This window comes from Eschrichtius robustus, chromosome 12, assembly GCF_028021215.1.
Source record: "Eschrichtius robustus isolate mEscRob2 chromosome 12, mEscRob2.pri, whole genome shotgun sequence".
Taxonomy (NCBI): Eukaryota; Metazoa; Chordata; class Mammalia; order Artiodactyla; family Eschrichtiidae; genus Eschrichtius; species Eschrichtius robustus.
Window position 1 is genome coordinate 100,066,801 of NC_090835.1, and position 288,358 is coordinate 100,355,158.

Consider the following 288,358-nt stretch of genomic DNA (forward strand, 5'->3'; position numbering starts at 1 on the left):
AGGGTAGCAGTATGGTTCTCTCCGTTGTGGGCAATCAGGGCGGTGTGGACTCAGGGGTCCTGCGAGGCACACGCAGCATGCCGGTCACGTTGCTGGAAAACTACAGATCAGAATGATCCCCAAGTGCACGGCTTTATTGAGCACGTCATCTGCAGCTGTGTTTTTTTTTTTTTTTTTTAAATATTTCAGCTTTTTTTTTAAACTTTGGGTTTATTTACTTATTTATTTATTTATTTATGGCTGTGTTGGGTCTTCGTTTCTGTGCGAGGGCTTTCTCTAGTTGCGGCAAGTGGGGGCCGCTCTTCATCGCGGTGCGCGGGCCTCTCACTATCGCGGCCTCTCTTGTTGCGGAGCACAGGCTCCAGACGCGCAGGCTCAGTAGTCGTGGCTCACGGGCCCAGCCGCTCCGCGGCATGTGGGATCTTCCCAGACCAGGGCTCGAACCCGTGTCCCCTGCATTGGCAGGCAGATTCTCAACCACTGCGCCACCAGGGAAGCCCTGCAGCTGTGTTTTATTCCAACAGCACCATCACTTTACAAGTACTGCCCTGTGGAAGCCTCACAACAACCTGAAGTGGCTTTTGAAATCATGTCATACGTGAGAGGAGACTAAGGTTCCGAGAGATCATGTAACTTTCTCAAGCTCATAAGTGGCAATAATAGGTGGGAACAGATGGAGGATTCTGACTCAAAAGCCCTCGTTCTTTCCCACTAACATCTAGGAAGCTGACACGATGATGTAAAAGCAGCCACACTACCCCACACGCGCCTTCCGTGAATTTCAGACGGAGGTGCACTTTTCCTTCTCAAAAAGTTTCAGTGGTTTTCCTCTGCCTGTAGGATAAAATTCAAATTTATGTGCCTGGTATCTGGTGTGTGTTTACGTTTCAGTCTTACCTTCCACTGTCTCCCACTTCAGCCTCACCTGTCTGTAACTCCCTTCACATATCCTGATCCCCCCACCTGGGTTTCCGTTGTTCTCCCACCTGATCTATCCATGTCCACCCTTTTCCTCTTCATTATGGGCCACCACTTCTGCCTTTAAAAACATCCTTCAAGGCCTGTCCCGTTGCCAAATCATCTGTGGAGCTGCCCCCGAACTTCCCAGTCGCCAGGGGTCTCTTCCTTTGCTGAAATGCTGTGACATTTAGCCAGCACCTCTCATTGGACACTTGCCAGATGCAACCTTGGATTTTATATGAGGGTCCCATTTAATATGACTGACTTGAGCCTGGGCCATGCATAGCAAATGCCATCCAGGGAGCTTGGGCCCGGGAAGTCCCCAAAGGACGTGTAAATTAGGAAGCGCCTGGCACAGACCTGCCGAACATGACACCACAGGGCTGGGAAGGAACCGCTATGCAGAGTCCAAGCAAAGGATGAGGAACCAGAGGTCAGCAGACATTGGAGGCCAGAGAGGAGCAGCACTGGGAATCAAAAACTCAGGTTAGGGCTTCCCTGGTGGCGCAGTGGTTGAGAATCTGCCTGCTAATGCAGGGGACACGGGTTCGCGCCCTGGTCTGGGAAGATCCCACATGCCACGGAGCAACTGGGCCCGTGAGCCACAACTACTGAGCCTGCGCGTCTGGAGCCTGTGCTCCGCAACAAGAGAGGCCGCGATAGTGAGAGGCCCGCGCACCGCGATGAAGAGTGGCCCCCGCTTGCCGCAACTAGAGAAAGCCCTCACACAGAAACGAAGACCCAACATAGCAATCAATCAATCAATCAATCAATAAATCTTTAAAAAAAAAAAAAAAAAAAACTCAGGTTAAAACTTAGATATTAAAACCCTGCATCAGATTTAGTGTGACTGAGCCGGAGATCTACCTGGGAATGCCAGGTAGAACTTTTAAAACATGCTTGGACATGCTTTCTAGGAGTCCACAGAATCAGCAAGCGAGAGATTTCTCTTATTGCGATAGACATTCTTCAGAGAATTCATGGCAATGAAACAAAGCCAAATAGGGTTCCTCCCTCAAAGCTTTTCAAAGTCTTTAACATGCTTGTGTGAATTGTGAATCTCTAAGACAGGGATGTTGAAGACAAGTTTTATCGAACTCACTTGTCTAGCTAATTCTTTTTCTCAGGAGCCTCTCCCAGTGAAGGCTCTGCAGCACACACTTAACACGTGCTATTTACATTTAGTCTGACCCATGTTTCACTGTGGTTTAAAAAACAGATAAGCCTGGGAAGTTTTAAAGAGATTGGGCCTTATTTTACCAAACTTATCATTGTATAAAAAGCCACATTTATTGGTAGCTTTGGACAAAAGGATGACCCCAGACTGGATTAGTAACAGCTAAGATAACCGTCGAATTTTTTGAGGTATACGTCATAAAACTGGAACCTCACCAGATGATTTGATACATTTCTCAGGTTGATATTTGATATTTTCCAATATTAAAGGTATTAGCTTGATTGTCCTCATTTTAGCTTATGGAAAAAGCCCTGCTTTAGTGACAGAACCTATTTGAAGGGCTTATCTTGTTAACTTTGGGGACCGTTCTTTTGAAAAAAATCTTGTCTACCTGGACCCTCTTAATTCTCCATCTACTGTGCGTGTAAAGAAACCCTCTGACTCTTGACCACCTCTGCCCCCTTCTGGACATGGTGAGTGAATACAAGGTTTATATCCATTTGAGAAAGAAACGCTTTAAAATATAAAGAGATATTTGCAAAGTGGTACAAATTTCAATGTCAGGCAAAAATTCTTTTAGGGTTACTTGTCAGCTTATTATCTCTGCCTCTTGTCCTTCCATTGTAGATGGGCTGTCGTAAAGTTGAGCTGGTCTTTGTTTATGGGCACTGTTGTAATCTAAATTTCTGTTCAAGCTTTTAATAGTTTCCCAATACAGTTTCAGATACCACAAACAGATTCCTGATGTCATGGGTGGATGTGTTTTTTCTTGATCCTGATTCTGAGGTTAATCAGCATGCTGTTCATTTTTTCCATCATAGCCAACAAACCTGCTGCTGACATACTGCAGGCCTCAGTCTACAGATGTAAAGCACTGCCTCCCATTTCTGTGATACCAAAATTACACTTTTTTCTTTTGGTCTGTTTTGGATTCAAAATGTCCAGGAAGACTTAAATGTTTTGCTTTGACTTGGCAACTTTTCCCGTCCAGATAATTGGTGGTATGGATAAACCAGTTAAGGTGACACAAGGGTCTCTGAAAATCATGCTGTTTTATTTATGAAAGAAAATATCTGCTCAGTTAAGCGAAATCTTGGAAAACAATTAAATTTGGTGGCACCTCTACTGATAATGAGCATTCTGTCAACACTGTCTTGTAACTCTTACGTCTGAAGATGTCCATCACAAGTAAGATATTTCTGATAGAAGAAAACAGGTTAATGCCCCAATAAGATCTTGTGTGAACACATTTGGGCCTTTCTGCATCCTTAAGAGTTAAAAACTCTTAAGCCAAAGCATTGTGGCAGGAGAATGAGCCAATCATGGGTTACCCAGGAAGTGATCAGTTTCCACGGGGATCTCTTCAGGCCTCTAGGCTGCTGCGGCCACTTCAGGTCTGCTCTTATTACTGGCATTTGTCCAAACAGCTGCCCAGTTCTCATGAAAGACCTGTGTTTAACCAGGTAAATTACTTCGATTTAAAAAAAAAAAAACAACATTTTTTTCTTTTCCTCCAAGTAAGAAGAAATTGTGAGGGTAAAATGAGATTATAGATGTGAAAATGGTTTGAGAGTGAAAGTTGAATGCCAACATTATTACAAGGACTACCTTATCAATAATATAGGCCTTACATAGCTTATCCAGATACTTGTTAAAAAATACAACAGAAGTTATACTTTAGATTTGAAATGTTAATCCCTTCTAATTCACCTTGCAAAAAGTCTCCAAGTTAGACAATCTTCAAATACATCTAAAGATGGATTAAAGCTTAAAACTATAGTAGATATGGCAAATGTCAAGTTCAAGGTGTCAAACCTGTCCAGGTCTAAAAAAGTTCCAAGAACAACAGACCTATACTGATGTTGTCCCATTGAAAGTTTCAACCTGCATTTAAGAGAAGACAAAAGAAGCTAATCTATTTCCATGTTTATTGCAGAAGAAATTGTCATAGAGAGATTAAGTCTAACATGAGCTCTACCTGTGCACAAGGGGTCAGAACCAGGGAGAAGACCCAGGTCTGATACCCTCCCACTCAGTCAACATGCACAGGGCCTTCAAAAGTCTGAAGTCTCTCAAAATTGTTGTTCCCTCAGCCCTACAATGCCTCCCACCCATCTCTGTACCTTCTCTTATTTTCCACATCAAAAACAACACAAGTGTCTTCTTGTAGCACATCCTGGAGTCACCCACCAGTACCAATTCCCACAAAAAAATAAGCAAAAGGGACAGGAGAGGTGTCATTTTATGAAAATCTGTTGGGTCCCTTCTCTGGTCTCTTAAGTGCCGTTCTGACTGCTTTAAGACCTGGAGTGCATGTTTGTCTCCGAGGCTGTTACAGACCACGCCGTGTACTGAGACTTGAGCTTTTAAGGTCAGACACTCTGGAGCTGAAGAGACCAACACTTCCCTGTGTTGGAACCATTGGCTGTCTCTGCAGAACAATAAACAAAGCCAAGAAGCCCACTTGCAACAGGATCTGAGGTGGAGGATGACCGTGTGCACAGCTGACAGGCGAGTCACTTTCGGGGGATTTACGTTGGCTGCTTTGGCTTCCTCATCTTGTACATATTTGGTTTAGAGAATGCAAGGAATGTGCTAGCTGAGCAAGTTTATCCACTCTGTTCTCTAACCAGGCTCTTTTTCACTGAGGTCTGTTTCTGAAAAATTCCCTCAGCCAACTTTGCTGCCAAAGCAGCCCCACGGTTCAGTGGAACAGTTTAAACCTGAAACAAATCGTCTCTAAAAATCCCAGTGTGCACTGTATGGAAAGAGACTTTGACATAGAGGTACCTGAACGTATTATCAAAACGCATATGGCAAAGTCCAGAACAACATCATCTTTCTATGGGCACATGACACACGAGAGGAGGAAGCCCACGGGACAGAGTGTTTGCTGAGCCCCCAGGAGGTATTATCCTCATTTACTGATGAGAAAACTGAAGATCACATAAGTAAAATAACTCGGCCCAAGTTAATATGCTAAGTGGCAGACCAAGACTTCAAAACCAAGTCTCATGGTATAAGACTGATTGTGATACGTTGGTATATTCCTTTTATCCCAACAAGTTGACCAACTATGCAATTAAAAATCATTAAAGTATAGACTATTAAAGACCATTATGCATTGAGCTGGAACACAAATTTATGAAGAATACATAAATCAAGGTCCAGATTAATGATTTGCCAAAATCACAAAAATAATGTGGTTTTCTAATTTGTAAATAACCCCTAACACTGTATCTTAACCTTCTTTGGAAAAATAGTGATAACATGGAAACTCTTGGTTTTTCTTGTAATTTCCTCACGTGTATTTTTACCCGAAAAAAATAAAGTGAATGTATCTTACGGAAATGAGTCCAGAAGTACAGACTGATTTAATTCGGGTTGGTTCATAGATAAGAATGGCCAAGACAAAAGCAAGGGAAAAATAAAATAGAACTACTGCACCACCTAGTGATGAAACTCTTTCTTTGCCAGAAAACCACCTAATGCAATTCCATTTTGCAATTCAATCCCCAGAACTCTGAGCCTGAATACTCATAAAATTGGCCAAAAGAAAAATGATAACAATGAATAATGGAAAATTAAAAGCAGATAAACAGGAATAGTGAAATGGGACAGACTCTTCTGTTAAGATTCTATTGGAAGCTGGAGGTGAACCCCAATTCTGCTCCTCAAAGATCTGCCATAGATCCTAGATCCTGTTTACCTTTATTTTTTTTTTCATGTTATAAAATGCATTTTTTTTAAAACATCTTTATTGAAGTATAATTGCTTTACAATGGTGTGTTAGCTTCTGCTTTATAACAAAGTGAATCAGTTATACACACACATATGTTCCCATATCTCTTCCCTCTTGCATCTTACCTTTTTCTTTGTACCCTAAAATTTTAGGTACCATTTTATGAATTAACAAGGGTTCAACTTCAAAACATAGATGACGTTAAGTATCCATTTGATAAGTCTGAGATATTCTTCCTCCACAAGAACTCATTCTCCATCTGAAAGCAAGCTCAATGTAAGAACTGAGCATCTTTCTTCTAGGTTACCTTTCCCTCTGGTCTTGTTCTAAACAGGTGGCAATAAATCTGAAATTCAATGCTTGCTTTCAATGCTCAGTGAATATCAAAATACCCAAAGATAGCTTTCCTATTACAAATATTATAAAAATATTACTTCAAGAGCCAAAAAGAATAAAATCAAAAGAAAAAATTTCTTTTTAATCTCAAGATTTATATTTTGTTCAAGAACTTTTTAAGACTCATGGTCAGGAAGGAAATATATTTAATAACTTTATAATTCTTACAGGTGAATGAAGAAGTTGCCTAGAAAAAAGAAAATACATTTCAATGTAGTAATTACAGGAAATATGTCAGTATGTGTGAAAAAAATGTTTACTTCCACTTTCCTTGCACAATTTTTAAAGTTTAGCAAGTTTTTATTCCAGCAGGGTTTGTAACAATTTCAGTGACTGGCTCTGTTGGCCCCAATCTCTTCTCAGGCAGGAGAATTAGTGGAAGCTAGTTGGGTACCTAGTACCTTCCCTTAGGAATCCCTAACAAAAATTCAAAATATGCATAGCTTTGGCGATACAAATCCTGAGTTGATCATTTTGCAAGTCCCCATAATGCTGTCTGGTCTTTGTCAAAAATGAGATCTTATCTCATTACAAGAGCTCCCAGAATACTCTATAGAAACCAACATAGCACGGTGGGGAAAAAACATAGGTAATAGAGTAAGAAAACCCCAGTTGAGCATTATTAGCTGTGTGACCTTGAGAAGTTCATCATCTTCTCTGAACCTCAAATGTTTCATTAGTAAAGTGAAGGATCACCTTCATAATTCTTAGTAATCCCTTTAACCTAAAGGTTACCATAAGTGTTAAAGAATGCTTATGAGGTGTCTAACAGATACTAAGCACTCAATAAAGGGTAGTCATTTATTAATAAACGTGACAGTAGGCTCTTTAAAACAGTTAATTCTTAGAAGTAGATGCTTATGTGGCCTAGCACTGGTCCTTGGTAAAACTATGAACTAGGCCAAGTTTGTCTTTTAAACTCCTTGCTCACCTTTTCAATGCTACCTTCCAAATCCAGTGTAAAACTGGCCCAGAAAACCTGACAAAAGGGTAAGAGGAAACACTTGAGTCTACAGTGAATGAGTTAAAAAGATATGTCGTAAAGACTCAAACACCCCATAAAGCTTTTGAAGACAGGTTTATTTATATATAAGCGCATGAAACTGAATACAGAAACTTTATTAAAATACTGTATATTACAAATCTTTAATCCAATAAATTCTGTGTAATGACATTTAAGTGCTGGATTCACTTTTAACAGTTGTTTTGTGTGTATCAGTAAAGAGTTCACCCTGTATATTACAAAGAGGAGAGACACATGTGGACCTCAGAAATGGTCCTGAGATTAGACAGTGGATGATGTTAATTGTGCATCTTTTCTTTAAAGCAATGAATTGGAATCTAGATCTTGTCTTTGCAGACCAACTTTCTATAATTAAAAATAACTTGCATATATTTATTGCTGCCCTTTGAAGAAAAGAGTGGTGAAAAATAATTTAAAATAAAGATCAACATTTCTATGCTTACCACAGTTAAACCTGATGCTTACCACAATTAAAATAATTAAAATTCACTGCAAAATTTGTGTTCTCCAGGAAATTATGCTATATACACAATGAGATTTGTACATGAATTGGAAATAAAAAATTGCTTATATAAAATTAAAAATCAATAGTATACAATATTTACAGCTTGTTAGGTATTATAAATAAACATACTTTTTAAATAACCCTTCAAAATTAAACTGTATTATGTAAACATGCAGTACACATACTCATACAGTGTGGCTTATAGTCTTAACAGAAGGGGGAAAACTGTGTTCACATAATGTAGGATACTTCATCACATACGCCTTTGTTTTTATGCGTTACCCCTCCAAGGTTTCTTCTTCCTGTCTTTAAGCTTCACAGTACGTTAAGTATTTCTATAGTAAAAAAAAAAAAAAAAAAATCCCTGATGGTAAACATATTCCTAAAAGTTACATGAAGTGTCTGCCCTTGTACTACAATATAAAGCTCACAGTTCACGCTGGACTCTCTGATTTACAACAAAACCAAATTTTAAAATTCCACATTTAATTGTCTTGACATTTTCTCATTTCAAACTTACTTGGAAAAAGAAAAAAACAGACAAATACCACATCATGAAAATGTAATGAAAGCAGTTGTCATCTGTCATAGTCAATGGTGAAATAACCGATTTTTACTAAACCACAAGGACCTAATTCAATTATACCGTTCCTCAGCTCTGAATCCCCAGCCATAGGTGTACCAATCCTGAATCTTGTTAAATTCATTTTGCGAAAGTATCTTAACTTCCAAGGCACTAAGGCATCATTTAGCTTTTAAAAACTGCACTGTGGTTTACTAAATGATTCATCAGTGGTCTGAGAGTTAACACAATTTGAAAGTGAGTTTTTAATACCTATCAGGTAAACTATATTTTTGCTATGTGAATAAAAACATTTTCGTTGATTAACTTTAAGATAAAGTTGATCCCCTCGTTCTAGAATGACTAGAGTTGGGAGTTAATACTTTACAGTAGGATCCTATGAATTTTACCTCGTTATATGACTGAAATGAAAAATACGGTGGAATTTTATATTGTTCATCTAAATGGTAGAGCTCGTGTGTGCGCGTGTGTGTTTGAGAGACGTACAGAGCTTTGAAAATTCCTCCGTCGTAAATGCATCCGATATCACAAATACCAAGAAAGTGTCAACAATTAGACTATCAACTCATCCAGTATTAAAGTAAATCATTTCTGATTACTTTTCAAACAAGTGCCTCTATTTTGCCTTCTATGGAGAAAACTTTAAAATGTTCCCTCCCAAAGATACTCAGTGATGATGTATAAATACTTTAATTTAAAAACAAAGGAAACTTTTCACCACCAATAGTACTCTCAAGTTATCGTTCATTTATACAGGGCTATAAAAAAATGATGCTTTTTAGAAATTATCAATATGTTATATGTTTAGGAGAAAAAGTGTTATAGTTATGGTGATTATGCATTATAGCTCCTCTTCCTATCTATTTATGTAACGCTGCTTTCCAGTTTCAGTTACATACGTAAATACAGTTCCCAAATGGGGACAGTCATGTCACCACTGAGGGGAGGTATATACGGGCACAGGATATAATTTAAAGAAACATGTAGGAGGTCCATGCTCTCTTGACTTGCTTATAGTACTTAACTTTCAGCAAGATTATAGCTGCGTAACCGTAAGGTGTTAAGAACATTCTCTTCTAAACCAGCACTTTTGAGTCTATCAACAAACTGTACATATGTTTAAACTTTACCATATGACATCTGTATGGAAGGGGGAGGAATATTTTTAAGAAACTGCTAAATTAGTTCTCAAAATCAAGAAAGGGTTATTACATAAGTTCCACATATGTGCGACGAATGTAAAGAATGTGAAAATGAGTCCCCTCAGCTCAGGGGAGATGGTCACAGTTGATAGCTTAGCACTCTTGGAAATTTGGGTGTTTCCACTAATCTAATAATGTATTAACTGGTGTATCTCCACATTTACTGAAAATACTTTACATATTAAGCATTACTTCCTCTAAACAAATTCATAGATACATTTTTAGATAACAATTTCAGCAACCTCCTCAAAAACACTGCATTGCCTACACTGAACAGAGATCCTTAAGTTAGTAGGCAAACCTACCACCACAAGCACAAAAATGTAGTATGATTTCAAAATGCTTTGTGGTAAGTTTAGTCTCACATATAAAGAAACACTGCATTATGCAAACATGCACTAAATGTACTCATGCAGTGTAGTTTATAGTCTTAACAGAGGGGGAAACTGTGTTCACATGACGCAGGGTGCCTCATCAAGTGTGTCTGTGTGCGTTACCCCTCCAACATTTCTTCCTGTCTTTAAACTTCCCTCTGCTATAAATGCTACCACATGTTAGAAAAAGTTTATCATTTTTTAATCAAATAATGTCCTTTTTATGCCGTAGAGGCTTCCGCCACGATGTTATAAAAAGGACAGGAAGATAAGGGAAATTACTAGTCAATTTTAACCACTGAGATTCTCACCCCTTATTATTAAAAGAAACAACCATTTACCCAGTTACCCAAGTGTTGCCAAACTTCTCTGCAGTCTAGGTCACTAGAATTTCTTCAGTAACTTTCCACATTCTTCCATCTTAAAAACAAATGGCAACTCTTTGAAGAGTTCTGATTAAGGCTTTCTGAGAGAAACGTTTGTAATAGTGAGAGGGAAGTAGTTTGAGAACATTTCAGAAAGTCCTCTTAACATCTTGTTACTTCTTGAATTAGAAAATGGACATAAATTAAAAATAAAAATATTTCCTTTTAAGTTAGAAACAAACAAACAAGTAGGGCTTAAGCACCTCTGGTCCACGGAAAGAGGGACGTGGCAGACACTGCAGCCCAGTTCTGTTCTCGCCCCGCACAGTGAAGCCACAGGCTGGGGTGGCGGGAGGTACACAGAGGGAGGGGACACCTCTCCACCCCGAAAGCAAGGAGAGTGAGTTGCATGTAGTGGAGATTCAATGAATATTGGCTGAGTAAATCCAAAAGAAGCAAGCAGGATAAGGTAAGGGCTAAATCCCGGCTACTTCTCCCTTTTCCTGTTTTAACTAGTAATAAACACAGCCTGATATTGAATCCTGCTTGCCCTGGCCATTTCCATCGCCACCAATTCCCAAAAGTGCTCTTAGAAAACTATCTGCTGATTTAAAAAATAAAGAGGTGGAGAGGAGAAGCAACATTATAAGAGAACATTTTTAGTTTCCGTCTTAAAATATACGTAGGGAAAATGTGGAAATGGAAGAAAAACAATATATTCAATTGGTATTGCAAAGTGTATTTAAAAAAAATTACAATGACTATTGATCATTTACTGTTAAATACTGAGTCGTCTCTTAGTATCCATAGCGGATTGATTCCAGGACCCGCATGGATACCGAAATTCGAGGATGCTTATAGAAAATGGCCATTATAGAAAATGGCGTAGTATTTGCATATAACCTATGCATATTCTCCCATATACTTTAAATCATCTATTGATTACTTATAATACCTTATACAATGTAAATGCTATGTAAATGGTGTAAAAAGAGTGTAAATGCTATGTGAATAGTTGCCTGTGTGGGGGGCAAATGTACGTTTTGCTTTTTGGAACTTTCTGGAAATTTTTTCTGAATATTTCAATCCAAGGTTGGTTGAATCCCTGAATGCGGAACCGCAGATATGGAGAGTTGACTGTACTGCTTCGCCATCATAAACAAAAAGTCAACAAGTGGGAGGGCCTGGATTCAAATCTATGTCACGGTATTCCATTTGGTCAATAAACTGAGAAAAATCAGAATTGGGGGAAAAAACAGGACTTAAGCTCTCAGCTAGAAGCAGGATGTTCTCCCAACTGTTTTAGGATTTAAATCATCTCGGTAGCTCTTGGGGACTCAAGGGCAGGAACCCTATCTTGGTCATCCTTGTACTTACTACAGAAAATACCAGGTTCAGCACTTTGTACATAGTAGATCCACCAAAAATGTTTACAAAATTGAATTCGTTGGCATGTAAGTGCCAGCTTGGGCACACTGACGTGGCAGCCCCACTCTCCTCATCTTAGTTAGAGGTTCTCTAAAGACGTTTTCCAAGAACATTTTAAAAACTATTCCTGTTCCTTACATCACAAATATATGATACACAGGGCAGCTCATTTCTTTATTTCTCACTTAAAGTACAAACAAAACCCTCACATTTTTGGGGGGCAGTAGAAATGTATGCTGCAAATACTAAGAAAGTACATTGGGTTACAAACTGTAACACTGTTTAGTAAACACTAAGATCTAAAGTAAGAATAATTAACCTGCAAGCACTGAATATGGCCACCACTTAGGACTCTCCTTATGTTAACTCCCTGTGTTAACTAATTACTGATTAGTTTAGGCATATAGGAGTCTCTTCTCTGAGGAACTGATTTCACTGTCAGCAGTATTTTATTAAGCATTTTTGAAAACAACGAAGTGTAAACTGCAGAGGATTTTCCCCTTCCCGCCTGCATTTTTCACAAAGAAAATTTACTGCTAAATCACACCTAAGTTTTAAGAAGATTTAACCCGAATACATCAATAAGGGCTTTTGTCACATCACAAACAAGGATCTCTAGCACTATTAAACCAAGAAAACTTTCCCCAAATTCAGAAATCTCAAAGTTCCTTAAACCTATTTAAAAGATCATTCAACTGAGCAAATGTATGAAATTCTGCACAATAATGTCGGTGTTCACCGAACAAAAGCTTTCCAATTAGACTGTATTCATATATAGCAGCTTTATATATATATGTGTACATAATGATATATATGTGTATGTAGATATATATCATTAAATGTTTCTTGTCTCTATAGGAAAACCAATAACATTTAAAAAATCTCATCACAGAAATCGCTATTAAGACATTTCATCAATTCACACTATCAACTGCATTTCAAAACATCGAAATAGTAACAGTTGCACAAAATCCCAATGGAAGCAACTAAAAACAACAAAGAAACCAAAAATTCCCCCCAAAGTTAACCGCACACACACACACACACACACACACACACACACACACACACACACACTCCTCATAACGTCAAGCAACTTGATGATGAGATAACTGCAGGACACTCGACAAACTGATGCACCTTCTCATACTGCCATTCTAGAGCAGAAACAGGAGTTTCATTCTCTTTGGTCCACGCAGCCATACACTTAATGTGTCCAAGTTATTTTCTGGCTAATTTCAGATTCTGAACCATGTGTTCCATGTTACCTTACCATGGTAACTTTCTGAAACATGAAATAACCGTGTGTTAAAATAAATATTCATTTCTATAGCTCTCAAACCATTTCAGCATGTCACTGGTAATTCCTCCCAAAGAATACGAACACTTAAAATTATTGACCAAGTAATTTAAAGAATTTAAAGAATAACCAAAGTAAAGGAAGAACACAATTCAAGTCTAACAGAAAAGGAAAAATCAAATTGACTTGGAAGATTTAGGCCTAAATTTCATTTAGGATAATGTCAGGAGTATAAAGAACACATGAAAACAATTTCAGGCTTGAAGATAATAAAAAGAATCAATTTTAAGATTTACTTTAAAGATCTCTAAGAATGCATAGTTGCTTCTTGGGTTTTTTAAAAACAAATTTCCAAGCCACAGTGTTACTAAACTCCCCCGCCGCCCCAAACTGGCTTCCATACTGGTAAAATACCCCCAACTCCTCACCGGTGAGTTGTTGGCACTATTCTGCTTTTTGGTGGAGAAGAGGTGCCGTGGGTAAACAAAGGTCTTATATTTGAATGGGACCTAATAGAAACTTATGGTTTTCCAAATTAGATTATAAAACAGTGAGGCTAGAGTACGCAGATTATTTTTTGGATTGTCCTTAACTTCATATTTTCTGCAGCTGGCTCTTCCTTTGAGTTAGCGTATATATAATTGTAGCTGGTATTAAAAAAATCTCAGTAGGAGACAAATTCCACCAGGTTCTGTGTTGCCCTTAACTTCTCGTACTCTTAAGTACAGTTACATATTGCCAAAACCTCTTAAGGATTTTTTCATTCTGATAAATGTCATCACAGATTCTAGTAAACTTAAATAACAGCGTAAAACAAGAGCTGAACAACTGAAATGGAATAACTCAAATATGCATTCAGTACTGTATTGATATGCGGAGATTTGTTGCCAAGTTTTATAATTATTTACTATGTTCCCCGATTCTTACTTAGAGAAATTATGTTGCTACCACATTCCCAAAGTCAGATAGTTTCTTACGCTTCCTGTATGTTTCTTATCTACAAATGAGGCTTCCTGCTTTCATAGCCTAATTTCGGCCGCTCTTTAAATATAGTTAATACTCCAGAATGAAAGACTGCTTATGCTTTGTCGAAAATCAAGATATATGCAACAAGTAATATAATCCCACTGAGATACTAGCTGTCAAGATGTTTTCTCCATGAGATACATGGCAAAAACTTTCTTCAGGAGGGTCAAGAATGCGACGTGCATTTCAGATTTCTTACAAAATTTGTAAGAAAATTTTCAAATTGTACTTTTGTGACACACAAGCTACAATCAATGTGTATGACCCATAAAGTTTTTAATTTCATATCAACAGAATGTTTATGTATGAGGGGAACTATTAAAAGAGTGTTACTCAAGTGAGTGAAAAGGATGCACCCTGTAGATCTACTTTGAGTCGTCAAAAGAGTTCAGCAGTTTTCCATTAGGTATTATTTTTCACGTAAAGGAAATTACAATAATGCCTAATTTATATGAAAGCCCTAAATCCCAGAAACGTTCAACATAAAAAATCAAATAATTTGTCTCATATTAAATGATTCGGTATTCAGCACTCATACGGGATTTTAGCATTACAAAACAAAAATCTCACTACACCACCTGAATTCATGTCAAATATGTTCACAGCACTCATCTACATCTACACTTGCAAATTTCACATGATCAATGTTAAAAAAAAGAAAAGAGTTTGGCACATATGTCAATTCTTCAAAATGTCCCTGTAACTTAACACAACACTGTTAAGAACGATGATTCAATGCCAGTGTTAACCTGATTGGCAGCTAAACAAGGTGCTTTTTCTTGTAGCTTCACGTAGTGTCATGCGCCTTGCCTGGGACGGAGGCACGTAAGGTGCAGTGCGGTAGTGCAATCACTTGAACACCAGAGGGCAATCTTCCCACACAGCTCAAGGCCTTATGTTTTGACCTGCTCCTTCCACATGCTTGTACAATTTCATTCCCACTTGTTAACAATGCCATTTTCAGAGAATCTGTACATCTGCTTCCTTATGTGAAGTAAGACATGCCCACAGAAACCTCAGAGTGTGGCGAGGATCCTTGAAAAGGAGATGATTAATGTCAGTACGGTCTGTCCAACGCCCCACACCAGTGCTTCCAAGGGGGCCATGTTCTTCCCTGCCACTCTGTAAATGCCGGCGACTGCTGCACCTAGATGAGAAAGAGGGAGAGACAAATAACACCTTCATTCATTCTGAGACACGCTACCTGGCTGTAACTTAAGATCTCTTTTCATTTGAGCCAAACAGTAAGTCATCAATCATTCTCATTTTATAATTTTCTATGAAAGAGTTTCCATGTGATTGGTAAAAGTTACACTCTACCATATCACATTTACCCACAAAACTGAATAACAGGCTTTTCTATTCAACTGCAAAATACGTATTTATGGTATATGCTGCTTACTTGACACAAAATATGTTCATAAAAAATGAGTAATTCATTATCGTAATCTCTCAGCTGGGTGTTAAATCGGCCAGACCTCATCAGCACTCTTATAAACATATGACACAATATATTGGTAATTATAAATAATAATACAGAAAACCATACAATTTAATATAATTTCTAAATTATTCAAGAAAAAAGTTAATATTAAAGGAATTTAAATTTCTTTCAGTAAAATGAATTAATTCTTAAATGTCACATAAAATATCGGAATTTTGACTAATGTACTTACTTCACAATCTACCATATAAAATGGTTTAAGTGTTTTAATAAAGCATACAACTGTAAAGTTATTTGGAGACGAGTATCTTGACATCTAATAAAAGTGGAATATGAACCTGACATCCATCTGTTCCAGGAAAATTTTTTAGATAACGTGCATTTCTGAGAATGAGAGAATCTCAGGAGCTTCAAAGCCCCGAGGCTCTGGTTCAACACTTCATCTTATTGCTATAGTATGTATAGTGATGTGGTATCTAAGAGGCTGATTTTAAAAGTACATTCAGAAATCATAAAATGAGGAAACATTTAAACTATGGTTATGCCATCTCACAGGTTGAGATGGCCTTAAAACTCTTCTCTAGAAAAAACTGTCTATGTATCCTAGAATGATCAAACAAAAAGAAGAGAAATAAATTATTTGAAGACACTGAATTATAATTATTTGAGATAGAAATTCTACTCATAAAAATTAGCTAAGAATTAACTCCATAGTTCACTTAAATTCAAAATATTATATTCCTCTATAGAAGATATAAATAGGAAAAGCAAATTATTAATTTAAGCCAAGGGCTTTCATATACATATTTTAAAGAAGGAAATTAAAATTTATAGTATATTTACAGCATACTATGTATCTTGACAGGAACTTTATCATCTTAAATATCATATCACTCCTGAGTATTATTACTTAATTTAAAGATGAAAAAAACAGAGGTTCAGAGAGTTTCAATTACTAGCCCAAGGAAATACGGTAAGTACAGAGCTGGAATTTCAATCCAGGTTAGTCTGGCTATAAATTTCCAAATCATTCTATCATTTCACATTTACACCAAGTGAAAAAGAGAATAAGGAATTCAGAAAATAATAAAGTAACTGATAATTATCTCAATACTAAATAAAACTCCTAGTAGCACCAACATTTACTTAATCAAGTAATAAACTTCACTAGTATAATTAGTCATATCCTCAAATTTTAGAATTGGATAACATTCTGAAAATATTTTAAAGATCTTAGCCTTGTTTGTTATCAGAAATTATGTTAAAATAAGCCTGAGAAATACTGTCTTTACTTTGGGTTCACCCTAGATTTCCATGACTATCTTCAATTTTAAAAACCACAATTTGGCCTCCATTTCTCCAGCACTAAATTTTCAAAAATGATCCAAAAGGTGAAAAACATAGCAATTACTAGCTCAGGCTGCCTGGGAAGTGCCAGTTTGTTCATTCAAACATCTCATGCTTATATAAAGTTAAGAGCATGGATTTTGGAGCTAGACTTGTGGGTTAAAATCCAAGCTCCACTAATGAGTAGCTGTGTTACACTGAGCAATCACTTAACCTCCCTGTGACTTATTTCTTCAACTGTAAAATGGGTGGGTTTGAAGATAATACTTGGAAAGGGCTTAAAATAGTGTCTGGTCCTAGTATGTACTCCAAATTTTGGTTAGTAGTTGTTGCAGTAGTAAATGATAAAGGAATTTCCAATCAGAGATTCATCATTCAATAAATGGTGTGGAACAACTGATAGCCACTTGGAAGAAATAAATTTAGGTCCCTACTTCACACCACTCCCCAGAGTAAATTCAGATGGGTTAAAAAACTAGATCTTAAAAGCAAATAAATAAAATGAATTTCACTTTGGAAGGCTTGCTGTTTGAGGAATAACTTACAAAACCACAAATAACCCACTTTTCTTTATACTCTTTCAAGAAACAGAGGATAAGATCTTCAACCCTATAATGTAAGGGGAGAAAAACCACTGTAAAACTCCAGAGTTTCCAAAATCAAGAGAGATATTTATAGCGTTATACAGAAAATAAAACGAACTACCGTTTTCCTCCCAGTAGATAATCAGGAACCAATTTGTAAGTTACAACTTCCCTTCAAAAGAAGCAGATTTACACTAGCTCCCATTGCACTATATCATTTCACAACCCAGAAGCACTAGTCAGAAAAGACTGTTCCAGTGGAACTCTTAATGGAAAAGATCTGAAAGAAAACAATTCTGTGTGCCTATTAAATGATTTTGGAAACACTGCTATTAAATATTGAGCAGATACGAAGGAGTATTTATAAAATACATGTAGGCTGTTAAAAAAAAAACACACACAACAAATTCCCAAGTACCACCATCCAACTGAAGAAAAGAACACTACTATTTCATTTGAGGTTCCAGTGGACTCTCCTCAATCACATCCCATTCCCTCCCAAATTTGGTTTTTATCATTCCTTTGCTTTTCTTCAGCTTTACCGCCTGCCTATATCCTAAGATGTCTATTATTTAGTTTTTTAAATAAATGAATTCTATATAAATTGATACTGTAAGTATTTTGGAATTTTTGGCTCAATGTTATATTCAGAAAATTATCCATCTTGTTGTATATAGCAGTAATTCATACATTTACACTGTTGTATAGAATTCCAAGTATGAATATACCACAACTTACTTATCCATTCTACTGTGGATGACATTGTTTCTAGTCCTTAACAATGACAAACCCTGCTTCTGTAAACATCCTTGTAACATGACCTCTGGCACACGTACGCAATCGAGAGTTTCTCTACCACGTGGGTAAAAGTAGAATTGCTCAGTCCTATGTTATGGGCATTTTCAACTTTACTAGGTAATGCCAACTTGTTTTCCAAAGTAATTGTACCAATTTATATCCCAGTTACTCCATATCCTCAGAAGCAGTTGGTATCTTTAAAAAAATTTTTTGTCAGTCTGGCAGGTAAGAGATGTTATCTCTGCAATTAATTTGGGTTTCCCTGATTTTTAATGTCATTGAGCTTTTTCCTCACATATTCTTCACATTTGGCCATTAGGGTTTCTACTTCTATGAAATGTTCGTCAAATCTTTTGTCCATTTTTCCATTGGATTGTCATTTTCTTATTTGATTCATAGGGTTTTGTAAAATACAGTTTGGATATTAATCTTTTTACATTTATATAAGCTAACAAATGTCTTCCCCCAATTTGTGCTTTAGTTTTCACTCCTGTTAAGATGTATTTTACTGAACAATAGCCAGTTGAAAGAGTACAAATATTGTGATCCTTATTTTCCTGGTGAAATGTATGCAAGAATGAAGAAGGCAGAAGTGTAATAGGGTGCCTGAAACAGATGAAACATGTTCGGAACTGCCACTGTGCACAACAGCAGAAGGTATCAATTAGAAATATGTAAAGATCCCAAAAGTACTAAGGGGCTAGAGAAGACTGGCATAGCAAAGATGAAGTGGAGAAAGCAATTCTGCTGAGCTGAGCTGAAGGTAAATAACAGATGTAAGCCTGCAAGGACAAGGGTGACTAGGAGAAGAGTCACCAGTGGACAGAGATGTCAATATACAGCAACATAAAGTGTCTGCAGAGAGGTGGACCACTGAAAAGTGATTTGATCTGCCCTCCACATTCCTGAGAGAATGCAAATATAAAGGTTAAGGCAGATTTGGTTCTAATGGTGTTGATTCTCAGTTTGTGTAATCAGATCAGGGGTCAGCAAACTATGATCCACAGGTCCAGTCTGACTCACCACCCGTTTTTGTACAGCATGTGAGCTAAGAATGGTTTTTACATTTTTAAATGGTTTAAAAAAAAATCAAAAGAATAATAATATTTCATGATACATGAAAAGTGTATGAAATCCAAACTTTAGTGTCCATAAATAATGTTTTATTGGCATACAGCCATAGTCATTTCTGATACTGAACTATCTTTGCATTCCTAGGATAACATTCTTAAAGTAAATGAACCTATACTTTTCCATCCTGTAGTCTTCATCTTGTTTAGCAACAAGATTACTTTGCTCCAGCAAATATGCTGTGCACAGTTTTTAATCTTTCCATTTCCTGCAATAATTTGGAAAAAATAGGAACTGTTCCCTGAAAATTTGGTAGAACTCATCTGTAAACCTCATTTGAGCCTGGACTTCTTTTAGGAGGAGGGGTCTTCAACATTTCAATTGTTTAAAAATACTTATTGTAATATTCATATTTTCTATTTCTTCTTATGCCAATTTTAGCAACTTATATTTAGGAATATATAGCTGTTTACAAAACTGTCATTTTTATAGTTCTTTATTCTACCTTTATTATTGAGTCTGTAGTTATTTCTTCTATGCTGTTCCATATTTTACTTTTCTGTCTTAACTATTTGAGTTACGGCAGCAATCTATTCACCTTATTATCTTTCCAGAAAACCAGTTTTTTGCTTTGTTATTAATCTCTCATAAACTCAACTTAAAAAACTTAAATGCACTTCTCTATAAATAAAAAAAATATATATATATAATAAAACTAAACAACATAATTAAAAAAGATACCATGCACAACAACCATAACATAATAAGAGTTTAGGGATTAACTTAATCAAAATATACAACCCTCCTATTGAAAAAAACACTTTTAAACTCTAACAAAAGACGCAGAAAATGATCTGAACAAATGGAGATACATTACATGTTCTTGGGTGGGATTTAATTTAATATGTCAATTCTTCCCAAATTAACCTCTACAATCAATTAAATCCCCATAAAAATCACAGTTATACTTTTTGAGGAACTCAGTAGACATATTCTAAAATTTATATGAAAGAATAAAGGTCCATGAATAGTTATGTTAACTTTGAGAAAGAAAAGAAATGAGAGGGACCAGCCCTACCAGATATTAAGAAATACTACAAAACAATAGAGACAAAAAAATGAGGCCTTGCTGCAAGAACAGATAAAAAGACTAACAAACCAGAACAGAATTTGAAGACAGGTCCATGTACCTTGAGAACACAGTACACAAAAAAAGATGAATCAATGGATAGATTTTTTTAGTGGTGTGGTAAAAATTGACTTACTACATGGGAGGAAAAAAAATATACCTGGAATCCTATCTAGTTCCAAACACAAAGATAGACTCTAGACCAGAAGGCAAATTATGACCTGAATGTCAGACATCTGTTTTTGTAAATAAAGTTTTATTGGAAAAAGCCATGCCTATTCATTTACCAATGTCTATGGCTGCTTTTATGCCCTAATGGCAGAGCAGAATAGTAGTGACACAGACCCTCTGGCCTGCAACGTTTAAAATAGTTACTATCTGGCCTTTTAAGAAAATGTTTGCTCAGTCCTGCTCTAGATAAATTAAAGACTTTAATACAAAGGTAAAACTATAAAATTAACAAAAGAAAATATATCAGAATATCTTTTGACCTTGGTGTGGAGGAGAACTTCTTAAATAAAATTCTAAATTATAAACCATAGGCAAAAAGACTCTTTAAGCTGATTATATACAATAAGGATTTCTGCTCAATAAACAACATCATGGATGAAGGTACTGATAAAAGACAGAGAAGTTATTTGCAAAGTTCAAAACACCAATACATCTAAGAAACATCTATCATTTAATAAAAAACAAGAACCCCAAAAGAAAAGCACAGAATTTAAAGAAGCAATTTGTAGGAGGAGAAGTCTAAATATATGATAAGAATAAAAAGAGATGTTCAAATTCATTAGTAATCAGAGAAATGCAAATTAAATCAACAAAGAGGTGTCACTTTAGCCCTCAGACTTGCTAAAATTAGACAGCAATACAATGCCAAGCAATGGCATTATAGAGAAACCCATTTCCTCCCAATTCTGGTATTAACTATCAGTACTAACTAAAATGAAAAATCACTCTATTCGGGAAATAAAAATCTAAGAGGTAGTAAAATATAATAGATATGTATCTATATTCAGTCAGCCATCATTTGCTGAATACAGATATTTAGCCATCATTTGCTGAATTGAATATACAGCTATGATTGTGCTAGCACTCACAAAATACATTAAGAAAATAAATGCAGTTAAATATTCACATTGGCTAGTTTTCTTAATTCAAGTGTTTGCAGGTCAAAAAATTAGCCAGAAGAAATTTATGTGTTTTATTGTTAACCTGGATACAAATTTTTACTTGAAATTGTGTCAGACATATTTGTAAGGATTTTTAAATATAACACTGCAGTTTCCAAATTCATTAGCTTATTTTATTCTTGACTGAATTGAAAGCAGGTAATATATACGTACACATCACTAGGGAAGTAGAATCATGTTCTCTTTAAAATTTCACAATAATTTACACCAATAAACACACATATAATACACATACTACTTTCGACTTTGGAACAAGCTGTTCCTTCTTCCTTCCTCCTCTGTTTACGGTTCCACAATTATAGCAGTGGCCCACATCAAGAACGTCAGCAGTCCCTTTCATGTCTCTTTGTATGCCACCACAGTGAATAACAACCAATTTGGATTTTTCCCTTTGCCACAGTCCTGACACCAACTCCTTTTCCAACCCACTGCCACTAGTCTAGTTCAGATCTAGCCTCAAATTCAGATCACAGTTAATGCCTCAACTCTTCTTCTTTCCCCTTTTTCCTCCCTTCTTCCCTCCCCCCACTTCCTTCCTTTCCTCTGTGCTTCCTCCCTCACTACATCCATCTATCCAACCAGTATTTTCTGAGTATCTGTTCCATTCCAGGTACTGTTTTATTGTTGGAGATTCAGCAGTGATGAAGACAGACAAGGTCCCTGCTCTTTCAGAGTTTCTTCTTGGTCCTTTCTTCACATATAGTCTACATTCAGCCATAAAATAAATTTTCCCATTGAATTGCTTTGCCCCTTTCCAACCCCATTCTAAAATACCTAATTGTTTTCCATGACCCACAGAATAAAGTCCAGACTCTGGCTGGCCGTCCAAGATCCTTGAGGATCTGGCTCTTTCCGACTGAATTTCCTACTACTCCACTCTGCACATTCGGTGCTTCAGCTAAATCCGATTGCTTGTTTTAAACTCTACCTATGGCAAAATGAATGAAGTACCATGTGAGAAATCTACAGGTTGAATGCAGCAACAACAAAAACCTAACACAAGATAACACACAAAAACCAAATAGTAAATGAAGACAGGATGAGAAAATAGACTACTCCCTATTTCCCGCAACTGTTTTATGACTGTCTCATTTGTGCCACAGGACAAACCCAGAGACATGGGAACAGGGCTCTCCCCTCCAGGCAAGGTGTGCTGATCACTCTGGGAAAAGGTGACTGTGGGACACAGAAGGAGGGAGGCCTTGATGCCATGGAAGAAAAGGACTTTCTCTCATCTCTGGGGCTAAGAACGAACTTAGAAAGGAAGACACCCTCGTTGGCGAGTCTTGAAGCAGATCCAGCAGCGACAGCCAGCTGCCCTAGCCTCCCAGAAGCCGGACAGAGTGAACGGCAACAGAAGCTCTGCTGTTCACCTGCAGTGACGAGACCACACAGCAGAGAGAAGCACCAGTGTCTGGCAGAACCACACGAAGCAAGCGGCTGAGGCCCCTCCAGGCTCAACAGGATGCATCTAAGTTCTGGCTCAACTAGCACAGCAGAACCCAAGTCTGGAGTTGGGGCCTAAGTACAGCGCTAAGAGGAGAAGGTCAGAGGGAGTGAACCTGAGGACTGTAGGACATGCACATGAGGCAGCACAGTAGAAAACTTGCAAACAGCTGGAGGACGTAAAGTGGCTAATTTCTAGTAGGCCAGGGGAGATTTATGTCATAATAATTTGTGTTTAAGAAGGAAGTGCACTATTATGGTCAATTAATCTGCATACGACAGAGGAGGCAAGAATATAAAATGGAGAAATTCAAAAAGTGGTGCTGGGAAAACTGGACAGCTACGTGTAAAACAATGAAATTAGAACCTTCTCTGGCACCATATACAAAAATAAACTCAAAATAGATTAAAGACCTAAATGTAACACTGGATACTATAAAACTCCTACAGGAAAACATAGGCAGAACACTCTTTGACATAAATTGCAGCAAGAGTTTTTTGGATCTATCTCCTGAAGTAATGGAAGCAAAAGCAAAAACAAACAAATGGAAACTAATTAAACTTAAAAGCTTTTGCAGAGCAAAAGAAACCATAAACAAAATGAAACAACAACCTATGGAATGGGAGAAAATATCTGCAAACGATGCGACCGACAAGGATTGATTTCCAAAATATACAAACAGCTCAACAACAAAAAAAACAAACCACCCAATCAAAAAATGGGCAGAAGACCTAAATAGGTATTTTTCCAAAGAAGACATACAGATGGCCAATTAGGCATATGAAAAGATGCTCAACATTGCTAATTATTAGAGAAATGCAAATCAAAACTATAATGAGGTATCACCTCACACCAGTCAGAATGGCCATCACCAAAAAGTCTACAAATAATAAATGCTAGAGAGGGTGTGGAGAAAAGGAAACTCTCCTACAGTGTTGGTGGGAATGTGCATTGGTACAGCCATTATGGAGAACAGTATGGAGGTTCTTTAAAACGCTAAAAATAGAGTTACCATATGACTCAGCAATTCCATTCCTGAGCATATATCCAGAGGAAACTCTAATTTAAAATGATAGGGCTTCCCTGGTGGCACAGTGGTTGAGAATCTGCCTGCTAATGCAGGGGACATGGGTTCGAGCCCTGGTCTGGGAAGATCCCACATGCCACAGAGCAACTAGGCCCGTGAGCCACAACTACTGAGCCTGCGCGTCTGGAGCCTGTGCTCCGCAACAAGAGAGGCCGCGACAGTGAGAGGCCTGCGCACCGCAATGAAGAGTGGCCCCCGCTTGCCGCAACTAGAGAAAGCCCTCACACAGAAATGAAGACCCAACAAAGCCATAAATAAATAAATAAATAAAGGAGTTCCTTTAAAAAAAAAAAAAAAAAAAAAACCTTTAAAAAAAAAAAAAATGATAGGGCTTCCCTGGTGGCACAGTGGTTGAGAATCTGCCTGCTAATGCAGGGGACATGGGTTCGAGCCCTGGTCTGGGAAGATCCCACATGCCACAGAGCAACTAGGCCCGTGAGCCACAACTACTGAGCCTGCGCGTCTGGAGCCTGTGCTCCGCAACAAGAGAGGCCGCGACAGTGAGAGGCCTGCGCACCGCAATGAAGAGTGGCCCCCGCTTGCCGCAACTAGAGAAAGCCCTCACACAGAAATGAAGACCCAACAAAGCCATAAATAAATAAATAAATAAAGGAGTTCCTTTAAAAAAAAAAAAAAAAAACCTTTAAAAAAAAAAAAATGATAGGGCTTCCCTGGTGGCACAGTGGTTGAGAATCTGCCTGCTAATGCAGGGGACACGGGTTCGAGCCCCGGTCTGGGAAGATCCCACATGCCACGGAGCAACTAGGCCCATGAGCCACAACTACTGAGCCTGCGCGTCTGGAGCCTGTGCTCCACAACAAGAGACACCGCGACAGTGAGAGGCCCGCACACCGCAATGAAGAGTGGCCCCCGCTCGCCACAACTAGAGAAAGCCCTCGCACAGAAACGAAGACCCAACACAGCCAAAAATAAATAAATAAATAATAAAAATAAGTACATTTAAAAAAATAAAAATAAAAAATAAATAAATAAATAAAATAAAATGATACATGTACCCCAATGTTCATTACAGCACTATTTACAAGAGCCAACACATGGAAGCAACCTAAGTGTCCATGGACAGATGAATGGATAAAGATGTGGTATATATACACAACGGAATATTACTCAGAATAAAAAAGAATGAAATAACGCCATGTGCAGCAACATGGATGAACCTAGCAATCATCATACTAAGTGAAGTCAGACAGAAAAAGACAAATATCATATGATATCACTTATATGTGGAATCTAAAAAAAAATGATACAAATAGACTTATTTACAAAACAGAAACGCACTCACAGATGTAGAAAGTAAAGTTATGCTTACCAAAGGGGAAAGGGGGGGAAGGGATAAATTTGGAATTTGGTATTAACAGATACACACTACTATATATAAAATAGTTAAACAACAAGGACCTACTGTATGGCACAGGGAACTATATTCAATATCTTGTAATAACCTACAATGGAAAAGAATTTGAAAAAGAATACATATATATGTATAACTGAATCACTTTGCTGTATACCTGAAACATTGTAAATCAACTATACATCAATAAAAAAATTAAAAACTTTAAAACCCAAGAATTTAAAAGGAAAAAAACATGTAATTGCTACTTCTAAACTTCCAACTGTTCTTAAAATATAAATAAACCAATTTGTCCTGAAATTTATTTAAATGATTAAAAATTAAGACTATGTGAAATAATAATAACTAAAGCTTAAAAAATATTTTAAGTATGTCAAAATTAGAATTTATTCCAATTTTAATTTCCTGGTTTTAAAGAAGGCAAATTATCTGTAATATATTTAGAATATACTTTTAAAAAAAGAAGGAAGTGCACTTTTATTTTGCAGTCACAGGCAGATGACATCAAGGACCTAAGAGCTATATCTTCACTTTTTTTAAATGACAATTATCACTGGCATATTTGTGTGCCTACCTCTCTCCCTTACCACATACTGAGCTCCTTTAAAGCAGAAACTACATCCACTATAAGATAAATTTTCCCACGAACTGCTTTACCTCTTGACAATTTCTACAAGTTTTTCCACTTCCCTAAAACCTTCCATGATGAGTATTCATACAGCAGAAGTACCAAAACTATCTGTTCAGTAATTAAGTGAACTGATCTTTACCTTCTAGATGAAGTGTGGTTAGTGCTGAGAAATATTCTACATGAAAGATTACACTGTTGCATTTACAATAAGAATAAAGTTACCAAAACTGTAAGTGCATATAAAATTATGTGCTTAAAACTAAATCAACTTACTAGTAATCATTGCCCCAGTCACGGAAGCCAGAAATCCGATGCTGACTGCAATGACAGAGATTACTCTCCCCTGCCGATGCCTCTGTAGCATCACGAACATCAGCACTCCTGCAGCACCATGGACAAACAGAGAGGAGAAGAGAGCCCAGAGGAAGATCCAGTACCACATCTCTGAAAGGAAAAGCAAAGTGTTAATAATTCTGTTGAAAAACATCTTAGAAAATCCAGTTTAACAAATAGTGAGCAGCCATGATCTGGAAGTAGGTTAAATGAGATAACAGATTAAAAACATGCCTAGTACAGTACTTGATACATAGTAGTACCAAGTAAATTTTAACCGTTATCATCGTCACTAATGCTTGATGGGGAAATCATTCCCTCCATGACTTCAGAAGGTCAACGCCTCTAATTTCCTCTAAATGTGCCCATCATATAGCTATAATCTATTAATTTCTCTAATAAACCCTCATGTCTGCAAATCTCTTGCAATAAATTGTATGAGTTAATTAACTGCTGTTTGATATATAATTTTCTATCTTCTATACTAAGTGCCCAGACATTTTTAAAAACTACCACTTAATTCAAATAATAAGTAAAATAAGTACAAAAATTATCTGTTCAATAAATAAATGGGGCTTCCCTGGTGGCGCAGTGGTTGAGAATCTGCCTGCCAATGCAGGGGACCTGGGTTCGAGCCCTGGTCTGGGAAGATCCCACGTGCCGCAGAGCAACTGGGCCCGTGAGCCACAACTACTGAGCCTGCGCGTCTGGAGCCTGTGCTCCGCAACAAGAGAGGCCGCGATAGTGAGAGGCCCGCGCACCGCGATGAAGAGTGGCCCCTGCTTGCCGCAACTAGAGAAAGCCCTCGCACAGAAACGAAGACCCAACACAGCCATAAAAATAAATAAAAAATAAATTAAAAAGAAAAACAAACTTGCTTCCTTTTAAAAAATAAATAAATAAATAAATGAACTGATCTTTACCTTCAGAATTCAGAAATAAGTCAGTGATTTTTATCTTTTATGATTTTAAGAATTTCAGGCCATCTCCCTCTTGGCTCTCACCTTTACATACTAAAGAATCAGAATTTTTTTAATTCTTTGTCTCAGGTCATATGCTAGTCCTTAGCAGGAACTCCTCAAGCTCTATCACTCTTTCTTCAATGTAGCCTCAGTTACTGTTCATTGAAGCCTGGTTTAGACAATTGATGAGCATGCCTTTCATTCTCTCTCTTTCTGGCTGAATGGTGGTTGCCAAGGACTTGGGGGAGAGGGAAATGGGGGACTTCGTATTTTAAAATGGCTACAAACACAAGGGATCTTTGTGGCAATGGAACTGCTCTGTATTTTGACTGTGGTGGTGGATACATATACAAGTGATAAAACTGTACAGAACTAAATACACACACACACACAAATGAGTACAGGTATACAAGCAACACTTGTGGAATCTGAAAAAGTTTGGTGGGTTGTATCAATGTCAATATCCTGGTTTTGATATTATGCAACAGTTTTCCAAGATGTTCCCATTGGGTAAATGGGGTAAAGGGCACGTGGGTTCTCTCTGTATTATTTCTTACAACTGCATGTGAATCTACAATTATCTCAAAATTAAAAGTTTAATTTTTAAGAAGAGAGGATATATAGAAAACAGATTTTTTTAAAAATCAGTTTCAGCCTGCTAAATTCTAAGGAATTGACACTTAGAATGGACTTATAATTTGAAATCATTTCAAGGAAGAGACATCTGATATATTTTTCAGTGTTAAAGTACCATGCGTGCTTCTCTATGGCATAAGAGAGAGATGCTGGTGATTAAGGAAAAACAGACAAAGCTTGCCTTTTAGAGGTTTTTCTCTTCCAGCTTTCAGAGAAGTAATGCTTTCACACTGTCATTCCCAAACAAATAGCTTCAATTTATAAAAAATAAAGACAAAAATGCTTAACTTGCCCTGAAGAATATTTATATTTTAAAAGATATAATTTTCCAGAGTGACCCTAACAAAGCGAGACTATAATACAGCAACAACAGGGTGGGGAGGGGTGCTCATCAAGACGGTTCTGAGATGAGACAGGCGCTGGAACAGGCACCTACTCTTAATAAGAGCAGCCATTTGCCTTGATCCCCAATCCTGCTTCTTACCAGGGCTACCCCCAAAAGCACTTTTATTTGTTGTCCTTATAATACAGGTGGAGTGAAAATCTTCTTGACTATATGTAACACTATGAACAGGGATTATCTGACATTATAAGTAATGTTGTTTGCCTACTGACTATATAGCTATAGTCAGTTTACCTAATAATTAGGAAAATTAAGTCTAATGTCTTACAAATCCCCAAGATATCAAAGAATTATACAACTGAAACAGAATCTCAGATGGTCCTCTAATGACCAATCCAGGATTATCCCTCAAGCAGACTGAGCACAAACAAACTGCCCAAACTCAAATTTATTTTTATGTTTCTTTGTTTTTCTTAATCACACTACTTATCATGGAAAAAAAAAACCGAATGCTGCTGAGAATATCTACAATTAATTTAGATTTCATGTTGTTACTACTATTTTAAATTACCTGATAGATCAATACAACCATGTCAGTGAACAGGGCCTCTGAAGACCTGGATCTACTCCAGATAAACAAGTCTGTCTAAGGTCTGACTCACTATTGGCAAACGCAGGACACCTGGAGAACTGCAGGACCCTAAGAGTAGAGCGAGGACAGATGCCCCAGAGCCCTAGAGAAAGAACAGGTGCTAAGAACGGGAGAGGAGTACGACCACCTTTTCTTAACCTGTGCAGGCTTGTATGGCTAACGTGAACACCCAGAGGCCCAGCTTTCTCTTTCCACCCATATCCCACCTAATCCAAGCTTCTAGCAACTGAGCGACAATAAAAGGATGAAGCCAGAGGCAGATTTTGCTGGTGCCGAACAAAATACACTCTACAAAACAGAAACCTTGAAGCATGCTGTCCATACAATTACCGTAATTCACTGAAAGGAGATATTCCGTCTTCATTAAAGCCCTTTCATTATTCTTCCCTATTCAAGGCTGTCCATAATCTTCATCGTAAACTGAATTGTTGCAGTGTGTTTGTTTACTTTTAGTGGGATAAGCGGCAGAGGAGTAGTGATTTCTTCCAGTCTCCAAACAATTCTGGAAATAGCCCTGATCCCAATCTGTATCTCTCTCAGCCCTGGTTGCCAAGTCACTAAAAATTATCTTCTGTGCTTTTGATTTTAATCTTTGGACAAAATTATTTATGAGAAATGAATTTCTCTAGATATCTAGAATATATTAACTAAGTAAAAACAAGTCAAAGAATGGTACATATTGTATGATCCTATTTGTTCAAAAATTATAGGTACAGAGAAACACATGAACAGATTCTAACAATGGCTATCTTTTAAAGATAAGAGAGGAGATGGGTTATATTATTTTATTCTTTACTGATTATTTTTTAGCAACCAGCCTGGTTTTGTTTGTTTGTTTTTTAACTTTACTGCAGATACACTGTCTTTAAAAGATAGTTTTTCATTCTAGAATTCATCAAAGGAGAACATGCTCTATGAAGCCAATGCTTCTCAACCCAGACTGCTCACAAGAATTAGCCACAGAGCAACTAAAACTATCACTTGAGGGGGGACCTAAACAATTATATTTTCATCAACTCTACCAGATAATCATGACATGCAATAAAGACAGAAATCACCACTCTAGGCTAAGGTTACATAAGAGGTACTTACTAAAAAAACCCAAAAGTCATAATAACAACAAAACCTATCTCAATAGACAAACACTAAACATAATTTTTAATCCTCTATAGCATATCTAACCCTAATAACAAAATCATTAGCAAGTAGATACTGAACATTTATATGTATTCAACATACTCTAAGCCTCAAGGTGAAAATAACATGCCAGTAAGACTAAATTTGGGGGCTGTTCATAATTTCTATCTTCTTTATAGAAATGGTCCTCATTATATGTTTAAATAATCTGTGTTCAAATTTGGTTACCTCAAGTTTTTTTTTTTCATTCCAGCAAATCTAAGGTGTGGCAATTGCCCCCCTTAGTTTCTGACACCAGTGACTTCTCAGTTTGGGGATGTGTCCCACATAGGCAGCTTATTAAACTCTCAGGGAGATGATGCATTTATAATTTGAAAAAATCCCCTAGATCAGGGGTTGGCAAAGTATGGACCATGAGTCCTATCTGACCACCAACTGTTTCTGTACAGTCTGCGAGCTAAGAATGGTTTTTACGTTTTGAAATGGTTGAAGAAAAACCAGAAGAACAGTATTTCATGACACACGGAAAGTACACAGAATTCAAATTTCAGTGTCTATAAAGTTTTCCTGGAACACAGTCATACTCATTCATATTGTCGATGGCTACTTTCATGCTACGATGGCAGAACTGAGTAGTTATGACAGAGGCCACATGGCCCACAAAGCTGAAAGTATTTACTGCAGTTACTATATATATGCTGAGTATGTTAAATACTGGTCCCTTATAGAAAAAGCTTGCTGACTCCTGGTCTAGATGATTTTGACACATGCTCCAGGGGGTTGGGTTGTCACCCCACACCCCACTGAAAATTACAGTCACAGTACTTTCATATATTATCGAGACCTGACACTTTGGGTGTTGAACTAATGGTATGTCAATGGCATACATTCTAATACCACAGGTTCTTCAGGGCACAGTATGCAGCTGACGCTATGGGGTACATACACCCATAGTTACACAGAACAAGAGGGAGAAATGTCAAGAAAGATCCCAAGAGAATTCGTTGCCACCTGAATTTTTAAAATAAACAGGACTGAACCAAATGATAAACACACTGGAGATGGAATGAGGGTGAGGAACGGGGAGTGGGGCACTCGAAGCTAACGGTTCTCAGCCTTGGCTAGGTGTTGGAGTTACTTGGGAGATCCTAAAAGAAATATCACCCTCAGAAATTCTGACTTAATTGGGCTTCAGAATTTTTTAAAGTTTTGATTCTTATGCACAGCCAAGAGTGAAAAACTGCGCTAAGACAAAATGATCTAAGCATGAAATTATGTACAACTGAGAATATGCAATTGCAAAACCTCCGGTTTGGCTAAAGCCGAGAAATATGGAGAGAATTGGCTGCAGATTATAGAGGTGTGCTGGAGCAGCTTTTGTGGGGAAGGGAGGGTGCTTACAGACCCTAAAGATGTGGACTTTATCCTGAAGCTTGAAGGTTATGAGGAGCCAATGAAAGACTTTAAATAAGGAAGTGATACAATCACAATTTACCTTTTAAAAAATTAATTATCCTGGCAAGTATGGGAAAGGGGGACTAGAAAGAGATGAGAGACTATCAGAATATTTCAAGAGTCCCAAGAGAAACTCAGGCCTGGACTTAGGCACTGGCCTTAGGATTGAAAAGAATTTGAAATATTTAGCATTTGCTGATGGCCTGGACGATGGAGGTGAGGAAGATGTGATGTCTGGCCTCCCAGATTTCTGCTATGGACAGCTGAATAGACGACAGTGCTGTCAGGTTTGGAAACGTGGGAAAATGTGTTTCATACATCAGCAATACTGTTCAAATGTTGGTGAGAAGCAAGGAGTAGAGAAGCTAAAGGCAAGAATATGTCAAATAGAAAAATGTGAAGACTACCTATACATGTATATTATGGGCCACGTTTTAAAAAGCAGTAAATCTCAAGTTTGTTGTGTCTGCAATCTTCCTAAGTTCATGATTTGTCAAATTTTAAATCTATGATTACTAAAACAATTCTGTTATTGGATATAAATTTGAATCAAATTTAGGATATAGAAAGCTATAAAGAATGTCACTCTCACCCTAACAGTGAGACAAAGATAAACTACAAAATCATAGCTCTTCTTTAGCCCATCAGTCAGGTGACGCTACAAGATAACGAAGTAACCTGAATTTCAAAGAGGGACAAGACCCTCCAAGGAGACAGCTGACATACTCACTATGTTTCCTGTGGCAAAGCACAGGAACAGGAAGTGGGTACCATACAAGTGGGTAAAAAGAAATCAGCTAAAATTTTAACCAACAGTTAAAGTCCAAGTGTGCGATTAACCTGTCAGCTTGGGGTAAGTGACACAAGGAAAGTGCACAGTCACCTACAAGCTCTTTTCCACGGGTCTCTACCGAGCACTGCCTAGAAAGACGGCGACTGGAGAGAGCCACCCCAGTGATGTATGTTGGCCTATAGGAGGTGATCAGTGGCTGCTAAGGGAAACATAGACAACCTGGCGTGCTTCTTGGAAACCTTTTTCCTATTCAAAACAAGCCTTAGCCATTGCTGGAAGGCAGCAAATCCTGTCACCCTCAGGGGACAAGCAAAGACCCACTGCAGCTCCAGCTTGGGGAAGAGTAGAAGGAAAAATCCTTTACCCCTGGGGGAGGGGCAGAAAACCATCCAGGATCCAGGATCCTATTCTAAGCAGAGTCGGTTACTGCTGAGGGAAGGATAGAAGACTCCTGCCCAAGACCAATCACATATACTAGGGAGAGTGTGGCTACCACGGTTCAAAAAGGCAGGACCGTGGACAGCCCCCCCCAGATACCCCACTACACAGCGCTTGCCTGAGACTAAAACTGGACAGGACAAGAGAGAAATTTCCCCTGCCCCAAGTAATGAGCAACACAAGGCTGTGGCTGGGGGAAGGCAAGGGTGTGGAGAGACACCTCTTCCATGGTGCAGGCTTGCAGAGATGGCTAAAGGCTGGCAATACAGCACTAACACTGATACCAACCCTGCAGCACCCAGCCCCCACCCTGAGTACAAGGCAACAACAGCACCTTCTGGGGAATTTGAAGCCTGGGGTGCGCTGAAGGTAACCATAACAAGAAAGCTCAAACTCGGCTCACTCCTGACTAAATTAAATCAAACTTCACCCTACTGGTCTAGCAGTAGAAGCCCATTTCCAGGCATAAATATTGATATTCTATACCTCAGTCACTACTGTTATACATACAAAGTCCTTAATTCAATAAAAAAATATTGAATTAAGACACCCGCAAAAACAGGAAAACCAATTCATTGTCAAGAAATAAAGTGATCAGACTTAGAGATGATCCAGATTTTAAAACAACCAGACAGGGACTTGATAATTAACATGTTAGAGACTCTCATGGAAAAGGTAGACAACTCACATGAACAGATGGGGAATTTCAGCAGAGAGATGGAAAGTCCAAGGAAAAGTCAAATGAAAATGCTTAAAAAAAAAAAACAAGAAAAGGCAAAAACAAAAACAAAAAAACCATGATATCAGAGATGAAGACTTCCTTTAATGGGCTCACCAGTAGACTTGACATAGTTAAGCAAAGAATCAGTGAACTTATCATAGCAGCACTATTTACAAGAGCCAAGACGTGGAAGCTACCTAAGTGTCCATCCACAGATGAATGGATAAAGAAGATGTGGTATATAGACACAGTGGAATATTAGCCATAGAAAAGAATGAAATAATGCCATTTGCAGCAACATGGATGTACCCAGAGATCATCATATGAAGTGAAATTAAGTCAGAGGAAAACAAATAGCAAATGACAGCGGTCCCCAACCTTTTTTGGCACCAGGGACTGGTTTTGTGGTAGACAATTCTTCCATGGACCGGGGCGGGGGTGGATGGGTCAGGCAGTAATGCAAGCAATGGGGAGCGGCAGATGAAGCTTCGCTCACTCACCCGCCACTCACCTCCTGCTGTGCGGCCCGGTTCCTAACAGGCCGCAGACCGGTACCCGTCCATGGCCTGGGGGTTGGGGACCCCTGGCATATAATATTGCTTATATGTGGAATCTAAAAAATGATACAAGTGGGCTTAGTTACAAAACAGAAATAGACTCAAAGACATAGAAAACAGACTTATGGTTACCAAAGGGGAAAGTTCGGGAGGGATAAATTAGGAGTTTGGGATTAAAATATACACACTACTATACATAAAATTGATAACCAACAAGGACCTACTGTATAGCACAGGGAACTATACTCAATATCTTGTAATAACTTATAATGGAAAAGAATCTAAAAAAGAATCTGTTTACCTATCTATCTATATAACTGAATCACTTTGCTATACACCTGAAATTAACACATCATAAATCAACTACATTTCAATAAAAAATTTTAAAAAAAGAATCAGTGAATGTAAAAGTGGACAAATAGAAATTATTCAAATTGAAATATAAGAGAAAAAAGAGTGGGGGAAAAAAAAAGAAGTAGTAGGAGGGAAAAAAGGAACCATCCAAAAGCTATGGAACAACTTCCAATGGTTTAACATACATGTAATTGGAGTCCCAGATGGAGAAGAAAGAGATAATGGAGAAGAAAAATATTTAAAGAAATAGTGGCCGAAAATTTCTAAAAATAATAAAAGATATCGAACCACAAATCTAAGACTACCAGAGAATCCTAAGCAAGATAAAGACCTCCCAAAAGAACTAAAAAATAACAAAACAAAAATAAAGCACACACACATACCTAGATTCACCACAGTGAAATGACTAAAAAACCAAAGATAAAGGGGAAGTATTGAAGAAGAAATAAGGAAAAAAGAAAGAGAAAAAAAGACACATTACACACAGAGGGACAAAGATAAAAAGTACAGCAAACTTCTCATCAGAAGCAACCAAACCAGATGACAAAATACAATAACACTTTAAAAGACTAAAAGGGAAAAAAATGCAAAGCCTGAACCTATATTCAGGAGAAACATTTTTCAAAACTGGAGGTGAAATGAAGACTTTTTTCCAGAAAAAAAAAAAAAAGAAACTGGAGAAATTAACTGCCAGTAGACCTGTGCTACACGGCATATTAAAGGAAGCTCTTCAAACAGGAGTGTAATACTAGATGCAAACTTAACGCTCCACAAAGAAGTGAGCAACAAAGAAAATTAAAATGAAGGTAAACATAAAAGATATGTTTTCTGGGCTTCCCTGGTGGTACAGTGGTTAAAAATCCACCTGCCAGTACAGGGGACACGGGTTCGAGCCCTGGTTGGGGAAGATCTCATGCTGTGGAGCAACTAAGCCCGTGTGCCGCGACTACTGAGCCTGAGCTCTAGAGCCCGCAAGCCACAACTACGGAGCCCGTGTGCCACAACTACTGAAGCCCACGCGCCTAGAGCCTGTGCTCCGCAACAAGAGAAGCCACCGCAACTAGAGAAAGCCCGCGCGCAGCAACGAAGACCCAACGCAGCCAAAAATTAATTAATTAATTAATTTTTAAAAAAAGATATGTTTTCTTATTTTTAATCATTCTAATATTTTAACCAGATTTAAAAATAAGTTGTTGCGTTTTTTCACTTGAAGCCTCATTTAACATCAAAGTTAAAGCTACTGTAGATATTTAATAGCTGTCTGCTTCCACTTCTTAAAAGAGAGCAAAAACATTAGTTTTTAAATTTAATTGTGACACCTTCAAGAGCTGCTTGAATATACTGCCTCTCTCAAAGCTTACGGCAATACTGTTTATTACCCACTTAAACTAAATTACCCTTTCACCAGCTAATTATATAATTTTAAACTGTAACTTACAGTACTCATCATTGAATAGAAAAAAAATTCTTAGAAAAATAAATTTTTAATTTAAAACAATCAGAATATCATTTGCTGTAAAAAAAAATCAGGTTAAGGCTATTTAAAATAGTTCAAAATTTGCTTTACATTTAAGCCATAGCACTACCTTCCTAAAAGATGCCATTCAATTTGTTCTTTCCCATAATTGATTAGTTACTCAGTTATAAAAGTATAAGGATTAAATGGCAAAATCCGAATCTATTATGAAGTTATAACAGAGCAATATACAATAGTTTCAATTGTTATTACTTATATGCCCTTAAGCATCTTAAATTATACATGTCCTACCAAAAAAATGTCAGTAACAACATATTTGTTTGAATCAGTCACTGACCTAAAAAATAATCTTTTCAGTGACTGATAAAATGTTACAATCTCATGATACAGTATTTCCAAAGGATCTTTACACTGAACACTCAAAAATGAACTTTTCACATCAATGAGCATAACTTATAATGAAACTCCCAATGTAACAAATTCTTAAAATTAAATCTAAATAAGAGACCAAATGAATAACAGATCAGAAAATAAAAGCACAACTAGGAAAACAAGTAATGCACAAGCACGGTCAGAACAGTCACACCTTTGATATGATGACAGTAGTCCTCAGGAAGCAGTTATGCCATACTGGGGTTAAAAAACAAAAACACAGATAATTTCAGAACTGGAAGGGATCATCAGATATTGAATCCAGAGTTTCCTAAACCAAGTCTTAAGAAGGCCTAATTCTAAGAACTATTAAATGGTATTCAGAGAACAAAGATTTTCTAGGTCTTAAACCTCACTCTACAAATTAGCATATTAAAGGTCTGAAGCCCCACTTAAAAAAGAAAGCTTCTTAATTTTAAAGACTAAAAAAACAAATTTATATGCAAACGGGTAAATGTTTTTCTTAACTCACAGTAAAATCTCTCAACTTTTTTCTTAACTCATTAAAATTTTTAGATCATCTTTCCTTTAACATCAATGTGAAAATTGTTGTCATTGGATTGTCTTATAGATGAGGAAACCAAGGTCTGGTTAAATATGTGGCTTTTCCCAGGACATGGAAGCAACCTAAGTGTCCATCGACAGATGAATGGATAAAGAAGATGTGGCATATATATAAAATGGAATATTACTCAGCCATAAAAAGAAACAAAATTGAGTTATTTATAGTGAGGTGGATGGAGCTAGAGTCTGTCATACAGACTGAAGTCAGAAAGAGAAAAACAAATACCATATGCTAACACATATATATGGAATTTAAGAAAAAAATGGTCATGAAGAACATAGGGGCAGGACAGGAATAAAGACGCAGACATAGAGAATGGACTTGAGGACATGGGGAGTGGGGAAGGGTAAGCTGGGATGAAGTGAGAGAGTGGCATGGACATATATACACTACCAGACGTAAAATAGATAGCTAGTGGGAAGCAGCCACATAGCACAGGGAGATCAGCTCGGTGCTTTGTGACCACCTAGAGGGGTGGGATAGGGAGGGTGGGAGGGAGACGCAAGAGGGAGGAGATATGGGGATATATGTATATGTATAGCTGATTCACTTTGTTATAAAGCAGAAACGAACACACCATTGTAAAGCAATTATACTCCAATAAAGATATTAAAAAAAAATATGTGGCTTTTCTAAAGTACGAGAGACAATTAATAGCATTCAAGGATAAAACTGTTTACTGACTCATGAATTCAAGGATCCTATTGCTTCTTTAGACTCTTCATTTGCAAACAAAAATATAGCAGAACCCAATTTATCCTAGTGGGGGAAGTTCCAATAACTGCACATTATGTAAGTATTTACATAAACATTGTTAATGTTTAGTTCTCCCATATACTTCAGATTAAATATAACTGAACTGTTTAGAATTTTTAAAGTACTACCATTTAATAAGAATTTTTCTCTATAGCTAATAGCTCATATAAGTAAAGAAAACATTTTTAAAAGATAAATTCTAATATTAACCTCTAATGTTAAAAGACAGTCACCTAAAAAAACTGGGTTATAGCATCCTCTTGGAAATGAGTCATTGATCTTGAAATTTTAATAAGTCTTTAGCTATACTAAACACTCCACATTCACTTGCATTATATATCACAACACAGTTACAAATTGATCACAAAAAAGCTTCACTTTTTAAAAATCCAGTGTTCCCAATCCTTGAGCTCTCAGTAATAAAATCACCTTAAGAGCTAGTTTAAAATGTACCTTCCTAGGCCCTGGTCTCAAAGATTCTAATTCCATAGCTGTGGACTGGGTCTATGGACTGTACCCTCAACCAGCCCCAGGTAATTCTGATATGTAGCAAGATTTAGTAACCATATTGGATTAAAGTAATTCATGGTAGGGACTGGAGAGAGAGAGAATTTTATAATGAAAACATATTAGCGGGACTTCCCTGGTGGTGCAGTGGTTAAGGATCTGCCTGCCAATGCAGGGGACACGGGTTCGAGCCCTGGTCTAGGAAGATCCCACATGCCGCAGAGCAACTAAGCCCGTGTGCCACAACTACTGAGCCCACGCGCCACAACTAATGAAGCCCGTGTGCCTAGAGCCCATGCACCTCAACGAAGAGTAGCCCCCGCTCGCCGCAACTAGAGAAACCCTGTGTGCAGCAACTAAGACCCAATGCAGCCCCCTAATTAATTAATTAATTATTAATTAATAAAAGAAAACATATTGGCTACACATAGTTATCCAAGAGCAATAAAATACTTTTAAATTTAATCAAGTCCTGGTGGTATTCCTGAACCATCCTCAAAACAGATCACCTCTCCTCTCTCTCCATCATCCCTTAAACAGGTTCTTTCTCTGCTCTCTACCTCTTTTGTTGTCTTCAAAGTCCCATTACCTGGTTCTCCCTGAACTCAGCAAGCCGCCGAAGTACGACTTAACCTGAAGGTTAGTTCGCCTCTCTACACCATGAACCCCTTATGGACAATGATTGACATTTTCATTTTTGTTTATCAGTGTTCACCACAGAGACTGGCAAATGCTCATGATCAAGAAATATCCAACAAGATTGATCCTTGAAAATGCTAGATGCTGCTTTTTAGTATAATTCTTCTATATACATTTAATAAAACAATACATTCTATGGCCACTTCAATTATAGTAAGTAAAATGCATGCAAAATGCTTTGTATAGTACCTGACATATAGTAGGGGTTCAATAAATATAGCCATTATTAGAATTATTCATCTGATTCTAAGGTAAGTTCAATGCGCTGAATTCTCTGGGCTCTCCTCTTACATCTGACCATTCTTAATTCCAGTTTCCTTCCCTGGTTCCAATTCCTCCTCCCCACCTCTGCCTCATCCTTCCTCTTCTGTTTAGAATTCCTTTCTACAGGAAAAATATCCCTAGTTATTCTAACTTCTCTTCCTGAATTATCTTACTTTTCTGGTCCTTTATTCCAATCACTAAACAAAGCAAAGATAAATATATTTATATTCTGATAGTTAACCATTTAAGAATCAAAATCATAGCTTACACAGTCCCAAGACTTATCTGGAAATTGCTTTAGGTTTAAGAAATATCATTTGGACCTTGGATGTGGTACCGCCAGAGGATACTGATATATGATTCAAAGATAATGAGATGGGTATTAGGAAAGTAAAAACCTGAAGATGGCAATTCTAATTTTTGAAAAATTACAGTGGCTTCATTCTCGATAACACAGGTAATTCTTCCAAATGGCAAAGTCCTATAAAGTACAAATCATACCAGCACTTATTAATTGGCTCAGTACCACAAAAGAGTAAGGGATTTTTCACATGTATTTCAGAAAAAGTAAATTTTGGGGTCTGGCACAAATATTGAAGAGTAGCACATTGTCTTTAGGGCTACATTTACAAAACATAAATTTCTATAATTGGACATCTGAAATAATTTTATCTGCATAAACTCACCTCCTATAATAGAACATTTAGGAGGAGGAACTTAACCTAATGGGACACTAGAATACGTGCAGGTACTGAGAGAAGCATACCTGTTTGGGAGCACCACCAAAGAAAGTTGCTGGCTATACTAGTATGAGGTGTGAACAATTACAAGTATGTATACTAGGTACCCAAGTTTTTCCCCCTTTCTCTCTTTTTTTTTCTGATAATCACTATTAACACTAAAGTGGCTTAGCAACTAAAAAATCTAAGAGGGAAACATAACTGTGTATATATATAGTAAAAATAAATAAGCACATATATATATTTTGTAAACACACACACACACACACACACTTGACCTTCATTCCAGTTTGAATTCCCAGCTTCCCGATGTTTATACCAATAAAGAGAGAGGAGCACCTGCGCCCACACTTGCTGCTGACACTGAGAGAGGGGATGAGCCTGAGGCCAGACTTTGCCTTTTTTCCGAGGAACCAATTATTCCTTTCCCAACCCGAGCCCGGCTCTGTGTTTATCCGGGGGGTTAGGGATCCTGCCTCCTTCTAAGTAAAAAATTTTTCTCTAAACTCTTAGCAACCAAATTTGGGTGGGAACACAAAGTTGGGAGCCAAAATAGTTGAAGAAAATAAAAGTAAAGCAAAAGGATACATTTCACTGTAGATCGTTTTTTTGAAGTTAGGTTACCCATAAAACTGAAAGAGTATATACATTCTGACTCTAATTTTAGGTTGTGGTGGGGAAGAGGAATTTAGGACATATTCAGAGAAAGAAAAACTATATGAGAAGGAAGGAAGCCACTTATCTCTCTACTTGAGTGAGCTGAATAAGCATATAACCTATACACAGTTAACAAACAATTTAGGAATCCTGAGAATCACACACTGTGGGAAGTGACATACAGAAGAGAACTCTGGCAATAGTTATGAAGTGACAAAGATGGGGGTCTCCAGGTGCTAATCTCTTTATGAAATCCCCATAGTACTACTGTCTTCCAGGAAGGAGAAAAAAGAGATTGAACTTGGCAGGATTTCTAAAACTAGATATATAGTAAATATGGATCACTAACTTTTACATAGGCTATGGCAACTTAAAATTTTAGAAAGATCATTACTATTATTATCACTATTCAATAATATCTTACATTGTACAGTATCTTTTATTTCTGGACAAAAATTAGTTCCATTCACCCATTCTTGGGCTCATTTGGGGCAAATACTTACAAAGCTGTTCTTAAGTGCCTTAAGATTTATCATCTATCAGACCTGCCTGAGTTAAAATCAGATGTGAAATAAAAGCAAAAGGCACAGAACTGAGAGTCAGTGAACAGCAGTTCTAGTCCTGGCTCTGTCATTAAATGACTGTTTGATCCCAGCCATGTATATCCCAGTATTTCTAAAAGGAAGTTATCAAACTACATAACTTCTAGCTCTAAAATGTTAGGCTAATTCTAATTTCTAGTTGTCATCACTTTTAAAAAATCTATTTCTATCAAAGTAATACATACACAAGACTACTTTCAAAAGATTGGTCTCTGAGATAAAAAGGTCAATAATTCTGCTTCACCTATGGGATAAGATACAGACAGAGGAATAAATCATACCTGTTAACTGAAAAAAATAAAAGATGAGAGTACATTACCCTTTTATTTACTTTTTAATTAACCAGAACTCCTATTAACGAGATTTCTGCAAATCCTTCACAGTCATTTCTTAAATCTAAATCAGTCTGGTTCTACACTATGCTCCTTTCTATGACCTGTTTCATTTCCAAGTTTATGATGATGACAAAAATGCCTTCTGACTTAATATGTGTTATCATAATCTGAAAAAAGGTAATAATTTTTCACTTATTAGCTACCAGATCTAATCAAGTTACTCTTTGCTTCAATGTCTGAACCTGTAAAATAAGGATAAACACTAATCTCTCTCAAGATGGTTGAAAAGATTAAATAAAATCCATGAAAGAACGGTAACTAGCACAAAAAAAGCATTTGTGTGTTTTAAAAGTATGACAATTATCTATATGAATTGCTTAAACACCTTATGTCCTAGTTAAAAGCATATTCACTCAAACAGATGTAGCTGAAAAATAAGGCAACTAGAATGTTTTAATCATGCAACTGTTAAGTATTGTTTTAAAAGCTCAATTCAATAAACATGCATTGAGCATATACTACGTGCCAGATACAATACACTAGGATTCCAGAATTCCATGATTACAACAATGACCCCACCCTCAAAAAGCTCACAGTCTAGAAGAGACAAATAAAGATTAAAATGTAATTGACAAATATAACAACAAAAGCATGTATAAGGAGCTGAAGGAACAAGATGAAGCACTTAATTCATTCTGTTTATAGAGAACAGAGAAGAAGTAGCTAAAGCAGCTTGGAAAGGGGGAGAGAGTAGTTCTGTAGGCAGAGAGGTGTTTCAAGTCTAGCTCAGCCATTTCAAGCTATTTGATGTGGGCCAACTTTACCTCTCTGAGCTTCTTTGTAAATCTGCTTTGGAGAGTTACTCTGAAGATTAGAAATAATATATGTAAATTGCCTGATACATAGCAGGCATTCAATAAATAGGAGTCATCTTGTTTTAGAAGCTGTGTGTTTGTTTCTAATCGACTAAGTTCTAAATGGCACTGTAGATGCAAGAGGGAGGGGATATGAGGATATATGTGTACATAAAGCTGATTCACTGTGTTATACAGCAGAAACTAACACATCATTGTAAAGCAATTATACTGCAATAAAAATGTTAAAAAAAATAAAAAACAAACAATTTTCACTTACATCTTAATTATGAAGCTGAAAAAAAAAAATGGCACTGTAGGAGGCATCACTTAACTAATGATCAAGCTGCATATGGGATCGCGAAGGTCACAAGCATGGAGAAGGCCATAATGAACCACATCAGAATGTTACCACTTACGGAGTCTACTTTTTAGCAGTGATGTGGTTCCTAACGTGGTACATTCACCTGCTGGTGAAGCCTATTCCTAATCTATTTTCTCCATTTTGACAGAATTTTGCGTACTTAGACTCTATTTAAATTTCCTAGGAGAGGTTCCCATGCTCCTCAGTCCCACCTCAGTCCTGGTTTTGGATGTTCAGCATATCCCATATCCCTTATAAAATGGCAAAGTCCAATGAGCAACAGCTGATTATTAAGATTATATTAGGAGATAATTAGAGCTAACCCTGGGCTGAAACTACTATTGTTAGCCTAACGGTTGACCTATGGGAACTGGAAGCCACTATAATGATTCAGAATGTTAAAGTAAATATTTTAAAATATTGTTAAATCTGTCCAAGAGGTAAGTTACATTTACATTTACTCTGTGGTTCCCAAAGCTAATTTTCTCTAAATACCCACCGATGAGCTAAGCCAGTCATTAACATATACAAATACATATTCTTAAATCCTTATTTTTCATTTTACTCCAATGAACATAATTCATACAACATGTGAAATATTAACAGTGGATAAACACAAGGAAAGCCATCAGTAAGATAAAGTGGTCTATCTCAAAATTCAGTTGAATTATGAAATGGTTCTTATGTCAGTGTAGGTTTTCAGAACTAAAAACATGTTCCTGACCTGCAACCATCATGTAAGGTCAGTGTGCTCCAAGTTAAATAACCACAGATTAAAAGTGAGGGCACCATAAATCAATCCAGAATCCATGTTAATTTTATATAGCAGTTTCCACATTCAAGGCACCCAGCGTCTTCAAACTCAACCTGGTGGTAAATAATCCCAACTTTTCTCTATGAATATCTGAATTCCATGTAATGCTAGATTTTATAATATCTTGTATCCTATCAAGATAGGTTATATTTGTAAAATACTCTCCATACTCTTAACCAGTTTAACATAATGCATTTTGAAATACTAATGCTCTATCAAAATTAGCTGTCTTATACATTTTCAAAACTTAAATCCTGAGTATGTTTTTAAGATTTTTCCCTGAGAAGCACGCACTGAGGAGTCATCAAACTGCAACTGAAATCACTTTCTCGTAAACACTAATCTTTAGCGAGTATTTTTTAAAGTCAGGGTATAATACAAGCATTTCTGCATTAACCAAGCCAGAAGTTTCTCCACAAACCAGACCTACAAATTTGATTTTAAAAGTTTATGAGTATTATTGCTCACTTTTACAACTAGAAATTGATGTTAATTACTATAATATATTAAGTCCAATTCCCTCCTGATAGCCTTGACGTATGAAGGGAAATACACAAAATTATCAAATGTCACAGAAGCAGCAGCTTGACGCCAGAGGGAGACAGACAGACAAAAGGAAATAGGAGAGAGAGGAGATATACGGTTAAAGCAAAAAGTGCTTAGAATTCACTAGACCTTGACCCAGCCCGTGACCTAATATAATCTACTTAATGAGTCATTTATATGGCAAAAACAAATTAACAGTTGAAGCAAACTGATCATTGTGAGAGGGAATTTAAGTCCTGCATTCGATTTGAGATTTGCAAGAAAGAAAAAGAGCTAAACTAGAAAAAGACCTAAAGAGCAAGAAGCAAGCGCGCGCGTGTGCGTGTGTGTGTGTGCGTGTGTGTGTGTATGGAGGTGGGGAGATAAATAAAGGCTAACTGTACTCAAGTCTCAGCGCTAAAGCAATTCCGCGCGTACTACAGAGGCAGGGCGGTCGCCGGCCCTCCCGATGCAGGAAGGGAAGGGAGGCGGGGGTCGTGGATTCTCCCCCAGCGCTTCTGGAGCCGGGGTCTCGGGGGACTGGCGTCGGCGCCCCCAGAACAGGAGCGGAGCGGATCCAATTAACACCTTCCTCGCCAGGACTTGGGACCGCGAGCTCCCGAGCGGGGCGCGCACGGGGGTGGGGCGGCGAGGAGCGCTTCCCCTCCGAGGGAGGGAGAAGGGAGGCGAGGGGCGGCACCGCATCCCGGTCCCCACCCCGGGCGCTTCAATTACCCGTAAGGTTTCTCAGCACCGTCCCATGGGCCCAGAGGCTCAGGACCTGCTGCACCGACAGGTTGATCATGGAGTGGTCGCCCCCCTCCGCCTTCATCTTCCCTGGGGGACGCCCGCCGCCCTCTCCTCGGGCGCCGGGCGGCGGCGGCGGCTGCGAGGCTCCGGGGGCGGCGGCGGGTGCGCGGCTCCTCCAGGCCGCCGCCGCCGGGGGAGGCTTCGGGTCGCCGGGCTGGTCGCTGCTGCTGCCGCCGACGGGCCTCCGGGGGGGGCCGCTCAGCGCGTCTCCCAGGCAGCCCCCTCCCCGCCGGGGAGACATCGAGGACGGCGGACTGGGGAGGGGAGGGGGCCGGGCGCTCTCCCCGCGCGGCCCCCCGAGCGAGGACTCGGGTCGGAGGAGGCCGCTGCCGCTCCCTCTCAGGAGCAGCTCGGCGCCCGCCGCGGGGGCCGGGCACGCGAGGAGGCCGAGGTCACGCCGGGAGGTCCGGGGTGATGGGCAGCCGGCAGGTGCAGCCCCCGACGGGGCTCAGCTCATCACCGCGAGAGGACGAGCAGACCCGGGACTCGGAGGAGGCGGAGGCGGCGGTGGCGGCGGCGGCGGCGGCGGCCGCGGCAGCACCTGCCGCCAGCCTGCCAACCCTCCTGCCGCCGACACTCGAGGAACCGCCCCCTCCACCCGCGGCCGCCCCGGGCCGATCGTGCGCGCGCGCACGGGTCCCCACCTCCCCCGCTCTCCACGGAGCTGCTGCGCATGCTCACTCTCCCCCCTTCCCGCGACCCGTCGCCCTCCGACAGCCGGCCGGCCCCAAAGCCCTCCTCCTCCTGCTTCTCGCGCGCGCGAGCTCGCGAGGCTGCCGGGGCTGAGCCTCGGCCCGCGGTGGGGCGGAGGGAAGCGCGGCCTACGTCACTAGCGCCACCGCCGGGCCTCGCTGCTGACTGGGCGCTCCAGGGGAACCAGCTCCACGCCCTCCTTGCCCCCGGCCCCCCGGCCCCGGGCGCGCGCCCTGGGAGAATCCGGGCGGCGCTGGAGCTCCAGGCTGAGCTGCAGCCCCGACCCTACGTGGCGGGGAGCGAGGTGTCAAACTCCGTCAGGTGGATGCTGTGACACTTCACATCTTTGGCTTCGAATGAAATACACTGGATAAAAAGGTTTGAGTACAACTTTTTCTAACAGGTGTAAATATCTCAACATTTTAGATTTGTCAGTTTGTGGGGTTTTTTTTGGGGGGGGGGTGAGTCAGATGACCTGGGTAGGTCACTACTTGCAGAATATATCCGAAAGCCATTAAAGCAGAAACAGACCCACTTTACGATTCATCCAGTCCTACCCACAGCAAGAACCTGGGCCTCCCGTGGTTCCGGCATCTGAAATCACCTGCAGTGCCGGGGCTGGGCAGGTGTCCTACACCTCAAGGCCACCCTCGGGGCTAGCTCTTTTTTCGTTGCAGTACTCTCTTTACCTAAATTGTAAAAGTCTCCTTTATCTACCCGCCCCCGCCCCGCCCCTCCCCGCTCAGGACTTAAACTAGACCTCTCTTCCCGTGGTTTGTTGCCTTTCTCCATATCCACCGTTAGCCCGAGAAACTGTCTAAAATTCAGCCACAACAAAGTGAACTCCTCCTTGAAGTCTGAAACCTTTTATCTTGAAAAATAAGAATTAAGTTTTGGCAATAACAACATATGCACCAGTCAGCCCGCCTCTCCCCATCCTTTTTCAACCTCTTTACCGTCTGAAAAGAAAATCTGCAAAGGACGCCGAAGTTCATGCTGTAGCTAAATCATCAAGTACTTTGGGCAAAACGCAGGAGGGTTGGATCACCTGTAAAGGGTGTTCTTGGTGACCACCTTAAAATATACATATGTATATTTATATACGTATGTATGTGTCAACTGAAAAAACGTACAGCGCGAGAGGTGTGAGTTAAGTTTTATTTGGGGCAGAACGAGAACTGTAGCCGGGGATACAGCCTTTCAGGTAGCTCTGAGCAGCTGCTCTGACGAGGTGCGGAGGAGGTCAGTATATACGTGACTTTGGTGAAGGGGGCGTATGTGCCCTTAAGCACACATTTTGGCAGAAAGTTGCTGCTGGTCACAAGAAGGTTGGTGCTAGTCACGAGGAGCAGGTGTCTCTGTTAATGATTTTAGGGCTTTTCTAGGTATGAGAAGATGCAAGAAATTGGGCTCATAAAATCTTCTCCTGAAAATACGTAACTGAAGACCTGTTCTGCCAGTTTTTCCTGGAGCACAGAGGGCCTCATTCCTGATCTCCACCCTGAACTCCTTTCAGGGTGTGGGGAAGGTTAGCGACTGCAGTGGCTACTGGCTTCATTGTTACAGAACCAGAAGGCAGAAAACCATTTTTAGTTGGCATATGTATTGTCTGTTTGATGTCACAACACAGGAGGAAAGGGAACAGTCTGCATCACTAATAAGAACTGAGCCAAAACTCATCATGTGGAGTTATCGTCTCCTAAGGATTTAGAATTAATGAGATCTTAATTTAAGATTATAAAATAGTCAGACTTAAAAGGGGCTTTACCACTTTGCCAATTCACTTTATTTTACAGATAGGTGAAACTGATTCTGCAGAATGAAGTGCCTTACAGAGGTGACACCACTTCACAGCCCAGTTTCTGAGTTCCTAGTCTGTTCATTCTTTCCAGTAGCCACACCATCCTCCTTACCTCACTATCAACTCCATACCTTTAAGGTTCTGGATGGGGAGATGCAGGTTACCTAATGATTACCAATAAGAGATTTGATATTATATGATTAGCGGTATTAGAGAATATGACTACATTCAATGAAGGGTTCATATCAAACTCTCTAAGCAGCAGCTCATTAAACTCTCACATCAGGAACTTTTAGTTAGTTTACACGGAATCAGTGGGGTTCTTATTATTACACACTACTGTTTAAAACATGGTAGCATGCATTTAAAATATTCAGAACCTGGGACAGTGCCTAGCACATGGTGTTCATCAAATATTTGTTGAATTAATAATTGAATAAACTTCATAGAAAAGTCAGCATTTTTCTTGTTTCACATAATTTTTTTAATGGAACCTAAGTGTTCATTTCTGGAAATGAGAAAGTAAGACACAGCAAGGAAGGCTCAAATCGATAATGCACTTTGATAACCAGACAACGTTTCCCTTGCCATTCAGCTCAATTCAGTAAGCATTTATTTGGCATCTGTTATCTATAATAATGTTCTGTGCTAGGCATTATCTATAGGATTTGAAGATTCATAAGGTCTCAGCTCTCTAGGCTGATACCTTGCATTCAACTTGTGTTTGCCTTGATAAAGCTAATGATAAACATAATGATATGTTGGAAGCGTATACTCTTAAGTGAATTGAACATTTCCCAATGGCCAAGGTTATGAAACCCAAAACTGAATTAATGCAGGTGGAAGTTGTGTAGTTTCTTTCCTTGCAGATTTTCAGTATTGAGTTAATACACCGGTCAAGGAATGGTTTAGTCACATTCCTGCCAGAAATCAGGGAACACCCCAAATAAATCCTAGAGGTCTCTTTTAGCCCCGTGCCCTTGCATGTGAAATAAATAACAATTCACAAAGAGTTCCTGGTTTATTTCTTACACACAAGTAAGGGAACACCCATAAGTCTTAGGAATCCTATTAATTGTCCAGAGAGGGCCCAGAAGAAAGCTTTTAAAGTCAATTAGAATATAAAGTGATATTGATTCTTTGAGAAAAACATTAACTATGAGGACATCTTTCTCCTTTATTATCTTCCTTTCTCGCTGTACAGTACTACATCACAGAGTCACATTACATAGGCAACCTAATTTCATCTCGCGACACATTTCAGCAGCTCCAAACTCTGAGTGATGGTGCAGGTTTAAAAGATTCATTATCTGGAGAATATGGTTTGAACACTGGCTGCATCACTTACTAGCTTTAAAATGGAAATAATAATGGTACCTCTTCAGATTTGTGGCGTCATTTAACTAAGTAATAATCAACACATAGCTCCTTCCTCCTGCCAGGCCTTGTGCCAAGTACAACATATTAGCTCATTTAATTTTCACAAGGATGGGTTGAAATTTCATAACACTAATTTAATAGTGTTAAATTTTATAACACTATTAGACTACTTTTTTTTTCAAAATCTATACACAAAACCTCACTTCTGCCCAAATCTTGTATCTTGTTCTTATACGGACACACACACACATACACACACACACAAAACGAAAACACTGTTGGTTTTTTGAAGAAGAATATAAAATTCTGTTGGAAGAAATGACAGAAATAAGAGGAAGAAATGGTCGTGCATATTATTTTAAAATAGGTACTGCACTGAAATTTACTTGCTGAAATGTTTCTCAGAACACCTGTTAAGAGTCAAGAGACATTTCCATCACAGTAAATCAGACAAACAAGGTATGTCCTATTTTGTCTCTGCAGTAAGATATGGCATACCTAGGGTGCCAGGTCACCACTGTGGGGCTGCTGAGGGGTCCAGCCCTGTTCAGAAAAGAGCAGAGAGATGCCCTATACTGGCAGTGGGAAATGACGTCCACCCACAGTCATGGAGGGTTAGGAGCATGTTTGAGATGGAAGGACAGGCAGGTACCTGCCCGTGCCTCTAGCTCCATTTTCCACCTCATCCTGGTTGTTTTCCCTCCACCTGTGCATACAAACCACCTACCTTCCAATTTCTGCCAGATGCTGCCCAGCCCACTCCCCACCGCCATGTAGCTCCTTGTTTATTATCCTAAGTCTTTAAAAGAGATAATACACGACATTTGAACTCTAAGAATTCATTCTTTGAGGCCTGAATGTGAGTGTAAAGAAAGACTCTGCTAAAATCACACGCATACAAAATCCTGCATTTGGCAGCCCAGGAGACTCAGTTTCCCCCCTAAAAACCGGTGTCTGAAATTACCCTGCATCCAGTCTGGTCATATTATGGATGGAAGGCCAAATATAAAACACATAAAATAATGTGTTGATTAAATGCCACTTGTAGATTCATGATGCATAATCCACAGTAAACCCAATTCTTAAAGTACTTAATTGTTGAGCTAAACATCATAAAACATTGTATGCCAAGAACAAAATGGTGAAAATGGTATTTCAGTGTATTTTATTAGCGATTTTCTGATTTTAAGTGAGGTGACACGTTTTATGTGTGTGTGAAGGAACATATGGATTGCCTTTTCTAGACACTTCTGCCCATTTTTCTTTTGGGTAATTTATCTTTTAAAAACTTACATGTAGGAGCTTTTAAATATTTAACAAATTAACCATTTGTGATATGTACTGTATACATCTTTTTCAGTTTGTCAGTAGCCTTTTAGCTTTAACAAAACTCTTTGGTCATGTAGAAATTTCTGATACTTATGTTGTCAGCCTTTTCTTTTATGGTATCTAAGTCTTCCGCCATGCTTTAAAATGTCTTCCCTTCTCAGATTTGGTTTTTTTAAGTCTCATATCTTTTCTAAAAATTTTATGGGTGTCTTTGTTTACACCTTTAGTCCACTTGGAATTTTTTTAATGTAAAACGTTTAGTAGAGATCTAATTTTGTTTTTCCAGATGGCAACTGAGTTGTCCCAAAACATTTATTGAAAAATCCATCATTTTCCCACTGACCTAAAACACCAGCTATATCATGTTCAAAATTTCTATGTATACTTGGATTTATTTCTGGACTTTCATTTTTGTTCTATCTATCTATTAATGTGTCAGCACCACACTATTTTTATTTTCTTTAACTGTACAATATGCTTCAGGTTCTTCTAAGATAGGTCCTCCTTTTCTATTCATTTTTCAATTTTTTTCCTGATTAATCTTGAATGTGTATTATTCTGGAAGAACTTTAAAATCAGCTTCCTAATTCTAAAACTATTACTGGTTATATTTTCACTGAAATCGTGTTACATTTATAAATAAATTTAGGGGATGTTGAGATATTTTAATGTTTTATTTTATTAAGAAATTTGATTTTGAAAAGTTGTTGAATATGTCTCTTTTTAGCATCTATGGATATGACAATGTGATTCTTCCTTTGGTCCTAAATATATGAGGATTATATTAAAATTTTCCTAATACATTTTCTTTGAGTTTCTGGAGTTAATGCCACTTAGTCATGATCTCTCATTCTTTCAATATGCTACTTAATTCCATGTCTTAATCTTTTATTAGAATTATGTCATCAGTATTGTGAGTGAGATTGATCTGTACGTTTCTCTTTAGAATTGTGTTTAATTTAGTTTGTGGTTTTTATTTTTATTTTTTATTTTTGCTAATTAACGTTGTGTTGGCTTTATACAAAATATTTAGAAGCTGTCGTTGTTTGGATTTTTCTTTTCCTTCGTTGTTTGGTGAAATTCAACTGTAAAACTGCTGTCGATGCTTTAGGGAAGCAGCTCTTTGTCAATTTTTTTCTAGGTAGTGTTGTTTTCCTATGGCAATTTATCCATTTCAATATTTTTTCTCTTCCTGATTTCTTTCTGTAATTTTTTCATTTGACCTATTTTTATCTATCTGATACAATTTTTAAAAGTAACTTGCAGTGTTAATCAATACCTCTTGTAAATCTTTTAACTTCTCCAACACGTTGCTTATTTTGTGAACTTACACATTCTCTAATTTTATCTTAATTATATTTGCTAATCATTTTATATTTTTTCCAATTAATCAGCTCTTAGATGTATTTATCAGTTCTCTGTGTTTCTGTATATTATTTCACTTTTTTTCTTTTATCATTATCAGTTAGTTTCTTCTGCTTTTCTTTGGATTGTTTTGTTATTTTCTGTAAATTTTATGTTAGCTGCTTGATTCATTTCTTTATATTTTTTCTTGTTTCTTAATGTAAGTATTTAACTTTGAATTTGCCCTGAGCATTGCTTAGGTTGTATCCTGTAGCTTTTGATACATGATGTTCTATTAACATTTTCTGTTGTTATCTTCTAGAAATTCTGCCATCTTACTTTTGATTTCTACTTTGCAGTTATTTAAAAGAGAGATTCTTTTTTAACTTTCAACTTTCAAAGGGAGGCGGTTCTATATTTGTTAGCAGTTCATAGTTTAATTACTGTGTAGCCAAAGAATGTTGTTTATACCATTTCCACTTTGAGGGATTTACTGATGTTTTCTTTGTAGCCCAGTATATGGTTAATTTGGGGAAGTGAGTACACAATTAAAGAAGGTGTATTCTCTGTTTTTTAGGGAATAGTGTGGTCTATATGAATAAGATCTACCATATTTATTACGTTACTAAAGGTCTTCTATAATCTTACTTATTTTTGTCCACTAGATCTGCTTTAGGCTATACCTTAGGTTTCACTAGACCATGCTACATAACAAAGAAACTTAAAATCTCATTGGTTTAAACAACAAATCTTATTTCTTGCTGGTGTTGCATGAGAGCTGCAGCCCTGTTGCAGTTCCCCTGGTATCTACCTGGATAGTAAATATCTGGGGTAACTGGGAATAAAATGAGAACATCTGGCCCACTGTAAAAGTATGTTTGAACTGAAGTTAATAATTTTCATCACTTTTCTTTCATTATACTAATCATATGTGTTAAAAGATAAGAAAAACACTGTTCCTTCCCTTAAAGACCTTAGCATTGGTTTAATAGAATAAAACATGCATTAGAAACAATAGAACACAGTTAACAACAACCTGTGACTGAGTATACACTAACATTGTATAATTATATATATGTAAATGTATGTTTATTATGTATACATGTAGAATGTAATGCATAATATGTGTTATTATACTTGTATATAGTATACAATAATATTATTTTAATATGTATTATATGTAACGTATAGTAATATGTATAATAATATACATATATGTATTGTATATTGCAGGAATAGTATATATTATATATTTTATATATGTTACATAATATATGTATGTAGTCAGTAAATATATTACATATATGTATATATTTATATATGTAATACAATGTGTGTACTCAGTTACAGACATATATATTCACCATATATATATATATATATTCCATAAGTGCTGAGGGTATTATAAGAATAAGATAGGCTGAATTAGAGCCTTCTTCATAGCCAAGGTCATGTGACCCAGTTCTAAGTTGGGGAAAAGGTTGTGTCAAGTAGGGCACTCAGCTTCTTCTCTTAGTTTCTCCATCACTCTTGATGACCAAAGGAATGGAAGACTGTGTCTTAAAATCAAATTAACACGGGCTTCCCTGGTGGCGCAGTGGTTAAGAGTCCACCTGCCAATGCAGGGGACACGGGTTCGAGCCCTGGTCCAGGAAGATCCTATATGCTGTGGAGCAACTAAGCCCGTGTGCCACAACTACTGAGCCCGCAAGCCTAGAGCCCGTGCTCCACAACAAGAGAAGCCACCGCAATGAGAAGCCCGCGCACCGCAACGAAGAGCGGCCCCCACTCACTGCAACTAGAGAAAGCCCGTACGCAGCAACGAAGACCCAACACAGCCAAAAATAAATAAAAAAAAAAATAAATCAAATCAAATTAACAGATGTTGATTGACTGAGGAGTAAGTTGTGCAATTGTTGAACAGATGTCATCTCTCATGATTAGGCCAAGAGTTCTGCGTAACCAACAAGTTGTACAACAAAATGCAACTTCCTCTCTGCAACCAGGGTGCATTTCTTGCTTCTCAGAGTCTGGCCTCCAAGGGAGCCTCCTCTTTTATTTCAACCTCCCTATATTTGTGGTGGATTTCCAAGCTCAAATAAAGTGCAGCTTAGTATTTCACTGTGAAATATGACACAGAATGCAATAGAAGGATGAATAAAGAATTTAATTTACTCCAGGGTGAAGATGAGACAGTGAAAAATTTGTGTTTCATGTGAACTAAGAGTCCCATTTAAAAAGATCTCATTTTAAGCAAAGTGACTTTCTTTTTTCATGGAAAGGCATTTTATCTTTAATATAGCAGTGCGTACATGTCAATCCCAAACTCCCAATCTATCCCTCCCCCAACCTTTCCCCACAGTAACCGTAAATTCGTTCTCTAGGTCTATGAGTCTGTTTCTGTTTAGCAAAGTGACGTTTTGTTAATGATCTTTTTTTCTTTCTGTCTGTAATTTCTGGGAAAGTTAAAGTGGGGGCAAGTTAAAGATGACCCTTTTTCCCTTTGCTTGTCCTTCTTCATTTCTGAAACTCTGAACATGATGTGAATAGATTATTAGGCATTTTGAAATCATAGTTTATTCCTTTCTGTTCTTTGTAAGCCTTTGAAAAACAAGGCCATTTCCTTCTCATGCATATTGAGGTATAAGAAATGAGGAGGAAAAAATTAAGCCATGTATTTAAATGTACTTAGAAATTGCTGAGTGGACCTCAGTTGGAAATTCACCAGTAAAGATACCATCATTGCTTCAGTGAGTAGCCAGTTAGGGCTTAACTGTTGAAGTATCTGGGAAAAAAATTGATCTATAATATGTACTTAAGAAAACTTTTGTCAAGAGCCTTGCCTGGTTTGAAGGCATCAAGCATATATGCCAACAAGATTGATACTCTATTTGAAATCGGAATGTCTTCTTTCACATTTGGGTATTTAAGACTACTTTGATAAATATTTGGCACACTTCTAAAAAATGCCCTCAATGGTGCTAATGTTTATAATTTACGGGTGGACTTGGCATTTGGAAATAGTCAGAAGTTGCTTGGTGTAATGTCAGTTGAGTGGCCAGCCTGGCAAGAAACGTCTTTTGAGTAAAAGTGAGGTGTGTCATGAGTGGTGAAACCTTTGTCTGTGTAGTTTGGAACTACCTGGTTTGGAAGAAAATTAAAATGTATTTGAAGTAATGGCAACGCCATTAGAATAACAATCTACCTTCCAGAGTGTCTTCTCTGAAGAATAATATCATTTTGGAACTATAAATGGTAGTAAGTCATTAAAACATGCAGTCTATTACTTTATAGTCACATCTCATGAAATCTTTCATTTGCCCTGGATTTGGTCTTTGATGAAGATATATATTATCTCCAAATTCTTTAGTCTATTCCTCTCTCTGGAGATTTTATTCATTTTCTGCGTTTAAATATGCACACATAACTATTATTTAAAAAGAAACAATTGGCCCTGAACCAAGATGGCGGAGTAAAAGGACATGCTGTCACTCCCTCTTGTGAGAACACCAGAATCACAACTAGCTGCTGGACAGTCATCAACAGGAAGACACTGGAACTCACCAAAAAAGATACCCCACATCCAAAGACAAAGGAGAAGCCACAATGAGACGGTAGGAGTGGCGCAATCACAGTAAAATCAAATCCAATAACTGCTGGGTGGATGACTCACAGACTGGAGAACACTTATACCACAGAAGTCCACCCACTGGAGTGAAGGCTCCGAGCCCCACCTCAGGCTTCCCAACCTGGGGGTCCGGCAATGGGAGGAGGAATTCCTAGAGAAACAGACTTTGAAGGCTAGTGGGATTTGATTGCAGGACTTAGACAGGACTGGGGGAAACAGAGACTCCACTCTTGGAGGGCACACACAAAGTAGTGTGCACATCGGGACCCAGGGGAAGGAGCACTAACCCCAGGGGAGACTGAACCAGACCTACCTGCTAGTGTTGGAGGGTCTCCTGCAGAGGTGGGGGGGGTGGCTGTGTCTCACCGAGGGGACAAGGACACTGGCAGCAGAAGTTCTGGGAAGTATTTCTTGGCGTGAGCCCTGCCAGAGTCGGCCATTAGCCCTACCAAAGAGCCCAGGTAGGCTCCAGTGTTGGGTTGCCTCAGGCCAAACAACCAACAGGGAGGGAACCCAGCCCCACCCATCAGCAGTCAAGCAGATTAAACTTTTACTGAGCTCTGCCCACGAGAGCTCTACCTACCACCAGTCCCTCCCATCAGGAAAGTTGCACAAGCCTCTTAGCTTCATCCACCAGAGGGCAGACAACAGAAGCAAGAAGAACGACAGTCCTGCAGCCTGTGGAACAAAAACCACATTCACAGAAAGACAGACAAGATAAAAAGGCAGAGGGCTATGTACCAGATGAAGGAACAAGATAAAACCCCAGAAAAACAACTAAATGAAGTGGAGATAGGCAACCTTCTAGAAAAAGAATTCAGAATAATGATAGTGAAGATGATCCAGGACCTCGGAAAAAGAATGGAGGTAAAGATTGAGAAGATGCAAGAAATGTTTAACAAAGACCTAGAAGAATTAAAGAACAAACAAACAGAGATGAACAATACAATAACTGAAATGAAAACTACACTAGAATGAATCAATAGCAGAATAACTGAGGCAGAAGAACAGATAAGTCACCTGGAAGACAGAATGGTGGAATTCACTGCCATGGAACAGAATAAAGAAAAAAGAATGAAAAGAAATGAAGACAGCCTAAGAGACCTCTGGGACAACATTACACGCAACAACATTCGCATTATAGGGGTCCCAGAAGGAGAAGAGAGAGAGAAAGGACCAGAGGAAATATTTAAAGAGATTATAGTCAAAAACTTCCCTAACATGGGAAAGGATATAGCCACCCAAATCCAGGAAGCACAGAGGGTTCCATACAGGATAAACCCAAGGAGAAACACACCAAGACACATAGTAATCAAATTGGTAAAAATTAAAGACAAAGAAAAATTATTGAAAGCAGTAAGGGAAAAATGACAAATAATATACAAGGGAACTCCCATAAGGTTAAAAGCTGATTTATCAGCAGAAACTCTACAAGCCAGAAGAGAGTGGCATGATATACTTAAAGTGATGAAAGGGAGGAACCTACAACCAAGATTACTCTACCCAGCAAGGATCTCATTCAGATTCGATGGAGAAATCAAAAGCTTTACAGACAAGCAAAAGCTAAGAGAATTCAGCACCACCAAACCAGCTCTACAACAAATGCTAAAGGAACTTCTCTAAGTGGGAAACACAAGAGAAGAAAAGGACCTACAAAAACAAACCCAAAACAATTAAGAAAATGGTAATAGGAACATACATATCAATAATTACCTTAAATGTGAATGGATTAAATGCTCCAGCCAAAAGACACAGGCTTGCTGAATGGATGCAAAAACAAGACCCATATATATGCTGTCTACAAGAGACCCACTTCAGACCTAGGGACACATACAGACTGAATATGTGGGGATGGAAAAAGATATTCCATGCAAATGGAAATCAAAAGAAAGCTGGAGTAGCAATATTCATATCAGATAAAATAGACTTTAAAATAAAGAATGTACAAGAGACAAGGAAGGACACTACATAATGATCAAGGGATCAATCCAAGAAGAAGATATAACAATTATAAATATATATGCACCCACCATAGGAACACCTCAATACATAAGGCAACTGCTAACAGCTCTAAAAGAGGAAATTGACAGTAACACAATAATAGTGGGGGACATTAACACCTCACTTACACCAATGGACAGATCATTCAGACAGAAAATTAATAAGGAAACAGAAACTTTAAATGACACAGTAGACCAGATAGATTTAATTGATATTTATAGGACATTCCATCCAAAAACAGCAGATTACACTTTCTTCTCAAGTGCGCACGGAACATTCTCCAGGATAGATCACATCTTGGGTCAGAAATCAAGCCTCAGTAAATTTAAGAAAATTGAAGTTATATCAGGCATCTTCTCTGACCACAATGCTATGAGATAAGAAATGAATTACAGGGGAAAAAAAGTAAAAAACACAAACACTTGGAGGCTAAACAATACGTTACTAAATAACCAAAAGATCACTGAAGGAATCAAAGAGGAAATCAAAAAATACCTAGAGACAAATGACAATGAAAACACAACGATCCAAAACCTATGGGATGCAGCAAAAGCAGTTTTAAGAGGGAAGTTTATAGCTATACAAGCCTACCTCAAGAAACAAGAAAAATCTCAAATAAATAATCTAACCTTACACCTAAAGGAACTAGAGAAAGAAGAACAAATCAAACCCAAAGTTAGCAGAAGGAAAGAAATCATAAAGATCAGAGCAGAAATAAATGAAATAGAAACAAAGAAAACAGTAGCAAAGATCAATAAAACTAAAAGCTGGTTCTTTGAGAAGATAAACAAAATTGATAAACCATTAGCCAGACTCATCAAGAAAAAGAGGGAGAGGACTCAAATCAATAAAATTAGAAATGAAAAAGGAGAAGTTACAGTAGACACCGCAGAAATACAAAGCATCCCAAGACACTACTACAAGCAACTCTATGCCAATAAAATGGACAACCTGGAAGAAATGGACAAATTCTTAGAAAGGTATAACCTTCCACGACTGAACCAGGAAGAAATAGAAAATATTAACAGACCAATCACAAGTAATGAAATTGAAACTGGGATTAAAAATCTTCCAACAAACAAAAGTCCAGGACCAGATGGCTTCACAGGTGAATTCTATCAAACACTTAGAGAAGAGCTAACACCCATCCTTCTCAAACTCTTCCAAAAAATTGCAGAGGAAGGAACACTCCCAAACTCATTCTATGAGGCCACCATCACCCTGATACCAAAACCAGACAAAGATACTACAGAAAAAGAAAATTACAGACCAATATCACTCATGAATATAGATGCAAAAATCCTCAACAAAATACTAGCAAACAATTCAACAGTACATTAAAAGGATCATACACCATGATCAAGTGGGATTTAGCCCAGGGATGCAAGGATTCTTCAATATACGCAAATCAAACAATGTGATACACTATATTAACAAATTGAAGAATAAAAACCATATGATCATCTCAATAGATGCAGAAAAAGCTTTTGACAAAATTCAACACCCATTTATGATAAAAACTCTCCAGAAAGTGGGCACAGAGGGAACCTACCTCAACATAATAAAGGCCATATATGACAAACCCACAGCAAACATCGTTCTCAATGGAGAAAAACTGAAAGCATTTCCTCTAAGATCAGGAACAAGACAAGGATGTCCACTCTCACCACTATTATTCAACATAGTTTTGGAAGTCCTAGCCACGGCAATCAGAGAAGAAAAAGAAATAAAAGGAATACAGATTGGAAAAGAAGAAGTAAAACTGTCACTGTTTGCAGATGACATGATACTATACATAGAGAATCCTAAAGATGCCACCAGAAAACTACTAGAGCTAATCAATGAATTTGGTAAAGTTGCAGGATACAAAATTAACACACAGAAATCTCTTGCATTCCTATACACTAATGATGAAAAATCTGAAAGAGAAATTAAGGAAACACTCCCATTTACCATTGCAACAAAAAGAATAAAATACCTAGGAATAAACCTACCTAGGGAGACAAAAGACCTGTATGCGGAAAACTATAAGACACTGATGAAAGAAATTAAAGAAGATACCAACAGATGGAGAGAGATACCATGTTCTTGGATTGGAAGAATCAATATTGTGAAAATGACTATACTACCCAAAGCAATCTACAGATTCAATGCAATCCCTATCAAATTACCAATGGCATTTTTTACGGAACTAGAACAAAAAATCTTAAAATTTGTATGGAGACACAAAAGACCCAGAATAGCCAAAGCAGTCTTGAGGGACAAAAACGGAGCTGGAAGAATCAGACTCCTTGACTTCAGACTATACTACAAAGCTACAGTAATCAAGACAATATGGTACTGGCACAAAAACAGAAACATAGATCAATGGAAAAAGATAGAAAGCCCAGAGATAAACCCACGCACCTATGGTCAACTAATCTATGACAAAAGAGACAAGGATATACAATGGAGAAAAGACAGTCTCTTCAATAAGTGGTGCTGGGAAAACTGGACAGCTACATGTAAAAGAATAAAATTAGAACACTCCCTAACACCAACACAAAAATAAACTCAAAATGGATGCGAGACCTGAACGTAAGACTGGACACTATAAAACTCTTAGAGGAAAACATAGGAAGAACACTGTTTGACATAAATCACAAGATCTTTTTTGATCCACCTCCTAGAGGAATGGAAATGAAAACAAAAATAAACAAATGGGACCTAATGAAACTTAAAAGCTTTTGCACAGCAAAGGAAACCATAAACAGGACGAAAAGACAACCCTGAGAATGGGAGAAAATATTTGCAAACAAATCAATGGACAAAGGATTAATCTCCAAAATATATGAACAGCTCATGCAGCTCAATATTAAAGAAACAAACAACCCAATCCAAAAATGGGCAGAAGACCTAAATAGACATTTCTCCAAAGAAGACATACAGATGGCCAGGAAACACATGAAAAGCTGCTCAACCTCACTAATTATTAGTGAAATGCAAATCAAAACTACAATGAGGTATCACCTCACACCAGTTAGAATGGGCATCATCAGAAAATGTACAAACAGCAAACGCTGGAGAGGGTGTGGAGAAAAGGGAACCCTCTTACACTGTTGGTGAGAATGTAAATTGATACAGCCAGTATGGAGAACAGTATGGAGGTTCCTTAAAAGACTAAAAATAGAATTACCATATGACCAGCAATCCCACTACTGGGCATGTACCCAGAGAAAACCATAATTCAAAAAGACACATGCACCCCAATGTTCACTGCAGCACTATTTACAATAGCCGGGTGATGGAAGCAACCTAAATGCCCATCGACAGATGAATTGATAAAGAAGATGTGGTACATATACACAATGGAATATTACTCAGCCATAAAAAGCAACGATATTGGGTCATTTGTTGAGACGTGGATGAATCTAGAGACTGTCATACAGAGGGAAGTAAGTCAGAAAGAGAAAAACAAATATCGTATATTAACGCATATATGTGGAACCTAGAAAAATAGTACAGATGAACCGGTTTGCAGGGCAGAAATTGAGGCACAGATGTAGAGAACAAACGTATGGACACCAAAGGGGGAAAGCTGTGGGGGCGTGGGGATGGTGGTGTGATGAATTGGGCGATTGGGATTGACATGATGTGTATAAAATGGATGACTAATAAGAACCTGCTGTATAAAAAAAAGAGGTACCTTCTTGATAAAATGTTTAAAATAAAAATGTAAAAAGAAACAATAACAACATTTACCTCACTATATGTATGGTTTTTCTAGGACCACTTTTTCCTTTCTTCCACACCAAATTGTTCAAAGAAAAAAATAATATATGACAACATATAACTGAGCTCTTCCAATGGGGCAGACACTGTGCTAAGCATTTTTCATATTATACTGCTAACCCTTCCTATAAGGAGAGTGTTAGTATCCTCACATTAAGGATGAGATTACCAAGAATATTAGTTTACTGGAGCTGCCATAACAAAGTAACACAAAATGGGTGGCTTAAAGCAACAGAAATGTATTTTCTCACAGTTCTGGGGTCTCAAAGTCCAAAATCAGCCCTGTTAGCAGGGCTGTACTCTCTCAAGTTTCTAGGAGAGAATCTGTTCTGTGCCTTTCTCCTAACTTCTGGTGTTGCCAGGCATCCTGAGTTTTCCTTGGCTTGCAGTTGCATATTAACTCCAGTGTCTGCCTCCATCCTCACGTGGTCATCTTCCCTGTGTGTGTCTCTTTCTGTGTCCTTTCCTCTTCTTATAAGGACATCAGTCATATTGTACTAAGGGCCCACCCTACTGTAGTATAACCTCATCTTTACTAGTTATATCTGCAACAACCCTATTTTTAAATAAGGTCACAGTCTGAGGTTCTGGGAAGGACATGAATTTGGGGGGATGCTATTCAATCCAGTGCATGGAGACTTAGGTCAACTTCTGTGTGTTAAGTTGCCCAGTCTGGATGGAGCCAGGATTCAAGTAGAGTTGCCATCAGAGCCTGTCCTCCTAACTGCTTCATTATTCTGCCCATGTCCACTCGCTCATCACCTCATAGCTCCTTCCCTCCCTTGTCTATGTGATCTGGTTTCCAGTCCCAGATCACTATTAACTCTTCTCCTGAAGTCCTCATCTTCTCGCTCCTTCACCTTCTTCCAGCACTGGTGACAGCGTCCTCCTCCTTAACCACTCTGCTGCCTTAATTCTCTGGCAACACTATCTGAGTCTCACTTACATCCCAGGCCACATGTTCCCTCTTGCATTGGCTCATTTTATTTGTCCTATGCCCTAAATGTGGGTGGTTCTCAACTTTCATTTCTCTGTTCTCTCCTCCACATTCCTTCTTTGATGAATCCTCCCTCATTCTCTTGGGTTCAGCTGTCGCTTTTATATCACTGACTACTAAATCTATGTCAGCCTACTTCTCCATGCTGTCCTCTTCCCTAAGTTCCAGCCTCATACCTCCCAACTCCTTTAGACAAGAAGTTCTACCATCATCTCTGACTCAGATAGCTCTAGATCAGATAGTTTTCTTTTTTGGAAAGCTCTTATTGGTCCTTCCTATTTGCGATGACACTGCCCTCATTGCCTCATGGAAGGATCAGTACAGCAACGCCCTGGTTACCTTGCCAGATGCCAGTGTGCACCCTTCCCAAGCACCTTTCATAACCTTGCCCAACTAATCCTCCCAAACCAATTTTCATCCTGTTACCCCTCTGCTCAGTAATTCCCTATGTTCTTCATGTTTAAAATCCTTTGACTTCTCTTTTTCACCATGCTCACCCAGTATTATTTCCTATGGCTTCCAACGCTAGTAAGGATAATTGCTCCTCTGCAAACCTGAATGTATTCTCATCTCCATACTTTGGCTTATGTTGTCTACTTAGCCATTTATCCTTTCAAATCCTGTCTCTTCCTTCAGGTCCCAAATCAAATCAACTCTCTAGGAAGTTCTCTCTGACCATTTCAACTTCAGTTCATTTCAGTGGAGCCCCAAGGAGGGAATGACAGAAAAGTTGTCATAAATGCAAGATATACTCTCTCTCTGTATCCTCTGTTCTTAGCTTCTTTGTTCACTTTTTTTTTCCATTTCTCTCTCCCCCATCTCAGAACTTCTAAAAATCAGCATACGCATCACTCTACACTGTCTTGTTTTATTATTCTTGCTCTGTATCTCTTCCCAACTACTTTACCAGGTAAAGGAGGGCAAAGGCCACATGCCTTTTTTTTTTTTTTTTTGTCTATAACACCCATATCACCTAGCAAATGTTAAATATTTATTGAATAATTTTTGTTTGATTCACTTAATTTAATAAAGTTTCACAATAGTTTGAGAATGTGAAGAAACCAAGTTTCTAAAACTTAATGTGTCCTACAGACTGGTTTTCTAAGCTAAAAGTATTTCACCCAAGCTAGAGTCTGCAATATGAATATGAATAGTAAAGATAATTTTCTAAATCATGTGGTGAAAAACTAATATCAGGACATTTTAGGGTTGTGTTAATTCTCTGCTATCTTTGGTTTTCTAGACATATCCTTAGAGCTACACTAACCAATACAAATTATATTGGTAATACTGGAACTTTTTTATTAGCAATGTGAGTGAATTTTCCCTCAGTCACTAAAAATATGTCATGTAAATTTATGCTTCACCTAAGGCAAATTTCTGAAAACAGAACTCATTGACATTCAGAAGCCAAAAAAACTCAAGTGCTTTATTCTCACAGTATTAAAATTGACTACCTTGGAAATAATAGTAAGACAAATAAAACTTGATTTCCTTTCTAAGAACAACACAAAGGGATTAGAATTAAAAACATCTGCAGGAGTCACTGAATATCAAATCCTATGCATTTTCTGACAATGTGCTCTCTCAAATCAGGAAACTATACATAAAAGTTTGACATTGATGTTTCAAAAGAGCAAAGATGATCTAGGTAACTCTACAGTCGCATCTTAGTGAGTGAGCAGGGAACACTACAAGTTTACAGCTAACATGGACCCTCAGATGGAGGGAGTAGATCAGAGAAAGGCCATCATCCATGGGCAAAGCCAAAGGTTATACTGATCATGAATATGTTAGTTGTTTAAGGGATAAAACTTCCCATAGTCCATACTCATTTCTGTATTATTTGGGCCTCTTTAACAAAAACTTGATTCAACAAAAAAAAAGTTAGAAGTTGGGTATTACAATGATTGAGGGGTTTCACAGAACCCAAAGGCAGGAATGCAACTGGAGTTCTGGAAGGAAGTGATACCAGCAATTAACAGCTGGCAGAATCCAGGAAATGCTCTTGGTCCATATCTGCTTCTCCTTTTTGCATTTCCTCCTGTCTTCTTTCTCTTTGAAGACTCCGCTTCTCTGGCCTTCAGTCCACAGTGTGCGCTACAATTGCAGGCAAACTTTACTCTGGACTTAATTTCGGAATTCCTGTGTGAGAGCGTAATTGGCCCATTTAGTTCAGGTTGCCAGAACTTTAACAATCACTTGTGGCCTTAGAACAGATTATCTACTGTAAATTTGGCTGCCTAGAGATTGCTTCTGTGGTTTTTCTTGTAACAGGATACTTAAAAATAATTTTGAAATGCTCAGTTTTGTGACCTGCCCTAAATTTCATCAGGGGCAAGAGAACAACTAAACATTTGAAATAAATTTAAAGTAACAGTTTAAATTTAAAATAAAATTTGTTCCATGATTGCTTCCCTGAGTCATGCTTGTTCAATAGTACAGTTACATTTTGGATAGGGGATTGTGAAATGGACAATTGCCATGGAAGAAGAGTCATTTATGAGTTTGGCAGATACTCCAGAAATAGGTGTCTGTTGGAAGTGCAATTTGGATGTAGCTTACAGTTAAAATTTATGTCTTCAGGAAATGCAATTACAAGTGTCATAAAAAGATGTTAAAATGAAAGCTAATATCATCATATTGCATGCAAACAAAAAATCTCAGAGTCTTGGAAAAAGAAAATTACATGCAAAATAATATTAGGTTAAAAATGCAATATACAATTTTATGACACTATATACAGAAGATTAGAAAGACCAACCCAAAAGGTCAACTTGGGTGATTTCTGGTTTTCTTGTATAATCATGGGTAATTTTGTTTACTTTATACTTTAACATATGAGTTGTCATAAGTGAAAAACTATTGCTTTTAAAACTTAAAAAGGTTATTTTTATAAAAAGAAAAATAACATTTTTGCAGTAGGAATATTACTATAATAGTGGAAAAAGTGCTTTGATAGGCTAATGTGTAAATAGAAAAGAACAACACATCAGATTAGTGTATTGAACAAGAGTAATGCTGAAGAACATCCAGGTTCCTTTTGAATAAACATTTCCCAGTTGAATATCTAATTATTCCAGTACCTTTCGTTGGAAAGATCTTCCTTGCCCCCCAATGTATTGCTTTGGTACCTTTGTTGGAAATTAATTGATTTTACGAGTGTGAGTCTATTTCTGGGCTCTCTATCCTGTTCCATTGATGTTTCTCAGTCCTTATGCCAGTATCACACTGTCTTGATTAATGTAGCCTTAGTAAATTTTGAATTCAGATCGTGTAAATCCTCCAACTTTGTTCTTGTTTTTCAGATTTACTTGCGTCTTCTAATCCATTAACATGGTACATATGTCCATTTATTTGGGTTTTCCTTAATTTCTCTTAGCAATGTTTTGTAATTTTTAGTGAAGAGGTCTTGCATGTTTTGTTTAATTTACCTCTAAATTTTTATGTTTTAGTTGCTATTGTAAATGAAAATTTTTAATTTTATTACCATTAAGTCAGTAAGTTATAAAAGAACAATTAATTTTAGAATATTGACAATGTATCCTGCAACATTTTAAAATTTGCTTATTAGTTCTAGTAGTTGCTTATAGGTTCCCTAGAATTTTCATACAAACACATTACGCTCTTTACTTCATTTTCTTGCCCTAGTCCACTGGCTGGGGCCTCCATTACAACATTAAGTGGAGACATCTTTGCCCTGTGTCCAGTCTGAGAGGAAAAACTCTTATTCTCTCACCACTGAGCATTATATTAACTGTAAGGTTTTCATAAATATCCTTTTTTTTTTTTTCTGGCTATACCACACAGCATGCGGGATCTTAGTTCCCCACCAGGGATCGAACCCATGCCCCCTGCAGTGGAAGCGTGGAGTCTTAACCACGGGACCGCCAGGGAAGTCCCCCATAAATATCCTTTATCAGGTGAAGGAAGTTCCCTTCTATTTCTGGTTTACTTAGAATTTTTTTGTTAATATCATGAGAGTTTTTTTAATTTGTCAAGTACTTTTTACACATCTATTGAGAAGATCCTATGTTCCTTTTGTCTGTCAATACAATGAGTAATATTGATTGACTTTTAAATGTGAAACCAACCTTGCATTCCTGGGATAAACTCTACTTTGTCATGGTATATCATTCTTTTAATATATTGCTGGATTCCATTTGTGAATATTTTGTTAAGGAGTTTTGCATCTATGGTTATAAAGGATTTTTTTGTAATTTTCTTTAAAAAAATAAAATTTACGTTTTATTTAGATTAAAACACATTGTACAAAATTTTTCTCACCAAAATAACAGCAATAATTTCTGTATTACTTTTATATAAGCAAAAAAAATTCCTATTTTTCCCAGGTAATTTTTATAAATCAAAACAAGGCAGTAGGTATGGTCATGGAGAGAAAAAACAGTCAAATAGATGGTCAGTAGCCTTGGCTTCTGATTCTCTCTTGACCATGAAACAAAAGTGTTCAATGTGCACCTGCTAGAAAGACTATACTCAGCTAAGGTATAAATTTGACAAATGATTGTAAATAACATCCAGAAGAAGAACCACAGTGGATTGCTTTCTATTCGAACTTCAATTTTCTACTTAATGGAGACAAAATCTACACTGCAGTCTCTGTTTGGTGATCTCAAAGTTTATTCTACTTGTTGGTAATTTCCTTAACTGCCCATTACAGATTTTTAACCACATACTAAAACACCTACTAGTCAATGGTCAGTCCTGAGCTTTATTGCAGTATTTTATGAAATATATTCCTTCTCCCCACACCTCTCTGACATTTATTTCCTCAAAGACCTGGAAACTAATACCTAATAATTTGACTCATGGCAATAATAATGTTCTATTTCAAGTGACTCAACTAAAATTTCCCCGGAGTACCACCAAGAGAAATCACAGAGAAATGAAATGTTCTTTCAATGCTGTCTTCTGAAATGAGAGGTCTTCAGAGAATAAAATTTCAAACAGCTGCCATTTAACCGGCAGTTTATCAATGTTTAATGCATTCAATGGAAGGCTCAGAAGCAAATAGTCAGTGATTTAATGGCCTACATACACCTTAGAACTTTTCCTCCAAATATCAACTGTAAGGATAAAACCAATTTTTAAAACTTCTCTTAGGTATTTTCAGTGTTCTTTTTAAAGTACTTGTAGGAAACTCTGGCTTAAATTCATAGTTTGATATATGTGTCTACCATTAAATTAAGATCTTATTTTATATCAAGATTTATGTTAAACAAAGTAAAGTTATTTGACCTCTGGTCTGTTGAAATATTTCTTAATTATGCTTAAGATGCTTTCATCTAATTTCATTGCTCTCATTCTCAAACTTCATCAAGGAAGAATACACAGGACCTTCAGCCATGCATAGACATTAAGAAAAAAATTGAAGTGAGACAGGTAGGGGGCTTTGTACATGGTTAATGGAAGCTCTGTGTCCTTTTCTCTGTGTTTTGTTTGATCCTCCAACAATGAAGGTTGGCAGAGAGTGTGTTAGGAATGGATAAGTCACTTTGGTACATGTTGGCATGGTGTTGAATGTGAGCTGTTCCATGACTGGTGCTATAAGAGATAAGCATTTAAGAACTGTGAGGTGCCCATACATTTGTTCTCTACGTCTGTCTCTATTTCTGCTTTGCAACTAAGATCATCTGTACCATTTTTCTAGATTCCACATATATGCATTATTATACGATATTTGCTTTTCTCCTTCTGACTTACTTCACTCTGTATGACACTCTCTAGGTCCATCCACATCTCTACAAATGACGCAATTTCATTCCTTTATATGGCTGAGTAATATTCCGTTGTATATATGTACCACACCTTCTTTATACATTCCTCTGTCAATGGGCATTTAGGTTGCTTCCATGTCCTGGCTGTTGTAAATAGTGCTGCTATGAACATTGGGGTGCATGTGTTTTTTTGATTTATGGTTTTCTCTGGGTATATGCCCAGTAGTGGGATTGCTGTATGTATGGATACCAAGGGGGAAAAGGGTGGGGGGGGGTGGAATTCGGAGACTGGGATTGACAAATATACATTATTGATACTATGTATAAAATGGACAACTGATGGGAACATGCTGTATAACACAGGGGAACTCACCTAGTGCACTGTGGTAACCTAAATGGAAGGGAAGTCCAGAAGGGAGGAGAGGGGATATCTGTATGTGTATGGCTGATTAATTCTGTTGTGCACTGGAGGCTAACACAACATGGTAAAGCAACCATACTCCAATAAAAATTAATTTAAAAAAAAAAAGAACTTGTGAGGTGCTATTGTAACAAAATATCTTTAACGTCCTGAATAATGTGTTTCATTGTTGGGATACTAAGTATTTGTTTATACTAATTCTCAATGGTTAGTTGAGATTATCTTGCTGAGCCCAGAGGAAGTTCCAGGAAATTCCATTTAAATATCAAGTTTGGGGCTGAATCATGGCTTTCTCAAATCAAAATTTATGATAAACATAAATATTTTCCATCTCTTCATAGAGTGCAACTCTGCTGCAAAGAAATATTGGAAATGCGGCCCTGGAAATTTTTCCAAAGGCTATTTTAAAAAATAGGATACTTTTATGAACAACAGTAATAATTAAAACAAAATCTATTAATGCACTACAGAGAACAAAAGCTCAACCAGCTATAAAGTTATTCTATCTAACATTCGTTTCATTATTTATACCATCGAAACACAAAGCAAGTATTTACAGGAGTTCTACAAAACTTTCAAAAGCATCATACCCGCCTATTCATTGAGACTGGCAAATTTCCTTCAGTTCATGTGCCTTTTATCCTTCACTGTTCTGAAAGAGGACAGATATTACATTGTTAAGTTCTAAAGTAGTTGTGATCAACAGAAAAAAGAGCAAACATCTTTAATTTCTCCCAAAGCAACAGATACTCCCACAACAGACACTGCTTCTGACAACTACGTATTTAATGCAGAGGAAGAATAGACTGTGGAGATATTTTGGGGTTGTTTCTCTAAAAGTCTAGTTACCATGAGTTGCGTTTGGGAGAAAGTCCACTAGACATAATCTAAGCCAGACCACATCAGTGCTCCATGTTTGTCCCCCACTCTTCCATTATCATAGTGTGAAAGTTCATAGCCAGAATTTCTGCATCAACTTCAGAAGGTAGAAAGCCTATATTCCTCTGTCTGGATTGAGATTCATTGATGAACCTCACCAGTACTGGTGATTGCTCCTCCCCTACTATGTCCATCTTATTATCAGTGATAATGGAAGAGGTGAGTCTCTCACTTTCCTGTTTCTCTCCAATGGCACTCTTGCAGTGTCCAGCACCTATTTCTGCTGTGTTTTCAAAAGGATGGATGTGTAACTGCTATTGTCTCGAAGCACTTTCTCAGAACTGCCTCACCAGAATATCGTCTGCACTCCAGCAGGAGAAAAGATATCTTTAGAGATTTTGTCAGCTTCATGTTAATCCAGACTTGTGCTTTATAAAAATCAAACTTCAGATGAAGATTTTAGCTGCTCCTTGTTTTCATTCTCTGCAAAGTTTAAGGATAAAAATGCCTTCATCTTGTTATTTACCTTCTTTCTCTGCATTGGAGTGGTGAGGATTGCTATGGTTTCTTTATTTCTGAGTTCGTTCCTGTTCAGAAGTTTTACCATTTCTTTTTCTGTTTGTGTTCTTATTTCATGATCTCTCAGTTATTTTATTGATTTTCAATGTCTCCATGTGGATTGTTCAGATGACTGGTGAAATCAACCACTGCTGGCATAGCATAATCTCAAAGAACTCCTTTTTAAGTACTCATTCTACAAACCATAGGTCTCTTAAAGCATTTGGCAGTAATGTTTGCTTAGCAGATCAGGTGTTTTATCTTCTAAGTCACATATCTTACATTTCTTCACCCACTTCTGGCTTCTGTCCAGATCTTTCAGGAACCTAAAGAAAGTCAGATTGGACTGCATTATCTTCCATGTTCAGTTGGGGGCTGTGCAAAAGTTTGATATTGTCGCCCAACAGCCAGCCAGCCTGCTCTTCCCTCCCCTCCCCCCAATTCAGGGAAGCTTGTCTGCCTGTTGGTAGTGGAGGAAGGAAACTAAATTAGGTGGGCAGTTTGACATGACTGGTGTTTTAATTTTCTTTTTTTAAAATGCCTGTGTCAGATTTAGTATCAGGGTCATGCTAGCCTCATAAAACACATTGCAAAGTGTTTCCTCCTCTTCTGTTTTGGAAAGCATTTGTGTAAGGTTGATCTCTTACCTAAATGTTTAGCAGAGTTCACCAGTGAAACTGTCTGACCCCGATGTTGTATTTGAGAAAAGATTTCGATAACATATTCAACTTACTTAATAGATATAGGGCCAGTAAAATTTCCTATTTCTTCTTTGTCTGTTTTGGTAAGTTGTTTTATTCAGAAATTTCATCTAGTTGTTGAATTTATTAACATAAAGTTGTTTACAATATCTGTAGCATCTGTAGTATATTCACACATTTATTCCTGATATTGGTGATTTTTCTTATTTTTTTCTTTATCAACCTATGTAGGGCTTATCAACTTTGTTATTCTCTCAAAAAGAAAAAAATTTTATGTGTTAATTTTCTCTTTCATTTATCTATTTTCTATTTCATTGATTTCTCCTCTTTACTATTTCCTTCATTCTACTTACTCTGGATTTACAGATCTTCCTCAACTTACAATGGGGTTATGTCCCAATAAACCCATTGTGAGTTGAAAATATCTTAAGTCAAAAATGCATTTAATATACCTAATCTACCGAACATCATAGGCTAGCCTAGCCTACCTTAAACATGCTCAAAACACTTAACAGTAACCTACAGTTGAGCAAAATCATGTAACACAAAGCCTATTTTATAATAAAGTGTTGAATATCTCATGTAATTTATTGAATACTGTACTGAAAGTGAAAAACAGAATGGTTGTAAGTGTATCAGTTGTGTACCCTGTGATTGTGGCACTGACTGGAAGCTGCAGCTTGCTACCGCTGTCCAGCATCCCAAGAGAGTATCATACTACAGATCGCTTGCCTGGGAAAAGACCAAAATTGAAAATTCAAATCCTACTGAATGCACATTGCTTTTGCACCATTGTAAAGTTCAAAATTCATAAGTTGACCCATTGTAAGTTGGGGACCGTCTGTACTTTGCGCTACTTTCTCTAGGTCTTACTGTAGACTCTTAGGTCATTGATTTTATACCTTTATCCTTTCCTTATCTAGGCATTTAAAAGCTATAAATTTTCCTTTAGCTGTAGCTCACAAATTTTGATATGCTATATTTTCATTATAATTCAGTTTGAAATATTTTCTAATGTACCTTGTCATTTTTCCTTTACCCATAAATTATTGACAAATATTTAATTTCCAAATATTTGGGTTTTATCCCTCCTACATCTTATTGTTGTTGATATCTGACTAATTGCCTTGTGATCGGAAACCATAGTCTATATTATTTCAATCCTTTAAAATACATTAGAACATGTTTTATGGTCCAGCAAATGGTTTATCTTGGTTAATATGCCATGTGCACTTGAAAAGAATGGTTATCCTGCAATTGTTAGGTGTAGTGTTCTACGAATGTCAATTAGGTGAAGGAAGTTATAGTGTTACTGAGATCTTTTGTCTATTTGTTCTGTCAGTTGCTGAGAGAAGACTCCACTGTAATTGTGGATTTGTCTCTTCCTTTAATTATGTTACTTTTTCATCTAATGTATTTGAACCTCTTTTATTAGGCATATATATGTATGATTCTTATGTCTTAATAAATTTATCCTTTTTATTGTTCTAGTGTGTCTCTCTTTATCTCTGGTAATACTCTTTGCCTTGGCATCTGTTATATCTCATGCTAATCTACCTATTCCAACCTTCTTAGGTTTTCTGTTTGCATGATTTATCTTTTAATATCATTTACTTTCAACCTGTTTGTATTTTTATATTTAAAGTTCATCTCTTATGGAGAGATTATGTTGGGTCTTATTTTTTTTATCTATTCTGAGAATATCTGACTACTATTTGGAATGTCTAGTCCATTTACATTTAATCCGATTATTGATATGGTTGAGTTTGGACCAACCATTTTACTAGTTGTTTTCCTTTGGTCCCATCATTTTTGTATTTGTTTTTTGATTCTCTGTTCCTACTTTCTTAATTTCTTTTAATTTAATTGAATCTTTTTGAGAATCCCCTTTCAAGGGATTGTGGCTTTTCAGTTATATCATTTTGCATTATTTCAACTGGTTGCTCTAGGAACCACAATATATACAGCATCCTTAATTTTTCACATTTTTCTTACATTTAATATTGGACCATTTCATACAAAGTGTAATGATCTTTCAAAAAATATAGATTTTTAAGCTCCTTCCTTTATTTTTTAATTGTCTATATTTCATCTACAAATATTATAAATCAAACAATAAAATGTTATAATTTTTGCTTTAAACAGTCATACATATTTCTAAAAAACTACAGAAAAAATCTTTTATATTTAGCCACACATCTATCATTTGTGGTACTTCACTTTCCTCTGAACATTTGAATGTCCCTTTGGCATCAGTTTTTCTCACCTGATGAACTTCTGTGGTTTTTTGTACTGCAAGTCTGCTGATAAAAAGTTCTCTTAGTTTTCATCTATCTTTATTTTGCTTTCATTCTTGAAGGTTATTCTCACTGCACTGAATTGACTTTTTTCTTCTTTCAGCGTTTTAGAGATGTCATTCCATTATCTTCTTGTGTCCAGTGTTTCTGACAAGAAATCATTGTTAAATCATATCATTCCACTGCATGTAATAAATTAATCTGTAGCTAGTCTGCAGTTGCTTTCAAGAGTTTCTTTTAAACTATAGCTTTTAGAAGTTTGATTCTGATGTGCCTAGATATGCTTTTCCTTGTATTTTTCCTGATTGGGGTTTACTGGACTTGTTAGATGTGTAAATGTAGGCCTTTCACCAAATTTGGGGAAATTATCACTATCATTTCCTTATATATTTTTTTCTCTCTTATTCTAAGACAACAAGTACACAAATGTTAGACCTTTCTACAGTGCCTGCATAGCTCACTGACACTCTTTATTTTCTCCAAACTTTTCTTTCAGTTTTTCAACTTAGACACTTTCTATTGATCTATTTTCAAATTTACTTACTCTCTTCTCATTTCGGTCTGTGTCAAGCCACTTTGTAAATTTTTAATTGTAAATATTATATTTTCCATTTCTAGAATTTTCAATTGGTTCTTTTTTGTGGTTTCAGTTTCTCTGCTAAGATTTTCTATTTGTTAATCATAAGTGTGTTTTCCTCTAAATCCTTGAGATGGTTACAATAGTTGCTTTAAAATCCTTATCTGCTAATTCTAACATCTGGGTCATCTCAAGGTCAGTTTCCACTTATTGCCTTTCTTTTAGATTTAATTGGACTATTTGAAGTTTACCCCATGTGTATGTAGTTCAGGGATTAACCAGAGATTTTGGCCAAGTTTATATACAGAATCCCCCTCTCCCCACCATGTCTATCGCTTTCACCTTTCCAGGATTCCAACCCCCCTCAGGTTCCAGCTGTGTGGTGTCTCCAAACTCTGACCTATGGCTTTCCAAGCCAGTAAGACTATGGATTTCTATTAGAACTTTAGCCACTCAGCAAGCTGAAACTAGGGCTTCGCCTCAAACAAAAATCTGTATCAAAACAGGAAAATTACCCTGTGCCATTTACTTCTTTCAAATATAGATTTACTTCATTTCTTTTAGTTCCTCTGACTGCCTTCAAATTATTGTATTTTATATTTTAGTTAGAGTTTATAGGTGTTCTCTGAGAGATTTGACTGATAGAAGGTACTTTTCCACTACTGGAAACCTATTTGCATTACTTTTTAATTCACTGAGAAATCAGAGATTACTAATTAGTTTTCCCATTACCTCATGTAGCAGTTGCCTGGTGTTGGTTGTAAGTAGATTTTCTTCTACTCTACCACTGTAAAATGTTTAATTTATTCTTTTTTTTTTTAAGAGATTCTCTCTCTTTTTAAAATTTATTTATTTTATTTATTTTATTTTTGCCTGCATTGGGTCTTCGTCGCTGCACATGGGCTTTCTCTAGTTGTGGTGAGCGGGGGTTACTCTTCGTTGCGGTGCGCGGGCTTCTCATTGCGGTGGCTTCTCTTGTGGAGCACAGGCTCTAGGCACGCAGACTTCAGTAGTTGCAGCACGTGGGCTCAGTAGTTGTGGCACACGGGCCCTAGAGCACATGGGCTTCTGTAGTTGTGGTGCGTGGACTCAGTAGTTGTGGCTTGTGGGCTCTAGAGCTCAGGCTCAGTAGTTGTGGCTCACGGGCTTAGTTGCTCCGTGGCATGTGGTATCTTCCTGGACCAGGGATTGAACCCGTGTCCCCTGCATTGGCAGGCAGATTCTTAACCACTGTGCCACCAGGGAAGTCCCTTGATTTATTCTTTGATTGATTTGTTTTGTTTATCCCCACATATTTATCAAGGATCCGCTATGTCCTAGGTACTGGATACATAAAAGTGAATAAGGTACAGTCTCTGCCCTCACAGAGCTCAGAGTCTAGTGCTATACTGTTTATTACGGTAGTGACTAGAACACATATAGAACATTTCCATCATCCAAAAAGTTCTAATGGACTGTCTTGGTGTAGTGGAAGAGAATGATATGAAAATGCATCACTAAAATATAGCATGAGAAAGTATAAGAATAGAGTTGTATATAAGGTATGACAGTTGAGCAGAGGTGATACTACTTACTTGTTATTACAAAGATCCAAAGGGGAAATGATTCTTAAGCTGAATTTTTATTGATTAGAAAGATTTGATCAGTCATCCTAGGGAATATAAATAGTGTATCAATAAGCTCTGAAGACTTGAAACAGATAAGGGAACTACAAGAAAACTCCTGACTCTATGTATCTATTTTAGGGTTAGTTTAACTACATAAAACTATGCTGTAGTACTTTTTCACAGGGATTAAAAACATTTACTTAGTTAATTATATTCAAAAGAGTATATATTTTGTTTTTTTTAATAAGAAAAGGAAGAGCAACTACAAACATGACTCTGAAGCAACTGCATAATCAAATTTCAATTCATGTAGCCTATCCCTTTGCCAAGACAGTTAGTGATATTGAGGAAGTAGCTGTCTGTCAACAGATTTGATTACCACTGCTTTTAGACAACTAAAAATAGTAAATCTCAGGTGTTAGAATATCAACCAGGAACTACATAAAAGTTCTTCTCCATTAGGTTTTGGACAGGTAACATATATTTGCTTTTAAATATCTTGTTAAAACTGAAGGTTTTACTGTATAAAAAAAGTGGTAGTAATTTGTACCACCCACCAATTGCAAATGCTGCATGAATGATGAAAAGAGTTTCATGTCTTTGTAAAGAGTTGTAAGAACATAATGATTTATTAGTGTTCCAACTGCTGTCTTTTTTTTCCTTTCATGTCTTGACAATTTTTATCATACATTCCTTACTGGTGATTTAGTAGAAGTAGTAAGCAGATCTTAACTTGAAAATTACACAACTTCCTTACTTAAAGCTGCAGGCTATTTGTTCCAATTGCCATTTTACTTATTTAGCAAACTTTTATTGATACCTCATTATATGCCAGATATTGTTTGAAACTGGGGGCCCCAAAATGAAGAAGCATAGTCTCTTTCTTTAATGAGTTCATAGTCTAGTGAACATATAGAGAAATATTTGCAGTAAATTTTGTAGTAGAGGGATGTTCAAGTTGCATGTGGAGGCTAGCCTAGGCAGTCTTCATAAAGAGGTTAAATTTCAGTGTGATACTAGGAGTATGTCAATTTTTAAACCTCATTAAATTGAACACTTATAATTTATGCATTTCAATCTATTTAAATTTGACCTGAAAAGACTGTAGAGAGATATTGAGCTCTAGTTAATAGGATTGCTTTTTACAGGGGTATGGGTTGGCAATTCTGAGAAGTCCTTCTGTGTATTGTAGGCTTAATTTTTATATATATGAATGATATAGATATAGAAATATGTTCTTAATGTTAAGCATGTTGATTTTGATAAATATACTATTGTTTATAAGGAAAAGTCCTCACAAAAATAATCATTAAAGTATTTAGGGTAAAAGATACAATGACTCCAGCCAGTTCTCAAATAATTCATAAGATATATAAATACAGATATAGGTAGATAAATATATATAAAGAGAGAGAAAGGCAGAGAGACAGAGAATGATAAAGCAAATGAGGCACATGTAGATAACTGATGAATCTGGATAAAGTTTATTTAGGAGTTTCTCTTACTATTTTTGCATCATTTATCTAAATTTTAAATTATAACAAAATTAAAAATTATGGTAAGTTTCACTTATCCTTAAGATATAGAAAACTAGGGACTTCCCTGGCGGTCCAGTGGTTAAGACTCTGTGCTGCCAATGCAGGGGGCACAGGTTCCATCCTTGGTCTGAGAGCTAAGATCCCACATGCCGTGCAGCACGGCCAAAAGATTAAAAAAAAAAATATATATATAGAAAGCTATATTTTAGAAAGAAAACATCACTTCCACAATAATAACAAGAAAATGCAAGATAAACTATAAAATTATAACCCTTTTTGAACCCATCAGAGAACTAAGTTTGCAGGATAGCCAAGAAGTCTGAAATTTAAAGAAGACAGGCCCTTCTAAGGATATAAGCACTGTCACACCTGGGTCAAAGCATGAGAGGAAGAGAAGTTGATGCCATATAAGGAAAATAAAAGAGGAAGAATAGGACAGACAATATTTGAAGCGCTAACAAAAATAACATAAGGAGAAAGACTTCAAAATGCATATCCAGGAAGTACAGGAAACCCCAAGCAGCATAAATGTGAGAAAAAGACATCCACCTAGACAAATAACAGTTAAACTGCTGGAAACCAAAGATACAGAGAAAATCTTGAAGGCAGTACAAATAAAATTACAGCAGATTTCTCATTAGAATATATACAACCCAGAAGATAATGGAGTGACATCTTTAAAATACTGAAAGAGAAAAGAAAAACCTACCAACTCAGAATTCCACATAGATTCAGAGAACTGCCACTTCAGGGAAGCTTTCAGAAGTGCAGTTGTCAGGTGCACACTGGATATCCCCTCCAAAGCCGAAGACGAATTGCTGCATCTTGAAGCCCCACCTCAGAGAAGGAAGCACGGTACCTCGTAGGCCTCTTTGAGTTCTGGAGGCAATTCTTTCGACAGCTAAGAACACATTGGGTGGCATGATGGCTACCAGCTTTGAGTGGTGCCTGAAGCAGGAAAGGACTCTGCAGTAGATGCAGACCAGGATGCAGGCCTGTTATCTGTGAAAGGTTAGTCAGGAGGCAGAAGAATATGTTAGGAAGGGTCTCAAATTGCAGTGTTGCTGTGCAAAAGTCTCAGCCAGCCCAACGGGAGCTCGAGAGCAAAGATTGCCTGGTGGAGGGTTTCCACATTGATCAGAAATGGACAGGCCCTGGTACCTCTACTGGGCTCATAAACTGGCTCAAGACTGCCTCGTAAAAGCACAGCCTCAGCTCAACTGCTGTGGTGGATCCCAGAGGCACTTCAGTCAAGGCTATGAGCTAATTGTACCTCTCACAGCTCATCTGCTAGTTCTTTGTTGAAGGGAGACCCGAGTAACACCTCTGCGTGATGGCCATACCTGCCCTTTGGAAAGAATTCTCTCTCTGCTTTCTACCAAGATGCTGGTGTGTGTGTCTGTGTGTGTGTGTGTGTGTGTGTGTGTGTGTGTCTGCACGCTCGTGCAACTGGCAAAGATTTATTTAACACGTTAAAGAAGGAACTAGCATGATGACAATGATAGTTTAAAGAAGGAGAGGAAGAACTATTATATCTAGTCAGTGAATGAAAAGAATGCTGAAATAAAATTACAAATTAGATGGAAACTGATCAATGTCCTATAAAACAATAAAATCACAATCTGTAGGATTTACTTTTTCTACTGGACATGAATAAACTGCAATATATAGATCTTCTATAAGTGAACGTTAACTTTACAAGAGCCTGGCCTAATCAATAGTAAATAATCAAACAAACTTACCTTCCCCTAAAACAGTGGTTCTTAATGGGGCCAAAGTTGCACTCCCCCACCGAGATATTTGACAATGTCTGGAGACATTTTTAGTTGTTACAACCGAGGGGAGGGAGGGAGGGGATGCTATTGGCATCAAGTGGGTAGAGGCCAGGGACGCTGCTAAACAGCCTACAATACCCAGGACAGCTCTTACAACAAACGATTACCTGGCCCAAAATGTCAGTAGTGCCCAGACTGAAAACCATGTACAGATAACACTTCACATGGCTTATTAGACAATGCTCCAGTATGACATAGAAAGGACATATGAAGCACAGTTTTCATGTCTCTTGACCTCATTCCCTTAACAGTAAAATTGGGATAATGATAGTAGCAACCTCATGTAGTTTGGGGGAGAATTAAGTAAAACGCTTGTTGATTGTATTTTTACACAAATGGCCACCAAATATATATCCCATCCCGGGTGGGGTTTACGTTCCCTCTCCTTGAGCCTGGGTGGCCCTCTGTAACTGCCTCTTTCAGTGGGGCACAGCAGAGGTGATACTGCATGACTTCCGAGGCTGGGTCATAGAAAGCAGTGCAGCTTCCTCCTGGCCCTCTTCATTGGGATCCAACCTGAAAGAAGTCTGGCTATTCTGGGGAATCAGAGGAGGGTCTACAGAGAGACAGGGCTCTGTAAAGTTAATGTTCACTTATAGAAGATCTATATATTGCAATTTATTCCTGTCCAGTAGAAAAAAATAAATCCTACAGATTGTGCTTATATTGTTTTACAGGACATTGATCGGTTTCCATCTAATCTGTAATCTTATTTCACCATTCTTTTCATCCACTGACTAGATATAATAGTTCTTCCTCTCCTTCTTTGAACTATCGTTGTCACCGTGCCAGTTCCTTCTTTTTTTTTTTTTTTTAAACATCTTTATTGAAGTATAATTGCCTTACAATGGTGTGTTAGCCTCTGCTTTATAACAAAGTGAATCAGTTATACACATACAATATGTTCCCATATCTCTTCCCTCTTGCATCTCCCTCCCTCCCACCCTCCCCATCCCACCCCTCTAGGTGGTCACAAAGCACCGAGCTGATCTCCCTGTGCTATGCGGCTGCTTCCCACTAGTTATCTATTTTACATTTGGTAGTGTATATATGTCCATGACACTCTCTTACCCTGTCACATCTCGCCCCACCCCCTCCCCATATCCTCAAGTCCATTCTCTAGTAGGTCTGTGTCTTTATTCCCGTCTTGCCACTAGGTTCTTCATGGCCTTTTTTTTTTTTTTTTTCCTTAGATTCCGTATATATGTGTTAGCATACTGTATTTGTTTTTCTCTTTCTGACTTACTTCACTCTGTATGACAGACTCTAACTCCATCCACCTCATTGCAAATACCTCCATTTCATTTCTTTTTATGGCTGAGTAATATTCCATTGTATATATGTGCCACATCTTCTTTATCCATTCACCTGTTGATGGACATTTAGGTTGCTTCCATGTCCTGGCTATTGTAAATAGAGCTGCAATGAACATTTTGGTACATGACTTTTTTTGAACTATGGTTTTCTCAGGGTATATGCCCAGTAGTGGGATTGCTGGGTCGTATGGTAGTTCTATTTGTAGTTTTTTAAGGAACCTCCATACCGTTCTCCATAGTGGCTGTATCAATTTACATTCCCACCAACAGTGCAAGAGTGTTCCCTTTCCTCCACACCCTCTCCAGCATTTATTGTTTCTAGATTTTTTGATGATGGCCATTCTGACCGGTGTGAGATGATATCTCATTGTAGTTTTGATTTGCATTTCTCTAATGATTAATGATGTTGAGCATTCTTTCATGTGTCTGTTGGCAATCTGTATATCTTCTTTGGAGAAATGTCTATGTAGGTCTTCTGCCCATTTTTGGATTGGGTTGTTCGTTTTTTTGTTATTGAGCTGCATGAGCTGCTTGTAGATCTTGGAGATTAATCCTTTGTCAGTTGCTTCATTTGCAAATATTTTCTCCCATTCTGAGGGTTGTCTTTTGGTCTTGTTTATGGTTTCCTTTGCTGTGCAAAAGCTTTTAAGTTTCATTAGGTCCCATTTGTTTATTTGTGTTCTTATTTCCATTTCTCTGGGAGCTGGGTCAAAAAGAATCTTGCTGTGATGTATGTCATAGAGTGTTCTGCCTATGTTTTCCTCTAAGAGTTTGATAGTGTCTGGCCTTACACTTAGGTCTTTAATCCATTTTGAGTTTATTTTTGTGCATGGTGTCAGGGAGTGTTCTAATTTCATACTTTTACATATATCTGTCCAATTTTCCCAGCACCACCTATTGAAGAGGCTGTCTTTTCTCCACTGTATATGCTTGCCTCCTTTATCAAAGATAAGGTGACCATATGTGTGTGGGTTTATCTCTGGGCTTTCTATCCTGTTCCATTGATCTATATTTCTGTTTTTGTGCCAGTACCAAACTGTCTTGATTACTGTAGCTTTGTAATATAGTCTGAAGTCAGGGAGCCTGATTCCCCCAGCTCCATTTTTCATTCTCAAGATTGCTTTGGCTATTCGGGGTCTTTTGTGTTTCCATACAAATTGTGAAATTTTTTGTTCTAGTTCTGTGAAAAATGCCAGTGGTAGTTTGATAGGGATTGCATTGAATCTGTAGATTGCTTTGGGTAGTAGAGTCATTTTCACAATGTTGATTCTTCCAATCCAGGAACATGGTATATCTCTCCATCTATTTGTATCATCTTTAATTTCTTTCATCAGTGTCTTATAATTTTCTGCATACAGGTCTTTTGTCTCCTTAGGTAGGTTTATTCCTAGGTATTTTATTCTTTTTGTTGCAATGGTAAACGGGAGTGTTTTCTTAATTTCACTTTCAGATTTTTCGTCATTAGTGTATAGAAATGCAAGAGATTTCTGTGCATTAATTTTGTATCCTGCTACTTTACCAAATTCATTGATTAGCTCTAGGAGTTTTCTGGTAGCATCTTTAGGATTCTCTATGTATAGTATCATGTCATCTGCAAATAGTGACAGCTTTACTTCTTCTTTTCCGATTTGGATTCCTTTTATTTCTTTGTCTTCTCTGATTGCTGTGGCTAACACTTCCAAAACTATGTTGAATAATAGTGGTGAGAGTGGGCAACCTTGTCTTGTTCCTGATCTTAGTGGAAATGGTTTCCGTTTTTCACCATTGAGGACAATGTTGGCTGTGGGTTTGTCATATATGGCCTTTATTATGTTGAGGAAATTTCCCTCTATGCCTACTTTCTGCAGGGCTTTTATCATAAATGGGTGTTGAATTTCATCAAAAGCTTTCTCTGCATCTATTGAGATGATCATATGGTTTTTCTCCTTCAATTTGTTAATATGGTGTATCACATTGATTGATTTGCGTATGTTGAAGAATCCTTGCATTCCTGGGATAAACCCCGCTTGATCATGGTGTATGATCCTTTTAATGTGCTGTTGGATTCTGTTTGCTAGTATTTTGTTGAGGATTTTTGCATCTATGTTCATCAGTGATATTGGCCTGTAGTTTTCTTTCTTTGTGACATCTTTGTCTGGTTTTGGTATCAGGGTGATGGCGGCCTCGTAGAATGAGTTTGGGAGTGTTCCTCCCTCTGCAATATTTTGGAAGAGTTTGAGAAGGATAGGTGTTAGCTCTTCTCTAAATGTTTGATAGAATTCACCTGTGAAGCCATCTGGTCCTGGGCTTTTGTTTGTTGGAAGGTTTTTAATCACAGTTTCAATTTCAGTGCTTGTGATTGGTCTGTTCATATTTTCTATTTCTTCCTGGTTCAGTCTCGGCAGTTTGTGCATTTCTAAGAATCTGTCCATTTCTTCCAGGTTGTCCATTTTATTGGCATAGAGTTGCTTGTAGTAGTCTCTCATGATCTTTTGTATTTCTGCAGTGTCAGTGGTTACTTCTCCTTTTTCATTTCTAATTCTATTGATCTGAGTCTTCTCCCTTTTTCTCTTGATGAGTATGGCTAATGGTTTGTCAATTTTGTTTATCTTCTCAAAGAACCAGCTTTTCGTTTCATTGATTTTTGCTATTGTTTCCTTCATTTCTTTTTCATTTATTTCTGACCTGATCTTTATAATTTCTTTCCTTCTGCTGGCTTTGGGGTTTTTTTGTTCTTCTTTCTCTAATTGCTTTAGGTGCAAGGTTAGGTTGTTTATTCGAGATGTTTCCTGTTTCTTGAGGTAGGCTTGTATTGCTATAAACTTCCCTCTTAGCACTGCTTTTGCTGCGTCCCATAGGTTTTGGGTCGTCGTGTCTCCATTGTCATTTGTTTCTAGGTATTTTTTGATTTCCCCTTTGATTTCTTCAGTAATCACTTCGTTATTAAGTAGTGTATTGTGTAGCCTCCATGTGTTTGTATTTTTTACAGATCTTTTCCTGTAATTGATATCTAGCCTCATAGCGTTGTGGTCGGAAAAGATACTTGATACGATTTCAATTTTCTTAAATTTACCAAGGCTTGATTTGTGACCCAAGATATGATCTATCCTGGAGAATGTTCCATGAGCACTTGAGAAAAATGTGTATTCTGTTGTTTTTGGGTGGAATGTCCTATAAATATCAATTAAGTCCATCTTGTTTAATGTATCATTTAAAGCTTGTGTTTCCTTATTTATTTTCATTTTGGATGATCTGTTCATTGGTGAAAGTGGGGTGTTAACCAGTTCCTTCTTTAATGCACTAAGTAAATCTGTGCGAGTTGCACAGACACACACACACAGACACACACACCAGCATCTTGGTAGAAAGCAGAGAGAGAATTCTTTCCAAAGGGCAGGTACGGCTGTCATGGAGAGCCAGGGAGAGGTGCTGGATGCAGCCCCAGCTCTTGCAGTCTCACCAGCTCAGCCACCAGACATGTGAACCAACGAGTCTTGAAGATGCCCCAGTCACCATCTGACTGCAATCTCATGAGGAACCTCCAGCCAGAGCCATCCAACGGAGCTGCTGTGGAATTCCTGGCTTACAGAAACCGTGGGAGATAATAAACGATCATTATTTTAAGCCGCCATGTGAGGGGACGATGTGTCCCGCTGCAGTGGACAGCCAAAGCACCAATGCTCATCCGGCCCTTAGCGCAGTGCTTGGCTTGTAGTTCGGGCATAATTGGTCACTTTTTTCCTGTAGTGTTAGTATTTTGTAGTTTTAATTTTTTCATGAGTATTTAATTAGTAATTAGCATTTAATTTGTAGCTTTACTCTGCCTCTATGCACTAGAGGGCACTCTTATCCGTTGGCAGATGGTCTCAGACATGCAGCTGAGATTCTCCAACCAAGGCACCAGGGGGAGCCAGCCCCTAATTTTTCACTATCCCTTTCGGAAGGTGAGCTTGATGGAATGGAAAAAGGCTTCAGAACCAACGAATTAGCATACATAAGGAAGACGTTTTGGAAAACCGTCGTAAACACAGTCTAAAAAACAAGAAAGCTTATTTCTGATGAATAACGCTGCCCCCGGACTGTATGTGCAGACAAAGGAGAAGAAAATCCCCACCCACACTTCTTTTTTTTCCATTTTAAATGTGGTAGAGCAGGTTGCCTTTTCCTTAATCCCTGAAGAGGAGAAGGGATCTGCAAGCCTATGATTTCTAAACAACGTTGTACCTAATCTTTACCACATCTAGAAACGTGGCAAAAGCAGTCTCTCTGCCGCAGTTAGCTTCTGATGGCGAGAGGGTAATTCTAAATACTGTTTCACAGTGTCCCAAATAATATTTGTACCACTACTTTAACTTACAGATTTTAAAGTTCCCATTTTTTTTCTAGGTCTTTATTTTATATACACAGGATTTGATAGTCTAGTAACTGTGAAAATGGGCCATGATTATGATTGCAGGAAATTGGGGAACCCAAACCCTTAAAATGAATTTCCTGAACCAAATACATTGTAAGTCTCCCCCTTTTCCAACAAATTCAAAGCAGACTTTACCCATAATCATTCACAGTAACCTGAGAAGGTTGGCAGCCTGCACCGATGATGACGGTCTGCCTGTCTCGCGAAGTACCTCTTGAAGGCTGGCCCTCCCCTGAGGTGGCTCAAGTATAGCTGGGCCTTGAATGGAGCAGGGGTTTTGAGAATAAAGAAAGGTTTATGGTGAGCTTATCTGATTAGAGCCTTACGCTGTGAGGTCAGGACTCTGCAGGCTGGTAGAGTATAAATCAAAGGGGACTAGAGTAGGAGAGAACTGAACTCGGAAGAGCTGATTCTTTGAGGGTGTCCTGTAACTGACTCAACCCCAGCTCTAGCTGACCTACCATCTTGATGATCAACCACAAGAGATCTGATCAACTCAGATCCTGTTGTTTTGTTTTGATCCCCACCATAGGGATTAAAACAAAGCCAAAACAAACACAAATGTATGGTAAAGGTAGTAGAATGATGTTTCTACCTAACATGTGTCTGTAAATGATGGGATTGCTTTTCAGGTATAACTTATGGCAATGTCTCATCACTTGGTGTTCAGAGGATGTATATGTAACATACTTATCTATAACACACTAATAATAGCAAACACTGCCCTCTTTGGCTTAACCACAAATTGTGGACTATGAGAACCTCAGAGTACCTCCAGTCTCTCAGCTAGTAATGGAAATTTCTAGAGTGTTTCATACATGCACTCCTAAGAAGCCCTAAAGCTCCCCAAAACCACCTTGTAGACCCGAAGTAGCAGATGTGACACACCCAGTGTACTCTCTAGAGGCTATGTGGCTGGGTCCTCAGGTCACTGATTCTGACCCTGAAGAAATGGTGGTAGATGACATTAGGGTGCATCATTTAAAATCCTACGAGAATTCGCAGGACAAGGGAATAACTTTGAGTTGGGAAACTTTAAAAGACTTCATGGAGGACAGCCCCCCAGTGAGGAGTAGGGTTGGGCATACAGTGATGGAGTGAAGGGTACTCTGGGCAGGGCTGGGTAAGCTGAGGCATGAAGGCAGAAGTGAGTAGGTATATTTGGGAACAGTTCAGTCTAACTGGAGCATTATATGAAGGAAAGCAGCAGCAGAAGGGCCTAGAAAGGATAGATTTAAGTCCTAAATCAAAGTCAGAAATTTTTATCTAGTGAGCTAGGGCAGCTCTATCCAATAGAAACTTGTGCAATGACGAAAATGTTCCAAATACGAGCTGAGCTGTGCAGTATGGTGGCCCCTAGATGCATGTGGCTATCAAACACTTGAAATAGGCTAGTCAACTAATGAACTGAATTTTTAATTTAGTTTAAATTAATTTATTTTTTTAATTTTTATTTTTTTACATTAGGGTTCATTCTTTTTTAAAATGTTAATGGAGTATAGTTGATTTTCAATGTTGTGTTTCTGCTATACAGCAAAGTGAATCAGTTTTACATATACATATATCCACTCTTTTATAGATTCTTAATAGTCATATATGGCTAATGGCTACCGTATCTAGTAGTGCATTTCCAGACAGTGGAGAAAGGACATGATCAGAAAGGTGCTTCACTTTAAATGACCTGAAAGCCAACTATAAAGTGGATTGTAAGGGAGGTACTCTGAAGATAGAGTCTTATGATGCGACAGAATCAATGCGTGGGCCAGTGGGGTTTTTTAAAAAAGTAAAATAAAAAAGGTTTTTTCCAAGAACAAACAAAACAAAACACATAACTAACTGATCCTGTTTAAATGAGGAGGCAGGAATGGTCCCTGTGAGGGGCCACACCACTTTCTTGCCTTCTGTCGGACACCTACAGAAGTCCTTGAGGAATCTCCCTGGGATTTCCAGGAGCTGCTCAGAACTCAGTTTATTAACCACTAAGCCAGGTCAAAGGTAGTGGGGAATTCTACCAGGGTAATAGGGATAAAGAAGAGGAATAAATGTGAGCAATATTACGGAGGTGGAATCAATAGATCTTAGTGTCTACTTGGGTATAAGAAGTAAGGCTTAAGTATCTGCACATCTATTTTTTCGTTCATCTAAGTCCAAACATTGGTGTTATCTGGAATTCCTCCCCATTACTCAATCATCGCAAATATAATAGGTATACAAATAGAAATGTATTGAATGGAATAGAATTAACACACACAATGCTGCATAGATGTTGAGTGGGGAGAATCAGCATGCATATCCAGGGCCATTGACTCCAAGGCTTTCCCTACAGCTTGCGGTCCACTTTCCGTCCCCTAAATAATGCAGTCACAGAAGCCAAAGCAAGAGGCTTTGCAAGTAGGGGTGGTCAATCAACAGTTTTAAGTGCGGCAGCAAGTTTGAGGAGAAAGTGACAAATTGATGTTAAAACTGGAAGGTAATTTCAGTTAGAGTTAAGGAAGGTGGGCTCAGAAGTCAGCATGCAAGAATTTCAAGGATTAGGATAGTAGTGGATGAAGGTGAGAGAGTAAAGGCAATGAATACAAACTACTCTTTAGCTTCTTGGTAAATGGAAGGAAAATGGTGAGATATACTGCGAATAGTTAGCGAGTTGACTGCTGGCTCTACTTTCTACTTTTTTGAAATCTTAGAGTACCTAGAACACCTAATGTCTTCTCAAAGGAAGTCCTCGGCTATTAGTCACCTTACTTAGAGCCATGGGATCTCATCATGAGGTTGATAGGACCATAGACGCTGACAGGAGCCAGCCATTGCTAAGCTAACCAATATCCAATGGAGTGGTTTGGTAGAAGAGCTCCATCCAGCAGAGGCAGTGCATGTGTACTGACTGCTGACTGGCCAGCCACTCATCCTCTGTGTCGAGGTAGAACTCAAAGACATCAGGGAGACTCAGGGAGCAGTAGAGGTAGAGATAGAATGATCACTTTGTCACCCGAAGTCACTCTGAGTAAAGAACAACGGATATCTTCCCTGAAGAAACGAGCTGTCTAGAACCTTGGAATTTCACAGTATTTTTAAGTGTTTCATTCTCCACACAGCCTTGCTGAGATTCTGTCTTCCTTACTTGCCCTTGTATCCTTATGGAAAAATAAAACAACTCAACAAATGATTTTTAAAAACCCAAGCACAATTCTGTTTCTTGCAATCTGAAAGAACATAAACAACACATAAGTCTGGAAGGCAGAGTAAGGTGGAAGTGTTGGCGTCCTTGCAAAAAATAATTCTAGAAAACTCTCACAGTGCCAGGTCCTTAACGAAGAGTCTCCAATGGCCATAGGCTCAATGGTCCTGTCTTTAGAAAAAGTGCAGAAAATTCATGTTGACCCTCCTACCGTCTGGAATGGTGCCCCCTACCCTACTGAGTAACTTTAACTTAAACGGACCAAGACTGCAGACAGGCTAAAAGTGCAACCTCAGTCCCTTGCAGTCTATAAAGATAGCAGGCTGATGTCTCCATGTTAGAAAAGGGAAGATAAGCTAATGAAAAGTCAGTATTTGAGAGAGAAAAGAAATCAGAGAACTCTGGAATTGAAAGGTACCCTGGAGACTGTTATGAGCTGAATTGTGTTCCCCCAAAATTCATATGTTCCAACTGCCAGTACCTCAGAACATAACCGTATTTGGAGACAGGACCTTTAAAGAGGTGATTATGAACTCATATGGGTTGGCCCTAATCCACTCTGACTGGTGTCCTTATAAGAAGAGAAGATTAGGACACAGACATGACGTGAGGACACGGGGAGAAGACAGCCACCTGCAAGCCAAGGAGAGAGATTTCAGAAGAAACCAAACCTGCCAACGCCTAGCTCTTGGACTTCCAGGCTCTAGAACTGTGAGAGCATACACTCTGTTGTTTAAGCCAGGGGTCCCCAACCCCTGGGCCACGGACCGGTACCTGTGCGCGGCCTGTTAGGACCCGGGCCGCACAGCAGGAGGTGAGCGGTGGGCGAGCGAGCGAAGCTTCATCTGCCTCTCCCCATCGCTCGCATTACTGCCTGAACCAGCCCCCCTGGTCTGTGGAAAAACTGTCTTCCACGAAACTGGTCCCTGGTGCCAAAAAGGTTGGGGACCACTGGTTTAAGCCACTCCATCTGTGGTACTTTGTTATGGCAGCCCTATCAAACCGTCTGGTCTAACTCTTTCTCTTGACTTCTGAAGAATCTGAGGTCCAGCGTCACACAGCTCGTATCAGTGGTAGGTCCAGGCTCCGGGGGTCCTCATTCTCAGCCCAGAGGACTTGCACCGGCCACACGCCTGAATCTGACTTGTGCGCGTTTCCAGAAAGGAGGGAGAAGGATGATGGAAAGAGCAATGGCCAGAGCTGACGTCTAGTCCATTATATGAAAGGAATGGGTGGGAAAATGATTCGCTGGTTTAATAGCGTCTTATAAAATCCTATGACTCTTGGGCTACCTTACTGATGACTTTTTGTTGTTTTCTATTCTTATTCCCATTCTTAGCTTTGTTCCTAACTGGGAAAAATGATTGGTTGTAGACATTCCAAAGTGACTTCAGCATGATTTTTAGATACATGAAACCATGTTGGACTAATGGGCCTACACGTAACCAAGGAGATCTTATTTTCTTCGATGTTTACATCTCTGATTTGTTGATTGTATTACAGAACCTCCTTTGATGAGAAAAATCTGGGACAGCTGGGGGATTTGTGGTGGGAGAGTTGAAGTAATTTGTAATTCAATTTTATTTTAGTTTTAGTATCTGTTGTTGTTCTTCTTAAGCACGTGGACTTTTCAGTTTTTTTTAAGGCAAGGGCCTCAGAATGCCGACTAATTTTCTCTCTCAACCCCGTGTTGGTTTCAGATGACAAGCTTTTAAAAGCACAGCTCTTGTTAGTTTTAGGGAGGCTTAAGACTCATTGTCTTGTCGCCTTCCTGTCCCCTGCTACACTCTTGTTGTGGCCACATCCCAAGGTGTTCTAAATCTCTGATTTCCCTCTTTGAGTGCTTGTCTCCCATTTATTTTATTTACAGATGAGGCAAGCCTTTTGAATCTGAATAAAGCATGGCTAACTGAGCTTAGTTTGTTGGTATCTGTGGATAATCCTGATGTTAAAAAAGGGGAAATGCCTACAGGCTATTTCTCAGAAAACCCATCGTTTTCTCCACACTTCTATAGGTGAAATACAAGCTTCCCCACCTGTTTCCACTGATTGGTGTGATTGACGCAGTGCCAGGCATTGTACTGTGAGCCTGGTGGCTGGTGGCCCGGGCTGCCTGTCACAAACACCAACATACGAAGCTGAGACTACTGATCAAGTCTGCACAGACTGTCTGCGATTATTCTGCTCATGGATACTCCAGATCAGAAGCCAGGGGGCCATGGAAAATGTGCTTCATGTTCATTTTCAGCAAATGGACAGGAAGTAAAAACAGGCCTGATTCATAAGGACTAGTAAGGGATACAAAAGGTAGTGCTTACTTAAAAATAGGATTCAAAACAAACATTCTAATCAAGGATTTGACTTTGGCACCATAAAGTAGTTGAACTGCCAAAAAAGATGTATTAGGAAACAAAATTCTAGTTTTAATTGGTGTTTTTTTTTGTTTGTTTATTTTAAACAAAACTTTAGAGCACCTTTTAAGTTCTGGTCCCTGAAAGTTTTTCTTAGTTATGTGGTTACCAGCAAATCATATGTGAACTAATTAATATTAAGCCTTTCAAATTAGCTTTTTAACAATGATAAACAAATGCATTTTATTCTAATTAAAAATAGAAACTCTTCATACTGAATTTCTTTTATAGTAACTAGGTCCAGTTGCAAAACCAATTGCTTCCACTTAATTCCTTATTAATCTACTGCTTTCCCCCCAATAAAGTGAAGTTATAAATTAAAGAAAGAAACTGTCTTCCTTGGATTTTATTAATCACAGGTTTTTGGGGGAAGACAAGCAAAGTTCTTATTGCTTCTATTTGCAATCACTTAAACCTCCTTGGAGAAGTTTCTTCAGTTCATGGCTCAACTATTTGGAACTCTGGAGAACTTTCAAGGAAAGAGAGCACAAGTGATAAATAGTTTGGAAATGAAGATCAAAAAGAAAGCATTGGGAGAACTGGGAATGTTTAGTCTAGAGAAAAGAAGAAGGAGTAGAGTCGTACTTTTGCTAACTGTCATAAACAGGACGAGGGTCGTTCTTTTTCACCAAAGAGTTAGCAAGAACAAGTGAATATAGGCAGGAGCAAAGGATTTAACTAACATAATTTATTTTAATTTTTTAAAAAATAATAATGGAGTGCTTAGGGACTCAGGAAATTATCCTAGAATCATTTCAGAATACTATTCCACAGATCAATCTGGAGATTAAGAACATAGCAATACCCACCAAGAGGAGTGGAGAATTAATGTTATTCACATAACAGAGTCAGAAATACTTTCCACTGATAATTGAAATAATAGTGATGTTTACTTCCAACAGGAATTTAACATTCATCACACATTAATTAAAGGCCTATTCGGCCTCCGGCACTGAAAAATTCATCATAGCTAACACTTGCAGAAGGCTTGGTCTATGGGCACTGTTTAAAGTGCTTTGCACACAGGAATTAATTTAATTTTCACAACAGCCGTATGAAGTTGGTGCTATTCTTTTCCTATTTTTGCAAGTGAGGAAACAGAGGCAAAAATAAAAATTAATTATTTGCCCAAAGTCACATCTTGAGGTTATAAAATAAAAGAGCCAAGATTTGAACTTGTATCCTTATAGGTTCTCTGAGAACAAATACCAGGGTGAGAGTAGACACAGATGAGGTTTACTGGGACAAACATCTATGACAGATAAAGAGGCAGGAGGAGTGGGCAGGGACCCGCTTCAGACTGAGATGCAGGTGTGATATTTGTGAAAGGCAAGAAGGAAGGAAGGACTGGGTAGCGAGAGCCTCAGACTCCTGTGCAGATCTGGGAAAGCCTCAGACAGACTGATGGATGGGGAGTCCCTGGGTCAAAGTGGGAGATTCCCTCACATAGCATGAATGGTCGAGTTTCACAGCCTCATGTTGCTCAGTCACAGCTGCGCGGAGTCTAATAGAAGTGTGGTCTGCCACCAATGCTGCAGGGGATCCAAAGCAGCCGCTGGGGGCTCTGCCCCTTTCTCTTGAAGGGAGGTCTGAGTGGGAGACTATGGAACCCAAGCTGTCTGGCACCAGAGTCCATGCTTTTACTCATTCTGTTATGCTGCCCTCCTCATACCTTGAGGGTGTGCAGTGAAGGATGTAACCCTGTAGCAATGAAAGGCCTCAGTAGTAAAAGGGGACACTTTGTTACAAAGATCTGGGGCCTCCACTCACACAGAGCTCAGTGCCAGCAGTGCCCCGAGGTCGTGCAGAGCGATGGCTCTGCTAGTAAAGAGCTGAACAGCAATCTTCCAATCCAAACACACTGTAGTTTTACCCTGAATCAGACACCTTCATCTCATAAAAATCTTGTAAAACTTTTCAGCCAATATTTAAATATTTATTCAATACTTACTGAATACGAGGCATTGTGTTAAGTGCAATAGGAAATATTAAGATCTAAAAGCCTGAACCCTTCCATCCAGGGTTTACCCAATAGGGTAAACTAAAAATAACTAAAAATAACCATATATACATGAGAACACGTAAAAAGTGGCACGGATATGGTGCTATGGAAGTTTAAGGAAGAGAGAGATTACTTCCTGCTGGAAAGATTGGGAAAGATTTCATGAAGGAAAAAGCAATGGTATTGCTTCCTCAAATGAAAATATGAAATTAGAAATTTGAAGCTGTCTTTAAAATTTGTATCTCTCTAGCCCACCACCCTCACCCCAAGCACTGGTCTTTAGGAACTGGTGGGAACATATATCGTAGGTTAGAAAATGGGGTTCAGATCATAAGATTGAGAACAGGGATATTCTGGTGGTGGTGGAAGGTTGGAGAGAGATCAGAGATGGAAATGGAAACTTAGTGTGACTGTTTATCGATTTAGTTTTTGGTAGCAGTGTCTAATCTTTGAATCCATTCCAATCTCCTAATTACACTTAAAGAAAGTGCCAAGTTTCATATTCACTGTATCCAAGCTGCACCATAAACGTACAATTTTCTGTGTACCCTTTAGTCCCCAAACAACACATTTCCTTTTGTATATTGTCCTGATGGCTCAATGGGATTTTTCCAGATTCAGGTCTCACTCTCATTTATATGGTGGAATCATGATTTAAAAGTACACTATTAATTTGTCAGAAGTTTTTCAATAATTTTTCTAAAACTGTACTCCTTCTGCCTTTCATTTTATTCACTTTTTCTTTTTTGTTTGTTTCCTTAGCTAAGTTCATATTTAATTGCTCTCTAAACTTAGAGCCATTTCATTTGAGAAAATAAAGTCCTTTTATTTTCTGACATTTCCCAAGGTGGCAGGGGGTCTGGGGTCTGGGGAATGTGTTTCCACCTTTAAGCTGGAGGAAGCTTTGAAAACACTTTAGCAAGTTTTGGATTCTTGTCTGATTAAAAGCTGCTACAAATAATAAGTGGAAGAAACAAAAACAGAAGGTAGATAGGTATGAATACGAGTGTTAAAGATGCTTCTTTATATCCCTGCTCTGTGATTTTAGGAATTATAGAAAACAAATTGCAACCCTTTTACCCAGACTTTATATTTTTATTACGGAAGGCAAAAGATTTGTCTTAGAATACACGTTTGAGACCTGAACATTTCCTAGGTGTGGTAGTGTCTGCTTTCACTTGGGCAGTATAATTAGCTCCACCACTGAGGGCTGGCGTCACTCCTGTAAGTACCCTCCTTCCTGCATTAGCAGGCTTGCAGCCCTTCTAGATCATTCCCTCTGGAATACTAATCACTTGTCTGTCTCTCATCTTAAAACAAAACAAAGCAAAACATACAAACAAACAAAAATGTCCTTTAACCCCACATCCCCTTCCAGCTTCTGCCTTTTTTCTCTTCTCCCTTTTGTAGCAAAATTCTCAACAGAGTTATCTATGGTTTCTGTACCCACTTCGTCACCCCTGCGGATTTTCCTAAGATATTCTTGTCCACATCCCGGAAAACGTCCATGTTGCCAAATCCCAGACTCTTTTCAAGGTCCTTCTCTGACCCAGTCCCTCAGTATCTTTTACGACAGCTGACCACTTCCTCTACTGGAACCTCTCATGTCTCTTAGTCTGTATTTACCTGGTTTTCCTCATCTCTCTGGCAGTTCTTTGCATCTTCTCTGATGAAGCCTCCTTTTCAGCTTAGTCTCTAATATGTTGTAGGGCCCCCAGGGCAGAGTTCCAGGCCCTCTTCTCTACCTACATTGTCTTTCTAGGGAAATAATCCTTCCTATCCTAAGGCTTGAGATGTCATTGATATGCCATGACTCCCAGGTTCTCATTCATTCCTGAACTCTCCTCTGAGCTCCAGACTTGGATATCCAATTTTGTATTCATTACCTCCATTTGGCTCACTAAGAGGTATGGCAAATATAGTTAATTTTCTCCTACCCTCCATCCTCTTCCTTCCCAGTCTTCCCAGTCTTCGATGATGGCCTCACTACCCACTCGGCAGTTCAAGCCTTGATTTTTCTTTTTTTTTTTCTAATCCATCAGTGAGTCTGGTAGCTTCATCTTCAAAATAGATCTCAAATCCATCCACCTCACCTTATCTTCATTGCTATCATGCTAATCCAAACCATGATCGTCACTTTGACGACTGCAGTTGCCTCTGAATGTCTCCCTACTTCCGCTTCTCCCCACGAACAATCCACTTCCACACAGCAACCAGAGAGATTTTTTAAAAATATAAATCAGAGCATGTCATTTCCATGCTTTAAACAAACCAGGTATTTCCCTTCCAAAAGCACTTAGAATAAAATGCACTTCTGTTCCCCAGCTTGCAAGACTCCAGTTAACTTGGCCCCTACCTAACTCCTTGTCACCTTAAACCATTTTTCTCCCTCACTTCCTCTCTCCCAGCCATGTTGGCTGTCTTCTTGCTCCTTCAATATGGCAAGATGCTCTCCCTCTATCCCTTTGCTTATCTGGCACCTTCTTATTTGTCTCAGTTTATACGTTACTGTTAGCTCCTTAGATCAAACCTCCCTGACGACTCTGTTCAAAGGAAGTGCTCTCTCTCATCAGCACACCCAGTTCATTCCCATTAAAGCCCTTACTACAGGTTGTAATTATAGGCTTGTTTTCTCATTTGCTGTCATTCATCTCCCACAAGAATGTGAGCTCCATAAGAGTAAGGACTTGCTCTGTCTTATTCATACCTGCATCACTGCTGTCTAGAACAATGACTGTCCACAATAGATGTTCAATAAGTATTTGTTGAGTGAATAAATCAGTTTTTAGATTATTCAAGCCATTTGGTTTTCCTTGATTGTTTGCCAGTCTACTCCTTGGTAAAGTATCTGAGCATTAGAGTAAGGAGCATGTTTCATTTGCAACTTCTGTTCAAAGAGAATATGGAACTTTAATAGATTAGAGGGAGATCCTAAGCTTTTAAGTCTTAGCTTTTCAACAGTATATCCCTTAACAATGGCAAAAAATCAAAGATTAAGTTATGAGACCTATCAGAGTTTCACTAGCAAAATTTAGTTTTTTTCTATTTTCTGTCTGTTTTGTGAATTTTATTTTATCTGAATTTAGAATGTGAACAATGCTGTGGAAGGGTTAGGGTTGCTTGTACGTGATTTTCAATCATTGGAATTCTAAAAATGCTACAAAATTAACAGTTTTATTTCAAATACATTGATCCCAAGACTATGTGATACTAACTCTTCTTCTTCTCAAGAATTACAAAATAAAGATGCTGATATGGAACTCATTGCAACAATACCTTGGGATATGAACTTGTATCTATGAAACACTGATGTAATGCTATGAGCTCATAATATAAATGGATGCTAAACCATCTGTGTTTTGTGACACACTGTATCATCAAAAAAATTTTGTGTATAATTCTAAAGTAAAAAATAAAACAAATTTTCAACTAACAGGTGTGTTGCTTCAAACATACAACTCAGCAATTCTAAATCCCGACTTGAAACAATGCCTGAAAAGCTGAAGGTCAGGTGAAGATATTACATTTAACACTCTTGAAAATGTCAAAGAAGTACCTCTAAAACGTAGGGGAAAAATGGTAAATTAAATATAAGATGTTGCGGATCAGGATAAAAGAGTCAATATAAAATACTTTTTTAAAAATTTTTTTATGTTTATTTATGGCTGTGTTGGGTCTTAGTTTCTGTGTGAGGGCTTTCTCTAGTTGTGGCAAGTGGGGGCCACTCTTCATTGCGGTGTGCGGGCCTCTCACTATCGCGGCCTCTCTTGTTGCGGAGCACAGGCTCCAGATGCGCAGGCTCAGCAGTTGTGGCTCACGGGCACAGCTGCTCCGCGGCATGTGGGATCTTCCCAGACCAGGGCTCGATCCCGTGTCCCCTGCATTGGCAGGCAGACTCTCAACCACTGCGCCACCAGGGAAGCCCTAAAATACTTTTTTACTGGAAGAAAAGAAGCAAAAGAGGGAAGAAGGAAGGGCAAGGAAAGGAAGGCAGAGTTTGCTGAAGAGGGGCCATTCCTGAGTTAGTTTAACCACTTGAGCTCGGTCTCTTGGGCTGTGCGATCAAGAAAATGACGGTCAGTATTTACCTGCGTGTACTCGGGATTTCCATGTTCTGCAGTGTGCCTCTGCTGTGGAAAGCGTGAGACCGTGATGAGGACTCTCAGGGCGGTCAGAGTTCAGCAAGAGGCTGAGGGTCGGTGTGGGCTGGAGAAGCAGGAATTACTCTATGGACTGAGCTGGACTTCAGCTAAATCTTGTTGGATGCAGTGGATTTTGATAGAGACAGATGTGAGCACTGGGGAGAAAGTGTGAAGAGAGACACATGCACAAAAACAAAACAAATAGGTAGAAAAAATAAGTTAGACTTCCCTATCCCTAGGAAAAAGTTTTAAAGGGTACCCTGATTGAAACGGAAACATTTAGAATAGTCATAGGAAATGAATGGCATGAAGCGGCTGTGGGTTTTAAACTCCAGGCTGCAGGGTGAGAAGGCAGTAAGAAGCTGGAGAAAACCTCAAGCAAGGGCGACATGAAGGAAGTGATGTTTTAGGAAGGGAAAGGATTGATGGCATAAGGCAAGGTGGGTTGCAAGGAGGTAAGCTCGAGTTCTTATCATGATGCCATTTCTGCAATAAGGATGTAAAATGTAATAAATTAAAGATCTGCATTCTGATGATGGTAATTTTATTTTATTTTTATTTTATTGAAGTATAGTTGATTTACAATGTTGTGTTAATTTCTCCTGTACAGCAAAGTGATTCAGTTATACATATATATATTCTTTTTCCTATTCTTTTCCATTATGGTTTATCACAGGATATTGAATATAGTTCCCTGTGCTAAACAGTAGGACCTTGTTGTTTATCCATCCTATACAACTAGTCTGCATCTGCTAATCTCAAACTCCCAATCCTTACCTCCCCACACTCCCTCCCACTTGGCAACCGCAAGTCTGTTCTCTATAATCTGTGAGTCTGTTTCTATTTTGTAGATATGTTCATTTGTGTCGTATTTTAAATTCCACAGATAAGTATGGTATTTGTCTTTTTCTTTCTGACTTACTTCACTTAGTATGATCATCTCTAGGCCCATCCATGTTGCTGCAAATTGTATTATTTCGTTCTTTTTTATGGCTGAGTAATATTCCACTGTATGTATATGTGTGTGTGTATATACACATATATACAGCACATTATCTTTATCCATTCATCTGTCAATGGACATTTAGGTTGTTTCCATGTCTTGGCTATTGTAAATACTGCTGCTATGAACATCGGGGTGTATATATCTTTTGGAATTATAGTTTTGTCTGGATATATGCCCAGGAGTGGGATTGCTGGATCATATGGCAATTTTAATAGAGATATAGGAGTAATTCCAAGAGGCAGTTTGAAGGTAACGGAAACAGACATTTATCAAGGGTTACGTGCTCTATACTTAACTTAATTCTCACAACAACCCTTCCAAATAAGTAGTATTATAATAGGTTGAGTTCCAGTAACTTATTAAATAACTTACTCAAGGTCAGACAGTGAAACCAGGTTTGAGAACCAGCAGATTGGATGGGTGGTGGACCTAGGATGAATCAAAGCATTTTCATTTGTTTGTTTTATAAAGCTGTATTTCTACTTTATTTTATTTTTTTCTCCTAAGTCTGGGAGCCTAACATTCATTTGTATTTGATTGTATATCAAAGACAAGGGCTGAGTTGGTAATGCCCAAAGCAGAGAGTGATGGCCAGATTGGTTTTAGTTTTGCTTCTTCATCCTTAAAACTAGCATTTGGTTTTAGGTGAGTGAAAGATGAGTTCCTAATAATAAACAATGGTCTAATAAAGACTTATAATGAGGGATTACCAGCTGGTTAAGGCAAGCAGCCTTCAATAGGTTTGCCCTCAGTGAGTTCCTTTGGGTAGCTGTGACCGAGGAGTCACAAAGCAGAGGTCCCTGGCAAAGGGAGGCTAGCCTGCGTGTCTTCCACCCCATATCCTGGTGCTCAGTGGGACCAGGTCACCCACTTGGGCAGCTTTGAAGCAGCATAAAATAAGCTTGCAACACCAGGGTTAGAGAATAAGATGGGCTGAGAGCTGAGGACACAGCACAAGTTTTAGATTCAGATTTTAAAACCTGGAAAACTCTCTTTTTTCTTTTTTATAAAGAAAAACAGAAGTTCACAGTCTCGTTTCATTACCCACCGGTGCTTTCGAGCCATGAACTTTCCCCCACTTCAGAAACTTCTCTGGAAAATTCATTTCATGCTTGTCTACTCCAGTAAAACCCTTGACTGAATTTGTTACAAAACAGGAGACTTGGCCGAGGGAATGTAAGAAATCACCCGACACGGCAAAGCCAGTTGGCATCCTTGAGAGCTGTGTGTGCTTCCAACTTTTGGTTTACCTGTCTTCTTGGACTGTGACCTTCTCCAGCAGAGGGGGCGTTCTGATTGTTCCTGTGCCCAGTGGCTGCGAGGGGGCGGTCACAGCACACGCATCACGTGCCTTGACACTCTGAAGAGTGCCTCTTAGGATGAGGGGGGCTGTGGATGTCCTGACTTCAGGGCTCTGCACTCACCAGAGTGTGAGAGGAAGTCTTAGGAGACTTCTTGGTAACTATCAAGTGTCTCTGAAAGCCTCAACTTGGATTTTTGCTCTTACAAGGTAGTGCCTGCGTCATTCCCTTACTGCTGCTAATGCTGCTCTGAAACGAATGTGATGAAACACCCCTGTCTCCTCTAGAGCAGACTTTTACCCAAGAATCCTTATACGGATCCTTCGCCAGTCACTTTGCCCTTCTCCAGCACGGTTGTTTCTGAACGTAACTTCTTTTCTTAAGTTCTCACCCTATTCTTACCCCCTTTACTCTCAGAGGGTGAGCTAAGTTCTTTTCTTAAGAAAAGGGAGTATTTTCAATAAGAATTCATTTGGTACCTGCTATGAGGCAGGAATTATGCTAAGTTTTTGGAACATAAAGACAAATAAGTTGTGATCTCTACCCTGGAGGGGCTTATAGCTGGGTAGAGGGAGATTAAACAGACAGGAAAACAAGTAAGGGCAGTCAAACCATGTAGGTGAATTAATGCATAGATGTATAGGGCAAAGGGAGAGTAGGGGAAGAGTCATTAATTCCACTTAGAAAGCAGGACAAGCATCACAAAGACCATCTGGGATGAACTTCCTAAATTCCCTTCCCTCTGCTTCCCAAGTCATCTATAGCTACAGATACTCTTACCATCTTTCTTCCTATCTTAGAAGAGGTGTCTACTCTTTTCTAAGGCTGTTCCTTCAAATGGCTCTTAAAAATATAGTTCATCTTCCAATATAAAAGTGAGGTAAAAGAACTGCAAAAATATGTAAAACAGCAACATAGAAAAATTAAGAAAGAGAAAATATCTCCCATAACCCAGCCAGTTCCTTAACATTGCTGCCATCATTCATTTGTGTATTTTAATCTCCTTTCTTGTCCTATGCACATTTTTTTAATAAATTTTATTTTATTTTTATTTTTGGCTGCATTGGGTCTTCGTTGCTATGTGCGGGCTTTCTCTAGTTATGGTGGGAGGGGGCTACTCTTCGTTGCTATGCGCAGGCTTCTCATTGCGGTGGCTTCGCTTTGTTGTGGAGCACAGGCCCGAGGCTCTCAGGCTTCAGTAGTTATGGCACTCGGGCTCCATAATTGTGGCTTGTGGGCTCTAGAGCACAGGCGCAGTAGCTGTGGTGCACTGGCTTAGTTGCTCCACGGCATGTGGGATCCTTCTGGACCAGGGCACAAACCCATGTCCCCTGCATTGGCAGGCGGATTCTTAACCACTGCACCACCAGGTAAGTCCCTGCACATTTAAATAGGTATAATCATCCCCCTGTAGCCATCTCCATTCCTCTACCCCGTCCTCTGGGACCCGACTCCTTCCAATTCTACACCTTGACTGTCTTTCCCATTGGAAAGTCCCATTCACTTCCCTACTCACTTAAATCTCACCCATCCTGCAACACTGGAAGCCAAATCACTTCCTTAGCTGAGCTAGAGCTAGACTGTTCTTGCAGATTCTTCAATGACCCGTTAAGGAGATCAAGTCACTTTTCTTGTTGATCCCTTCCTTCTTTCTGCAACTTTTCTCCCTTGACTACCTTAGTTGTCCATTTTTGAAGTTATTTTGGTTTTTTTCCCCTTCTTCTCTGATAACTCTTTCCTTCTCCATCTCCATATTAGTTCCTCTCCCTCTGCCTACCCTTTAAAGACTGGCGGTTCCAGGGTCTCACCACTGTCAGTTTCTCATCCCTCACTCCAGACTCTCCTGGGACCCCCTGCTATGACGTCACATAGTCACTGAGTACTTCCAGACCTGTGTCCCCACCCTAGACTTCTTGCCTGAAACTCAGCCCCACTGGTACCTTACTACTGGGCATCCTTACCCTGGCATCTCCAACTCAACAGTTACCAACTGGATTCCTCTTCTTATTTCTTAGCTTGGTCAAAAGTATTACCTCCTACTTCATCCACTGTGTCAGGAAAATGGACACCATCTTCATTTCTTCCTTCTTACTTAGGCACGTAAACTCTTCCTGCAAGTGTGTCTCAAATCCATTGCTCATTCTCGCTGCCACTTTTTAAAATCAGACCCTGACTATTTCTTATCTGGTCTATTGGATAGCCTCACTAATGAAGACTCTGTTTTCCATTTCTTTTTACTACACTTTTTCTTCCATGCTATTTCACAAATTACATTTCTAGAATACAGATTCCTTTTTTAAAAATCATTCCTTAAAAAAGAATTAATTAAGTAATTTTAAAAAGCATTCCTTAAAATAAAAATTGTTGATGATTGTCCACTGCCTGCACCAAAATTCAAATTTCTTACATAACACTCAAGAGAGTGTGTCCTTGGCCCCCAGTCTACTTTTCCCACCCTCCCTTCTTTCCTACTCAGTCCGCATACATCCTCTGATGTAGCCCCATGTGATTACTGCATGCTGCCCTGCTTCCCCAAACATGCCGTGAATTCTTACACCTCCCAGGACCTACTGTGGTTTCCCCTCTACCTAGAAAAGCCTCATGCATTTGTCGAAGTCATATTCATGCTTCTAAGCCCAGCTTAAATGCCATCTTCTCTGTGAAGTCTTCCCAGACCTTGTTTTCTCCTGCCCCCTGGAAAATCAGTGGCTTTCCCCTCTGTGTTCTCATACCAGAGTGGTTCCCAAACCACTAGAATCAACTTTTAAAAGATCCTGATGCCTGAGCCTTACCTCATATGTTACACCAGAATATTTCAGGGTAAGCTCTGTGCATTTGTAATTTTTGAAATCAGATCTGAGGTGCTCAGAATTTGGTAAGTTCAGATATTTATTCATGATTCAATGCACAGATTACGAATAGTCATCAAAGAGAACAAGACTCACTTTATTCTGGGATAGCCTGGTTCTGGAACAAGAAATTACCTTCCTGATTAGTTAGATTGTCTCCAGGGTCTCTGTCCTTGTCCCAGAAACTGAGGTTCTTTGAAAGACCAAAGAAGACAATGGGCGAAGTGATCTGCTGTGGTATTCGCATCTTGAGAAAATTACAAAGGTACTTTGGAATAGAGTTCGGACATCCCATCCTGCTGTTCTTTGGTTGTAACATTTTAAATCTCCTCTCTCCCAGGCAAGTGTATGTGTCAGAATCTCTCCAGTTCTACCAACGTACCTACAGACAAGACTAAATGAATTGAAATGAAGTGTTCTCTGCACCACTAAACTGGGGTCTGAAGGTAAGTCTGCTGAATACATTAAAAAAAAAAGATAGTGTAACATTTGTAAGTGAAATATTCTCAATACTCACAATGAATTTTTTTATGGTTCAGATGGGAAGTAGTGTAATAACTTACAGTTTGTCTCGGAAAATCAAAAAGGTTCTCATTTGAGAACCACTGCAGTAAGTTTGCTATTACTGGGATGGACAGGAAATCAGCAAGTTAATAGAAATGTTTTCTTGGAAGTTTAAATTTATTAAATAACATTTAACTATGATTTGCAGGAAATTTTAAATTCTAAAATTCTTTCCTGTGTCACCGAGCCCAGCCATTGTCCTGATCCTCAGGGATGTTAAACGATAAAGTATTTGTATGTTTCGTGAGTTGGGTAGTGCCAGAGCTCTCCACTCCTCCCCTGCACACCTGCCCTTTGCAAGGATGTGCACACACCACACACGCGTGTACAGGGACGGATGTCCACGCCCACAACAGCTGGCCTTTCTACAGCCTGGGTCTAGAAGAAACCTGACTTTTAAGGTTGCTGTTTTTTTTCTTTTAAATCATGATCTTACTGTTGAATCCAAAACTCAAACAAACATGATATCAGGGAAAGTCACAGCAGGGTAGTTTACGGAGATTAGATTTCTTTAAATTACCAAAACAGTGAGAGCAGGAGGTCCTTAAAATCAACATTTTATAACCTGAATCATGCTCATGTTTTTGCTCCTTTGCTTAGAAAAACAGTATCGCAGAGTTGACCTAAAACTGGCTAGCAGGGCGTGGCACAGTTGGAGAGAAGTGTGCAAACACTAAGTAGCATCCGAGGAAGGCTCCTCCTGCCCTTTGGATCTGTGCCAGGCTGAGGTTCTGAGACTCTGGAGAAGAATCCTTTTCTTCACTCAGAGAAAAACATTTATATAAGAACAGTGTATGAAATAATATATATATTTTTTTTACTAAGAAGTCCACACTTCTTTCCTGCAGGTTTTTTTTTTTCGTTTTCTAACCAGCAGTATTTGTTTGTTTGTTTGTTTGTTTGTTTGTTTGTTTATTTATTTATTTATGGCTGTGTTGGGTCTTCGTTTCTGTGCGAGGGCTTTCTCTAGTTGTGGCAAGCGGGGCCACTCTTCATCGCGGTGCGCGGGCCTCTCACTATCGCGGCCTCTCTTGTTGCGGAGCACAGGCTCCAGACGCGCAGGCTCAGTAGTTGTGGCTCACGGGCCTAGTCGCGCCGTGGCATGTGGGATCTTCCCAGACCAGGGCTCGAACCCGTGTCCCCTGCATTGGCAGACAGATTCTCAACCACTGCGCCACCAAGGAAGCCCCTGAAATAATATTTTTATTTTAAGTTTCACTGTTCTGAACCCTAAAAATGAGCATAGGTGAATAGACCTGCCACCAATCCCCTACTGCCAAAACCGTCTCTTTACTATTCGAAGTTCAGTTGAATACAGTGGGTCTCAAAATGCAGTCCCCAGACCTGTAGCATCACTCCAGAACTTGTTAGAGAAACAGATTCTCAGACCCCACCCCAGACTTGCTGAATCAGAAACTGGTGTGTAGGACCCAGAAATGGGTGCTTTAACCGGCCTTCTAGGTGATTCTGATGCAGGCTCAAGTTGAGGACTACTGGATTCATACAATTCACTCTGTGAAAAACCAACTGGTGTTGAATATAAGCCAACCGTATGCCATTGCTTACTGATAACATAGAGAAACCAATAGGGTCTCTAGAGCACTTGAGCCTTATTCCTAACATTTTTCTCATGTCAAAGAAAAGGGAGTAATGCAGGGATGAAGAAAAAACATGTTTTTCAACCAAGTCCCATTGATGTAAAAAGTGAAAAAATTAATTTAGTGTCACATAAAGGTACAAAAAATAAACCCACTTAGATTATCTTTTTGTTCCTTCCAATAAGAAATAGAACATGTTCAATTTGCCTTTTTTTCCAGTTAACTATGAGGAACAAAAGTCAAAGCCAGGAAAAATAACAGTTTTTTATTGTGGTTAATTAAAGGAGAGATACCAGATTCTACAGAAGAGCTTATTTTCTTGAAAGGCAAAGGCTTTCCCTATATTTCCTTACGCACTTAGCACACTCCTTAGTCTGAAATAGGTATCTAATAAATATTCATTAAAATTGACGGAAAAGGCAAATAGGGGAAAAGGCAAAGAAGCAAAAAGAGAAAAATAGAAAAACACCACAGGGAGAAATATAAACCTGAGAGACAGAGAAAACGATAGAAACATCTACAAGAGAAGGAAGACACCAGGCAGAAAATAGAAGAAAATGACAGAGGTAAAAAGAAAAGAGATGATACCCTGAGAAACAGAGAACTAACCTGATTTATCAATTATACGAATAAAGCTCATGAACTTCAAAAGCAGTGATCTAGCTACTCAGGCGTGCAACCATTTCCCTTTTAAAAATTATTTCTGAAACTCTTTGTCCCAAAATGCTGGCCAAGTTTCAAGGACCAAGAAGCAGACTCTCAGGGACACAGGGTTCTACCTAAAGAAGGAACACCTTTTGTCAAGAAGAGATACTTGGATCTGAGATGAGTTGCTTTGAGACAGTGAGCACCCCGTCACAAGGTATTCAAGCCAAGGAAGACAGGTGACAGATGCTACTAGGAGTGTAACAGATGCTTTATCAAAAGAAGAGGGGGAAGGGGGAGGTTGGATCTTTTAAAATCTTCAACTTTACTGAGAATGTTTCTCAGAGTTTCACCTCATAGCTGCTGTTTCACAGATATGTAAGCATGGGAAACATGGCTCAATGGACCAAAGCCTGTGAATTCTCACCTTGAACCAAAATTCACCTTAACCTCTGAGCCAGTCACTACCCTATCTCATGCTTGGTTTCATCTCTGCAATGAGAATATGCCCTAATAGCAGACAGTGCAGATAACTAAGAAAAGTGGTCCTGAGAACTTAAAAAATGCAAATGCTCAGTGATTATTACCCTTTAAAATGTGTGAATAGTGCTTTATAGCAATAACTGAATAGTTCAAGAACAGTTGTAAGCAGAGTTGGCCTAAGGGAAAAACATGATCTGACTTAAGTGTTGGCAGGAGACATTCTACTCACTCCCAAGGAGGGACCTACTTGTTCGAGAAAAGACATCAGAAATCATGAACTACCACAGCACACAAAAACAGAGCTGGTGGCCACATCTTAAAAGTCAGAAATGATGATCCAACTCTGGAAAATGGTAGTTTTTCCAGTTAGTTCTTCCATTCAGGAAAGCACCAGCCCCTCCATACAGCTTAACGGGATACTGGCCTTTCAACTTTTCATCTCAGGTAATAAACAGGAGAGAGCAATGAGGAAAGACAACCCACACTTCCATTGTCATTAGACATTATACATTCACATCATTATACAGCTGTTCAAACCCATAGAATATACAACACCAAAGGTGAACCCTAATGCAAACCTTGGTCTTTGGGTGATAATGATGTGTCAGTGTAGGTTCATCAGCAGTAACAAATGTAGCTCTCTGGTGGAGGAGGCTGATAGTGGGGGAGTCTGAGCACGTGTGGGTTATAGGGGATACCTCCATATCTTCCTTCCTCTCAGTTTTGCTGTGAACCTTAAACTGCTCTAAAATAATAGAGATAGTGAGAAACTACATGAGACATATATTTGTTTCATATACATGTGTAAAGATGCAAGTATGTCCACATGGGGACATACACTATCTTTCAGTCTCTATGAAGAAACTCCTTCTCTGCTGTCTGGAAAGTCTTCTTTTGAGAGGGGCAGGCCTGGATGTGTGTGCATCTCATTGGTCCCCTTAGTGCCTCACTGCATGTCTTCAAAGCAAAGCGTCTTGGGGCAATTTGAAGAAATCTTTCCTTGTGCAGCACTATCCTACCAAGTATGATCATTCTTGAATCAACTGAGCTAAGTGGACAAATAATATCTTAGCTTCCATGTGAGTATTGTTTTATCAATAAAATAGTGGATTTTATAGCATTTTCTACTAACCAAATTGTTACACCATTAAAAAAAATCAAATCAAGGGAAGAGGCAAGAATTTGATTATAAGGCTGTCAAGACATGATTACACAATGATGGCCTTGGGTCAAGGCTGGGAGGCAGTTCTTTCTGTGCTGGCAGTGAAGGCTGATTTATGATGAGTGCTCAAAGTCGTGGTATTCTGGAACAAAGGGAAGGAGGATACAGGTACAGCCCATTAGCTGTGCCCCTGATCCTGGCATTTGGAGTTCCTTCCCCACTTGAAGAAAATACGGGGTTGATTTTTATCAGGACCTACCGTTAGGTATCCAACATAGCATGTCTCTTGTATTTCTGAACAGACTCTGGCAGAATGCAAAAGAGAGACGAGGCCATCTAATTAAGTACCTTGTACATAGAAAAATAAAGTGGTAATTAATGTGTTTATGCAGTGTAGGTTGTTATGAAAACACATATCACTTTTTTGAGATCACATTCTTCTCTTGCCTCATAAAAGTTAAGAGAACTAGCATTTATTGAGTACCTACCAGGAGCTAAGTATTTTATAGACATTATTTCCTTAAATGTTGACAACTAAGCCAAGTAGATATTATATTGCTCCCATTTCCGGGTGAGGAAACTAAAGTCAAGAGGATAAAACACTTGGTCAATGTTACCAGACAGTTGATGGGAGAGCTAGGATTCAAAGTTGTGTTCAGTTACAAAACCAGAGTATTTTCTATCACATGTTGTTGCACCATTTTCTAGAATTATCATTTTGGAGTTCTAAGGGGCCTTCTTTCATTGCTGGTTGTCAAAAAAGTAACAATTACAGACATACACCCACACACACCTATTCATATATGTGAAAAAATGAGATACAGTGTAATGTGGTGGTAAAGTGCATGAATTCTGGAGCAAAACTACTGGGGTTTAAATACCTGACTAGCTGTGTACCTCTGGGCCAGGTGCCTTGCCACTCTCTGACTCATTTCCTATTTGTACAGCAGGGATACTGATAGTGTAATAGTTAAGAATGGTGTTTGGAACATTTTAAGCACTTTGCAAGTATTAGCCAATACTGTTGTATCAACAAGGGTAGAACTCTTGAGTAATATTTCTCATTCAGTGCATCTTGCTGGAACAATGAAATTTAGTGCTAAGGAGCTGGAGATTAAAACTGAGATAGATTTATAGACCAATTAGTTTCATTTCTGCTCCATGCCCATAGATTTCCTAACACCCCCTCAGCCATATCAGTGAGGATCATGGGCCAAAAGGGCTTCCTGAAATAGAGTGATTTTACACTCTCTACAAAACACCATTTCTTGAGGATCAGACAGTAAGTTAGTCATGAAATGGAATTTGAGCCTTTTACCATTGTAATTAAAAATGCTGATTTCATAGGCCAATGTTTATAGCAGCATTATTCACAACAGCCGAAAGATGGAAGCAATCCAGGTGTTCATTGGCAGATCAATGGATAATCAAGATGTGGTATATGCATAAATGGAATACTATTCAGCCTTTACAAGGAAGGAAATTCTAACACATACTATAACATAGATGAACCTTGAGGACATTATGCTAAGTTAAATAAGCCAATCACAAAAGGACAAATACTGTATGATTCCACTTATGTAAGATACCTAGAGTAGTCACCTTCAGAGACAGAAAATAGAATGGTGGTTTCCAGGGGCTGGGGGAGAGAGGAAATGGGGAGTTATTATTTAATGGGTACAGAGTTTCAGGTTTGCAAATGAAGAGAGTTCTGGAGATTGCTTGCACAACAATATGAGTGTACTTAAAACTACTGAAATGTATACTTAAAAATGATTAAGACGGTAAATTTTATGTTCCATGTATTTTACCACATTTAAAAATTTTTTTAAAATACTGATTTCAATCAGACCAACTGTAGCTACCACAGTGGCCACCAGTTAGGGGAAGGGTGTTCCGTTGTTACTGATCTATAAGATCTGATGAAATTGTTAATTCTTTTTCCCGTCAGCAGCCAATCTCAGTGATAGGCCGCAGCTGCTGTCTGTGCTCTCCAGTCCAAACAAGAGTCCAGGTCACCCACTCTTGGCCTTTGATTCTTTCCTAGGGGAGCTACAAATATGACTCTTAAGTTAAAAGGAAAATGCACGCGTGTATCCCTGGGTGGTCACCCTGTTGAACCCCTTTACATAAGGGAGAATAAGGGGCAGCGTTAAAATCTTCCATATAGGTCAGCTGTGTTATATCACACGGCTGTCGGATGTAATGTTTGTGTTTCTGATGCCATCAGTGGAGCTCTAGGCAACATCCCATGGTCTCTGTGTTTGAACTCTGTGTCTTTGCACATTATATGAACATCAAGTCTGCACTTGGAACTTGGGCTATTCCCCCCAAGCAGGGAATGCTTGAGTCCCTTCATTAATTAGGACCACTTAGATTTCTCTGATCAGTGGTTTCAATGTGAGTATTTTAGATTAGATTTGCTGCCTATCGATTCTTTTAAAATGTGTTTGAATTTCACAAGTGTGTGTGAATCTTGGATCTTTTATTATTCCCAGTTGGAAAGGAGGAGGGGGGAGGACAAACATTTCATGTTTCAGCACAAGTTAGAGCCACTTTCAAGTCCAGCATATTAATTAACTAACAGATGATTATCCTTCATAATAGTAGTATAGTGTAAATAAGATTCTACTTATTTTACTCATAATTATAATAAATTCTTTATGCTTCCTTCTCTGACTGCTTCCACACTTCCACATGTGTGTGTAAGGCTGTGTGAGACAAAGTGTGTGTGTGTGGTATATCTATTATGTGGCATCCTGAAATTTGAAACAAGGTCAACTCATACTACTGAAAGAGCAGAGACTTTGTTTCTGAGACCTACGACACTCCTACAAGCTTATGTCAAAAAGCCAGCTGTCAAATAGCTTACAGAAAATAAGCTTTACAGAAAATTAAAAGCAACGTGACAGTGTTTTACCCTGAATGTCTCTTGATTCAAACTCTCTTGAAAAGTAGAGGCCAAGTGCCACCTGTTACTGGAAGGAGGCCATATGACCTCCGACCAGACTGCTGCCAGGGAGCTTTGGCCACATCGGTGATTTCCATCAGCATCCACCGTCTTTGGCCCATGAAGAGACTGGGGCAGAACTTGGTTAAGGAGCGGAAGTTGCTTTCAAAAGACTGAGATGAAAGAACTGCTGGGATCAAATGATTATAACAATGACTGATTCTCTTCTGCACAGTCCTAAGAACTGACCCGTCCTTGACCTTCCAGAATATCAACCTGTCAGGACCGTGGAGAGAAGCCACAGCAAATGGTGAGACCACTGGGTGTGATCAGTGGGTCTTGGTGGTAAAAACAAAGTGACTCTTCCTCTCTTTCAGCCCACAGACTCTCAGGTACAGTGGGACACTGTCAGGACTGAGCCTGTGCCCTGAGAGCACATGGATGGCCTGACTCAGAAACCAAAAGTGGCCTTGGCAGGAGCTATCTTAGCAGGGACCACAGACTTCTAAAAGAAGGGGAAGCAAGAGCTTTAAACCAAGTTTCCCTTTGCGTTCCGCCAAGGACAGGTGTTTGCTTTGCTCAAAGAGAGATTTCACAGAGTGATTTCATGCATAGCACAGAGCAGTAGGAGGATATTTCGGCTGTCATAGCTGGGACTGACTGACGTCATCAGGGCATTATCACTCCAGTGGCTTTCTACGCATATGATATTAAACATGTACGTGTGTGTGTGTGTGTGTGTGTGTGTGTGTGTGTGTACACAATGCCTGAATCAGGTAACACCACCACCCGCCATTTCCCCAGCATTCTTGGGTATATTTGCAATATTAGGGCAGCTCTCTTATCCTCTGGTTATTAACTATTAACACAGGTACTTTATTCACAACATCTCCTTTGATTTTCATTACCATGCTATGAGATAGGCATTATGTCTCCACTATCTAGATGGGAAAACTGATGCTTAAAGAGGTTGAAGAACATGCTGAGGTGGCATAGCCAGGAAGTGGCAGAGGTGGGATCTGAGCTGAGGAAGTCCAGAGCTTTGCTCTCAATCCTGCTCCCACAAGATAAGTAGCACACGTTGTATCAGCTGCACAAAGTCACTAAAGAACCCCGGGTGAACATCTGCAAAGCCCATTCACTAATCTTCCTCTCCTTTGCAGAGCTGACCCACAAGCGTGAAGTGTGGCATTGCCTCCCCTGCCACCTCGGCCAGTGTCCCTCTGCTTATGCTGATTTCATTCCTTTCCAGTATTAACATTGGACCTACCTTCTTTCCATGACCCCGATGGCCAACCCTCCCAACAGCATGTCCTGAATAATAGACTCAGGTGAAAAGTCCTCACCCATCTTTCCTAGCAGAATTGCTGTCCCTCTGTGGACTTCTCAAGAGGCACCGTCTGTGCAGGCAGAGCTAACCACCCAGTCTCCTCTTTAACCAGAGTTCCCAAATATCACATCCTCTTGACAGCTACATACAAAGGAGGCAAAGTCAGTTGTTTAGCTGGTGATCATCAGCTTACTCTTTCTGCTGTCTCCTGGATTTCTTTATCCTTTCTCTTCTAGCTCTTCAATTGTCTGCATTGTTTAAGAAGCTGCACTGTGTTGCTGTGTTCAAGATGATAGATGATAGATCGATAGACAGTTAGGATCTAAATAGATAGAACAGGGTATGGATAAGTATTGTATGTGTATGTATATTATTGATTTGGGTTCCCCCAGAAGCAGACCCTGAGATAAGGATCCACATGCAGGTAGGAAACACTAGTAGGAGAATAAAGATGTGAGAAACAGGGAAGAGAAGAAAACTAAAGGAGAATAATCAAACAACTTCCCATTGAAGGCAAATGGAACTTAATTCCTCTGGGGGATTCTGGGGGACTGTAAAACTTCTACTCAAAGTGGATTATCACTATTATCTCAAGCTCCACCCCAAATCTACTGAATCAGAATGTGAATTTTTAACAGTATCCCCGAGTGATAAAGTTTATAGAGTACTGGAGCAGAAAATGTCTCAAAGTTAAACTCACGAAGGGGTAAGAAAGTTGTGACATTTATCCCTCAGCTTCCCCATTTGATACTGGTTTTGGGCCATTCCTGAGGGTATTAATTCTCTGGCACTTCTGGCTTAACCTTTGTATTGTTGGAACAATCAGGCTCCAGTGGCCAGAAAGAAAGTCCTCAGACATAAAATTAAAGGTATTAGCAGTAAGCAGCTCTTGGCACATACAGCTATAATAAGTTCAGCTATGATTCAGCTACATATAAATATGATATTAAAATTGAGATTGAATTGCAATAATAATAACTACACGACTGTAATACTGATTCAATGTTAACGGTACATTAGGTAGATTGAAATAATAGGATTTCATCTGGACTTTTATTCTAAATAAAGTAGTTAGTTAATTTAACTAGCAGAGAAATACCATTATCACAATTATCTTTAGAAGCACTAAAATAAATATATATATAGTTTTTTCTCAGTAGTTATTTCAGGCTCTCTCAAGTAGGCCATGAGGGAGGTCAGGAAACGGGCTCCATATTTCATTTACTTCTTATAATTCCTAGTATTAACCCTCAGGAGGGGTTGGGAGGCAGGCAACCAGTGTTCTTCAGTGCAGTGTCAAACAGTGCACCATACATATTCTGGAGTTCGTTCAAGAGCTGAAATTATAGTGGGGGAAAAAAAAAAAGAGACTCCTATTATAATGTTAAACACGGTAAAGACGTTTGGATGACATCCAGAAAAATCCATCACTGCTCCCAGACACAACAAAGTAACTACAATAAAGCGATTTCGAGGAAAATGTTAGTTCTGTTAGCCATCACTTGCATTTTAAGGGGGTATTAGGGTATTTCATATCACAGAAGGAAAAATTCAAGAACAACTCAAGATGCATCAAAAGTTTCTAAATCAGCTTGGAAAAACATTAGAATAGTAACCTCCTAGAAACATCAACCTTAAACAAAAATCCTAAGTAAGATTTTAATGTTTAAATAATAGGGTTATAGAACGGTGGGAATCCAAAATTTTTGTTCCTCACAGGATGTATTAGTTATGAGCTCCAATTACAAGTTCAACATGAACTTCATTAAATAAAATTTACAATAAAAATGCATGAGCTATATATCGTGTTCCACATGTTTTGCTCAATACAACACCAAATGAACTTTAAAATACTGTAAAATTACACTTACTATTTATTAACCAAGTACAAAATAGATAAACCTTTCCGTTAGAAAATAAAAACTTAACGCGTGGAGTATAGTCTTAACATTCTTAAGTAATGAAATCCTACGGCATATATTCTTATGCCTCCGTCTCCCCCCTCTGCCTCCCTTCTCTCTGCCCTTTAGCGTCCAGCAGCAAAGTCAATTTTGTATCTATTAAATAAGCCTCACCTGAATCCACTGAGCACGGTGTTTTCTGTGCACTTCCTGACACTGCGAATGAGCTGCCTTCTTCAGAATAAAGTCTAGTGAAATCCTGCTTTTGCTGACGTCTTCTCTCTCTCTTTGTGAGTAGCTGCTGCTCTGGCCAAGACACTGAGGAAGACATCCCTGGCTTTAAATCATGTATTTATTTATAGTACGGTTGACAGCCTCATTGGCGTTAGAAAGAGACGTCCTGCCAGATTTGGCAGTTCAACTCCTCACTCTGATCCAAATTTCAGCTTGAAAAACCCCACGGTGTGGAATGTCAGTTTGGATTGAGGAGGGGGGCATTTTCTTCAAAGAAATAAAATGATTTCCCCTTTCCCCGAAGTCTGTGTAGGAAGTAACTTGTAGAGGGATCAAGGTGCGTCTGCTGGGGGTAGGCCGGGCCCACTCACCAGCAAAGGACTCACTTCTGAGATTAGAGTTCAGAGGAGTGCAAACTGTGCTGGGTCTTTGGGATGAGAACATATCTGTGAACATCAAAGGTCCAAAGCCAAATGGGTTGGTATCAAAAACTAACTGGGTTCTGGACCAGCGCTGTCTAATAGAGGCAGAGCCACGAAGGCGATTCTAAGTGGTCTGTAGCCCCATTAAAAAAGTAGAAAGAAACAAAGTTCATTTAAATAGTATATTTTTAACCCAATATGTACAAAATGCTATCATTCTTAAGGCTGGTGAGATATGTAAGTGTGAAGACTTACGAAGTCTTAGAAGACTCGTGCTAAGTCTTCAAAATCAAGTGTGAATGTTACCCTCACAGCACATTTCAAGGGTCCCAAAGCCACCTGTGACTAGTTGCCACCGTGCTGGTCAGCCCAAGTCCAGACAATATGAACCAGATTACTTCTAAAATACTTGCAGGATCTTTAAGAACCAGATGAAAAGCACTAGCTGAAATCATGAAGCCAAACTTTATTCTTATTAGCGTGAGGTCTGACCTCTTTCATTTATACTTAGAACTCCAGCTACCTAAGAGACTTTTCGCTAAAGATTATTTTGCCACCCAAAATATTTTGTCATTATTTTGTCATCAATCTCACATACTCTCATTCACCCGAAACACATGTTTTGAGCAGCACCCCTCCGCCACACATATAACCCTGCAGTATCCTATCCTCCAACCCTTGGGAATCGCTTTAAGTTAAGAAAGTACTTTAATTCTGAATTGCTTTGTAGTACAAAAAAGCAGCGTCAGTGTGTTTTGTTTAAATATGTGTTCTGCCTAAGGTACAGAAAAACCCTTATGTCAAAGCTTCACCTAGGTTTTTACGTGGCCAGAGGAAGGACATCAAGAAGCAAATAGTTCTGTTATTTGAAAAAGTTATATATGCTAGGGCTCATTTTTAATGTGCTGTGGGCCTCTGGTCAAGTTGTGGAATTAGGAAGGAGACAGAGGCCAGCCTGTCACTTCAGCTCATCATGATGTGTATTGCCATCCCCTTGGGGAGCAGTCTGAGCACAGTTTCCGTAATGAGAAAAATGTTTCTTATCCTCAATATGGATCTTGATTGTGATGTTTCTGAAACTTAATGTCTCTTCTGAGACAAGAGTTACTTCTGAGATGACTCAGAAATAATAAGGCATATTTGCACATTATACTACCAGGGAAATCTCAAAGAGCACCGAACTTGGAGAGCCAACTTTTATCCTGGACTGTCTTCAGGAAGCCCCCTACCTCCCAGTGAGAGTCTGGCTTAACTTGAGAAATGTTTTGCTGCAAGTGGTTGTCCTAGGAATTGCACTGGTTGAGGTATAGAAATGAGTAGGAAGGGAATTCTAGGACGTAACTGCTACCAGCGAGTAGGGGACAGGTTTCTCCAAGGGGAGATGAAGATTCACGTTCTATTGGTTTGAAGAAGGAAGCCCTCCTTGCAGAGAGGTAAAACCCGAGGATCAGGAGCCAGGGCTGGGTACTCTGTGTATCTGTGAAGGGTTTAACTTTCTGAGTGATTCTTGTGTTGGACTATTGGAATAGTTTGGTGAAGGACACACTATTAATTTCTCCTCCTATATTCTTTTACAGCTTTTTGATAAAAGTTTTCTGTGATAGAATAAAAGCAGAACTAGCCACATAATTGCAGGGCAAGTGCAAAATGAAAATGCAGGAACCCTTGTTCAAAAATTATTAAGAAGTTCAACAGAATGTGGTGTACACTTACAATGGAATATTAGTCTTAAAAATGAAGGAAATTCTGAGACATGGTCACGAGCAAGCAGCAGGATACTAAAGACAAAAGAATTTTTAAAACAATCAGAATAAAAAGTAAACTACTTACAAAGGAACAATAATTAGACTAACAAACAGCAAAATTCTCATTAGCATTACTAGAGGCCAGAAGACAATAGAGTATTGGGAGAACATAGTTGTCAATCTGGAAGGTTCTGTCTAGCTAAATTATTATTCAAGAGTAAAAGTGAAATAAAGACAATTTCAAACAGGGGCTTCCCTGGTGGCACAGTGGTTGAGAATCCGCCTGCCAATGCAGGGGACAAGGGTTCAATACCTGGTCCGGGAAGATCCCACATGCTGCAGAGCAACTAAACCCGTGCGCCACAACTACTGAACCTGCGCTCTAGAGCCCGCGTGCCGCAACTACTGAAGCCCACGTGCCTAGAGCCCGTGTTCCACAACGAGAGAAGCCACTGCAGTGAAAAGCCCGCACACTGCAACGAAGAGTAGCCCCCGCTCGCCGCAACTAGAGAAAGCCTGCGCACAGCAACGAAGATCCAACACAGCCAAAAATATGTAAATGAAATAAATAAATTTATTTTTTTTTAAAAGACAATTTCAAACAAATTGAGCCTGAGAGAATTTATAACTCACGGTCTTTCCATCACTGAAAAAAACTACAAGAGGATGTACATCAGCAGGAAGAAAACTAAACCCAGTAGGAAGGACTGGCACACAAGAAGTATTTTGCAGTTTCTCATTCTATCCCTGTGTCTCTTATAACTTTTCATATTTTCTATTTCTTTTTTTTCTCTGTGTTGCATTCTGAATAATTTATTCAAATTTTTCTAGTTTACTATTTCTCTATTTATCAAGTTGCTAATAATCTTCTGTGATTGTTAGGATTAAGTTCCGGTGAAGGAATAGAAAAACCCAATATAGCCATGGCTTTAAAAAAAAAAAAGGAGAAATTCATTTTTCAGTCAAGATGGAGTAACAGGGCCTGGATTTCTCCTCCTATTTGAGAAAAAAAAAAAAAAAAAGAACAAATACAAGAAGCAACATTTTTTAAGACACTGGACATCAAGTAACAGAGGATAGTGATCCTAATGAGAAACAAGTAAGTCCTATAATTGCTCAAGCTTGCTGCCCTTCATTTGCAGGCTGTGTCACTAGGAGAGGGAACACAAGTGGAGCCTGCTGATCTCCTTGAGTTGAGGAGATGGAGCTGAGAGTCTCAGAAGAGCAAGACAGATAGAGTTCACCGGACAGAATCTTGAGAAGAGGAGAGCTGCGCGGAGAGAAAAACCCGGAGATCTGCAGCAGGGTCTCCCATCAGGAATCAGTTGAGTAATCATCAGTGTATGTGTATGAGGAAACTATCTGAAGCTAGGGAAAGAACCACCCAAAATGATTAGAGGAAACAGTACCTGAGCTCACACAGGAATAGCGCCCATTCATTTGTTGGTGGACACTTAGGTTGTTTTCATGTCTTGTCTATTGTAAACAATGCTACAGTGAACATGGGGGTGCATATATCTTCTCAAATCAGTGTTTTCATTTTCTGTGGATAAATACCCAGAAGTGGAATTGCTGGATCATATGGTAGTTCTATTTTTAATTTTTTGAGGAAACCCCATACTGTTTTCCTTAGTGGCTGCACCAGTTTACGTTCCCTCCAACAGTGCACAAGAGTTCCCTTTTCTCTACGTCCTCGCCAGCCCTGTTATCTGTTGTCTTTTTGATAATAGCCATTCTGACAGGTGTGAGGTAATATCTCACGGTGGTTCTGATTTGCATTTACATAATGATTAGTGATGTTGATCACCTTTTCATGTACCTTTTGGCCATCTGTATATCTTCTTTGGAAAAATGTCTATTCGGATTCTCTGCCCATATTTTAATTGGATTGTTTTTTGTTCGTTTGGGGCTTCTTTGCTATTGAGTTGTATGAGTTCTTCATATATTTTGGATATTAGCCCCTTATTAGATATATGAATTGCAAATATTTTCTCTCATTTAGCAGGTTGCCTTTTCATTTTGTTGATGGTTTCCTTTTCTCTGCAGAAGCTTTTTAGTTTGATGTAGACCCATTTGTTTATTGCTACTTTTATTTCCTTTGCTTTTCATGTCAAACCTAAAATATCATCATCAAGACTAATGTCAAGGAGCTTAGCTTATCGCTTGTGTTTTCTTCTAGGAATTCTGGTTTCAGGTCTTACATTCATGTCTTTAATCCATTGTGAGTTCACTTTGTGTATGGTATAAGATAGGGGTCCACTTTCATTCTTTTGCATGTGGCCGGCCAGTTTTCCCAGTACCATTTATTGAAGACCCAGCTACTTCTTTTTTATTTTTTTAATATATTTATTTTTGGCTGCGTTGGGTCTTCGTTGCTGAGCGCAGGCTTTCTCTAGTTACGGCGAGCGGGGGCTACTCTTCGTTGCAGTGCGCGGGCTTCTCACTGCCGTGGCTTCTCTTGTTGCGGAGCACGGGCTCTAGGTGCGCGGGCTTCAGTGGTTGCGGTGCACAGGCTTAGTTGCTCCGCAGCATGTGGGATCTTCCCGGACCAGGGCTCGAACCCGTGTCCCTTGCAGTGGCAGGTGGATTCTTAACCACTGCACCACCAGGGAAGCCCAAGACCCAGCTACTTCTTTAAAAGACTTGAAGTAGCTACTAATTACCTAGGAAAATAGCCAAAGATTTATTACCTGACATACATATTTTATACCCTTGTGTACTTCCCCAGTTTTCCTTCAATTAGAAGGAGATTATTAAGTGACTTACACTCTACAGTACTACATAATGGGGAAAGAAACCACAGATCTTATATATGGTTTCCACTGTCTAGACTTGCTTATTTTAGATCCATCTAATGCATGAACGATAATGGGACATTTTCCAAGACTAGGAAGAGCAACATATAAGTGGAGCTGACGTCACAGTCCTTCTTGTGTTAGGAAATTTCCCGTCATTGTTCCAAGAAAGCAAACACTTGGGAACCACACTGCAGGAAATGAATGGTTTCACATCAATGGTCGTTTGCCACGTAGTCTGCAGTGTCATAAAATGTCTTATAATGATGGCATCTCCTACTCGATCTTCCTTTCCTGAGGAAAGTTTGATTCTTTCTAGAGAATAAATTGCTGACTGCGGATTTACATTTTCTCTTGGAGAGAAGTTTTTCTCCACGTTCATGAAAATTTATACTGACAATAAATGATGCTGAACGTTAGGCTTTATGTGGATATTTCCAATGCACTTACTGCTTTTGATAGGAATTAGGAAAGTCTTATATGTGTGATGAATATGCTATATGTTGAGGAGGGGGAGTTTCTGAGTCCGTGAGGCTTCAGTATGCTTCTTTGGGATAGTGAAGAGGACTTTCCATTTACATTTTAAAAAAATTTTTATTGGAGTATAGTTGATTTACAATGTTGTGTTTGTTTCAGGTGTACAGCAAAGTGAATCAGTTATACATACACATATATCCACTCTTTTTTTAGAGTCTTTTCCCATATAGGCCATTGCAGAGTACTGAGTAGAGGACCTACTGTATAACACAGGGAACTCTACTCATTTACATTTTTAAAATAATAGTAAAGGAGACGAGCACCATGCACTTTCATCCAAACAGGCAAGATAGACATCCTATTTTTTCCAGAGTCTGGGTTTTGGAAAATTACGGGCTGCCTGCATTTGAATTCTGTTCTCATTTTTATGCTTCCTGTAGTGGCCTTTCTATATACAGACAACGTTTCTTTTCGCTTCCCATTAACTATTGTTCAAACTCCCTTGTATGTTTCCCCAGAATCTTCATGATCTGGCCCTTGCTTACCTCTCCAGCTTCATTTTTTATCCTCCAGAAACACACACATATACACATGCTAACTTCCCTCCAAAACCTCTATCCCATCCTCCGTGACGGGACACCACACTCACACACTGCAAAGCAGCCATGTGAAAATTATCTCAGTTCCATATATGGCTACGTTCCCACCAGCCTCTGGGCCTTTGCCCATGCTGTTTTATTTGCTTAAAATACTACTTTACACATAGTCTTTGTTTCGGACTTTGCATGTTTGAACGCTCCCAGATTCATATGTTTAAACCCTAACCCCCAAATGGATGATATTAGGAGACAAGGCCTCTGGAAGGTGATTAGGTTATGAGGGTAGAACTTCCATCTGGAGTTAGTGTCCTCATAAGATGTGGAAGAGAGTAGATCTCCCTCTCTCTCTGCTGTGTGAGGATCCAAAGAGAAGGTCTGTAAACCGGGAAGAAGACCCTCATCAGAGCCTGATCACACTGGTGCCCTGACCTTAGACTTCCAGCCCCCAGTACTGTGAGAAATAAATGTTTATTGTTTAAGCCACCCAGCCTATGATAATTTGTTTTAGCAGCCTGAACTAAGACAGTCTTTAGCTAACTTCCACTGAGCCTCCATTTCAGCTTAGTAGGCACTTCCTTTGAAAAATTATTGGTTAACGCTACCAGCCAAGATTAGGTCCCCTTATAGGTTCTCCTGTCCTCCCTACCATAGCGCTTATTTCACTGTATTTTTGGCATATTTTATTTTCTAAAGATGGCCACAACTGTATCTCCTGTCCCACACAGTCTTACCTTGTTCTCCTTCATCAAGAGGTTGGGGACAGAGGTTGGAGGAGTCCGATTCTCCTTCCCTGGGATCTAGGCTGGCCTTAGTAACCAGTAGAAGACAGTGGAAGTGATGGCCCATGATTTCTAAGGCTGGTTCAGAGAAGGCCCTGAAGCTTTAGTCTGATTTTGTTGAGACACTTGCTCTGGGGGAGGCTAGTTGCCATGTGAGAAGTCTCCCTTAAGACGGTCTCCCTTAAGATAGTCATGGTGGAGATGACTCCTGTAGGTGTTCCAGACAATAGCTCCCAGATGACAGCTCAGCAAGGACTGCCAGCCAAGTGAGTGAAGACATCTTCAGATAATTCTAGCCCCCAGCCCTTGAGTCACCCTCAACCATGAGTCTTCTCAGCTGAGGCCCAGACATCATGGAATCCTGTACCCTATTCAAATTCCTAAGCTGCAGGGCCATGAGCATAATAAAGTGGTTGGTTTAAGCTGCTAGATTTGGGGATGATTTGTTACAGAGCACTAGTAACTGAAACATTATTGTATAAATGAATGTTCGCTTATCTAGGCTGTAAGATCCCACACCAGATTCTACAAGCATTGGCGGCGGGGGGGGGATCTATATCTGATTTGTTTGCTATTATAACCTTAGCTTTTAGCTCAATGCCTGGCACATAATAGGTATTTGGTAAATAATCTTAACTAAATAAATAGATGACTGGATTGGTGCCTCCTTTCTCTGGCTTTGTGTTTATCCCCCTCTTTCTCACACCTTAAGTTTGGTCACCTAGTTACAGACAGCTGGTTTGCCCAAGACATTGTTTTTCTTGTCTGTCAAATTCTATGTCATGGATTCCGACTGTGTTCCGTTTGACTCTTCCTTGTCCCAGTGTTTGGGATAACGAAGCAGCCAAGTGAAAGGCCTTGTACCTTGTGGGTCACTAACAAGTCAATAAACAGCAATTCCTGTCTCGCTTCCCCAGCCTCTCTCTGGCTTTCTTTTCTATCACCTGAATGCCTCATCACAGCCAGAAGAGAGCCTTTATGTTCCCCGTCTGTCTTCAGAGCAAACGAGGCTGGACACAGGAAGAAAGGGCTCTCAGGTCCCTGGCTGGATGGATTGGCTCCGTGCGCTTATCCCTGGCTCCATTCCAGTTCAGTGGAATCTTGCTCTGGACTATTCGCCCCCGTCCTTTGCAGGCTATAGGGCTGGCCCAGCGAAGAGCAGCAGCTGCTGTGCAAACATGAAAGAGAGGCAGCACTCAAGCCTTTAACAGCCCATATTCCACTCAGGCCACGTGCACGCTGGCATTTGATAACGTTTTGATGAAAAAGCTTCTGAGTAGCCCTGCTTTCACCAAAAGGCGACGGGAGTGAAGGGAAGGGTGACTGGAGGCCAGCAGCCCTCTGAATCCCGTCAACTTGAGAGTAGTCTTCGTGAGGTGCAGAACCATCCATTAGAAAGATACCGCCTCTCTCTTTCCACACACCCTCTAGGACATGGGGATTGGAGAGGCTGCAGAGTTAGCAATCATATCAAAACAGCACGTCATCCGCCCTGGCTCAAGGAGCCTAAGCTGTGAAGGAGGTGGGTGGGGAATTCAGGCACTGGGCTGTATGAGATAACACCCTTGCCTTAGAAAGTCTGTCACCTTCTCCCTCCACCCAAAACCCTTTCCCTGCTCTTGCACATGAGTGCATACACACACACACACACACACACACACACACACACACACACTCACACAAGGCCAGGAGGAGGCCCAGCATCCTGAATCACACCTGGTTCTATGCACGATGGTTGCAGCCTTCTGTGCTGAGTATTTGCTCCAGTTACACAGACAGAATAAAAATAATAAGAAGAAAAATAGGAAGGATAAGAAGAGCAGGCGGAGAGGAAGAAGGGCTATCTTTTATTTGGTATTTGCTGTATGCCATGAATTGTAGTAAGAACTTTTTTTGGTATAATCTCATTTAATCTGAAATAACAACTTACAATATAGGAATAGTTTCTAATTTGTAGATGAGGAAACTATGCTGCTCTCAAAGAGTTTAAGTAATTTACCCAAGATCACACAGTAAATGTTGGAGCCAGAATTTTTAGCCACATTGGGCTGCCTCTAAATGCCATGTTCTTTCCATCCAACTAGGCTATAGGTGGTTCTATTATCACCTAAATGTCTCCAAATAGCCTACAGGGATGAGTGTTCAAACAGGATCATTACGTGGGGATCACTTTGACTCTGCACAGAATTGGACACCCCAGCATAACATCTGTTTGAATTCCGCTGCCTCTCACGTGACTACCTGGACACCTAAGCACTGCCAGGAATTCCTAACTGACCTGGAGTTCAGTGTCCTGGCCATGCCTTGAGGATCAAGAATTCAAGCTATGGGGTTCCAACACAGTGCACTGCACCATAGAGAAGACGGTTGAGAAATCCACTTGATGGCCTTAAGCCATACATTGATTTATGCCCAAGAATGCATTTCTGTTTCTGGCGAAAGGAAAGCAACCCTCTAAGATTTATTCTGGTTGACCACATTAGCTGTTCTGATCACAGCAGCCACTGTGAATTGAGTTGGTTTTGTTAATTCCCCACTATACAGTGCATTTACAAGCTCTGTCTGCTAAGGCAACACAGAATCCGTAATTTCTTCAAAGTTTACAGTCAGTGATAAGAAAATGAAAGACTAGAATCAAGTGCTTAGGCTCTGAATCAAGTTACTCAAAGATTACAAGGAATTCCCCAGAATTTAAGGGAAGGAGAGAGAAAAGCCTATTCCAACAGGTAGCTACAGATTTGATTCTCATCAAGGGTTTACTCCTTTAGTTTGATTCACTTTGACCTTTGAAGCCTTACTGTGAGCTAGACGTTAAGCTACAGAGCAGAAATAAATGGTCCCACATCCTGCGTTTAACTAGCTCACTATACCTAGTGATTACAGAAAAGAAGTTACATATTTTGACAGATTGCTTTGTCATTTACTGCTCTTTGGTGGGTCAGAATAGAATTGCTCATAACATATGCATGCTGATTTTTGGTTCTCAAAGTCAGAATATATGGTCCAATATGTAATTATAACGGATGATAACTTACATATAAGTTACGGTGCCAGTAAGTGGTATCTACATCCTTCAGTTTTAATATACTTCACGTGACCACTTTCTCCTACATTGGAGGAAAAAGAAAGAGCTTCTCTCTACCAATCCTACTTTTTAGAATATGATTAAGAAGTTGAATTTTACCCTCAGACCTACTTGGCTGAGCGGCATTTATCCTCAGGATGGAAAACTCCGGACTTCCCAGTGGTGATGGTTTACATTAACTCCAGAAGAAAAAAGGGAAAAGTTAGAGCAAGTGAGAAAGAAATAAACAAAAGAAAACAAAACTTTAGCTCCAGAAGAAAAGACAGAGGAAGTTCAGGAATTTAGAAAGAGGAAAGAAGGCAAAAGAAAAGATAGACCAAACACTGTTAGGAAAAACATTTTTTTAACTCCGAATAGCAGGCCAATTTACTATAATCCTTCATTTCTTTGCTTACATACCCAAAATAGGATTCAACTTAGCTTCAAGTAAATGACATCAAACACCAAAAGCACCAAACAAATGACTCATAACTTAGAAAATCGGTTGAATGAGCTATAAAAATGGATCCAAGTTTATTTTTAGAATTTAATAGAGCAGTTTCGTTTTCCTCTAATAACATGTCAGAATATACAATGGCATTCTCTAGGGTCTAAGAAACATATTTAAAGACATCGTCAATTCTATTTTAACATGGTACTCTCCTCGTTTAATTTTTTTTTTTTTTTTTTAGTTAAGTGAGTAGAACATTACAAAAGCACTCACAAAGCTATCTAACCATGATGCTTGAGAAAGACAAATGAGGAATGATTGTGTATGATAGTAGGATGAATTACAGAACTGGAGCAGTAAAAATGGTATTAGAGATGGTGCTTCTCACCTTAGTACCTTAGTATTTTCCCAGTCTTCAAGAGTTCATTGTCAACACCCCCAATTGTGGTCCATTGTAATGGTGGTCACATTCTTTAACGGGCCCTATTTTACTGAGTCTGTGTTTTATTTCTCCACCAGTGCCTTTCTCACTTGACTTTTAGCTTGTAGGCATTCACCACATAAAAATAAGATGATTGGATGAAAATGCAGAATAATAACCATGTAATATGAAATATGCCATAAATGCAGTGTATACATATTATATATTATGGCAAAACCTTGGTAATTGCCTGTCTGGTTTAATTTTCAGCTGAGTAAAGGGAAAAAACTCTGAGGTTGTGCTATCTTTTGCTCTATTATTATTATTATTATTACAAATATCTGTATTGGTCAGGGAACCACATAAATCCATCACTCCAGCTTTATAGTTTTCAAAGTTTCTGGAATTGGAAGCTAACCTAAGGTAAAACATTTACTCAAGCACAGCTTTCCAGAGTTTTCTTACTTTTCTCATCAGAAATGAATTTCAAGTTAACCTTTAAATAATAAGAAACAAGAGTTTCCTATGCAATTGTGGGGTAGCTAAACCCCAGGGTAGGAATGGGGGCAGGACCCAGGGTGAGGACATCGTGTTCTCACTCATCCTCGTTAGTCAGTGATGGCTTTAAACACAAACGGCCTTCTTGGATCTTGGAGTCTTGCTGGGGTCTCTGTATCGAGAAGGTGTCATGATTTGGGGGTGGAGGGTGGGTGGTGACAGTAAAAGCTTGGGCAAAATTCTGGTGTGTACCAATTCCAGCCTCTCATTTGTCTACCCTTTTTAGCCTCTTGTCCTGCAACTTAAAGTCTGAGGAAAGCTTGCCTTAGAGGCACTTCAAGCCTCTGTCACGGCGAATTACTCCTCAGATTCCTGCAAACATCTCGTGAATATGCCAGGTGCTAGAGATTCCAGGATAAATTACCCCCATTCAGAGTCTGGTGGAGAAGTTTATACTAGTTTTCTAGGGCTGTCGTTAACAAAGTACCACAAACAGGGTGGCTTCAATGACAGAAATTTATTTCCTCACAGTTCTGGAGGCTGGAACACTGAGATCAAGGTGTCTGCAGGGTTGGTTCCTCCTGAGGGCTGGGAGAGAGAACCTGTTCCATTATTTTCTCCTGCCTCTGGCAGCCCCATGCATTCCTTGGCTTACTGATCGCATTCTCCTATGTCTTCACATCATCTCCCTTCATGTGTTTCTGTCTCTGTGTCCAAATTTTCCCTTTTTATGAGGACACCGTTCATACTGGAGTAGGGCCCAACCTAGTGACCTCATCTTAACTTGATCATCTGCAAAGACCCTATTTCCAAATAAGGTCACATTCACAGGTACTAGGGGTTAGGACGTCAACATCTTTTGAACAATTTAACCCATGACAGTTGTTCAAATGGGTAAAAATTCTAGAGGCTCTGACCCTCCATATTGAACTTCATCACTTCCTGAGATACCGCATTATGGGCTTCTACAACCCGGTTCCATCACAGACTCCTCTGTTACTTCACTGCTTTTGTCTCAACAATTTCAGCAACATTTGAGGCCCCATTTTAACTTGAAAGTTCCTACCTAACCCCAGGCGGCTCCCTAGTCTTTGCCCAGCACATCTCCCCCATGTCCTTCCCTGCACACTGACCCTAATTTGTATCAACGACTTAACTCTCTGTTCCAAGGATTTCACTGAAAAACATCTTTCACTCAATAAGCATTTTCTATGCCTATTGCTCTAGGCTCTGCTCCTGGAACTCAGCACACACTCTTGCCTTCAATGAGAAACTCAGTCTAGTGAAGGACATTAAAGAGTAGAACACAGAGGAATAGAGGTTTTGGTAGGAGCCACAACGGGGTGCTATGGGAGTGCTGAATCCAGGCTGGGGTGAAGGAGAAGAGAGCAGGGAAGGCTTCATGTCGGAGGGGACACCTGAGCTGAGTCTTGACATACATGCACTAGGATTTATCCAGGTAATTATGTAAAAGCAGAAAAGATAAGCAGTGAGGTGGAAAAGGATATTGGGACAGACAAAAAGATAAAGGAGAGTACATAAAAAGATGCTAATTAAATACTACAATTATTAGGTGAATAAAGAGAAAAGAGGGTAGTGTGCTTAAAAGAGTTGGGTGTGAGCAATTTTCTTTTCAACAAGTACAAACAGCTTGTCTTGGTCAGCTTGGGTTGCTATAACAAAATACCATGGACTGGGCAGCTTAGGCAATAGACATTTATTTCTTACAGTTCTGGAGGCTAGGAAGTTCAAGATCAAGTTGCTGGCATATTTGGTGTCTAGCGGGGCTCTCTTTCTGGCTTGCAGATGGCTGCCATCTCGCTGTGTCCTCATGTGATGGAGAAGCTGTCTCTTCTTGTAAGGGCACTCATCCCATCATGGGAGCTCCACCCTCAGGACCTCATCCAAACCACACTACCTCTTAAGACCCCACCTCCAAATACCGTCTCTTTGGGGATCAGAGATTCAACGTATAAATTTGGAGGCACACGTTGCGTTCAGAGCATAGCGTTTGCTGATATTAAGAGGAGGAAAGAATGCATGGTGCAGAAGGACTGACGGACGAGTTCCTCTGGCCCACTCCCAACGCCCATGGACTTGACTGCTGAAAACCATAAGACTCCTCATTAGTCAGTCAAAAGTATGATCAGTTAGCAGGACTCTAATAATGGTTCATCACTCAGTATAAGCATAGGCCCATCTAAGACAGTCTTTTATTATTTAGCCATACAAACAGAGGCTTCTCCAGAAACCCACAGGTTTGCCCAGCTCAGGGCCACAGAAGGGTGACGCAGCTCTTCCCCAGCCTGGGCGTTAACAATCTCAGCTAGACAGGAGAACTGTTCAGTTTCCTCCCCAGCCATCATGTGACTCATGGACTCCTGTTGCTCCACCACTCTGGTCACCTGATGTCATGGGGCCCCCAGAAGCCTATGACCTAATGGCTAATTTAAGACAGGAAGCCTATTCCATTTAGCCTCCTTCACCTCAGCATAGAACTCCTCATGCTCTGACACCTTAAAACGCACAACCAACCCTCAGGTAAGTGTGAAGGTTCACCAGATTGTCAAATAAACCACAAAGCTTAAGGAAGATTACACGAGGGCTGAAATTTTTAATTGAGTCTGTAATAAACAAAATATGGTGAGAATGTAGATCTCAGTGGTTATGTAATCATCAGTGTATTTTTATAAACAAAACTTCAGTGTTCCTTTAAAGTAGTGTAGTTATCAGGAAGGAAATAGCTGATGTCATTTGTTTTTCTTTTAAGGCATCAAGAGTCTTGACTGGGTCTTAAGCTGTAGAAGAATGCCAGTATACGTGCCATTTGCCATCTTTTAGTATGTTGGTGTTGGTGGGAAGGAGGAACTGGTTAGAAAAAGACACGGTGTACACATGAGAATGTATGTATCAAAGAACAAGGTCAATAGTGAAGCATTATGTGTCTAACCATAATGAGGCTTCTAGGATCCAGATTGTGGGTCACTGAGCAATTGTGTTCCTTTCCTCTGAGCCCCGTCTGTCTTTTCTCAGCCCCTCTGCTAGTGGTCTGTGGGCTGAGCTAACTCCCAGTCCTGTAGTAGGCATCACCCAGAGGGTCTAAACACGCAAATACCCCCGGGGCTTAGCTTCCATCCTGGGGAGGGAGAAGAGAACTGGTATTTCACATGTCAGGCTCTGGAATTCCAGTCTCTGAGCAGGAAGGGGAGATGTTTACACCCGCTGTCTGTCTTGGGGGCTGGGGTGTTTCTCTGAGATATGTTTGATAAAACCGGGATTCTACATTTGATACAGAAAACAATCACATGCTGTTTTTAATAAGAGTGAAATGTATTCCTCTTCTTTCCACACTCAGCTTTGGTTATTCAGAAGGGTTATTTACAGTGTTGACTCAAACTCTGTATGGCATTGCACGAAAGAAAGAATGACTTCATTGGTTAATCAGTAAATTCGACTGAATTCTTACTACCTTCTGGGGGGTACAAGGAAGTGTTACACCCAGTCTTCCTGTACAAAGAAGCTACAAGCAGTCTGGGGACCAACAATAGGACAGAAAGCTTTGTGTTTCATCCATCGCTGTATCTCCCACAAGGAGCGTGATGTTTATTTAGTGCATACTAGCTGTTTAACAAATATTTGTCAAATAAATGAATGAGATCAGCACCACGTGAGCACAGAGAATCCTCTCCAAGTTGAGAAGTGAGCTGTCCTGGCTCAGTGGATTCGGGCAGGCTTCATGAAGAAGGTGGAATTTCAGCAATGCTTTCCGGAAGGGGTAGGACTCAATGCAGCGGATGGAGGGGTGACAGGAAGAGGTTACTCTTTCAGGTCAGGGGGCAAAGATGAGTCAAGCCAGGAGACTGGGAGGCCCAGAGCATTTTCAGGAGGGGAAATGACTGAAGCGCAGAGGCCGGGCAGTGGAAGAACAGCCTGAGAAGGATGGGTTAAGCGTGCGGGTGAGGAGGGCATCTGAAATCACCTCCGAGGTGACTCCCCATGTAGTTGAGGAAGGTGAACCGTGCATAAAATGGGAAAGATACGCAGACGACCCGTCCCAGCCGAGCCCAGTGGAGTGATGCTCTGCTCCTTCCTGCCTTAATTTTAACCTTTTAGAAAAAGGAAATTAAAAAAAAAAAACCTGACTTCCTATGTCCTTTCAAGCAAGTCATAAGGATTATTATGTTCCTAGTCAGTTTTGATGTAAAGGTATGAATAGGAATAAGAACAGATCCCAGAAACTCCCCGGAGGCTGCTCTTAGCCATAAACTGTCTTAGGGGGAGAAAGACCTGCCCAGTGTCCCCTCTCCCCACGGCCATGTTATGCGATGGAAGACTGCAAGGCACCTGGTAAGCCCAGGTCACTGCATTTTAGGACATCCCAACACGAAGGGGTGTGTGTGGTGTCGTGTGGGGTGTGTGTATGGTGTGTATAGTGGTGTGGGGGGCACTGAAAGGGTTTAAGGAAGAGTAAAAGTGACATGGGGTTCAGGCTATGCCAAGGCCCTGTGTATGGCAATCTCAGTGACAGTTAAACACACACACACACCCCAGAAAAACAAATTAGTCAGGAAAGGACAAAAAAAAAAAAAAAAACCCTCATGAGATTAGATTTCTCCATAAAAGAATTACAGGAAATTGTTTCTACTCCAGGAGAGAGGAATTCTTTCTAGAATTCGCTTCACATCAGTGTTTAATCATCTTACTCATCTAAATTGGGCTATCAGCCTCCCCCTGCCACCGCTCTGTGTACCCTCTGCCTTCGTCTCCTCTGGCCTCCTGGCAGGCTGTGACCTCCTGGGGGTGGGAACTGGTTAATTTACATAGAACATTACTTGGCACAGAGTAGGTGCTCAATGAAGTTTTTGACTGCATGGGATCTGGGAGGGGCTTTGAAGTACGGTCTCCTTGGGGGTCTCCAGGGCGGGCCACTGAAGGAGGGCTTGCTGATTACACACACACCATGCACACTCACCACCTCCAGAAATAACCACTACTTTTTAACATCATGGGATGTACTTCAATATCTAGGAACAAGCATGTTTTTTGAATACAGCATAACCCATTCCACACTAATACAGTGTAATTCTAGCCTGTGGAATTCATACTTTATATCAATGTACTGGAAAGTGTCAAGTGTCGTCGCCCCACCCCCCCCCACCCCCGGCTCTGCTCACCCTCAGAGGGACTCCAGGCTGCCCCTGGACCCCTGACCCCTGCTTAAGAAACCCCAGATAAGTCAGGACCCGCTAATCATAGACGGCTGCAGGAAGCCCTGCAAAAGCTCTGAAATGCTACTTTTCTGTCCGCTGGGTCACCTCCCTGTCCTAGGGAGGCCTCTCAGAGACCTTCCATCAGAGGAAGAGGGAGTGTGAAGATTTATGACCCTCTGAGCAAGAAGCCCCGTAGCCCCTACCTTGTTCAGGGTGGTCGACAGTATGGGGAATGGAGTGAAGGGATTGGTTTATTCCCCTCTTCCAGTTACAAAAACAAATTTCCAGTTACAGAAACGGGACAACACAAACATGTGACAGACATTTAGAGAAAGTAGAATGTGGATCACCGTGAAAGGCCTAGGGAAGGATTCTCCAGGCTCTGGGATTGGAGCCCATGATTTTGGTAGGTGGGATGGCATGGGGGGCAGGGAGGGGGAGGGAGGGCATTCCTAGCATTCCTGCGGGGAGTCAGCTGAGGTGGGAGCTGGGAGTGGGCACAGTGTGTAGGGTCAGGGCTCCGCATGACCACTTTCTGTCCAGAAGTCAGAGAGAACGAGTACCTTGCAAAGACAGTGGACGTGCGCATGTGTGCGTGTGCATGTGTACAAGCACACCCATGCATGCACATATGTGTTTTAATAGAAATCTTTATTTGCACACCCTGTTTCTTAAATCCTTTTACCTCCCTTTTCTTCATCTGAAACATATAGTCTGCGTATTAGTAATGATAACAGTAGCTCACATGCGTAAAAGTGCAAACAACTCCAAAGTGGCTTTTCACATTTCTGTCTCACTTATTACACTGTATTATTAGCTTGCTTGAAGTGATCCTACATCTACCCACTCCTGGAGCTTTCAGGAATGCTTATCAGCTTAATATTGCATTTTTGCAATGCCACTTATTTCAAATGATTGGTAAAGTATTCCTTCTGTGCTCTGAGAAGCAGATAAGATTATGCACTTAACACTCACTTGCTTTCAGAGGTATGCCTCCTCCAGGAGGGCCCAGGAGGAGAAGCAGGACCACCCAGGTATCTCTCTTTCCAAAGATGAGGGTTTGGGCTGTGAGTCAGCTGTCGCCACACTGACGCTGCTGTTTCAGCACTAGCTAACAGCTAGGGCTGGTAATCAGGGGTCTAGGAGGGACCCCACCCCAGACTTTCTTGCCTCCCATCACCACTTCTCACCCCATCCAAATAAGGACAAAGCACCCTTTAGCAAAGCCAGCTTGATAACCCCCAGCCAGAGGGGGCTGAACCAAATTTTTACCCTTCTGTTTGTTGAAAGCTACATGCTGTGGGGCATCGCGAGCCCCTCCCCTTCTCGGCAGCTGTCCCCACTGGGCTGGGGTACAAAGCCAACCGATGGCCCCAGTGTGCGGAACAAGGTATTCCTGAAGACTGTGTTGAAATTTGCTGGAAAACCCCTAAGCACATTCTGCTGCCTTAAAGACTCTGGGACCCGTGACAGGCCCAGGTCTTTGCCCAGATCCTTGAAGGAATGTGACTTAGCCCTGAGGCTTACACCTCTGTGATTGAAGTGAAGGTTCTGAGTTCTAACAGCTGGTTCTGAGTGCTAACAACTTTCTGGGTGAGGAACCACTGGAATAGTGATGCATTGTTTCCAAATAGTCGCCCTTTGTTGAGTGCTTACTGCAGGCCAGGTCCTGAGCTTGCTTGCCTGAGAATTTGACATCATCTAATCCTCAGTTGACCTACAAGGTACATATTATTGCTCCATTTCATACCTGAGACACCTGAAAGCCAGAGAACTTGCTCAAGATCTCACAGCTCACAAACCAGAGCGCTGTGATCTCAATCTAGGCTTCCCTAACTCCACTTAACTATTTGAAAGAAGGCAGGATTCGTGCGTGTAAGTTCATTCTTTCATTCAATAAAGCTTTACTGGGCTCCTACTAAGCGTCTGAGGCAGGAAACACACGTGTGAACAAAACAGACAAAGCTAGGGATTCCATGGAGGTTACTTGCTAGTGGGTAGAGGCAGAAAATTAACAAGTATGTAACATGTTATGTGGTGATAAGTGCCATAGGGAACAATAAGCCATGGCAACTGCGCTAGAAAGAGCTGGGGGTGCAGCAGTACTATTACTCCTTACATAGGAAATGACGCGTTCCTGATGCTCAGACAGAAATATGTTTCCCATCATGTCACGAACAATTTCTGAGTGCCTGGAACCTGTCATATCCAGCTGTGATGACAGCATGATGGTTCCCCAGCCAGCATAAGAGGAGTCCCTGCCAAATAGGTGCATCTCAGCTCATTGGAACATTCAGTCAGGATGGAAGTGTTACAGCATAGATGGACTGAACAACGTGGGTAACGATTCAGTTTTGTCCGGAGCCTTATCCCCACTACCTTGCTTAGGAACTCATCCCCTCCCCTTCTTTCTTCACAAGGAGCTTTTGAAAACCAACCCCTCACCAATCTGGAAACCATTTAGAGATTCCAAAGAGAAAAGGGCTATGTACCAATGTGATTACTGCTGCTGTTCTCATTAAATATAACATGATTGGGAATTACTGGGGAACACCACTCCCCATGAAGGAAGGGGTTTCAAAAGATGTGACAGATTAGCATGTCTAAAGATTGGCCATAAAATCAAGAGGTTGATGAACTATCAATGTTTCTAAGCTGTAGAAATGAACAATTTTATAAAGGAGTGTGATTTCGAGATCTTGAGAGAAAGTAGTCCCATGGTTTAGAAAACAAGTGATTTAACAATGTAACCAAGTATTTTGAAAGGATTACTTTCCCCGGAAGTAACAAGGTTTGTTACTACCACACAGGGGCAAGGAGTTCTTGCACCCAACAGATCTACCTGGGTGTCTGAGATACCTGAGGTTAGACTGTAAACAGCCTTTCAAAGTCATTGTTAGAACACTCAGAAAAACCAAATATCCTATGTCTAGGGGGAATTGAAAATTAATCCTAACTGAAAGAAAATCCACATAAACTCATCAAACTCCATCATACTTTACACTTCTGACCCCTTTCTAATTCTTACTAGCACCTTCAAATGCTTTTCGGTAGTAAATGGAGTTTAACTTCTTAATTAATTCATTAAGTAATTAACGTAATGACCATTTCAAACCCTATATATTCTCATTTCCTGTCACTCAGAAAAAAACGGAAACTTTGATTTTTCAGAAACCAGTTTTTCAAGATTGAAAGCCTAAGTGGTCTTATTTCTGTCATAAATCTGTACACACAAGACTTTCACTATCTTTCCTGAGTTCAGAAAAAGCAGCTAAGGAAAGTTCTCCAAATATACTAGCATTGTGATGACAAGTATAATATCGAGGACCATACAGCTTTTGCGGCCATCTAAATTTTGCTCTGTGTGTCTTAATTACTTAATGAAATTCTTGGAACAAAAGAAGTTTAAAAAGTCCAAACTGGTGATGGTGGTGATTAGATTTACTATTATTTGATAAATACTATAAATTTGCACCATCCAGTATGGAAGCCATGAGCCACATGTGGCTATTGAGCATTTGAAACATGGCTCTTCTGAATTGAGATGTGCCGTAAGTACGAAATACATGCTAGATTTCATAGAATTAGTGTGAAAAGAAGAATAACGCTATCTCATTAATAATTTCATATTGATTTTATTTTAAATGATAATATGTTGGATATATTGGGTTAACTAAAATATATTATGAGAGTTCATTTCACCTGTTTTTTAAAAATATTTTTACTGTAGCTGCTAGAAAATGTAAAAGTATGTATGTGGCTTGCATTTCATTGCTATTGGACAACACTGCTCTAAAGTTTAAGAAAGCATTAAGAAAGTGTTTATTTCAGTTGGGCTCAAATTATTTTTAAAGCAATTTGGAGATTGTATTTAAGCAAGAATCACCCTAAGCAGGTATTAAGATTATATTAGTAAGTATATGCTTTTTATACTCAATCCCCCCTTCAAATAAGTACAATGATAGGTGAAGTATAAATAAAAAAGTAAAATGATATAAGTAGGTTCAAAACACAATAAGCACACCTACATGGACTAGGTGTGCGTACCAGAAAAGCAAAGCAATCAGTAGCATATGGCACAAAGATCTGGGCCTGCTTCTGGGGCAGGAAGCAAGCAAAGATATCTGGGAGTTTTGTTCATCTGAGATTATAGTAATTAAAATTACTCAGTATGAAGTGGCAACAGGACTCAAGCTGGAGACTGGGGTGGAACTTCCCCTTATTAAACAACAACAACAACAACAACAGTAGTATTAGTAGTAGTAATAATAAAGGTTGAGAAAAGCTCTGCTAATTGTTGCCTGGGAATATTGCCTCTTTGAATTGGTAGGACATAAAAACAGCCTCATTTCCAGGAACCAAAAGGAGCTAACTTCTGCCTCTATGACCAGATTGCCCATAAACCTTAATCCTTGAGGCCATAATCCTTAAGGTATGTGAGCTCCAAACCTGTTAACATAAGACTTGTTTGGTCGGCAAGCCCCAAGAAGCCAGATGGAGGCAATCATAAAAACTAGAGAGAGAAGGATAAGCAGAGAAGGAAAACAACAAAAAGAAAACTTAATTCCTTCTCAAAATGAGCCTAGAAACCATGATACCAAAAACAGAGAAAAGAATGCTAAGACATAGCCAATATAAATCAATATAAAAAAGGGTATACGTTTAGCCAAACAAAATTAAAGTACAAGAATAGCCTGACAGAGACTTTCAGGATGATAAAGGAGATAAGTGAAAGAATAACATCCACTAAAAATAGAACACATAATTGGCAAGCAAAATCAGGAAGAAATTAAAATAGGTAAATCTAAAAGAAACAATGTAAAAAATTTAGACATGAAAAAAGTATTTATTGAAAAAAATTTTGATAAACAGCTAGACAGTACAGAACCAGGGAATTGGAAGATAGCCCTGAGGGTTTTACTAGACTGCATCACAAAAAGATAAAGAAAGAAAAATATGACAAAACAGTTAAAGGTCTTAGAGGATAAATGGAAAAGTCCAATTTATTTAATAGAATCTCCCAGAAAGGTAGAAAAGCAATATTTGAAGAGAGATTTGCTAATGTTTTTACAGAACTGAAAAAAGACATGAGTCCTCAGATTCAAAATTAAATCTAAGGACCCAGAGGGATAAATAAATACTAATTACTACAAGGTAACAAATGTAGTGAGACTACAAATCATTGAGAACAAAGGGAGGGGAAAAAAAATCTTTAAAATGACTAGAGTAAAAAGACAGATTACTTACAAAGGACTGACAAATTGACAGCAAGAGTAGATACGAGGCGATAAAAGAATAATATCCTCAAAATACTAAGTGAAATTATCTCAGTCTAGAGTTTCATACCCAGACAAACTCTCATTAAAAAGAAACAAAAAGAAGAGAAATAAAGGTGTTTATAGATTCATAAAGAAAGAGCAAGAGAGTTTACCACCAATTGATGCTTATGAGCACAAATATTAAAGGATTTATTTAAGTTTAAAAAAAAATGGACCCAGAGGGAGGACATGGGATACAAGAAATGGTGATAAACGTAATATTAACAAAACATGTTGATTAATTTAATAAAATATCAACAATTTTAAAAGCTATTTTAGCAATTTGGGGGGAAAGTTTGAAAACTCCAGGAAGTAGTTGTTTAATGAGTAGTTAAATATGCCCAGAGAGTTTGTAACATTCCAAAATTTCTTGAATAAATTTAGACTTTGGAAAAAATATCATGGTCAAAGACTGGAGATGGTAATTAAAATAATAGAAGTAATAAAATAATAGAATACTTCCAAATCAAAAGAGTAGAGAGAAAAGATGTGTGGAGAGTATTTAAAACAACAGCAACAATAACAAAAACAAAAACACAGCAACTGGGACTTCCCTGGTGGCGCAGTGGTTAAGAATCCACCTGCCAATGCAGGGGACATGGGTTCGATCCCTCTTCCAGGAAGATCCCACATGCCTCGGAACAACTAAGCCCATGCACCACAACTACTGAGCCTGTGCTCTAGAGCCCATGAGCCACAGCTACTGAGCCTGCGTGCCACAACTACTGAAGCCTGCGTGCCTAGAGCCCGTGCTCCGCCACAAGAGAAGCCACTGCAACGAGAAGCCCACGCACCGCAACAAAGAGTAACCCCCACTCGCTGCAACTAGAGAAAGCCCACGCACAGCAACAAAGACCCAATGCAGTCAAAAATAAATAAATAAAATAAATAAATATTTTTTAAAAAGACCTGTCTAAAAAAATAAAAAATAAAACACAGCAACTTTATCCAAAAAGAGCATGGAAATATATATATATATATATATATATATATATATATATATATATACACACACATATATATATATATTTAAATCCAATAAAAATAGATAGTAAAAAAAAATAAGGTGGTAGAAATGAGTGCAAATATATCAGTGATTGTAACAATGAAAATGGAATGAATTTGTCTGATAAATGACAGAGATAAACAGATTGAATTTTTTAATACAGTTATTTGCTGTTTATAAGAAACACTAAGCAAAATTGCATGATCACACAGAAAGATCGAAAGTTATGGGAAAAGTGGTGTCATTCAATTAATAACCAAAGAAATTTTGTGTAACAATATCAATATTAGACAAAATAGAATTTCAGGCACATCACACATATTTTTTTATTAAAAAAGAAATTTAGGTACTACATAATAATGAAAATAAAAGTCCATTAAGAGATAGTAAACACAGACACATTTTTAAAACTTTTACATGTGCTCCTGAATAACTCATGGGGAAAAACAGAAATCACAGTAGACGTTGCAAAATATTCATACATTTTATGTATTTGGAAGCTATAATTTTAGGGACATAGAAGTGTATGACAATTACAAAATATTTACAACAGAATAAAAGTATTACTTTAAAAATTGTTAGATGTAGCTAAAATGTTTTTAAAGGTTAATATATAACTTTAAGTAAACTAATTAAAAATTGAAAATGAATGAATTAAATTTGCAACTTAAGCTAGAAAAAAAGGGCAAACCTAAAGAAATTTAAAAGAAGAAAAAAAGCAGAAATTAATAATATACTGAAAACAGAAATAGTAGAGATGATGAACGGAATCAATACCTGTTTTTTAAACAGTTTTACCAAAATATAATTCACATACCATAGAGTTCATTCACTCAAAGTGAACAATTCAGTGTTTTTAGTATATTCACATAGTTGTGCAACCATCACCACAAACTAATTTTAGAATATTTTCGTCACCCTCAAAAAAGAAACCCTTAGCCCCTCAGCAGTTACTAGGCAATCAACCACTACCAGGTGGTCATCAGAAAACCACTAATCTACTTTCTTTTTCTCTACAATGTAGTAATTAAAGAACTTTCCAGAAGGAAAAGCCCAGGTCCAGTGGTATCACTGGTGCATTCTGTCAAATGTTTAAAGAAAAATACTGATCCTTCATAAACTTTCCCAAAAAAGAAAAGATAAGGGGACACTTTCCAACTCATTATACTAAAGCTAGTAGTATCCTGTTAGCAAAACCAGACAAAGACATGACAAGAAAAGAAAACTCTACGTGCAAACTCTATGACTTGACAGGAAGTTTTTGCATCACTCCTTTTCGAGAGTCAAATCTGTAATCAGAAGCAAGAAAGTTAACCATAAAGAATGTGCGATGGATATAAATGCCTAAGATTTCTGCAAAGAAGTCGTTTTGATTTGCCCACATTGACATAGATGGTGACGCCCACGGATGGGGCCTCCAGGGATGGGAGCTGGCCTTAGATGCCATTCCTAGTTACAGAAAAGTTTGGAAGCTCCTCCTTTTGGAGGAATTGTGCTAGTTTCCTGACTGAGAGCAAGTTCATCTCGCGCACAACTGTTGAATTAAGCAAAGTCAGGATTGATTCATTTCCACCCTCAGCGAATCTTTCCTCATTATCACCCAATAGCACCCAGTAACCCCAGCTCTCCCCTCCACTCTAAGTCACAACTTCTCAGGATCTTCATTTACATTAAAGTCGAAATGAATGATAACAGTATAAAGAATGTTTCAATCAGACAATGTGCATTTTATCAGAGATTTGAGCTTGCACATGAAGACTGGAAATTGAATGTTTCTGTCATCAGACAGTTTTTTAGGGAATAATTTAAAGGGCAAGATCATGTGAGTACAGAGGGCCTCTGGATGTTCCTAGCCCCTGAAAGCAATACATATACTAAGAATCTACTTTAACTGTGATGTCAAATTCTAGGTTGCTAGAAACATAAAGAAGGAAGCACTATAAGTATGCCTGTTGGCATAGAGTTCATGAAGTTTGTCCAGTATATACACAGTAGAGGTTCTGTAAGCAAAGTAAGCAGGACACACTAAGGAAACATATCTATATCCATGTCATGCTTTCTTGAAGAATTAAATTTGTCTTTCCTTCCAATGATATATATGACCAAGATTATTGAATACCTCTGTAGATGCAGCTTCAGAAATATAATAAATGACTTTAAAACTCATTAATTTTAGTAACATGGGACCATCAAGCAGACCTTTAAACCCTTTAACGATTTAGAAGATGTGTCTAGTATCTGATAACCAGTCACTTTGAATCATGAGTATTTGGTACTATAATCACCGCGGAATGTGTGGCCAAGGCCTCAGAAAGCCCTATTTCCCTCATTTACCTCTGAGATTAAGAGCATCCAAAAGACAGGCATTGTGTTTGCTCCGGGACCATACAGTCCCTTAATTCCCATTGGCACCATCTGGACTAATTCCATCTTAAGACCAAGTAGGTGAAGTCTTCTAATCATTGGCAGATCTCTTATCACAAAGCCAGATCTCTGTAACTACCAGTGGCTTAATCCTTGCCTTGCAATGCCATGTAAAGTGGTAGTCCTCCACTTTTTCATTAGAAAAAGGACAGAGGGCTGAAATGTAGGAAATCTGATGAATCATAAGGATGAGCTCATGGGTTAAAGATGGGGACAACTAAAATACTAAATGAATGGTGGAAAGAACTTAAATTTCTATCAATGTCTTTAGGTTACAAAAGTAGGGCATATGAAAAAAAAAGGAAGGGGGCTCGTAGGAAGGTAAACATGAAGATGGAAGCAGAAAAAAGACATTTCAGCTGAGGAATGCTTCTAAGAGACGGCACTGGGAGACAGCTCATTTTATTTTATTATGTAATAAAAAGGAAAAAAATGGAGATTTTTTTAAAGGATCAAGCCAAAGGAGTTTTTAGCATGTGTTATGAACTCATTCACAGAGGCACCAACATATTTTAGGGCAAAATTGTCTAAAAATAACTTGCTTCATCAGTCTGGGACATTTTTTTCAGTCTTTTGCAAAGAATCCAATTAATGTGTGTTGTTTTTTTCTTTCAGGCAATTTTATGTGGCTTTTATACACCCAAGTTGATGTGAATCCTATGATATGTGAGTAACTAAGATTCTAAGGCTCATAATGCAATTACTTGATTCCCGCTGGCACAGGACATTTATAAAGATCAACTAACTCAGTTTAAGCTACTCTTAAAGCTCCCTTCCTCTCTATCCCAGGTTCTACCATATTTCACTTGTGCAGAGAGCTGACACTCAGACTCTCTGCCTCTATGAAGCTGGTAGTGAGTGGGCAAGTGAGGAAAGACTAGGAAATAGAAGCCAGCCAGGGACGCGCAGCCTTGTTCAGAGCTTATGCATATAACTATGTGGAAATATTTAAATCTAAAGGGTATAGCTGGCCTATCTTCCTGGGGCATCAGTGAATAATAAAACAATTTAATAGTACTCATGTCAAATATATTAAGGAATAGGATGCACAGGAACCTTTAAGGTAAAACACAGTAGACTTCAAAGGTATTTCATGATTATTTTTTTTCTAAGGGGACCACTTTAAGCTGATCCTCCAACCTCCTGGGAGCCTCACAATATAAAGCATAATTTCAGAAAACAGCTGTGGTGGCATATTCATTTGGGGGAGTATTGCTATCAGTCTAACAAAACATTCAAGACAGATCACCATTAGCTGTGGATTTTAATATTGGTACAGACTTTAAAGATAATCTGGTCTAACCAATTATTTTAAAGATGAAATTGAGAACAAAGATAAAAGGTAGAAAAAGTCTTGGATGGGTTTTCCTTTCTTCTAACAGGGTCCAGGACTAAAATTTTCCATGCTCTAAGCTGTTGACCATTCTTTAAACGCAGCATTGTGTCTTGGCTTACAATCCCCTTTTGCATGCAATGCCATCTTCCTCTGGAAAAGTTTTACTCTTTCTTCAAAACCCAGCTCACCGTTATCTCCTCAGGGACACCTTCTTCTACTCACCCAAGCAGAGTTACCTGCTTTTTCTCTGTGCTCTAATAGATCTTTAAATATAATTTGGTTTTAGTACCTCTCATCTTTAAAAAAAATAAATAAAATAAATAATATCCCTCTTTGATCTCCCTCTCCAGTGCCATCCTACCCATTCCTCCCCTTTACAGCTAGGATTCTCAAAAGAATTATTTCCAAACTCAGGCTTTATTTACTTTTTCACCCCCATCTCCTCCTCAATCCACTCCACCTGGCTTCTGACCTCTCACTTCACTAAATTTTTCTTGGTATAGGCACCAATGACATCTGTGCTGCCCAATCCCATGGCTGCTTTTCAGTTCTTATCATATTTGCCCTCTCTGGAACATTCTATGTAGTCGATCGCCACCTCTTTAAAACACCCTTAGTATCTGGGACACCACATTCTGCTGGTTTTCCTCCAATGACTTAGGACATTTCTCTCAACCTCCTTGGGAATTCATCCTCCTCTCCTGGATCTTTAGTGTTAGAGTTCCTCAGAGCTTAGACCTCAGTACTCTGTCTCTTTCCTTTCTTTCTTGGTGACCTTGTCCACTCCCTGTCTCAAATGATATATCAACAAGTCTCAACAATATATCTACAGCCAAGATCTCACTGTATGAGTTCTAGCTAATAAATCCAACTGTATATATTGCTAGCATTGTCATGATTATAAGTGATAAAATCGCACCCAAAACTAGCTTAAGATAAAAAACAGACAAACAAACAAACAAACAAAAAAAAAAAAAAAAGGAAAGAGAGACAGAGAAACAGAAAGAGTCAGAGAGAGAGTGTGAGATTAATAGACACATGCTGACTCTTAATTCATGTAACCGAACCAGGGGCCGAAGCAAGAGGACTCTGTTATTCTCAGGATCCTTTCTCTCCGACTCCTGTCTCTCTGCACATTATTTTCATTTTTCTAAGCCAATGTAATCCCCATAATCATTAAGAGCTCTGAACATACATCCTCACAGCTCTGCAACCAGAGTGTAAAAATCTCTCTTCTGTCCACTCAGACTAAGAGAAGGAATTTGATTGGTCCATTGATGTTCATATGACTTCTCTATGAATCAGTCCCTGTGGGCTGGGAGTCAAGATATTACGATTGCCTTAGATTGGGTCACATGCACACCTCATAATTATACTAGAGGAAGAATGCTGGGCCAGGCAGTCACACAGTATGTATCCATTAAACTGTTTGAAATCTCCATTTGGATCTCTCACAGGTATCTCAAGGTGATAGTATCCAAAACCTAACTAGGTTAGGAACCTAATGTTCCTCCAAAACACGTGATTCTCCTCCAGTGTTTTCAGTCTCAGAAAATGACACCAACATTTATGGGATTGACGAGAGTTACGCTTGACAACCTCTCTCCTTTACTGTCACCACCACCCACCCACAATCCAATGATCATGTCGTATTGATTTTACAGCCAAGATATATTTTGGATCCATCCACTTTTTTCTGTCTCCGATATCACCCTCCTAGTTCAAGTCAATGTCACCTCATACCTAGATTACTGCAACAGCCTCCTAATTGGTCTCCTACTGTCCATTCTTGATCTCTTCCCATTCTTTATCTTCAAAGCAGAGTGATTTTCTAAAAATTAAAACCCATCATATCTTGCTCTTAAAATCTTAGAAAAGCTTCTCACTGCTCTCGAGATAAGCACTGAACCCTTAACTTGCCCTCACATCTGGGGATCTCGCCTTAACACCGTGGGGATCCAATCTCTGCTTTTCTTCCTAACCTCGCTCTTTCCACTCTCTCCTTTCCCCCACTCAAACTGTTTCAACCATATTAATATTTCAGTTTTTCAAAAGTAATCTGAGCTTTATTGAGTTATAGGGCTTTCTCATGAGCCGGGTAAACATATCATGTTTTACGCTCTCTAGACCCTACACTTCTTCACATTACTTATCATAACTCCAATACTTATTTGTGCAAATTTTTAACTGTAAGGTTCATAAGGGCAAGGACAGCATCTGTCTTATTTGACATATTATGTAACACTTAGAGATATTCAATCAATATTTATTGAATGAATGGTCATCCTACCTTATTACGGTTCTTTATATATCTGTCTTTTCAGCCAAAATATGAATTCATTCTTTTATTTTGCAAATATTTATTGAGTTCCCACCTTGTGCTAAGGAGTTAAATATTGGGGACAGGGTCATGAAGAAGATAGATGGGGGTCGTTTCCTTTGGAAATCTATATATTTTTTTACTATGCAGAAACTGTGTTTTTCCTTTCCATCCATATACCTCAATTCCTGGCAGATACCAGCTATGTAATGCTTGCTGAATGAATAAATGAATTAATTAATGGACTCTGAAGTTGATCATCAGCTACTCCCTGTTCTTGACACTGTTCCTAATTCTGTGTGTTTAAAATGACCAAAAGACCCATGGCAGATAAAAATGGGTCACAAGCCATGGGTTTTCTGGCTGGCAGTGAGCGGACCAAATGTAATAATCACCCACTAGGCAAAAGTGAGATAGAAAAGTCCAAGATGGGATATTGCCACGAGGGTGGAAGGAAGGTTCTAGATACATGGCATCTGGGAGCCTTGGGGCAAAAGGATGGGAGAAAAATTATAATGTCAATGGAGTTAAGAAAGGAAGAGGAAGGAAAAGGACCAATGGGAGACAAAATATGCCCATTTTTCACTGAAGTTTCTTACTTAATGTCTGTCTCCTACTCTGCATTGTGAACTCTGTGGCAACAGGAACAATGTCTGTCTGGGTTATCAGAGCATCCCCGGTGCCATTCGAAGTGACCATGCTTACTTGATGAATGAATGAATAAATGAATGCTCAGGCAGAGTAAGCTCAGTGTCTCAGAATCACAGGTCCCGGAGCTAATGAGGCCAGGACACCTGTTCCTATAACTCACATCACTCAGAGAACACACTTCCTGTGACTGGTTCTGGAGCTCACCCTCTCCAGATAAGCAGGAAACCCTTGAGAGGAAGTTCTTACACCTAGATATTCCAACCAGTCACCAGCCGAAGACATCCCCAGACCATAGTAGAGACAAACGGATCCTTTATCCCTGAGTTGATAGCTGAAAATTCTCAGAAAAAAAAAAAAAAACCCTCTTTATAGTTAGGGATAAAAAATTTTTAAATGCACTTATGCCTAGAAGGCATAGATAGCATCACTGTGAATGAGTGAATTATACTAGGTAATTTTTTCAGAAAAGAGGTGGTACTGTAGTGAGGTATACAATATAGGAGGGCTGTAGGTACCTTAAGTGAAGAGAGGATGCCTTTAGGGAGAAAAAGGAGACAAAAATTAAGGGACCTAAAGACCTCAAAGATAAACCTACGGGCAAGTTATACCCAGAGCAGGTATAATTTTATGACTTTACTGTCTCAGTGAAAGGTGATATCCCATAACAACTAAACATGTGATCTCAAGAATCTGGTGGCCTGGGTTTGAATCACAGCACCGTTGATTTTGGACGAGTCACTTAGAATCTCTAGGGTTCAGTTATTTTATCTGGAAATGAATATATGAATGAGAACCATATCCTAAGATGTTGAGAGTACTAAATGAAGGAATCCCTGTAAAGTACCTGGCGTGCATTATATGCTTGATAAATATTAGTTACTACTAATACTCATATAAATGACTTGGCAGGAGGTGTGTTCACCATTTGGGCTCATCTCTAATACTGGAGATTCCGAGGAGAACCAGAGGAAATGAGGAGGCCCTGAGAGAACCTTCGCAAGATGTGTCCAAGCAGACCCGGGCACACAGTTGGCACTCAGTAAGTGATGACTTTCCTTCCTTCCACTTTTGTCATCTCGCTGTTTCTATGAAGTTGAATGTCAAGTGTGCAGTTCGCCTTGCCCTACCTTGTAGCTTCCCTGTGCCCGTGAGACCTTTTCTGGTTTGGAGATGGCTGAACACAGCCCAGCAGCAACACCAAGGGAAAGTGGTCAAAATGCAGATCAGAGTTTTCTTTTTAAAGAAATGCATATTTTAAGGTAACCATCCAGATGCACGGTTCACATGAGAATCTAAACAAGCACAGCTAACGCAAAGTTAATAAAACCAGATTATTTTTTCTTCTTCAGCAAACATTTTAAGAGTCCTCAGGCTCAGGAAGGAGATGGGTGGTTGTTTCCTGGCTCCACGCAAACGCGGGAAGGAAGTGAAGTTGAGTGCCCTGTGCCACCTCCTTCCCCTTTCCCCTTCCCCATTCTACTCCCCAAGCCTTTCGCCCCCAACTCTGGGCACAGAACTGTCCATAGTTTCCCAGCCAAAATTTTCTCTCAAGAAGGATCTGAAACTCATTTACATTAAAATACAAATGAGGACTGCATCTGAGAGCATTACATCAAGGTTTCCCTTTACCTTAAGACCCCAGCAAAGATTCACACCAACCCCAGCAAGGAGCAGAGACTTCTTTAGCAAGCTCCAGAAGCTTACTCGTTGGTATTTTCATTGTGGATTCATCCTGGAATCCTGAAATCTCACCACTTAGGTTGTAAATTAATCAGCAGAGTTTAAAGAAAAGCAGGAAGGGTTGGAGAGAGCGATTGGTACTTACGAAATGGTAACCACCTTCATTCTTTTGACAGAAGGAGGTGGAGACGCAGCAAATCAACCTCCCCTCAATTTAAAATCACCTGAAGCATTTATGTACTGACAACCAAATGCCCTTGGGTCTCTATTTCAATAGGTCTGGGTTAAAACCTCAGAAACTGATTTTCGTAACCAGCATTGTGGGGTTGTATAGAGGATTAAACGAGGGAGTTGATGAGAAAGTCCTAGCTTAAGAGCATTGAGTACTATTTGAATCTCTCATCTCGCTTCCTGTAGCCTCATTTGGAAGTGTGAGTCTGATTTCCCCAGTTCATGCTGTCCTTAACTCTCAATTGTACACATTTCTGAAGAGCTTCTCTTCTCTGAGCTATTTTGTTAAGTTGTTGACAGATTCATCTTTCTAAAGTACAGTTATGAACACGTCCAAGGAATCCATGTTCCACCGGACCTAACAAACATACAGACAATACAATCTTCACAGAGTAGCAAAAATTATCTTTTAAAAATTGGATTATTTCATTCCTACATTAAAATGAAATGCAAACGCTTTAGCGCAGCTTTCAAAGCCCTCACATGGCCTGGCCCCTGCTCATCTTCCCTACCCCATCTCATACCACTTCCCTTTGTTCGCTAGGCTCCGGTCACTCTGACTTGATTGGTCCTCCTGCCTCAGTGCTCACTCCCGCCTCAAGGCCACCACCTTGCTCTTCCGTCTGCCCAGAATGCTTTTCCCCCAGATCCTTGCAGGACTGACGGGTTCCACTGCGTGGTTACCTCTTGGCTCAACAACTACTCCCACTAGAGCAGTCCCCCCAGGCTCAACCACGTGAATCCTTTTTATTCTCTTTACAGCACTTCTGCAATCTAAAATGTCCTTGTTTATTTATTTGTTTATTTACTATGAGCTCCCTAACCCCTCCAGGATGCGAGATCCCCGGTTCACTGTGTTACCACCGCTGTTGAGGTAGCAATTGACACATGGTTGACTTTCAATGAGCATTTTGCAATAGAACGATGTTATGCTCTGTTCAAATCCTTCCATGGTTCTACATACTTCTCAGAACTGAGAACACATTCCTTGGCCTGCCAGTGAACAACCTCCATGGTTTTGCCTAATTCTTATGCTGAACTATGTCCATGTAGTTCCCTTTTTATTATAACGCTGAACACATTAAATTGAAATGATCTGCATGGGTTTCTTTCTCCTAACCTTTGCCCCTCAAAGTGAGGTTTGTGAACCTGTACTGTTGGCATCATCTGGAAATTTGTTAGAACTACAGACTCTGAAGCTTAGCATTAAATCTACTGAATCACTATCTGCATTTTAATAGGAGCCCCAGGTGAACTGTGGCCTTATGCACACCTCCTAATTACTAAAGGAATAATCAGTCAGCCACCCAGTGTGTATCAGCTGAACTACTCACCACTTCCAATTGGATCTCTCACTGATATGTCGAGTTGATAATGTTCAAACTGAACTAATAATGGTCCTTCCAAAACATGATTCTCTTCCAGAGTTCTCAACCTCAGAAAATAAGAAATATTTTCCTACTCTAGTTTATGAGTTATTCAAAGGCTTTATTATTCTGCTTTGGAAACGGGGGTGGGGGGCATGGGAGTGACAGTCACTGAAATACGGAGCGTAGGAGGATTGGCTGGAGGTGGGCAGACAGAGAATGGCTTTAATTTGCCCATGAGAAAGCCAGGGCACAAATACCAGTAGATAGCTGGATATATGAGTTTGGAGCTCAGGAGCGATACCAGTGTTCAAAACTAGATAAGGGAGCCAGCACGCAGTAGCCAGTGTTGATTCAGTGACCCTACCACATTTCCCTAGTTCATTCACTCTTCAAGATGACCATCTCACATCCTGTCCTTCCTCCTTAAACCTCCATCGCCTCCTCCCCAGACTTCAGTCCTGGCTGATAACCTTATTTTCTATTTCACAGGAAAAACTAGAAGGGTCAGCAGAGGTCACGCACCCACTCACACCCCCATACCTGTAGTCTGCCCTTCCTCTTCAGGAGAAGCTGTTAACAACTTTGTTAGCATTTGTTAAGGAAAGCACAGGGTGTGAGATGGTGAATGATGTTCAACAAAAGACCACAAGAAACACTGAAATAGGTTCATTACTCATGGTCCTGGAGGAAGTACAGGGCAGGCCACCAGGGGCCATGAGGGGAAGTCAAGACAGGGTACAGGCTGTGAGAGTGACAGGTCCTGGGGCATGTGCCTTTACTAGGGTCATGGGGGGAGTGCCTTGGGTTTCCCAGGCTAAGGCCAGATTGGTCAATTCAAACCAAAATGAGTGTGGTTTTGGTAAGCTCCACGGGGTCTTATCTAAGGGACGCACAAAGGGAAGGCCCTGGGAGACAGAGGAGCCTGTTTGATCACAAGGGCTGCTGGGGATGTCATATCAGGAACTTACATTTGCTTGTGACTCTGTGGGCTATTCTTTAGGCCATGGGCTGGTATGAGGGGCTGGTGTCCATTTAAGGCCCCTGCAGGTCACTTGGCCAAACAACATGAGTGCTGAGGCAGAAATGCCACGGAGTAGTTTAACTAAACTCTTGACAGAAGCCAACCTCTCCACTATTTCCTATATCCCATCCCCTTACCCTTTTCAAGGACCTCACTCCAACAATTCACTCCTCTTTCCCCTGTGTCATAAAAATTTTCCGATTAGATTGTCTATTATCTGAGCATATTAAATCTCCTATCATAAAAACAAACCAAAAAATAAAAAAGCCTCCCTCGACCCTCTACCGTCTTTCCACTATCACCCCATTCTTCTGCTTTACAGCAAAGCTCTTGGAGAAGTTGTCTACACTGCAGCCTCCAACTTCTCCCGTTCCCTCCCACCCACAACTGAAACTGCTTTGTCAAGGTCATCAGTGGCCTCCGCATCCCCAAATCCATCGGGCAGTTCTCAGCCCCCGTTGTACTTCCCCTTTCAGCAGTTGACACACTTCATGTCCCCCTGGACACTCTGCTGGCCTTTCAGGGCACCACACACTGGCGGCGGTCCTTTGTCTCAGGCCACTTCTCAGTCTCCTCTGCTGGTGACTGTCCTCTCCCGGCCTCTCCATGTCGCACGCCCAACGCTCACTCGTCAGTTTGCTTCCCTTTTTCCAACACACACCCTTGGTGATCTCACCCAGTGTCACTGCTTCAGATGTCACCCTATATGCTGGTGACTCCCAAAGGTCTGTCTCCAGACCTCTCCCCTGGTGTCCACATTCATATATCCTACTTCCTTCTCAACAGCTACACAGGGTCTAAGAACCGTGTGGAACTTAGCCTGCCCCAAATCTAACTCTCTGTCCCCTCCACACCAGGTCCCCCACAGCCTTCCTTATCTCTGAAAATGACCACTCCTTCTTCCACTTGCCAGAGCCCAAACCTTTGGGCTTAACCTTGGTTTCTTTCCTTCACTCCCACATCTAACAGAAAATCCTATTGATCTCACCTCAAATTAGAGCCAAAATTCATCCATTTCTCAACACTGCATTGCTACCACCCTGATCCAAGCCCTCATCGTCTCTTGCTTTGATTATTGCAGTTGTCTCCTAACAGAAATTCCTGCCTCTGCTCTGGCTTCCAGGGTCTCTTCTTAACAGAGACACCAAAATGATCCTCTAAGGGTGTAAGTCAGATCCTATCACTCTTCTTAAAACCCAGTGGCTCGGGCTTCCCTGGTGGCGCAGTGGTTAAGAATCCACCTGCCAATGCAGGGGACATAGGTTCGAGCCCTGGTCCGGGAAGATCCCACATGCCGCGGAGCAACTAAGCCCGTGCGCCACAACTACTGAGCCTGTGCTCTAGAGCCCGTGAGCCACAACTACTGAGCTCGCGTGCTACAACTACCGAAGCCCGTGTGCCCTAGAGCCCATGCTCCACAACAAGAGAAGCCACCACAATGAGAAGCCGCGCACCGCAACGAGGAGTGGCCCCTGCTCACTGCAACTAGAGAGCGCCCGAGTGCAGCAACAAAGACCCAACGCAGCCAGAAATAAATTTAAAAAATAAAAATAAAATAAAAACAAAAAACAAAAAAAACCCCGTGGCTCTCCATTTCCCTCAAAGGCGAGGCCAAAGCCCTGACATTGCCCGTGAAACCCTCCCCACTGCCCCCTGATCTGTTTCCTTCCTCTTTCCCCTGGATCACTTCATTCTAGCCCCTTGAGGGTTTCTTGACGATGCCAAGTTCGATCCCACTGCTGGGCACTTGTGTTCTTTGTTCCCGCTGCCATGCCTCGTGTCTTGGTCACTTACACCTTTCAGGTCTGTGTGTAAATGTCTTATCAAAGAAGCATTCCTAGGCACCCTGTAAAGGAGCTGTCTCTCCCTCCCGACTTTCCTTCCCTACTTATGCAGCATGATATTTTCCATGGCACTTACTTCATCTCTAACAGGAAATGTTTGCTTATTCATTATCTGTCTCTTCATTAGTATGTAAGTTCGCAAGAGCAGGGTTTGGTCTGTTTTATTTATTGCTATTATCTCCAGCGTGAAGAACAGTAATGGGCATATAGTACCAGGCCTTCAATAAATACTTGTTGAATACGTGATTGACTAAAAATGGATGAAAGAAATATGTATTGAATGTCTAATATGTGTCGTAAATATATAACTAGGAATTGAGGCTATAAGAAAGGATGAAATCTCATGTCGGGGATCGACAGGTGAGATTGCAGCAGGGGTGGAGAACACAGTTCTGGGGAAGGCCATAAAGAGGACCTTTTAAGGGAGCATGGAAAGAAGATGCTAGAGAGCAAGGCGGTAAACCCAGATAAAATCGTCACAGAACACAAGGGAAGATAGAGTTCCAAAGGAAAGGGGATTGACAAGAGTAGCAAGGCTGCAGAAAGATAAAGTAATAGGACAAAATGGAAAGGACCCATTGGAGGTAGCAAAAGCATTCTGGGGACCTTAATGGTTCCTGGCAACTGTGATAGTAATACCTCCCCCAGGAAGCCTCTGTAAATCCTAATATCCCAGTGCTTATCAACCAGAATACAGGCTCATTGGCTTGTCAGTTATCCAGCCATTTAGACTTGAGCAGCCTGAGGGCCTTGAAGAAGGAAATGGCATGTTTTGGGCAATTCCTATGGGCCAGGCACAGTGCTAGGTATTTTGCAAGTACTAATATATTTGATCCTCAGAGCAACCCAGTGAGGTAGATATGATTTCCCATTTTGCATATTCAGAAATTGAGGTTCCAGGAGGCTGACCCAAGATCTTGTAACTACTAACGGATACTGGAACCTCTGTCTTTTGGACTCCTTATGAAAAACGTGTATGTTGGGGAGTGTTTTTCCCGTCCCTCCTATGTCATCTGGAAGTTGCACAGAGGCAGACTTGCTGGTTTCTTATCCAGTAGCTAATCCTATCTTCCTGCTGACAGAACTGGATTTTCTTTGTGTATGGGGTAACCCTGTGCTTCAGCAAAGACTGAGCCCTTTCCTAATCCCCGGAGCCAAAATTTGACTAGTCTAAGCAAATTATGACCATTTCATTTGTCTTGCTGTTGATCAGCTCAGGAACAGGCTTGTGATGCAGTTCTGCCTCCTAAGATGTGAGGGCATTTCTGCTGGGGAGTGGGACCCAAAAAGGGGAGTGTCTTCATTTTGGCTTTATTTATTTGTGTATTTATTTGCATTTGGATGTGGTTGAGAAGGTACTACCTAAAGCTATTGCAGGCACTTTGCAACTGTGAGGGAACCAACCACCTGAGAATAAAACTGACATGAGGATATTTATTGATCTACCCCCAGACTTCTTGCTTGGTGAGGCGACAGGTATTTATTGTTCAAGCCACTTTAAGTTCTATTTTTACATTATTTGTAGCCAAAGCATCCAATATACACAATATACTGTGTATATTTTTACCCACTGGTTTATTCCCAGCTCCTAACACAGTGGTAATTGCTCAAAAAAAAATATGTTTTGATTGCCAGCATGAAGAATGTTGTGTATTTCAGAGTAAAGATGAATGAATTCAATCAATTATTACAGGGTATAGAAAATTGAGGTGACAACATGCCATTGGCGTTCTCTCTAAAAGCACAAGAGGAGGAGAAAAAGAGAGCACGCCACATGGAAAAAACCCTGGTTGTGTGTAACATGGCAGCATCTCAGTACTCTGTCACCAGGGAGAAATATTTATGTTAAGACCTCTGTCTATCAGACGGCCATTTCCTCCCACGTAATTAATTGAAATTTAAAATCAATTTGTGTCCCTGGTGACCGAGGTCCAGACTAAAGAACAGCCTAGATTGTGTTTTCAGTCAGGAGGTGGCTGTGTTCGAGATTTGTGTTGGCATCTTTGAGCTGCGACCACAGCTCACATTTTTGTGGGAAATATCAGATGAAAGTTTTATGGCAACATTCTTCCATCAGGAAGGGCGGGGGGGCGGCGGGTGGGGCGGGCTTCAGCATGCCCAAGAGAGTTTTTCTCCTTCTGAAACATGTTTAGACTCATTCTTTCCAAATTAGTGAGGCCACTTTCCCCTTTCAGAGCAAATGCAGATAGGGAAACAAATGGGTGAAAATTTAGAAACAACAGGGTCCCCTTTCCAAAGCCTCATTTCACAAGGCCCTATGTGGTTTGTGGAAGCAAGTTGAGGTCCTGGTGACTGATAAATACAATATAATTTTAGAACTTTCATAAGCCTGTGTGGCCTCTTTGTTGAAGATCGGCAATTAGGGCCTTAAAGTACTGAAAACAATTACCTAAATCGTTTTCAAAATGTCCATATTCAGTATTAGTTCTGGGCACTGTCTCTTCCTCTTGTTCAGACCCTGCTTATACTCTTTCATTCAGCTAGATTATTCCAGTTGTGGTTCCCAGATATGGTTCAGCTGCAGCGTATGCAGGGGTGCGTGGGGAAGACATTCTGGCCGAGGCTTTGGAGAAGAGTGTCTTTGTGCCCACTTGCTCATGGCCCTATTCTGAGGGAAGGGACCCTAAGTGATTTCTTACAAACAGATCATCACATTTGACCCCCTGATCCTGGCTGATGGAACCAGGAAGGGGCAGTTGTTTTTGAAGATGGCCATCTGTAAGCTGACCACCAGCCAATGAGATAATCCAGTGGGAGCCCTCTATAGGACAGGGGTGTCCAGTGCCCTGTAGTGACCAATGGACTCTATCAGATCCTTTCTCTTAAGAAGTATGAAGGTGACACAGAGAGAAAAATACAAGTGACAGAAGGGTTCAAAAACCAGGAGACTGATGAAGAGGAGACAGTGGGCTAAAGCCATGAATCAGTAGAATTTAAGATTAAGAAGCTAAGCAGGACATTGGAGGGAGCTAAAAAGGGTATGAGAAGTATTAAGAAACAGGCAGTGGCCTCATGTGGTGCTGTGGGTGGCCGCTGCTGAGAGTCAGCAAGATCCTGGGGTCTGTGGACTGAGGATGAAGTGCCAGTTCCCGGGAGGCTCGGTCCTATGTTTATGCGAACTCCCTACCGTTGTTCCTTACATGCCTTCATCATAAATCTCATTTGCTGAGAATCTGATTGTGTCAAACTCTTGCAATCTGAAAGAATTTAACTACTAGGTTCAATATTTACAAACTTTGTGATCTTGGGTAAGTCACTTAACCTCCGTGAACATTAGATGTTCAGTCTCTACCTGCGATAGGCAGAATAATGACCCCAGCATGTCCACGTCCTAATTCCAGGAATCTAAGAATATGTTACTTTACATGGCAAAAGGGATTTTGCAAGTGTGATGAAGTTAGAGACCTTGAATTGGGCTCCTATATTATCCATGAGAGTCCAAGCTAGTCACTTGGGTCCTTAAAATCAAATAGTAGAACTTTTCCCGGCTGAGGCTGGGGGAGATATAACTATAGAGGAACAGTCATAGAGGTTCAACATTACTGACTTTGAGGATGAAAGAAGAGGCCAGGAGCCAAGGAACATGGGCAACCTCTAGAAGAGAAAAAGGCAAGGAAACAGACTCTCCCCTAGCCCCTCCAAAAGAATGCAGCCACGCCTATACACTAACTAGCCCGGGAGACCTGTGTGGGACTTCTAACCTACAGAACTGTAAGATGATAAATGTCTTTTGTCTTAAGCCATTAATTTTGTGGTAACTTGTTACAGCAACAATAGTAAACTAATCCACTGTAATATCACTCTACATATATATGGGAAAACATTGAAATGTATACACACTCCAGTGTAACATTGGTTATGTTGTCTTTTTGAATTCCTTACTTTTTCTGGTTTCAACAATGAGTATATGTTACTTGTGTAATAAAGAAGTTGTTATGTGTACTTTTGGTAAGATTTATTTGGAAAATAACAAGTCCAACAAACATTTGTTGAAGGTACTTTGTGTAGTCCTGAGGTCATTTAGATACTGCACGTTTTTTAGTCTTTGTTAGGCCTGGTATGGTGTATTGTGACAGATCTCAAGGTCATGTTGATGGAGCTCAAAAATCTACTGAAGAAATTTTAAAAGGACATTTTAGAGACCCTGTGGCTTCCCAAGTCCATCAGCCTCACCCAAAGTCTAAAAACTCTTAGGCTCATTCACAACTCACCCAATGTCAATAGGGGAGGACTATTAACTGATATTAGAGTTACCAATACTGGTGATAAGCACAGCAAATGAGACAGTGAGACTCCTTTGAAGGTACTTCTGAACCACTTAAGGTTAAGAACTTGGCTTTGGTGAGTTAAAATTGCAGAGCATGCCCGAAATACCAGTTCTCACTTGAGCAAGAATTTGTTAGCTCTTATCACGACCAACCATCTTCAGGGCTTTGAATGGCCCTAAACTTAATTTCGCATTTAGACAGGACAATAGGTGCTTTGCATGACCTGATTAGAGAATAACGCAAAGCTGTTTCCCATTAGGTCACTTTGACCTGCGGCCGAGCCAAATTCCCTGGACCTGTCTCCAGCCAAACTACACCCCAGAGGAATGAAGGAAATAGAGCAGATTTTCAGGAGTAGAGATCTTAACACTTTCATCATGTCTTTATTCATCAAATGTTTGTTGGATGTTGTAACTGTGTCCCCAAATGTCCGTGTGCATAAGAATTAGCTGGGAGGGTTCCACTCCCCAGAGAAACTGATTCAGCAATTCAAGGGTGGGACCTAGGGATCTATATTTAACCACCTTGTGGGTGATTTTGATACAAGACCTCTACAGACCACTTTGTAAAATATTTAGTTTGGTCTAAACAAAATGAATAAGCAACAGTTCCTTAGCATCCAGAGCCTTGAAGTCTAAGGAAACAGACACACTATTATGATACTATGTGATGAGCTCAATAATAGAAGTTTTGGTGACAGTGAAAGGGGGAAAAGATTCTCTGTCCAGGGGACAGTCTTGAAGCATGTCGCCTAAAAGAGAAGAAGGAATGGCATTCTAGGTAGGGGAACAGCCTTTACAATCCCCAAATCATGAGAAGACATGAAATACTAGGGGAGAGTGAGCAGTGCAGGGTGATGGGAAGGTGAGAGGAACTCTAGGTGTGGATAAGAAGGAGAGAATCTAAGAAGAGAGCATGGATCTCGATTCACCAACTAAGTCACTTCACTTTGTTTTGTAGGCAACAGGGAGTTGGTGGAAGTTTTTAAGCAGACAGTGACATGAGGAGATTTGAAAGTTTTCTGTGAGAGCATCTAGTATTGTGGAGATGCTCATTCAACTAATATCTCCTGAGGACCCACCTTGTGCCCTGTCACAGTTAGAAATTGTTGTGACAGTCCAAGCAATGAAAGTCTAAACTAAGGTCGTAGCAGTGGGCATGTATTGAATTGGTCAACAAGATTTAAGATTTAATTTTTTAAATAACAGGATTTGGTGACAGGTTAGATTTAAGAAGCAAGGAAATGTTTGTAATGTTTTAGGGCAGAGAGACTGCTATGGACTAAATGTTTATGTCCCCCCCCCAGATTCTTATGTTAAAGCCTAATCCCCAATGTGATGGCATTAGGAGATTGACGTTGGGGAGGTAAATAGGTCATGAGGATGGATCCCTCATGAATGGGATTAGTGTCCTTATAGGAAGAGACAAAGAAGGATCATCTCTCTCCCCCATGTGAGGATACAGCAAGAAGAGAGCCATTTACAAACCAGGAAGAGGACCCTCACCAAAACCCAACTGTGTTGGCACCCTTGGTTTCAGACTTCTAGCCTCCGGAACTGTGAAAAATAAATGGTTGGTTGTTTGAACCATCCAGCCCATGGAATTTTGTTAAAGCAGCTAGAACTGACTAAGACAGAGACTGAAGGGATGATAATGACATTAGTGGAGAGTCAGGAGGAGAAGACTTGCCCCAGACCTAAATGGGAGTAGAGGAGCCCACCCAGAGGGAGAAGTAGAGTGAAAATATGTGAGGTCCAGTGGTGGAACATGAGTAGCGATAAGCAGAGGGATGTAGTGAACTGTGAAGGAAGTGAACTGAGCTGAGCGGGATCCCCCAGAGAAAGAAAGAGGGGTCTGAGAGGAAAGAAGTGATCGGTCATTTTAAATGCAACAGAGGAAAGCCATTGTGATGTCTTTTGGTTTCACCATCTAGGATGCCATGGGTGACATTAACAGGGACTACTGCATGCAGAGCTGGGGGTGGGAGCCAGAGGTCAGGATGGAGGGAACGCAGCGAGGAAGAAGGGAATGGAAGGTGTGGCAGTGGGAGCACACAGTTGTAGACGAAACAACTCTTTCAGGAAAGCTGAGCATGAAAGGAAGGAGGCAGAGTAAGAAGAAGAGTGGACAGAATTAAGGCACTAAGTATTAGGGTTTCCGTGAACCTGTGGGCACAGGGCTTTTCGCTTATACGATAGGAAAAGTTGCGATGAAAATAGAGGAGGGATAAGTTGGATTTCTTTTTAGAATTTCTATTGTCTTAGAGTAAAATACTTATATAAAAACTAAAGGGAACAAGTGTGTTGGGGTTTTAAGTACCAGGAATCAGTAAAAAATATTTCTAAGTCTTTAGAGTAGGAATCTGTCAATATGGGCTTGTGAAATGGAGGCTGCTCCGAGAATCAGGAGGAGGACATGCTCAAGGGAAAGGAAAGCTAAAGAACCAGCCATGGCAGAGCAAAAAGGGGCTGTAAATTATCATGACACTTGGCAGTTCCTCCCTGGGACTGGGTCACTGTCAGGGCAGCAAACCTACCTCGGGAGAGGCATGATTTGACTTGATTTTTTGGTTAAGTGATTGTGTAGGCATAAAGGAAAATCCAGAAAAATCACCTTATCAAGTGACTAATCAACCTTTGGTATTTGATCTGGGAATCTCTACTCAGGGGCAGACCAGTTGGATGTAAATCCACATTTTTGTATATTTAGAAAACAAATGGTCAAAAGTCAGATAGTTGGAGGAGTCTAATCTCTTCAACCATCGAAAACAGCAGTGTAATTTTATTTTGTATATTCTTATGAATAAGATGTTGCTTTCAGATTCCTATTTCATGTGAAACCAGAACAGCAGTTTGTACAGTTTCCTCAGAAACCGAGCATAATGTGATGGTTTCAGTCTTGTGTTCTGTTTGTGCACAAGAGCGCGCTCAAGGGCAAGGTTGCACACGTGCATGTTGCAAATTGACGGTGGTTACATATATTCGTGTAAATGCCTAGCAGACGTCTTCGAAGAATACATACCAAACAGGTACCAGGGGTTCCCTTTGGGCAAAGCAGAGGCGAGACCTGAAATTAGGGTTGATGGTTGGAAAGCACTTTAATTTTACCTTCAATGTTAGTTTTTTTACAGTATAAATTTATTAGTTGTATATTTTAAAAATTAATTTAAAAATTATGGCGAAATCAACACTGACAAGATTTTGCTAATTATTCTTTGGGAAGTCAAAGGTGGTTGTCATTTAGTAGAGGGATAGGTGATCGAGATATAAGTAATGGACAAATCAGTGCTTGGTGTTTGCCAGATGCTTAAATGCAATGAATGCCTCCAATAAATCAGAACCCTTTATGTTTGTCATCAGTTCTGTCCTAAAAAGAATTCAGTCTTTCTTCCTTTAGCTCTTCTTGGAACCCATGTTTCTTCAAACAGCTGTTCTGTGAGCTAGAAGAATGGTTTCATCTATGAAAATGTCATTTTCCTCCTAATGATAAACATCAAAAATGGTAGCTATTACTATTTTTATTAATCCAATGGTAATGCTTGAAACTATAATTCAAAGGATTGAAGAATGAGCAGAGAATGAGGAGCTGGATGGATTTAAGAGTGAAATTCTGCAGAGATCATGAGGGACGCTGAAAGAGCTCACATCAGCATCTTACCTCGGCATGGTGTGAGCTCAGGGCTGGGCTCAGAGCTTCTGGAGAGAGAGGAAAGTTTGGAAAGAAGACCTGACAGAGAGTAGGAAATGAGTGAGAAGATTCCTGAGGAGCAGAAGGGCCTCAGTTGAGGTTACTGAGAGAGAGATGCCAGGAAACAATTTGGCCTTTGTTAACTTTTTCCCAGTGAGTCTGGGTTGCTCTGAAGCATGAGAGAAAGTAGATTGAACTTCCACCTAGGGCTGGGAATGGGTGAACACCCAGAAGAACAAGAACAAGGAAATCGACATTAACATGTTACTGAAATAGCTTTCCATGGGGTTCTGGCAATGTAAGAGCGTGACACTCTAGGACTTGGTTGATGGACGGGAGAACAGAAGAGACGGAAGACAAAGATGTCCTGTTACAAGAGAGAGAACAGAAGGGTTGTAAGCAGCAAGAGAACAAAAGAGGAAGGTGAATAAGGTTCATTTTGTCATGCCTACTAGACTGTAATTTCTCTTAGGAGCTGATTTTCATTCATTTTTTATTTATCATAGCACTTGTTCAATAAATGCTTTTAATATCGTGAGTGAACCCATTAAGGGGAATCGTGATCTCACTAGATAATCTACCAACTAAGCTATGAGTTTCTTGAGTGCAGGCCCTGAGTCTTGTGAACTGGTATATCAAAAATGTGCAGGAAAGCTCAGAGGAGTTTTCAGGTCCACAATAGTTATTGAATGGACAAGTGAGCTGGATCTTTTTGAACTCTGATTTCTTCATCTAAAAATGAAAACCGCAAGACCAACTCACAGTCCCGAGAAGGGAGGAGGCATACGTTATAATACTAGACAACGCTGCTCGTAAAACGTGCCAAACCAACTCTTGAGCATATTCATTTAAATTCCTTAGTGGGCAGCTGATTCCCCAGGGCTAATACTGTCTTCAGTCGTGGAGGGAAATGAGTCAAGCAAATGGAATCATAAATACACACACACACACACACACACACACACACACGGACACAACTTGGCCATAGACTTTTTAAACTTTTTATCTTCTCAAATTCTCCTCACTTCTTTCTCCTTCACCCCTCAGCCTCCACTTCATACAGCAGGCCCTGCTTGGACCAAATATTCATGACAGATTCAAAACCATTGCCTGGAGGTTGGCTACTGCTTAACAGGTAGTTATAAACCATTCTGTGGTGCTGAGATTCCAGCAATCTGAGATGGCATGAAGAAGCTAATTAAAGCAGTCAAGAAGACTGTGTAAATAAAGATGAAAATGTAAACACAGTCTTCATTGGATACAGTGATTACAAATTACACTTGTTTGTTTTTTGTCAGAACCATCTGTGGTTTGTCAAAATTTTGATATGTGGCATAACCTGCCACTAATGAAAAGAAGAAGACAAACCACAAAAAAAAAAAAAAAAGAAGAAGAAGGAAATCTAAGACTGTAAGTAGGAAAACAGACGTAGGAAACTTCCATCTTTCCAAGTGGGAAAAATATTTAACTTGTTTTTTGCAAACAAATCTGATCTGTTTTTGGACAAAGTCTGAGCTCCTTAGTTTGCCTTCACAGATGTGCCCTCGCTCCATCCTGAAGAGCTCAGCAGTGGGAGGTCCAGGCAGCTCAAAGTGGGGAAAGAAGCCATGAGGATGTAGATGAAATAACAGAGTTAAGGATAATCAAGTTGCCAAACTCAAGGACTTTATTTAAAAGAAGCCCAAGCTTAGTTTTTTTAGAATATCTAGGGTATCATCGACTTATGGAAACAACTAGATAGCATTAATCTTCAAGTTACACTATATAACTGTAAACTATTTTTTCTAAAATTTAGCATTTAAATTTATACTGCACAAACATCTAATGAAGCAAATAATATTTTACTGATAATGGTATTTTACTGATGTGGGAAATGCATAGGGGAGCATTTTGAAAAAATTATTTACTGTCTGTACTTCTCCTCTACCTCTATTATGTATCATGAATAAATACTCTGCACTATAAAATAAAAACTTAGAATAACTCTACCTCAAATCTGGACCAGTTCCTGATATATAGCATGTACTCAAGAATAGTTTTTTAAGGAAAGGGAAGAGAATGAAAAAAAATGGAGTACCTTAGTGGTATTTGTACCATGAAGTTTGCTAATTATGTACATGTATAAAGATTAATATAGATCTTCTTATTGTTGATGTATTTATAAGTCCCAATTGCACAAGGCATTGAGCTGAGTTTTTGTTTCTTTGTTTAAAGGTAGCATCTGTTTACGGACAGAGTATTTCTTAGCATGATTCAGGCCAGCTCGACACTTAAAACTAAATAACGTGGATCTGAGTTTCAGAGAAGTATTACAGGAAATTAAAACTAAACAAAACAAAACAACAAGAAAACAGAAGTCGCAAGAGTGCAACAGACAGCATGAGCAGAGTGTAAAGATGAGGGGAAGGCCAAGGACAGCCCTGTCCTTGTCTCGGGGGTGGAGCAGGCAGGAGCAGGAACATCAGGCACCACCACATCATTTCGGAATATCAGTCATTCAGACCATCTCCCTCTTCCCTCAATCCGCTGTGCCCCCAGATCATTTCCTAGGCGCCAGCAAGGGGTGGGAAGCGGGGCAAAAAAGGAAAAAAAAACCAAGGACTGAAGTTATGTATAATTTGCCACTAATAATAATGGTAAGCTTGCATATGCTGTTTACTTATTTATTGTGCCAGGTGCTCTTTGAATACATATACTAACTCATTCAATTCTCACAGCAGCCCTTTTATTATTCCCATTTTACAGATGAGGAAGTTGAGGCACAGAAGGATCAAAAGTATTTAAAGAGTAGAGCCATGATTCAAACCCAGGTGGTCAGTCTCAGAGTACTTCCCCTTGTATGCTACCCAAATGCCCAGCTGGAAGAAGACAAGGGTTTGGGATGAAATACTTTCAAATTCCCTTTCACATAATCAAATCTAGGCTTCTATATCACGTTGTACGTAGGAATGATCTGTTTGGGTACCTAGCCCCCAGCACACAGAGTACAGGCTCAATAAATACTTGTCAAATGAAAGGATGTTTCATGTCAATTTATAGTAGAACTCTTTAGAACACATTGAGCTCATAAAACCACAAAATCCTAAATTGATTGGTCTTGAAAAGCCTAATTTTTGCCTCAGTGCAGCCTAGAAAGGTGCTTGTGCCACTTAGAAAGTACATCTCACAGAATTTCATGGTGATCCTAATCTAAAGATCTCTTTCTCAAAATAGCAAACGGTGCCGATCCGAACTAGATGGCTCGCCTGTCCCTAAACAACCAGTGGTCCTCAGTGTGTCAGGAGGTCTGACAGAGGGGAAAAAAAAAAGATGCACAGAGAAGAAATGAACTGAGACAACATCACTTCACAGCAACCGGAAGGAAAAACACCCACAAGGTCGCCATTCACAGTCTGCGTGTGCAGTTGCTCCGTGGGGAAATGCTCACAGCTGCCTTCAGAAGCAAGTCTAGCGGCTGCAGCAAGACAGAAGCACGGCCACGAGGCAGGACTGAGCCGCCACCTCCCGCCTGCCTGCCCAGAGGGAGGGCAAGGACGCGACCAGAGGATCCCACAGCCTTCCGCCCTGGGTGAGTTCCCAGACACTTGCTGCAGCCTGAGGGGAAGGCAGGGGGCTCGCTCAGACTCTGACTTCCTGAGTTGGTGTCAGACAACCAGCTGTGTTCCCTGCTGGGGGCACCCTTATCTGCAGCTGCTGGGAGGGACTCAGCAGGCCTCAGGAGGAAAGAGTCTCCTCCTTCAGGGTGCAACTTAATACCTATGTGATTCTAGTTTCATATCTTCCTGGGTAGGTGCTTCCTGGTGTGTAAAATACATGGCTCCTCCCCCTTCCTACCGGCCTCGGAGAGCTTACCTGAAATGACCCTGAGCTTTTACTTTTCCTAATTATTTCAGAACCTCTAAGCGTGGGCTGTCACTTACAATTTATGGTGGATTAGTGTCATTTATAGTGTCGTTTTCAGCCTCTGTGGGAATGATGGAGGGGCAAGAAGTGGTGATGAGAATCAGACTCTGTGTGTATCCAGGCTCTGCAGAGAATGGGTCATTAGTATCCCCTCTAAGGGGTTGGGGACAAATTACACTGTTCTCTGTGTCCACACTGGGCCACCCGAACAGCTCCACCCTTACTTTTCTCTGTATATTAATCCATTTAATGTGTTCATTCATTCTATTGCCTTTCTTCCGCAAAAGACTTGAGGCAACTTTTTATCGTGCTGAAATTACTTCAAAATGAAGAATACATACAGCTTTAAAGAGGAAAAGCCCTTCTAAAAGGGTCAGATGCTCTCTCAAGCTGCCAGGAAGTTGGTGAGGAGGCTAGTCCCCGAGCTAGTGACCAGAGGTGAGGGAGGGGCCTCTGGTCTTTTCAGCTCCTGCTTGGAGAGCCCCTCCCTTCCCCCCAGCAGCTGGTTTCCCACCCAGAAGTGGGTGTGAAGAACTAGCCTCCACGACAGAACCCTGGGAACCAGCCAAGCGGTTTTCCTCCTTGTTTCTGTTTGCTCCCAAGTTTGCTTATTTTTAAGGACATTTCTGTTCTAAGAACGGAGCAGAGGGGAGCAGTGGAAAGGGCAGGGTGTGAAATCAGTTTCATGTTAGAGCTCCACCGTTTCTCGTAAATTAGGTCACTAAATTATTGTACAAGTCTCTAGTGAGTATTCACGGTGTGGAAGCCACTTTTAAGTCAAAACTTAAGTAAGATGGAGCAAAACTGGCATTGCCCTGCCCCCCAAAATCTTGTAGTCTGTTGATTAATCATTACCCAAGTGCAATGAGGACCAGAGCACATCGCAGGGGAGCGTGATCTGTCTGGGCGTCAACGAGGTTTCCATAGCACAGGGGCCATGACAACTGGAGAAGAACAGGCATGAACAAGGCAAAGGGCTGGCTAGTGCCAGGTGCAGGGAGCAGCTTATGGCGCTCCCTGGGCGGGAGACCCGAATTGTCCAGCTAAATTAAGGCCAGTGTGGCCAGAGGGAAGAGAAGAGTGGCTCAAGACGAGACTGGAGAAAGAGGCAGCGTTGAAGATGCTGTTTATTCTAAAACTGGTGGAGAAGCTTGGGGTGTCATGGTCTGATCTGCATTTTTAAGAAATCCCTTTTGCTACTGTGTGGAGAATGGATGGGATGGGCCACACCTGCTGACAGGGAGACCGGTTAGAAGGCTGATGCAGTCAGCCAAGCAAGGATATCAGTGGGAGTACAGACAAGACAAGGATGGTAGCAGTAGAGGCAGAACTAGACAGATAAAGAGTCATCGAGAAAGGAAAAGCAACAGGACTTGGGCGTTAAATAGGAAAGGAGATCCCAGGGGAAGTGTTGAAGATGATCCCCAGTTTTCTGGTTGGGGCATCCGTATGGATGTTGATGCTGCTTGCCGCTCACAGAGACGAGAGTAGCTGGTGAACGACCAGGCCTGGGCTGAGTTCCGTTCTGGAACGGATGATTTTGGAGGGCCTTGAACACATCCAAAGGCAGATGTCAGCCAGGCAGTTGACATGCTGGTCTAGAGCTCAGAGCAGGGTCCTGGGGATCCTGAACATATAGATGCTGATTGATGCCATGGGTATGGATGAAACATCCTTGAGAGAGAATATCAAGTGAGAAATGAGGGAGGTGGCTTAGGATAGAACCTCAAGAAATCCTAACATTTAAATAGAGGGAGAGGAGAATGAGCTCTCTAAGAAGACTAGGTAGTTTCGTGAAAAGTTAAACACAGAATTACCACATGACCCAGCAATTCCACTCCTAGCTATATACCCCAAAGAACTGAAAACAGGGGCTCATGCTTTCATACCAGCACTGTTCACAATCACGAAAAAGTAGAAACAGCTTAAATGTCCATCAGCAGATGAATGGATAAATAAATTCTGGTATAACCATACGATGGAATATTATTCAGCCACAAAAAAGAATGAAGGTTCTGGGGCTTCCCTGGTGGCACAGTGGTTGGGAGTCCGCCTGCCAATGCAGGGGACACGGGTTCGATGCCTGGTCCAGGAGGATCCCACATGCTGCGGAGCAACTAAGCCCGTGCGCCACAACTACTGAGCCTGTGCTCTAGAGCCCGCGAGCCACAACTACTGAGCCTGCATGCCACAGCTACTGAAGCCTGCACACCTAGAGCCCGTGCTCCGCAACAGGAGAGGCCACCACAGTGAGAAGCCCGCACACCACCACGAAGAGTAGCTCCCGCTCGCCGCAACTGGAGAAAGCCTGCACGCAGCAACGAAGACCCAAAGCAGCCAAAAATAAATTTGAAATAAAAAAAAAAAGAATGAAGGTCTGATACATGCTACGACGTGTATGAACCTCAAAAAACCAGACCCCCAAAGTGTATGATTCCATTTAAATGTAATGTCCATAATAGGTAAATCAATAGAAACAGAATGTAGATTGGGGTCTGGGAGCAGGGAAATATGGAGGACAACTGCTTAATGGGTATGGGGCCTCTTTTTGGGGTGATACAAATGTTTTGGAACTAGATAGAGGGGGTGGTTGCACAGCATTGTGAATATATTGAATGTTAGTGAATTGTTCCCTTTACATTGGCTAATTTACATTATGTGAGTTTCACCTCAATATTTTTTAAGAAAAGAAAGGAAAAAGAAGACTAGAAAGGTATAACCAGAGGTGCAGGAGAACGCAGACTGTATGACTTTGGTCAAATGACGTAACTCGCGGTGCCTCTTCCTTTATATGTAAATAAGGGGAAATTAATCGCTATCGGGAAGGGCTGTGGGTAAGGATTAAATGTGGTAACAATTTTTAAAGTATCTAGCAGGGAAGGGGCGTAGTAGAAGCAGTCAGAGTCCTGCCTACGTCCTTCGGGCCTCAGCAGGACTGGGCAGACTTCTAACAGCCTGCATCTTTCTCTCATGACCTGAGGGCTTTCTCCAGGCCAGGTAGGGTCACTGTAATTGCCCAAAGACAAATGAAAACGTCCAGAAATTAACTCTCTAATGGGCTGTAAATATCCCAGCTCCCTTGGGCCCGAGTGGAATGACTCTAAGACAGTCTTTCACCTTTTCTCAAAATTTCCACCTGGACTTGTACTGCAGTTGCCCACAGTGGTAGCTGGCTTGGTAATGTGCCCTTAATGGCTTTCCTCTCCTCTTTTCACCCTTCCCTCCCTGCAACACACCTCATATCCACTCAAGGGCCCGGGGGGGGGGGGGGGGGCGGAGGGTCCTTCTCATTCCCTTGTGAGGTCCCACTTGGAGAAAGGACCCAGGTACCAGCACGGGGAAGCTCCTTTAGACTTATCCTGTCCTATACGAAACTACACCACGTGAAGACACATCCTACTGCAAACCGCCTCCACTTTCCCTCTGCTTCTCTGTCTCCCCATAAACTCATTTGATCAAAAGTTCCAAAGTGTGGGACACAATATGATAATTTGATATGGTACCTGGTACCCAGATATGGCATTTAATCACATTGAGTCACTAGACTTTGTCACACAGAGAAATCTTTTTCCATTTCTCTCTTTTGATCCTCTGTTGTAGACCTGATCTAAAGACCCCTCTAACCTGTGGCCATTTACCTTTGGCACAAAGAGAAAGTAGACCTCAGGCTGTAAGCCATCAGTAAGCAATGGTAGCTAGCTAAAATTTAATATCATGGTTTTGTTTTCCTGCATTTATTTTTTTAATGACTACCTTCTAGTAACAACAATGGCAATGTGTTTTTATTTGCAGGAGTGGCATGAAAGGTTTTTTTTTTTTTTAATTTACATGTCTTTAAGTTTAAAAAAAAGTGTCTATTTATTTTTCTTTTTTTGTTTTTGTTTTCTTCCAGTTTTATTGAGATATGGTTGACATATAGCACTGACTAAGTTTAAGGTGTACAACATAATGATTTGACTTACATACATCATGAAATGATTATCATAGTAGACATTCATCATCTCATATAGATACAACATTAAAGACATTGAAAAAAAGTATGTTTTCCTGTGACAAAAATTCTTAGGATTTACTCTCTTAAAAACTTTGCTATATGACGTAGAGCAGTGTTCATTATATTTATCATGTTGCACATGACATCCCTAGTACTTATTTATAACTGGAAGTTTGTGCCTTTTGACCACCTTCCTCCAATTCACCGTCCCCCACCACCCTAAAAGTGAGTCAGTTTAAAGAAAAGAATCGTGTTACTCATTGTACTGGCAGCACACTTGATATGGAAACCCTGGCACGTGGGACTTGACTGAGAGACTGGGCAGGGCTCCCCTAGAGGCGGTGCCCCTCAACGGCACGGCCGTGTCCCATCCCACGCGGTCTGCAGGGCCAGGAGTGGCGTGGACGTCCTCGGAAGGGGGTGTCCAAGCCACTCTGTGTGCTGCAGGCTTTTTGGTCATCAAAATAAGCAACTTCACTGTGACCACAGTGGCTCCCAAATGTCCAGGCAGTGATGGGAAAGACTGCTTGAAATCGACACAGCCCCAGGCTCCACTGCAAGGCAGTTCTGCCCTAAGGACAAACCCTGGGGGTTCAGAGTAACTCAGCAGTGGTGAAATAAGGTGACAGGCAGAGGTGCCAATGCGTCCACATTCCTTTTCACATTCACTTCGGATTAGAAGCTTTGATTAAAGGAGGTCTATACCTCAACTCTATTTAATTTCTATAGGCAGCTGTTCTCCCCCAGGGCCCTCCCTCCACTTGCCAAGGAAGGTGGGAAACGAGGGTTGATAATCCAGATAAATTTCATTTTAGAAAAATTTTAAAATAATGCAAAACACTTCATACTACAAAGAGGTACATATAATGTGTACATACATTCCAAATAATAGTAGAAATAAGAAAACAAATACACGTGTACCCACTGTCCACCTTCCCAACCCTTGAAAGGAACTGCGGTCTTAAGTTTTGTGTTAATCACATTCCGTTACTTTTCAGATTGGCCTCATGTGCCTATATGTATACATATATGCATATGTGTATGTGCAATTTATATATAAATTAATTTATGTATAGTTTATGTGTATATGCAGTTGATTTCTGCCTGTTTGGGAACTTTAAACGCATGTAATCATACCATATGCGTTCCTCCGTAACTGGCTCTGTGGCTCAACGTTGTTTTGGAGGGTTATCTGTGTCGATGTAAATACGTGCTGACAACTCGTTTTCACGGCTATAGAGCATTCTGTTGTGTAAACAAGTGACAATGTATTTATCGTCTCTATCGATTGACAGTGCTAGGTCATTGCCAAAGGTGAAGACTCGGAGTATGATTGCAGGAAGGCACAATGCTTCCCAAATTTCTCCGTCTCTCATGCACAAAATCCCGCCAGCAGAGGCGTGAAGCTTTGCCTCATGTTAGAAACAGGTTTTAACTGGGGATAAAAGGTGAATGAATTAGGCACTTGAGAGCCAAAAGGAAAAAGACATCAAAGGAGGAAAAGGGCCTTAAATGGAGGGAAAGAAGAAATAAAAATGACTCCTGGGTGGAGAACTGTGCTGGTTGTGGGCACATTAAGGAACGCTTTCACTCACGCTGTCCACTTCCCCTACCGCATAAACCCCTGGGGCAAGGATCTATGTGGAACTTAGTTTTCAGAAGCATCCTCCACCCAATCAGCAAATGGTCACCATGAGTACTAACCACATTGCTAGATCCTGAAGAGTCCACATTTCATGCAAAACTCCCCTGGCGCCTTCCCACTGATGTATTTTTAGATTCATCTTTTCCTTAGAGTATATGGGACTAATTAGCACACAGTCATCAAATGGTACCGTGTCCGTGAACCTTTCGTAACCTTTGGACTAGTTCCGTGACTCTGAAATTCCCCACCCACAGCTTCACTTATAAAGAGTGGAAATATTTAGAGGAAGTGATACTGTCAGTGGCTGAGCATCACCATGGCAAGTATTCTCCCCGAAAAGCACAGTAGTAAGCCTGTGCCTTCTCACAGAACAGCATCGCAGCATGGCTGTAGCAAGTTCCGTGTTCTCTTAGCACCTGTTTCTCTAGAGGGAAAATGTGCAGGGGCTTTACATCACAAGAGAGAACGTTGAGGAGGTAATGCTCTCTGTCCCTCCACCAGAGTGGAGAAGTTGAGGTCAATTGCTAGTGTCAGGGGTTGTGCCACTGGTCTGGCTTCGGTGACTGTAGGGTCTTGGTGGGTGAGGATACTTCCTGGTACGTTACATTTATATATTGACTAGTTCACTGAAAGAGTAAAAGACTAAGGGATACTGCAGAGAAACAGAACCATTAGGATGTGTGTATATATGTACATATAAAGAGAGATTTATTTTAAGGAAATGACTCATGCATTCATGGAAGCTGGCAAGTTCAAAATCTACAGAGTAGACTGGCAGGCTGGAGGCCCAGGGAAGATTTGGTGCTGCAGTTGAGCGCAGAGTCAGTCTGCTGGCAGAACTCTTGCTCGAAGCGGAAGTCGGTCTTTTTTCTCTTAAGGCCTTCATCTGATTAGATGAGGCCCACCCCGAGTATGGAGGGTTACCACTTTGCTCAGAGTCTACTGACTTCAATGTTAATCCTACTTAAAAAAATAACTTCACAGCAACATCTGAAATAATGTTTGACCAAATATCCGGGTATGTTTTTTTAACTTGATTTTTTTTTTTTTTAACTGAAGTATAGTTGATTTACAATGTTGTTCCAAATTCTGCTGTACAGCAAAGTGACTCAGTTATACACATACAGACATTCTTTTTTTTTTTTAGTTTCTTTTCCATTACGGTTTACCACAGGATATTGAATATAATTCCCTGTGCTCTACAGTAGGACCTTGTTGTTTATCCATCCTGTATATGATAGTTTACATCTGGTCATCCCAAACTCCCAGTCCTTCCCTCTCCCGACCCCCTCCCCCTTGGCAACCACAAGTCTGTTGTTCTCTATGCCTGTGAGTCTGTTTCTGTTTTGTAGATAGGTTCATTTGTGCCATATTTTAGATTCCACATATAAGTGATACCATATGGTATTATATTTGTCTTTCTCTTTCTGACTTACTTCACTTAGTATGACAATCTCTAGTTGCATCCATGTTGCTTCAAATGGCATTATTTCATCCTTTTTTATGGCTGAGTAATATTCCACTGTATATACATACCACATCTTCTTTATCCATTCATCTGTGGATGGACATTTAGGTTGTTTCCATGTTTTGGCTATTGTGAATAGTGCTGCTTATCTGGGTATCTTGGGCTGACCAAGGTAACACACGAAATTAACCATCACAGATAACATATCTCCTTTTAGAAAATAATTTAACAGTTATTTATTCAACAATTGTTAAGAGCCCCGTTTGGGCCAGGCACTGTGCATGGTGTTGAGGATCTTATAGTGAAGCCAAGCAGATAAAGTCCCCATCCTCAAGGAGCTCATATGTGGGAAGTGGTCAAGGAATTAAAACGACTTACAGTAGGTTTCATGCCTTCAGGAAGCACTGCAAATATGACTCGAGTCAATCAAATCCAGTTTTCCTTATAATATGGCATTGGATTTAGTGAGGTTGTGTCTTCATGGACCTTATGGTTGACAAGGGACCTCAGCTGTGAATTATATGACGACCATAAACACATTTCAACAGTTGTACACCACATGCTCTCCATTATACAGCTTTCAAAAGCACATATAATTCAGTTATGAATGACAGTGAGGATTAACAAATTGCATACAATGGTATTTAAAATAAAATAGCCAAGGTATTTAGTACATAGTTATTTAATTTTCTCATAATTTCTTCATTTTTATGGCAAGACAGATAAAAGAACCACTGAATGAAAGTGTTATGATTTTGGAAGGATTGATTTGGGAAGACTTAAGACCACTCGATGGTATTTGTTTGTTTCTTTGGTTGCTTTAAGTTGTTTACTTTCTTGGTTTCTTTTTTCCTTGCATTTTTGGTTTTTTTCCTGAAGCAAAGAGAGGCATTAAATAAGGCATTACTTCATATTGTCTAGAACTGAGAATCCATTTTCTTAAAATGATGAGATTACCTGTGCTGGCTTGCTAAGTGCTGTACGTGGCCGCAGGTATAGGAGTCTCACACACCTGACCTCCAGCCTAAGAACATCGGTATTTTATTAGGATATCTGAGCTGCCAAAAGCTAGGGGTAGTAATCCAATCAAAGTTTTAGGTAAGGGCTGGAGAGGGCCCAAGGATGTGTACTACAAAGTGGTGTACCTCAAAGAGTGGAATTTTACTGAAGAAAGCATTGTCAAAATGTGTCACCTATTATCTCCAACATAAAGCCCCATTCTCAAGAATCTTACATTTGAGTTGAGGAGAGAGCATACATTTGTAAAACAAAAATCACGTTTAACAAGTAGCTAAATGACCTCCTTGATATTCCCCCAAAGGCCAAGCATGTGCCCAACTCAGGACTTTTGAACTAGAAGGACCTTCCAGGAGATATGTGCAAGGTTCCTCCCTTTCCTCATCAGGCCCCTCCCTTTCCTCATTCAGCTCTTGAGTCACATGTCACCTTATCATGCCACCCTCCCCTTCCATGCTTTATAAAATAGCCCCATCCCCATCTCACACACCCACTCCACTACCTGCACTTATTATCACCTAACATAGGAGTACCTGTGTGTTTGCTTATTGTCTGTTTCCTCCCCTGGAATGCCAGCTCCATGGGTGCAGGACTTGTTTTGTTCACTGTTGTATCTCTAGCACTTGGTAGGTGCTCAGTAAATATCTGTTGAATGAATGGATGAATGACCTAGTGAGTGTTAGGAATGAGCCTAGTGTGTAGGGGAAGAAGAGCCATTCAAGCCAGGAAGCCTCCTCAGGAGAGGCAGACTCAGGATGGTCTTTGTAGAATAGGAAGGATATAGAAAAGCATGAGGAGATTGTGATGGGAAGAAAAAGTGGCCTGAGCAAAGAAGCAAGGCATCCGGGCACCAATGCGCTTCCGGGGACCTGCGAGCTGATCCCTTTGACCCAAGTGCAGGTCATGGGAGGGCAGGAGGGGAAGTCATCCCATCCCCTCCCAAGCCCCGGTGGGAGCTGCCACCAGACGAGTGGGCAGCAGGCCTGGCAATCCTTTGTGAAAGCAAGAAGCCCACCCTCTTGGGCTGCACACATTGTAGGCAAAACAGACTTTCCGCAGGAAAGCAAATTTGAATCTGCTCTAGTATTTTAATCACAGCTTGATTGAAAAACAGAGTTCCACTTAACATAGCAGAGCTAAGAATACTTTTGCCCTGAGCATTTTTTTCAGAGAAAATGTTGCTGGCTGTTTGCTTTAGCTATAGGAAAACCTCAGTCATGCTTTTGTGTAATATCTTACTCTAAGCAGGCCTCTGATGCAGGGACTGGCCCTCCTGGGTTCCTGCCAGGATGATTTAGCAGAGAGATACGTCTATTTCATAGTTAAACAAAGTATTGCAGAGGGAAAAGATTGTTTCACATACACCAGTTAACATCCCCACCAATAGCATTCCTTGAATACCCAGTTAGAGAAGTGTTGGTCTGTTCTGTGTCATATTTTCTCTCTGATGAATAACTTATTTCTTAATAGCATAGGTGATCTTCTTGGCCTAACACTCCCTACTTGAGCTCAACCTAGCCCAGGATTCTTTTCTTTTCAGGCTGAGATGAAAGTGTGCATGTTACTGAAAATGTGAACACAATCAGAATGTCCATCAGTGACGTCCTTATTATAATTTGGCAATCCGCACTTTGAAATACTATGTTACTGTTAAAAAAAGAATAAAGATGATCTACACACCAAGACATGAAAAGATGTGAACTAAATTCAAAACAACAAATACAATGGAATGTATAGTATAAGCCCATTTTTAATGAAATGGTCATTATTATCTATCTCGTAAAACAAAAAAAAAAGTAATCATTGGAATTCAGAAAATGGGCAGATCCAGGAGGGCTGAAGTAACTGGTGGAGTCTCTAAGAGGGCAGCTCTGGAGCCAACCGCTTGGGTTAGAATTCCTCCTCTACTACCCAGCCGCTGTGTGCTCTTGAGCAATTTACTTTACCTTTCTGTTTCTCAGTGTCTCATCTGCAGAAAGGAGGTAATAACAGTCCTACCTCACTGGTTGGCTTTGAAGGTTCTGAGTCAATACATGACTTTGAGTGTTCAATATACACCAAGTGTCTAAAGCAGTATTTGACACATTAAATACTCGATACTTATTAGCTGGTAGGAGGAAGAGGAGAGAGAATAAGGTTTCAAAAATGAGACAGAACCTAAAGAATGAGTAGGGTTTGACAAGAAAAGAGAATTCCAGAAGAGGAGAGTATGGAAATATATATATAGAAAAGTCTTCTAGGATGAATGGAACAATCCAATTTAATTCAATTCAACCTCCGAAAAGAAAGTCAAAATGGTATATATCTCATTATCTAGGTGATAAACAGGATCACAGAGGTACCATTACTGAAAGGAAATATAAGAAGGATTTTTTAAAGTTAGCTTTCCTTTGTTATCCTGTCGACCAACCTGCGTCTCAGTCATCAGTCAGCAAATATTGATGGAGTCCCTACAGGGTGCTGGGCACTGAGGGGAACAAGACCAACAGTCCCTGCCAACATGAAACTTTTTTTCAAGCGAGTTTAAAGTCGGAAAACTACTGGGATCCTTTGTTTCATTTGTGTTGATTTGTAAGGTGCCCAAGTGTTAGAGTAGTTACCTCAGAGTGACTCATTAATAAATAGAAAAAAAAAAAAAATCATTGTATTGCCTTTTTTTTTTTTTTTGGCCACGCCGCGTGGCTTGCAGGATCTTAGTTCCTTGACCAGGGATTGAACCCACACCCTCTGCAGTGAAAGCCTGGAGTTCAAATCACTGGACCACCAGGGAATTCCCTGTATTAACCTTTAAAGCATAGACGACTCTTGATTTTCTGTGCTAATGAGAAATCACAGGAATAAATATAGTTGATAGATTAAATTATGTTTATTTTACCTATAAGTTAAATAAATCATCATTGTTTGCCTTTTAAGTTCAAAGCCTTCCGGCATCTGTTTGGATTTCTGATTATCCTCCATCCCCATCTCTCCTTCTCAATTTGCAAATGGCCATGTGGGCCCAGGGGGGAGACGGCAAAAGCAGCTGTGGTTATCCACGGTAAGTTTTAAGCAGCCCCTAGGTCACTGAACGGGGTGACCTTGGCAAACACCTTATCACTTTCTCCCAGTAAATAAGCGCAAGTGGGTCCCTGAAACACTGAGGCTTTTGCTTACTACCCCTGACCACACTGAAGAGGCCTTGTGAGAGCCAAGATCCTGTCTTGTAAATCTCTGATTGTTCAAACAGAAAAGCCAGACGTTTCACAGTTCGGCAGGATTAATTTGCAAGGGATACCACTTGGAAGATGCCAAAACAGCTACTAGCTAAATTTAAGAAATTACAGTAATTAGTTGGTCCCAAAGGGTATGGTATCATTCACTCTTAGAATCGCAGTGCCAAGGACTGAGCTGGGGAGTTTGGTCTCCAGGGAAGAGTTAAAAAATCAGACAGGAACATTACAAAAATTTCCACTGAAAAATAAGTTCCTTGGGAGACAAGCTGAGAGACTTGCTAATTGCAGCTTACTCTGAGCCTAATGACGGTCAGCAGCATTCTGGGAGCAAGCACAGGATGTTACAATGATGGTGACGGGAGGGGGGGACCCCAAGCAGATGGATCGGAATCCAACAGGGCAAAATGAGTCCTTTAGAATAATGATCCATTTTAGAGTGAACTGCACCGGGAGATGAGTCAAATTTGCTTTCTCCAAGATTCTTACCAACAGGAAAGATTGATAAAACACATTTGTGCCGCTGTGTTTTTCAAAAGTTCAACCATATAATAACTTTAGCAGGCACATCATACTACACTGCCTAAATTTCAAACATTTCCTTGATGTAGGATGATCACAATAGAAAGGAATGTTATTCTTATCCAGCCATTGGTAAGATTTTTGTCTTCCTTAATCCCAGAAACTAAATCACTGGCTACTTCGGAGGCTCTGACCTAAATCTTAATTGATGCCATTGCCTGTTTAGACCACTGTGTGTGATTTCAACCAGACAGACCCAGGAGGAAGGATTAAGGCGGTTGCAATGGGGAAAGGCTAATATTTTGACCAGTCATGTAGTGAGTTTACTGCAGCACCCTTTCTATTTGTAATTTAGCTCTATAAGGCTCTCCTCCTGAGGTGACCCTCCTTTCTTGACGTCCAGTACAGTGAAAACTAGGTCATTGTCTTATGTTTGGTTTTCCTCTTCAATCTTGGTGCTAGTTAACATCATTGGATCAAAATGTTAATAGCTAACATTTAGGTACTAACTTACAATTCCGTCAGAACGTTGACCCACATCAACCAACTTATTTAATGTTCACAACAGTACTGGGGAGTATTATTATCTCCTCCACTCTACAGATAATGAAACTGAGGAGACCATGTGAAGTCAGGCAAGTGATCATATGACAGCTGCTAGAACTGAAACCCTGGTCTTTTAACTAAGTCATTTGCTTAAAGACATTCATCTAATGACTAAGAAACTCCTTGTGGTGGATCCTTACAGCATAGATGCCTTTGGTGTGAAGACGTTGATTTTTCTTAGTTGAAAAATGCATTTACTTGAAAATAGGAGGCTTTTAATTTTATTTCCATCTCTCCTCTATTGCTTTTAAAGTGCTAACCACCAAAACCCAAGATTTCCCATGGAAAAATCTGCTGTATTCGTGAAGTGATCCTTGGGTACCACCAGTTTTTCTTCCTAAATCCCATTTCCTTTTTCTGGCAATTGTTATGACAAAGTCCTCTTTTCAAATACCTGATATCCATGGTCTCCTTCCAATTTTACTTTTATCAAAATGTGCTTGTAAGGAAGGATTTGATCTCATTGATTTCATTTGGTGGAACGCCAAGCCATTACTCTCCTGCTAGTTACATTTTAAGTCATATTCCTTACTATGAAATAAGACGTTTGCTTCTCTAGTAAAGGGGATTTTGGGGAGTAGATGGAGATGAGGTTTTAAAACAGGGGCATCTTCCTTTACCCTCCAAATTCTACCATGTAGATATACTGTGCTTTAGCCAACTCCAACGCTAACTAGGACATCTTGGTCCACCAACTAAGCCATCATAGAAACTTGCCATGCATTTGCTGTGATGCAGAGAAAACAGGCATTTAGCAGAAAGTTGTTTCTCTTTGAAAGCAGTGCAAGAATAGGTCTGTGGAATGCTGGGGTCATTTAGTTTCCTCAGTGGAAATAAACAGGATGTTCCTGCATTAATTAGAAGGTTTGAAAGGTAGGAAAGAGTGAGGGCGATTGAGAAATAATTTCAGCAAACAGAATGTTAAGTATTCTGTTGTAAGACAATGTGTTCCATTTGGGGAACGGTTGGTAGAAAATACGGTTACCATAATGAAAGGGGCTCAGCTAAAACCACCCATCCCTGTCCAACTCTGCCCCAGTTCTTCTCAACACTCAGGCTGCTGTACTGATGCCATCACTGTCACCACAGTGTCCAGTGTCCAGTCTCCAGTGGACCCAAGGAGACCACAGAAGAGGTGAAGAAAGAGGAGGGAAGGTGTCGAGGTTCCAATTAGCTCGTAAGGAACAAGTATTGTAATAAATATTATTGTTAAAAAAATAGTGGGATGAGTGCCATACCATTCCCCTCCCTTTTGCCTCCTCATAGATGTTTCAACTTCTTGAAGACATTCTACTTGTCATTGAGCTGTGGGAAACGTATGGTAGATTTCCTGATTAGCAGGTGGAAGGGATAGGTGGCTGTTGCATAACAAAATAATAGTAGTTTTATTGAGCATTTAGTATGTTCTAAGCAAACACTCCTCCGTTGACTCACAATCACCCAACGAAGGAGGTATTGCTACTATAATTCTAGAGTCTCCGTAGGGGTTAGAAGCAAGGGCTCTGGAACCAGACTGCCTGAGTTCAAATCCTGGTTGTGCCATGTGCCTGCTGTGTGACCTTAAGACAGGTACTTAACCTCTCCATGAATCAGCTTCCTCACCTTTAAAACTGAGGTAATAACAATGTCACACATCTGTGTCAGGGTCCCCAAGCCCACCCCCGGGTTCAGTGTCTCACTAGGATGGTTCACAGGACCCAGCATACAATCATACCCACAGCTAAGATCTATTACATCAAATGGATACAAATTAAAATCAGCAAAAGGTAATTATCGGTATGTATGTTCCCATTACCATTTTCTTAATTGTTTTGGGTTTGTTTTTGTAGGTCTTTTCCTTCTCTTGTGTTTCCTGCCTAGAGAAGTTCCTTTAGCATTTGTTGTAAAGCTGGATGGACCTAGAGCCTGTCATACAGAGTGAAGTAAGTCAGAAAGAGAAAAACAAACACCGAATGCTAACACATATATATGGAAGCTAAAAATAAAAAGGTTCTGAAGAACCTAGGGGCAGGACAGGAATAAAGACACAGATGTAGAGAATGGACTTGAGGACACGGGGAGGGGGAAGGGTAAGCTGGGATGAAGTGAGAGAGTGGCATGGACATATATACACTACCAAATGTAAAATAGATAGCTAGTGGGAAGCAGCCGCATAGCACAGGGAGATCAGCTCGGTGCTTTGTGACCACCTGGAGGGGTGGGATAAGGAAGGTGGGAGGGAGACGCAAGAGGGAGGGGATATGGGGATATATTTATGCATATAGCTGATTCACTTTGTTATACAGCAGAAACTAACACACCATTGTAAAGCAATTATACTCCAATAAAGACGTTAAAAAAAAAAATCAGCAGAAGGAAAAGTACACAGGGCAAAGTCCGGAGGAAACCAGGCAGAAGCTGCCAAGGTTCATCTGCCAGGGAATCACACAAGACATGCTCGACTCCTCCTGCAACGAGTTATGACTGGTGTGAGGTATTGTCTACCAGGGAAGCTCACTGGAGACTCAGTGCTAGAGTTTTGACTGAGGGCCGGTCACTCGGGCACCCTCTGTGTGGCACATACCGAAATTCCAGACTCCCAGGAGGGAGCAGGTGTTCAGCGTAAACCCCATTGTTTGTACAAATGGTTACGTACAGTGAGTAGTTCTTCTCAGGGAATGGTGGGAACCCTCTTGAAACCCAAGTTCCCAGATGCCTGCTCAGGGTCAACCATGTAAGCAAGGCTTTTTAAGGATAGCAGCCTCAGGCCAGCTGTGTTAACTCTTTTTTGCACATCACCTCATTGGATTATTGTGAAATTAGATGAAGTAACATATATCCACTGCCTACAACAGTGCTTTACACTTAGGAAGCCCTAAAATATTTTTAGCCATTATTATTAAATGGAAAAAAATTACTGAGGTTTAGAATGACTACAAAGCTAAGAATCTAAATTCACATCTACCTGACTTAAAAACATCCATGCGTTTATTCACTTCATGCAAGCAGAAACAAAAGAGTATTCTTCAGACCTCTGCTAGGAAGGGAGATCCCTCCCTTCTCAGACTTGTAGCTGATGAAGCCTTTCAATGTAGCTGTTTTGAAGACATAGCTTCCTCCAGCGACAAGTAATATCACACTATGGTGCAGAATCCTCATTGATTAAACCTACTTCTAGAGCGTAGACATGGTCTAGTACTTTAATGCCCTAAATGAGCATATTTTGGATTTACCACAATCTTTCCCTCCTACTCAGTTAGGCATGCTTTGTTGATGTCTCTCATTTTTCAGACTACGTATCTAAATGCCCTAAGAATTTTATTTTATAAGATCTAGATAGTGAATCTTCACTTGATACTTGAAATCATCCAATTGTAAATCATTTTTAGGCTTCAAAAAATTCTGACAAAGGCATTTCTCCTGCCCACCTCCTCCCAGTGCAAACCAGTTAATCAATCTCCTTAAATCACAGAATTCCCTCTACTTCATCTTTCGCCAGGTTTTTGTGTCTTTGGCTTTGTCAGTGGGATGGGTAGCAGATGTATCCATCAGCTAGCTGTGAAGGTGCTGTAGACAATTGTGGCACAACTTTATTAGGCTGAACCAAAGGAATCTCTGTATTGAGTTGGAGTCCTTGACTGCAGCTGACTGAGAGGGATCTTTTAGTTAAAAAAAAAAAAAGATTTAGAAATGGAATAGGCCTAGCAGAATCCTTTGAATGTTGCATCAATAGTTTGATTCTAAAAGAGAAACTTTGCAAGGAAAGAAATTTAAGTTAAGAAATAATGCATTATCCATGGCTATTGCAATATGGTCATACAGTATGATGAAAGGAAGAGTCTTGGAGCAATAATTCATTTCCACATTAGCTTAGTTCATTGTCATGCATCTGCCTCTTCTAATAAATGAAGCTTTTTGTAAACTTCTTAAGTCATTTCTGTCCCCCATAGAGCCTCGTGTGGAATTTACACATGGTAACTGGTCAGTAAAGGTCTGTTCCTTTAACGTTCAATTCCTAATGTATTGCCATTGAATAAGAGATTCACCTTTGGGCTTGGTGGTTTATCACTTAGCCCGCGTGTGTAGGTGGGTATTTCCTGCATGGCTATAGTCAACCCAGTGCCAGATTTTTGCACCTACACAAATCTTTTCCTCCAGTGAGAAAAGCAAACTGAGAAGGGAATTAAATGAAAGAATAATGTGACCGGGGTTGTTTAATATTTTAATTTGAGGAATAAATAATGGAGTCTAGAAAAAAAATAAGAAATGAAGCTCACAGAATATGGAGGTCAAAGTATTCGTTGTGGCTCTTGTTGCTAATAGCTGGGCCCAAGGGTGCTACTGAAAGGCTTAAGACATGCCGAGGAGAAGCAAGAGGCAGAACATCCAAAAGAGGGAGGGAGAAAAAGAGAAAGACGAAAAGGGAAGAACGCTAGCATAACACCATTCATTAAGACTTTATTTTTTCCCTATGCAATTTCCCAAATATTCCTTGAGTATCTGTGCCTCTGCCATTGTTCGGACTAATTTCTCCTCCTGCCCATGTACCAGGGTCACATTTAGATTTTATACACACACACACACACTCACACACACACACACACACAAACATGTATCTACAAGAGAAATACCCATTTTCCCCCTAGAGTAACTTAATTCTCCAAATGGAGAGTTAAAACTTAAAAAAAAAATCCTCAGTTTTATTTATTATCTAACATGATATTTTCCTGTCAGCCAGGGAGAGACGTTTCCTGAAACACAAACGTCATGAACACAACATCAAAAAGTTCTGGAACCTTCCAAACCTCCCAGACCAGTTTGCACTAGAGGACAGTTCTTCACTGGCTGGCATTTCTGCCACGGATGGCATCAGACAGGCATTGCCCCTGTCATGCTGCTGACATTATGAAATAGCAGAGTGGTTGCTCCTTTAGTTGTTGACTAGTTAGCTCTGGAGGCGGGACCCACAGTGACTGGGTAATGAATGGCTTTTGCTCATTGCCACAGACTTGGCCATTCAGCTAGGCTGATGTAGAACTGATCTAGAAGGGATTATTTCTCCCATGTACGGACTCTGATCAGAACCAAACCCTCTTATCAGGGAGGAAAGTTAGGAAGGCTCTCTGTTTCCTGCTCGTTTGGACACTCATTTTCTCGAGGGTAACGAGACAGTATACCAACTAAGCAGCTGTTTGTAATATCATTATGGTAGCAGGAATCTGAAATAAATAGGAAATCTTTAAATTCTATTATTAGTATTATTAGTGTTTTTCTGGGTGCTGTTTCTTATTTCAAGCACTTACATAAAAGTTGCAAAGCCACTTAAACACCATCTGAATGTTCCTGCAGAACTTGGACAGGATGCTCCCCTATTTAGTGGCTAATAATGGTCAGTGGCTTTCTCTTCCTTTCTAACTTTGTTTGGGGTGTGTCTGGGTTGAGGTCTGGGTTGCAGCCATGCATAGATCTCTGTAGTCCAAGAAACATTTCTTTTAACTAGTGAAGATGCGTGGGAAGACAGTGCCAAGGTGCCCACAGCTGTGCCGGCACCAACAGAGAACAAACAGGCCAGAGGATGAGGGGATCGTTAGGGGTCCTGCACATCCTGAGCAGAGATTGGAATAGCCATTCTTAGGCTTCCAGAGAGATAATGACAAGCTTACCCACAGGAATAAAAAATCATTGCAACCAGAATATGCTTGGGTAATGTCCCAGCAAATCAATTTAAAAACGTAAATGTGACGACAAGCTAAAGAAAGCCAGAAAGGAGTTAAGTGGGTGAAAAATAAACCTACCAGCCTTAGAAAGTGACAAACAAGCAAAATGGAGTCTTTGAGAGAGTCCAGTGGGCGTGGCTGGAGGCCCCAGGATAGAGGCAGCCCTTACTTTATTGTATTCAGCACAAAGCCCCTAAAGCCGAGAGCCGGAAATCCTGTTGTTCCCACTCATGTCCTCAGCTGAGGTCCTATAATACAGTCAATATTCCTTAGATAACCAGCAGAAACCTTTCTGACATGCTAAGGGGTGTAGGACACAATATTCTTCAGAAAGTTGGTGGAAAAGTCACCGTCGTTGAGGCCCATAAAACATTTATCCACGTGTTCATTTATCAACAATTTACAGACTACCATCCTAGGGGGAGATGAGAGAGTAATAATAATAACAAAGATTAAGGAGACCCGACTAGACACTCAGCTGAGCTTACAGTCTGCAACGGTGCTACTCAAGGTAGTAGTTGATGGCCTCCTGGGAGCGTCTGGAAGGGCAAATTCCCTGTCACCCCAGCCCCACAGAAGCAGAAAGCCTGAGGGTGGGGACCAGTGAGCTGTGTTTTCACAAGCCCTCCCAGTGCCCGGAAAGTTTAAGCTGAACTGGAACATGGTGTCTCAAACAATGGTATGTCTTAGCCATTGGTGAGGTGTGTGGAAAGTGATTTACTACTAATGGTTGTTAACATACCGACATTTGTGAATAATTTATATGTATATGTCACTTGCAAAGATTTTTAAAAATACAGACCTCTGGCTCCACCCGATTCCACCTGAGTCAGAACCTCCAGGCGTGGCAGCCAGGAACCTATATCGTTTTAAAGTTTCCCAGGTGACTCTTAGGATCAGCCGGGTGCAGGAACCACTGGTCTATAAGAGCCAATTTGTCCTGTAACAAAAATAATTAAATCATGGAATTCTAGAGGGAGGTCCCTTGGAGAGCAGGTTTCCCTACCCCCGAATGAAATCTCCGACTTTTAAAACATACAGAAGAGAAACCCCGATGACCAAAGCAGAAGAGGTCACTTGGCACCCCTCCCCCTTCTGCAGGGGCCGCTGTGACGCTTTATAAAAACATGGAGCTCCCCAAAACATGGCATGACTCACTGTCCAGGGACTAAGGGAGTCCAGAGGATGGGGGACTTCCAGTTTTCAAACAGGACAGTCCCACTGGACAAACCTGGGTGAGTCGGTTGCCCTAAGTCAGAGCCTAGACAAAACCCACACTTCTTGCCTTTGGGATGAAATGATGATGATGGCGGTGGTGGTGGTGATGATGCCATATTACTGCAAGGATTCAGATTATCATGTTTTTTTGAACTTTGTCTTTATTCCCTAATTCCAGGAGGATTTAAAGAAATAACACCATCATTTTGTGTTTTAAAATACTCCAAAATACTCTTGTAACCATTCCTGTGTTTATACCCTCTCTATTTTACAAGCCCTCAGGTCCAATATGCCGTGTGCATACAGGCTGAATCTTCTGTCTGGCTTCTATATACTTTTGTGGTATGTGCTGTGGTCCTATTGTGCCTTGCTGAGGTCTGCGTATCAGTCAGAACTCTTTAGGTTGCCGGTAAAAGAAACCTAACTGCTAATGGCTTAAGAAAATAAAAGGATGGAGCGTATTGGCTCATGTAACAGAAAAGAGCTTTGGGCACAGCTGGATACAGGGGCTCAGTCTCATCAGGACTGAGTCTCTCTCTCCATCCCTGAACTCACTCAAGCTGACTCTTCCAACAGTAACAAGGTGCCCCCAGCAGCTCCGGGAACACACTGTTCTCTCAGCCACCCATCTGACTGCATCTCATTCCCGACATAGTCTGTGCAAAAGTCCCTAGATTGACTCTCTTTGGGCTGACGCGTGCCCTGTGCCCATTCCTAAGCCAATTCTGTGGCCAGGACAATGGAGAGTTCTGATTGGCTGGCGGTGGGCACATGCCCATCCCCATCAGATCTGATCATGCCTTCAACAGTGTGTACCCCAGTTTCCTCCTCCGTCCCCACCCAGCTGAGCTCTAAGTGCTATTTTTCCCTGAAACATGAGGCTGTGTGAGTCCAAGGCCGTTACCATCCATCCTAACTTTTAAGACCTACACACATTTGGCTGAAGCTCGCAGCAGCCCCAGAGCCAAGACGGTTCCATTAGAATCATGATGAGCCTTTGCTGGGCTCCCAAATATGGAGCTCCTGAGAGCGGGATGCTGGTGACTCACACCCCTTCAGCCCCATCTGGCCCCATGTTTTCCCGCTGGGCCTGTGACATGAGACTCGATCTTTTCTTCAGCGTGTCCCACAGAAGAGGAACAAATAGCCTTAGAGCTCAGTTTCTTCCTTCCTTTTTTCCTGTAATTCATACGCAGGCCAACTCAGTTTTGTTCAAACCACGGCATCTCACGCTGGCCTGCAAGTTCTGACAAGCTGCTTGCTTTATTCTTTCAGTCTTCTGTTAAGCCAGGAGTAAAGTTGTACCTTGTGGCTAATTTTTAGTCTGTAAACCTCATCTCTTCATAAGCTGGAATCTTAGATCAAATCAGCACGAAAATGCCAGCTCCCCAGAGACATCTGAATCATGACCTCCTGTTACCCTTCCCGCCCTGACATTCACGTAAGACCCTTCCAGCTCTTACAGAAAGTTGCTGTCTCTTATCCATCAGTAAGGTAGGGTTTTGAGTCTTCTTAAGCAGTTTTTTTCCCCTTCCTCATCAGCCTAACCTTACTCCATTTGATCTATTTTATGTTATACATAACTGCATAATACATGCCTAATTTGGATAAACAACTAGTTAATCCTAAAGGTGGGCTTAGGAATGTTTGTTTCACAAATGAATAAACCTCTCAGTCATGTGGATTCAAACTAGTCATGGGGCCAGTGTGTTAGTTTCCTAGGGCTGCATAACGAAGTACCACACACTGATTGCCTCGAAATTACCAAAATGCATTCTCTCACAGTTCTGGAGACCAGAAGTCTGAAATCAAGGTGTTGGTGAGGCCATGATCTCTCTGAAGCCTCTAGGGGAGGAGCCTTGCTTGTCTCTTCCAGCTTCTGGCAGCCCCAGGTGTTCCTTGCCTTGTGGTGACAAAACTCCAGTCTCCCTCCGTCTTCACACTGCTGTCTCCTCGCTGCGTGCCTCTAGCTCCACGTGGCTTCTCTTGTCTTCTTATCAGGACAACAGTCATGTTGGATTAGAGCCCACCCTGATGACCTCATCTTAACTTGATTAAATCTGCAGACCCCATTTCCAAATAAGGTCACATTCACAGGTACTGGGCCTTAGGAATGCAAGGTACCTTTTTGGGGGAGAGAGTGAGGGACACAATTCAACCTATAACAGGCAAGAGAGAACAAGAGAGAAACAAGGGACAGAAAAAATGACTCTTTGATCTTGGGCAACCCAAATAGGAGAACCTCATCTCGGAGGCTGTTTGCCTAGAAAGCGCTTGAGACCCCTGCCAGGAGCATCTCAAGATGGAGGGAAAGGGCCTAGTGATGGATGTGACAGCTAAAAGGGGAAGGATGCCCTGGAGGGTGAGGAGACGGTGATATACCCATGCTCCAAGAGCCCACTGTGTGTTTTACACATTTTTATCACATTGGATCCCCAAATAACTCTACCAAATAATTGCTGTTATCCTCACTTAATAGACAGGAAAACTGAAATTCTAAGTCAGTAGATCCAGGGCTGTGAGTAGAAGTTCCAGATCATCATCATTAGTACTACTGTTGTTTTTATTATTAACAGCCATCCATACTCCCATGTCTACTATGTACTAAGGACATTACCTAAATTAGCTAAGCTCTTCACAGCTCTAAAGAATAGGTATTGTCAGCATTACACAGATGAGGAAATTGAAGCTCAGACAGGTTAAGTCACTTGCCTGAAGTCACACAGTTAATAACTAGCTGAGCCAAGATTCAAACTCAGATCTTTCTGACTCTGAAGACTCTTCTTACCATTGTGCCATGTTGCCTGGGGGAAGGGGGACGTTAAGACTCCGAATTAACATTGACCTAGGTTCAGAGAATGAAGCTGCAGGAAGAAGCTGAGTAGTTATACTTGAGGCATAAGGAAACAAAGCAACATAAAAAGAGCATGTTCCTGGGGAACAGGCAAGAGTGAAGAGGAAGTGGTCGGTGGCAGCATTAGTTACTCCACGAAACAAATGCCAGACGTTGATTGTTATGAAGCACAGCAAACTGGGCTCAATGCTGTGTAAATGTCTATACTGCCGACCTGGAGAGGATTCATCTGCTCCATCTGTGCTTGGATGGCTGTGGTGTAGACCTGCAGTCCCCAACCTTTTTGGCACCAGGGACCGGTTTCGAGGAATACAGTTTTTCCTCGGATGGGGCCATTGGGGGAATGATTCAGGCGGTAATGCCAGCAATGGGGTTGATGGGGAGCAATGAGGAGCGGATGGGGAGCGGCAGATGAAGCCTCACTCGCTCGCCCGCCGCTCACCTCCTGCTGTGCGGCCCGGGTCCTAACAGGCCGCAGACTGATACCGGTCTGCGGTCTGGGGGTTGGGGACCCCTGGTGTAGACAACTCACTTCGCTAGAGGAGAGATAAGAGGAGGAAAGCTGGGGTTTTCAAGCCCCATACTTCTGGGGAGAAAGCCTCCTGTGTCCTATGAGAAGTAGCGGAAGGGACTGGGCTTGTTAACGCTGCGGAAGAGGAAAGCCCGGACTCCTCACCTCATCTCCCTCTGCCCCTGACCTTGAACTGGCAGCTCCCCAGACGTGCAAGAGCTCAGCAACATCCCCCGACCCTGGTCTTCCCTCACCCCTTCACTTCGCCCTCTCGGTCTCCCTTGCTCTCTTCCCGCCTCTTTTCCTTTCTGGCCTCTGTGCCCTGCACAGGCTGTAAACTCCACTTGGAATGTCTTTCCATCCACCCCTTTGATCATCTTCGGGCTCACTCCTCTCCTTCCTTCAAGACTCCACCTCTCCCCCAAAACCTTTTCTTTTTTTTTTTTTAATTAATTAATTTATTTTATTTATTTATTTTTGGCTGTGTTGGGTCTTTGTTGCTGCGCGCAGGCTTTCTCTAGTTGCGGCGAGCGAGGGCTACTCTTCATTGCGGTGCACAGGCTTCTCATTGCGGTGGCTTCTCTTGTTGCGGAGCACAGGCTCTAGGTGCGCGGGCTTCAGTAGTTGTGGCACGTGGGCTCAGCAGTTGTGGCTCACGGGCTCTAGAGTGCAGGCTCAGTAGTTGTGGCGCATGGGCTTAGTTGCTCCACGGCATGTGGGATCTTCCCAGACCAGGGCTTGAACCCATGTCCCCTGCACTGGCAGGCAGATTCTTAACCACTGCAGCACCAGGGAAGCCCCCCCCAAAACCTTTTCTGATTCTCCCAAGCCTGGCTGACATCCCATCCCCTCCACGAGCCCCCGAGGGTACAGCTACACTCTGTTTATCCGAGCATCCCAACTGCTTGTCTCCTTGCCTGCCGCCCTCCCTCGGGGTTAGCAGTTGGTCTTGTTCAGCATCTTGGTCGTATCCCCTCCAGCCCTCACTATAGCATCTGGCACAGAGTAGGTGTCCAATAAGCACGTTCACTTTCTGGTGACATCAAGGGCGGTCGGGCCTGCCGACATCTGAGTTCCCATCTACTCTGAGAGTCTGTGAGTCTCCATTTCTGCTCCCACGGTTTGTCACAGAGGACAGGAAGTTGCCAAAGCCAGATGATAAGACGTCTGTTTGGGGTTGCCCAGGTCTGCTTGGTCTTTGCAATTTGTAATCAGTGTTTTTAAAAGAGAAACTGAACCAAGAGAAAAAACATGGTTTTGATGAGGCAAGAGTTGCAAAATAACTGGTTGTTTATTAGTGACGGTGGCATCTAAAGCAGCTGTGGCCCTGTCCAGATTATGTGAGGCTCTGTGGGGGTCGGCTTTGTGTATGAGCCAAAAGGACAATCGTCAAAACTATGATCTGAGTGTTTCAAAGCCCCTTCTCTCTCAAGGCATTGCCTCTAGAGGTCAGCCTGAAACCTGAAATCCTCACCTTAAATGATTTCTCCTTAAGGCTGGATAGACAGGAAGAGATTGGACAGAAATGAAAATATGTTACCCAGATGGTATAACCCTTGAAGCCACTTTTGGCCATTAAGGGCCAATTGTAAATTAGTTTATTTTTTACTAGATCAAACTGTATTGCCCAGGCTAGCTCCTGAAAAACTGTGAACTGTGAACCTCTCAGTTTAGAAGGTTGGATAAGACTCTGTACACCATCCGTCATCTCTTTTGAACCTAAAGATACTCTGAGCCAGATAGATTGGGCATTTTTATCACAGATTTACAAGGAAGGAAACTGAGTCTCAGAGTGAAGTGACTTGCCCAAAGTTGCAGCTCATAAAGAGGAAAAGAAGTGGCCGGGCACCCCAGTCTTCATGCCCCGGTGACCCTCTTCACGTGCACCTCCTGGCTCTGCTTCTTTGGCGGAGAGGTGGGGTGAGGGCCGGGCAAAGCAGGCTGGCTACGCTGCGGCCACAGCAGCCCCTTTGCCCAAACGGAGACCCGTGGAGGGCAAAGGAGAAGGGGCTGGGGGGTGGAAAGACGGAGGTGAGGAGGGGCAGCAGGGAAGACTGGCTCACCCCTCACAACTCAGCTTCAGGGCAGCCCTGACTCGGTAGCTCTGGGCCGAAGCTGGCTGTTTGGGCTCCCTCAGACAGAAGAGATTTTCAAACCCTCTCTCAGGGGACCCCTGAGCACAGACTCAGGGCTGCAGCAGTTACTGGTTGAGTGATCAAAGCAAGTCGGGGAGCCTTGAAAAGCTGAACCAGCGACTGCTCCGTCAGCAGCCAGCCTGGATCCTCTCCGCAATGGCAGTGCTCCCCAGCCCTGAACTCCTCCCCGGCAAGGGTCCACGCCGGCCTCAGACGGAGACTCTGGAGAGGAGTCAAAGACAGGGCCAAGCCCTCCCTGCCTGCGAATTCTGGTGTGTGCCTCATAATAAGATTTGTTCTACCCAGCAAACAGAGGGGACTTTAAACTCACCTGGGGGCCTCTGAGCCTTCTCGTGACCACATAACCAAAGTGAACTACAGATATTTGCTGCCTCAGTAAAGAGCTTTGCTCTTCGGGGTGAGTCTTTAACACCTAACACTGGTCTCTTGTCTTTTAAGGACTGTCCTCATCATTGTATGAAATGGTAGGGCTGGGAGGGACTGCTGAATCAGTACCTAGCGCAGAAAAATGCCTTCTACGTAACATAAAAGATACAAATACTATATCAACGGGCATGTTTACTCGTTCAGTGAGCACTTACTGAGTACTTCTGTGCGCCAGACGCTGTCCTCAGTGCAGGAGAGGATAGACAAAGTGCCTGTGCTCACGGAGCTTATATTCCGAAGGTGGGGACACAGATAAGCCAAGTAAATAAATAGAGACCCTGGACTGTGCCAGAGAGTGCTAAGTGCCGCCAAGAAGCAAAAGTGGGCGAAGTGGCATAGGAGACCCTTCAGATAGAGAGGTCTCAGGAGCTGTGACCCTGGAGGTCAGGGGTCAGAGCCTTCGGCAAAGAGAGCGGGGGCAGAGGTCGTGTTTAAGGAGCAGCAAGAGGCCTGTGGGCTGGAGGGCCTGAGCTGGAGAAAGCAGCACGAGGTGAGCTTGGGAATTGTTTACACCCCCTTCTATCACATTGAGTCGGCCTTTTGATCTCAGCCTAAAATACCTTTCACTAATGCTGTTATGCTGACTTCTATATATTGGTATTTACAACCAATGCATGATGTTGTGTACTTTCAACTCGGAGGTAAGTCCTCTACAGGTGTTTATGGGGTTGAAAAGAAGATCATCCGTCCTCCAGAAAGTCTCTTTGGAAACTTGGGGTAGGGGACAGGGGACTAAGGGCAGATTCAGTCTTGGGCAATCTGAGGTTCCCCTGGAAATGAAGCCATGACAGCAGGGGAGGAGGCAGGTTCTTGCTTCACATACTGACCTAAAGTGCGGCACACACACACACTCACACACACACACTCACACTCACACGCTCTCACACACATGCTCACACACTCTCACACACATGCTCACATGCTCTCACACACACACTCGCACATGCACGCACACTCTCACACTCACACACACACACACACACTCACACCTGCTACTTTGGTGTTCACTTTTCCACTGCTGTCCAGCACACCAAGATAACCAAGATAACGTCACAAGTAACTTGAAGCCCCCAGATTCCTTCACACTGCCCCAAACTGTTGAAATAAGTCATAAATGTCATGGTGTCTTGTTACTAAAGACAAGTTTCCTCGACTTGGTTCAAAGCACCAATCAACACATCTTCTCCATCTCCCATCCTCCACTCCCAGCAACTCCCTGTTAGATCTTAGGTATTCCCTTGGGTGGATTTCTTGTCCCTCTTTCTTCTCTCAGAACCTTTAAGTTTACTTCATTCTCACTCCCATCCCCTCTCCATCCTGCCTCACCCTGGTCCCTCTTTCCAGTCACCTTATTCCAGACAAGAAGATCTTTTACACAACATCTTTCTGTTTTGATATCTTCTCTACTTTTACAGGAATGCTCCCAGATTCCTTTTCTTACCACTGGAAGGGCTGACTCCTGGCATTTATAACTCTAACACTCAGAAGGTCATGGAATGGGAAGTATGAGTTCTCCCCTCCTCTCCCCCATCCTTGAGTCTCAGTCTCCAGTTTCTTTAAATACTAACTCTCTAACGAGGTTTGGGGACAGGAGTCGGGGAAAGGAGAGGGATGAAAAAGAAGAGAAGAAAGTTGTTGTTGTTGTTTAATGATAAGAATAAATAAAGGTATCTGTTTTCTGAACTTTGGAGCTGGAGAGGCTGATGGTCATGAGGGAGGGTGGGGAGCGGTCAAGCTGGCTGAGAACCAGGGACGATACCCAGCAGAATGTGGTCCCTGGAATGTGTGCTATGTAATCTAAGTGCAGTAGACGTCAAAGTGAGGTTGCCGTCCGCCTTGGAGGCGGCGGCAATGAGGGCACGTACTTCAGAGCCATCCAGATGGCTCTGCAGGTACAAATCTTATTTTATCAGCTATGACCTGGAATCAACATGCCCTTACCTGAAACTTGGAATCCAGTTTGCTCTTTTCATGGGAAGGGTGTGACACTTAGGACAGGAGCACAAATGATGCTGTTGGATATTTTGCACACACGCCCCTTCTAAACGTTCTCCTACTTTGAATGACTTCCCTCTCTTCAAGGTAAATATCTTCAATAGGGTGGACCTTCCCGTAGGATGGACTAGGTGTATTTTTCTCAACTGTCTGGAATTTGATGCTAAATGAGGGGCCTAACTCTTAGGAATTGAGGCCACACAAATTCTAATATTATGTCCATCACAAGTGCTTATCAGTACTTTCTGTAACCAGAGATGTGCCAGGCCTAGGTGTCACAATGTCTATACCTTTAAGAGAGTTTATTCTTTTTTTTTTTTCTGGCTGCACCACGGGCATGCGGGATCTTAGTTCCCTGACCAGGGATCAAACCCATACCCCCTGCAGTGGAAGCGCAGAGTGCTAACCACTGGACCACCAGGGAATTCCCAAGAGAGTTTATTCTTACTAATTTTCTAGAAGAGCCAAAAAGGGGCCTCCAGGTGCTATTTACCTTCCTTCTCAGGAAGATAAATAGCAGCCTACCCACCTCTATCTCTTGCCAACTACAACCCCACTTCCCTCCCCCTTATTATCCTAACTCCCAAGTTACACCTCTATTTTCTAGTGGGTGAAGTACAAAAAAAAAAAAAAAGCTGAGGTAATATTTATTGTAAACATCCATAGTTCACCTGAGAGCCTGGGTAAAGTATCTCACATGACGTGCCAACGGTTTGTTTATGTATTTAGTCCATATTACTTTCTTACTCAGGTTTCTTGCCTTTTAACTTTGAGTTAGACTAAAATATAGTGTCTCGAGTTCCATGATATTTCAGTGTATCTTTATTTTAGCCTGTCTACTCAATCTTACATTTGATAACAGTAAAGGATTCAGTAATTCATTCACTCATTTATTCATCCATTCATCCATTCATTCAACATTTATTAAGTATAATGTGCCAACTACTGTTCTTGGCACTGTTCACAGAAATGAAAGAAATGGGCAAAAGTCCTTGCCCACATGGAAGTTACATTCTAGAAGGGAAGATAAAACAAGATAAATAAAATATACAGTGTGTTAGACAGTGATATGTACTAGGGAGAAAACTGAAAATAAGTAGTATCGGGGTGCAGCTTTAAATAGGAGGGAAAGCCTCCCTGAGACGGTACCTTAAAAAAACTTTAACCCACCTTATTAATTTATCTGCTGTAAAATTCACACATTTTAGTGCACAGATTGATGACTTTTGACCAACATATACACCCACTACCCTAATCAAGCTGTAGAAAATTCCCATCTCCCCAGAAAGTTTCGCCTCACTCTTTTATAGTCATTCTCTTAGCCCCACCCCAAGATACCACGGATTTTATTTATATCACGATAGATTAGTTTTTCCTGTTTTACAATGTCATATAAATGGAACATATCGCACAAAGTCTTTTGTATGTGGCTTCTTTTTGTCAGCTTAATCCATGTTATTGCATTTATTAATAGTTACTGCTCTTTATTACTGAGTATTAATCCATTGGATGAATATACCACAATTTGTGTATTCGATTATTTATCATTTCTCCTCCTTTTCATCCTTTCTGTAATTTCCATCTGGTATTATTTCCCTTTGGACTGGAGGACGTCCTTTGGCATGGTCTGCTGGTGATGAATTTTCTCAGATTTTGTTTATCTAAGAATGTCTTTATTTCACCTTCAATTTTGAAGAATATTTTTGTTTCATATAGAATTCTGGGTGGACAGGATTTTTCATGCAATACTCGAAAATTGTTGTTTCATTGTCTTCTAGCCGCTATTGTTTCTGATGAAAAATTAGCAATCATTTTTAACTTTGTTCCCCTGTATTTAATTTGTCTTTTTTCTCTGGCTGCTTTCAAAATTTTGTCTTTATGTTCAGTGTTCAGTTGTTTGACTATGATGTTCCTATGTAGGATTTTCTTTATCTTTATTCTTGAGCTTGGATTTGTAAGTCATTTTTAAAAAAATTCGGAACTTCTTGGCAACTGTCACTTCAGATTTTTTTTTCTGTCCTCACTCTCTTCTCTTTCTGGGACACCAATCACACATGTGTTAAACTGTTTGATACTGTTCTGTGGGTCCCTGACCCTCTGTTCATTTTTCCTTAATATTTTTTCTCTCTTTGATAATTTCTACTGATGTGTTTCCAGCTTCACTGAGTCTTCTACCATCTTCACTCCAAGCCCCTCCAGTGAATGACTCACTTCGGGTATTGCACAATTATAGAATTTCCATGTGATTCTTTTTATGATGTCCATTTCTCTACTAAGATCCTTACCTATTCACTCATTAGGACCTTTTTAAAAAATTAATAAGTATATTTCTAATTTTAATTCTTTGATTATATACTGTAAAACACATATGTCTTAAAGTCTTTATCTTCTGAGTTCAACATTTGGTCCATCTTAGAATCAGGTTTCTTTTTACTTCTTTTATTGTCTACTGTGAATTACACAATCCTGATTTTTGCTTATTTGTGTTTTTGGACATCTAGTGATTTCTGACTGACTGCTGGACATTGTGAATTGTGCATCATAGAGACTCGAGATCAGCACTGTTCAATAGAACTTCCTGCATTGAGGAAAATGCTCTGTGTCTGCACCGTGCAGTATGGTAGCAGCTATTAAACACTTGAACATGACTGAGGAACTGAATTTTAAATTTCATTAAATTTTTGTTAATTTAAGTTTAAATACTCACATGTTTACCCCCAGAACTGCTCAACCTTTATTATATTTGTTTCAGTCTCAACCCCATAGCAGCTGATACTTGGTAAGGCTTGGATGGTTCTGCCTGGCACGTGCACACTCCAGCCCTCAGCCATGAACTCATGAGGGACCGCCCCACACATCTGCATAGAATTTTAGGACTTTCTTTCTGCACAGATCCCAGCCATTTCAGTGGCCTTGAACCCTGATCCCTGCCTTTTCAACTCCACAGCACTACTCTGCTCTGTGCAAATTCAGATCTCCAGGCAGAGAGCTGGACAACAGTGGGGCTCCCCTCACGCTCCCCTCTCCCAAGCACTGAAGTCTTGTGCTGGTTATTTTCCATTGCCTGAAAAGTATCTTACCGTGCTTATCTTGTCCAGTTTCCTATACTTACAGGGGATGAGCTAGTCTGGAACCAGTTACTCCATCAGTCATCAGCCCAAGGAGTTTCCTTTTAAGTAACAATTCGAAGAAGGTGAGGAACATTTGGGGGAAGAGAATTTCAGAGAGGAAACTTCAGTGGAAAGGGCTGTGAGGCAGAAGCCTGACTTGTTAGTAGAACAGCACAGAAGGCACACGGCTGGAGTATGTGAGCAAAGGAGATAGAGTAGGAAATGAGGTCAGAGAGGTTGTGGGCAGAGGAGGGGTGGTGGTGGGAACAGCTGTTGTTTAGCTTCATAGGCCATTATAAGGACTCTGGCTTTTACTCTAGTGAAATGGAAAGGCATTGGAAAGTTTGGGGGCCAAGAACTGATTTGAGTTATAACTGGATCACACTGTCTGTCGAGAAGAGACCTCTAGGGCAAAAGCAAGGAGCTGAATTAGAAGGCCATGAAATAACTGGTTGACAGAACTTTCAAATTAATTAAACCTCTATATTATACAAATTTGATGGCTAGATTTTTATCAATTTTGTAGATTTTAGGGCTCGCTAAGACACAGGCATGTTAGTGTCTAAGAATACATCATCTAAAGTCAAAAAGTAGCTGTGTGATTTTAGGCAAGGGGCTTAAAATGTCTCTCTTTGTTTCTATAAACTGGAGATAATAATAATAATATCACATAAAGGATATTATGACAATTAAATGAGATAATTTGTGTAAAATTATTTAAATGATGCCTTATGTGTATACAGTGAGTGCTCTATAAATGTTCACTATTGCTCTCTGATAATCTGAATGTGTGATGGTCATCTCTTCACCAATGGATACTGACTGATCTTCTCTGTCTGAGGGGCACAGACAGCCAGCTTTTATCCTCCAGGCATGTGGGCAGCTTAGGAAAGGAAGCCAGCAGGGAAACAATATCTTAAGCAACACTGAAAGAAACAAGAGCTAAGTAGAGGTGCACAGTTTGCTCTTAAATAAGGAGGGAAAGCTATTTATTAAGACAGGGCAGGTTTTGGAAGACTCCTGGGGTGTAATCAGACACTGAAGGATGAATGAGATACAGATACTTTTTGAAAAAGAAGGAAATTTGTATCCTGCACATGGGCTGCTTGGCCTTTTCGAAAATCACAGACCCAGGGGGCTTCCCTGGTGGCGCAGCGGTTGAGAGTCTGCCTGCTGATTCAGGAGACACGGGTTCGAGCCCTGGTCTGGGAGGATCCCACATGCCGCGGAGCAAATGGGCCCGTGAGCCGCAACTACTGAGCCTGCGCGTCTGGAGCCTGTGCTCCGCAACAAGAGAGGCCGCGACAGTGAGAGGCCCGCGCACCGCGATGAAGAGTGGCCCCCGCTCGCCGCAACTGGAGAAAGCCCTCGCGCAGAAACGAAGACCCAGCACAGCCATAAATAAATAAATTAATTTAAAAAAAAATCAGCTGATGAACCATTTAAAAAAAAAAAAAAAATCACAGACCCACTAGGGACGATGTTCCACTCAAATACGGCTTGTGAAGATCACCTGAATTTGTGGCCATGGCTAATGTTTAAACAGCTTCTTAGAGTCAAGGTGAAAATTAATAAGTTACACATAGCCATTAGCTCCTTAAGCTCACATTCAGAATCAACCATATGAAGTAGCATGTAGTTATTTATATTACAGCTGAATGGCTTCATTAACTTATTTTGGGAAATTAGATAACGAATGCAAGTACAATCTTGTTGAACCAGAAGCATTTACCGATTGTCTCTGTAAAAATGTAGGAAAGATTCAAGAAATGCAAGCAGAGAGAAGTCAGGTGAGTCCTGAAATCCCAGTGCAGTAGCATTTGGGAAGTGAGTGATGGCCCCATGAGCCACAGGAAGGTAATGGATACATTACTCAAAGGTTTTGATTAACGCATGTGGTCTCACATTTCATCTGGCCCAACATGTAACTAATTGGTCATTTCTAGCAGAGCCCATGGGAGAAGAAAAACTCGTTGAAACAAGATCTGGTGAGCCAAGATGGGCCAGCCGTACACCAGACATAAGCTGCTGTGCTTTGGAGATACCTGCATAAAACATGAGGAAAGCCAGCTTTCACGGGGGTTTAAAGATTATCTAACAACCTCTGGTGACAAAGAAAATATCCATCTCTTTAAAGGGATAAGAACCGTGGGCAGGCTCAGCCCTGTGCAGGCTGCAAAGAGAACTTTGGGAATGCTTTCTGTTTGTTTTAAGAAAAGCCAGCCGAGAAGTTATTAAGAACAGGCAGAAAATATCTGTCAAAGAAACACAATGCAGTCCTCAAAAAGAATGAGGCATGTTTGTGTATTCTAATAGAGAATTATCTCCAACATTGGAAACTCAGCGATTAAATCAAGGTACAGACAGAATGATGTTTAGAGTATATGATCATTATGTAAAAAATGAAATATACATATGCACAGACATAAAAGAGGTTGCCTCTGGGGAGGGGAGTTGAGTAGCTGAGAGTAAGCAGGGGACTTATTTATCCTTTTACCTCTTGAATTTATTTCTGTATGTACTTAAATTCAGATATGTTGTTTTTCTCAGTTGAAAATATTTAAAAGTTTAGGAAAAAAAAAAAAAATAACACCCATAATGAAATTTTCAAAAGAGGTAGAATAGGTCTTTCCCTTTCCCATTTGCGAAATGAACCATAATCATGCTGGACGCTAGGACCAAAATGAGAGTTCAATAGTGGAGATTTAGGATAAAGTGCGCCGCTCTGATATTTCACTCAAGGGTCCCTGAGTGTATTCGTTTGCTAGGATTGCTGTAAAAAAAAGTACCATAAACTGAGTGGCTTAAACAACAGAAATTTATGATCTCACAGTTCTGGAGGCTTAAAGTCTGACATCAAGGTGTCAGCAGTTTGGTTCCTACTGAGAGCTCTGAGGAAAATCTATGTCTCTCCCCTAACTTCTAGTGGTCTTCTGACAATTCTTGGCATTTCTTGGCTTGTAGAAGCGTCACCCCCATCTCTGCCTTCATTTTCACATGGCGTTCTCCCTCTGTGTGTGTCTGTCTGTCTGTCCAAATTTCCCCCTTCTATAAGGACAATAGTCATATTATATCAGGGGGCCCACCCTAACAACCTCATTTTAACTCAACTAATTACATCTGCAACAACCTGATTTCCAAATAAGGTCACATTCTGAGGTGCTAGGAGTTAGGACTTCAACATATGAATTTAAGGGGGACACAATTCAACCCATAACACCAAGTAACATTCACTTATCCAGAGTTACCTTGCTACAAAGGGGAAGTATATTGAAGTGTGTTTATAAAGCACAGCTAATGGGATGCATCTCATGTCCCAAGTGTATAAAGTAGATAAATGCTGGCATAGTTGAATATCTTAAAATTTTCAAGTGCATTACCATCCTCTGAGGAAAGAGAGACCCTAAACTTGGTTAACGAAGAATTAGCAGTTTCTACAGTCACAGCAATAAATCAATAGAATTGATTCCCTCAGCCCCCTCCTCCCGTCAATGCCAGCTAAGGGTATAGTCTTTCACTAATGTCTATTAAGCACCTCCTAGTGCCTGACACTGCTCTGGGAGCTGAGCACGGAGTAGGACAGAGCATCTGCCTTCCCTTCAGGTGGAGAAAAGAGACACACAAAGTAGTAATTATGTGATGTTGTAAGTGCTCATACGGAGATATGAACAAGAAAAGAGTACCCCTAACTGCAGGCAAGGAAGGCTTCCTGTGAGAGGTGATGCTGGGGTTGACTTTTTTTTTTTTTTTTTGGCTGCGTTGGGTCTTTGTTGCTGTGCGCGGGCTTTCTCTAGTTGCGGTGAGCGGGGGCTACTCTTCGTTGCAGTGTATGGGCTTCTCATTGTGGTCGCTTCTCTTGTTGTGGAGCACGGGCTCTAGGCGCGTGGGCTTCAGTAGTTGTGGCTCGTGGGCTCTAGAGTGCAGGCTCAGTAGTTGTGGCACGTGGGCTCCGTAGTTGTGGCTCACGGGCTCTAGAGCGCAGGCTCAGTAGTTGTGGCACATGGGCTTAGTTGCTCCTCTGCATGTAGGATCTTCCTGGATCAGGGTTCAAACCCGTGTCCCCTGCATTGGCAGGCGGATTCTTAACCACTGCGCCACCAGGGAAGTCCCTGGGGTTGACTCTTGAGGGTGGAGTCAGAGATAAATGAGGTACGTGAGGACAGGGAGAGGCAAGAAGGAGAAGGGGGTCCCAGGGGATGCCGTTTTCAAAGAAGGAGAGACCCAGACAGCCTTCCAGTGACCTGGGATGGGGACATAAGAGTTGGCATTGAACCTCAGGTGCTGACGAGCTTCTGAAGCATTTTAAGCTTCAGCCTGAGGGTTTTGGACTGCCTTATTCTATAGGAAACCCTGGAGGATTTAGGGGAGCTACTTGGTCAGATTTCCTTTACAGGAAGACCTTTCTGAGAGAGAATGAATAAAGATGGGACAGATTAAAGAGAGGGTGACATACAAGGAGATTTTTGTAGGTGAGGGGAAAAAATGAGCAATAAACTATGGCGGTGATGACAGGACTAGAGGAGATAGGAAGTAATTGTTTTCTCTTATTTGCATGCATTCATTTCATTTCCTTAAAATTCTGTATTATTTTTCAGATTGTAAAAGTCAATGCAAGCTCACTGGAAAAAAATTTTCAATGTGTGTGGAATAAATCAAAATGATCCTTAATTGCACTCCAGGAATAAGCATTATTATTTTTGTGTGGCTCCTATTTCTTTTCAAAATCATATATATGAACATATGTAGTCATTTACTCAAAAACTATTTTTGTAAGCCGATCTCTCCCCTGCATAGATCACATTTCCCTATTCCATTAAGCGACTTTGTACAACTTGATTTTAATTGATGTGCCATATGTCTTTAGCCAATCTAGGGGGCAGATTTGCTAACTGTTGAAGGGTTATAAATCGTATGAAGAGGTGACCGATGAGCTGATGAGTATGTGGAAAAGGGAGAAAACCAGGGAACCCCAGCTTCCGAGCTGAAGCCTCTCTCCCTGCAGCTGTCTTCCTGTTTAGGCCTGAGCTGGAGGAACGTCAGAGGAAACAGACATCCGAAAGGATCCGTGAATACATGTTCTAGTCAATCTCCGCAACAGTGAAAATAACCACTCCTCGGGGCACGCAGACACAGCCCCGTGTTCAGAAACTGCCAGAGCATTCATTAAAATAGATTAAATGGCCTGCCCTGAAATCCTCAAAGGATATGGTAGATAAAACAAATGCCCTCCTAAACACAGCTGCGGGCCGCCCAAATCCCAGCTGCACCTGATGAGCCATCGCAGAGGGAAGCAAGCTGAGACAGCCTTCTCTGCCAGGAGGCCAAGCCTCTCCAGGCGCTGCGGCCCTGCCCGGCCTCTGCACCTGTCACTCACCTGACATCTTCCCCGCATCCTGGGAGGGCACGCTTGTCCTGGCACTCCCTTTCCACAGCGAGAGGGGGAGGAGATGGAGCGGCTCTTTCCAAGAGGGGCCTCAGTCCCTGAGAGGCACAATAAGTCCAGTGGAGGCGAATAACAAAGCTTATTCATTTCCAAAGAAATGAAAAGGGGAGGTATTGGCAAACAGACTAATTAATCAGGCGCTTCATGTTAGGAGCAGCTTGGTTTCCATTGTCTAATGCAACTCCTACACTTCTGAGCTTCTTTAGAAAAGGTTTATGGTTGAAATATAACTTGTGTCTTTTGACCAGTTAGGAACTGAAAGACATTCCTCTTTTAATCTTATGAATGGAAAGTAATAAATTTCAGTGGCTTTCTTCTTTATGTTCATGGACCAAGCCTCAGAACAAAATATAAATAATCTCTTCTCTTGTGCCTGAGGTAGACTTTCAAAAGCAAAGGACTTTCCTTCCTCCTTCCCTCCCTCCCTCCCTTCCTTCCTTCTTACCTTCCTTTCTTCCCTCCTTCCTTTTTCTTTTTCTGAAGTGTATGAACTATTTCTGTTCTTACTTTAAGGGAAACTGCGGGGTTTAGAGTATATCTTTATGTGGAGCTGATAGGAACGTACTCTCATATTAGCATTTATTGCTCTTCTTTAACTGTTCTCTTAGCAGTTATTCTGCCAAAGAGAAAATATGGGATGCACCTTTGTCAAAAAGCTCTCCATCATTTGCAGTTCAATGAAACTCACTCATTTCCCTCATTAAGCATTTATGGACCTGCTACTACTTTTGTGCCTGGCATCATGCTAGGCATTCGGAAAGTGGGGATGACTGCAACATAACACCCAGTGCCAGCCTCAGGAATCTCACAGTTGAGTTAGGAGGTAATTTCAGTAGGATGTGATGGGGGCTATAATGAAGTGAAGCACAGAGTGCAAAGGAGAATCTATGGATAGTTCAAGGGTCGTTGAGCTTGGTTTTGCAGGGAAGGTGCATATGACTTGTGAGGGCAGAGCACGTGCAAGGGTGTGGGGTTACGAGAGAATGTGAAGCATTTGGAGAACTGGAAGTACCTCAATGAGATGGGAGCAAAGACGAGAGGTATAGGTACTCACCAGGAGACCCCTGGCCCCATCCTGCAGGTAATGGAGAACTTCCGATAAATTTTAAGGATTTTAAGAAGAGGCATGATATGGTCAAATGTGCACTCAGTAAAGTGTTTCTTTGAACCTTTGTTCACTGCACCACTATATATGAATGTCATCGTCTTATTAAGCTAAAAGCTGAAAGTCCCATTGGAAACCCTACCCTACAGTTCTTGTAATGGAAACATGAAGGTAACTCAGGGCTTACAACCCTGGGTTGAAAAAAGATCAAGGACATTTCATAGATCTTATTGCTTTACTTTTTCTCTTAGGGCAAAGCACACGTAAAAAAGACCCTCAAATGGTGCTCACTGCTACCAAGATTTTCTGTTTTAATCTTACATCTTTCATCCTAAATGCTCATGAAAGACATGTTGCTTTTGGTTCAAACTTGGGCCAGTGACAAAGCTTTTCGTGTTTGTTGACCCAATAATCAGCCATTGCATTCAAAGACTTAGAGTGGATCAGTTTAAAAACAGCTATCAGTGCATCTGAACTACAGCTCCCAACCCCATATGCCTGGGCTTGCTGCTGCCACAGGGAAACTCCCACTTCTTCCCAGGGGGGTACTGTGTTTCTCAGCCTGTTTAGCACTAACATGTAAAAGCTGCTTGTGTCAAACATGGGTAAATGGCAAACTCACTTAGGAGATTAGCTCACCTCTATTCCACAGCGGGAGTGGCCAAATGAGATAAACCCCAAAGACTTATGGCAAGACGGGTCTAGTGTCCCGTTTTGGAGAACGGCACAGGGGTCCTTATGGGAAGGAGATGGAGCCCCTCTCTGTGCTTATCTCAAGAGATTAGCTTTAAACCCCGTGGTTTTCTCCAGTCAAGAATTCATTATGGAACTGTCATTTTTTATTTAAACATCTTTGAGCTCTTTATTTCTGCAGCCCTTGGCATTGAGATAAAAGGCTCTTAAATCACTCCTCCCCACCAACTACTACACTGTATTAAATAATTGCCATAGAATGAATGTTTGTCCCCCACCCCCCATTCATATATTGAAACCTAATCCTCAACGTGATGGTGTTAGGAAGTGTGCCTTTGAGAGGTGATTAGGTCATGAGGGTGGAGCCCTCATGCATGGGATTAGTGCTCCTTTAAGAGAGCGCAGAGAGCCCCCTTGTTCCTTATGCCACGTGAGGACACAGCAAGAAGATGGCTGTCTAGGAAACAGGAAGAGGGCTCTCAGCAGATAACAAATCTCCTGATGCCTCGATCTTGGAATTTCCAGCCTCCGGGGCCGTGAGAAATCAATGTCTGTTTATAAGCCACCCAGTCTATGGTGTTTTTGTTGTAGCAGCCTGAACAGACTAAGACAGAAATTGCTACTGAGAAGTGGGGTGCGGCTGTAACAAATACTGTAAAACGTGGAGGCATTGGGTAGTGAGGATAATGGGTAGGGGCTGGAAGAATTTTTACTATGCTAGAAAAATCCTACATTGAGATAAATGGACCGTTAAGGGTGATTCTGGTGAGAGCTCAGAAAGCAAAGAGAACTGTAGAGACGGCCTCAGTCTTCTTAGAGAATACCTAAGTAATCATGAAAAGAATGTTGGTAGAAGTATGGACAGAAAAGCCATTCTGAGAGGTCTCAGAGGAAAATGAGGAACATGCTATTGGAAACTGGAGGAAAGACCATTCTTGTAATAAACTGGCAAAGGACTTGGCTGAATTGTGTTTGTGCTTTAGTGTTTAGTGGAAGGTGGAACTAGTGGGTGATGAAATTGGATATGTAGCTGAAGCTATTTCTAAGAAAAGTGCAGAAGGTACAGCTTGGCTCTTCCCAACCGCTTATAGCAAAATTTGAGGGGAGAGAAAAAACTTAAAGGTGGAATTAAGCAAAAAGAAAGCAGAACTTCAAGATTTGGAAGATTCTCAGCCTGTCCATGTGGCAAAAAAATGAGAACATGAAGATTATGGCCAAGCGACTACTAAGGAGCTGAATATGACTCAGCCATCTCAAGCCAAGTGTTGTTCTTCAAGACTATGGAAGAATGACCCTGAAGGCAATTCAGAGGCCATCAGACACCACTCCTATCACAGGCCAGAGTGCAAGGGCCTAGGGAGCAGAGTAATTTCAAAGGGTGGGACCAGCTTTCTGGGTCAGGTGAGGCAAGATGCCCCTGCAGTGCTTCAGGTGTGGGTCCCTGCAAGGAGGTTCTCCAGCTTGGGCTGCATCCAGTGGAACCATGGCATGGATAGGGCCCCCTGGGAGAGCCACAAGGGCCCAGAAGAGAACCACGGTGTGGCAGAGCCCTAGCAGAGAGCCACTAACGGGCTGTCCCACTGACACATGGGGTGACATTGCCACCCCAGTGGGCCTGGAAGGGAGAGCACTAAGCCAAAGAGGAGTGTTCTCAAGCCTTGAGTTTTAATGCTGTTTATCCTGTTAGGTTTTGGACTTACTTGGAACCTGACATCCCTTTCTTGTTTCCTATTTCTCCATAGGAATGGGAAGGTCTATCCTATGCCTGTCCTACCTTTGTATTTTAGAAGCACATAGCTTGTCTGGTTTCAGGGATTCACAGCTGGAGAGGAATGTGCCATGGGGACGGGACGACTCACACCTTGAATCTTGCCCATATCCGATTTAGATGATATTTAGATAAGACCTTGGACTTTAGACTTTTGAACTGCTGCTGAAAGAAATTAAGACTTTGAGAGCGATTGGGATGGAATGAAGGCATTTTGTATGCAAAAAGGATATGAATTTCAGGGGGACAGGGACAGAATGCTGTAGGCTGAGTGTTTGTGTCCCCACAACTTTCATACATTGAAACCTAATCCCCAGTGTGATGGTGTTTGGAGGTAGGGCCTTTGGAAAGTTGTTAGGTCATGAGAGTGGAGCCCTCATGAATGTGATTAACGCCCTTATAAGAGAGAGCCCAGAGAGCTCTCTTGTCCCTTCCTCCATGTGAGACATGTGGATAGGCTGTCTATAAACCAGGAAGTGAGCCCTCAGACACCAGATCTGCTGGTGCCTTGATCTTGGACTTCCCAGCCTCTGGAACTATGAGAAATAAATTTCTGCTGTTTATAAACACGCAGTCCATGGTATTTTGTTTATAGTAACCTGAATGGACTAAGACAGAAATACTTCCTTTTACTGTCCTAAATTTACCTACCTTCCCCTCTGCTCCCCTCTCACCCCTGCCATGTTCAGACAAACTAGCGATTTGTGAAAAAGTCAAAGTTCGCAATTCTGTCTTCTTTCATCATGTATCTCTCTCACCTTGTGTCTTTCTAGACAGAAGAATTCTCATCTTTTTAGCTCTCCTTATATCACAGTTCCCAGTCCCTGTCATAATTTTGGTGGACTTACTCTTTCTGTTCACTCTCCATTGTTCCCCTGGGGAATGACCAAAATCTGTGCCCCCAGGACCTCCAGTTTGAGCCCTATAGAACATTTAGGAAGAGAGGACTTGTGTTTGGTTTGGTTTAGTTATTATTCTTTCCCCATCTCAAGAAACATGGGTAGATGTAGCTTACCAAGTGAGGTTGGTGACGTCCTTCTCTAGAAAATTTTAAAGTTGAGTACACAATATTTCATTGAGGAAAATTTGTACAATACGCTAGCTATTCAATGAACTATAAAGACTGTAAGCCCTACAACTAAGACCCTAAAGCAGAGCTAGATTAAGAAGGAGGCACTTATGTGCTTAGGGCACCAGCAGAAATCACAACCATACAGCTTTGACGAGCTTATCCAAAATTTCATAATCAGATCAAAGGGAAAAACCATTTTGTGTTTTGTGGTTTATTACTGCTTTTATTTGGGCTACATAAGGGAGGGAGCCCCATAATATCTTAGTGGTTGGAGACTTGGTCTAAAAGCCAAAGGCAGGCGGAGAAGGACCTGGAAACAGGTTCGCCTTTGTGACACACTTGGTCTCTTCTGACTCCCTTTGGCTCTAGTCTTCACAGAACATATATCTGAGTGGGAATTGTGAGTACAGTGGTTCTGCTTCCATGGGTTCTGCTTCCGGTTTCTCTTCCGCGGGTTCCCCCCCTCCCCGCCAACCCTGTTCCAGTTTCCCTGGCATCCTCTTCCTCCGGTTCCACAGACCAACCCTATTACACTATTTTACATAAGGCACTTGATCATCTGTGGATTTCAGTATTCGTGGAGGATCCTAGAACCCACGCCCAGCGGATACTAAGGGACGACTGTATTTGGCTTCTGTTCTCAGCAGAGCTTATGTGATGAAAGTAGGCACAGGTGGCCTTTGCTACCTCTAGCACATGTCACCACCCCCTCAGCTTTCCTCTAGATGCCGCCCCCAAGCCCCCCATCTCATGGTGGCCTCTCCTTCACTTCAGGGCCCCCCAAACATTTTTCAGATCCATTAGTCATATTAAATTAGCATCGGTTCTTGATAAATTAAAGGTCCTCTCCCTCCCAGGGTAATATACCAATAGGGGTCAAAGTCTTAGCTAAAGAAGGAGTGTCTAGCTGTGGAATTCTAATTATAAGCTGGTGGAGTAGATAACCCGCCAGGGCAGGCTATTCCACTGCTTCTAAGCTCCCATTATATGGACCTGCATTGTCCAAAACAGTAGTCACTAGCTGAATGGGATGATTAACAATTAATTAAAAGTAAATAAAATAAAAAATTTGGTTCCTTAGTCACACTGACCACATTTCAAGTGCTGAAGAGCCTCATGTGTCTCCCAGCTAATGTACTGGCCAGCATAGATACTAAACATTTCCATTATCACAGAAAGTTCCATCACAGTGCAAGTTCAGATAATTACTTTCTTGGTCTATGCAGAGGTGGTCCACCATTACCCCAGCGCAGGGTTTCTCAGTGTGGGCACTACTGACGTTTTGGACTGCATCCTTCTTTGTTGTGGGGGATTGTCTTGTGCATTGTAGGATGTTTGGAAGCATATCTGGCATCCATCCCCTACATGCTGGTAACACTTCCCATCCAGCTGTGATCATCAGAAATGTCTCTAGGGACCTCCCTGGCGGTCCAGTGGTTCAGAAATGTCTCTAGGGACCTCCCTGGCGGTCCAGTGGTTAAGACTCCACGCTTCCATTGCAGGGGGCACGGGCTCGATCTCTGGTTGCAGAACTAAGATCCCACGTGCCGCGTAGTGCGGCCCAAAAAAGAAAAAATGTCTCTAGACATTACCAAACGTCCCCCACAGGACAAAACTGCTCCCAGTTGAGAACCACTGCAGTAAAGCTGGCTGACACTTTGGGGGTCATAGAGGACATGTGTAAGCACACTTGTGAGCAAGATAGGCTCAGGGGGTTGTGAGCGCTTAGAGGACAGGGACACTGCAGGGGGCAAGCCATGCACATTTCACATGCTCTTGAAACATTACAGATGAGAAGAATTTCAGAGTGACATTTATAGCCCAGAAAGATATTCTTCCCCTGGTCTTGAGAATTCCCTTGATGCTAAATTGTCATGTATGTCAAAGCTCTACAGAACTGCAGGGAGGGCTGTAAATCAAAGGAAGGTAGAGAAAAGGCCCAGGGGGCAGATTGTGGGGTGAGTAAACTTATCCCAGCATGGGTGAATGGGGTTGCCTCCACTTCACTCTGAGATTTCCAGCCTGGTGTGCTAAGCCCCCTGTTCCCAAAGTGGCCATTTGTGCACTAAATGGCCATAACTGCCTCATCAGCAGCTTGTCAGCTGTAAATTCTAATCCCAGGCCGGGTCTCTCTTCCCAGGACCAAAGTCATGAAGAAGTTTGCCGTTGCACAGGTCTTTGACGTGTGCTAGGCCACATTTGTATATTTGTCTGAGGGCCCTCTCAAGAGCTTAGCGCTTTCCTCTGACCCAGGCGAGGCTTTATGTGCTGTGCATTCCTCCTGACCATGACGTCATGCTTGTACCTCGCCATTGGAGATTGAATCCAAAGACCGGAGGACTTAAAAGTCTTAAACAAGCAAATGTTTTCCATTATTTAAGATGTTAAGGAAGCCAAATTCTGAAATATTTATGGCCACAGCCTCCTTTGTGGGTCGTCAATGACTTCTTCCCTTTCAGGAGGCATCTTATGGAGAGGGAGCCCTGGCCTTTTCCCCCTGGGGCCACTAACTCACGGCAAAGCTGAGTCAACCATTCCATGGGAAGACTGGTGAAAAGTTTATTCGCCACACACTTCTAGCTGCAATGAATGAAACCAAACTCAGGAGAAGTCCAAGTTTACCACAGAAGGCAAAGCAGAGACCAGGGACCGCCCTGTTGCCTGCATACATGCATTTTAGATTTAGCTCAAGTTGTTTTTCTGTTTTCAGGGACGATGTCAATCATCTCATAAGCAAATGAAAACAATGATTCAACAATTCTGTAAACATTGAGAGAAGAAAGAAACCGCCCCACAAAATACTTTGTGTACTTCAGACTAGGGTGGGGATGAGTTACACGGTGCCTTCGGTGTCACCTCTGCTCCTTCCTTTTATTCAGGGCCTGTCAGAACCAAGTGGCTCCCTCTGGAAGTTCTGCCCAATGCTCCGGCACCATAGCAAGCCGTCCAGTGTGATCTGAGCCCTCTTAAGAGGGTCTAAGTTATTCTTTACAGGTAAGACTTAAAAGCCCATTCTTTTATTCAGTGTTTCTCGGTGGGGATGCTTTTAACATTTGGGGTGGGATGACTCTTCGCTATGCGAGTGTCTCTGGCTTATCGCAGGGCATTTAGCACCCCCAACTTCTGGGCACAAAATGCTAGTGGTGTCTACCTTCCGTCATTGTCACAACCAACCATCCCCTAGCGCTCATTTCCCAATAGCACTTGGTGGGCAGCACTGCCCCACTGAGCACGTTGCAAGTGTGCTGCTGTAGAATCTAGAATGTTTGCACTACCCATGGAGCATTTAGGTAGCCAACGTATCCTTTATTTATTTCGCCAGCTGATTCTGCAGACCTCAGATCTGAGACCCGCTTTGCCCGATCTGCAGAGGGGTTTTGACCATTGCATTTCTTCCCCTAGAGTGAGATAGTATGGGGTAGGGGTGGGGGAGACAGGAGAAGAGAATGACCAGCTGCTCAGTTATTCCATGCCTGCTCCCTGTTGATCTCCTAAGGTTGTAAATACACTCTAGGAGAACTCCCCTAGGTGTGGAGCAAGAGGCCTTAAGTTGGGAGGAAACATGAGGAAAACATGGAGATTGAAGTTGAAGAGGAGGTCCTTCATGGAAAAAGGCTGGGAAGATTGTAGGTTGTCTCTTTCGTGAAAAGAAGTTGAGGCTCAGAGATGCTAAGTGACTTGCTAAAGCTTAGACAGCTAGTTAGTGTCCTGGAACTACGGTGACCATGCCATACCAGGACAGTCCCCACTAGTGCCTGCTGTCCCAGCAGAATTATCAGCACTAATCTCTCTCAACCTCACAGGAGTCGCAATTTGGATAATAAATTTTATGATCACCCTACCTAAAACCTAAGTCTCTCTAACCATCAATTCATCACTTTTCCCACTATACAACCCTTCCTCTTTCTCTTTTTTTGTGGTTCTCAAAACTTTTCCTCCTAGTTGAGTCCATTTCTCATGTTTTCATAACTTCGTCATCCTCAAAGTTTGGGTGGCTATAAATGACAACTCCAAGTCCAGATTGCCTGAACTATGCGGCCGTTGGTTCCTAAGTGGACGAGGAAGCAAGACACCCCAGAAACAGGATCACTTGGGCCGCAGGCAAGTCCTCAGCCTTGACCAAGCCTTAGAAAGCCACCCAAGTGCCCCACATCCTCAGTGCCCAAGGCTGGAGGTGGGTGGGGGACGAGGAATCTGGTGAACATCTGTGATTTTATTTTTAATGAATCCAAGATGAATTGAAAAGAAATGCAGTGTGAAACACCACCCATTAGGCTATGAAAGTCCAGTATGCCCAGATGATTCAAGTATGGTGTTCATATTCTTTGGTAATACTTTGAAATCCTTTGTGAACAATAAAAGTTAACTATAAGCAAGAAAGTGCTTCTCGTAACAAAATAAAATCCCTTTTCCTTGTCTGTCCCATGGGGTGAAAAATACCAGTGTCGTTAATGGGTATATCAGTACCACCCTCAAGAATTTCTTTGTGTCGTAAACACACAATGCAATTTTGGTAGAGTCCCCCAGCAAGCTATAATCATGAGCTGGGAGGAGGCTGGTTCTGTGGCTGTGCTTGGTTTCTTTATTGCTGTTAATTTGCAACAGAACTAAATACCTGTGTAACGAGACCTTCTGATACCAACGCTCAGTGGACTTGGGAGAAACTGGTTAAAATGAAAATTGGTTCCATATAGAGTTGGGAGAGTAAAATGGCTTCTTTTTAACGTAAGGAATTTTGCTATTCTGATTTTTTTTAACACCTTTATTTGAGTACAATTGCTTTCCAATGGTGTGTTAGTTTCTGCTTTATAACAAAGTGAATCAGCTATACATATACATATATCCCCATATCTCCTCCCTCTTGCGTCTCCCTCCCCCCCTCCCTATCCCACCCCTCTAGGTGGTCACAAGGCACAGAGCTGATCTCCCTGTGCTATGCAGCTGCTTCCCACTAGCTATCTATTTTACATTTGGTAGTGCATATAAGTCCATGCCACTCTCTCACTTGGTCCCGGCTTCCCCTTCCCCCTCCCTGTGTCCTCAAGTCCATTCTCTACGTCTGCGTCTTTAGTCCTGTCCTGCCCCTAAGTCCTTCAGAACCATTTTTTTTTTTAGATTCCATGTATATGTGTTAGCATATGGTATTTATTTTTTCTCTTTCTGACTTACTTCATTCTGTATGACAGACTCTAGGTCCATCCACCTCACTATAAATAACTCAATTTCGTTTCTTTTTATGGCTGAGTAATATTCCATTGTATATATGTGCCACATCTTTTTTATGCATTCATCTGTTGATGGACACTTAGGTTGCTTCCATGTCCTAGCTGTTGTAAATAGAGCTGCAATGAACATTGTGATACATGACTCTTTTTGAATTATGGTTTTCTCAGGGTATATGCCCAGTAGTGGGATTGCTGGGTCATATGGTATTTCTATTTTCAGGTTTTTAAGGAACCTCCATACTGTTCTCCATAGTGGCTGTATCAATTTACATTCCCACCAACAGTGCAAGAGGGTTCCCTTTTCTCCACACCCTCTCCAGCATTTATTGTTTGTAGATTTTCTGATGATGCCCATTCTAACTGGTGTGAGGTGGTACCTCATTGTAGTTTTGATTTGCATTTCTCTAATAATTAGTGATGTTGAGCAGCTTTTCATGTGCTTCGTGGCCGTCTGTATGTCTTCTTTGGAGAAATGTCTATTTAGGTCTTCTGCCCATTTTTGGATTGGGGTGTTTGTTTCTTTAATATTGAGCTGAATGAGCTGTTTATATATTTTGGAGATTAATCCTTTGTCCGTTGATTCGTTTGCAAATATTTCCTCCCATTCTGAGGGTTGTCTTTTCGTCTTGTTTATGGTTTCCTTTGCTGTGCAAAAGCTTTGAAGTTTCATTAGGTCTCATTTGTTTATTTTTGTTTTTATTTCCATTTCTCTAGGAGGTGGGTCAAAAAGGATCTTGCTGTGATTTATGTCATAGAGTGTCTGCCTATGTTTTCCTCTAAGAGTTTTATAGTATCTGGCCTTACATTTAGGTCTTTAATCCATTTTGAGTTTATTTTTCTGTATGGTGTTAGGAAGTGTTCTAATTTCATTCTTTTACATGTAGCTGTCCAGTTTTCCCAGCACCACTTATTGAAGAGTCTGTCTTTTCCCCATTGTATATTCTTGCCTCCTTTATCAAAGATAAGGTGACCATATGTGTGTGGGTTTATCTCTGGGCTTTCTATCCTGTTCCATTGATCTATATTTCTGTTTTTGTGCCAGTACCATACTGTCTTGATTACTGCAGCTTTGTAGTATAGTCCAAAATCAGGAAGCCTGATTCCTCCAGCTCCGTTTTTCTTTCTCAAGATTGCTTTGTCTGTTAGGGGTCTTTTGTGTTTCCATAAAAATTGTGAAAATTTTTGTTCTAGTTCTGTGAAAAATGCCACTGGTAGTTTGATAGGGGTTGCACTGAATCTGTAGATTGCTTTGGGTAGTATGGTCATTTTCACAGTGTTGATTCTTCCAATCCAAGAACATGGTATATCTCTCAATCTGTTTGTATCATCTTTAATTTCTTTCATCAGTGTCTTATAGTTTTCTGCATACAGGTCTTTTGTCTCCTTAGGTAGGTTTATTCCTAGGTATTTTATTCTTTTTGTTGCAATGGTAAATGGGATTGTTTCCTTAATTTCTCTTTCAGATTTTCCATCATTAGTGTATAGGAATGCAAGAGACTTCTGTGCATTAATTTTGTATCCTGCTACTTTACCAAATTCATTGATTAGCTCTAGTAGTTTTCTGGTAGCATCTTTAGGATTCTCTACATATAGTATCATGTCATCTGCAAACAGTGACAGTTTTACTTCTTCTTTTCCGATTTGGATTCCTTTTATTTCTTTGTCTTCTCTGATTGCTGTGGCTAAAACTTCCAAAACTATGTTGAATAATAGTGGTGGGAGTGGACAACCTTGTCTTATTCCTGATCTTAGAGGAAATGGTTTCAGTTTTTCACCATTGAGAACGATGTTGGCTGTGGGTTTGTCATATATGGCCTTTATTATGTTGAGTTAAGTTCCCTCTGTGCCTACTGTCTGGAGGGTTTTTAATCATAAATGGGTGTTGAATTTTGTCAAAAGCTTTTTCTGCATCTATTGAGATGATCATATGGTTTTTCTCCTTCAATTTGTTAATATGGTTTATCACATTGATTGATTTGCATATATGGAAAAATCCTTACATTCCTGGGATAAACCCCACTTGATCGTGGTGTATGATCCTTTTAATGTGCTGTTGGATTCTGTTTGCTAGTATTTTGTTGAGGATTTTTGCATCTATGTTCATCAGTGATACTGGTCTGTAGTTTTCTTTCTTTGAGACATCTTTGTCTGGTTTTGGTATCAGGGTGATGGTGGCCTCGTAGAATGAGTTTGGGAGTGTTCCCTCCCTCTGCTATATTTTGGAAGAGTTTAAGAAGGATGGGTGTTAGCTCTTCTCTAAATGTTTGATAGAATTCTCCTGTGAAGCCATCTGGTCCTGGGCTTTTGTTTGTTGGAAGATTTTTAATCACAGTCTCAATTTCAACGCTTGTGATTGGTCTGTTTATATTTTCTATTTCTTCCTGGTTCAGTCTCGGAAGGTTGTGCTGTTCTGTTTAATTAAGAGGCCGTTGTACAGACAAGTCTGCCTTCTAATGAGCTCTCTTCCTGACCACCTTGGAAATATCTATTCACCAACTTCATTTATTCCGTGGTGAACAACACAGGCTCTGGTGCTATTTGACTCTGTCCTATGGCTAGGGAGGCTGTGTGATCTTAGGCAAGATCTTACTTAAACTTCCTTGGCCTCAGTTCCCCCAACGGTAAAACAAGGATACTAATGCCCACCTTATAGATCCTAATCATGTTGCTGTGAAGAGGGAAGACAATAATGCATGTGAAGTGCTCAGTGTAGGGCCTGGTTCATATAGCTGCCATTATGGTTATTTAATCAAATGCTTCTGAGATCAGTAATATAACAAGTGTTGCGCCAGGTTGTGAGGCTTCAAAAATGAATAAGATATGGGGCTTCCCTGGTGGCGCCGTGGTTAAGGTTCTGCCTGCCAATGCAGGGGACACGGGTTCGAGCCCTGGTCCGGGAGGATCCCACGTGCTGCGGAGCAACTAAGCCTGTGCACCACAACTACTGAGCCTGTGCTCTAGAGCCCGCATGCCTAGAGCCCATGATCCGCAGCAAGAGAAGCCACCGCAATGAGAAGCCCACGCACTGCAGCAGAGTGTAGCCCCCTCTCGCCGCAACTAGAGACAGCCTGCTCACAGCAATGAAGACCCAACGCAGCCAATAAATTAATTAATTAATTTGTTTATTTAAAAATAAATAAATTTTTTAAAAAAGAATAAGATAAAGATTCTGACTTGAAGTCCTTACATTCTAAGGGGGCATGGCAACCATACATGCAAATACTTACGTGGGGCTCTGAGGTGGCAATGGGAAAGAGAGCCTGTTGACATTGTGTTGAGTTTTGAAGCATGGATAAAAATTCTCCGGGCAGAGAAGGTGAAAGGGCTTTCCAGGATTGTTCAGGAAAAATAACCATGTACCTGGATGAGTGGCAAAAGATGATACGACTTTTGTTTTGGTTCCAGACCAATTTTTTACAGAATAGATTATGACTCATTTAAACAGGTAAAACAAAGCCTTCTGTTTGTACATTTTTTTCTCTTTTCCCCCAGCAAAGCAAGCAGAGCTGGGGACACTGTGACGTCAGGAGGCTTGTTAGGTAAATAGAGCACATTTCCCTGAGGTCGGAGCCGTCCGCTCTTCTCTCACTGGGGTCTTGGCCCAAACCTGCCCAGAACATTGCCTGCAGTAGAGTGACCCATGATGGAGCCCGCTCTCCAAAGTACTCTCCAAATTCCCTCTGACCTGCATGGAAAGATGTTTGAATAAAACGTTTCACTGTAAACCTTCAAACTCAACGTTTCTAGAAGACTCCTTTGGGAATGTCCATGGCGTTGGGCTTCCTGCCATCTACCATTGACACCTCACAAAAAGTGGCCCTGGCAGAGACAGATCACAGAACTGAGGAGGACAGGTGAGTTCGTCCACAGACCCTTGAATGCTTCAGCTGGCGGGGGCCCAGATTTCCAGAGATATGGACATGGCGTTTCAGGTCAAATGAAAGTGGTCGTTTCAGAACTCTCCCCCGGAAAAACTGGTAAGGAGTGAGGAAGTGGGACCATGGAAAGGCACACTGCCAAGAGCAGGAAAGGAAAGGCACACTGCCAAGAGCGAAGTTGGATAGAAGGTGACTTGGATCAAACCCACAGGGGAGCTTGGAGCTGGTCCAGGCCACGTGACAAGGCTGTCTTGAAGGGACAACACAGGAGCTGGGGTTTTTATACCTCCCATTCCATCGGTCATTGGTTCAGTGCTGCTCCCAGGGGACTTCACTTCCTGGGCACTGCCTGTGCACACAGGCTAATAGATTCCTACAGCCTCACAACAATCCACTGTGGCTGTAGGAAGAAGACCATACAGGCAGGACCCGGTGCAAAATGAAAATGTGGGAGCCCTTTTTTAAAAAGCAGGGAAAAGGTGCCAAATAAAAGGTACTAAAATAAAAGCTTTTTCCTTTCTTCCAGAGTCTCTCTCTTGGCTTGTCATCGTTTCTTTTGTTGTTGTTGTTTTTTTTAAATGCCACTATTGAATGCCACTCTAAGTGAAGGAAAATTTAAATTTTAAATCATTAGCATAAATTTTACCCCTTTCATTTCAATATTGTGCGATGCCTGTTTTACATGCAAATATAAGAGCATTTAACGAGTATGCTAATCACCAAAATGACACAGTTTGCATATTTCATTCTTACCGTAACAGTGGAAAAGCTGCGCAAAACCAACTCATCTGCTTTTATTTCATTTCTTGATGCATGCACGTTTTAGTAACAGTCTCTACCTTCAGCTTACTGATGGGTAAAGAAGGACTGAAAGGAAAGGGACTATGGGTGGCCTGACCTTTCCCTTTCCTTCTCTGTCATCATTTTTAGCATCAGTCAGGTCGTTCGCTAGTGCAGGAAAGTAGTGTGAGGAAGAAAGAACATGAGAGGGCTCTTTGCTCATCCATGTTTCTTAGAAACCACTGCCTTCTTTCTGGGTTAGAAGCAAGTCTTGGTTCAGATGGCAAGTGTGGCCTCTTGGGGCTGTCAGCATCCCTCCCGCTCCCCAGCTAACTCAGTTGGAGACAAAACACACTTTCCTTGTACTCACCTTGAGTCTCTGTGAACTCCCACACATTGAGGGTCCACTGGAATTCGGTGCTCATGGGAGCGTCTGTGAGAGTGGGGCAGCAAGAAGGGACAGACACACGGACTGTGTGTATCTCCTCTGTTCGTGTGCATGCTCTGTTGCCCCATCAGAATTCACTTACAAAATGCAAGTTCAAAGGAAAAACATTTAAGAATTTCAAAATGACAGTAGAGCATCAAACTCAGCGTAGGGTCCTTCTGAACATGAAGTCCCGGTGACCACACGGGTCACACACCCCCATGACGCTGGCCCTGCAGGCAGGAAGGCCACATGTGTGAAAATGGTCAAGGGATCCCAGGGGATGTGGACGGAGTCCTGAGAAAGAAACCAAACCGGTGGGCCAGCCCTGCCCACGGGGAGTTTGTGCAGAAGGAGTCTGGGGCACACAAAGAGATTTGTTTCTGGAGCTATAGCCCCAGAACACAAGCCGTGCCAGGAAAGAGGCGACAGCAAGAGACAGGGGACCAAGCAGAGGGAGAAAAGCCAGGGAGCTGGTTAACGAGCACTAACCTGAAAGAACCGGGGAAGATCCACGAAAGGCAGCCGAGGATCATGGAAGCAAGGTGCTGGCAAAGGATTGTCATAACAGAACCGCCATTTGGACCTGGTCCCAAACCTGGTGCCCTCCCCGGCACCCATCTAAGCCTGTGAGCTCCGCTCTGCGAGCCTGGGCGTGGCTCCTTAGAGGGGCAAACCCCGTTGGACGGCCGGGCTCCCCGGTTCCTTCTTCTTGTTCTACCCTCTTGGTAAAAATAGAAGCAATTGCTAGGAGTGAGACGGCCTCCTTCCTCCCCTGCAGAGAAGAACACTTCTGCTTTGCCAAAGCTCTAGGAACGCTTTCCCCGATTGTTTCATAGTGGAAACAAGCAGGAAACTGGCTACGCTGAACACGTGATACGGAAAGAGGTTAGTGGTGATCCTCCAGCTTGCAGGACCCCGGGTCGCACGGTCCATCTGTGAGACTTTGCAATCCAGCAGCAGAACCCTGTGACTTGGGAGGTGTTTAGCCACCTGGAGGCCTCCTGCCATCACCCATGACTCAGTCTTCTGCGTTAGCTTAGAGCAAGGTGTCTCAGCCTCGGCTCTGTTGACATTTTGAGCCAGTGAATTCTCCATAATGGGAGGCTGGCCTCTGCACTGGAGGATGTGTGGCGCCACCCCTGGCCTCCGCCCGCTAGATGCCACAGCGCCCCCCGGTTATGACGATCAAAAACGTCTCCAGACTTGGCCCCCTGTTCCCTGGGGACGCCATTGCCCTTGGTAAGAATCAGTGACTGAGGGCATGTGGGGTTTTTACCCTATGCTCTTAGCTAGGTGTATTATTCCACTTTTATATTAGCCTGTGTCTGCTTGTCTGAAAGCATCTCTTTGTCACATTTTCTTCCTTGTGGCACCATATCCTCCACTCCTGCCTATGTTAGTAAGGCTTTAGTGGGTAGTCAAGCCACTTGGTGTTAAACCTCCGTGCTCTGTGTCCATCCAGAAAAAGTTGAGCCTTTGAAGATTGCTGTAAGATATATATACCCTGAGGCCTACAAAGATTTTCATTAGCTCACCATCCCTTTTCTATCTCTCCTGGGGTCCTGGGTACTAAAATCTAGCAAGAGCTCAGCCTAGTCCTGTGTCTTATTGCATTGAATCCTCAAGGAGAAGAAAAATCAGTCCCATAAAATGGCATACCCATGTTTACAGGTGGGGAAATGAGGCTGGAAAGTAATAAACAACTTGCCCAAGACCATCTAGGTAGTAAGTTGAACTTGGGTGTTTTGGCTGCTAATTGGAGACCCTTTTACTTCTAGTGATGCTTCTCAACTTTAGTGCCTGTAAGAATCACCCAGGAGAGTTTGTGAACAGTGCAGCTTCCCAGGCCTCCCCACAGAGACTCAGTAGGTAGGTCTAGAGCAGGCCCCAAGAATCCGGATTTTAAACCAGTGACTCCACAGATTCTGATGCAGGTGGTCTGTGCATCTCACCTGAGAAACACTGAACTCCATCCTGCTCCGTTAGGCCATGATTTCTGGTGAGCTGCTGGGGAGGGGAGAAGAAGAAAGAGGGACATACAGGAGAAGGGTTGGGAGTGATTAAAAGTATCTGGGTCCCCTCCCACATCCCCACAGACTTGGCCAGGTGACTGCCTGGCAATACTGTGTCCAAAACCCCAGTCCCCACTGGATGCCCCTTGACTTCGCCTGCTTCTCTGCAGCCAGGGAGCATTTGAACGGCAGGCGGTTTCCCCCAGCTCAGGCCTCAGGTGCCAGGGCCCAGGCCACAGTCAGTCTACCTGCCAATAATCCACAAAGCACTTTCATCAGTTTAGCTGAGTTATGGGAATTAGCCCAGTAATATTGCATCTGTTTGTCCACGGATACTTTCAGAAATCCTTGGCCTTCCCAGGAGACTTTTCCTGGAATCTTTGCCTGCCCTGGCTTGATCATGAAAAACCTGGATCAGCCCGGAAGTTGGATGTCTGCTCATTTGAGCTTTCAAATAGTCTGGTAAAGGAAGGGGTCCAAGACATCTTGGTATGATGTGTTTCCAGCAAAAAATATTAGCACAACATAATAAGAATAATATTTGGAGGGCTCAGTTCCCATTAGAATTTGGCAAATAAAGTCAGAAGATCTCCTAAGTTCAGATCTAGTTTAAGGGAAAATAATGGCCGATGCAGGTTTGAGTTTCAGAATTGGGTTTCTTCCAGCTCCCTCGAGAGACCAAAGAGAAAACCTACAGAGAAACACAAAACGCTGCTCATTGTACCTGCTACTTGTTTGCAAGCAGTTGTGTGTCTGCCCTAAAAACCCCACTGGGTTCACCACACTTTGAAATCAGTCTCCATGATGTAACACACCCGACTATTCGCCTACACTTCGTGCAGGGTTCAGTGTCTCTGAATCATGACTGCAGTGGCTGCACTTCTCTGTTTGAACTGTGGCTGCTGGTGGCTTGGCCTTTATTCAGTGAGCTGCAGCTTCAGGAAAGAGCCAGTCCTCTTCTGTGGCACTGATCTAGCACAGCTATTGTCTTTAATTGTTCCTCTGTGGGCCCGCCTTTTCCAGAAAGCTAAGCTGGAAGCTTAGCCTCCAATCCTATGGACTGTTCAGAAGACAGGTTGTCAGCTCACCAAGCTGGAACCTGGGGGGACCGAGGTTCAGAGAAGACAGGCCTACCACTTGTGGGGTTTACACATCTCCTCTGTCCCTGGGAGGAGGGCTGCTGGGACCTGTGTCATCGTGTGTGTTGTAATTGCCGAGCTGGCCTCACGTGTAGACTGCGGGTAACCCAAGGTGTACGTTCCAAGAGGTCTTCCCATGCAGGAGATTCTTCTCTTTGATGGAGGAGGAAAGCTGAGCAGTGTTCCATGAGCACGATCTGTGCCTTGAACCAATGAGGGGCAGATAACGAGCTGACATCCCTGAGGACAGGCTTGCTCCCCTTCTCTGATGGGGGGGTCACAGTCAAGACTTGAGCAGGCCCCCTCATAACTGGAAAGATGGTCTCTGCTGTGGGAGTGGTGTTTCATCAGAGCCACCCTCCTCCTCTCAGATGAAGCAGCTGAGATGATGGGTTACCACCTTCGAGGCTTGCCAGATACCTTGGCACCTAGAAGGGGCTGCCTTGGACCATAGTCTGGTTGCTAGAAGGGGGTTTCTTGACAGAATACACAGTCATTCTGTCTTTTTAAGTCATGAGAGTGGGCAGGCCAGGTGAGAAAATTTGGGAAAGCAGCACAAATCCATATTTCCTATTAGAAACACAAAGTCCATCAAATGTGATGGTTGTGAGCTTCACCCGTCCGAGTGAAGGGGGTATTCGTGCTTTCTCTGTGGGACCTGGAGGGTGGCCATTTGCTGGGGCAGGAGGTGGCAGAGAAATTAGCAGCGGTTGTCACGCCCATCGGGGCATCTGGTTGGTCCTTAGATGAGTGGGTGTCTGGTTGTCATTTCCTTGGAATGATGGAGACCAATGGGCCTTCCCACTTGTGTCTCAAGCCATGGAGGCTGGAGCTTCCACTTGGGCAGGCTAGTCCGTGGGGCCTGGGTTGATGGATTCAGCAAAATATAAATACAGGCCACCGGTTAAGTCTGAATTTCAGATAAACAACAAATAAGTTTTAATATAGTTTTTAGCATATCACTTTAGTATGCAAAGTATTTGTTGTTTACCTGGAATTCACATTTAACTGGGACGCCTGTTTCCTATCTGTCAGCAACACCTTGGGCAGTCCCAAGTAAACTCGGAAGTTGTTTCTTCAGACTTTATCATCGATAATGAAGATGAGGAATAGGAGATTTTGTCCCCAGGGAAGGAATTTCCAGTCTCATTCCTACAACGCTTCATGGAGCTGTGGGTTCCTCTCATTTATGCACTCTGCTCTTCTCACTTAGCAATCTTTCCATACAGAAAGACCTTATTCATTCCTTTTTACAGCATCATAGTACTCCAATTGTGTGGATTTGTATAATTTATTTAACCAATTCTATATTAATAGAAATGTAGATTGTTCCTGATATTTTGCTCTTCCCAACAATGCTTTACCAAGTGACGTTCTACTGTGTCTTTTTTGCACCTGTGTGATTATATGTATATACTTTTCTTTTCTGCACCCATACAATAAATTATCTGTAACATAAATTCCCACAAATGCTCTTGCTGGGTCCACAGGTGTATGCATGTGTACTCCTGATGGATTCAGACAAGTCACCTGTCATAGATATTGCACTGACCACACCTCCTCCAAGGGTGTGGCATTGCCTGTTGTGACTAGTTCCTGAGGCTTTCTTGGGATGAGGAAGAGCCTAGAGAGGATGGGTAGTTATTTAATTAGAACATTGTGTTCCCCAACGCACTGTTCCCAGCAGTTACCGTTGAAATTCTTATTTCAACTCAAGAAGGGAATATTTTTATTTTTTAAATTATGGCTAAATAAATTAGGACTCTTTTGGCTGCAAGTAATAAAATACAGTTCAACTCAGCTCGGTGGGGAATAGGATAGTGAGAAAGGAAGGGAGGTGGTCATCGTAAGGACAAGGATATAGCTCATGGTACCAGAGGCAGAAATGCAGCCGTGTGCCCAAGTTTGCACTGGGAGAGGGTCTGCGTGAGCGACTCGGTGTGTGTGTGAAGGACTTTGACTCTGAACTTGGGTCAGGCACCCACCCCAGGTCCAGGCAGCTGTGAACACTAAAGCATCATGTTGTCCAAACTGAAATCTGGAACCTACTACCCTGAGCGAGCGGAGAGACTGGGCAGATACTCCAAATGGCATCGGCTGCAACCACAAATAAAGTGATTTATCTTAGTCACTTCAATAGTATAACAAAAAGGATTACAAAAATAGAGCAGACATGAAATGAATTCTGAGTGCCCAATGAATCTCTCATGTAAATCACCCCAGTCATTTCTGAGGTTATCATATGGCAGAAATGAGTCAGGTATGAAGTGGACAAATTCTCACCTCTGCTACTGTTTCTATTCAGCACACAGTTTCCTAATAACTGGGTTATCAGAGAAGCTTTTTAGAGTAAAAAAAAAAAATCTTTTAACATTTTTTAAAACAAAAGTTTCACTTTCATGAGCTTCCAAAAAACAAAACAAAACAAAACAAAAAACCCCATAGATTTCAGGGCTGGCCTGTAGAGCATATTTCAAAGTGATGTGTGATGTCACTTTAGGAAAGTGAGCTGTTTCTTTTTTCAACCTAAAGACAAAATGGCCAGGGAGAAAGCAGCCAAGTCTCTGACTAATCTTATTGAGGGTTCAATTTTCTAAGTATGACCTTATGCTAGCAACAGCTCCTAAGTAACAAGAAAACAAGCCAAGCTAGGAAGTCTCGCTTCTGCAAGACAAGAGACTCCAAGACAGCAAAGTCTGAAGGTTAATTCTAGTTACATAACAGGAATGAGTCCTCAACGCTATCAGAGATTACAGACAGCTAAACGGTCACCCGCTCTCTCCTTACAGTTTTGAAGCACATAGGCTCTCACGGACTTCATGCACCCCGCATCTTCCCTTCACTCTCCCTTCCTTCCTTATTTCCTTTTTTTTTCCCTTTTATTTTCCATTCTATGCTGTATTAGTCAGAGTTCTCCATAGAAACAGAAGCAATAACCTGCAGACATGTATATATGATTTACTCTAAGGAAGTGGCTCATGTAATTAGAGAGATGGGCAGGTCCTAATATCTGCAGGGTGGATAGGCAAGCTGGAGGCCCAGAAGAGCCAGTGATCTAGTTCCAGTACAAGTATGATGGCCTGTGAATGAGGAAAACTGACGGTGGAGTCTGAAGCAGGTCCAAAAGCTGACAGGCCCAGGAAGAGCCAGTGTCTCGAGTCAAAAAACAGAAAAACACCAATGTCCCAGTTCAAAGACATTCAGGCAGGAGGAATTCTCTCAGACTCAGGGAGAGTCAGTCTTTTTGCTCTATTTAGGCCTTCAAGTGATTGGATAGGGCCCACCACATTAGGGAGGGCAATCTGCTTTACTCAGTCTACTTACTTAAATCATTTAAATTATAATACTTAAATGTTAATCTCATCCAAAAACATTCTCACAGGAACACCCAGAATAGTGTTTGACCAAATATCTGGGTATCCTGTGGCCCAGCCAAGGTGACACATAAAATTAAACATCACAGTTGCCTTTCTATTCTCTTGTGCACAGGCCACTGCTACATGCTCCTAAGACAGGGATCTTGCATGTCATCTTTTCTGTGTCCCATTTCTCCACTTGTTTTTATGGTAAAGTTTCTAGAAAGGGAAATCTAGACTCACTGTCTGAAATGTCTCACCTCTCACTATTCATCCCAATGGCATTTGTCATCTGTCCCCAACTCTCCATTGAAATTGATTTTCTTAAGAACGTCCATAATCCAATTGTCGAATTCTTTCCTCTCTTGCTTTCTGTAACAGCACAGCATCTTGAATTTCCTCCTACCTCTCCAGCCCCTTCCCCTCTGTGGCATTCCCTGGGGGCCCACTGTCTTCCTTTCCTACTTTATAAGCTCCGTCCACTAGTGTCATACTTACCCTGGCTTTAACTACCAGCTATAAGCGCAGACTCAAAATCTGTGTCTTCAACATTAACCTCACTCTGAATCCCAGACTTGTGTGTCACTGCTCATGGGTTCTCTCTCCATATGACATTCCACACATGAAACAGGAACTTAACATGTCATTAAATTCATCATTTTCTCACAGATTTAATTCTTAATTGCCTCTTTCTCATAATGATACTATCATCCACCCAATCTCCTAAGCTTCTACCTGGGAGACATTTATAACAAACACTCCCTCTCCCTTGCCTTCTAATTCCAATCAGTTACTATGCTCTATCCATTCTACTTGCTTAATACCCACCTCCTCACCTCTCCATTGTCTCTGTCATGGGCTTAAACCGGACCCTCCTCATTTCTCATCTAGACCCTAGCAGAGCTTTGTAATGGATTTCTCTCCACCACCCTTCCAGACGCCTTTTCAATTCATCCACTAGATTCAGTGTGATTTTTGTGACAAGGAAATGTGATCACGTTACTTCTCAGTTAAAAGTCTTCAAAGTCTTCCCCACTGTTTTGAGGATGAAGTGTGGAGACAATTCAACAGTCCAGGAGAGAGGCAATGAGCTAAGACAGTGACAACTGAGATGGAGAGATGGGGGGAAAGGGAGGGGTATGGGGGTCCTAAGGAGCTGGAAAGGACAAGATCCCATTACTGATTAGATGTGGGGAGTGGGAATAACAGAAGCGCTAAGGAAAACTCTCCAATTCTGACTTGGAAAATTGAGTGATCATGGCCTCGTTCTCTGAGCCTGGGAATCAAGACCTTCCTTTCCTCATGGACAGCAGCAAGTTGAGTTACCTGGGTGGGGCACCACGTCTGGGGAAACAAGGCCTCAGGAAACCTGTCAGTCTGGGCAGAGATGAGTCAGAACCTAGTAAAGAAGAAGAAATAGAGATTAATACCAGATGGGAGAAGGAGGCAGTTGAAAGTCCCTATAAATAGTCAGCATCTAAGAACTCGACAGGAGTGGAAGGTGCAGCAAACAGTGCCTGAAACAGAGGCTTCTTCTGCCAGGAGGTTCCTAAAAGTTTGCTGGCAAAGACCAGCAAAAGAACCACGGCCATGCGCTCAGCAAGACATTACCTAAGTGCAAAGGGGTTTAAAGGACTTAGAACTCTGACTGCCATTCTCATTTATTTCATGAGCACTGCCATTCCCTTTTTCTTGGTCAGGGTTTTGGCTGTAGTTTGGAATATCTTGCTGTTTGCAGAAAATTTTTAAACATGAATTATCTAGTTGCTCTGCCTCCGGGGTGCACATTTAGATGTGCACATGGATGAACTAATAGACAGCTCTTTTCACCTCACTCTCTTTACTGAGTCTTACCAATTTAAAACAAAAGAAAGGCTTATTTTATAGATCTCTGAACCATACCTGAGCATTTCCAATTCACTTAAAAGCCAATCCCCTCAGGGATCACTCTTAAAGAACCAAGGTCATTGGAAAATCTATACACCAATGATATTTAAACTGGTTAAATTGAGCCAAATCACCCAAGTTGACTGTTTAGTCAAATTCAAGTATGTCCAATGCATTAAGGTATTAAATCCTCAACAAATTCTTCTTTGGCGTGGCCAGATGAGATAAGTGCTATTTATTTATTGTTTTTACACAAATGGAAAATATATACATACCATAATTAAGAAGAAGTTTTCACAGGTAACCTGGTTGGAATTCTGAATGGGAATCAAGGGAAGGCTGATCTTTCTGCCAAAGAGCAGCAAAAATATCTGACTTTCTGCTCTGCAAGCAGGTGGCTGATGGACTGTTTTATGAAGCGTTTGATTAACTCTGTCTTTCTGGCTTAGTTACCTACCAAACAAACTGCACGAATCCCAACATGATAGAAGGACTCTGTCATCAGCTGGCCGGCATCTCAGTAGGGCTCCACAGCCTAGGGAAATGAAATTACTAAGGAAGACAAGTCAATAAGTGTGCAGTTTCAAGAGGCCTCTGTTTCAGGCATTGTCAGTGGCCGGACAGTAACAGCCAGTGTGCTCTGCTGGCTGCATTAGTCCTGGGCCCAGAGTTATCCTCAGAGCCATGAGGGGGGCCCAGCTGGTTTCTGCCCCTGGGCCCTGCTCCTCCTCCGCTTGGTGTCCTCCTCTACGGAACATTACCTGGTCCCCTGATGAGGGTCTTTCTGACACCTTTACCCATAAATCTGACCCAGGGCAAGCCCCATTCCCTTAGGACACTACCCAGGTGGTGAAAGGGGGACCAGATAAATACACTCAATTTATGATGTTCACTACTGATAAATGCTTAGCTTCTGTGCCTTTTAATTAAATAGCACTGCATTTTCACCATCACCTTCAAGGCCTTATCTCAAAGGCACAGCAAGGTGGAAACATCACACAGTGTGACAGGGTCAGAGACAGAGAGAAAGAGAGATACTGTCTTTGGTTAATAATACCTTTCGTCGTATCCCACCGATTATATGTCCAAGCAATAACCTAAATAAGACACAGAATTGAGGACACATTTTTGTCTGAGTCCTTCATCTTACACATGAGGAACCTGGGGCTTAGAAATGGCTGAGTTGCCCAAAGCCACACACCTGGGACTAGAGCCCAGGTCTCCTGATTTCAGGCCACTGGTCTTCCTGTCATGAACATCCTACCGCATTGCCAGTTGCGTATGGCCAGATGGAAGATGAAGGTTGCAGAACCTGGCTTATCTTAGTAGCAACCCAGGCCCCTCCCCATCAAGGACTTAAACATAAGGATCAGATACCAGACTAGGGAAACACCCAGTGAGAAATGGGGAAAATGTAGACTCAGCGGTCCACTGGCCTCAGTGTGGGAAATAAAATAGGTTGCCAGGAAACCAGGAACTTAGACTGTCCTGAGGGAGCCATGAGAGCTGCCTTTCTCAACTGTGAATATCCCGTCCCACAGAAATAACCATCCTTCACACAGAAGCCCTGCCACTTTTACCCATGCCTAGGCCAAGAGCCCTGCCACTTTTACCCATGCCTGCCCCTCTTCTGGATTCCACTCCACCCTCCCCTTCCTTTAGAAAGAAGTTCTTTTTCTTTCCTACCACCGAGAGTTCTCACCGAGCTCCAGGGAAAGAGTCTACTTCATCATATGTTCTCATTCAACAAACTTTTATTAAGCACCTCCTGTGTACCAGATACTGAGCTGGGTCCTGGGGAAACAAAGATGGAACAGACACAGTTATTCTTCTCAAGAGCTCATCATCTGAAGGTCCTATTTGTGTACAAGTGCCTGCTTGCACATGGGTCTAATAGCTCCATGTGGACAGCAGGCGTATTTCTAAACCCCAAATCCCAACATCTGGTCCAAAAAAAGATTGCTTTTCTAATTTACGACTGTTCTATATGGAGGTCTTTAAAAGGCTTAAAAATTAAATTGCTTTCATAAGTTCTTTAACAAATTTCCTTTACTGAAAAGAAATAAATTTTATTAAATCAGGCTTTTTTTGAGAAAAATCTGTGCTATGTGTTCATCAAACCCATATGTGTTAACTTGTAAAACCTTGTAATCATAGGCTATTGCAGTTGGAAAGGATCTGAGATATCACCTAAGCCAGTAGATTTGAATTTTTTAATTTTATTTTTTAAACCATGAAACACTTTTTAAGCCAAATATTACCAAAAGTTCCCAGACATAAAACAGTTAAAACTGGACCTGCTTTGGTCAAAGGAGAGATGGAGAGCTCAGAGCCCTCTCTCCTAAACTCCCTCTCCCATCCCACAACCTCTGTTCCCACAGATTTTGGAACTGCACTCCACAAAAAGTACTATCCAACTACCCCTCATGTCCCAGATGGGGACACTGAGATCCAAAGAGAGTATGACCTCATTTTAATGAATTACATCTGCACCAACCCTGTTTTCCAACAAGGTCACATTCTGAGATTCTGGGCTTGAGGACTTCAACATATGAACTGGGGAGTCGGGGCAGGGGGTGAGGGGACACAATTCAGTCCATAGCACTGCCTCCTGCCCCGTCTGGATGAAGATCTTTGTCAAGCCAAGGAAGTCCCTGATACCAGGTCCTTAAGGGAGAGACGTGAGCATACTTGACCACTGCTGGGAAGAAGTCAGGGGAGAGAGCGGCTGCATAGAGAGATGTCCCTGGGAAGATAAGAGAGGATGGCCCCGAGGCCAGGTAGAGGGATTAGCTTAAGTAGGAGGGGAGACACTTCCTGTATTATCACAAGGAGGTGGGAAGGAGAAAGGGATGAGTTTGGATGCAAAATGATATACAAACATGGAGGAGGTAAGTCAAGGGAGTTGCTTCAAATGGCCCCGCTTTCTTCGTGAAGCAGGAGAGCCTGCCTGTTGAGGCTGACAGTGGAGTTTGGGGTTGGGGCTCAGTAGATGGACAGGAAATAGAACCAGAGACTTGAGGAGGGTGGAGAAGGTTTGAAATAGCCCTGTGTATAGTGGACAATAGCAAGCTTTGTCTTGAGTAGGCACCCAATACATCGTTACAGAAGAGGATCTGTTATCGCTGTAACAGAAAAATGGACGAATGAGAGGTGAGCGGACCAGGGGAACAGAGAAGGGCTGCGTGACCGTAACAAGGGTCCAGATGGCGTTGGTGACCAAAGTTTATAGTGGCACCATCTGCAGGGTGTGAGGTTTTTCCAGCAATGCTCAACAGCTGGGAGACTGATGTAGAGAAAGTAAACAGTTGAGTTGATCCAGAGCTGGGCTTTGCCCAGGAGGGTACATTAAAAGGACAGAGGGGCAAGGAGGCTGAGGATGTTAGCAAGAGGAGGGTGAAGTGAGGAAGCTCAGGGGCCCAGGTAGGTAGAGAAGGAAGTGGGCAGTGAGCAGGCTGTGCCTGTTTCTGCAGATGAGCCTTGCACATGCCCCTTGCTTGCTGTTGACCAGAGCACACGGTCATTGCTGCCTCCCGGAGGGACAGATGCTGCCAGATGTGGCATGCTAGTGAGCTGCGGCCAATGGGCTCCTCAGCTGATCTTCCTCCTCTAAGGTGGTCCTGACTGGCCCAAGCTGGGTAATTCAGCAATTTGTACCTAGCCACAAGGGTCAGAGCATGCTCTGGGGACACACATATCCCTGTGAAAGGATGAGGTCGACACCAGCTGCATATCTGGTGTGTTGGTTCAACCCTACATCAGTTTGCTAATCTCTGTGTTATTTTTAATGCTACATGAGCCAACCCTGTTTATTTGGATCTTATGACTGTGAATCTTCCGAGGCCACAGATCTTCTCTTAATATACATCTACTGACATTATTAGCAGTCAACTCAGAACTCCAAGTTACTAGAATCACTTTAGTATCTTTCAATACGAAATAACTGGGGGGGAGGGGGGAAAGAAACTTTTTAGTGGCATACTAAAAATACTCCTAGTACAGAATGATTAAAACTAAAAACCAGTACCAAACTTTGTCAGGAGCAATGGAAACTCTCATACCCTGCTGCTAAGACTATAAATTGGTGCAACCACTTTGGAAATTTTGGTATTTTCCATTAAAATTGAAGATATGCATATCCATCATCCAACAGTTCCATTCCTAGGTATATGAACAACAGAAATAGATAAAGATCTGCATAGCATGAATTGTTCATAATGGTCTAATACCGGAGACAACTCAGTTGTCCATCAGCATTAAAATGGAAGGATATCCATACAATAGAACACTATACAGCAATGAAATTGGCAAGCTACAGCTATAGGCAACAGCGTTGATGAATTTCACTAACATAATGCCAAGTGGAAGAAGCCAACATAAATACATACTGTATGATCTGTCTATTCAGAGTTCAAAAACAGGGAAGAGTGACTAATATATAGGAATGCAGACTTCAGTGGGTAAAGTATAAAGAAAAGCAAGGAGGGATTACCATCATAGTCAGGATAGCTGCCTCTAGACAGGCTTACCGCTAACATCTGTGGGGCTTAAATGGAGAACTGCATACCATAGCCCTTAGTGTTTAAGAGTTGTAAATTAAACTAATAAGCTATTAAATAACAGCTGTTCTATCCTCCTACCTTGACAAATGTATCTTCATTGCAACCTGCAAGACCAGGTTGGACCTGAGAATTCTTGGATGGCTTAAAGCTTCTTGCTGGAACGCGTGACACAAGAAGAGCCGGCCCCCAGACCCTCGGGCCATCCGCCTTCTCCTCCCACCCCTGCTCCATCCCATACCTCAAGGACCTTGTGCTCAAGTATGTGTACTGCCTAACTTTCATCCACAGCATCCTACAAATATCTGCCCCTGGGCCACCCATCAGGAAGGTGGAACTGAGGAAGAGCCCTGGGAAGACCTGGGAGTGGGCCTGGAATCATTTGGACAGGGAATTCCAATGCCCCTGTGCTTGCTGCCTTGTCTGGAAAGGGAGACATGAGTTCCAAGTGGACATGGCCTCTTGGCCTCACAGACGGCCCTGTCCCGTTGGAAAGGGGCATGGCTGGAGGAGAGCTGAAGCCCCAAAGCACAGGCCCAGCAGAGAGCCCCTGTGTGCGGCTTAGGGCAGTACCACTTTTTTTTTTTTTTTAATAAATGTATTTATTTTTTTATTTTTGGCTGCGTTGGGTCTTCGTTGCTACACGCGGGCTTTCTCTAGTTGAGGTGAGCAGGGGCTACTCTTCTTCGCGGTGCGCGGGCTTCTCATTGTGGTGGCTTCTCTTGTTGCGGAGCACGGGCTCTAGGTGCATGGACTTCAGTAGTTGTGGCACACAGGCTTCAGTAGTTGTGACTCGCAGGCTCTAGAGCGCCGGCTCAGCAGTTGTGGCGCACGGGCTTAGTTGCTCCGCGGCATGTGGGATCTTCCTGGACCAGGGCTCGAGCTCGAACCCGTGTCCCCTGCATTGGCAGGCATATTCTTTTTTTTTTTTTTCACACACACACACACACACACACAGTATTTTATTTTTACAAGAGATCAATAAACTGACACCAAGCATTGTAAATGGATGACCACAACAAAAGCAACAATGATTGCAATTACCAAACACGAAACACACTCATACTCTGTCATAATATTGACATTCAGTCCAGTAATCCTCCACTGTAACAGCTCCTTTACTTTGCAGTGAAAATTGATTTGTATATCTTTTGCCTTTGAGTCCTTGTGGGATTTTTTTTTTTTATTATTCAAACAGAAAGTCACAAAAATTATAATCATCCTCATTAGTTCACTCAGTCCCATGTAATTAATTTTTTTTTCATCTTGATCTTTTGTTAGCACTTTTATGAATTCATCAGTTTTCCATTAGAGTTCTGAAGGGCAGTACCACTTTTAAAGGAAAAAGAGGGTTGTATTAGGAAAGACACTGGAAAACTTCTGGGGTCCTGGCAGTATTCTATATCTTGACCTGGGGGGGGGGGTTTACATTTACAATAATTTATTAAGCTCTACATTTGTTTTATACAGCTTTCTGTACGTGTGTTATATTTCACAATAAAGAATTAATGAAATCTCTATATGTTCTATTGCTGGTGCTGCAGTTTATGGGATCCCCACAGACAAATCAGCTCAGAGTGTTTGCATTTAAGCTCAGACACCTTGGGCCGTTAAAATGCCTCAAGGTGTGAAGACCTAAGGGGGAAATGGACGGATGCTGGAAACACAATAACTCTCACTGCTGGTTCTCTCCACTGTCCAGACCGAGATCCTTGAGTGACACGGACAGATTCAGGCAGAACGATGAGTCATGGGCCCGTGTCCTCCTGCCTAACCACTGCAAGTGCCTCCGAGGGAAATTCCTTTCCTCCCTCTTAAACAAGATTACAGATACTGTGTTTATCAAACCGAAATTATAGAAGGCTGTTCCTATCCTAGCAGAAGTGAAAGAAGACCAACTCCCAATTATCCTCTGTTTGGAAAGCAGTGCTAGGAAGACTTCTCTCCATCAAGGCAGCTGGATGGGTTCATTACACAGTTTGCCGAGCTTCTACTATGTCCTAGACGCAACCCTTATTTTTCAGCTCCACATTTTAAAACATTCATTTAGCTTTTATTTTTCATTCTTGATAGGAAAAACATTTTCCTTTTATGAAGATTCAGATTTCTGATTCTCAAAAAGATTTCCAAGTGCCCCACATGGTTTAAGTATCAGGGTTTCTCTAAGAATATATATTTCAACTACGGTCCATTAAAGATACACACACACCTCCCCCCAAAACTGAACCTTATGGCTGAGAGATGATGAAGGGGAAGTGAAAAACTGGCCAGTACTAACCAACCAAAAGCCCAGGCAATTTTTTTTTCCCAAAAAATCTAATTTCTGGGCTTTGCATCTAAGCTGTTTAAAGGCCACATTGCCAAAGTACAAGTTTTCCTCATTTTGGGGAAACAAGAGAAGCATATGGCTCCAGGGACCTTCACAAACTGCTGCTGAGAAGTGGAGCCGGGCACATTTGGTGGCTTCAAGATTATCAAAGCAGCAACATATTAGATTAGTTTAAAAGAGGATGATGAGGCAGTGAGGTAGAAAAACAAGTTAAATCAATAACAGGACTAAAGTTGTAGATTACAGACGATGAAAGATCACTCATTTCTACCATTTTGCCCCAGTAAGAAACAAACACCTGACAAACATCTACCCATCACTTAAGACTCCACCCAAAGTTTACCTTCTCCCTCCTTCGTGCCTTCACCAGACCCACTTAGTATTCTACCAGAGTTGCTGTAACGTTTTACAGGACTGTACTGTTTGGTTTGCCTTCCTAGACTGTGGGCTCCTTGAGGACGGGACCATACTTTATGCATCTTCAAAGTTCCAGCTAATGCATAGTATGAGCTCCATAAATGTTATCCTCAACTGCATGAATAACTGATGGATTCCATTAATATAGATTTGGCTTTTCCAGCTGCTATGATGCCACCCTTAAGTGATGAAGAGCATCTCAGCCTCTGCCAGAGTTTACCCACTGTTTTTTTTGTTGTTTCTGTTTTGTTTTGTCTGCGTTGGGTCTTCATTGCTGTGCGTGGGCTTTCTCCAGTTGCGGCGAGCGGAGGCTGCTCTGCAGTGCGCGGGCTTCTCATTGCGGTGGCTTCTCCTGTTGCGGAGCATAGGCTCTAGGCACGTGGGCTTCAGTAGTTGTGGCACGCGAGCTCAGTAGTTGTGGCGCACGGGCTTAGTTGCTCCGCGGCATGTGGGATCTCCCTGGACCAGGGTTCAAACTCGTGTCCCCTGCATTGGCAGGTGGATTCTTAACCACTGCACCACCAGGGAAGTCCCTACCCACTGTTTTTAACTTCTCTTTTCAGGCTCAGGAAGCTGTGAATTCCTTAATGTCATACACTGGCCTGAGAACATCGTGTATTCTTTAAGCAGAGTTATGAGAACGAAGAACCTGGTCAGCCGACTACAACACTGGAATTGTCCTTTTCAAGACCCAGAGCTCCAACATTCCTTGGCTTAACAGACAGAAGCACCTGGGAAAATGTGGGCAAGGGTGAGTAGCGATGAAAAACCCAGGCATTTCGTGTGCGTCTCTTTCGTCCAACTCAACTCGGACAAATTCCTTTGAAACAGTAACACAAATGGCATTCCTTTCCCACCCAGGACCGCCACTAACACTTGAAATTGAAAGGTTGATTTTAGGCCGCCAGATTTTGCTCTGTTACATGGGTATCTTTTTACATGGGCATGCTGATGCCCACGGGAAATCCTCTTCCATTCAGAAATCTCAGGGGAAGCAGTCTTGTGGGATAGAGGTAGAATATCCCACCAGTATAACTAGTGCCCAAGTCTGGAGGTTACAGTTCTGAACCTCCAGAAGCTGATCACCTAGGTTACCGATTAGCCAGTTCCCTGGTGCCTCCTTTCTCCGTCTGCCGGTCATCTCTGAACCATTCCTTTTCCGCTCAGCCATTCCCCAAGAAAACCACCTTGGCCTGGGGTGGAGGTTAGGGTTAAAAGAGTCAACTCTCCTATTGGACCAAGGCTTCCTAAAGGTTTCATGGAAGCTAAGTAGGAGAAGTGATGTGTAATTGCACCTATTAACTGACTTCTATTGGAGACGGGTGGAGGGGCCTCGCGCGGTGCCCTTGGGGGCAGAACTGGCTTTAGCCTCACTCCTATGTGAGTGTGAGCCGCTTACTGGAGGCTTTTGAATCTCTGTTTTCAAATTTATAAAATGGTGATAGGAGGATTGTCTTGAGGATGAAATGAGAAAGTGCACATAAAGTGACTTGTGCTCGACAGAAAGAAAGTTAATTCCCTTATGTGTTGAGATCAGTGATCCGTTGTGTGTGTCACGTGGAGAACTAACCATCAAAATAAATAGGAAAACACCAGACAGCCGCGTCAATCCAAAGAGGGCCCTATTTCATTTACAGAGAAAGGCTGTAAGTTAAGCAAAACGACAAATGTTTTCTTAAAATATTTTGGTAAGTAATAAAAGGATTTTCCTGGAAGCCTTTAAAAACCAGTAAGATGGTCATATCACTGTAGTGTTTTAAAGTAATGATCCCTTAAAAATTCCTCCTAGTCTTCGGATTCTATGACAAAAATCTGTCACAGAATTGGACATTTTGAGGCTTCAACCAAACCAAAGTATGAATTCAAACTGGAGCAGATTACATTTATTTGTGATTCCTCAAGTCATTCAGTGTGAACTTCTTAATGAAGAGTGAAACAAAAATCACCTCTTCTCATTTTTTTATACCTACTCAGCCAGTTTTACTAAACTGAGACAAAAGCAGAGGAAGGAAGGAAGGAAGGAAGGAAGGAAGGAAGGAAGGAAGGAAGGAAGGAGGGAAGGAGGGAAGGAAGGAAAGAGGGAGGGAGGGAGGGAGGGAGGGAGGATGGAAGGAAGGAAAGGAAGGAAGGAGGGAGGGAGAGAGGGAGGGAAGGAAGGAAGGAAGAGGGAGAGAGAGAGGGAGAGAGAGGGAGGGGAGATAGCGTTCTCTAAAGCAAGCCACTATTTCATTTCATTTGAGTCCCTGCAGTGAATATTAGCTCCGTGGTATTTCAAATACATGTTGCTTCTCAACTTTTGGTGCCCTAAACCTGAAAACTGGACAGTCCTACCACCTGGAATCCTCAATTTGCTTTGGAATTACCTATGTTCAGAGTCCAAGGGTCCTTTAAGATCATTAATTCCATCTCTTCTGGGTAGTCTTTCCCTCATTATTGAACTTTATTTAAATATTCCATACACACACACATACATTCACACACACACTTACATGTAACTTTATACTAGACTACGTAGAATGTAACTATTTGGCAATTGCTAGCGTCTCCTATTAAAAAGGAGCATTTATTCCCTGTTGTCAGTGCTTCCTAAGGCTACATGCCTACTGCTCTTTGCAGGGCAGTGTGCTGGTTAAATATATGGCCGTGAAGCCATCCTGCCAGATTTGAATCCCAGCCCTGCCACTGACAGTAGTAGGACCTTGAACAGGTTACTTTACCTCTCTGTGCCTCAGTTTCTTCATCTATAAAATGGGGGTGAGAATAGCACCTACCTTGAGGGGATGTTTTGATGATGAAGTATGTAAATAGCTTAAGAGTTGTGTTTGGCACATACCAAACCCCGCAATGAGACCTGGAGTTCCAGAGCACAGAAGAAAAAGAAGTCTCTGCAGCTTAAAGGAAACTGCTAGAGGGGGAAGATGGGAGAAGCAGAGCGTAAGGAAAGGCCTGGAGAGAGAATGGGCCTTTAAGAGTCGAACTTAGGCTGACGTGGCTGTGCTCCTGAGCCCCCTCGGGCTGCGGTTTTCTGGTTCTAGGAGAAGCAGTGGAGACACCGTGAGTGCATGCATGGCCAGAAACATCGTTTGGGGAAACCTGTGCTACGTTCATAGATACTCTTAAAAGAAAGCCCCTACCAAAGAGCTCCGCAAATAACAGCAAGCCCTGAGGTAACCATGAAAATGTCAAGCCCTGAGGAGAAAGTGGAGAGCACAGGCCCCACCTGGAGGGCCACCTGGAGGGCCACCTGGAGGGCCAGCTGAGGGTCGCCTGCGGACGACCTTCTTCTGCCGCACAGCGGGAATCGGCACGTGTGAAGGCAACTGGTCCGGCCCGCAGACCCACTGTGCACTCCCACCTCAGTAGCCTGATGCCAGCCATAATGGGGGTGTTTACACCACAGGAATCTGCAGCTTCATTTTGTTGCATTTTTAGAAAGCTGGTAGTTAAACGTTCCCCGACGCACTGCTGGGGAAGATACAAAGGCTGGCTCGGAAAAACTGAAAGAAAAATGTCTCAAACTGCAAAGCTTTTTCTTTGGCGTTCCTTACTCTTCCCCTCTGTACGAAGGCAGGAAGCTGGCAGTTGGACATGGTCTGTTAGGGTGTACCTAAAGAAGAAAAGCCACGCTGACCTCTTGCTTCACAGAGGGCCAGAAAAGTGCTGACTGACGGAGCTTGAAGATGGCGTCCTTTTCCCATGAAATGTAAGTTCACTCCAGGCCCAACATAGGTGTCAGACAGAGGACCTATAGGCTTGGTGATGACTGTCCTAAAACAGAAAGTGCAGCGAGATGGGGTAGTTCACATACTCCTTTTACACCTCTTTCAAAATATGATTATTTCGACATATTTTCGAGAATATGAAAACTGTCTGCTGAGACTTATTACCTTGCCTCCTTGCATCTAAGAGACCGTTTAACCCGTTCAGACTTCTGGGTGTGCCTTGAGAGTAAAGATGGAAGAATAGGGACTGACATGAAGAAGTGCCTCGAAATCTGCCTTTATCAGTCTGCTGGGGCTGCCGTTACGGAGTTCTGCAGCCCAGGGGATGCACCAGAACTGTATGTTCTCACCGTTCTGAGGGCAGAAAGTCCAGGGTCAAGCTGTCAGCAGGCGTGGTTTCTTCTCAGGCCTCGCTCCTTGGCTGGCAGTTGGCTGTCTTCTCGCCGTGTCCTCACACGGTCTCCCCTGTGTGTGTGCCTGTGTCCTGATCTCTTCTTACACGGACGCCAGTCTTATCAGAGTAGCATCCACTCTAACAACCTCATTTAACCTGAAGCACCTCTTCAAAGACCTTATCTCCAGACACAGTCACATTCTGAGACATGGGGAGTTGGGACTTCAACCTGTGAATTTGGAGGGGGACATGAGCCCGTTAACTGACTAAGCACAAGCAGTATTTATCCACAGGGCAAATTTGATTTGACAACCTCACGGGTCGAGTTCCCAGAGAAGCAAACTCTGGAAGGATGGAGACTGGTGTGCAGGGGGTTACTGGGAGTGCTCTCAGGACCACATACGAGCGGCAAAGGAAGCAGGATTAGGCAGCGGGAGAGCTGGACCGCAGTGCCGTCACGGTAGAGGCCCCAGCTGAGCACACAGACCCTCTGGGGTGGCCTCTCGGAGTTGTCCGGAACCAAGGCAAGGCGGTGGAGACTAGTTACAGGACGTGGGCTGCCCCAGGGAGGAGGCATGACCTGCCTGAGAGGCTGTCTTCGGCTGAGGACAGTCTCAGGAGGGCTCGGTTGAGAGCTGCCAGTGGCCGAGCCCTCAGACGTTGATGGCGTGATTGCTCGGTCTCAGGTGGGGCTCCTGGTCAGTGCACTGCAGTGTCCACAGCCATACACGTGAACAGAAGTTCCCTAAGTGCATGGGAGAATTTACCATCATCTTCTTAAGAAATTTCTCATTATGTCTCTCAGTAGGTTAAAAGGTGACCTATTCTGAACCCTAAAACTCTGAGCCCAATTCTGGACACATAGAGGAAGCCGAGCAGGATGGTGAGCGAGCCAGTGGCTTAGTGGGAAAAGGATGGATGCTGTTTGGAGACAGAAAGATCTGGGTTCAAATCTCTGCCCCACTATTTACTAACATTTCTTACCCTCTCTCAACCTCCAATTTCTCCTCTGCAAAATGAGGATAATACTGCCAACTTTGTTAGACTGTTGAAAGATTTAAATAAAACATATATACTTAGAGCATGTAGCATAATGTTTCATACAAAGAAGTCATCCAAAAAGCATTTGCTCCCTTCCCTTTCTTTCAGCAGATAGTCAGTGGGTGGTAACTGATTACAAGCCAGGAAGAGAGGTTTGATCTCCTAACTTGAAGGAGGGTGTTTCTCAAATTCTGGTGTGATCTAAAGGTGCCTGAGGATACTTCTTCCCGCTGTCCTGACTGTCACCAGTTCTGTCGATGCGGAAATACACATCACATCACAAAGACCTCTCCCCCTTGCATAAATACCAAGTCTATTCCAAAACGAAAACATGCATAAATTATGTCAGTTATGCAATCAAACCAATTCTCCTTTTCAAGATGTAGTTTTATTGAGGTATAAATCACTACTATAAGGCAATTTAGTGCAGACAGGAATTTTATTGGGGGACGCAGATCCCCTGAGCTCGTCTGGGAAATGGGAAGCATATTCCAAGATGAAGTGTCCTGCAGGTGTAAGAGTCGCTGTGCCTGCAAAGAAGCATGTCTGGACAGAGATTTAACTTTCTCATCTAAATCAAGTCAAATTGAGCTGCCCTGGCTGGGATTGCTGAAGGTTTACTGTGTTTGGTTATGGATCGCAAAGCCCAGAGGCACTGCAGAAATTACACTGTCAAAGAGACACCTGACTTAGGTCCAGAAAGTAAACAGGAGCCGGAACACAGAAAGTGACCCCTGAGCTTGGACCAGCTTTCTTATCCCTACCAGACGTTTCCCCTGATTTAACACGGGGCCACGTGGTTTCCCACTGTCTTCTGTGGCTTTCTTTTCCCACAGAGAGGCCCCATTTATTCGAAAATACGAAGCTTTGGGGGTTTCTTGAAAATGGTACTTTCGCTCAGTAAAAATAAGTCAAGATGAAAACGCTATCTGTGGGGATCCATTCTGAAAAGAGATTAAACTAAGAACATGGAAAGAACAGTCTGTTTTCCCCAGATGATCAGCAGCCACCCAGACCTAATCACTTTCCATATGACAAAAAAAAAAAAAAAAAATTCTAGAAGAGCACAACAAAAATATCGCAATCACTAAGAAGTCTGAGGTGACTCTATATTCACCATCTCCACACAAACATCACGAGTGTGGGAATTAGTGAGCTTTTTGTCCTTAGACCTATTCTGAGTTCTCTTATTGATGAAGGAGGTTTCTGTCGTCATTTTCTCACAATTGTCCTTTATTCTCTTTTTAAAAATATTTCTCCGGGTTTGACCAGGGCCTTGTAACACACACAGAGTCGCCGTTACACCATAAAGAACCATGCATCCCCTATGCTTTAAGTATTATCCACAGCCCTCTCTGTCTTTTCACTGGCTCTTTGAGAGAAGCATCCTTGAGAATGACATCCAAGCAAACAGTAGGTTTACATCTAGTGCTTCCTTCCTATGTTCACATCTCTTTCTGCCTCTGTCCTATACTTGCCATTCCTCAGACACAACATTTTAGAGCTGGAAGAAAACACTAGTCAGCGTAGTGTTGCAGCGAGCTGCCGTAACAAGTAAACCCTGTAATTTCAGTGGTTTAGCACAATACAGTTCAGCCCTCACTCCTGTGATCGTCTGTGGCTTTCTTGGGCAGCTCTCCTCAGGAATCTGGGTTTTCCACCATGTGGCCCCCACATCTCAGGGTCTCTCCCTTCCAGCAGCATAGATAAGAAGAGAGAGGGTGTGGGACCTTTTAGGGAGCAGACCAGGAAAGTGGAGTAAATTGCTTCTACCAGCATGCTACTGGCCCAAAGAAGGCAGAGAACTAAGAAGTGCAAAGATGATAGTAGTGTTTGCCTCAGAGAGTCCTTAAATGCCCCTTGCTTTCAATCCTTTCAAGTTTTTTTTTTAGTTGAGGCAACAAAGACCCAGAGAACATAAGCTACACACAGCTAATCAGTGACAGCTCAGTTCAGTGCTGGCCAAGAGGCCTCCTACCCATTCCTGTTGCTTCCAATTAATGTATAAAAGGGCTCATAAAATCTCAAGATACAGCTGGAGCATCGTTTCTAGAACCTTCTATCCAGGACTCCAGGGTGAGGAAGACTATGACCACCCTGCCCTGAACCCACGATTCCAGCACAGTCCCCTCAGTCTGAGAGCTGGACAGATGACTGTTTCAGGCAGCAAGTGCCAGTAGCAAACCCTAATTACAGGAAATGCCTCTTGGCTCCTTAGGGATATTAAATTACTTTGCGGAAAGTCAAGAAAAATAGAAGCAGAATACCATGTAATGCTTTATTCGGAGGCCAAAGTCACCTATTAGGGCTTGTGTTTTGTGCTTGATTCTGTCAAGAGAACTTAAAGGGTGGAGACGGAGTTTATAGGAAGAGAAATTCCGGATGGTGCCAGCCTGGTTTACAACCATCACATTGTCTCACGGAAAAGATGCCTTGATGTCCTCCTTTCAGTTGAAATCGAACATGAGAAGACACAGAGCCTTCCAAAAAATACCTGGAAAAGAATGAGAGAGTGGGCCCAGGGAAGGTTGGTCTCCTTGTCAGGTTCTGAAAGTTGTCTGGAGAGCAGTGCTTCACTCGTGGAAGGAACTCCCGTGTGGAAATCTGGGTAAACCTTGGCCGCACCTCTGACCACCTGCATGTCTATGGAACACTCAGTTATTTATATAACTGTTTAAAATTCTGACTTTACCTTCACACAGTTTCTATATCTGGATTTTTTTGCCTGAATTTTAACATTCTCATCTGGAGATCTGACACTGAGTAGTTAAAGGCTGCACATTAGTTCTCTTAGTTTCTCTAAGAATCTTAGTCAAACTATTTAACATTCTGAGGTCTCCCCTCCACCACCATAACAGCAAGGGAGGGAAAAGAAATAAAAATAATAGCTGCCACTTGGCTGGAAATTATGGTGCTGATTTACTCTAAACATTATCACATAAAATCAAGTAACAATAATAATAGGAATTAGATTTATGGCAGTGCCAATTATATTACTTTATTTAGCCAAAATACAATCACATTTCCAGGTTTACAGATCAGATACTAAAAACAGTACAAAATTTAATTACATGTGCCTTTATTTTACAATCTTTCTACCTCATTCTCTATTTTCTTTTTTTTGGCTGCATTGGGTCTCCTTTGCTGTGCGTGGCCTTTCTCTAGTTGTGGCGAGCGGGGGCTACTCTTCGTTGCGGTGCATGGGCTTCTCATTGCAGTGGCTTCTCTTGTTGCAGAGCACAGCCACTAGGCATGTGGGCTTCAATAGTTGCAGCACACGGGCGCAGCAGTTGTGGCACACGGGGTTAGTTTCTCTGCAGCACGTGGGATGTTCCCGGACCAGGGCTCGAACCCATGTGCCCTGCATTGGCAGGCGGATTCTTAACCAGTGAGCCACCAGGGAAGTCCCTCATTCTCTATTTTCCATGCTCACTGCTCCCCTTCTTTAAAAAAAATTATTCTTGTGAGTTGGGGAAATATCATGGCCATCTTATTAAGACAGTGAGGGGATTAGGTTTGTTGGCAAAACTTGAACTCAAATCAGTGGTCAGTATGGGGAGCAGGAAAGGTGGAGGCAGGCTAGTTAGGTGTCTTTAAGGAACCTGGAAGTAAGGTCGCTTTCAGAGTGAAACTAGTAAAATGCACGGATAAAATGCATACAAACTGGCAAAAACAGGAAGGATATAATTAGCCAGCTGTGGAAATAAGCCAAGAAACTATCCAGCTATATATAAAATAGAAGTGTATGGGAGCATCTCAAACTTCAGCCCCACAGATCCCGGGGTACAGTAATGGGCAGGATGTGCACGTGATTTTAAGTTAGTGAGTAGAAAACTAATTGGCTGCATCTTGCCTGTTTGGATGAAGGCTATGTAAACAGGAGTTGGTTAGCCAAGGAAGCAGTAAAAAGAATCAGAGTGTCACAGAAGCCCTCTGGATGGCAGAGCCCATCAACGTGAAGCATCTAGGGAAGACACAGTCTTGGCGGTGTTGACCAAAGCATTATGGTTCTCTTGATGAAACCATCCCTATTGTGGGCAAAAGTGCCTCAAACCATTGACAGTAATGTTCTTAGACCAATTAAGAGCCTTTTTTTATGATTCTGTGGACACCAAGCAACCTTGTCATAATTTGGCTCCTCATGTAGTGAGCCTACCTGAGCCTACAGAGCTGCCTCAAAACTTTCTAGTCTACTTGCCAGTTGTATTTTTTATTTTAAATTACTCTAACTATAGCTGATGCTGTGAGCCAGTTCCACCTTGAGCATGCCAACAAAATCAGTTTTATGAACCTAACTGACCTCAGACCATGGTATATACGTCAAGGTAAACATCACCTGATGGGTGCACCTGGGCAGGCAGTCCTGTTACCCAGCAACAGCTCAGGTTCACTCTACACGCTTCTGGAACTGCAGCTGAACCAGCCTCGTGCAGTTTTGACTGAAACATAGATAAAGTCAAGATCAAGATGTTCTAATAATATGACTGTCTTTAGTGATCTGACAAAACGATTGCCATATTGTAAGCCAGAAACAGTCCACAGAATGGAGGGATGGAAAGAACCTAAACCATTTTAACAGGCTACGTGCTGACTTTCAATTACATCTGGGACCCCACCAGAGACAGCTTCATCAAAGATACTAAGGTCATTGACAGGTAGTGTTCTCCAGGTTTTTTCACACCTTATCCAATCGCAGTAACTGTTAGGTGATAAATAGAGTGACAGCTCATTACAAGTTTCAGCTTCCAGAAGCTGAAAGGTTAAGTGGCACCTCTCACCTGCTGGCTGGTGGGTTAGCGTCTAACCCCTGTCCCTTCTCCCTACTGCTATATGGTAGGTCCTTCTCCATTCTCCGCCCCACAACTCCGTCTGGAATCTTGTGCACTCGAGGCTTTAGATTTCACACAAACCTGTTGAAGTGAAAATAAAGTCAAAAGGCTCTACTACCGAACCTCTGGGATATATAGGACAGTACATAAAGGACAGAGATGCAGGGGATAAAGAATATGGCCTGAAAACTCAAGAGCATTATCCCTAGTCTCTACAGGTGTTTTATTAGTGTGTGTACGTGTTTCTGTCTGTCTGCCTGTCTGTCTTCCTGTGTGTCTAGGGAGAAGGGTTTGTATACTCTGTGACCTCATGCCAGCTTGTCACACACGTGTAAAGCTATCTCCACAGATGTTAACTCCTTGGTTTTTTTAAACAGCTTTATTGAAGTATAATTGGCATACAAGAAACTACACATAGTTAAACTGTAAGTTTTGATAATGGTGACATACACGTACAGCTGTAAAACCATCACTACAACCAAGATAATGAACATATCCATCACCCCTCCCCCAATTTCCTCATGCTTCTTTATAATCCCACCTTCTGCCCCTTCCTACTCCCATCCCAGAAAACCATTGATCTCCTATCTGCCATTGCACATTAGTTTGCAATTCCTAGAAATTTATATAAATGAAGCATACCCTTTTTTCTGGCTCCCTTTACTCAGCAAAATTAAAATCTTTGCATAAGTATGTGTTTTCTTCTCTTTTGGTTAAATAAATACCTAGGAAGGAAGGAATAGGTCATACGGTAAGTCTATGCTTAACTTTCTAAGAAACTGACAAACTGGATTCCAAAGTGGTTGTACCATTTTACAGTCCCGTCAGCAGTATATGAGAGTTCCAGTTCCTACAACACTTGCCAACATTTGGTATGGTCATATTTTTCTTTTAATTTTAGCCATTCAAATAGATGTGTAGTGGTATCTTACCACGGTTTTACTTAGCATTTCCCTAATGACTAATGATGTTCAACATCTTTTCATGTGCTTATTTGTCATCTATATGTCTTCTTTAATAAAATGTCTGTTCATATATTTTGTCAATTTTTAACAGGTTGTTTTCTTATTATTGAGCTTTTAGGGTTTCTTATCAATTCTAGATGTAATTATTTTGTCAGATATCTGTATTGTGAACATTTTCTTCCAGGCTTTGGCTTGTCTTTTCATTCTGTTAACATTGTCTTTGGAAGAGCAGACATTTTTAATTTTGATGAAGTCTTATTTATTCATTTGTTCTTTTATGGGTTGTGCTTTTGGTGTGGTGTCTAAGAAATCTTTACCTAACCCAAGGTCACAAACATTTTCTCCTACATTTTCTTCCAGAAGTTTTATAGTTTTTGGCTTTACATGTCTCTCTGATCCATTTTGAGCTAATCTTTATATGATGGAAGGTATAGATTGAAGTTCATTTTTTTATGTGGATATCTAATTGTACCAACACCATTTGTTGGAAAGACCATGTTTCCCCACTAAATTTTCTTTGCACCTTTATCAAAAATCAGTTGCCTATATATGTATTTGTTCCATTGATCTATTGGTCTGTCTTGAAGCTTGAATAGTGTACCTTATAAGCCTTGACGTCAAGTAGCATTAGTCCTCCAACTTTGTTCCTCTTTTATCATTTTTTTGTTTTGTTTTTAAAATTTTGTTTGTTTTATTTCATTTTTGCTATTCTAGGTCCTTTGTATTTCCATATGAGCTTTAGAATCAGTTTGTCAATTTCTACAAAAAAAAACCCACTGAGCTTTTGATTGAGATGGTGCTGAGTCTATAAACAATTTAGGGAGAGTTCACATCTTACCAATAATGAATGTTTTGATCCATGAAGACCTCATATCTCTCCACTTCTTTAGGTCTTCCTTAATTTTCTCAGCAATGTTTTGTAGTTTTCAGCGTACAGAGAACTGTGAACATTTCTCAATCACAAACCATAAGGAAGGATGACCAATATCTTCAAGACTAACTTAAAAGCACCCTGTGTGCTTAAGCACCCAGGCTTAAGCCCCTGTGTCGGTTTATGGCAATTCAACGCAGGGACTGTAAAGAGGGGATGATAGTACCTATTTCCTAGAATTGTGATCATTAAATGAGAGGGCACAAGTATGCAGTTTAATATAGCACAGGCTATGGGTCAAACTGCCTGGGTTCAAATCCCTCACTTACAGCTGAACGATCTTAGGAAATTCACGATCCATCTAGAACGCAGTTTTCTGATCAGCAAAATGCAGAAAATACTAGCACCTTCCTTATAAGTGTTCTCATGAGGGTCAAATGAGCTTGTTAAACACTTGAAATTATATATTCTTGTCATGTAGTAAGCCACAAATAAATGTTAGCAATGGGTGTTGATTTTATCATTAATAGCACTTAAACAGCATCTGAAACATAGTAAGCACCCAATAAAGGGTAGATTTTATTATTAGCTTATACAGCTAAACTAGGCTACTTGGTTAACACCTTCAGGTATGCCTCCCTTCTGATTTGAATATCGCAGACTGAACTGTTTTCTGGAAGGAGGTTTATTCTTAAAAGACGTGACCCTGATACTGAACACAGACCCCCCATTCTACAATCTGGATGTTGCATTTCTTTTTCTCTCATTGTTTTTAAAATCCTTAGAAAGCTAACTCCTTCATGAAGACGCATCTACTTGCTATAGGGTAAAGAAGGGTCCAGGTTACATACTAGACTGGTTTTGAGGTGTGATATGATATCCAAGTCCAGGAAGACTTTTTGCACCTATTGTCACCCAGCACTCCTACCCTCCACCACTGCACACGCGCACACACGCATGCACACACACACACACACACACACACACACACATAATCTCCCTCCTGGCTTGCTGACACAAACTGCCCAATTGGAAACCCATTTCTGTGCTTGATGACTTTGTTCCCTATAAAATCACAAATTACCTTTGAAGGAAAAATAATCATTAACTTATTCAGGTATGTGACAGTATAAAGTAACAGAAAGAGCCCCGGACCAGAAGAGTAAAGGTTTGGGTCCTAATCATAGCTGCCTTTTTCCCTCTCTCTGTAACCTAAGATTCCACTTAAGCTCTCTGCTATACAATAAAGGGATAATGGATTTGAGCCATTCATTCATTCAGCAAATCTTACACAGCCAGGTGTTGTTTAAAGTGGAGATGTAGCAGCGAACAAAACAAAATTCCTGCTCCCACAGAGCTTATATTCAAGTCAGAGAGACAGATAATAAGCAAACACATACGTAATTGACTGTCAAGGAGTGGGACATTGTAAGCATAAAAATAAAGCAGGGTAAAGAAATGGAAAATGAAAAGAAACGCTAGTTTGGTAGAGTGTTAAAGTTAAAGAGTGTTAAAGTTCTGGCAGAGTGTTAAAGTTAAGTTCTAAAGTTTTAAAGTGTTAAGTTTTGGTAGAGTGTTAAAGTTCTTTCTGAGGCAGTGGCAGTCCAGTCGAGACCTGAAGAAAGTGAGTGGTGTCAGTTATAGAGAAAAAACTAGTGGTTGAAAATGGGAAGAGGGAAGGGGGGAGGGGCAAGATAGGAGTAGGGGATTCAGAGGCACAAGTTACTATGTATAAAATAAATAAGCTACAAGGATATCTTGTACAGCACCGGGAACAGAGCCAGTATTTCGTAATAACTTTAAATGAGTATAATCTATAAAAATTTTGAATCACTATGTTGTACACCTGAAACTAATATAATATTGTAAATCAACTATACTTTAATAAAAAATTTAGTGAGTTATGTGACATGGGGCTAGCTGGTAGAAGAACATCCCAGACATGGGGAGTGGTCAACGCAAAGGTCACAAGGTAGACATGGGCTCGAGGAAAAGAAAACATGTTCAAGGAAAATAAAAGAGTCCCATATGGTTGCAGTAAAGAGATAGTTGGAGGGGGGTCTAGGGGCCAAATCATATGGGGCCTTGTAGGCCAGCATAGTGACTTTTGAGTGTATTCGGAGTGAGATGGGAAATCACGGGGGGTTTGAGCAGGGGAGTAACAAGATCTGACTTATTCTAGAAAAATCACTGGGGCTGATGTGCCGAGTGCAGACTGTAGGGTGGCCAGAGAAGCAGGAGGAGCCAGAAGGAGCTGTTGCCATGGTGCAGGACAGAGAGCTCTGTGGCTTAGACTAGCAGTGGTGAAAAGAGGTAAGAAATGAATGTTTGGAACATTTGTTAAACAGGTGTAGGGTGTGGGTTGCATGTTGTGGAATAAGAAAGGAATAAAGGATGATTTCGATACTTTGGCCTGTGCAAAAAGAGGATGCCATTTACTGAGATATAGAAACCTGGAGAAGAAGATGTTTTGAGGGGGCACCCCAAGACTTTGTTTCGGACGCGTGAAGTTGTGGTTGCCCATTAGATGGCCAAGGGGCCGGTCAAGTAGGTGGCTGGATATACAAGGCTGGGCAGCAGGGGAGCAATCAGGGCTAGAGATTTACTTGTGGGGCCATCGGCGTCTGCCTGGTAATGAAATTTATGGCACCGGGTGAGGGAACCCACATGGTGACTATTGCTGGAAAAGAGAAGAGTCCCAAAAAGAAGAGGAGAATCTAGAAAAAGAGTGAAATGGGATAGCCAGTGGGGCAGAGGAAAAAGCTGGAGAGCACAGTAACACGGAAGCCCGATTTTAAAAGATTTTCAAGGAGGGAGTGAGCAAAAGCTGCTGAGAGGCTTAAGATGACATTTTTAATCTCTACGGTTCATTACTGGATTAAATGAGATGAACAGCTGGAACAGTGTATCAGGGTACTTTGGGCTGCTGGCCAAGTACCAGAAATCTCACGTAAAAGTAGCTTGAACAATCAGAACATTTATTATGTCACATGATATAACTCTGGAAGAAGAGTAGTTCTAAGTTTGGTCAATTCATTGACTCAAAGATGGCATCAAGGCCCAAGATCCCTTCATCTTTGGGCTCCACTTTCCTTATGGTAGCAAGAGGGTTGCTGCAGCTCTGGATATCACAGCCCTCACAGGGTCCAGAGGTGGGGTAAAGGGAAGAGCCTTTTATTGTGTCTCTTCTTTTATGAGTGAGGAAATTTTACTAGCAGCCCCTCTGATGAACTCCCTTTCCAGCTAATGCAGAACGCGTCACACACTCGTGCCTAAGCTCATCTTAGCAGGAAGAATGAAATAAATCAATATTCACATCTTGGGGCTGAGGAACAGCCCAGAGTCTCTTGAAGGACGTGGCTACTCTGAGGGTGAGAACAGTCAGAATTCTGTGCGAAAGAAGGGCTTGTAAGAGGGGTTCTTTGTCCGATGACTGATACCATCTGCAACGCAAGTGCTCGGTGTTCCCAACGTGCCCGTCTTTCCTCCACAGCGATGACACAAATATTTATGAATAAATATGCATTATCTCTCAGCCAAGCTGAAGAGATTTTTCTCCTCGGAGTACCGTTCAAGCAACTATTGAAACACTCACCTTTGCCTACCATAGCATCATAGATCCGGGGATCAGAAGAGGCCTTGAAGGTCTGTGTATCCTCAATATAAAGTCGCCACGACTTTGCGTATTAGACAAGGTCCCAGCTAGAAATATATGATATATCCAAATTATCCTAATTTAACAGGAACTCAGAGGATTTGATGCCAGGGCCAGCTACGAGAGAGGGCTGGGCAGAGCAAAACCACAGGGTGGTACGGCCACCAGGGCTGGTACCTGAGGCCTCCCTGGGAAGAGGCCAAGCGCACTGAAGGGCGGCCACCCAACTGGAGCTCAGCCTTTGTCGGGGGCCCAGCCAGCCCGTAGCAACCTTGCAGGATGAGGGAAGACAGGGAATCAACACCCTGACCTCACCTCCTCCCTCCCTCCAACTAGAAGCCGGAGGGCAAGGAAGCCCATCCACGGAGTCCCTACAGGTGAGAGTCTGGGCCACGGAGACGGGGAGAGAAGGGTGGAGACGGTTCTGGAAGGGCGAATAGAGGATATCCGGCCTGCCCTGTAAGGGAAGACCAGCCACTCCGAAGCCACTCATTTCACCTTGGGACAACTCTGACTGCTGGAAAGTTCCCCGTCAACCTGGGGGTCCATACAAAACAGGTCCAACTCTTCGTCTCCATGACGATGCTTTAGTTAGAGGACAGCAGCCCACCCATCTCACAGCCAAGTGCTGGCACGAAAGTCACTGAGACTTTAGCTTAGTCCTTGACCCCAGCATCCAGTGGAAGTTGAAAGTCAGGGTCTACATCTGTGGTTCTCAACCAGGGGTGATATTGCCCCCCAGGCAATGTCCGGAGACATCTTTCATTGTCACGACCTGGGGGAAGGGCTGCTACTGGCACCTAGTGGGTAGAGGCCAGGGATGCTGCGAAACGTCCTACAACACACAGGACAGTCCCCCACGAGACGATGCGACCCCAAGTGTCACCAGTGCCGAGGATGAGACACTCAGCAGGAACTGTCTGTGCAAGACTGTCACTGTAAGACGGTCCCCAGGAGCCACACCCTGAAGTTCCCCCAGAGTACCTGGGCTGAAGCTTTATTTGCATGGTGAAATAACCATGAAAAAACCATAATAAAAAAACCAGAATAAAAAAAGAGCACTAGGGCCCTGTGAGAGCAGGGAGGGGGGAGAGGCATTAGTGGGAGTAGAGGAGCAGGGGTGAGGCGGGTGAAAGGAGAAGAGGGGCCCTTGCTTGCGTTGGAATGGCCATTGTTGAGTTTCCCCTCGGTCAGTGCCCCTGCTTCTGAGCTCCTGGTGGGTGGGGAGGGGGTGCGGTGAGTGGACCAGCGCCAGCCGCGGGGCAGCGTGCAAACCGTCATCACATCCCACATTAGCTTTGTGCAGGCAAGCATGTAAACAAGAAGACCAGCCACAAGAAACATAAGAAAGGAATAAAAGTTGTTTGGTCTGCCGCCAGGAACAGATTGTTGGAATATTCCAACCCCAGTCCAAAAGGAACAAGCAACAATAACAACTAGGAGACCGCATCCGACATTCAGATACACGAAGCCTGCGTTTTCCTTGTGCCGACCATTTCCAAGAGGACCAGCCGCTGGCAGCACCCTCTGTTTTTACAAAGGCCTAGCACCCATGTGCGGACTGAAAAATATAAAAATGTCCACTGTGACCATGAATCAAGAGCAGGTGAGCTTAGCTTCTGCTAAAGGTCAGCAAGTGTATTTTGATAAACATTTGCTGTCAAACAGCAATTCCTCCTTTATCTGGCATCTATAGATCAATCAGAAATATTGTATTGTAACTGTATCTTCCAGGTACCTGACTCTACCTTATTTAAGAATAACATTACTGATGTAATCTTTGGGGGTAAAAAGTTTTCTAAAAGGTATACATGTCCTTTGCTTCAAGAAACAAAGTATATTGACAAGAATTCTACCTTTTAAAGTGACTCGGGACAATTACTATAATGTAGTAATAAGAAAAAAATAAAATGTCTTCAGACTTCGGAGCAGTTTTGCCAGGCACTAAATGAACCCAGATCGTGCTTTATTTTTTATTTATTTTTTTGGTTCTTGGGCAGACTCTCCATGGCTCCTCTTCACCCTCCATTCGGATAGCTGCCAGCTGTTACCCTTTACTTATATCACCAGGCCTGTCCACTCATCATCCCTGCCTTCCAGTAACTGCTGCTGTGGGTTAGGACAGTTCTCAGATGCTCAGATTTGGGCAGCATTCTGAAATCTCCTGGGAGCTTAAGAAATTTTCCACCCTGGGTTCCACCTCCAGAGTTACGAAAACATTAGTCTAGGGCATGGCCTGGGCATAGGGGTAGATGAAAACTCCCCAGATGATTCTGTTGTACAACCAAGGCTAAGAACCACTGCGATGGGAAATTTGATAGCCTATCCTGTCATAATTAGGCATCAAACGAGAGTGAATTGTGATCTGAGACATCTGCCTATGAATAAGCTTTAGTAAGTGAACCTTTGGGGCATGTATTTTAGAGGTCTTTGGGTCTCACTTTCTCGTTTTTAGCTGCGCTCCAGGGAAGTGACTCAAGCTAGAGAAAGGTAGGATGATTCAGTGGTTAAGTACTCAGAGTCTAGGGTTCAAATACCTGGGTTCAAAGTTGACTCTGCCGCTTACTGTGTGACCTTGGGCAAATGTCTTAACCTTTCTGTGCCTTGGCCTCATCAATAAAGTTTAAGGATTAAGTGGATCAGTGCACACAGAGGACTCAGAATAGAGCCTGGCACATAATAACACTCAACAAAGTTAGTGTTATCAGTTCAGGGTTTGGCAAGAAACAAATTTTAAACACTTCAAGGAGTCAAGGAGTTGAGATGGTCAAGGAGTTGAGATGGAGATGTGGGCAGGGTTAAGGGAGCAAACCTGGGGTGCCATGGCATCCAGAGACTGGCCGCGGTGGGAAGTTGTAACTAGCCTAGGCTGGAAGGGGAAGGGCAGCAGTAGCGTTAACAGAATCCAGTGGAAGCTGAGGCTGTAGAGAGACATGGCAACTCTCAAAGAGGAGACACAGAAGCAGGGACGGAGCAGGGAAGAAATGCCACGACCTCTCTCTCCTTCCAACTTCTGAACCCAGGGAGAAGCCAGGGGGCAGAGGGGAAGCAGCCCTCAGGCGTCACCCTCCCAGGGCACAGAGCTGAGCAGAAAAGAGGGGAGAATGAATCTGAGTGGGTAAGGAGGCAAACGGAGAAAAACCAGCACACGTATCTGTTATGAATTATTACCTGAGCTGCAAAGTCACCAGAGAAAGTCCCTGTTGCCCTAGCGTGGATGAACTTGACATGGCATCCACTGTAGAATCAGACAGAGAATTGCCCCTCAAACCACACTCATTCTGGGAGAAAGGTGCCATCACCACAGACCTTCCGTGCCAAACTGAGATGGCTACACATGGCTGTGGGCAGAAGTCCAATTTCTAAAAAGTATCCTAAGCTCTTTGGGTGTTTCAGGGCTCAGAGCAGAGCCCCTCCTCCCTATGGACTAGCTCCTGCTCCTGTCTGAGCCCTTTTCCCACTTGCTCACCCTGGTCTGTTTCCCGTCCCCTGCACCTGCGCTTCAGAAAACAGAGCTCCTGGCTCCCTCCCTTTGCTAATTGAAACACATTCCTGAGCCTGACTGACAGCATACTTTGGAATGTCTTCCTCCACCTCTTCCCCACCCCAAACACCACCTCTTTCTTCTCACTCATGAATGTTGACCTTTTCTCCAATAAAGACTCCAGTCTTCCAACCGCCCACTTTCTACTTAAGTAGCCATTCTCCGATGTGTTTACATTTGACCTACAAAACAGCCCTTGGAGTCTCACTACCTACGAGTACTGAGCTGCTTAAATAGAAGCAGAAACCCCTATCTGCCAGCGGCTTCTAGGCAGAGGCCTCAGGGTGGCTTTCCCCGTGGACATCTACACAGTGTGACAGGTTCCTCTCCATGTTTTGCCACTGCCCCATATTGCAAATGAAAATGATTAACTTGTAGATTCACGCCTGGGTGCATCTGGAACGTTCAGATTCTGTGCTGATACACAGGCTCGGTTGCACTGGAGACCCTGCCATGACCCTGTCCTCATTCCCATCATCATGTTTTCTCCAGATCCTATAACTAGATATTCCTTGACCAGATTTAATTGAACTATTCATCCTCATTACTCCATTATGTTCATTCCAAATTCCTTCGGATTCATGCTTTCCATCACATACACACTGTGCTATCATAACAGCCACTGTTTGGCTCTGTTCCCCCTCGGGAGGCTGGCAAATGTTACTACTGGGCTCTTCTGAATAAAGAGAGAAGATGAAACCCCTCCTGTCCCTCTCCCAGGACAGAGGTGCCCGTAAGCAAAAGCATCACAGGGGTGGTGCCAATGCCCCAAGAAAGAGCTGGATTGAAGTTAAGAGAGGCCTGGTGAGATTTGAGTTGGCAGGATTCTGACTGCTGATTCGCGGTCAGAGTGGGCCAGAAACATTAATAGCAGAAATAGCAGCACTCATAGACACATAGGCCCTAGGGATTCAATAGATCCTGACCCTTAAGGACCTTACATTTTAGATAAGGAGGGAGGATACAGCACACACACAAACACACACACACACACACACACACACACACACACACACACATACTACTAATAATGCAGGCTAGCATAGGATGAATGCCAATTAAATAGTATGTAAATAATAGTGATTGAATTGCATTTTAAAAATCTGTAATGTAAGCATTTCCCTTAATCAAGGTTGGTTTTCTACCCAGGTAATTTCCATTTCAAATGGTATAGGTGGGATTTTTACTATACTTCTTAATCCATCTCTGTTTTTATATGCATAATTTCTGTGGCTGAAAGATGTCTCGCATTTCCAAATCTAGTTTATTGATTGAAATTTTGAATTCATGTCACATCCATGAACTTACTCAAGATCAGTATCCATCAGTATCTGAAGACTTGTCTTAAGATGATGTCAAGACAAGAATACTTTAAAGTAGAAATTATCCAAAGATAACTCCCTGTTTAAGTTGAAGTATGCATTTTTTATATCTTCAGTTCTCATTTTTTTTCAAGGTGGGCTCTATTTTAGCAAAGCCAATATCTCCAAGAGCACTACCCCTCATTTGTCCACCTGTGTCACTAGAAAAGACAAGGTCCAATACTGAGTAATATGAGTGATTTTGAAGAATGTCTCAGCTTTCGGGTCATAGTGATGAACGTTATTAGAAGTAAATGATGAACTTGTCATGGTGACATCTGCTCTGTTTGTTTGGTTTTTTTTTTCATAAATTTATTTATTTATTTATTTATTTTTGGCTGCATTGGGTCTTTGTCGTGGTGCACGGACTTCTCATTGTGGTGGCTTCTCTTGTTGCAGAGCACAGGCTCTAGGTGCGCGGGCTTCAGCAGTTGTGGCGCACAGGCTTAGTTGCTCCGCGGTATGTGGGATCTTCCCGGACCAGGGATCGAACCCGTGTCCCCTGCATTGGCAGGTGGATTCTTAACCACTGCGCCACCAGGGAAGTTCCTGCTCCGTTTGTTTTGATGCTCTGTCTGCATTTTTATCACAGCACCTCTCACAAGATGCTGTGCTTGCTCGCCATGCACGTGGTGGCCTTCTCCCTGCACCGTGAGCTCTTGGGGAACATGCAGTGGGTCTTATTCAGCTTGGCCTTCCCAACATGGAATACTTTGTGTGCTTTGTGTCCAGCAGGCCAGGGAGTGGTGGATGAATGAATTGATCAAATAACTGACTAATGGAAAATGGGAAAACACAGGCATTCAAGCTCCTGGAGAGCAGGAATAGGTTTAGGAGTAATTGTGGGAAAGGGAGGAGGTGTCCATAACCTTCCCTGGCAAAGAGGCCCAGAGTGTGGCACCAGCCGTAGCCCCATTTGCACCGAGGGGTTAACTGAGCCAGTGACTGGGGACTGGGGAGTCTCTTCCTGGGCTGGGAAAAGATCTTAGGGGCAAGGCCTTCATCCCCCTTCAGACACATGGCAAAGGCGCTCCATGATGATTGGGCAGCCTAGACAAGGACCAGATTACTTAGTCCCTGATACCACGATTATCATGATTATCATTCTATCATTACTCCCATAAAACTTGAAGACCAGATTATGTGTAAAACTAAGGTACATTCGAAAGGCTCCTAACAAGTAATAATTCAAATTCTAACCTAGTTCTCAGGTTTGACATAGAAAGAGTTGAAGAATGTGGTCTCAAAAGGACATTTAGATTTGGTTTGAAAACATTTCAAGAAAATTATTAAGGACCATAAGCCCCGTAGTGTTCTGCGATTTAACTGGAGCTTGTGGCTGAATGCCATTATTACACAGGGAGGAAGTGTCATTAACCACTAATGCAGGCAGCCTCTTCTCTTGGCTCAAGTTGGGGAAATGCTACTGAGGAAGGAACAGACCCAGCACAAGTGGTCAGAGCCCTTGAGTGCAGGAATCACATCCATGGAGGTCAGCTGGTCCAGACGGACAGAGTCATTTTCCAGGGAACAACCACCCATTGAACGTGCTGAGAACTGCTAACAGGTGCTCTACAGGTTACGGATGTCAGTCCTGCCTCCAGCTGTGGGATCAATTCCTTTATAACAATGACGTCATACTGAGTCACTGGCAGAATGGAATTTGCCAGCAGGAAAGGAGCAGCGAGTTGATGGCTGACGGGCACCGTGTCAAAGGCAGTTCAAGTGGGCAGACAGAGATGGGTATGCATGCCTCAGCCTCGGTGGCTCTGTGTGACACGTGGCACGATGCCGCTTGCCCTCGCTTTAAGCAAATTCAATTCAACCTTTGGTGTACTCTTTTTTATGGAAACCAAATTAGAGAAGGATTATTCATTTATTAAGTACTTTTTCATTTCACCAGAGTCTTAAATAATACCTCTGCACTAGTACTTATAATAATTTTTTAAAATTTCAACATCAATACCCATTTTCAAGAACATAGCTATTGGGACTTCCCTGGTGGTGCAGTGGTTAAGAATCCGCCGGCCAATGCAGGGAACACGGGTTCGATCCCTGGTCCGGGAAGATCCCACATGCTGTGGAGCAACTAAGCCCGTGCACCACAGCTACTGAGCCCGCGTACCACAACTACTGAAGGCTGCGCGCCTAGAGCCCGTGCTCCTCAACAAAGAGAAGCCACCGCAATGAGAAGCCCGCGCACCATAACGAAGAGTAGCCCCCGCTCGCCGCAACTAAGGAGAGCCTGCGTGCAGCAACAAAGACCCAACGCAGCCAAAAATAAATAAATAAATAAATTTATAATTTTAAGAACTGAACATAGCTATTATAAAATATACACTCCTGTAAGGAAAGGTAAATAGGTAGTCATATGGCTGTTTAATTCGCAACACCATAATCTCAGACACCCCTTTCAACAAGCCTTCACCTTGCCTACCCTGAAGAAACCACTTCCTTGACTGAGTTAAATTAGGCAACAATTAAGCAACAGGGATATATTTCACACCCCCGCACAAAGCTGTGTGGCAGATCCATTCACTTTGGACACACCAAAGGTTTCAGGGTCAAGAGAGAAGTGACTAATCAAACCGGGAGGGAAGAGAAACGAAAATCAAGCAGATAGTTATGAAGACCAGATAAGAAGCACAACAATCCAACATCTGTGTGGATCAACAATGCTCTCCTTTGCACAGTGCAGAATGTGCAATGAAGTGGGAATAGGATAAGGCCAGAAGGAAAGAAATGGTGCTTTCAACTGCAGTTCCCAAGCATGGCTTTTCTTTCCTTAACTTGGAGAACCCCCCCCCCCAAGGCCTCATTCCTAGAGCTCTACACCTAGATCACATACCTCCAGGGTCTGTGGAAGCCAAGGCCTGTGCACGGGGGAGGCAGGGATCCAGGCTGTGGTTAGGGAAAGAGGAAGGAAACATACCTTCTGCCATTGGTGAAAAATGGAATCTTCCCAGTTCATGATCTCGAAGAAAATCCATCAGACAGTGGTATTCTCCATTTTTTTACCTGGTGCTCACACATCCTACCTTAATTTAACACATTGCAAGCCAAGAAGACACATCTAGGTCAACCTGCTGTCAATTGTACTTGTAGCAAGAAACCTGAAAAGTAGGAGGTGATCGCTTTGTTTCCTTTTATTGAAAAAGCAATCATAGCTTTTGGGAAGTGCTGAATGTTAAAAGGACATATCGCATCAGTCCCTGCTTCCTTCCACGGGGCTTGGGCAGGTGGGAGGAGCCACAGATTGTGACCAGTGAGGATGGAAAGAGTGACTAGATTTCTTATCTTCGCATAAGGAACGATCCGTGAGACATGGGGATGCCATGTCTTCAGCTTCGGTAGAGGAGGGTAAACTGAGTCCCCAGGCTCAGGACCAGTGGAGGAAGCAGAGGGGGAGCACGTCCTGCTCTGGTTTGCCAGGTCTTCACTGGGCTGTCCTTTGATACGACAGCTATCTTCTGCAGTGGGACCACCTAAGATGAGCTTGGGGAAATGTCTCAATACAAGAACCAGACAGAAATATGCTTTAAGGGAAGGGATGTGTCTTGTTGCTCGTTGTGGTTTTACGATACACGAGCCTGGTTTACACAGCAGCGGTACAGATGCAGCTCTGTATCGTATTGTCATACTTAAACTATGTGCATGTTTACTATTTCCTTACCAATGACAGCTGGAGAAAACGGCTCAGTGAGGTTGGGGAGGAGGGAAGGAAGACGGAGGGAGAATTAAAACATCGGAACAGATGACCTACAACTTCCCTGATGAATGCAGCTCCAGATTCAGTTGTAATATAATTGGTGTCAAAGTGTCATGACTCTGCGTTTTTCCTTCCAAACACAGAAGGAGTAAGGGTGGACATAAAACAGGACTAAAAATAAAGCAGATGATGTTCTACCTTTACTTCTTAAAATTCCAGGGTGTATTTACCCCCTCTCTACACTGGGCCCCTTTTTTTTGCAGGTGCAGTATTTTAACTGCTTGGAATGCACCTATCGGCCCTTCTCTTGGGGCGCTGGTGTCTCCCAAGAGCTCAGATTGCACCTGCTAACTGTTAAGATCCAGATTCAGCTCTGCAGCCAAATCACGCTGCAACCCGGGACAAGCCCACACTGCCCGAGCAGAGCTTTCTGCCCTGCCGAAGACTCAAAAGCAGGGAAAACACATCAGCAAAGGATTCTAAAGTCCTAGGAATATGTCAACCGCGAGCACTAATCAATTGCTGTTTCTCAGCAGCTTCTCTTGGCTTCTACCATCACCTTGGCTTGGAACTCTCTCTCCCACGCCCCACCCACCTCCAATTCCCTTCTGTCAGCTAATTCCTCTTTTTTTCCCCCAATACTCAGCTAAGGTGTTACCTTCTCCTAGAAGCCTACCCTGAAATCCTCAAGCAACTCTCTTTCATTGATTCCCCCCTTTGGATTCCTAACTATCTCTTTGGGTCTGTCTGTCCAGCTAGACTGAAAACCCTTCGGAGGCAGGAGCAATGTTCTTTTCATCTTTGTGTTCCTAAAACCAATCACCATGGTAGGCACTCAGCTAGTGAATAGATGAGTAACACTAATATATATCTGTAGCCACTTAACCTCCTGGAGTTTCAGCTCGCGAACGCAGACGTGACATTGCTAGGGATGTTGCTGTTCAGGGTAACGTTAAGTGCTCAAGACTTTCCTGGCTTTGCAGCTGCGTCACTGGAGGCTGATAAGCTGTGGCCGAGACCATTCAAGGTCTCCGGCTGTCCAGAAAGTGTCTGCTTGTTTATTTTAGGTAGATAAGTGTTGCTATTATTCCTGGGAGGGTAGGAAATGCCGGGGGGCTGGAGATCACTGGAGACTTTTTAAATTAGAACAGTGTGAAGATATGTTGGCATCCCTGGCACATTAAAAGTTAGGGGGGGAGGGGGCGGGGAGACAGCACATACCCTGCATTTGATGATGCTGTAATTACAGCTTCCCTTAAGAGCAGCTAATAACTACCTACTATGTAGTAACGTCAGGGTAATGAACACTGTAGCTTTGCTTGTTAATTGAAGTTGACAGAAGGCTAGAAGGAGCCTTATGGCACACCTCATATCAGGGGAGTGTTTTCTCTCTGTTTATCAATAGGGAGTGTTTGTTCACTTTTTATGGCTTACTGTAGGCTTGCACTGGAGGAAGTAAAGAGATTATTCTCAGGAAGATCCTTGAGGGAAGAGTCCAGTTATTTGTCGTGAGCACCACCTCAGTATTTAGCCCAGCACAAACCAATAATAAGTGATCCATTTTGTCATCATAATATATGTACCCCTGGGAATAAAAACAAACCAAAACAAATGGGACAGCTACCATTCTCTCAGTCTTCTTCCCAAAGGTCTCACCAGCTTACTAAATAGCCTAAGACATGAGAGAACGTCAGAAACTAATTGTTCAAGTAGTTCCCAGCAGCGAGAATGCCCCATGACCTAATCAAACAGAGAACAGGACAGAACCATGGGGGCAGAGGTTCCAGAGGCCTATGCTGCTATCACCAGCCCTCCCCCAGCCCAAAACCTTCACCAGATACCCAGTTTGTAGTGAACGGGTTAGAGTCACTGACTACAGTTAAATTCAGACCCTTGGGCTTACATTAGATAATCTAAAACTAGAAGAGAACAGCACTTTTGCATGATAAGGAATCTCGGGAATTTGGGCCTTTTCTTTAAGTTCACAAATTCTAATTTCAACTTTCAACTTCGCTGAACTTTCTTATAAACAAGTAAAATTTCTCTTCCTAATTTCAAGCAGATTTAAATATCTCTGAAACTAGGTTAAGGAACTAAGATGAAATGAAAATAAAAATAAATTTAGTCCCTTTTTTCCAAACACTGGAAAATTCTTTATTATCATTAAAAGCCAACAACTTTAACTTAGTCTTATTTTATTTCCTATATCTGCTCTTTTATTCCTCTTGTGTTAGAAAGTGAATGCCTTTTACAAGTGTAGTGGTTTTATTGTTAACCTTGATTGATAGACGTCCCATATTAAAATCGCTACCTTATAGTTTATAAATCAGAGAATAACTCGATGTAAATTAATTGAAGATCTATTTTCATTTTCTACCATGTTACAGCAAACAAAATAGCAACACTTCTATTGTTATGAATTTCCCAGAAAATACGTCCTTTTGTTTTTTCCATTTGCTGCGTTTCAGTTAGAGGTCGAGGAAATAGAGCTGCTAAAAAGGAGAGAATAGCCAGGCAACTAAGCCACTTGCCTCCTGTTCCCAGATAACACCGCATTCCAGGATTTGCTCCTAGAAGCCAAAATAAATAAATAAGTAAATAAACACATAAATAAATATTCTCCTTGTCCCGGAACTAATCAGACTCTCGGGAACTTACAGATTAATCAAATGGGTAAGAAATTGATGTATAACCTATAGAAATCAGATGAGAAAGAATAGGTGGGAAAGTCAGGTGGAGCCCAGGCTAGGCAGCACCCCACAGGTTGGTACTTCTAGGAGGTATTGGGTCGGCCAAAAAGTTCGTTTGGGTTTTTCCATAAGACGGTACGGAAAACCCCGAACGAACTTTTTGGCCAGCCCAAATAGTTATATTCTAGAAGTTCGTGCTCTGCTTTGGAATCCCAGAAACTTGCTCTTATCTGTGTCCAGGGGTGACATCAACCAAAATGCAGATGTGCTTAGGGAATCCTCTAGAATGCCTAATCTATTCAAAATACCGTGGACCAGACCAAGCAATCGTGTGGGCGTGATTCCCTCCCAGTTCTCAGGTCGTACGGGAAGCTCTGTCCTAATCTGGAGCCACTCGGTTGGTTCACTTTTTGAAATTATTCTCATAAGAAACAGAATGCTGGCATTTCGTGTGATCCCTACCTGAAAACTTACAGAGAAAGCCAAGTAATAACCAGAAGGGGACATTGGACGCGGATATATTGTCAGCTCAGGAGGTTTTCATCACATTTTTCAAAGGTTTAGGCCAAGTATCTCTCCAAACCTCAGTTCATTTTCCCTAATTCTGTACATATTCCTGATACCTGATTCTGCCGCCCACATGCCCTGCTCTGTAAAGGGGGTGTCCCAAACAGTAGACAAGTCACTGAGAAGGACATCGTACATTAGTAAATTGACATATTGGCTCATGTCTTGAGTATGTGGGAGCTCCTGAAAGGTGCCCTAGAATAACTGGAAAATTGAAAAAATAAGATTTCCACTTGAGAGTTAAATTGTAAGCTCAATGTATAGAATACTTCAAAGTATGCTTATTCTGTGTTCTCCCGAGACTCACAAGAATTGTTCGAAGATGCCGTGTAAGATTGCCTTTCTCCCCAGCTGCCAGGGAAAGGAGCTAAAACGGGAGTGAGGGTGCGACTGGCTGATCCCAGGGCAGGTGCGTTTGCCTGGTACACACGCCAGGGCTGATGGAGGGAATGAGAGGATTGTTCTCCCTCCTCTCCTGATTTCCTTGTACCTGTTACAAAATCAGATAACAGAATGGCCTGCCTGTGGAAATGATTCATAAACAACACAGTGCTATTTAAATGTAATATGTTAATGGTAACAGAAGTCTTTATTGTTGCTAATACAAAATACCTAAGGTTCCAAATATTACAAATGCCTTATACCTTTAATGTTAAACTAACATGTCTTTGAGAGCTAGTCAAGGCCATAGAGGACGATGATAAATGAATCCAAATCAAGGATAAAATCAGGATGTTGATCCCTTAGAAAATCTAGTGAAAATCAACACAAAATGCCCAGATTTATCCATGACCAGGAATAGTCATCTTTGAGGTGCTTTGTAAATGTGTGCTAAGGGAGATTTAGGAAATACATAAGTCCCTGTCAAGGAAGTATCATTTTGCAATAATTTTCAATTACATTGCAAAGTGCATGGGGAAAGGCTTGTTTGCAAAAAGGCTGGTAGACCACATGGGGTCTAGAGAAAGGGAGCCGAAGAATGTGTCCAGGGACTTCCCTGGCAGTCCCATGGTTAAGACTCTGCACTTCCACTGCAGGGGGCATGGGGTTCCATCCCTGGTTGGGAAACTAAGATCCCGCAAGCCAAAAAAAAAAAAAAAAAAGAACGTGTCCAAGTCCATGTATGGGCAAGGGGCATACACTGAGCCCTAAGGATTTGTCTTAAGCTTCTTCTCTGAAATATGACTGGAGAACACTATCCTCGTGGTTTTAAAACTTTCCAAGTAAGGGGGAAACTTGCAGGGAGATGGGGCTTTATTTTAGATCCAAGAAAGCTCTAAGATTCTCGCACATGTAATATAACTTGTTCCTAAAAATTGTATGCAAAATTCCCAACCTTAGACTTGCTAAGGCCCGACTGCTGTGGACAAAGGCATTGTCGGGAGAGGCGTCAGAGGTCAGTTGCTTCCCTTTTTACGTTTCTCTACTTAAATTCAATCTATTTTTATGGAATATGCTTAGAAATAAACCTTATTATAAGCCTTAGATATACTATTCAAATATAATGAGTTTACGGAAAATTGAAGAAAGTCGACTCTTCTCCCCCAGATAAGATCCTTATCTCAATAGACATGATAATAGCTTTGTTTTTTCTTTTCATACTATCTCATTAGTGCTGCATCTACACCGCCCCCTTCCCCCTAGGATCTCTGTTATAAATTAATAATATATGCAGCAATCAGCATATTTAGCTGAAAGCCAAAGCCTCTAACAACTCTGGATGCCTAGCTTGCTCTCCAGTACCAAAAGATTCTCCACTACCATAAAGCCAATTCTACATCTCTTAAGATATATACATTAGAGCCAAGTCAAAGTACAAGTCTTAAGGCATTATAAAAAGATATTTGGAAACTACACCCCTGCAACCAAGGAAGTGGTAGCTCTTTATTTTGCAGAGACGTCTGACCTCATCAAAACTTCAGACCAAGAATTCAGCTCATCAGTTCATCTGGCATCTAATAAGCCCAAGAGTCATTTGTTCTTGGCATGATAAAGTCGGATGGCATGTCACAAGCCATTTCCAGGTTGAGTTTTCTTGAAAAGACACATTTGCAGGAAGTGCTGCCAGAGAAATGACTGTGCCTGAAATAAAATAATTGACATCAAGGAATACTGACTTCAGAAAGAGCTGCTGAAAGCAGCAGCCAGAGATGCTGACATTTTCATATGAGGGCCGTTTATAATCATAAGCCAGACAGGTAATTCCAGCACGTGCAGATTCTCTTTGGCATATGCGTGCTGTAAAAGCTGTTGGGCTGACAGCAAAATCTCTACTCCGCTGAAGCCATCTCTGCTCCCACCTGTTGATGCTTTGCTCCTGATTCACAGTGATGGATGGTCCTTATGGTGAGTGAGGGGAGGGTAGTTTGTTCCCTACATGCTTATACACCAAGACGGGTCCAGTGTTCCTGCATTAACTTCCTGCTTAATGCGGCTGATCCGGACCATCACCCGGTTTCACAGAGACTTCAGATAGCCTGGCTGGGCTTGAAGCACTAAGACCAGAGACCAGCTCAGTCAAAGCACTACTGCAAACTACATCTGCCCTCGGTTAGACTTAGACCACTGATTCCAATGGCAATTTTTCATCTGTCAGTGACAAACGAATCAATACTGTAGTCGAAGACTAATTAGAGACCAACACAAAACCGAAAACTTGTTTTTAATAAACGTATTTGGCTAAAAACCCTTGTGTCCAGAAAGAATAAACTCAGCTTCTTAGGGAGCTTTCATCTCCGAAATAGGCTCCTCTGCCTCCGGGCTCACTCTGGTGAGTGAATTAATTGTCTCTGCAATGGTTTCTTTTCCAAGACTTTAGGGCAAGGTTTCTCAACAGTGGCACTATTAACATTTCGGGCCAGGTAGTTCTTTGGTGTGGGTGCTGTCCTCTGCATTTCATATGTTTAGCAACATCCTTAGACCCTACCCACTAGACACCAGTAGCACTTCCCCACCCCAGTTGTGAAAATCAAAAATGTCCCCAGACATGGCCAAATGTCCCCTGGGGGGGAGGGGGCAGGGGGCCAGGGGTTGCAAAATCACCCCCAGTTGAGAACCACTGGTTTAGGCCATTATTTAATAAACACGTTCCCTCTGTACCCATGACACCTCTCCCCCAACTCCTCACTCCCAAGCCCTGTAAAAGAATTGCCCCTTGTTCTGTAGAAAGATGACCAGCTTTAGTTTATACAGCTTTCCTACCAATATTTCTGGATCACAAGGACAATACATGAATCGATTCAATTGTTTTCCCAGGATGGAGCTCTTAGGGAAACGTGTTTCCATCCACACGTCCTGGAGAACTAAAATTGAAAACTCTAAGTGCAGATTTGTTGAACGAATAAAATAAGTTAAACCCCAGCAAATACGCTCGAAAAATTCAAGTGATAGAGAGAATTTTGAAAAACAACATTTAAAAATCACCTAAAATCTCACCATGCAGAAATAACCGTTACTGATATTTTGTGAATGTTCTTCCAGAATACTCTCCATGAACACAGACAGGTATAAAGCCTGATTCTATACAGAAGTTCTTCTACAAAATAGTCCAGGGTTAATTATCGCACGATTCCATATTGAAATTTACAAAAATGAGTTTATACTCCGGCACTTTTAAATTAAAAGAATTATATTTAATTTTCAGATGAGAAAGAAACTGAAAACTGAAGAAACTGACGAATTTCAAATAAATGTTTCTTCAACTGCTAGAGAGACGGGTCCTTAGGAGGTCTCCCTAAATTAAGAAAATGTTTATGCAAAATTTTAAGAGCTGAAGTAATTGTTATTTTTAAACTTCTCTTTCAACATTAAATGGTATGTACTGACTCTCTAACAGGAAACATGAGGAAGTTAGCTAACTTATATTTTTCTCCTACCACTGTTCCTCCCATCCCCAATTTGATTTGTTATATTTACATGTGACCTTTAAGTTCTCTTCCTCAGCCATACTTCCTACAGTTGTTTGGTCTCAGTTCCATTTTAAATGAATCCACAGCCTCTCAGTTCCTGAATTCTTTATTTTGACTCATTTTTTTTAATTGGCTGGATTGTTTTCTTTATTGAAGTATAGTTGATTTATAATGTTGTGTTAATTTCTGCTGTACGGCAAAATGATTCCGTTATACATATATGTATTATTTTTCATCTTCTTTTCCATTACAGTTTATCACAGGATATTAAACATAGTTCCCTGTGCTATACAGTAGGACCTGTTGTTTATCCATCCTATATGTATAATAGTTTGCATCTGCTCATCCCAAACTCCCAATCCTCCCCTCCTCCATGCCCCCTCCTCCTTGGCAACCATAAGTCTGTTCTCTACAACTGTGATAATCTCTAGGTCCATCCACATTGCTGAAAACGGCATTATTTCATTCTTTTTTATGGCTGAGTAATATTCCATTGTATATATATATATATATATATATATATATATATAGCACATCTTCTTTATGGCTGGATTGGTTTTCAAGACAGTTCTTATTTGCAAAAAGGACCCATCGAGGCTGTATTTCTTGAGCTTTTGAATCCTTGATGACAGCTGTCTGCCACTTTCATACTCCAAAGACAACTTGGCTGGAGATACAATTCTTTTTTTTTTTTTTTTTCTAATTAATTAATTTATTTGTTTATGGCTGTGTTGTGTCTTCGTTTCTGTGCGAGGGCTTTCTCTAGTTGCGGCAAGCGGGGGCCACTCTTCATCGCGGTGCGCAGGCCTCTCACTATCGCGGCCTCTCTTGTTGCGGACCACAGGCTCCAGACGCGCAGGCTCAGTAGTTGTGGCTCACGGGCCCAGTTGCTCCGCGGCACGTGGGATCCTCCCAGACCAGGGCTCGAACCCGTGCCCCCTGCATTGGCAGGCGGATTCTCAACCACTGCGCCACCAGGGAAGCCCCGAGATTCAATTCTTGAGTGACCGTTTCTTGCCCTCAAGCTTCACAGATGCCACTCCAAGATCGTTGCTGGAGTCGACGGCCAGTTCCCACTGCGGTGACCTCTGAGCCCACTGGATACTGGATGCTGTGGTTCCACAGGTCTCCCTGGTTCCTCCCCTCCAGGACGTCACTGACTGAGGCCACACCTTGGCCTGCTCCAGTCACCTGAAGGCCATTGCTGCCCTTCAGAAAGCAGAGGTGGTGGACTGCTAGCTCTGGGCAAGTCTCTTCTGGCCTCCCCACCCTGTGCTGTGCTCAGAGCCACCTCTTCCTCTCTCACAAGGACAGGAGCAGACCCTCCTTCCTCTCCCACTGCCCGCCTTCCACGTGAAGGGAACTCTGGTGGCTCCTCTTTCCTTTCTTCCCTCTCTCTTCCCATTGGATCTAGAATGCACGGAGCCATCGCTCCCTCCCCTTTCCCTGAATAAGCCACCGTTTCTCTCTCCTCCAGTCTTCTTTCTGCTTAATTTTCCCACTTAAGATCTGCAGTTGAGTTCTGCCCTTTGGGCACACCTTGTTATTTTAGTTCTTCTAGTACCCTAGTGGGTACCAAAGAGGTCTTCTTATATACTCTTAATATTCCCATTCATTCCAAAATGGTACATATGAAATAACCAAAGACGAATCATCCCATGATTCCATGGCGACATTCTGGTATTAAGTACTTATCTTTCTTTCAAGGCAGGTAAATCTCCAGCTTCTTCAAGTGTCACTCAGTTCACTATCACCTACTCTCTCCCTGCTGCATTTGGACTGCATTTTTAATCTTAGCACATGGAAAGTCCAGACTGTATGAATAGTTATCTTTTTAGATTGTGTCAAAAAGCCTCTTAACCATTTGCTGATAAAGGGGATGTCTTAAGAATTCTATTAACGTGCTCCAGGGCTCAGGAAAAAAGGATGCATGAGGGAATAGCAAAATAAGTGAAACATCAGGATATAGAATTTAACCATAATAATAGTTAACAGAGTGCTTCCCATGTACATGGCGCTGCTTTAAGTTGTTTACAGAAGTGATCTTGTTCCATCTTTACAACGACCCTAGGAGAAAGGTACTATTAGTGTCCTTGTTTTAAAAACAAGGAAACTGAGACATAGAGGAGGTAAGGAATTTGCACACATCATACAGCTAGTAAGTGGGGAAGCCTGAACCTGAACCCAGGAGGACTAAGAGATGCTCTACAGGGATTACTGTGAGGGAAATAGACTGTCCTCCATCTTCACTTTGGTTTGCAAAGATATAGGCTTATCGAACCATGAATTAAAATTTTGGTTAGGACTAATGAACCTCCTTCCTGTGAAAACAATGGGGCTCCATCCCCAAGAGGTTACAAGCTCCCTGTGTAAGTGTCCCAGACAAAAATGACACCTTTCCATGTGTGACCTTAACACACACTCTTCCATTCCAACCGAACGATGACCTCATGCTGTCGAAGGCCAGGAATGTGGGTTGACGAGGAGAAAATAACAGCTTGCTTTCACTTTCCAAGCGCAAGCACTGCCAGCCCAAGACGGCTCTCCCTGCCGTGTGCTCTCTACAGCTCAAGAGGGCCATCCGTGTGCCAGACAGATTAACCACGTGGGGAATTTGATACAATTACTCCTGGGAGGGGGTTTTTCCACTACTCTCTAATCCAATGAAGCCTGGGCTGGCAAAGGCAGATGAATTGAGAGAGTGACTAAATAAGCAGAGTCCTTGGAGGTTAGAATACAGTCTGTCTACAAGGGGAAGGCATTTTGCCTTTAGTCTGTCTGGATTTCTAATATCTACTGCAGACTATTAATCGTGCCGACCAGACCCTTGAACTTCTTTGAACTGTTTTACATTTAATCAGAATCTCAACCCACCCACCCGACCCCTGCTCCCCGCAAAAAAGCTACAAAATCCTGCCTGGTTATTTGATTTAAATGATTTTAAATATTTAAACAATGGTTTGCCTGGAATACATACCCACCCTGGAACATATGCTTAATAGCTTTGAAATGGACTCAAACAAAACCAAAAATGCAATTGCCATGCATATCATGAAATTATGAGTATTAACAATTAGCCACAGACTTATTGTTCATTTCCTTTAGATTTTCTGTTAAAACATTGGCTATCCTAGATTTCATAGAAATGCTATGGAAAAAAATGGAATAACTTATTTCGATCTAATTTTCTTAGGTGAGAATGTGGCCCAGAGTTTACACTTTAATGTAGGATTCTGTATGTTGCAATGTCACCTGATTTTATTTGTGACCTTTACATAAAGCAGGTGCCATGATTTACAAAACCACACCTATCTGAAATCCAGCAGCATCCCTCCTCCCTGCGCCTCCACAAACATATTTTCCATGTATTTGCTGGGCTTTCACTTATTTTAGTCTTTTAGCAAATCTATATTATGTTTAACTCAGAGTTTTCTATTTCAGTTTTCTGGGCTCTGTGGATGGAAATGCTTTTCTCTAAGAACCCTATCCTGGGATAACAGTTGAAGCCAAATTGGAAATGTGGAGTGGTATGCAGGTTCCAGAATCATCAAATCCCCGTTCCAACCACACATAAATTCCTAAACTTGCTTCAAGCAGCGAATCCGGGAAGTGAACAAAGTCTATGTGTTCCTTCTTCTACACTCAGAAGGTCAGGTGGCATGTTTCCACCTTAGGGAAGGGAGGGACTCAAGACCCATATGCTCTTGATTGCACAGTCTGGGAGGGAAAAAAAAGAGCAAACATTTGCCTAGGCCAGAAGAATGTTGCCACAAACCTGTCACCAAGATAGCCGCCAGAATTTTCAAAGTGCAGAAAAAAGTAAATCTTTAAAGCAAAGCTTCTTTGGTGCTTTCTTTTTGAAACTTACTTGCTAATTTCCTTTTCTGGCCATGTGAAAGCCGGAGCTTCTGCACTAGCAACTCACAGCAAATAGAACCTGGTCCAGGGGGCTGCAAGACAAAAGCCTTCAGTAAAACCACAGCCCTTTGCAAATCTAGTCTGGACACATGTTCAGCACCAAACTTCCACATTGGGGAATATTCCAGAACACTTGAGGCTTTTGATTTGTCTATTTCTTTAAAAAGATAATGCTTCAAAGTCAGATGAAGTTGAGGAATTTGGGAGGTGATTAAGAAGGAGGTTTCTTCCAAGAAGATCAGTTCCAAAGTTGACATCCTCAGGGTAAGACAAGAATCTAACAGATCCCAACAATGACCATGTGGTGGTCTGCAAGCTTCGCCACCGGGCCGGTGTGAGATTTCACCGCCCAGATTTCACCCATTTGGGGTTTTGGTGGAGCAAGAATAAGGGGAAGCAGAGAAAATGAGGTAAAAACATGGCAGAAGTTATCAACAACCACCATATATCCTGGATTTTCCATCACCTGTGTTCATATCATGTCTCCGGTTGTTCCCATAAAAGTAGTCATACTTGCCAGGTAGTATGTCTCCGTTTCTAATTAGGAAAATTAAAATTATAAACTAGGTACAGTTTGTAAATGACAGGATACAGTTTAACTGCTCCCTGAGGGCAATGACTGTGACATATTTATCTATAGATTCCTAATGCCTTATATGACACATGGCAAATAAAAAGGGCTCTGTATATGTTGAATGAATGAACTGAAAACCAACTAAGCTGATGAAAATCAAGATAAATATGATGTGTGTGTGTGTGTGTGTGTGTGTGTGTGTGTGTTTGCTTTAAAAGGCAACCACTGAAGAGTGGCCCCCGCTTGCCGCAGCTAGAGAAAGCCCTCGCACAGAAACAAAGACCCACGCAGCCATAAATAAATAAAATTAAAAAAAAAAAAAAAGGCAACCACTGAACTCCTGTCACCGTACCATTCAGTCAGCCATCTCATCTGATCTCTCATAGTTCTGATCTTATTCGTGTGGCTCTAAATGTCTTTATCCTAGATGTAAAAGTGGCTATTACTGACGTTCATATTTGGTCAGTCTATCTTAAAACAATATTCTAAAGATCTGACTTGTTTTTCTAACTCCAGGGATGGAGAAGGAGTACGTTTCAGACCACTCATGTCTGTGTATTATTTTTGCAGGGTGTCACTTTTTGGCTTAGAATAAGAGCATACAAACAGAATTCCATTGTACAAGCAGTCAATTTTGCTAATAATAACACATGCCGAGAGCTCTAAGATTGGATGTTTATACATACTCATAGAATTGTTCGTGGAGGCACCCCTTTGTAAGGCTGGTTTGGGGAGAGAGGACTAATACTCATCTTCAAAATCTGCCTTTTACATCAAGTTTTCTTAGGGCCCTGCTCTTTCCAAGGATATGATCACATGCTTAATTTATAGAAATCTAAACGATGATTTGCCTCTTAAAAAAACTTGGGATTCACCATTTCTGCCCCTCCTTCAAGTTGGCCTTTGGAGGTGGAAGGTCTTTAAGCTTAGGTTAACTGGAAAATGCTCTGAATAACCAGGTTCCAGGTGGGGAGTGCTTTCCAGGAATACCTTCACTGGCAGAAACAGCCCTCCCTGCAAGGCTATCAGAGTAAAGGCGATGGGAGGAGTCCTCATCCCACCCGAGGGTCTTATTTCATAAGGCTTCTCAGCTGGCCTGGGGTCACCGGGTGAGGAGAGGCAGGGACACCCACTTCGTGCAGCACAAAGGCCAAGCGTGTTTCCCTCCGGACCTGGAAGCCACGTCCGGGTCCATCACGTGAACTGCCCAGAGCTGGGTCATGTTTCCAAGTCCCCCGCAATCCTGCATGAAGAGACTCCCTGGACCCCCCAAGAAAAACAGCAGCACCAAGCGCCAACAGAGAGACATGATATGTGTGTCTTCTGGTTTCACACTGCAGCTCCTCTTACGACAGAATAACGTCTGCAACGCCAGAGACCTATGCAGTAATAAATAACCTTTCCCCCAGACGCTTACCAGCTTTACTTTGCTTAGAGACACAACCAGCCCTGAACAGCTTATGATTTTTGTGCCCTTCCACCTGGCGCGACATCTCCCCTTCGGAGGGTGTAATGACCTCACTCTAGGAGGGAAGTGTGGGCACGGTCACCCAGGGGCTGTCACCACTTGCGTGGCTTCGGGTGGTTCAGAACCCGCAAACTCCAGTCCCGATTCCAGGTGAAGGGCACAGAGGGCAAACTGGCTTTCAAAGCAGGTCAGATAGCAAAAAAGCGGCTTCAGACCAATGAGTGAGTGACCCAAAAGTTAAATGTAAAAAATGCATTAAAACCCACAAAACCACTTCCCTTCACATTCTTGATAGCAATCATGTTAGATCATTAAGTAAGCAAAGTTCGGAGAAGAGCATTCACACCTTTTACTACAGAACGCATCTGGGTGCTGGGCCCCAGCTCTCACACTGTTCTCCTGCGAGGAAAATGCTGATATGCAAGCAGTGGGGGCCGGACTAAGCCCCTGAGCCTCCCTGGTGGGCACATACAAGCCTCAGAGCATTCCATAGCTGAAAGGTCCAAGTCTTGTAAACATGTACTCATGCCAGCAAATTGTTGTGTATGCTACAAGATGCTGGGATGAAATCTGAGTTCGTCTGCACTCACTTTGGACTTTGGTTTTAGATGATTCATTTAGAAAGAGGTCCATACTTAGGTGCTACAGAAGTGTCACCAGTTACATAGTTGCAACAGAGCCTCTTGCGTCTGCACTTTGCCTCTTTCAGGTTATGCCAACTCTGCAGAAACTTATCATTTGTGGTTGTTATCAGTTATTCATATCTTGGTGTGAATGAAGGCTGTAAGATTCCGTTTTTAAACCAGCAGATGGACATAGGACACTTGTCTATGAGCAAGAGACTAATCACTGGAACAGGAGACAAGGAATAAAAAAGATAACCTTCATGCTCCTCAGTTAAAACACACACACACACACACACACACACACACACACGAAGCATCTACGTTGTGCCTGGAGCCCTGCGGGCTGGGGGAAGGCAGAAATGAAAAGCCTCAGTTCTCATCCTGTTTATATAGAGTTTTGCCTGAGACCAGCTCATCTGTTGGCTTGGAATTTGACTTTGCAAATCTCCTCGTGCTTCTAGGCAGACCTCAGGAGCAAGAGGACCCCAAAAAAGGAGAAATTAGAACAGAAGAGAAGGGGAAGGAGCAGTGTCTAGAGTGGGGACAGCGACAGAAAGAAAGCGAAGTTCAGAAAAATGGTCTGTTTGGGAGACAGACCCAGACTAGGAGTCCAGAGACCCAAGGGCTAGTTCCACGTTGTCCCCGTGGAATCGTGGGCCCTCAGGAGGCATCCTTCCCTCTCCGGGTCCTAGTTTTCCCATTAGATAAATGAGGAGAGTAGACTCTCCCAGGGGTTCTCAACTAAGGGCCATTCTGCCCCCTCGGGGGTATTTGTCAATATTTCTTAATTAGTGTTTCTGATGAAGAGAATGAGAAAATGGAAAAAGAAAACTATACAAACGTATAATTTTTTAAAACCTTCCAGAAAAAGAAGTGCTTCAAAATACTGAAAAGTTGTATGATGTCTATGGATAAGTTGACAGAATTATTATCAACAGCAAGCTCTATCCTAATTAAAATCCTGGAGGACAAAGGAAAAGAAATAATCCTTTGTCATCTAAACAGTCAGGCTGACCAGAGGCTTCTGCACAACATAGGCTTCTCTAAGTGACATTAAAATCATGCCTGTAATGTCTTCAGGGGAAGAAAAGTATGATCCAGGAAATAATTAAACTGCAAATATGACACTGGAATGTAAAGACAATATTTTCAAATTAACAAACATTCTTCTAAAAATGGTTTCCAGGCAAGGAAGAAATGAATAAGAAAGAAAAAATAATATAGAAAAATAAAAAGGAAAAATAAGCAAGAGTATGTCTGGTGACCAACAAAGCTATTTAATAAATAAGGGATTCCATGTTAAGCTTTTGTAAAACTTTAAAACAAAATGTAAATTTTATACACCATGGCAAATAAAAATTCTATAACCAAAGAAGATGGAAGGAGAAGAATAAAAGCGTTCGGAGTTAAAAAGAAAAAAAAAAAGGGCTTCCCTGGTGGCACAGTGGTTGAGAATCTGCCTGCCAATGCAGGGCACACGGGTTCGAGCCCTGGTCTGGGAAGATCCCACATGCTGCGGAGCAACTAGGCCCGTGAGCCACAACTACTGAGCCTGCGCGTCTGGAGCCTGTGCTCCTTAACAAGAGAGGCCGCGATAGTGAGAGGCCCGCGCACCGCGATGAAGAGTGGTCCCCGCTTGCCGCAGCTGGAGGAAGCCCTCGCACAGAAACGAAGACCCAACACAGCCAAATAAATAAATAAATAAATAAATAATTAAAGGTGCTAATAATTTACAAAAAAAAAAAAAAAAAAAGATAATACTATGAAAGAGATGCCACCAGCCCTTCTTGGCAATTGTTTGGTGAGTACAGCCAACTCTTAAGAGCAGAGGTGCCCCTGTGGTTTTAGAGTGGGCTGGAGAGGGTCTAGAGTTTGCCAAGGGTTATAGAACCTTTCTGCCCTCCTGCCCCCGGTACACCTGGCAGGAAAGGAACCAATGGAAGAAGAAAAATGTTAGTTCCCTGAAGATGCCACAGGAAGACCCCTGCTCGAGCAGTTGGGGCTCTGCCTTGTCAGGTGCCTGGCACAGGAAAGGAGGTTCCAAACTGCCAAGGCCAGTAGGCTTATCAGTCTGCCTGCATTCCACTACCCATCTGAGGCCTAAAATATCCCCTTAGCACTCTGCTGAACAGGTATGAGACCACACGCCTTACTACACTTTAGCAATAACCACACATAGTGACATGTGAAATTCTTCTCACTTTGCTGGGCCATCAGGACCCAGATGCTCTGTGATATGCTGATTAGAGGCCTAGTGGTGCTCTTCCCAGATCCCTCTGGAAATGCAGCGAAAAAAATCATCAGAGAAGATGGAGAATACAGGTGTCCCTCAATCCCTGCCCAAATTACTGAAGTCGCCTCCTGACTGGTCTCCTCACAGCTATCCGGTTCCCCTCCAATCTCTTCTCACCAGTGTAGTCAGAGTGATTCTTTCAAACTCAAAGCGAATTATGTTATACTCCTACTTAAACACATAGAACGGCTCTATAGTGCTCTGGAGATTAAGATGGAATTCCTTAACAGATCCCAAAAGGCCTGGCATGGATCCAACTGCATCCTGCCTCTCAAACATAATATCCCACCACGTTCTCTGTGCTCCAAACACACTGGCTTTCTTTCAGTTCTTTAAAGGCTTCCTGTTTACTTCTGCCCCAGGGCCTTTGCACATACTGTTTCATCTGCCTTATGTCCTCCTCCTCCCAGGCCCTCACCACCCCTTGTTGCCTGGTTAATTCTATTCTCCCTTGAGGGCTCAACTCAATCACTGCCTCCATCACAAAGGCCTTGTCCCACCTCCCTCACTAGGTCATGGCACCATGTGCCTCATCTTCATTGCTCTTTACACAATTGCCGTTATACATTGATGTGTGCATAGATGTTCAATAAGCACCTACTGAACAAGCAAGCGAAAGAATCGTTCCCTCCTGGGTAGAATACTCTCTCTGAACACACATTCTTATTTCTGTCTCTTTAGTGTTTCCATCCTCTTAGCATGGGAAGCTGTTGGCTTGACTCTCCCCACTGAGAGTTTTCCTTTCCTGCCAAGCCCAGTTCACCCACTCTTTCCTCTGTGAAATTCTCTCACCTCCCAGCGCTCACAAAATTTATTTGTCCCTCTCTGTGATCCTGTAGCTCTTTATCTGTATCTTTCAATTTAATTCTTATTAAATTAAATATGTAAAATATATATTTAATTATCAAATATATGGTTTAATTAACATCCATTGTAGACATGTTAGTATTCCCCTTTGAATTCTGAACTCCTGGAGAAAAGAGACTCAGCCTACGTTACTGTTCTGCAAAGTTGTATGTGCTTAATAAATATTTGTTGAACTGAAATGCCACTCGTTAAAGCTCCGGTGATAGGGATAATCTCAAGTAGCCACTCTCAGATAACACTAATACCAGTGACATTCTACCCACTTGAGCTTCTAAGAGATGATACAGAATGCAGATGGGAAGAGGTGCTTTCTTCGCAGAGGGTGAGAAACTAGGTATATTGTGAACATCTTCTAATTAACAGTAAGTTACTGTCATCTTTGGGATTTCTCCTCTTGTTCCAGATGGCTGTCAGGGCAGTAACACTATTTCTCTGCATGTAAGGTTATCAGGTTTAGCAAATAAAAATACAGGACTCCCAGCTTAATTTGAATTTCAGAGAAACAAATATTTTCTTGCAGAAATATGTCCCCAATATTTCATGGGATATACTTATACTAAAAAGTTATTCATTGTTTATCTGAAATTCAAATGGAACTTATCCTGTATTTTCTCTGACAGTCTTAACCACATGCTTTTACCATATGGTTGGAGATGCTGTGATATTAACTGGTAGTTCCAAATAACAATATGCGTGTGCGCGCACGCACACGCACACACACACAGAGGAATGCCAATACAAAATGATCACATGAATGTAATTCCTTCTCAGTGTTTACTGGTTTGTCTCTAAGGCTGTCATATCACTGACTGAATCATCACTGTCTTAAAGGGCGGGTGCTGGATCTATTTTATCATTTGTGTACAGTCCTTAGGGTGATGTTGCAGTCATACGTGCCGTTAATGCATACTTGTCTTTCTGCCTATTATGTTCGGGAAGAAGGAATGGACTTTGTTGATAGTTTTTATAACATTCTCACAGATTTAGAGTTAAATTCCAAAATAATACCATAGTTTCCCATACATAAAATTATACGTTAAAAAGAATAGAAAAGCAGAAATCAATTTTGAACATTTTAAATAAGTTAACCTGAAAGTTCGGGATTTAACTCACAATCAAATGTGAGTTTGTCCTAGGGCATAGGGTTGTACAGGGAGAAGCAAAAGCGTATATTTCCTGCAATTTTCCTGGAGACATATGACTTTTCAAGGAGGAGGAAATAAAAGTGAAGAATGAGACAGAGACTCTGATCAAATTTTCCCTTCAGAAATACTGACTGCTACAGTACATTTGCTCCCTGTAACCTCGATGGAGGTGCCAGATGCCCACAACCGGGGAGGCTTTGTTTGATTTCATTATATCTTTTCCTCCCTTACAATCCTTCAAGGCGAGACTTTTTTTATTATTATTAACAAGAATTAAAACTCATTTTGATTTGACAAGTTTTTTTGAGTTAAGGGACCATGTGCACATGTGAACGTTGCAAAACCAACATAGGACTTTGCCTTGAGAACCTATTAGGACTAAAGTCTATGCATTTTCTTTTGACCATAATCTGATCCTTGTCTAGAGGTTTTTGCAAGAATATGTCCTGACCTCCTTGGGACTCAGCTGTTTGCAAGAATCTTAGATTATTAAGACAAACAGTCTTGTGTCCCTACAATTTCCTCAGAAGATAATGTTTTATTCCTAGGCAACCATCAGGAAGCGTCAAAAACATCTGCTCAAGCCCAGTTTTCCAAAAGAATGATTTCTGTGTTGAAATGGAGCAGGGGGAATGCATTCCTATCATCTCTCTCTGTTCTAACTTTTATTTCTTTTTTTAAAAAAGGCTATGTTGACCATAGGATACAAAATCAATTTACACACAAAAACAAACCATGTATTTGAGAGACAGAGCTTTTTCTGGGAAAATAGAACTACACCAGGCTAGGAATGAGTTTCTCTCCAATAGTCACCATTTCTGACTTTGCATATTAAGATAGTGATGCTTTGCCTGTGGAAAAGGCTCTATATAACCAAACAATGGAAGTGACATGGAACAAAGATGTCGATTTCCTAGCGGCTCCTTTCTGATCTCTGTAGTGTTTCTTTGACCATGGAAGGGGATGCTTTCAGGAAGCCTGGGAAAAGGTCAACCATAACTTCCAGGGTCTTTAACGCCAGTCTCCATGAATCATGTTTTAGTGTGTATCTCTGTGTGTGTGTGTGTGTGTGCGTGTGTGTATGGAGGGGTTGGGGAGTCAGAGGTGTCTGTGTGCATGTGTTAATTTGTTTTGCTCTCTTTAAAGGAAAGGAAGGGCCCCCTCGGACCCACAGAAAGCTATATTAGCACAGGTTTGCGGAGGCACTCAAAGCAAGCAGAGATAAATGAGTTAGCACAAGGTAGGGACACGAGAGCTGGTTTGGATATTTCAGTGGGAACCTACTACTCCTTCACTTGATTGGCACCTTCTTAGAGCCTCCAAAACCCTTTTTTGATTTTTGCATTCATCTGTATTTTCAGCTGCCAGTGGGCCAAAAAGTTCATGACACGCTCAGGCTGGTAGAAAATGAGAATACCAGTTGTTTCTGGAGAGGCTTCCACTGCCACAGCTGAGAGTCCAAGGACAGACTTGAAATGAAGATCTAGCAGGGGTAGAGCTACAACACCCAGGACTGAAGATTAGGCTCTAATTCACATGGTTCACATGGGGAGAGCAAAATACAGCCTGTGACTGACACGGGTCAAATAACATAGCCTCAAACCCGTGGGCAGAGCAGAAGCACACGAGTCTGTGGGGAGGTATTTATGTGAAGTCTAAGCAGGAGGTAAGGGGAGAATTCTGCCCTTCACCCCCCAACACACACACACAGACTCACACACACACACACACAAACTCAGCCTGAGGTGTGAAGCAGCAGAGCCCGTGGCAAACATACCCTGGAATTGATCCACAGAGAAAAGAACTGTATTCTTCAGTTAAACCTTGCCTATTCCCAGTTTTGCTTTGTTTTCCCCTTGTAACTGTTCCCAAATCCCCAAAGTGGTTGAGTGTCTGTCACTGAGACTTTCATGGGTCACTGGAAACAAACCCGTCAGTGGGAGGGACCTGGATTCGAACCGGGAAGCCTGGAGTCAGGCTGAACCGGCTCGGCTGCCTGGGCAAATCACTTCCACAGAAAATGAGCAGGACTCAGCCTTCTCCTTCCAAAGCTGGGGTCCTAACATGGGTCCTGCCCACCTTGGAGGGGAGAGAGAGAGCCATGAGAACTGACGATGCTTCTGGACGTAACTTCTCCACAAGGAAGGCTGTTATTTTCCTCTGCAGTACGGATTGAGCTCCGTACTGAACTGCCGAGACTCCAACATACCCACCTGGTTAACACCGAACCCTCTGAGACGTCCCTATCGTAGGTGCCCTGTTAATAAAGGACAAGAGACCCAGAAAGGTGACTTGAACAAAACCACAGCCACCACAGCAAAACGTCTTTTTTGTTCCCCAAAACCTTTATCTTGCCTGAAATGTTAGAATGGGGCTGACTATATTAGTTCAGTTTGAATTAATGTTTCCATGTTGAGATACGTAAGATCAAGAGAATGAAGTAATAGGCAACCAGTTTTGATAGGGCTTTATTTTTTATAGGATTGCATGTATTCTTTCCATTGTAGGTTATATTTCTTGAAAACCCAAATTAAAAGGCCACTTATCCCATACTCCATCGTTTCCGTATGTCTCCTCATAGGAGTGAAATTCTGGAGACATCTCCACAGGTGGAAAATCCAGGCAGAGTACCTAGAGAAATTAAAATATGGTACAATCAAGAGAATGAAATAATAGGCAACCAGTTTTGATAGGGCTTTATTTTTTATAGGATTGCATGTATTCTTTCCATTGTAGGTTATATTTCTTGAAAACCCAAATTAAAAGGCCACTTATCCCATACTCCATCGTTTCCGTATGTCTCCTCATAGGAGTGAAATTCTGGAGACATCTCCACAGGTGGAAAATCCAGGCAGAGTACCTAGAGAAATTAAAATATGGTACACTGACCAGTGGTTAAAGATTACAGTGAAAGGTAGTAAGGAATTTGCAGGTGTGTGGTTTATCCTCCCCCCCCCCCACCGTCTAGTCAGAAGAACCATTTTAATGGTGTTAACCAGGGGGTTCTGCCTGGGGCCTTGTTAAATTGATTTGCAAATGAGAACTTTGAAACTGGGCAGGAGGGTGAAGTTTAAAGGAACCTCAGTGCTCAGAGGAATGGGACGGGGTTGCTGTGCCCAGTTCTGGAATCTCAGAGCTGAAGTCACAGTACATTCCCCAAATCCTTTATCCCAAGGAAACAATGGTAGTCAAGCTGAAAGACCGTCGCTGGACTCAGCTAACAGGTCCCTCTGGGATCTGGGGAGGAAGGATCCCTCTGCTGGGTGAAGCACGTGGGGAGGGTCCCAGGACGGTCAGCTAAAACCTCCCCGGTAGATTCAGAATGTGATTCTGGGCACCAACCAGCCTCTCTCCTCTTCGGTGGTTAAGGACACCAAGGGATGCTTTCCCTTCCCATCTGTGATACTGAGCAAAAGGAGAGATGTTGGAAGCCACGCTGAGGAGGAAGCCCGTGGAGGGTGACATGTGGGGATTCCAGCATGGCTAGTGTACAATGGTCTCATTTTCATGGTGTGTCAGATTAAATTTAGGCTTTGGCTACTATGCTTGTCACAGGGCTCTAACTCATCCAGAGCCAGCATTTCACAAATTTTATGACTTTACACTGTCTTTGACCTCTAGGGACAATGGCCAGTTGGGAGAAAGAGCAGTGGGGGCTCTCTCCCCTCCTGGTCCCAGTTTTCCCTCCCTCCTGTCCTCTCTGAAACACAAGCTGGGCGGTGGTCTGGCTCTGCTTTGGCCATACCCATCCATTTGCACACCTCTCCCCGTGGAGTGTCGGGAAGAGGGAGGGCTCGGGACCCAGACACCTCTGTGGGTTGGGGAAGGCTGGGAAAGACCTGGTCCTGGCAGGAGCCTCTCGGAGCCCCTTCACCAGGACCTTTACACCTACCTCATCGTGCCCCAGGAGGGCAGACCAGCGGCAGAGGCTGGGAGGAAGCCCAGGCCAGCAGACAGAGAGTAACCTCTGGGCAGGGGGAGGGAAATGCAGTGTATAACCTGCCGACCCAGTCTGAGTATCTGCCGTGAGCAGAGAGCTATCCTGACAGGCAGACAAAGCCTGAGGTGTATACATTCAGCCATTTCGAGCACCTACTATACACAGTTACGCTGTTTACCTAGTAGGTACGCATGGCTGACGCTGTCATCCTCTGATGCCCATTCTCCCCTTCCCTAGTCATGGAATGACCACCCAGAATAGAGACTACGTCTCCCTTGCAGCTGACTGTGGCCGTGTGACCAAGTCTGGCTGATGGAATGAGAGCAGAGGGTCCATGGGCACCTTTCAGGGAAAAGACACATTGTTTTCACCCCCTCTTCCTGCTGGCTGGAATGAGCAGCCCTGGACCTTGTACTGAAGATAGCAAAGCACAAGACAGGAGAAACTTGAATCTCTGCAGACTTTATGAAGCCCTAAAGTAGCCCTGCAGCCTAACAGAGCAGCCCAGACCCTTTCCTGTCCAGACTGGGAGAGTGTTTGTAATACCTATCTCTGTATTCTGCCTGTTTTCCGTAGAACAGCAATTTCTTCATCAGGGTACTTTTCTGGCACCAGTTTGAGGATCTATGTAAGCACGATGTTGAAAGGGAATAACAAAGTTACTAAGAGCATGAGATTTGAAGCCTGATGAGCCTCGGTTAAACGCTTGCTGTGTGACCCTGGGCAAGGCGTTCACCTCTCTGGGCATCAGGTTCCTCACCTCTGGTATAGGATTCCTAACCCCTACCTGACTGGTTGTTATGGAGATCAGATGATACGCATAGCTGTATCTTGCATGTGATAAGACCTCTTTGTGGTAAATTACAAAGAGAATAATCTCCATGTCTCTGGGAGAACTTATTTCTCCTCTCTCTCTAAAGACTTCACTCTCTAACACTCCCTAACTTCTGCTTTTCCTTTCTATATTGAAATACCATTTTTTAGTTGTTATCACTCTACATTCTCTCACAAGTACTAAATGTATCCTTGTGTTCATACAACTGACGCCATCCTTTTAGATGCATACAAAAAATGTCATAGCCAATCTCATGTTTGTCTTAGCCTTTGGAATTTCACTAGAAAGACATGCATGAAGTCAGTTATAAATTGTTATTGCTAGACAGGAATTAGAATGGGGGTTATAGTTGCCAGGGATTTGGGGGGAGGGGTGGGGGAGGAGAGTTGGAGAATGACTGCTGATGGGCATGGGGTTTCTTTTCGGGGTGACAGAAATGTTCTGGAGTGAACTAGTGATGATGGTGGTACAATTATGTGACTCTACTAAAAACCACTGAATAGCACACACTAAAATGGTGCATTGCATGTATGTGAATTGCATCTCAATAAATTGCCTGAGTCAGATAGGGGATGCCTACTTCCAAGGCCAACTGTTACGCAAAGGAGAGGCACTCCCACCACCATTAGAGATCACAAGTCAAACACAATGGCGCCAGGACGCCAGTGTTAGATGAGGTGGCACAGACAGTGAGCATAGCACGAATTCAGGAAAAGGACTCATCCATAGAGACTGGAGTACGTTTCAAGGAGAAGGTGAGACTTAAGCTGAGGATGAGGGAGGAATGGATGAACTTGAAGAGGTGAAATAAGAGACATTCCAAAGAAGAACCCAGAAGGAGTAAGAGCTCATGGTGTTGTCTTGACTTTGCTGTTGTTGTCTTTTTAATTTCATTTCTTATTACGGTGTTTTCAAGGGGAGATAGGAAGGCTGGCCTCCAGGGCAGAGGAGTTGGGAGAGCAAATCCTGGCAGGACAGGGCAGAGTAGACGGGTCTACTCTGATACTAATTCAGCCTTGTCTTGACGTGGGAGGACCCCGGATGTTGGCGTCTGGGGCCCTGGAGCCAGGCAGTCACTTATCAATCTTTCAGATGCCTTCGAACACCTGCATCCGAGGTCCTCTAACCTGACGTGAAGATGACCTGTTGGGATGAAAACTCTTTCAGATGCTTTTGAACACCTGCATCCGAGGTCCTCTAACCTGACGTGAAGATGGCCTGTTGGGATGAAAACTCTTTCAGATGCTTTTGAACACCTGCATCCGAGGTCCTCTAACCTGACGTGAAGATGGCCTGTTGGGATGAAAACTCTTTCAGATGCTTTTGAACACCTGCATCCGAGGTCCTCTAACCTGATGTGAAGATGGCCTTTTGGGATGAAAACATTTTGACTGGCCTGGCCTTTGCAGTTGTTCGTTGTAAGAGCTGTCTAAAGTCTGAGGGAAATGAGGTTTCTTTGTTTGAAGCAAGCACAGTGCTGCCAGGCACAGGGGGAATTCCTAGGCAGCCATCTTATTTTATGTGGGTGTGTAGTGAAAAACCTCTCATGCTTTGTAAGCCGAGCAAAACCGGGGTAAGGCAGGAGCAAAATGAGTATGCACGGGCTTAAATACCACTTTGAAAATTCAGGGCAGACTTCATTGGCTAAACCACAGCACGTCTGGGAGGTTTCAGTGAAGAGGTTGGTTCGAGACCTTGATTTTTCTGTAAAATGCCATGGGGTAGTCGCCAAACTACCATGCCAGGTAAGCTGGTCGAGCTCAGGGCCTGGAAAGCCATACAGAGGTACAGATGGCCATATTCTTATATTCCATTTCACTGGAATATTTTGCAAGTTCCCTCTTTGGGGTGATGGAAGTCTGCGTCTCTGGCATCCTTTTATCCTTTGGTATTAACGTTATTATTATTTTGTTAGCAGTGTAGTATGACTGCTATTTAAATATCTCTCCCCCGTCCCGTCCCCAAGTACTTGTCTGCCATGAAAGAAGTGGTTTGGCCTAAAGTGAAAGTTTTTAAACATCCATTTTCCAGATGGACCTCTCTGTTAAATTTATATATATATACCCCAAAAGCTAAACCATGTGGAATGCTCCTAAGTGAATATTATTGTTTACTAGACTTCTTATTCCATCTAATGGCATTTTATAATAAAATATCAGCAAGCTCGTAAAGAGGGCTTTTTTTAAGGTCCATAATCTTTCTAACCATAACAAAAGAGCAGTAAATATATTGTACAAGAGTGTGATAGAAAATGTGCTAAAGTATTTCCATAAATCAAACGTAGCACTTTGGCATTGATGCTAAAGTATTAAATTTAGTAAATTAGAACCAGATGATTTTAAAATAGAAACTTACGTAACTTTACGGCATGCTTTTTTTTTTCCTACACAAGTTTATCTTCATGAAGTCCCTTTGGCTGCTACCGTAATAGGTATTTAAGAAGTAAGAGCAGCATCTGGGTGTTATACATCTTTGTAATTCCCATGGTGCCTGGCATTCTGTTGGGCAATTAGTTAAGTATTGGTGGAGGGATGAATGAGATCTCAGCAGTGATTAACGAGTACAAGTTAATTGGCAAAGGAAATGTAATATAAATATTTATACGGATCTCCAGGTAGACAAAACACTGCAACCCTGCACTTAGCAGTAAAACTATGCCTTGCTTTTCCTTTCACTGTTAAATCTGTGTATCTAAATCAACGAATTTAAAATAAAAGGGTAGATCTGCTTCTCATTTGGGTCACCAAATTCCCAAATGGAATTTTCCTAATACATAAGTCTCCATTTTATTTCTGCCTTCATAGGAGCCAAGGAATAATGCTCCTTCCTTTCATTTCTCTCTCTCCTCTCATTCACACACAATTTCACAAGGTAGCTGGTAGCTTAAGGACAAGCTGGGAATTCAGTGCAACACATAGACTGAGAAGATCCTAAATGTGGTACCACAGGGGATACAGATGAATAAGGTATAGTCCATGCCCTTTAGGAGAGTACTTTTTGGCAGAGGCTTAGTCAGGACACTGTGGTTGCAAGTGAAAGAAGCTCAACCCCAACTAGGTTAAGCAGAAGAGTGTGCTTATTGCTTTAGAAATTGGGTTAAGATCAGAGTTCAGGCATGGCTGGATCCAGAGGCACACACAACAGGATCAGAGTTGTCGCCATTCCTCCACTCCAAATATCTTTGCTTCTTTTGTGTGTGGACTCATTCTCTCTTGCTGTGGACACTCTCTACAATGAGGAAGAGATGTTCGCTGTCATGCAGACATTTGCATTTATTATCCAAGGAAAGAAGTGTCCTCTCTTTCCCAAGTTTCATTTATAAAATCTCAAAGAAGATTCCGCACTAGGAACTCTGGTCAGAAGAGCCAGGTGCAAAGCCTCCGCACGTAGCCCACTGTGAGCAAGTGAAACCCAACTAAGCACAAAGGAAAAAAAGAAACCATCTCAGAGCTGTGACTATTTTCAAGGCTACTGTTGTTCTCTGTGGAACACTGCCTTTGGGGCAAAACAAGGAAGAAGTAGGTGATTCTAATGTGCAGCGAAGAAGGACAGCCACTGCAGGCCAGCTTCTCCAACTCTGAAGGCACTCCAGCCATGTGGCTGACAGTGTCTCCGTGCTCTGGCCGGGTGTCAGACCTGAGCCTCTGAGGTGGGAGAACCGAGTTCAGGACATTGGACCACCAGAGACCTCCTGGCCCCATGTAATATCAATCGGTGAAAGCTCTCCCAGAGATCTCCATCTCAATGCTAAGACCCAGCTCCACTGAACGACCAGCAAGCTCCAGTGCTGGACACCCCATGCCAAACAACTAGCAAGACAGGAACACAACCCCACCCATTAGCAGAGAGGTTGCCTAAAATCATACTAAGTTCACAGACACCCCAAAACACACCACCGGACGTGGTCCTGCCCACCAGAAAGACAAGATCCAGCCTCATCCACAAGAACACAGGCACCAGTCCCCTCCACCAGGAAGCCTACACAAGCCACTGAACCAACCTTACCCACTGGAGGCAGACACCAAAAACAATGGGAACTATGAACCTGCAGCCTGCGAAAAGGAGACCCCAAACACAGTAAGTTAAGCAAAATGAGAAGACAGAGAAATATGCAGCAGATGAAGGAGCAAGGTAAAAACCCACCAGACCAAACAAATGAAGAGGAAATAGGCAGCCTACCTGAAAAAGAATTCAGAGTAATGATAGTAAAGATGATCCAAAATCTTGGAAATAGAATGGAGAAAATACAAGAAACGTGTAACAAGGACCTAGAAGAACTAAAGAGCAAACAAACAATGATGAACAACACAGTAAATGAAATTAAAAATTCTCTAGAAGGAATCAATAGCAGGATAACTGAGGCAGAAGAACAGATAAGTGACCTGGAAGATAAAATAGTGTAAATAACTACCACAGAGCAGAATAAACAAAAAAGAATGAAAAGAATTGAGGACTGTCTCAGAGACTTCTGGGACAACATTAAATGCACGAACATTCGAATTATAAGGGTCCCAGAAGAAGAAGAGAAAAAGAAAGGGACTGAGAAAATATTTGAAGACATTATAGTTGAAAACTTCCCTAACATGGGAAAGGAAATAGTCAAGTCCAGGAAGTGCAGAGAGTCCCATACAGGATAAATCCAAGGAGAAACATGCCAAGACACATATTAATCAAACTATCAAAAATTAAATACAGGGACTTCCCTGGTGGTGCAGTAGTTAACAATCCGCCTGCCAATGCAGGGAACATGGGTTCGAGCCCCGGTCCAGGAGGATCCCACATGCCGCGGAGCAACTGAGCCCATGCACCACAACTACTGAGCCTGCACTCTAGAGCTCGCGAGCCACAACTACTGAGCCCGCGTGCCACAACTAGTGAAGCCTGCATGCCTAGAGTCCGTGCTCCACAACAAGAGAAGCCACCTCAAGGAGAAGCCTGCACACCGCAAGGAAGAGTAGCTCCTGCTCACCGCAACTAGAGAAAGCCCATGCACAGCAGCGAAGACCCAACGCAGCCAAAAATAAATAAATAAATAAATTTATTTTTTTTAAAAATTAAAAACAAAAAAAACTATTAAAAGCAGCAAGGGAAAAGCAACAAATAACATACAAGGGAATCCCCATAAGGTTAACAGGTGATCTTTCAGCAGAAACTCTGCCAGCCAGAAGTGAGTGGCATGACATATTTAAAGTGATGAAAGGGAAAAACCTACATCCAAGATTACTCTACCCAGCAAGGATCTCATTCAGATTCAACAGAGAAATTAAAACCTTTACAGACAAGCAAAAGCTAAGAGAATTCAGCACCACCAAACCCGCTTTACAACAAATGCTAAAGGAACTTCTCTAGGCAGGAAACACAAGAGAAGGAAAAGACCTACAAACACAAATCCAGAACAATAAGAAAATGGTAACAGGAACATACATATCAATAATTACCTTAAATGTAAATGGATTAAATGCTCCAACCAAAAGACACAGACTGGCTGAAAGGATACAAAAACAAGACCCCTATATATGCTGTCTACAAGAGACCCACTTCAGACCTAGGGACACATACAGACTGAAAATGAGGGGATGGAAAAAGATATTTCATGCAAATGGAAATCAAAAGAAAGCTGGAGTAGGAATTCTCATATCAGACAAAATAGACTTTGAAATAAAGACTATTACAAGAGACAAAGAAGGACACTACATAATGATCAAGGGACCAATCCAAGAAGAAGATTTAACAGTTGTAAATATTTATGCACCCAACAGAGGAGTACCTCAATACATAAGGCAAATGCTAACAGCCATAAAAGGGGAAATCAACAGTAACACAATAAGAGTAGGGGACTTTAACACCCCACTTTCACCAATGGACAGATCAACCAAAATGAAAATAAATAAGGAAACACAAGCTTTAAATGATACTTTAAACAAGATGGACTTAATTGATATTTATAGGACATTCCATCCAAAAACAACAGAAAACACTTTCTTCTCAAGTGCTCATGGTACGTTCTCCAGGATAGATCATATCTTGGGTCACAAATCAAGCCTTGGTAAATTTAAGAAATTTGAAATCGTATCAAATATCTTTTCCGACCACAACGCTATGAGACCAGATATCAATTACACGAAAAAACTTTAAAAAATACAAACACATGGAGGCTAAACAATATGCTACTAAATAACCAAGCGATCACTGAAGAAATCAAAAAATACCTAGAAACAAATGACAATGAAAACATGATGGCCCAAAACCTATGGGATGCAGCAAAAGCAGTTATAACAGGGAAGTTTATAGCAATACAATACTACCTCAAGAAACAAGAAAAATCTCAAATAAACAACCTGAAGCAATTAGAGAAAGAAAAACAAAAAAACCCCAAAGTTAGCAGAAGGAAAGAAATCATAAAGATCAGATCAGAAATAAATGAAAAAGAAATGAAGGAAACGATAACAAAGATCAATAAAACTAAAAGCTGGTTCTTTGAGAAGATAAACAAAGTTGATAAACCATTAGCCAGACTCATCAAGAAAAAAAGGGAGAAGACTCAAATCAACAGAATTAGAAATGAAAAAGGAGAAGTAACAACTGACAGTGCAGAAATACAAAGGATCATGAGAGATTACTACAAGCAACTATATGCCAATAAAATGGACAACCTGGAAGAAATGGACAAATTCTTAGAAAAGCACAACCTTCCGAGACTGAACCAGGAAGAAATAGAAAATATAAACAGACCAATCACAAGCACAGAAATTGAAAATGTGATTAAAAATCTTCCAACAAACAAAAGCACAGGACCAGATGGCTTCACAGGTGAATTCTATCAAACATTTAGAAAGAGCTAACACCTATCCTTCTCAAACTCTGCCAAAATATAGCAGAAGGAGGAACACTCCCAAACTCATTCTACGAGGCCACCATCACCCTGATACCAAAACCAGACAAAGATGTCACAAAAAAAGAAAACTACAGGCCAATATCACTGATGAACATAGATGCAAAAATCCTCAACAAAATACTAGCAAACAGAATCCAGCAGCACATTAAAAGGATCATACACAATGATCAAGTGGGGTTTATCCCAGGAATGCAAGGATTCTTCAATATATGCAAATCAATCAACATGATACACCATATTAACAAATTGAAGGAGAAAAACCATATGATCATCTCAATAGATGCAGAAAAAGCTTTTGACAAAATTCAACACCTATTTATGATAAAAACTCTCCAGAAAGTAGGCACAGAGGGAACCTACCTCAACATAATAAAGGCCATATATGACAAACCCACAGCCAACATCGTTCTCAATGGTGAAAAACTGAAACCATTTCCACTAAGATCAGGAACAAGACAAGGTTGTCCACTCTCACCACTATTATTCAACATAGTTTTGGAAGTTTTAGCCACAGCAATCAGAGACAAAAAAGAAATAAAAGGAATCCAAATCAGAAAAGAAGAAGTAAAACTGTCACTGTTTGCAGATGACATGATACTATATGTAGAGAATCCTAAAAATGCTACCAGAAAACTACTAGAACTAATCAATGAATTTGGTTAAGTAGCAGGATACAAAATTAATGCACAGAAATCTCTTGCATTCCTATACACTAAGGATGAAAAATCTGAAAGACAAATTAAGGAAGCACTCCCATTTACCATTGCAACAAAAAGAATAAAATACCTAGGAATAAACCTTCCTAAGGAGACAAAAGACCTGTATGCAGAAAACTATAAGACACTGATGAAAGAAATTAAAGATGATACAAACAGATGGAGAGATATACCATGTTCTTGGATTGGAAGAATCAACATTGTGAAAATGACCATACTACCCAAAGCAATCTACAGATTCAATGCAATCCCTATCAAACTACCAGTGGCATTTTTCACAGAACTAGAACAAGAAATTTCACAATTTGTATGGAAACACAAAAGGCTCCAAATAGCCAAAGCAATCTTGTGAAAGAAAAACGGAGCTGGAGGAATCAGGCTCCCTGACTTCAAACTACACTACAAAGCTACAGTAATCAAGACAGTATGGTACTGGCACAAAAACAGAAATATAGATCAATGGAACAGGATAGAAAGCCCAGAGATAAACTCACTCACATATGGTCACCTTATCTTTGATAAAGGAGGCAAGAATATACAATGGAGAAAAGACAGACTCTTCAATAAGCCGTGCTGGGAAAACTGGACAGCTACCTGTAAAGGAATGAAATTAGAACACTCCCTAACACCATACACAAAAATAAACTTAAAATGGATTAAAGACCTAAATGTAAGGCCAGACAGTATAAAAATCTTCGAGGAAAACATAGGCAGAACACTCTATGACATAAATCACAGCAAGATCCTTTTGACCCACCTCCTAGAGAAATGGAAATAAAAACAAAAGTAAACAAATGGGACCTAATGAAACTTAAAAGCTTTTGCACAGCAAAGCAAACTGTAAGCAAGATGAAAAGACAACCCTCAGAATGGGAGAAAATATTTGCAAATGAAGCAACTAACAGAGGATTAATCTCCAAAATATATAAGCAGCTCATGCAGCTCAATATCAAAAAAAATGAACAACCCAGTCCAAAAATGGGCAGAAGACCTAAATAGACATTTCTCCAAAGAAGATATACAGATTGCCAACAAACACATGAAAGGATGCTCAACATCACTAATCTTTAGAGAAATGAAAATCAAAACTACAAGGAGGTATCACCTCACACCAGTCAGAATGGCCATCATCCAAAAATCTACAAACAATAAATGCTGGAGAGGGTGTGGAGAAAAGGGAACACTCTTGCACTGTTGGTGGGAATGTAAATTAATACAGCCACTATGGAGAACAGTATGGAGTTTCCTTAAAAAACGAAAAATAGAATTACCATACGACCCAGCAATCCCACTACTGGGCATATACCCTGAGAAAACCATAATTCAAAAAGAGTCATGTACCACAATGTTCATTGCAACACTATTTACAATAGCCAGGACCTGGAAGCAACCTAAGTGTCCATCAACAGATGAATGGATAAAGAAGATGTGGCACATATATACAATGGAATATTACTCAGCCATAAAAAGAAACGAAATTGAGTTATTTGTAGTGAGGTGGACGGAACTAGAGTCTGTCATACAGAGTGAAGTAAGTCAGAAAGAGAAAAACAAATACCGTATGCTAACACATATATATGGAATCTAAGAAAAAAAATAAAGTTCTGAAGAACGTAGGGGCAGGACAGGAATAAAGATGCAGACGTAGAGAATGCACTTGAGGACATGGGGAGGGGGAAGGGTAAGCTGAGACGAAGTGAGAGAGTGTCATGGACATATATACACTACCAAATGTAAAATAGATAGCTAGTGGGGAGCAGCTGCATAGCACAGGGAGATCAGCTCGGTGCTTTGTGACCACCTAGAGGGGTGGGATAGGGAGGGTGGGAGGGAGACACAAGAGGGAGGGGATATGGGGATGTATGTATACATATAGCTGATTCACTTTGTTATACAGCAGCAACTAACACAACAATGTAAAGCAATTATACTCCAATAAAGATATTAAAAAAAAATTGTCACTTAAAAAAAAAAAATCCCAAAGAAGATCTCAGAGTCACTCTCTCTGGGTCACATGCCAATTTCTTGGACCAATCACTGTGGACAATGTGGGGATGCATTCTATGACAAACCAGGCCTGTCTGGTGGTTAGGGATCTCCATTCGTGGATGAATGGAAAGTAGGGTATTTATGCCATAAATACTGACATGGCTGATTGGATGTGGGAAGAGGAGGGAAAAAGAAACAAAAGATCAATTTGAACTTTTGATTCCAGGCACCTGGGACAATGGTGGCATCATAAATAGAAATAGAATAGTTAGAAGTAGCCACAGTTTCAATGGCAAGTTCATATGCCAGTTAGTCATGTTTCTCCAAAGAAACAGAACCAACAGGCCAATAGGATGTGTGTGTGAGTGTGTGTGTGTGTATGCCCAGAGAGAGACTGATTTAAGGAATTGGCTCACGTAATTGTGGAGGCTGATGAGTCCAAAATCTGCAGGGCAGGCTGGCAGGCTGTAGACCCAGAGAAGAGGTGATGGTGCAGCTCAGTCTAAAGGCCATCTGGAGCAGAATTCCTTCTCCCTAGAGGGGCGTTAGTCTTTTTTCTCTTAAGGCCTTTAACTGATTAGATAGACCCACCCACATGATGGAGGCTTATCTGCTTTACTCAGAGTCTACAGATTTAAATGTTATTCTCATCTAAAAAATATCTGCACAGCAAGTCGAGACTAGTATTTGACCAAATAACTGGGTACTGTGGCCTAGCCAGGTTGACACATAAAATGAACCGTCACAATCTGTGAATACGAGGAGTTGATGACAAGCCTGTGGAATATTTGGGTGCAGGAGGAAATGAGGGTTTGGAACGCAGAGCACAGGTCAGGGGATGTGATTGTCATCAACACAGAAACGAGAGTAGAAGTCATTGGAGAGGATAAGATAGATAAAGGAGAAAATGCAGAAGAAAAAGGGCTGAGGATGCAACCCTGGGGAAAGCCAGCCTGAAAAGAAGACTAAAACGCAGTGGTCCCTCGGGATCCTCAGCAGGACCCTCCCACGGATACCAGAATCTGAGGACGCTCCATCCACGGGCTCTGCATCTGTGGATTCAACCAGCACTGGACAGAAAATACTACACCATCTGCGGGTGGTTGAATCGTGGATTCGGAACCCGCGAATACCGAGGGCAGGGGTGCCCACTGCACCTATCGGTGAGAGAGGCTGAGAAGTAAGAAGAGCCCACCGCTGTGGAAGCCGAAGGAGGAGGCCGTTTCAGGACACGGGGTGGGGGAGAATGTCGTGAGCAAGGGGATGCAAAGGACCGAGGAAAGCCCCCAACTTGGGCAAAGGAAGACGATGATCTCAAGCCGCGCTCCTCAAAACGCCATCTGCAGACCCGCCCCGGGCTGCACGCTGCCCAGGCCCACAGCGGGAGTGAAACTGAGAGTGAGCACTTTGCAGTCTGACAGCAATTAGGGGTCATTTTATACCAGATGAATTCAATAATAACAACAACAAGCAAGGCTTGTATTTCCTAAGTCTTTTTCATTGCATTTTCCTAGTAATGTTTTGTTTTTTTGTTTTTTTGTTTTTTTTACTAGGGGCATAGAAGCCTCTAGCGGTATTCTTTTTTTTATTTTTTTATTTTTTTAATTTATTTATGGCTGTGTTGGGTCTTCGTTTCTGTGCGAGGGCTTTCTCTAGTCGTGGCAAGCGGGGGCCACTCCTCATCGCGTTGCGCGGGCCTCTCACTATCGCGGCCTCTCTCGTTGCGGAGCACAGGCTCCAGACGCGCAGGCTCAGTAGTTGTGGCTCAGGGGCCCAGTGGCTCCGCGGCATGTGGGATCCTCCCAGACCTGGGCTCGAACCCGTGTCCCCTGCATTGGCAGGCAGATTCTCAACCACTGCGCCACCAGGGAAGCCCCTAGCAATGTATTTTTAAGTGGTGCGTGATGGCTCAGGAATGGAAAACGCTGGTCCTTTACAGTGGGGAGCTTGGGCTGCACTGCCCGGGATGGAGGTGGCTGGAGAGGACGGCAGAGGAGGGGCCGGCCAGGACTGCGCAGCTCACTGGCAGATGGTGGCAAGGAAAAGAGAGAGCAGAGAGCTTGGTGTGGTGCTGGGGGAAGGAGAGCTGTCAGAGGGGAGTCCTGAGGAACTGGAGAGTGTGGTAGTGGTCCAGGCTCGTCCACCCACGATTACAAAGCATAAAAATCTAGAGTTCTTTCATGACTCATTTGGCAGCAAAACCTGACTGGATTGGCCCAAGGTGATGCATAGTCTTCATTTACCCACCGTGGTATGAATATGCACACATCTGCTGAAATCTGAATGAGTCTGCGTGCAGGATGCTGGCCCAGGTCCCACTGGGAGTTTTGTAGCGTGCCATATAGACACGAAATCTGTTTCTAAAGGCTGAAATATTCTGAATTCCACAACTCGTCTGGCCTCCAGGTTTTTGAACAAAGAACGGTGGATCTGTGTTTAGGATGAGGAAGGCCGAAACGTTCTTTTACAGAGCAGGATGGGAAAGATCAGGGGTGGGAATGGGAGAAGGGAGAGGTGGGGAGCTAAGTCCCGGGGTGGGTTTGAGAGGGGACGATAAAAAGCACAGAGCTGTCGGGTAAGGAGGGAAGATTTTTTTTCCTGGTGAGCTGACTGCACAGGGGTTGGCTTTAGAAGATAGAGAGCGAGTCTGAGATGGGAAGGTGAGGAGCACGTAGCCTCCACCTTCTAGGGACAGGAGGACCGTGGCCTTGCTGCTTCTCCCGACCCTCGACCCTTCCTATGACCAGAAGCTCCACAGGCTGGTTACAGCATGAGTCATGAGAACCGCAGGCATCAAAGTTCAAGAAAGCCTCCCCACCCTTGTCTACATCTTCTGGTCTAAATCACAGGGTGCCAGGACTTAAGCAAAGTAAGGGAACTCATGCTTAGCATCTGTAAACCTCAGTGCTGTGCGTGAGTGAGCCTTTAAGTCCTGCGCTTGCTCGTTAGCTGGGCTCCTCTTCGGCTCTCCTTACAGAGGAGAGAGCTGCTCTTTATTTCCCAGCTTCAGTGGGCAGGAAGGAGTGCGCCGTCCACACGCGCTCGGCAAGCCAAGGGTGGACGCTGGTGTCTCCACAGCCGCCCAGTCTCCGGCCCACGCTGGAAAGGCATTCCTCCGGCAGACAAAATAAAAGATTGCTGATAGCTGGAGTGCTTTGTTTGCTTTCTAAAATGAATCAAACTCTTCAAAAGCTTGGATTCAGCAGCGCCGGGTGTGCTGCGTTCCCACATCACATTCCTACCGTCTTGCCCTCCCCACTCCGACCCCAGGCCCTGCATTACTCAGATTCCTTCGACTCCCTCATCAGCGCCAGCTGGCGGCCGCCTGGGCTGCTCAGACGGGCCGGATGCCCTGGGACAGGGCCTGCTGGACATTCACTGGCCTCAGCTGATGAGGGCGGTGGGGGACAGAAGGCAGGGGCTCTTGAAGGACTGGGTCAGAGGGCTCTTGTTGGGCCCCAGGCGGGAAAATGCATCTCCAAACCCTAAAGAAATGGTTTACCCTGTGCCTCCAGTTAAGTGACTATTGGGGGTTTGAAACACCGCCCCCCCTTTTCTTCCCCACCCACCTCCACCCTGGAGTCACGCTGGATGCCAGATGGGGAGGGTGACTTTTAGCGACCCGTGTGTCTGGAGAATGGTAAAGCTCAGGAGCGGATTGGAAACAGAACATCTAGCCCCATCCGGGAATTTAGGGCACGCAGTCCATAAATCTCTCTGCTCATTCCACCTAGATGGTAGCAAAGAGTGGAGAGTGCGAAGGGGATGGCAAAGCTCTAGCATAACGCGCCGTGATCTCACGTCCTGCCATCTAGAGGGTGATGTGCTACGTATGCGAGGAGGGGTCAGGAAGACTTTTCAAATTTAAGAATACACAAAGGAAGAACAAAAGTTACCAAGAAGGAAACCATGGCGCCTTTGTCACTGCTTATTTAATACATATCGTGTAGCAATATCACTGTGCTGGACCCTGCCTTCAGAAAAGTAGAGGCCATCTTCCGTCCAGTCACGGCACTCCTGCTTATTTGGTCTTGGCAGATCACCTTGACCTTTGTAAACACCCACAGTCCAAGTTTCTACCAGCAGAAGAGATTTCCATGGCAGTTTCATGTAACAAATTGTTTATTTGGACAAACTAAAGCGTGCAATAATAGAACACCTCAGGGTGGAGAAAACAGGAGGGAGCGTTTGCCAGCAGCCTGCACAATTTTACTGTTAAAAACTCCTTCTGTTCTACTGAACTTCATTCCTTTGCCCAGCTGGTTACATATAAATAGTAGCAATCTAAGCCTTTGCACATTTATGATGATGAATAAACATAAATCTTTATTACGTGTTTCTAACTTTTCTTATTATTTCACCCCTAAGTTAACTTCCCCAAATCCTTCATGTAAAGAAAACACTAAATGCTAAGATGGCGCCTCACAAATGCTTGTCATATTTCACTAGATTTGAGTGGATTTACTCGACATATAATTTAATCGGTTACGTTTTTTAAGTCCTTTGTGGGGGGAAAAGGTAGTAATTAAGTATTCTAAAGTTATAATATCAGTAGTATGTAGGTGTATATATATATCATCAGAAACTTTACAGCTGCACAAGTTTTTCAAAAATCAAGTCAAGGTATTGCCAACAATCGCCCCATTTACAGGAGTCTTTGTAGCATGTTAGTGACACGGTATTACATGTGTTCTTGCATGGCTTACCAAGGACTCAGAGGGCCCTAAGACGCTCAACGTTAGCACTTCACCCTTGGTAAAATTAAAAGCCACCTCGTAGAGTCTGGGATGGATGGCAGAGGGCAGTGGGAAGGGGGAGAGGGTGGTGGACTTTTAAAAGGATGGTGACAGTGACGCACTTACAAACGTGACTGAGTGAAAAGGGGCAGTCAGACCTTGTAAAGGCTTCACAGTGTGGGAACCCACATGTCATGCGTGAGGGTGAAGAGAGGTCTGGAGGAACCACTGCTAATCTCTTTAGAGCCCCACCTCACCCCAGGTGGCTCGTCATTGAGCGAAAACAAGAAATAAGTCAGGGAGGAACCAAAGCAGAAGTAATTCAAGGATCGTGAGTCAACAGCCTTTTTAGTAAACACCACCCTCCATCTGCAGAAACTTAACGTTAAAACAGTGCTTTTAACAACTCTTTCAGAAAACAGATATTCTTCCTAGGACACTGCTGTGAAAAGCGGGGAAGATGGGTGGGCTTTGGGTGGCCTTCATGAGGTCTCTTGTGCCAAAATAGGAGTGGAGGGAAAGTTAATGAAAGCTCCACCCCACACACATGAAGAAGCCTGGAGACTGTTCTGAGTGTCTCTCTAATAACAGACTTTCATTCATTCCAAGAGCACGACCTGCTCAACAGATACACGAGGGCGATTGCCTGGAGTGAGAGGTGTTCTTCCCCTGCCTGCTGAAAAGTGGCTTATTTCTTTCGTACTGACATCGATGAAGGCTGGGCGTGTGGACAAGGCAGAAGGCTTTGAGAAGACGTAGATGCGAGGCGGTTACCTACACAGGTGCAGAAGGGGATATGACAGAAGGAAAGACAGGATCCTCTCCTACAAGTTGCTTTAAATCTCACTCTGGGGGAGGCACCCTCACGGGTGAAACCGTACAAGGCAATAACTAAGCACTAAATGATATACCACACACAAAACGCTGTATACAGAATCCTATGAGGATCTTTTCTCATGTGTAGATTCCAAGGCCTGCGGAATCCAACTTAAAGGGGAGAAGCCGAAGCATCCACAACTGGTTTTTAAAGGAGCTCAGATTTGGGAAGCCCTGACCTAGGCCATAGGTGATGAAAGACACAGGGGGTGCGGGGGTGGGCAGTGGAGGAATCAACAATGGAGAGATTTTCTAGAAAAGGATCCACGCAGGAGATGCGGCGCAAACTGGGGGGAAAACGAGATTTAGGTAAGCAGAAGATGAGAGGAAGGCAGTCTAGGCAAGAGGGACCACACGCACACACACACACACACACACACACACACACACAGGCTTGAAAGTATGAGTGAGTAAGATGTGTGTGTGTGTGTGCACACTATTAGCCTTAGTCACGACTCCAGAGCAATACGTGTTCCTCAGGTAGGCTTAGTCCCACTAGGGTAGAGATGCTAATTTATCGAACTGACAAATGGGGGTTCAGATAATGAAGGCACCCAGAGGAAGCCTGGCAGCCATGTAGCACACAGACCCGGGAGCCAGAAAGCCTGGGTTCACATGCCAGACCTGCCACTCCCTGGC

At 41.6% G+C, this 288,358-nt stretch overlaps 1 protein-coding gene, 1 long non-coding RNA gene and 1 pseudogene across 4 annotated transcripts; 1 reads left to right on the forward strand and 2 right to left on the reverse strand.

Moving 5' to 3' along the window:
• Positions 1–9,137: 9,137 nt before the first annotated feature.
• Positions 9,138–45,541, reverse strand: TMEM170B (transmembrane protein 170B). Its single transcript, XM_068559012.1, has 3 exons — positions 44,893–45,541; positions 26,459–26,629; positions 9,138–15,229 (listed from the first exon to the last, which is right to left on the reverse strand). Exons 1-3 carry the CDS (start codon positions 45,206–45,208, stop codon positions 15,099–15,101), a joined length of 618 nt encoding a protein of 205 aa, XP_068415113.1. The 5' UTR covers positions 45,209–45,541; the 3' UTR covers positions 9,138–15,098.
• Positions 45,542–45,890: 349 nt separating this feature from the next.
• Positions 45,891–226,330, forward strand: LOC137773658 (uncharacterized). Of its 3 annotated transcripts, none has more exons than XR_011075713.1 (7): positions 45,891–46,038; positions 100,998–101,103; positions 137,349–137,399; positions 141,950–142,079; positions 158,376–158,730; positions 202,453–202,567; positions 226,149–226,330. It is a non-coding gene; the product is annotated as an uncharacterized lncRNA (long non-coding RNA). The 3 variants fall into 3 exon arrangements; XR_011075712.1 differs by lacking the exon at positions 226,149–226,330 and adding an exon at positions 208,291–208,668; XR_011075714.1 differs by lacking the exon at positions 226,149–226,330 and adding an exon at positions 207,669–207,812.
• Positions 67,086–100,904, reverse strand: LOC137773274 (52 kDa repressor of the inhibitor of the protein kinase-like; annotated as a pseudogene).
• Positions 226,331–288,358: the final 62,028 nt, after the last annotated feature.

Excerpts from the sequence above, each read along its gene's own strand:
- TMEM170B (XM_068559012.1), bottom strand. The coding sequence starts at position 45,208 with ATGTCTCCCCGGCGGGGAGGGGGCTGCCTGGGAGACGCGCTGAGCGGC. Across the intron at positions 26,630-44,892 it reads GGTGCTGAGAAACCTTACGG|AGATGTGGTACTGGATCTTC; the intron begins GTAATTGAAGCG and ends TTTTCCTTTCAG. Across the intron at positions 15,230-26,458 it reads GACTGGGGCAATGATTACTA|GTGCAGCAGTCGCCGGCATT; the intron begins GTAAGTTGATTT and ends TTTCTCATCTAG.